At 41.7% G+C, this 288358-nt stretch overlaps 1 protein-coding gene across 1 annotated transcript; it reads left to right on the top strand.

The window, feature by feature from the left end:
- Nucleotides 1-96519: 96519 nt before the first annotated feature.
- LOC140208416 (regulator of G-protein signaling 6-like) lies at nucleotides 96520-271042 on the top strand. The gene is made up of 16 exons (XM_072277125.1): nucleotides 96520-96613; nucleotides 195260-195310; nucleotides 201066-201172; nucleotides 203568-203619; nucleotides 212775-212839; nucleotides 213003-213079; nucleotides 216108-216189; nucleotides 217768-217842; nucleotides 220256-220354; nucleotides 220696-220757; nucleotides 223683-223793; nucleotides 235609-235734; nucleotides 249447-249633; nucleotides 259826-259915; nucleotides 261376-261429; nucleotides 270507-271042. Exons 1-16 carry the CDS (start codon nucleotides 96529-96531, stop codon nucleotides 270555-270557), a joined length of 1374 nt encoding a protein of 457 aa, XP_072133226.1. The 5' UTR covers nucleotides 96520-96528; the 3' UTR covers nucleotides 270558-271042.
- The last annotated feature ends 17316 nt before the right edge of the window (nucleotides 271043-288358 follow it).

Genomic DNA, 288358 nt, shown 5'->3' with positions numbered 1-288358 from the left:
GCACTGTCAACGCCACCCCGAGCTGCCTGCCAGCCTAGTCATTGTATGGGAGCCCAAGCATGGGAGGATGAATCCTGGGCCCCCTCCCAAGACTATGGTCAACACGCTCCTAGAAGACTGCGGCGCGGCTCATGTAGATGAACTGAACACACTGATGAGGGAGAGGGAGAAGTGGAGAGTCCGTCATCGTGCCCGACACCGGCCCCCTATGCCTGAGTCGATGTAGTAGTAGTAGCTGCTGCAAAACAACAAAGCTCATGACATATGCCCAGGGATACTAAACCTGATTTTGAAAACTGTTCACAGGGTGAGGTCTAACCAATGCCTTATCAAGCCTCAGTGTTACATTCTTGTTTTTATATACGAGTCCTCTTAAAATGAATGCAAACATTTCGTTTGGCTTTAAGAAACAATCTGCAAATTAACTTTTAGGGAATGCTGTGCAAGGACTCCCAAGTCCCTTTGCACCTCTCATTTTTGAATTTTCTCCCCGTTTAGAAAATAGTCGATGCCCTTATTCCTTCTTCCAAAGTGCACGATCATACAACTCCCTACACCATATTCCGCCTGCCACTTTACCCATTCTCCTAATCTGTCCAAGTCCTTCTGCAGACTCCCTGATTCCTCAACACCACCTGTCTTTCCACCTATCTTCGTATAATCTGCAAACTTGGCTACAAAGCCATCAATTCCATCATCCAAATCACTGACATTGACATGTAACAAGATTCTACCATTATCTTGAAAAATTTCAAATGCAAATTAATAGTTAATTTGGGTAGCCTCAATGCTTGATTTTGATGTAAATACAGTATGTTGGGGGTGGGGACAAAATGCTACTGCGTAGATTCAATGTGAGTGTTTGGTCAGATATTTCAATGATTTTTTATAGCAATTCTTTCTGAGGCAAAGCAGGCAACAACTGGCTTTGAATGAAGGGTCTTTGACCTAAAGCATTAACCTTGTTTCTCTATCCACAGGTGTTGCAGGATGTGCTGAGTTTAACCATTTTTAATGTTTAATTTATGGTGTAGAACCAGGACTACATGAGAGGCAATGACAAAGTTATTCCCCATAACTGTAAATGCTACTCATATTCACCTTTAATAAAAACCATATTCACTTTTAATAAAAATTTTAAAAACTTCAAATGCTGGATATCTGAATTAAAGGCAGAAAACAGTGGAAGTAGTCAGCAGGTCGGGCATTATTTGTAGAAATAGAGCTATCGTTTCACATTCATTTAAGAGGAAAGAAATCAAATTAGTTTTCAGAAAATGTAGGGAAGGGATGGATAGGACAGAGGGTATATCTCTGGAATAGTGATACCAGGGTTGCTATCGAGATGAGCTGCGGAGGTCATTCAGTTGATGAGTTAGTAAAGAGAGTGACAGTGACAGAGAACAAATTGAATAAAATCCATGAGGTAAGTTCAGTTAAAAAGTAAGAATATAAATAAAGGAATCTAGAAAGCTGTGAAATGCAAGATGAGAGATTCATTTGTCAGGTTAGGTTACTCTGTCACTCCAAACGATAGTGGGCATGTGTAAGAGCAATCTGCTAGTCTTCTGCTCTGCTCTGTCCTGGTCACTCTCAGAATTTCCCAGTCTAATTACCCCTTCAGTGGAACACAAGATTAGGAATTATCTTTACTCTGCAGTGGGACTCGTGCCAAATGCAAAGTGTTGATAAACTCCTGGACAAACCTGGTCAAATTTCCCTGGAGATATGAAACTATACTGAGCTGGTCATCAGCATATCTCACTCTGGGTAATGCTGAGAAAGTTAAAGTGTTCCATGATGGAAAGTCCAGGCCTAAAGTTTAAAGCATGTGAACTTTGTTGTTGATTTTAATATTTCATCTTGAAGAAGCAATAGGGTGGGCATTGACTCAGACAACAGGCACATTGCCAAGTCTAGATATTGAAAGAGAGTGTGTATGCCTGAGGTTACTTTAAAATGGATTTTTGCCAGTTCTATCTATGATTTAATCATAAGGGTAATAGCACAGAATGGAAGGATTTGTAATTGGTACTGCAGTGTGTGTAAGAATTTTGTGTGACGCCAGATACCGATGAACATTTTATTAAGGCACCTGGGCCTGCACATTACTGTAATTTGGTAAAGAAGCAAACCAGATGGACAGAACCCTCAGATTAGATCTTTATTACTCCAGGAGGGTAATAATAGCAATTTAACTGTTGGAAAGTGCTGAATAATGGATAGCCAGCATTCAATAGTTCCACTTGTTCAGGGAAGATTTCATAATCACAAATTTCATACTTTATTTAATACAATGTCTTCCCTTTCCTTTCAAAATTAAAGCAACCAAACAAATACAGATGGTTCAGTGTCTAATAACATTTTTCTGAGGCATACAGCTGCAGAACTGGTATTTTCCCTCAGATACTTGAGACGCGTTACACGACTAACAGAGTGATTGTAAAAGCATCCATTACCTTACATTAAAATATGTTTTGTTTAGGATTAATGGAAGGATGTGGACAAGGTTCTTTTACAAAAATATACTGATATTTATTCATAAAATATACAATTATTTGATATATTCTGAACTTTGAAATTTTGATGCTATTTGTTGTATCTAGCATATCAGAATTTCTGAAAGGACAAAGAGGGATGAGATATTCCAGTCTAAACTGGATGTGGAATCATGCTAACTGGTATTCTTCAGTGCTGAACTCAGGCAAACATTTTAAAGTATAAGGAGCCAGAAGGATATCAGACAATTATTTACCCCTGCTAACCTGAAATTACACTGCTGGTTTCTGTTCTGAATTAAATCCCAAGTCTCTCCTGCAGCAATTCTTACTGAATGTCAAGGCACTTCATACCAGTAAACTATTTGACACTGGAATCTGCCCATGATTTCACGTTTGGTCATCATGCCTTTCCATCTCTCACTGGGGCAGTGTTACCCGGTGTCAAAGGGTGTCCTCATAGCTCCTGCCTATGTAGTCCTGTGGACAACTTCTCCCAATAATTGACAGAGTTTCTGGTTATTTTGTACTTTCTTCACATTCAAGGGCATATGGAAAAAAATAGCTTGGACCATGTGGGAAAGGGAGAAGGATATTGTTGAAATTTGCCATCCTCTCTCAAACAATCCCACTAAAAAAAAGTTGATAAGAATTGAACAATGTGTTCTGGATAAAAATTACGATCACAGATAGTGATTTTATTTTGAAATGCTTCAGTGTGTTCTTACTGGTGCGAGACTTTCTTGCAAACAGTGTGAGATTTAGGTCCTTCCAAGCATCTGCCCCACAGCACTAGAAAGGCACACTCCACCAGCATACTCTACCATGTATGTGTGGGTTTCACCCTCACAAACATTGCCAGGCACGTGGCGGAACTCAGGAATGTTGTCTTTGGCTGTGGCTACTGAAAGAGAGCAAGGTGATGCACATGAGGCTGCTCATGGTATTACAGGAAAGTTATTAGCATGGATAAAAGATTGGCTGTCTGTCAGGAGACAAAGAGTAGGAATAAAGGTGGACTTTTCTGGTTGGCTGCCGGAGGCTAGTGGTGTTCCGTAGGGGTCACTGTTGGGATTGCTTCTTTTCACATCATATGTGAATGATTTGGATGATGTAATTGATGTCTTTGTGGCCAAGCTTGCGAACAGTATGAAGATAGGTGGAGGGGCAGGTCGTGTTGAGGAAGCAGAGAGTTTGTAGGAGGACTTAGTCTGATCAGAATGGGCAAAGAAATGGCAGGTGGAATATAGTGCAGGGAAATAGATGGTCTTGCATTTTGATAGAAAGAATAAAAGCATAAACTATTTTCTAAATGGGGAACAAATTTTGAAATCAGAGGTGCAAAGGGACTTGAGGATCCTCGTGCAGGATTTCCTAAAGTTTAATTTGCAGGTTGAGTCAGTGGTAAGTAAGCAAAGTGCAATTTTAGAATTCCTTTCAAAAGGACTACAGGATATAAGCAGTTTTGGGTCCCTTATCTAAGAAAATATATGTTGCCATTGGAGAGCCTCCTGAGGAGGTTCACAAGAATGACTCCGGGAATGAAAAGGTTAACATATGAGAAGTGTTTGATGGCTCTGAGCCTATACTTATTGGAATTTAGAAGAATGAGGGGGCATCTCATTGAACCCTATCAAATATTGAAAGGCCTAGATAGAGTGGATATGGAGAGGATGTTTCGTAAAGTGGGAGGTCTAAGACCATCCTCAGAACAGTGGGTTGTGCAATTAGAACAGAGATGAGGAGGAATTTCTTTAGCCAGAGAGCGGTGAATCTGCGGAATTCTTTGCCACAGGCAGCTGAGGAGGCCAAGTCATTGGGTATATTTAAAGCAGTGGTTGATAGAATCTTGATTAGTAGGGCATTGAATGTTATGGGGAGAAAACAGGAGAATGGGGTTGAAAGGGATAATAAATCACCTGTGATGGAATGGCAGAGCAGACTGAATGGGCTGAATGACCTAATTATGCTCCTGTGTCTTATGGTCTTATGGTCTAATGGGCGGGAGGGTTAGAGTGGAGATATAGTTGGAGCTTTGGTTGAGAGCTTCTTGAAAGGCTTTGAGTACAGGTGCAACATCGGCTGTGGATGTAGTCTGTGAGTGGTGGTGGTGTCAATCAACTTCTGGATCTGGAGTATAGAGTTAGGGTCACGAAGATGATCAGGCTAAGTCCCATTGATGGAGGGGAGCCTGGTAAGCAACCTAAGAAGAGGAGTTAAATGAGACTGTCATGCTAGCCTTTAAGACCTGATTAGACAGGACTCCTTTAAGTTATGCTTAAGCGTATATCACATGCAATGCGAAAACCCACTTCTGCATGAATGCTTCGTGCTCTCTGCATATATGTAGCTGCTGTTCATCATTACACATCACTGCACATAAGATGGCATCCGCTGCTCTATGCAAGTACAGAAAAACTCCATTTATCAGTCCAATCAGAACTTTGGTGGTGCCAGAGAAGCATATTTTCCAGACTTTATTCCTATTGGATTTTATTCCTATGAATATTCCCAAAAACTTCATTCAATTTTAAGAAAAATTTACAAATATTCCACCGAACCCGGTAAATTCAAAAGGAGTATGCTAAACAGAATCAGTTGAGCATGGAATTTGAACCAGTTATGCTTTAAAAGATATCAGAACCCAGAGTCCAGATATGTGGAAGGGAGCAAGGGACCCTAGTGAGCTTCAAGCCTTGGCCTCAATATCTCTTTGTGCAATTAGATCTTCGATTTCCTCACTTGCAGACCCCACTCAGATCAGATTAGCAACAACGTCTCCTCCACAATCTCCAGCATGGGTGCACAAGGCTGTCCGCTTAGCTCATTTTATACTTATGACTGTGAGGCTAAGCACAGCTCTAATGCCATATTAGGTTTGCTGACGGCACCACTGTCGTTCGCCAAATCAGAGGCGGTGATGTATTGGTATATAGAAAGGAAATTGAAAATCTGGCTGAGTGATACCACAATCACAACCTCTCACTCAAGGTCAGCAAGACCAAGGAGCTGATAATTGACTTCAGGAGGAGGAACCTGCAAGTCCATGAGCCAGTCTTCATTGGTGGATCAGAAGTGGAGAGGGTCAGCAACTTTAAATTCCTCGCAGTTATCATTTCAGAGGACTTCCCCTGAGCCCAGCATGCAAGCACAATGACAAAGAAAACACAGGAACACCTCTACTTCCTTAGAAGTTTGGCAAACTTCTATAGCTGTGTGGTGGGGAGTATACTGACTAGTTGCAACGTGGCTTGGTATGGAAATACAAATGCCCTTGAATGGAAAATCCTACAAAATGTACTGGGTATGGCCCAGTCCATCATGGATAAAACTTTCCCCATCATTAAGTACATCTACATGGAATGCTGTTGCAGGTAATTAGCATCCATCATTGGGAAAACCCCCACACCGCCTAGACCATACTCTTCTCACTGCTTCCGTCAGAAAGAATATGCAGGAGCCTCAGGAAACACACCAGCAGGTTCGAAAACAGTTATTACCCCTCAAACATAGGGCTCTTGAACTAGTGGTGATAACTTCATTTACCCAATTGCTGAACTATTCTCACAACCTATGGACTCACTTTCAAAGACTCTTCTTCTTACATTATTGATATTTGTTGTTTATTTATTATTATTTCCTTTTTTTTCTTTTGTATTTGCACAGCTTTTGCCTTTTGCACATTGGTTGTTTGTCTATCCGATTGGGTTTGGTCTTTCATTAATTCTATTATGTTTCTTGAATTTACTGAGTATGCTGCAAGAAAATGTTTCTCAGGATTGTATTTGTTGACATATATGTGCTTTGATAATAAATTTACTTTGAACTTTGAGTGGAAGGGAGTGCAGAAATCAGCACTGGGTGTACTAAACACTAGACCATTGTGATTTCTAAATAGTCAGAGAGTGGAGAATTTGAGTTATTCTCTATGGCATACACATGGATGTTAATGAAAAATTTGGTCACCTTCTCAGATCATGCAGAAAGTCTAGGTCAGTGGCTAAGTTTCTAATAATATTCCCTTGCAGAGTCTATAAAAACATTGCACAATCCAGCAGAATTTCTAGGCCACTGCAGTGAGTCTCCTATTAGATAACTCCACAATGAATGCTAATTAATAGGACAGAGGAAGGATGTAGCTGATAAATATCTTCACTTGAGAAACACTGAGTTTAACTGGTGCAATAAATAAAAACACATGATAATATAGCATTATGTAAATATATTAAATAAACAGAGGTCAGAAAATCTATACATACTAAGGAAGCTGGTGATCTGCCCAGAAGGAAGCACTGCAGGTAACTGACAGAATAATTCACAGGTTTTATTTTAGGTGAATCACTGTCCCCTGGAGCTTGTTTGTTTGTAGCCTTGTTTTGAAGTTTTATTTTCATTTCAGATAATTGAAATGTGGAGGTCACAGAGCATATCTGGATATCGTAATTTTAAAAAATCAAGTTTGCGGGTATTTCAGCAAATTTTCCCTAAGCTGAATAATTTAACTCCCACACCTAGGACCACTGTGGTCAATTTCTAAGTTAAAAGCATCTGACAGGTGTAAAGATCTTTGACGTTCGGGCATCTTCAACCTCAGTGGAAATTCCTCAGTTTAGCCAAGCTTCCGGATGTGAAGTTTAAATTTTTTAATCTAACTGACACTTCCCTTTCAGCTGATATTAATGAAGCTTGTGATGGCATGATGTGAGATTTCTTCCATTTCATTAGGTCTCTAACCACGTGCTGTTGTTACTTTGTTAGAATCTATCATATGGTACCCAGGTAACAAGGAGTGGATAAGCACACTGATCTAGAATCTGGATTCACACCCAGTCTCTTACAACATACACTAGCCTCAAGTAGTTCAAAAATGTTGCAGGTCTTTACTCAAAATGTGACAAGAACCTAGTTGAGAATAACATTTGGATGAACACCCAAGATCGAATAATTTGTTTCTAGGTTAAATGTTAATTTCTCATATTGAATGATTATTGTTTCCCAACTGGCAAACAGACTACAGGATAAAATAAAATGTGTGTAAAACATGGTGGTAATGCAGAAAAATAGCTCTATCATTTAAACTGTGGATGGCTTTTGACAGAACTTAATATTCAGAAATTCCAATAGCCCTGATAGTAGCAGTGGGTATGGAGAAAGGCTTTGGTATTAACTGAGGACATCTCTTGTAGGAGACTATTTTCACAGCTCAGCATAGTCCCCTTTCTCTTTTCTAAGACTGGATCCAAGAGGTTGGTAGACAACGGATAATTGCAGTGGCTGCTGATGGAGATAGATTCAGAGTGGGAGATAGGTGTAGAATTGGTAGGATGAAGAGAGAGATGAGGATCGGAGACAGGAGATTAGTACTCAGAGTTGGTCTAGCCTAGGAAGCATGGGAAAGTTTGGCATCATTGTTGTGAAATTAGCATAGTGTTGGTATAAAGGTTTGTGGAAATGGAATTGGAGATGCGATTAAATTGGAGGGTGGATTAGATCAGAGATGTTATGGGTGAAGTGGGGGGGGGGGAGAACACTTGGAAACTGGCATGGTGTTGGTGGGTGAGTGGATTAGTCTGTTCAGGCCACTAAACAGAACAGGAAGTGTGGAGGGGGATCATTTTGAAGCATAGCCAACACCACATCAATATGAGGAATGAGATTTGTAATGGGGTATTCTAGGGACTAGCCCGGTGACTAAGGATGATTTACTTAATTGGCAAGTGTTCCAGTCTCACTCTAAAGGAGCTGGTCAGTTGCCACACGTTCCTACTTGAGCATATTGAATCAGTGTTCGTCAACAGAGCAACCCAGAATCAGAATCAGGTTTAATATCATTAACATATGTCATAAAAATTGTTGTTTTGCAGCAGCAATACATTGCAATACATAAAAAGACACTATATATTATAATAAGAAATATATGTATATAAATAATTAAATAAAAAGTGCAAAAGGAAGGGGAAATATAGTGAGGTAGTGTACATGGGTTCATTGCACATTCAGAATTCTGATAGCAGAGGGGAAGAAGCTGTTAAAACACAAGAGTGTGTGTCTTCATGCTCCTGTACCTCCGCTGTAGTGAGAAGAGGGCATGTCCTGGGTGATGGGGGTCCTTAATGATGGATCTCAATCGAGTCATAGAGAACTACAGCACTAGAGTGTACTAGTCCCATCAACCCATACCTGACCATAACCCTCCATATGCCTCCCATCTATGTACTTATTCAAACTTACCTTAAATGCAGCAGTCAAACCCATCTCCACCACTTCTTCTGGTAGCTTGTTCCACACTTACACCCCCCTCTGAAAAAAGAAGTTCCCACTCAGGTTCCCTTTAAATGTTTCACCTTTCACACTTCACCCATGACCTCTATTTGTAGTCTCTCCCAAACTCAGTGGGAGAAAAAAGTCTACTTGCATTTATCCTACTTATAACCCTTCATAATTTTTTATACCTCTATCAATTCTCCTCTCATTCTCCTACACTTTAGGTAATAAGGTCCTAATCTAGTCATCCTTTCCCTATAACTCAGGTCCTCAAGTCCCATCAACATCCTTGGAAACTTTAATGATGCTGGCATCTTTCCTTTGGGTAGTTGACCAGAACTACAAACAATACTCCAAATTTGCCCTTGCCAATGTCTTATACAACTGCAACATAACATCCCAACTCCTCTACCCAATACTTACGTTTATGGTCAATGTGCAAAAAGCTCTCTTTACCATCCTATTAACATATGGCACCACTTTCAAGGAATTATGAATCTCTATCCCCAGATCCCTTTGTTCTACTGTAACTAATTACCCGACTAATTTTCCTTGTAACCTATGGTATATCCTCCATCTTCAGCCACTCACCTACACACTAAGGGAACTTGTCTAACCTACCAATCTGCACTTATTCACTGTACTGTTACTGCAGAACTGCAACACGCAAGGTCAGGAGTGAATCTGGGTTGCCGAACCCTGAGGTAGCAGCTCCAAGAGGTGCATCCCTGTGCTGTCCTCCCCAGGAATACCTAGTGATGGCCACTACTCAGACAACGTAATGGACAACATAAGGTCTCTGATCTGTTTTTTTTTCTACGGGGGCTGACATCATGTGGTATAACCCCTGCATAAATAAAAATGACATCAGCATGGGGTGGTATGGTAGTGTAACGGTTAGTGCAACACTATCACAGCTCAGGGCGTTGGAGCTCAGTTTTGATGTCCCCTGAAAGACCGTTTGTATGTTCTCCCCATGTGCATGAGGGTTTCTTCTGTGTGCTCCAGTTCCCTCCCACATTTCAAAAACATTCTGATTAGTGGATTGATTATTCGTTGTAAATTATCCCATTATTATGCTAGGATTAAATTGGGGCTTGCTGGGGCGTATCTCAATCAATAAATAAAAGGGAATTGATTCAGTTTTAAAGGCAAAGGATGATCACACCAAATATTGATCTGATTTAGTTTTTTGCTGTTTACTGCTCTTTATACTAATTTTTTGATTTTTAGAAACTTTATTTCATTATTTTTTAAAGCAACTTTGCTTTATAGAATTTTTTTATATGTGCTGAAGACCTTTGCTCAGTACTATATTCTATAGGCATCCGTTAGTCTCATGAGACCATGGATTTGTGCCTTGGAAGGTTTCCAGGGCGCAGGCCTGGGCAAGGTTGTATGGAAGACCAGCAGTTGCCCATGCTGCAAGCCTCCCCTCTCCACGCCACCGATGTTGTCCGAGGGAAGGGCATTAGGACCCATACAGCTTGGCACTGGTGTCATCTCAGAGCAATGTGTGGTTAAGTGCCTTGCTCAAGGACACAACATGCTGCCTCAGCCAAGGCTCGAACTCACGACCTTCAGATTAGTAGACGAACGCCTTAACCAATTGGCTACGTGCCAACACTCAGTACTATATATACATATTGTAATTTATAGTTTTTTAAATTATTATGTATTACAATGCACTGCTGCTGCAAAACCAAAAATTTGACAACATAAGCCAATGATATTAAACCTGATTCTGATTCTAATTCTTTCTGCTAGAGAATAACTGCAGTTGAATAGCAAAGGATTACCTGTAGCCTCTGCTCTATTATCAAACTTTCTATCCAGTTTAAGCTTGCTAAAATATGTGCAGCACGTTTTGTATGGATTCTTGGGAAAAAAAATCAGAAATCTGATGTGATGGAGGAACTGAAGGAGATTTTATGGGTGATTACTGTGCAGGCAAAGCTTTACTTGTAAACAACCCACAATGACTGCAGTGGTGACTCAGCCGAGTCAGCTCAGGCGTAGAGAGACACAGTCCTGTCACTTGCATGGCAACACTGATGTCATAGAAATGTGCCCACCTATTGAAATTGAGGGGATGTGATTGATTGGGGGGAAAATGATCTCAAATTTGAAAAATTCCTAATTATAAAGGATGATCACACGGCACCTGAGCCACAGCAGGAAATTTTTCCCCCTCCTGTTCGGCAGCAGGGGTTTTAACATCATGCCCTCTCTCTTTGTTCCATTATTCAAGTCCTCTTTTCCATTCATATTGTGTATCCCTGGCCCGCACTGTAACTCATTACTACCTCAAGACTTCACAGACATCATACACTGTTGACAGATTTACAATCAGCCAATCAAAGGAAAGGTATCATAGTTTTTTAAAAAAAATTAAAATGTAATACAGACAATCCCTCTTACCCTGGGCTTTTGCAATACACACACACACACACAATATGCTGGAGGAACTCAGTAGGCCAGGCAGCATCTATTAACTGTCAACATATCGGGCCAATGTCCTATATCAGGACCTGAGTCCAGCATTTTGTGTGTGTTGCTTTGAATTTCCAGCGTCTGCAGATTTTCTTGAGTTTGGGATACCACCCTGGGCTTTTAATTGTTCTAATTACACTGACCTGATATTTGCTTAACACTGTAACTAACCACTCGGCTAACTCCTGCAGAATAATGGTGAAGAAAGGAATTGTATGTACATTCCTTAAATGTATCAATTGCTTTCAGTTTGTCGCTGCTCTGCTCTGATTTGTGTACTAACCTCCTGAGCAGTGGTATCTGAATGCCATAGAGAAGGGCAGATGAGGAAGATCAACCAGTAAGTTATTCCACCATCTTCTACCTCCACTCTTCCAAAGACAGACGCCAGCTACAAGAACAGAGTATCATCTATCAGGTGAGACCAGGAGGAAGACAGCTTCAAAAGAAAGAAAATAAAGATTAGTTTTATTTATTTGTTGCATGCACATCAAGACGTACAGTGAAATGCATCATTTGAGTCAAATCAAGGACATGGCTTAACTCCTGCTTCACTTTACATTCCCATTTCATCTCTGGGCTCTTGGATTCCACAGATCTACCAGTGTCATTCTTAAATGTATTCAACAACTAGGCATTGGCCACCCCCTGGGAGGGTAAAATCCAGATTCATGAAACTCAGGACAAAATTTGAAACCATCTCCAGTGCTAAATGTTGGTCCCCTTATCCTGAGCCTATAATGATCCATCAAAGACTCTCCAGCCAAATATTGATTACAAAACAGTTAAATGCTCAACCTGGGTTGGCAATGCTCAATATTTATTCACTTCCAAAGCATGTTCAGATACGTCAGAAGGGCAAAGTGAGCCACAGTGGTTATTTCACTCCCTGAAATGGATAGTTCTATGGGTAGCCTGCCCAACTATGTTATAATGCTAACACAGTAAAATACACTTTGTCAATGGGGAAATGAACATTGATGTAGTATGGATGGGGAGACACAGAGTGTGCATTGGGAGACAGGGTGGAGTAAAAACTAGGAGATATAGAGCAGTCATTACTGGAAGAGAACATGAAGAGAGCTGTGGCCGGCACCAAGACTGGAAGCCATTGAGCTATTGGTTGTGCTGTTGAAAGAAATGGTAGAGCCAGCTCTTCAAGGCAGAGTCGACACCACGTCTCCAAAAACTGGGCTTAATCTGCTAAGAGATTGTCCAGGGTTAGCACAGGGAGATACGTTGGAGTCAGTAATGAGCCAGGTCCGGCAATGTGCACCATCTTAGCAGCAGCAATGGTGGAGGCAGCACTGGGAGCCATGACTGCAGGTACAACCCTCATCCTTAGCACTTTGTACTAAACCTGTCCTTGGCCATGGTTCTTTGCCCTGACCCAGCCTTAGCTCTCCTGCTTGACCCAGGTTGTGAGTCCTGCCACTGACTCCATTTCTCCCATACTATCCTTGAAAACATCTCAATATCATAGAGTGTCAAAAAGTTCAAACTAAATTTATTATCAAAGTACATATAAGTCACTATATACAACCCTGAGATTCATTTTCCTGTGGGCGTACTCAATAACTTCCAAGACCACAACCTTGTAAATGAGTTTAGAAGCTTGCGTGCCTCAATGACCCAGAGACCTATGTTGGCTGGAGTCAGGGGTTTATGCCTTTGTTCTTGGTAGGGTCATCCATGACAAATAGGTCAAAGGGTAGACACCAGATGAAGAGTAGTCCACTGGTCCTCCAGGTTTGGGGGTTCAGCTCAGGGCAAATAATCCTGACTGGTAATACAAAATTGTTACAGAAACAGCAATGAAAAACCAGTCTACATCTGAGTGTGACAGTATTCCTAGGTCTCCACCCGAGACTTGCATGAATGAGCGTAGTGAAAACCGAATGCAAGCTACTGACTTGATGAAGGAAACGCTGAACACCAGCAGAGATGGAGGACCTTCATTGCTGCCCTAAACTCCAGTGGCATAATGGGCAATAAGAAAGTAATGCTCAATAAATCCAAAGAATAATAATTGTAACAGAATCAATGAAAGACTGCACCAACTTGGGCTTTCAAACCGTATGCAAAAGACAACAAACTGTGCAAATACAGAAAGAAAGAATGATAATAAATAAACAATAAATATCGAGAACTTGAGGCGAAGAGTCCTTGAAAGTGAGTACATCGGTTGTGGAAAATTCAACGATGGGACAAGTAAAAAGGGCCTTACAGCACAGAACCAGGGCCTATAGCCCACCATGTCCATTCCGAACATTATACTCATCTACACTAGTTTCATTTACCTGCATTTGGTCCATCCTGGTTTAGCCCTTGGAACCTCCACTGAATTTTGCACCAGGGGCCATGAGCCTCAGTACTGAAATCCTGCTCACTGCAGTTTTGCTGGGAAGTGACGAACAAGTTACCACCAAGCACTGTAGAAGAGTGAAAAGACGAAAGATAAAAAGGTTGCCTTTACAAAAGAATAGAAAGAATAAGATCCATAAAGGAATAAATTAACAGTTTATGTGGTATAGAATGATTTCTGCTGTTGTACTGTCAATGTGCCAAGCAGGAGAGATAAAGGGCACAGCTAAGGCAAAGCTCTTAAATTTAAAGTCTTGCTGCTTCAAGGCATTCAAATTAATGGAGGTCACAGAGCACATCCGAGTATTATCAGTTCCACTGATAATAGTAGAAAGTTCAAAATGTGTAAGGCAGGCTTCAAAAGCACATTCTTAAAAGGAATCCTTAATCCCTTTGCTTCCTTCACTTGTTTTCAGTACGGTTTCACTTGGCTTCCCTCTTGCTGCATGTTTGCAGATTAAGGATAAAGTTAGCAAAGGACAGCAGTTTCCTTTTTTCAACAGAGGTTGCTATAGACGCAATAACCTGTACACTCATTTGGTGTCCAGACGTGCACTGGAATAATATCTTCAGTTTGACAGTACAAATTACAGAAGTAGTAATTAAGGTGTAATTAGCTTTAATAGTTCACCCCATCTGTTTATCTCTTCACTGATTTTTTTAATTCTGTACTGTAAATTGGCTGATTAAATAACACAGACTTCATCTCAAGCTCTTTCCACAGCGCTAACTATTGCAAAATTGTTACCTACCCTTGGAGGAATGGGTCTAATGCTATCATGGTTCCAATCACGCCAGCTACATTTAGGGTTATTTCCCAAGGTACTAATTCCAATTAAACTCATAGTTCTTTAGGCATTGCCTCCTGCTAGGGCCATAGCTCAATGCACGTTCCCTATTCTTTGGGTCTCAGTAGCACAAGTCAAGGGATGGCTACAAGGACATTTCCAAGTTACTGAATATCCCTTGGAATATAGTTAAGTCAATCATCAAGAAATGAAAAAAAATATGGCACAGATGTAAATCTGTCTAGAGTAGCCATCCTCAAAAACTGACAGACTGTGCAAGAAAGGGATTGAGTTTAAGAGCCGAGAGGTAATATAAGACCCTGGTCAGACCCCACTTGGAGTACTGTGCTCAGTTCTGGTCGCCTTACTACTGGAAGGATGTGGAAACCATAGAAAGGGTGCAGAGGAGATTTACCAGGATGTTGCCTGGATTGGGGAGCATGTCTTATGAGAATAGATTGAGTGAACTCAGCCTTTTCTCCTTGGAGCGACGGAGGATGAGTGGTGACTTGATAGAAGTATATAAGATGATGAGAGGCATTGATGGTGTGGATAGTCAGAGGCGTTTTCCCAGGGCTGAAATGGCTAGCACGAGAGGGCACAGTTTTAAGGTACTTGGAAGTAGGTACAGAGGAGATGTCAGAGGTAAGTTTTTTACGCAGAGAAGTGAGTGCGTGGAATGGACTGCCGGCAACGGTGGTGGAGGTGGATACGATAGGGTCTTTTAAGAGACGCCTGGACAGGTATATGGAGCTCAGAAAAATAGAGGGCTATGGGCAACCCTAGGTAATTTCTCAGGTAAGGACATGTTTGGCACAGCTTTATGGGCTGAAAGGCCTGTATTGTGCCGTAGGTTTTCTATGTTTCTAAGGGGACTAGTGAGGGATGCCACCAAGAGACCCATGACAACTCTGGAGGAGTTACAAGCTTCAGTGGCTAGAGATGGGAGAGACTGTGCATACAACAACTGTTACCTGGGTGCGTCACTAGTTGCAGATTTATGGGAAAGTGGCAAAGAAAAGGCTACTGTTGGGAAAAAAAACTCACATGAAATATCAGCTGTTGTTTGATAGAATGCACATGGGAGACTCTGAAGTCAGCTGGAAGAATGTTCAATGGTCTGACGAAAGCAAAATTGAGCTTTTTGGCCATCATTAGACTAAATAAAACATGAAAACCTCCAAGGGAGTGATTACTTTCTATATGTATTGTAGGTTCTTGATTAGTCAGGGCATCACATATTACAGGAAGAAGGCAGGAAAACAGGGTTGAGTGGGATAATAAGTTAGCCATGATGAAATGGTGGAACAGACTTGATGGGCCAAATGATCTTATTCTGCTCCTATGACTTGTGGTCTTATGGTTATTAAAGGCTTCAGCAATTTTTCATAGATGTACCATGGAGAGCATTCTGACTGGTTGCATCACTGGCTGCAATTCACAGGATCAAAAGTGACTGCAAAGGATTGTAGACTCAACCAGCTCCAAAACGGGCACAATGTCGAGGACATCTTCAAATCATTCTTTCAGAATGCAGCATCCAACATTAAACATCCTTACCCTTCGGTTCATGCTCTTTTCTCATTGCTACCATCAGGAAGAAGGTACAAGACCCTGAGATGCACACTCAATATTTTAAAATCAGCTTTTTCCCACCTGCCATTGGATTTCTGAATGGTCCATGAGCCCATAAATGCTACCTCCTTATCCCTGTTTTGCACTGCTTACACCAATTTCGTTGTGTCTTGTATGGTACTGCTGCCTCAAAAGCAACAAATTTCACTTCATACAATACTGTGGAAAAGTCTATATATAGAGAGGGTGCCTAAGACTTTTGCACAGTACTGTATTTGTCAACGCAGAGCAGAGAGCACGTTTGTAAATCTGGCGGGAGCAAATGGTGTTGGGAATGATGAGGGTGGAGTGCTACGGGAGGGGTGGGACAGGTGGCAGAGAAGGAGGGTCAGGTTGGGGGCTGTCATGAGTGCAGGCACACCCAGCCCTGAGACACCAGGTAAGCATTTGATTGCAAACAATTGGTTTATTAATCATTATAAAATTTCTCTCTGGTGCTTCCCTCTCCCTTCCCTTGTCTTAACTATGATTTGCCTCTCCCTGTCCCCTTCCCATTCTCAGTCTACAATACAGACCCATATCAGGATCAGGTTTTACTCACATATGTCATGAAATTTGTTTTTTTGTTTGCAGCAGCACAGTGCAATACATAAAATTATTACAGGAATGTGCAGAAGTGTTAGGCTGCCTCACTATATATGTGCCTAAGTCTTCTGCACAGTACTGTATGTCGGTGCTAATAAACCTGATTCTGCTGCTGGGTTGAATCAGTCTGGGATCGATTCAGCAGGGGGCTGAATTGGACTGTGTATGAATCAGGAGAAATATAAATTAGCCTTGGTGTAGACATGGTTTAAATAAGAGGCCTGAGTGAGGATAGGTGTGAATTGAGTTGAGTGTGAATCAGGAGGGCTTTGGATCCAAGTGTGGAATAATTAATGGCCAAAGTAATCCCTTACCCTGTCAACAAACTACTCTCACCCTCATAATTCTGATGCAAGGCCTCAGCCTGACATGTTAACAATTCCCCTCCCGCTGCCCCTAACTGATGCTGCTCAGCCTGCTGAGTTCCTCCAGCAGTTTGTCCTTTTTTTGCTTCCGATTCCAGCTGCTTCTGTCTCCTGGTGTGAGCCAAGTTATGTGTGAATCAGTTGTGTATGAATCGGACTGGACATAAATCAGGATGTGTGCAAAGCTGCAAGGGCATGTAAGGGGTGTAAATCAGGCAGAAAGGTCTTGTGTGGATTTAACTTTGATTATACACACACATGCACACAATTGTGCATTGCTTGGTTTTGGTTTTTGTGTTGTTTACTTCAGAATTCACAAGTCAGACTGATTAAGAAGGTACACTGTTGGTTTTCAGGGACACAGGTTTACCACTGTGCCCTATCTGACTTCTGTTCCAAGCATTTAGCATTTTTCTGCCTCAACCTGATGAAAATAACCAGGCAGGACAAATCTGTGTGAGGGTGAGAGCAGTTTGTTGACAGGATAAGGGATTACTTCGACCATTAGCCAAGCTGTATACCGTGGTTCTACGATCGATGGCACACTGCCAAGTCATCTCCACTCAAGATTAGACATAGATTGTAAGAATACATTTCACTTATGACCCCTGTCAAGATCTAATCCCGAATACCTGTGCCGGTTCACTTATCATGGAAGCAATGGATTCACTTAATGCAAAATAAGGCTGGGGAATAAATTGACATTGTGCAAAAATACTAAATGTATGATAGTGAGTTGGTCAATCAGTTTACACCTCCCCTTATTTTTTTCAGTCAGTGGAGAACTAGGAGAGATAAAACAGACTGGCATTGCCTTGAGGCCATTTTATACCTTTGCTCAAAATCAGAATTATCCCTCCTGCTGTAGGAATTTTATGAAAGAATATGATGATTTTACAAACGTATGTAGGCACACATTCATTTCCGGTAGTGTAAAATTCTTTGGAATGGCATAGTTTTGATTTTAGGTGAAACCATACATGAAGGCATTCAGAACTCAGGAGCCATGACAGGACTGTGTCTTCATGACTGAACACGGAAAGCGCTAGAAACTCACCAGGTCATGCAGCTTCTGTGGAAAATAAACCATGATTAAGATTTCAGGTTGATGACCCTGTATCAGAGGTTTTTTAAGTTTTTATTTTGGGCAATACAGCACGAACTAGATCCCTGTGGCCCTTCGAGGTACGCCACCCCAGCATCCCCACACCTCTGAGTAATACTAACCCATGGATTTCCAACCTTTTTTACACCATGGACCCCTACAGTTAACTGAGGGGTCCGTAGACCCCAAGTTGGGAACCTTTGCCCTAACGTAATCATGGGACAATTGACAATGACCTGTTAACCTATCTGGTATGTCTTTTGACTGTGGGAGGAAACTGGCGCACCTGGGGAGAACCCAAGCATTCCATGGGGAAAGCAAACAGAGACTCCTTACAGAAAGATGCCGGAACTGAACTCCGAACTCAGAAACATCTGAGCCGTCAGAGCGTCACGCTAACTGCTACGCAGCCATTTTGACCTGAAATGTTACCCATTTCTCATTCCACAGATGCTCTTGATCTGCTCATTGTTTCCAGCATTTTCTATTTCATTTTCAGATTTCTATCATCTGCAGATTTTTTTTTTGATTTTCTTTTCTTGACCTGTCACAAAATGCCTCAATAAAGCAGAGTACTTCAGTATACAGCAGGCTTCCCAGCATCGTGCAGCTGACCTTTCTGGTTCCTGGATACAGTGCATCCACTTCCTGGACAGAAAGGTTCCCTTCCCTGTATTACAATCTGTTTCTTCACAGGTGTTCTGGATCTTGCTGTGAAATCCATCGTCACTGCTGCTTTCTCTTCAGACTGCATTCTGGATGGGGTGCCTCTGTTTCAGGATCTGCTGTTCTTCCTTTATGTCCCATATTTTCAAGTTTATCATTTGATCCTGATTAGGCTTTGATGGCTGCTGCTAGTTGATTTTCTGCTGTGAATTTTGCTCACTTGTTACTGAATTATTGCTGCTTAAAATTGAACACTTGCTTTTGGTAAACCCTGATTCCATACTCTTTTCAATGGCTGAGGTAGAGGCATGGAGATATTTAATGGGAAACGTGATGAAAAAGTGGCGAGGTGGGAATACAATCTCTACCAAAGGAGGTGTAAGGCACTGCCTCCCTTTGCTAGCTTGCAGGTCACCTTTGGGAAGGGTGTAGCTCCTGCTTTGCTCCCCGACCAGGATTACGTGAAGCCCTGGCAGCAGGTGGTGAATGGTTGTACGAGTAGCTGATGCATATCACTAGCCCTGATTATGTAACCACTGACAATCTTTGAAAGGTACTGATAATGGCTGGGGTCAACCATGTTGTAAAGACTCTGCCCAGAAGGCGGCAGTGGCAAACCACTTCTGTAGAAAAATTTAACAAGAATGATCATGGTCGTAGAAAGACCATGATCACCTACGTCACACAACATGGCACATAACGAATGAACGATGAGCAGCTGGGAGAAAGGAATGGAAGGATGTAATGAGAGGATGAAATGAAGAGTGTGAGAGGAGGTTTGGAAAAGAGGGAGGGGAAGAAATGTGTCTTAGGTAAATAAACTGATTAAGAGTGTATTAATTGCTAACTCATCTCCTGACATTTAAGTGGAAATACATATTGTGGTTTTGCATAGGGTCAGTTGAAGATTGAAGACAGCTTTCTCTCTGTACCTTCACCCTCATGACTCTTACCTCTGTTCCAAGTTTTTACTGTTCACTTCACAATAGATGACTTCCCAAAATCACCTCTTTCATTCCATGCATTTATTTCTCACCCTTCATGTCCCCTCCTCTTAGTGATTGAGTTTCACACCTCTTATTTCCATAACTACTATATTTGGTCTGCTAGCGGGCCATGATGCCTTCCCCAGACTCTAACCTTGAACTTTATCACTAGCTGTCTGCTGTCTACCCCTTGTACCATGGTTTCTACTCAACATTCTCTGCTCATGTGTCCACCTGAATCCAGTTCCTTGAACACCTTTGAGATTTTCTCGTTCTCCAAAGCTTATTGGCACTTATAGCTTGCAATCAAACTTTAGAAACATAGAAAACCTACAGCACAATACAGGCTCTTCGGCCCACAAAGCTGTGCCAAACATGTCCTTACCTTAGAAATTACCTAGCCATAGCCCTCTGTTTTTCTAAACTGCATGTACCTATTCAGAAGTCTCTTAAAAGACCCCATCGAATCTGCAGATTTTCCTTACAATGGTTTCAGACTTACAATGGTTTTGACTTCTTCAGTTTCTTCCTCACTGTCGATCATTTACTGAAAATACATATTGCTTCTAATGCTTGACATGCCTGTCTTCCTTTGACCTCTGCCATGAAGGTCTTGCTCTGCATTTCTCTGCCTTTCTTACCATTCTGAAATGGCAGCTTAGCTTCCTCCCTTCTTGGATGGTCACGTGATGGTCAGATGGGCTAAAAGGTCCACTTTGCACTGTTTCACCCTAAGACTATATGGATATAAGTAAATTCATAGAAGATATTTCACCATGAGGATTTTGTACATTGTATAACCTGAGCAAAATGCATTGCTGGTGTGTTGGTATAGTGTACCCCTATGAGTTGGTAATGATGCATGATTAATGATGTTAAAAAAATAGATCAAAGCCATGCAGTCAATAACACATTAGCAAAAGTGTATAAAGTAAGGAATTACTACAGTTTAGCCACACCATTATTGTTCCAAGAAAGGTCATTTAGGCCCTTAAACCTGTTCTATCATTAACTGAGATTTAAAGTATTAGTAGTACTTTAAACTGGATTTCAAGGCTCTCAGCACAGTTTAGGGAATGCAATATGCCCTTGGCAGATGACCTCGTATTTCCCTTCATTTGCCATAGTTGGTTTAGTCAATTTTTGTTTCGTAAATTTGTTCTTCCTCCAATGCTGCCTGCAGTGTACCTTTTTGTGCTCATTGGCAGCATTGAATACATGTCTTTCAATCCCATCAGCTGAGTCACTTATTAATACAATTGTTGTAGTCCTAACTGCTGCTTGGGATTCACTGGTTATATTCTATCTGTCTGTTTCACCTACTTTCTGTCTCCTGCCTCTCAGCAAATTTCCCAGCCAGGTTAATAATTTGCCTTCAGTTTCATGAATTGAAATTTTAAGCTATCAATCTCTTCTGAGAGAATTTGTCTAATCCCTTCTATATTTAATACCCATGAACTTTGATCAACTTCTCCAAAATGTTCAATCAGGTTCTTCAGGCACAACCTAATTTTGACTTGGGTTATTTTTACGATTAAACTGAAAGTATTGAAGATATTTTGGTTAATCATTTCCTGAGATCAACTGTGGGCTGACTGATTGAAAATTCCCTGGTTTCAGCCTCACATCTTTCATAAAAGTTCAGCATGATATTTTCAATCCAAAGAATTTTTTTCTGAATAGGGAGAATTTGGAAAGATTATGGTTTAAGGATTTGTCAGATCTTTATTTCCTTCACAATCATAGGATGGAAACTTTCATTATCAACACCTTCTTCACTGCTATTCTTTTCCTTCTGTCAGTTCTGGCAAATCATAATCACTTATTTAGTATCAATTTTTCAGGATGTTGAAGATGCTACTTGTTATGTTTTGTAACTTCAAAATATTAAACTAATTCAAAGGAAAACATGGGAGTCTGAGAATGAGGAACTAACTTTGTGTGTACTTTAAGCGAGGCACACATGTATCACATGGTAGTGTGATGACGTATGCGACTTGCGTATTTATACATATAATCCGTAATGAATTATTTAAACAAATAAGAATGCTTAATCAGATAATATATGTACGGAAGATTACTCAAATATTACTGAAATATTAAATACACGACACTTTACTCTTCCTCTATTAACACAAAAAAGCTAGCTACTGCCTGTTACGCCACTGGCTTTTAGGGCATCAATGAAGGTTCTCCATCTCTGCCAGTGTTCATCATGTCAGTAGCTAATAGCACTGTGAGTCCTGCAGGTTCTGGGTGGAGACTCAGCAATACTGTCACACTCAGATGCAGAAGGGTTCTTCATTGCTTTTTGCGTAACAGTTTTGTTTTACCAGTCAGGGTTGTTAGCCCTGAGCTGAACCCCCAAACCTGGAGGGCCAATGGACCACTCTTAGTCTGGCACCCTTTGACTGTTTGGCATGGATGACCCTACCAAGAGCCAAAGCGTAAACCCCTGACTCCAGCCAACATAGTTCTCTGGGTCATTGAGGCAGGCAAGACTCCAAACCCTCTTGGAGAATTAACATAAAGTAAGTCAAAATCGTCACTACTTCCTTATCTCCATTTACATCAGTGTTGTAATTCTTTATTATAATTAATGAAAATGTCACCAGGTGTTATGCAGAAATGGGCTGTATCAGCAGGGACATTGAATTTTTGTCACTGAATATCAATGGAAAAAAATAAATTTAATATTTTTTCTCAGTCTGTAAAATGAATTATAGAAATAATCAGCTTTGCCTTATAAGACTGCCATGACTCATTTAATACCTCCATTAAATGAAAATGTCTGTTCCAATATGATTTCAGGAATGCTGTCTTGTATTCCACAAGGATTGCAGAGTTAAATGGTGCTGGTTATAGTGATTTAATCATCGGCATTTGACCGAGAGGCAGAATTTCATTCGAAATTATAATGTGGTTAGAAAGATGAAGCAAAGCCGCCTGTGTGGTTTGCCAGTCACAAAGAAGGTGTTTCTTGTAGATACAACATGCTGTCACATCAGTTCCTTTCTTTTGTCCTTTATGTTCCTCAACTTTGAGTTGGTTACAAGTAAAAACATCTTTCACCTTTTGGATCTCTTTTAAAAAAAATTCAGAGACATCTGTCGGGTCACTTGATGGTCTCCTTTCCAGAGAAAAGAGTCCCATCTGGTTTAGAGGAGTTACATCCTTGCAAATGCTTATAAGCTTTCTCTAAGTGCTTTTACATCCTCCTTTGTAATATAGAACCTAGAACTGTGCACTGGCATTGAATGGTCTAAAGTTCAATGTACATTTGAGGCAATCTATTTCTGTTTTTAATTCTGACCCTCTAGAAATGTCTCCCCATTGATTTGATTGAATATTTTGTTAACCTCATTGCTCCTGCCAGTATTTTGTGAATATCCACTCAGTGGCCATTTTATTAGGTACACCTGCTCACCTGCTTATTCGTGCAAATATCTAATCAGCAAATCATGTGGCAGCAGCTCAATGCACAAAAACATGTAGACATCAAAGCTGAAAGTTCAAAATCTTCAAAGTAAATTTATTATAAAAGTATGTATACCATAGACAACTTTGAGGTTCATCTTCTTGCAGGCACCCACAAATCTCTTCTAGAGAAGGTATAATATGTAAAAAAAAAAGGACAGTTACATCTGAACCTAAGGGGGATCAATATATTTGTGGATAGTTTTGCTAGAGTTGTGGGGGAGGGTTTAAAATAATTTGGCAGAGGAATGGGAACCAGAGTGATAGGCCAGAGGATGGGGCAGTCGACATACAACTAGATGCAGTGTGCACTGAGACTGTCTGGAAGGACAGGTAAATGATAGGGCAAATTTGTAATCAGTGTGAGTTGCAGTGTAGTATGGGGGACAAAATTGAAAAGGGTGACAAATACAGGACTGAAGATACATTTGAACATAGACATAGACATAGAATAGTACAGCAGAGTACAGGCCCTTTGGCCCACAATGTTGTGCTGACCCTCAAACCCTGCCTCCCATATAAGCCCCCACCTTAAATTCCTCCATATACCTGTCTAGTAGTCTCTTAAACTTCACTAGTGTATCTGCCTCCACCACTGACTCAGGCAGTGCATTCCACGTACCAACCACTCTCTGAGTAAAAAACCTTCCTCTAATATCCCCCTTGAATTTCCCACCCCTTACCTTAAAACCATGTCCTCTTGTATTGAGCAGTGGTGCCCTGGGGAAGAGGCGCTGGCTACCCACTCTATCTATTCCTCTTATTATCTTGTACACCTCTATCATGTCTCCTCTCATCCTCCTTCTCTCCAAAGAGTAAAGCCCTAGCTCCCTTAATCTCTGATCATAATGCATACACTCTAAACCAGGCAGCATCCTGGTAAATCTCTTCTGTACCCTTTTCAATGCTTCCACATCCTTCCTATAGTGAGGCGACCAGAACTGGACACAATACTCCAAGCGTGGCCTAACCAGAGTTTTATAGAGCTGCATCATTACATCGCGACTCTTAAAATTTATCCCTCGACTTATGAAAGCTAACACACCATAAGCATTCTTAACTACCCTATCCACCTGTGAGGCAACTTTCAGGGATCTGTGGACATGTACCCCGAGATCCCTCTGCTCCTCCACACTACCAAGTATCCTGCCATTTACTTTGTACTCTGCCTTGGAGTTTGTCCTTCCAAAGTGTACCACCTCACACTTCTCCGGGTTGAACTCCATCTGCCACTTCTCAGCCCACTTCTGCATCCTATCAATGTCTCTCTGCAATCTTTGACAATCCTCTACACTATCTACAAACACCACCAACCTTTGTGTCATCTGCAAACTTGCCGTATGCCATATTCAGAATAAAGTAAGTGATAGAGATTGACAGGTAGAGATTGATAGGTATGACATTGTGGGCTTCACTGAGACATGGTTGAAAGAAGTTCAGAGTTGGAAGTTGAAAATACAAGGATACAAATTTGTATCCAAAGGACCGGCAGGTAGGCAGAGGGAGTGATGTGAATATGTTGCTAAAAATGCAATCAAATCCTTAGAAGGAGTTGACATAAAATCAGAAAATATAGATTCCTTTTTGGTATTATTAAGAAACTGCAATGGTAAAAAGACCCTGTTTGGAGTTACATACACACCTCCGAACAGTAGCGAGGATATAAGCTATACATTACAACGGGAGACAGAAGATGCATGTCTAAAGGGCAATATTTCAGTAGTCATAGATTTCAATATGCAGGTAGATTGGTAAAATCAGGTTGGCGCTGGAGACCAAGAATGCCTACGAAATGGCTTTTTAGAGCAACCAGTGTTGAGCCAATTAGGGGAAAGGATATTCTGGATTGGGTGTTGTGTAATGAACCAAATTTGATTACAAAGCTTAAGGTAAAGGAACCCTTAAGAGACAGTGATCATAAAGACTTCACCTTACAACTTGAGAGTAAGAAGCTAGCAGATATATCAGTATTCCAGTGGAGTAAAGGGATTTATAGAGATGTGCGAGATGAGCTGGCCAAAGTTAATTGGAAGGGGATACTAGCAGGGATGACAGCAGAACAGCAAGGTTTGGGGTTTCTGGGAGAAATTTGGAAGGTGCAGGATAGATGCATCCCAATGAAGAAGAAGTATTCTAAAGGCAGGATAATGCAAACGTGGCTGGTGGGGAAGTTGAAAACAATATAAAAGCAAAAGAGAGGGCATATAATAGAACCAAAATTAGTGGAAGTTTGAAGATTGGGAAGCTTTTGAAAGCCAACAGAAGGCAACGAAAACACAAAGGTTGGGAGTGTTGTGGATTGTGTGGAGGGCTGTCAGAGGTTACAGCAGGACATTGGTAGGATGTAAAACTGGGCTGAGAAGTTACAGATGGAGTTCAACCCAGATAAGTGTGAGGTGGTTCATTTTGGTAGGTCAAATATAATGGCAAAATATAATATTAATGGTAAGACTCTTGGCAGTGTGGTAGGTTAGAGGGATCTTGGGGTCTGTGTCCAGAGGACACTCAAAGCTGCTACGCAGGTTGACTGTGTGATTAAGAAGGCATACAGTACATTGGCCTTCATCAACCGAGGGATTGAGTTTAAGAGTCGTATAGGACTCTGATCAGACCCCACTTGGAGTACTGTGCTCAGTTCTAGTCACATCACTACAGAAAGGGTGCGGAAATTATAGAAAGGGTGCAGAAGAAATTTACAAGGATGTTGCCCGGATTGGGGAGCATGCCTTACGAGAATAGGTTGAGTGAACTTGGCCTTTTCTCCTTGGAGTGACAGAGGATGAGAGGTGACCTGATAGAGGTGTATAAGATGATGAGAGGCATTGATTATGTGGATAGTCAGAGGCTTTTTCCCGGGGCTGAGATGGCAAGCATGAGAGGGCAGAGTTTTAAGGTGCTCAGGAGTAGGCACAGAGGAGATGTCAGGGGTAAGTTTTACGCAGTGAGTGTGTGGAATGGGATGCCGGCGACTGTGGTGGAGGCGGATACAATAGGGTCTTTTAAGAGGCTCCTGGATAGGTACATGGAGCTTAGAAAAATAGAGGGCTATGGGTACCCCTAGGTAATTTCTAAAGTAAGTACATGTTCAGCACAGCTTCGTGGGCCGAAGGGCCTGTATTGTGCTGTAGGTTTTCTATGTTTCTATGAAAAAAGCCTTTCAAATGTTGAAGGGTCTAGATAGAGTGGATGTGGAGAGGATGTTTCCTATCGTTGGGGAGTGTAGGACCAAAGGGAACAACCTCAGAATAGCGATGAGAAGGAATTTCTTTAGCTAGATGGTTGTGAATCTGTGGAATTCATTGCCGTAGACTTCAGTGGAGGCGAAGTCATTGGGTGTATTTGTGGCAGATGTTCAAAAGTAGTTGATTAGTCAGGGCATGAAAGGATATGGGAAGAGGAAGGAAAATGGGGTTGAGAGGGAAAATGAGTCTGCCATGATGAAATGGTAGAGCAGACTTGATGGGCCAAATGGCCTAATTTTGCACCTATCTCTTGTGGTCTTATGATCGTAAAACAGAAACACAATAGAATCCATGAATAAACCCATTTAGCAAAGAGCGTAAACATCCAATGTGCAAAAAAAAACACAAATCATGAAAGCAATAAGAAAGTAAACTAGTAGTACACCGAACAGGAACTGCAGATTGATCAGGTTCAGCTTTGAGGCAAGTGAAGCTGGTCCAGGAGCCTGATGGCTGTAGACCAAAGCTGTGGAGTCAGTTCAGCAGTGAGATGGGTGAAGCCGTTCCAGGAGGCCAATGGCTGCAAGGCGCAACTATTCCTGAACCTACTGGTGTGCACCTTTCATCCAATGATAGCGGTGGGAAGAAAGAGAGATGGGTCAGTCCTGAGCAGATAGGATAGGCTCAGGTGGGAGATCTTGGCTGACACAGAGAAGTGAACAGAACACCGCTTTGTCCTCCATCCTCAGCATGCCTTTGTGATTCAAAGGCATTTTCATCAACTGGTCCCACATCTTTATAGGCACTGGAGGCTTACCTGCACCAGAAAGATTGCAGCAGATCAAGAACTGCTCAAGGACAATAAGGGGCGTCCAATAAATCCTGTCCTTGCCCACGATGCCTATATCCCATTAATAAACATATGAAAAGATATAAGCTGATCATTAACACGGCAAAATGTTTGGGATTCCTGTGCTTGTTTAATTGGAACTTGTATTGTTTCAGCTAAACCACAGGATTGGCATCAATTGAGAACTTAAATCATTGAGCTTATTTTGAAGTTGAATTCAAAGAAGATCAGAATCAAATGCATTAATTTTCTTTATATTCACAGGGACTAGGACTAGAATCGCATTTATCTGAGCACACGAGCTAGTGATGTATTGAAAGGATTATTTGATCTAATACCATGATTATTCTTTAAGTGTATTCTTTGAACACGAATATTGCTAGAAAATGATTGTCCTTCCTTGTTATCCTGAATACTGTACATCTGAGTGGGTTGATTGGACTCTTTAAAGAGAAATTAAGAATCAACTCTTGTAGCACTGAGGTTACGTCAAGATTAGATTAAGCAAGGATTAATAAACATGAGTGAACCAGTTCACAGTTACTTTTCCATGAGCTTTTAAATTGAATTCAATCTTTTATTAAAATGGTAACTGTCAACATGCTGCTACTTCTATTGAATGAAGATCACTAAACTGGTGTAAAACTGCATTGCTTCTGAATCCTCTAGTGCCCTTGGTGGTAATTGATGTTGAAACCATGATTTGTTTATTGGTTTATTCTTGTCACCCTGGACCAAAGTACAGTGAAAAGATTTTATTTGTATGCCATCCAGACAGATCATTCCATACATAAGTATATTGTGGCCGTACAAAAAGAGAAAAAGGATGTTGGCGATTCTGCTCATGAATTTCCCACTTGTGACTGTAACAGGGATGATGTGGCCTTTCATTAAGAGTTAAATACAAGTAATGCCCTCTGGCAATACATGCCAAGAAAGAGGTGTCGGAGCCATTGCACTCCACAAGGGGCAGCGTGGTGCAGCATCCAGATGGAGTCAGTGTTCCATCGCCCCACCCCCAGCAGAAGGCAAGAAGGCAAGCTGTATTGTGATCGACTGAAGATGAATTCATTGGACTGAAGACTGAACTATATATGTATATATACATATATATACATTGCATAGTTGTGTTTTACTAACATGTCCTTGCTATCTTGTACATGCAAGGACTAGACCTCAAGTCGTGGTGTCACCTGTTTACAGCCACCAGAAGAGAGCCGTCGGAGCCAGTGCACACCACCAGGGGTAGTGTGGCACTGCGTCCAGGCTGCAGTTGCTGCTGCCCCCAAGTATTCACTTGGCAGAAGACAAGCTCTATTGCGGTCAATGTAAATTGATGGCTCATGTTTGGACTCTTCTATTGCGAGGCTGTGATACCAATATGTGCTTTCTGTCTTGCGTATACTGTGTGTGCTTTGTGCTGTTTCTGAGTGTTGGTACTGTGTTTTGCTCCTTGGCCCTGGAGTAAGGCTATCTCTTTTGGCTGTATTCATGAGTACTCCTGTATGGTTGAATGACAATTAAACTTGAATTGAACTTGCTCCTCTGCCTGGTCTTCTGTGAAGCTGTGTGGCTCGTCAGCCTTGGGCATAGCCTGTAGGAAAAGGAGGTACGTTTCTATTTTTATTCTGATGAAACAACTTGAGTTTCTGCTTACACATAGTAAAGGTCACAGCATACAGTCCTGTAAATACTTGCCTCCATGATGCATACTTTGTTATAATATTCTATGAAGTCGGCCAAACGTTTGCCTTGTTCACTAGACCTCTGTTTATATTTCAAGACAAGGTTAAGTTTCCCTACATTACGGATGCAGGCTGCCAACCCAAAATGTCAACAAAATCTACCGATCCTCCCCCACAAATGCAGAGCATAGTGACTCTTTTATAATGGCTTTGTCATGAATTATCTTGAAATTTGGAGTGAATTAAAATTACATTCACATTGGCTTCAAAACCAATCTAAATTCAATTTGGTAAGTGTTAGGTGAAGTAGTGCAAACAGAGAAAACTTATTGGTTTGTGCTGAAATTTAAAGCGTTCAATATAATCAAAAAATTATTGAATTAAAAAATCTTCAGCTGTCCTTTTACCTGTCAATTTCTGATTAATTCTTACTCTGTCTTATTCATCCATAGTCCTAAATTGTCATACTCCAAACTCTGCCTGTCTCTGCTTCAAGTTTAATCCCTCTGTCAAGTAGTAGTAAGCCTAACAGGATGCTTGTTAAAAGGCTGTCTCACTCTTCTACATCACATTAACCTTGTCATGTTGCATTGTTATCAAGTGGCTGATCATGTCTGTGACCCATTCTTCAATACAAATCCTTCATACTTCCCAACATAATTCTCATAAACTGTACTCTTAGCCCAAAACTATTCTCCCCAGAATTCAGTCAACTGCCCCCTGAGTCAAACACCCACCTACAATCTACAGCAGCTCATCAAACTACCAATCTGCATATCCCTCGCCTTTGCCACTGTCAATGCACAGCATTGTTGCTCCTCCTTCCTGCCTCCATCTTGTGTTGTGTTGGCACCTCCAATGCAATTCAGACCAAAAGCTGAGAGGAAACAGCAAGTTGCCAATACTGTGCTTTTCTCGTCTTCATTTCAACCACACATGCTACCCAGCCTGTGCCCCAGAAACAATATTCTGCCTGGTACTTGAAGGATTAATTGGGGCCTAGGACTGAATGTCTGCCTGAGGATACTTACTCAAGAAAGGAGCAAACAGATAACTCTCAGCTGCCTAAAAAACTTCCTATAGTAGGAATCTCATCTATAGTCAGCTATAGATTGGAAAGCTAATAAAGTCCACTCTCCTGCTCTGCCAAAGTGATACGTGTGTAGTTTTGCATTGAAGGATTCTACTGTCCAAGTCTTTGCTGCATTGAGCAGTGGGAAAGATTTCAGTCCACCATGGCAGCTGCACGCAAGCTCAATAAATGGCTGCCAAAAGCACAAGACTGGGAGGGCAGTGATCATGAGTGAGTGGGCACCTAGCCATTGCCTGATTATTTGCCAGTATAAAGATAGGAGACCAAACACTCTCCCTTCTCCTTCCAGTGAGAGTGGGGTTCCTGGCACACATTGCATAAAAAGGCTACAGTCAGCAATGGAACTTTCAGTGGTGAAATTTCATATATCTCCAGCAGTGAAAACTGTGCAAGGTCTCTGTGAGAACTCCACCATCAATCCCAGCAATGGGTCGTTGGTTTATTATTGCCTTCCCCACTGAGATACAGTGAAAACTTCTGTTTGCAAGCCCTCCAAACAGATCTTCCATCTATCTTACAGTCACAGAGCAAGTGCAGTGCAGGTGGTCAAATAAGGTACAGGGGACATGACGAGGTAGATTGAGAGATAGAGAGTTTGTCTTTGCCATAGAAAAAGTCTGATCAGTGCAATCCTAAATTCTGCAATGCTGATAGGTTACTCTTGAAAATTTCAGCTAAATGTCAAGCAGGAGGGACGTACAGAGAATGACAACATTGGATGTGCGAATGACTTTGGGAAAATTTTAGCCATTTTGTGCACAGAAGTGCCAGGGCCAATTTCCTGAAGGGTTCGATTTTACCTGGGAACAATCACCAGTTCCATTCCAACTTGCCACTGCACAACAGATCGACAGCAGGTGCATTTCATTGGCTCCCCACTCAACCCTGGAATAACTGGACAATGAGGGTGCTTATGTCAGGATGCTCTTCATTAACCAGCTCTGCATTCAACACTATCCACCCTTCAAGACTTCTCAATAGTCTCCAAGACCTAGGCTTCAGTACCTCTTTGTGCAACTGAATCCTCGATGTCCTCACTTGCAGACCCCAGTCAGTCTGGATTGGCAACGACATCTCCTCTACAGTCATCATCAGCACAAGTGCACCACAAGGCTGTCTGCTTTGCCCCCTGCTCTACGTGCTTTAACTTATGACTGTGAGGGTAAGTGCAGCTCCGTATTTTAGTTTGCTGATGATCCCACTGTTGTCGGCTGGATCCCACTGTTGTCGGCTGGATCAAAGCTGGTGGCGAGTCTGTATATAGGAGGGAGATTGAAAATCTGGCTGAAAGGTGCCACAACAACAACCTCTCACTCGACGTCAGCAAAACCAAAGCACTGATTCAGGAGGAGGAACCCAAAGATCCATTAGCCAGTCCTCATCAGACAATTAGAGGTGGAGAAGGTCAGTAACCTTAAATTCCTCAATATTATCACTTCAGGGGATTTGTCTTGGGTCTAGCACATAAGTGCTATTACTAAGAAGGCATGGCAGCACCTCTACTTTCTTAAAAGTTTGCAAAGATTCAGGATATCATCTAAAACTTTGACAAACTTCTGTAAATGCATGGTGGAGAGCATACTGACTAGTTACATTATGGTCTGTTGTGTAAACATCAGTTCCCTTGAATGGAAAAACCTACGACTAGTGGTGCGAAAAATGGTCCATCAGAGGAAAATCCCTCCCCGCCATTGAGCACATCTACAAGGAGCGCTGTTGCAGGAAAGCAGCATCCATTATCTAGGACCCCCATAATCCAGGCCATGCTCTCTTCTCGCTGCTGCCATCAGGAAGGAGGTACAGGAGCCTCAGGTCCCACTACCACCAGGTTCTGGAAAAGTTATTACCCCTCAACCAACAGGCTTCTGAACCAGAGTGGATAACCTCACTCACCTCATCACTGAATTGATTCCATAATTTATGGACTCACCTTCAAGAACTCTACAACTTGTGTTCTCAATATTTATTACTTATTATTATTATTATTTTATTTTTTTCATTTTGTATTTGCACAATTTATTGTCTTTTCTACATTAGTTATTTGGCTGCCTTTGTGTGCAGTGTTTCATTGATTCTATTGTGTTTCTTTGTATTTACTGTGAATGACCATAAGAAAATGAATTCAGGGTAGTATATAGTGACTATATACTGTATGTACTTTAATAATTTTTCTTTGATCTTTGAAGTAGTTCTATTTAGCCCCGGTTAAACCACTTTTATGCACTATATTAACAACGGTTCTCATTGATTTAATTTCTCACCTTTGAAGTCCAAATTGCCATGGTTTCACATTGGTATTTGCAGCTGTCCAAGAAAAATCTATCCAGTTCTTAAAACTATTGAATCTCTTGCTAAGCCAGCAAATTCTTATTGGTCTAGAAAACCATAGCCCATTGCCTATAAGAAATAATACCTGTTTGTCTCATTCTAGATCTTGAAGAGATGATTGGTGGTCTCCTTGTGCCATTATATATTCATTCAGGTGAAGAAAGTAGTAATGCAGTAATATTCTGTATATAAATTTATATTTAACAATCAAATATTAAAGTTTACAGAATTCTCATAGCTGTCTGCTCTAAGGCTTATCACCTCTATCATTGTTTTAGAAAATAAATCAAAATGTTAGTAGATGCATACATGTAATTCAAGAAAAATCCCGATTGACAAAGAATTATATGCCATTTGTTTTTGCTCTTTTATGTCTTGAACCTCATAGAACAAGGTTAATTGTTTTGCTTAAATAATATAGTCAAGATTGTTGCCAAGGAGATGGCAAATTCTATTTCAAATCATTAAACATTTACAGAATCTGATTCTGGCAATTCTAATGCATTAAGTTTCAAGTCCAGAATTGAAGTCCATCTGACAATTTTTAATGGCCAGAATTTAACTACAAATATAATATAAAGTTAGATATTGACAACTTAATAGGGTAGATGACCTCAATAACTCCACTTTAATTCATTCCAGAATCTTATTAAAATATTTACTCTGTTATACCTTGTTATCTTTAAAGCATTAATTTTTGTCTACCTGGGAGACGCCGATGTTAGATGATTTCTTAAATTGTAAATAGTTAAAATATCAATGTAGCAAATGCATATAAAAGTTTTCAAAAATTATGTCATTGTTATCATCAGGTTCTTTCAATCTGTGTGAAACAATAATGAATATATCTAAAGAAAGTGAGTTTAAACAAGCCAAATCAGAATGCTGTAGAAAGCTCAGAATAAGTGCCACAGTTTCAGAAATAAATCTTGTCAAATTTTGAACCCTAATTCCTGCCTTTACAACAGCTCTATTCCCAGTAAATCCGCACCAGCAGGCTTAACTTAAAAATATGAATCATAAAGTGTTTCCTACATCTAAATGCTGAATCATAAATCCCCAAAAGATCATATTCAGTATATTGATGCTTTCAAGGAATTTAGAAATGTTAAATCCTATAAAGTGCATAAACCTACTCAATGCCAAACCTTTGTGACATTCCCAGTGATGACTATTCAGAGTTTGAATAAAAAAAGTGAGGTAGTGTTCATGGGTTCAATGTCCATTTAGGAATTGGATGGCAGAGGGGAAGAAGCTGTTCCTGAATCGCTGAGTGTGTGCCTTTAGGCTTCTGTACCTCCTACCTGATGGTAACAGTGATGCTAACAAGGCATGCCTTGTGTGCTGGAGGCCCTTAATAATGGACACTGCCTTTCTGAGTCACTACTCCTTGAAGGTGTCCTGGGTACTTTGTAGGCTAGTACCCAAGGTGGAGCCAACTAAATTCACGACCTTCTGCAGCTTCTTTTAGTCCTGTGCAGTAGCCCCCCCTCCATACCAGACAGTGATGCAGCCTATAGAAGTACTTCTTTAGAAGTTTTTGAGTGTATTTGTTGACATACCAAATCTCTTCAAACTCCCAATGAAGTATAGTCGCTGTCTTGCCTTCTTTATAACTGCATCGATATGTTGGGACTGGGTTAAGTCCTCAGAGATCTTGACACCCAAGAACTTGAAGCTGCTCACTCTCTCCACTTTTGATCCCTCTATGAGGATTGGTGTGCGTTCCTTCATCTTACCCTTCTTGAAGTCCACAATCAGCTCTTTCATCTTACTGACATTGAGTGCAAGGTTGTTGTTGTGACACCACTCCACTAGTTGGCATATCTCTCCCCTGTACGCCCTCTTGTCTCCATCTAAGATTCTACCAACCATGATTGTATCATCAGCAAATTTATAGATGGTATTTGAGGTATGCCTAGCCACAGTTATGGGTATTGAGAGAGTAGAGCAGTGGGCAAAGCACCCACACCTGAGGCGCACCAGTGTTGATCGTTAGCAAGGAGGAGATATTATCACCAATCCACACAGATTGTGGTCTTCTGATTAGGAAGCTGAGGATCCAATTACACAGGCCCAGGTTCTGTAACTTCTCAATCAGGATTGTGGGAATGATAGTGTTAAATGCTGAGCTATAGTCGATGAACAGCATCCTGACAAAGGTGTTTGTACTGTCCAGGTGTTCCAAGGCCACGTGCAGAGCTATTGAGATTGCATCTGCCGTTGATCTATTGTGGTGATAGGCAAACTGCAATGAGTCCAGGTCCTTGCTGAGTCAGGAGTTCAGGATTTTTCATTGCTGTTTCTGTAACAGTTTTGTTTGACCAGTCAGAGTTGTTAGCCCTGAGCTAAACCCCCGAACCTGGAGGACCAGTGGACCACTCAGACTGCCCTTTATCCTTTGACCTATTTGGCATGAGGGAACCTACCAACTGCCAAATTATAAAGCCCTGACTCCAGACAACATAGCTCTCCAGGTCATCGAGGCACACAAGCATCACAAGCCATGACAATGTTGTGGTCCTCTTGGAGAATAGAAACATAGAAACATAGAAAATAGGTGCAGGAGTAGGTCATTCGGCCCTTCGAGCTTGCACCGACATTCAGTATGATCATGGATGATCATCCAACTCAGAGCCCTGTACCTGCTTTCTCTCCATACTCTCGATCCCTTTAGCCACAGGGGCCATATCTAACCCCTTAAATATAGCCAATGAAATGGCCTCAACTGTTTCCTGTGGCAGAGAATTCCACAGATTCACCACTCTCAATGTGAAGAAGTTTTTCCTCATCTCCTTCGTTCTGGACTTCCCCAACATCCGGAACAATCTTCCTGCATCTAGCCTGTCCAATCCCTTTAAAATTTTATACGTTTCAATAAGATCCCCCCTCAATCTTCAAAATTCCAGCGAGTATAAGCCTAGTCGATCCAGTCTTTCTTTATATGAAAGTCCTGCCATCCCAGGAATCAATCTGGTGAACCTTCTTTGTACTCCCTCTATGGCAAGAAGGTCTTTCCTCAGATTAGGGGACCAAAAAGAATCAAAGTCTTCTACTGATATATCAAAATGAAAAAGGATTTAACTCTATTAGCCTTCATGAACCAACTTGCATATGTTCTCAATCACTTTTACACCTTTAAACTTCCAGTTGCTTTACTTCTGAGGCTGTTTGCTTGTGTCTCCAATGCTAGGTGGTCTTTGTTTTGTTGTTAGGATGGGAGAGATACTTCTCCAATGTCAGCATTTATTGTCCTTGAGAATATAGTGGCGGACTAATGCCTTGAATTGCTTTGATCTTTCTGATAAAGTCACAGTTTTAATGGGTGTAGAGATCCAGTGTTTAGATCTTGTGATGCTGAATGACCAGCAATATATTTTCAAGTCAGAATGTGTGTACCTGCAAATAGTAGTAATCTGTTGGAGGTAGAGATTCTGGTTTTGGGAATGCTATTAATATAGCTTTTGTTAGTAAACTTGCAATGTATTTTATATATCATGGACGCAATAGCACTGATGGTTTAGGGAACAATTGCAAAATGTGGACGGAAACTGATTAAGTTTGCTTTTTAATCTTGAATGGTGTCAAGTCTCTTGCATGCATCCATCACGGCAAATAGAAAATTTTGCATCATGCTTATGGCTTATCACTGTAAATGTGGAAAGTCTTTGTGATATAATAGTCTTTGTGGTATAATATGAATCATGCACCACAGGTAGCTGACATTTGATGTGACACAAACAAACTGGCTGATACCTATTCTAATGGGAGTACTGTTTCCCTTCAGATTTGCTTTTTAAGCCTCCAGCATTGATGCTTGATACTGGAGCTCCTAGTATACCTCTGTGCCCTTGGTCCATATTGCACTTAAACTGATATTTTGTACCAACAGAAATTCCGTAATATTTTAGGGGTCTTTTCAATGAATGTTGTGATCTTGTATATTGAACATCAAATCTCTTATGTTTAGTAATTTGGACAGGGTATCTCATCAGTCTGCCCATGAACAGACTTATTTTCAAACATATTGATCTAAGACCATTCTTTTGCAATGGCACAACAGATATTTCTTTTTAGAAAAGCTATACAACCCATAATTGTTTCTCCTGCCCTCTGGTTATGAGTTCCAACTAATAATACTCAATATTTTCCAATGGTCTTAGGGTGAAATGATTTTGCAGCTTTTCAATTACTTGTTAAGTATCAATATGCCAAATATATGGCCTGCTTTTAATTACTTCATGGCCTTCTTATGTTTACAATGGCCTTATCCCAAACTTCTTGCCCTGAGTATCTATTTCAATGAGCTTACCTGCACTAAGCAATATCTCCATCCATTCAATTTAGAACTAGGACTCCTGCATGTTGCTGTAAATATGGAGGTTTCCAATGTAATTTAGCAGCTATTTTGTCCTTAAAGTTAAAAGTTCAAAGTATATTTATCAGCAAATTACATATATATCACCTGAGCAACACACACAAAATGCTGGAGGAACTCAGCAGGCCAGGCAGCATCTATGGAAAAAGAGTACGGTTGACGTTTCGGGCAGAGACCCTCCAACGGGATGGAGGGTTTCAGCCCGAAACGTCAACCATACTCTTTTTCCATAGATGCTGCCTGGCCTGCTGAGTTCCTCCAGCATTTTGTGTGTGCTAGCAGGAGTTTTGACTGGTTTTGAGCTTAGAGAGAATAGAACATGTAATTTATTCAGTGGCTGTTCAGTGACTGCTCCCGAAACATTCTGTGCAGGATATTACAACCCAGTTGCATAACACAGTCTTTTAAGGGGTGAAATCCTCAAAGCAACAATTATTGTTCCCAGCAAATATTAAATAAACTGCAGGTGCGATTTCAGCTTACTATTTTTTTATTCATTGGTCGGTGCTGCAATCTTTCCTTCTATAGTGAGCCAACAGTCAAATGCTTATTCTATTCATATTCCAGAAACAAGATGACATTTCCTCCTTCTCGCGTTTATAGAGCATAGAACATAGAATAGTACAGCACAGTACAGGCCCTTCGGCCCACAATGTTATGTTGACCCTTAAACCCTACCTCCCATATAACACCCCTCACCTTAAAATCGTACTACTAAAAATACTAAAGGAGTAGAACAACATGATAGATTGATTATAATTATTTTTAAACATTCTAATAATCATTTCTTTCTTCTTGTACTAAGGAGGAAGCATTCATGCAAGGGGTGTTGATTATAAAATTTGTGTTGTGGCCTGAACGTTTATCTGGGGTGGGATTTCTGGGAGTTCTGTTCTCGAACAGGACTCCTATTCCAGAGCACATCTTCTTCAGGAGCCTGGGGCAAAGAATGCTACAGCAAAAGAGTAGAAATGATGAGGAATGTTGGGTGGGTGGTAAGTGGCTTCTGAGATCAGGGCATAACCACACTGAGTTGGAAAGGCTTTGGTCCCAGAGTTAAAGGGCAGGGGTCCTGTTGTGGAATGGCAGCAGTGATGATATCATGGGGCTGGGCTTCCTAATCATTGTTGATTCTGATTGTTGTGGATTGTTCAAATTGGGACGGAGCTGAGGAAGACAAGGAGAAGAAAGGAGAGGATTAGTAATATTCTGATGTAATTTGATCACAGAAGTGGAGTTGACCAGTTAGGTAAAACATAATCCTGCTCCTCCAAGCAAGCTCACTGCAAACCATTTACCTCCCCACACAACGTTCTTTGTTTCCCTTCAACTGCTACGTTTTCCGGGACTAGGTAATCCAGCTATCTAGTAGCGTAAATGCATTAGATTTCCTCTACAAATTAGATGGGTTGAATAATTTTATTAGGTTTTGAATACAACCATAAAATTCTGGTCAGCAGGTATATATGGAGAAACTAAGTCAATATTTTAGGTTATTAACATTGAATCAGAATTGAAAACATGCTGGGAGAAAGAGAAGGTCTGTGATAGACTGGAAGGTGGGAGAAGTTGAAACATGAAATGGTTAATGGTGCAGATTGTGCGAGAGTGGTAAAGAAAAGCGGGGCAGTACCTGTGAGAAGCACTCTAAGCATTTGAAAATACCAATGGGAAATGCCACTCACCAGAAATAGTACACAGAAAAACTAGAATTTCTCATTATCTGATATTGTGTAGCTCACTGTTGAGTTTGGAATATCGTATTGTGCCTAGTCAGAAGTTTGTTGATCTTATGCCAAACTTCACTGGAACATTAGATCTTTCAGGGACAGAGGTCTGACTGGAATCCAATGGAGAACAGGCAATCAGTCTCAGGGTGATGTTTGTGAGTTGACTGAAGGTGTGCCCCAGGGCTGTTACCATGGTAGAAGACAATCCATTTGATCACTTGTTCTGTTTCGAGAAGTCAGATTTAAATAGCTGTTTGACAATATTGCAGAATGAGGATGGCTTGCAAATAACATAACTGGGTTCTGAAGCACAGTGCAATCTCTTTTAAGTTGCTTAGGAGTAGCCTGTTGGGGTATCAATCCACCCAAGAGGATACAAGCCCTTTCCTGTCTTGACCAAGCAGCTTCAGCTTATCACAGTCTGTACCCCTGTATGAGTCATACAGCATGGAAATGGACATTTTCTCTCCCACTCCCACCCCGTGTTCATGCCAAGCAATGGGCAGCCACCTGTATTAATTACACCTTTCAGAGCATGGCCCATAGCCTTCAATTCCCAGGTGATTCCAATGCTCCTCGATATTTCTTAAAAGCTGCCAGCAACTCTGCTTCCACCACTCTCTCTGGTGCTGTATTCCAGATATTTCACCACACTCTGGGTGGAAGAGATTCCGCTCAGATCCCCTCTAAATCTCTTGCCCCCTTTCCTGAAGTACCTGTCCTTTACATTTATTTCCCTCTGAAAGGGAAAAAATTCAGGTCTAAAAAGGGAAACAATGCTATCTATACTCCTCTTCGTTTTACGTATCTCAGCAAACTCTCTTTTTAACTTCCAGTCCAGGGAAAACACACCCAGCATTTCCAGTCACTCTTCATAACTAAAACACTCCATCCCTGGCAATAGCATCGTGAATCTCCTCTGCACATTCTCCAGTGTTATCATGTTCTTCCTATATTGTGGTGATCAGAAATGCATGCAGTATTTCAGCTGAAGTCTGACCAATGTTTTATAAAGTTATAGCACAGTCTTTGCTCATGCACTCAGTGCCCCCGATTAATGCAGGCCAGCATCTCAAAGGTCTTATTAACCACATTATCTATCTGCTCTGCCACTTTGAAGGATCTTTGGGCTTGGATATCTAGGTCCCTCTGTTCCTCAACACTTCCTAGGACCCAAACATTCATGACATATGTCCTAGCCTCAGTGGTGCTCCCAAAATGCATCAGATCACATTTATCAGGATTAAATTCAGTGTGCCATTTCTCATCCCATTTCAATAATGCATTGCTATCACCTTGTTGCCTAAGACGAGCACAATTCCATCAATCTTGAAGACATCTGCAAATTTACCAATCATATTGCCTACATTCATATGCAAATCATTTACAAAATTATAAACAGCAAGGTTCTCAGCCCTGATTCCTGTGACACTAGTCACTGCCATCCAGTCACAAATACAACCCCCTGCCATCACCTCTTCCTCCAATTGCCAAGCCTATTTTGGAGACAGTTTACCAACTTGCTCTGGATCTTTTTGGACCGGTCTCCCATGCAGAACCATGTCAAAATCCTCACTGAAACTCTACTGCACACCACCCTTATGAATGCACCCTGTGTATTCAAAAAATCTTTAATCTCATTGGTCAGACTGAATCTGCCTTTGACAAAGTCATTGCTGGCTATGACTAAGTTTGTGCCTTGCCAAGTAATTGAAAGGATTTTCCCCGCTGCCTTTCCTGAAAACTGGGACCACAGTTACTTTCCTCCGACACCTAATTTTTGAACAGAACTAGCTTCAAAATCTCAGCTGGAGCCACATCAGTGCTTCCCATTAATAGCCTGGGATAAATTACATTTGGTCCCAAAGATTTATCCACCTTCAGGCCCTCTAAGGTTTTGAGTATCATGGAAACTTGCACTAGAATTTCAAGCTCCCCTTCACGGAATCCTCCCAACATGAAACCCATTCCCTTCATGAGTATAGATGTAAAGTACAACACTTTTACTCTCTGGGATCCACACACAGACTGCCTTTGTAATCCCTAATGGGCTCTAATCTTTCCCTGGTCATTCTTTTGCCATTAATATACTTATAAACCCCCCCTCCCTTAGATCTATCTTAATCATGTTGTAAATGTTATTTTGTGAGCAGTTTTTATCTTCCTAATTTCCTTTGAAGCACCTACCTGCACTTTTTATGCTCTTGATGGGTCTCTCCATTGAGGTGTGTGAAGAAAAGGGAGAAGATACTATCCTCACACTACATCTAATGTAGTTTAATGTTTTGGCCTGTCTCTGTACACAGCATAAAAGACACTTAATCATTTGTGGAGACAATTTTAATCTCTTTGCCCTTCAACTCTGTACAAATGGTTTGTTTATAACTTCATTGTCAGTCTTTATCTCTGATATTGATGTCTTTGAAGCTAATATTTTATTTAGGGTAGAAGCTTTCCCTAAACTGGGTGATTAGGAATTAGGAATTAAGAAAGCTAGTTTACTTTTTCTTGAGATGTTTAGGAAATAATAGCTAGTTCAAGTCACTAAACAATTGGGAGAGGTAGATTCCAGCAACAAAAGAAAACACAAAGGGGACCCAACTCAATTCAGTCCGTAAGTTTGCTTTAAACGTTTGATAGTATTGTCTTGCTGTTCTGTTAGACCTGTTTTTAGAGGCTTACACATATTGAAATCGAGTTCTGAATAAGAGATACAGCTTCACTTCAATGGAACATGAAATGCTGCTGGATCTGTTTATCATCCGCACTCTCACCATAACAAGTAAGCATTTATCAGTCACGTGCTGAAAGAACTCGCACTGCTGAAGCCAGACAGCACCAGCATTATCATTGGGTTAGTGCTCTATGGCATGTTGATTGCTTTTCTTTTCTTTGGGTATCTTTTTAATATCACTTGGACAAGAATGAGTCTTGTAATGTGTTTTTTTGATGTGTAAACCTGTTAAGCGGTCTAACATATTCAGAGTGCTCTCCTGAGTGCATATATCTTATCTGTGGAACATTACAGACTACCTGTTGCACTATCATAGACTTGTCTCTCATTGTGTCTGCTTTTTTTTCCACACTGGTGTGCACTGTCTTTTTGCACTCTCCTTTTGCAGTCCTAATATAATTTATGAATAATATTTATACTATGTGCATTGTCTGAACCTATGTGACTGTGATGTTGCTGTAATCAGTTTTTCACTGTACCTGTACCTCACCATATTTGTGCACATGACAAGAAACTTATCTTAACTCAATGAAAACTCTTCAGGCTAAAAATTGAATCACTGTATTGCCAGCATGTGAAACATACCAGAATTGATTGTGATTCAGTGCTAATCATGAAACACAGGACAATACCATAACAGGCAACACAATAGCAGCCAACAATTTACAACAGCCATGAGAAATTACCAATGAGCAGAACAGTCACATATGCAAACATCAATAATCAAACTTAAATGAACAGAGTCAATAATTATCTACAGAACATGGCGAGTAAGAAAGACCATTTAACGGATGTTGTGCAGGAGCAGTTAGGGTGTTACACCTGGTCAGTTTTGTGGAGAAGCTACAGGAAAGGAGTTTTAGGGAGGATGTGTGGTCCTGGTGGTGATGGTCTTGTAGCATCTCCCTGATGGCAATTTGTTGAATAGGTGACTGCTAGGGTGGGTGGAACCAGCAGTAATTCTTTCAGCTCTTCACTCTGATGACGCAGAGATCTTTTAATGCTGGTAGCTGACAGCCGATGATGTTCACTGCCGAGTGGACCACTTTCTCCAATCTGCACTTGGAGAGTGGCAGGAAACCAAACGGTGATAGAGGTGGTCACAACACTCTCGATGATGGCTGAGTAGAAATTCATCAGGATATATCCTGAAATGCTAAGTTTCTTAAACTGGCCTAGAAAGAACAATCTCTGCTGGGCTTTCCTAGTATGAGCATAATGTGCTTGTGTCACTTCAGTGTATTGGTAATGGTAGAGTTAATTACAGTTGGGAGATAATTTCAGGCAGATCTTATGCAGAATTATGTATTTTTATATTTAAGTAATCCTTCCATGAAACTCCAGAGTTGATTAATTATCGTGATTGAACAATACGTTGTCACTAGAAGTCAAAATGCACATGAGAAATGAAGATTAATTAGAATCTTTTCTGAGGAAATATAATTAATTTAGGCTAATAGATCTAGGCAGACACTGCCTCACTACAACAGAGAGTGCTGAATTGTTGGAGGCACTGTCTTTTGTGTGGAATATTAATTGAGGCCCCATCTGCTCACAAATGCAAATATAAGAGAATACAGCAGTGAGCAGAGAGTGCAACAAAGAAAGTGGACAACTGTAAACAAATAGATTCAGGTAGATGAGCAAAAAATTCAGCATGGTTGAAGGGCCTATTTTGTGATGTATAACTATGGAGAAAGTTGATACTGATCCCTCAACTAAAGCATTTTACCTGGCTTTAATTGTTATTCCTTAGGGTCCCAGACATGTGCAAATTGGTGAGTGAGTTTCCTGTATTACAACACTGTCAACTTCCAAAGTTCTTTATTGACTGTGTTGTAAGTGTGAACATAGTCACCGGAGAGAACTTGAAACTAGTGATATAGAAGTTTTTATTCATCACATCATCATTGTGGAGACACTCTTGGTAAAGGCTCACAAACCCAACGGTACATCTCATTTTTATACCCTTAAGATGAAAGGCAACAGCAAATGATTCAATACAATTTCAATAGTTATAATGACATTGCTTACCTCAGTACTTTGGGTTGACAAATAGTTCCTTTGAGGTACATAATGGAAGCATATTACAATTTATAAGACTCCTCTGAAGATGCAGTTGCCTTTGGGAGAAACTAGTTAACACAAATATTCTAAAACCTTTTGATGACAGGGAGCCAGACAACCAAAATTAATGTTGTCAAGGCTGTCTCTGAGTACACAAATACGATAATTACACAAAAACTATTGATTGCCCAGAACCTGTGACCATCGGTCTAGTCTGCCAGTTTGTAGTCAAGTCACAATGGTGCATATAACTTAGCCATGTTGCCTGCTTTGTTGCAAGCCAATTAACTCAACCCCATTGTTTCTCACATATGCAATCCCTTAGTTTGTGCAGCAGCCTGTACTTGTAACTTCACTTTACTGCATATATAACTCCAGAATACTCCCTAACAGGCTGCAAAGCAATTTGTAATGTTTCAAGTTTGTGGAAGGTGCCATACAGATAAAAATTTATTTTCTTTGAACGTACAGAAACCAGAATGAAGTGTTGCCATTTGTTGTATTACAGAGTTAAAAGCATCAAGGTGAATGGGGAGACCACAAGAATAGGCCATTAGATACAGGATCACCTATACTCCTGATCCTGTTGACCCTGAAAGAATAATCTTTTAGATACAAGCTGGGCATTGATTGCTTAGGACCCAAAGGAATGTTGACCCCCTTCAAAGGTTCAAGGAGCTACAGTTTTCTATCAACTGCAGGCTATAGTAAGTCTCCCCAGATGAGTTCATACGGTTCTGAAAGATTTAAAATTCACCATGTATCCTCATGTCTGTATAGTCTTGAGACATAACAGAATAGTCAGTGGAATTGTTCTGTCTGTAGATTGTGTGATTTGCTTCAGCCTGTTTTATCCCGTCATAGATATTGGAGTAGCTCTGTAAGGGAATGACTGTCTTTTTCCTCACACTTATTCCTCACATGGTTGGTGAAATGAGGTTATCTTTGTGCATTTTAACCAGCTAATATTTTAACCTAAACTGCTATTTAGTTAAGTAAAGGTTTTCCAGTTGAATATTGTTTCAGTTCCCTGGGTCTCAAAAATTAGATTCTCCCAGAAGTCTACAGTTGAACATACCTCTTGATATTGCATTGTAATATATTAATTAGCAGGAATATAATTGGCCTTATAGTATACTTAAATGTAGCTATTGTTTTGTTGGTACAGGACTGTGGCCAGCCTTGTTTTCTCTGTAACCACTCTGTTATTTGCTGTTCTGTTGTATGAGGTCACAGTATGAAACAGAATGTTCTAGCTGACACAACCATTATCAGGCAATAAACCGCATGTAATAAAGCCAAGGAGCCCATGTTATGAGTAGTTAATAGTCCTGAACATTTTTATACCTTTCTCTTAGGATTTACATTGCTTTTGTTTTGGGAATCAAAAACTAGAAGGCATAGGTTTAAGGTGAGAGGGAAAAGACTTGATTGGAATCTGAGGGGCAACTATTTTGCACAAAAGGTGGCACGTATGTGGAATGAGCTGCCTGAAGAAGTGGCTGGGACAGGTACAATGACAACTTTTAAAACATAGCTGGACAGGTTTAGAGTTTATGGGCAAAATGCTGCAAATGATATTAGCTTGAATGGGCACCTTGAGCAGCATAGACCAGCTGGATAAAGTGCCTGTTTCTGTTCTGTATGATCAGCCTAACAAGTATGTTCCATCATTCAGTCATGGCTGACTTTTTATCCCTCTCAACTGCATTCTCCTACCTTCTTCCTATAACCTTTGACACCTTTACTAATCAAAAACCTATCAACCTCACTTGAAATATATCCAATGACTTGGCCTCCACAGCCGTCTGCGACAATGAATGCCACAGATTCACCACCGTCTAACTAAAGAAATTCCACCTCATCCCTATTCTAAAGGGATGTCCTTCTGTTTTGAGGCTCTGCCCTCTGGTCCTAGACCCCTCATTATAGGAGAAATCCTCTTCATGTCCACTCTTTCTAGGCTGTTCAATCTTCAATAGGTTTCAATGAGACCCCCCTCATTCTTCTAAACTCCAATGAGTACAGGCCCAGAGGCATCAAACACTCCTCACACATTAATCCTTTCATTCCCAGGATCATTCATGTGAACCTCTTCTGGACTCTCCAATGCCAACACATTCTTTCTTAGGCAAAAGGCCCAAAATTGCTCAAAATATTCCAAGTGCAGTCTGAATAATGTCTTATAAAGCCTCAGGATTATATCCTTGCTCTTATATTCTAGTCTTCATGAAATGAAAGCGAATGTTACTTTTGCCTTCCTTTACCACTGACTCAACCTGCTCCTTAACCTTCAAGGAAGCCTGCACAAGGGACTCCCAAGTCCTTTTGCACCTCTGATTTCTAAATTTGCTCCCCATTTAGAAAATAGTCTATGCCTTTATTCCTTCTACCGAAGTGCATGACCGTACACTTCCCTACACTATATTCCATCTGCCCCTTCTTCACCCATTTTCCTAATCTGTCTAAGTCCTTCTGTAGACCCCCTACTTCCCCAACATTGTCTGCCCCTCCACTTATCCTTGTATCATCCACATACTTGGCCATAAAGCCATCAATTCTTGTCATCCAAATCATTGACCTATGACGTGATAAGAAGTGATCTCATGATTTTCTCAATCTACTTGTGTAGCAGATTAACAAATGTCCAGATGGAGCCAGTTTAGATTAAGACAGCATGTAATCATTTCTCCCCTTTTGTGTGGAATCTTATGGGTTATGAAAATTTGGGAATGCCTGAGGTAAAAAGAAATGCACCATTATTATTACTCTTAATTCCTGAGATGACAAGTGCAATTGACACCATACCATTTGGATACAGTATTCCTAACACAGAATCTGCAAATTTCTTTCTGTTGGTTTGAGACACCTGAGGAAGGTGGTAGGAATGGTGTCATGTACAACTGACTATACTAGCAATACATTTTGAATGTACCTTTAACTTTCATGTCATGGGCGAGTGATAATAAATCTGGTTCTGATTCTGATAAATGCTCCTCAACTTTGCAGAAAATCAATTTCAATGAGGTATGATCTGATTTTCTTTCAATGTGTAAATGTGTTTTGACACCAAACAGTAACACTCTCGTGAGTATCCTGTCAGGTTTTATAAATACAACATAACTCTTCTTTGTAGAGCATCTGCTGATCACGCAATTTCTCCCTAATTCAGGGAATTCTAGTGTACAATAGACTTAACCTTTATTTGCATTTTTATCAGAATGAAAATATTTGAAATTGCTTTTCCATTTACAATGAAGGCAGAAGCTACTGGCAATGTGCAGCTTATCAACACTTGATACGAGAAGGAACAGGCAAATATTCGAGGTCGAGATACCTGGGGTCACGTGTGGCCAGTTTATACCAAATGATGCACAATGGAATTATTTGAAAGTAAAATTAGTAACAATTTCCTTAAGCAAAAAAAAAACTGCAGATGCTGAAAATCTGAAGTAAAATAGGAAACGCTAAAAATGAAATTGTGTGAAAACAGACCTCATGTATCAGGCTAATGATCTTTTATCAGAACAGGAAAAATGGAAATAAAACATGTTTTAAGTCCTCCTTCATAAACATGTTTGTTCTGAAACATTAACTCATAATATTTCCCTCTCTTTCTCCCTCTATGTTGATGCTACCTACCCTGCTAATTATTGTTTACTATTTCCTTAAACCCAGTATCTTGCTCCCCTGTCTTTACCTGCAATAGTGAGGAGTGAAAGGGATCGCATTATCATTGGCTTCATCCTTTCTGCTTTCCCACCAAGCAAAAACACCCTCCCACCACCTCTTGCACCAGCCTTCAACCTGTTTCACTCCCAGTCTCTCCCACCTCATATCTTGCCTCTTTGAACTTAATTGTCCAATAAAACCTATTTATCTTCCTTTGTTGCTGAATATCTGACCAATAGAGCTATTGATGACATAAAGCATTCCTTCTCCTCCCATACTTGTCATATGAAGAATGTTTGATGGCTCTGGCCCTGTATTCACTGGAATTCAGAAGAATGAGGGGTGACCTCATTGAAATCTATCGAATGGTGAAAAGTCTTGATAGAGTGAATATGGAGAAGATGTTCCCATTTAGAACAGAGATGAGGAGGAACTTCTTTAGCCAGATAATGGTGAATCTGTGGAATTCATTGCCACTGGCAGCCATGAAAACCAAGTCTGTATATATATTTAAGGCAGAGATGGATAGGTTCTTTATTGGTCAGGGCATGAAGGGATATGGGGAGAAGGCAGGAGACTGGGGCTGAGAGGAAAAATGGATCAACCATGATTGAATGGCAGAGCAGAGTCGATGGGCCAAATGGCCTGATTCTGCTCCTATGTCTTATGGTCTAATCCTGTTTCCTTTCCTCTCAATAACATCAACACTTTCAAAAGCCAAATCCTTGTTCTTTTTGAAAACGATTGACACATCTCTCTTTACTTCCTTAATCAAGCTGCTCATTTCAATCCGGGATCAGGTTCATGCTCCTGCTGCAGCATTGAACTGGCTCCAATCAGAATCACAAATGATGTTCTCAGTGAGACTGACAGTGGGGAGTTATACCTCTTCATTCCTTCAATCCTTTGACACAAAATCAGAATCACTAACTTGTATGATGTGAATTAGTTCTTTTGTGGCAGCAATACAGTGCAAAGAAATAAATAAAAATCTATACATTACTAAAATAGGTGAACAGTACAAAAAAACGAATAGTAGACCATTCAGAAATCTCATGGTGGAGGGGAAGGAGCAATTTCTGAATCATTGAATATTGGCCTTCAATCTCCTGTCGGTCCTCCCATGTGGTAATAACAAGAAGAGGGCATGTCCTCAATGGCGAGGAAACTTGTTCATGGTTTCTGTCCAGTGCTTCAGGTTTACTTTGCCAAGGCTATCCTCATAATGTCACTGTTGTCTCTAGATTCCTCTCCTCGGTATTTTTTTTCCAATCTACATAATGAATTGGACTCTTATTCACTAACATCCATTTGGTTCTAATACATACTTCGACCTCAGGTACATGTACCCATGCCCACTGACCCCCAGTAGCTGTCATGACCTTGGTATTGAACATAGGAATATAAGAAAAACATCTTAAGCCTACCCTGCCACTCAGTTGCATTGTGGTTAACCTGACCTTAGCCCCAGATCTACATCCCTGTCTATTCTTCATTAGCCTTGACTCCCAAGTAGTCATAAAAGCTGTCTGCCTCGGCCTTTAACATATAGTGACTCCTTCACACAATTATACAGGTCCCCTATTTCCACCTCTCTAACATCTGCTTCTGAGTGATTCATTAATTAATCCTTGTAAGACCAGTCAAATCAAAACATGCATACTGACACCATCAATCTCAACCTTTCCTAGTTTTATAGTTCATCTCAACCTCTGCTATTGATTGTTCTGTCGTACACCAGATCCAGCTCTGATATTCTATGACATGAGTCACCTACTTTAAACTCATTTTCCAAGTGGGAAATGTTCTCCATTTGACAGTCCTGCTCCTGCTCTCTCCCCACTCGATCGCTCCTGAGCTCAGAGATGGATGCTGGCCATATCATTCCCTAACCACTGACTACCTTCCTATTCTTTCTTTAGGAGTCAGTTTTTTATGTATTAGATTAAACAGCAAGAGGCAGAGGACTATTGATCCATAAAGACAACAGCCTGTTCCTGCTGGACCCCCACCTTTATTCTGACGAGCGTAAGTGATCAATGATTGAAAATGAGAAACTCTGTCTTATGAGAATGAGAAACTCTAGTCAATCTCTAGACTAGAGAAACTGAACCTAGCTGTTGTGATCACATTGCTGCCTCAGTTGAAATAATCTTGTGCAAGGAGTAGTACCTTCTTGGTCTGGGTGGTCTGCACCAACAAGGGCAGGTTTTTAATTCAGCAGTTGGGTCAAATATTACTTCAAGGTACAAAATTAAAACAGAGCAATAACAGGATTTGAAAAACTGGAAGTACTGACAGCTCTGTAGGACCCTCAGTTGGAAGAGAGAAATGTGCAAATTAAGTACAGCGGGGAACAATGGAGAGGAAATTAAAGTGAAGGTTTCTTGCTGTATTGCATTTTTTATGGATCATTCCTAATCACACAATGCTGGGGATCCCACTGTGTTTGTTATGTAGTCCCACGGGAATGCTGGCTCAAATCCCACAAGGTCAGAGAGTAGGATACTACATTTAGACTGTTCAGGGCCACATCAAGATGTAGGGAAACATTTCTTTTTCCCACCTGCATGTAATAGTCCGTTCACAATGATTACAAAGCAAACCATGCCTTCATGTTGGTGGCTTAACATTGACTTCAAGAGGAGGAAACCAGAGGTCCATAAGCCAGTCCTCATTAGAGGATCAGAGGTGGAGAGGGTCAGCAACATTAAGTTACTTGATGTTATTATTTTGGTGGGCCTGCCCTGGGCAATTACAAAGAAAGCATGGCAGCGCCTCTACTTCCTTAGGAGTTTGTGAAGATTCAGCATCACTTCTAAAATTTTGACAAACTTCTGTAGATGTGTAGTGGAGAGTACATTGACTGGCTACATCACAGCCTGGTATGGAAACACCAACACTCTTGAACAGAAAATCCTATAAAAAGTAGTGAATATGGCTCACTCCAACATGGGTAAAGCCCTCCCCACCACTGAGCACATCTACATGAAATGTCGTAGGTAAGCAGCATCCATCGTCAGTGCTCTCCACCACCCAGGACATGATCTCTTCTCACTGCTGCCATTAGGTAGAAGGTACAGGAGCCTCAGAACTCACACCACCAGGTTCAGGAACAGTTATTACCCCTCAACCATCAGGCTGTTGAACCAAAGGGGGCAACTTAACTCAACTTCATCATTGAGGTGTTCCCACAACCAGTGGACTCAATTTCAAGGACTCTTCAACTTATGCTTTGGATATTTATAGCTCATTTATTTATTATTATTATTATTATTATTATTATTATTAAATATTTATTTTTGTATTTGCACAGTTTGTTATCTTTTGCACAATGGTTGAATGCTCAAGTTGGTGCGGTCCTTCATTGATTCTGATATGCTTCTTATTCTATGATAAATTTATTGAGTATGCCCACAAGAAAATGAATCTTAGGGTTGTATATGGTGACATATATGTACTTTGACGATTAATTTACTTTTAATTTTGAACTTTGAAAATGGACTGCATATTGGGCAATCCTTCAGCACCATGTGATCTGATTACAATTTTGATTAATGCAGATCAGTGGCTCCCAAAAGTTTAAGGTTACTGTTTCCTTGGCTCTCAGTCCACATCCCAAGCAGCCCCCTCACTTTTCAACCATTACCTAAAATCTATAAAGGATTTTGATTTATGATGCATAGTGAAAGAAAATTGGAACTGCAAATTCAAAGCAGTGACAAATAATCACAAAAAATTATTCAAATGTATTTAAAGCTACAAATAAAATTATTTAATTACAATAAAAACAATTTTTGTCAAAAATTTTAGATGTTTAATTTCTTGTTTTAGTTCCACAGTTTCTGGCTCAGTTTCTTCCTCTTCTTGTTTTCCTTCCAGCTTGACATCAGATATTGGTGCTTCAGGAGCAGTCTGTTGAGGGTACATTGGTACAACTATTCACGGCTTCATTGTTTTTTTTTCACTTTTCAATGAGTTCTGTGGGCTTGGTGCAGTGATATCAGCTTCTCAACATCAGGCTGAGTGTCACTCAGGAGTCTCAGATCCCCACGTTCAGTAATTTGCAATCTGTTTCATTGCTTTGAACGAAGGTGGGCAACTGCACTGAAACTGCGCTCCATTAAATGTGATGTTGGAAAGGCAATAAAGAACATCTTGGCCCTTTACCACAGTGCACGATAGCATTCAGAGATTTCTTTCTGCAACCAAAAGTCTTGCTATGATTTTTTTGAACCTCAGCTTTAACGCTCAAAGTCATTTTGTAGTGACATCAGCTCTTCCTCCATCCTTCCTGTTACCAGCTATGGATGTATTACCCAATCTGGAATTTGGATCAAGCGAAAATCCTGAAATCTCTCTGACATGTCTTTATGCAGCTCGCCCAGGTGGGCATAGTATGAAGATCATCATCTGCTATTCTTACTTTCTCTTCCAACTCAGAGGTTTGGAAATTGGAAAAGGTCACAATGGCTCATGCTGCACTTGGATAGAAATATGGAGATGACTGGTTTGACTTAAGATGAGATTCACATCATTTCCTTGTAATTGAAGATCGAATTTATTATACTTCGTGAATATTTCTGACAAGTAAGGAATGTTGTGCAGAATATTTATGAGTTATGAAGGGATTATAACCAAGAAGTAAAGATAGTTGTCTGACAAAGTTGACTCAACCAACAGTAGAGCATATCCTGTTGTCCTAAATATGTTGTGCAATGTGTTTTCCACACTCTCAGACATTTCATCTATTCATCTTTGAACAGAGTTGTCTCTGAGCAGAATTGCTTTAATTATTTGGTGACTTAGCAAAACCGTACTCGCCATCACCTATTAAACAATCGTTTATTGTTTAAGTCCAACCACAATCACTGTGTTTAATAAAAATTAGCTTTTAATGTTAAAAGTAAGTCATAATTATAAATTAGCTACTTTGCTGACCTTAACGTGGACTGTAACTCTCTCAGATAATTATTTCAAATATACTGTATATGTGGATATTCATTTATACTTCTACCTCAATCTCATGTTTATATCTTCAACTAACTTTGTAAAATCTTCAAAACTTTTATTTAAAATCGAGTGTTGCAGTTTTTTGCAGTAAAATCGAGTGTTTGTAGGATGTCATCTCTATTACTTGATATGAAAGATCCTTTGGAATTGATTATTGATGGTTCATTTCAAAAAGACAATTTTTTTGTGAGCAGTAAAAGGTTAAGATCGTGAATCCATTGTCGGGGTAAAAGTGAAGCAGAATTAATTGTAGTAATCAAAGACAAATTTGATGGTATCTGTCTCCCTGTATGTTGGAATGGTCTACGTCCTTTTCTATCTTTGTTGCAAACCTCATGATATCATAATCGATTCCCTTTAAAATTATTTGATCAGTTCCTTTTCTCATTGTGTTCAAACTATACATCACAATTTTTTGCTTTAAATTTTACCCCCTCTGTGTCTGCCCTTATCTGTAACCTGTGTTTCATTTTAAGGTCTCTCAGCTCCTTGAATTTTTAAAGCTTTGAGTCATCTACAGACTTTGAATTCATGTCCCAGATACCCAGGTCTAGGTTATTGATTATACAGCAAGAAGCGCTGCCAGCCTAATACTGATGTTTGGGGACTACCGTGTGCCTAGTCCTATTTCACATTAAATTTAGCAAGCTTACGCAAGAGATAAAAATGTGATGTAAGTGAACTGACAATGCTTTTTCCAGTCGGCTGGACATGTTTCAGTGAAGTATATTTGTAAATATATGGGTGAGATAATTGGGCTTTGAAATGATGTGCCGTTTCACAGTTGCTGAATTTAAAGCTTTAATGGTTAATTTCAGTTCTCTTTTTGCTTTGCCAGTTGTAAATTATATTTCTATCTACTGTATAGGTCAAGATTTAGGCCAAGGAAATATAAAATTCAAAACAAAATTTCCAAATATTAGATTGAACCTGCTTTGGCATCAGGGGAGAAATGTGCTCTGTCACTTTGTTGAGTTCCCTGGAAGGCTTGGGGGGGGAGCACAAATTAAGTGCACTGCCAGGAATTGATTTATACTGCCTGATGGCAAATTTGATAGTCACTTTCAAAAGGGAATTACAAGGATGTGCAAAGGGTTCAGGGTATGGGATTAACAAGATGGCACTTCATTGGGCCAAATGATTTCTTTCTGCATTGTGCACTGATCTTTGATTCTTTAGCCAATGCATAAATATCTGATAGGACTTTTTGACTACGAAATTGGTGAGTCTCAACACTTATACTGGAGAATTTCTGGTATCTTTTTCCAAGGTTGGGGAATCAAGAAATAAAGGGCATTGTTATAAAGTGAAAGGAAAAAGATTGAATAGGAACATGATAGTCAACATTTTTACACAAAGTGTGATATATGTATTACATATTATGTGGAGCGAGAACTGCAATGAAGAAGAATGTATAAACTTACTGTTTTTATGTTACATAACAGTGCATGTGATCAGCCATATGTGAACTCAAATTCTCGCAATCGATCTGATACTGTACATCACTAACCCCTATAGAAGGGAATTGCCAAAGAAGGGAATAAGTGAGGTAAACTGAGAAATATGAAGTGTCTTGGTAATGATCGACTAGCTGGCACAAACATGTAGACCGTCACAGGGGGATTGCTTCTTTCTCTGCGCCTTCCTGGGTAGCTGATGTCAAGAGCAGTGCAGTGTGAATACTCCCTTGATGAAACGTGCATTGGTTCATCTGCTGGGACACTGGCTTTGTCAGCAGAGGACCCTCCTGTAGCTTCCCCAGGTCCCCGCCAGTTTTCTGGTGTATGTGATCCAAATATAACCTGGCAGTATCCACTTGATAGCTCATGTTCTGCTGCTTGACCATGACAATGTCAGATGACAGCCAGTAGCCAGTTTTCTTCCTGTGAGATCTCTGGCACCAAACATTCATGGCCTAGTGTACATAATGTATTTTTGTTTTATAGCCTCTTGCTTGCCATAAATTCACTCCTGGATCACATCTGCTTTCTGTAGTCACTCAAGTTCTTCTTCTACCTTTGCGCCCACTGCATACTGCACTGGGTGGACCTTGTAAAACTTTGGCTGACAGTTCTCCTTAAATTTGAATTGAGCCTCTGGACCACAGTGTTGACCCAAAGTGTCAGCTTGGAATTCACTGTGGTATTCCCCCCCAATGCAGTTGATACAGGGCAGCATCGATGGCGTCTTCTTTAATCCAATTTTTGTCCAGCAAGTTAGGTCTCCGCTGACCACATGCACAGGTAAGTGAAACAGGTCCGCACATCCACGCTATCCCCCGTGTAGCTGCGATTGGCGGTCATAATTTTTGAATCTGGTGTAAGGATAGTTCACTTATCAAGGTGACGGCTGACATTATATACAGCTCATATTTCACGGGCTGATTCTGCACTGTGAGTGTGACCAAATAAAGAGAGTGGTTTTGGTAGCCCATGTCAGGAGTTTGGATAATAGTGCTCACTTCTTTGATCTGGCTATCCCCTTGTGTGGAGCTGATTGTTGAATTTTGCCATTTTCCAATAGCACGTTGCTTGGCAAAGCACACCTTCTCGAGATGCCCTACCTTCTGCACAACAGGCAGACTGGCTTCTGGTGCTTGCAATTAGACCATTGGGCATGACTTTCATCATAGCAAAAGCTTCTCTATGGAAGTTTATGTGGAGACTTTAAGCTGTGGATTAGTGTCCACTGGAAAACATTGACATTTCAGGAGATGTCTTTTGCTCCAGTACTGCCTGAATCAGTGGTCATGGGTGTGTCTGAATCTCTTTTGACTCATTTCCAATGGCGAACTGTGGAGTATGTTTTGTCCCAGGACTAATTGTGCTTTTCAGATAGGAGGCTCTCCTCTGTCCTCACATCTTAGACTCCAATAGTTTCAAATTTGCTCAGGGAAATATATCTTTGTACTTGCATTCTTACACCTCTAAGCTCAGTCTTATGATGAAATTATCTACGTTCTGATTGGGCATCTACCGTAAATATAACAACCTGAAGTGTGCCCTAAAGACATTGTCATGCATTCCCTAAATGTTGTCCAAAACCCCAAACATTTCTGTCAGTTAGGATTTATTTCGCAGGTACAGACCATTGAAGTATTTCTACTTGAGTTCTCCCAAAGTGCATATGAAGCAGCTTGAGTTTCATTTCTTCCTCCAGCATTGACACTGGTGTTAAAAGTGACAGGAGTTTGATGTAGTCCAGGAAGGTTGACTTCCATTATAGCCAAGTTCTAGAGGTTAGTTATGTCATAGCTGAAGGTCAAAATGGATCGGGTGCTTAGAGCAGAGCAATGATTCTTGTTTAGATCCTCACCGTCAAAATGTTACATATTTTGCGGAGCAAGAACTACAATGGAGTAGTATAATTAAGCATTTTTGCTGAGACATGTTAGTAATGGTATACCCTGTGCAACTTACAGTGCAGGAGCTAGAAACTGGGTCCACCAAGACGAAAGACATGCACGTCGAAAGCCTTCGTCCAGAAGAGAGTGCCCTGTGTGTAGGAGGCCACGTGATCAATCCACTGCATGCACGCTCGCCACATTCTCGCAATTGACCTGACGTGCTACAGTATGTATGTGGAATGAATTGCCAGAGCAAATGGCTGAGGCAGACAGTGAAAACTGTAAAACTGTAACAGGTGGTTGGACAAGTACATGGATTAGAAAGGTTGAGAAGATTATGGGTCAAACGCTGATAATTAGGACGAGCTTAGATAGGCATTTCAGTAGGTATGGACCAGTTGGGACAAAGGTTCTGTTTCCATGCTGTGCCATGTGACTATGATTCCAACTGCAAGATTCCTCTGCATATCCAGAAGACACTGCTGAAGATACCTTGCCTTTCACAGGCTACCTTCTAGGCAGTCATCCTCAATAAGCTAGTGTCACAGACAATGTCAGTGTAGATCACAGCCTCTCACCCACTTCTTCTCAAAATATGTTTTGGCCAATGCATGTTTTTAACTAGCTAGTGCAATTCTCCACAAATAAGGAGGAGGTAATCAATCCCCAAGCAGGCTTTCAGGGACATAAATTCCCAAGACCAGGTTGCTATGGGAAGTATAATTGAATCCCACTAATGGGTGATTCTCTTCCTTTTTGGTGAAGCCCACTCTCTTCAAATACTTAACAATTGAGTCTGGCTTGCCCTTCAATTTACAGTGGTTGTCTGGTATTAAAGCAATCCTGCTGAACTCTCTGGAGTTGTCCTCCACACTGTGACCCAAGAGGTCCTGGCTGTCTGTTTGTGGGTGTCTTCTTTCTCAGCATTTTCACTGAGTCCTGCCGACTATGTTGAAATGTAACCAAAAGTAAACAGGTTTCAAGAATTCAGAGAAAGAACACATCAATCACATATGGTAGCACTTTCTAACTTCATTCAAATATTGAAAAAGCAATATGTTACTAAAATATTAATAAAGCAACACCCTTCTTTCCACCAGCCAGTCCACAGAACAATGGCTTGTTTGGAGATTTCGAGGGGCCCAGAACCAGTTTGTGATTTCAGTTCAAAATGAAGTCTGATGAGCTTGCTTATAGTTCATACATTCAGTGACCACTTTATTAGGTACACCTGAACACCTGCTTATTAATGCAAATATATAATCAGCCAATTACATGGCAGCAACTCAATGCATTAAAGTATACAGACATGGTCAAGAGGTTCAGTTGTCCCGACCAAACATCCCAATGAGGAAGAAACTTGGTGTAAGTTACTTTGACCATGCAGTGATTGTTAGTGCCAGAGGAAATGGCAATCGGAAACCACTGCTCTCCTGGGATTTCCACACACAACAGTTTCTAGAGCAGGGGTTTTATGCCATGGAGCCTTACCATTAACCAAGGGGTCCCTGGACCCCAGCTACGTAACCTGCTCTGGAGATTACTGAGAATGGTGCAAAAAAAATAACAACCGAAAATCTAGTGAGCAACAATTCTGTTGGTGAAAACGCCTCATTAATGAGAGGGGTCAGTGGAGAATGGCCAGACTGGTTCAAGCTGACAGGAAGGCGACAGTAACTCAAATAACCACACGTTACAACAGTGGTGTGCAGAATAGCATCTCTGAATGCACAACATGTCAAACCTTGTGTAAATGAGCTATAGCAGCAGAAGACCACACCGGGTTCCACTCCTTTGTCTACTTTATTAGATACATTTTTCTGTCTAATAAAGTGGCCACTGAAGCCGTTAACGAACCTGTGTGTTTCTTTCTTAATCTTATAAGCAACTGTCAGTTACATTTCAACAAAAGACAGGATTATTCATTACATCAGGATGGTGGAATTAGTCCCAGTTACTACTTCTGAAAAGTAGGTTTAACGTATCTATTAGCTGTTCTTAGTTCGGTTCAGCTCTGATAAAAGGAAAAGCATGATGTCCTTACAGCTGCTTGCTTCATGGCCTCCTGATTTATCTGTTCCTCTTAATAAGCCTGCTTGCTTAGTCTGGATACTATCAGATAACACTCCATCTTTAATGCAGACATGATCTCAACTGTTAGAAGCAAAGAGACTGCTGGACACTGACTGAGGCAGATACATGATTTGGAAGGCATCTGTCATGCTGCTCTTCATTATTCAGACCATTGAATAGATGAGCAAGGAGATAATGTGCCAACATTAGTCAGACCTCAGCTGGTGTACTGCGTGCAGTTCTGGTTGCCAGTGCATAGAAGGGATGTAATAGTGCTCCAGAGGAGGTTCACCAGGATAGAGCATTTCAGGAGGGGCTGGAGATGGTTAAGAGGATGGTGTAAGTGAGGGGTATAAAAATATGAGGGATATAGATTGAATGTAGAGGAAGTCTTTCCCTTTATCAGAGGTGAATAAAACTAGATACCTTGATTTAAGGTGAAGGGTAAAAGATTTAGAGAGGATCTGAGGGGAGCTTTTTCACCCAGAGGGTGGTGAGTACCTGGAATACACTGCTGGGAAGCAGACTTAGTAACAGCATTTGAATTGCCTGGTCACCGAAGGCTACAGGACAATTGGTGGAAGATGGATGGGATTATACAGATGAGTGCTACTGGTCAGCATGGATATGGTGGGCTGAATCGCCTTTCCATGCTGTGTGATTCAATGTGATAATAGTCTACAAATCAATTTTTCAGTTCTAAGAATTGTGGAAGCAAATTCAATATTTTTTTTTAAAGGGAATTGATTATATTCCATTCAGAGCTTCCTGACAAGCTGCATCTCCGTCTGGTATGTGAGCAGCAGGGCATCGGACTGGAAGTCCCTACAAAGGACTGTGAGAATGGCTGGGAGGATCATGGGTTCTCCCTACCATCCATTGGGCACTTTTATGAGGACCACTGCATACACAGGGCCCTAGGTATTATCAAGGATCCCACCCATCCATCGGGTATGCTTCTCGACTTTCGACTTTTGACTTTCAGGCAGGAGACTCCAGTGCATAAAAACAAGAACGGTCAGAAAGGAAAACAGCACCTTCCCTCAGGCCATTAGGCTTCTGAACTCCCTGCCACAACACATTTGTCACAAATTAATTTCTTCTGTTCCCTACAATATTTAATTTATGTACTTCACTCAGTTTATATAGGTGTAAGTCATTTGTAGATTTATTTCTTACTTTCATAAGTTATTGTGTGTTATGTTTACTACTGTGCTTTACACCCTGGTCCAGAGAAATGTTGTCTCATTTGATGGTATACACGTATATAGTTAAATGACAATAAACTTGGTTTGACTTGACTTGATATGCATAGAAAAGGAAATATTTCCTAGGTGGATGGGGAAGAGTCAGGATTAATTGCGTGCTTTTCACTGTTACAGTGATCTAAGTTTGTGGGTTGATGGCTGTTACTTGTGGAGTGCGGCAGGGCCATGTGTGAAGCACGACATTGGCACAGCCGGCAGAGTTGCTGTCTCACAGCTCCAGTGACCCAGCTTCAATCTTCACCTCCAGTGGAGGTGTCCGTGTGGAGTTTGCTGGTTCACCCTGTGACTGCCTGGATTTCCTTCATGTGCTCTACTTTCCTCCCACATATCGAAGGAATACTGGTGCATGCCCCAAGAGTGGAGGTAGATAGGTAGGGGAGTGGTGGAGATGATTGGAATGGGGGCAGAATAAAAATTGGGGTTATTATAGATGGGTGTTTGCTGGTTAGAATCGAATTGCAGGCCTAAAGGCCTTGTTTCCGTATTATATGACTCTATGTGTCTTTGATTCCTTTGGTTCATGCACAGTCCTTCAACCAGAACAGCAGAGCACATGTTGACACACACGCACATGCACTTTTGTACAACACTGAAGAAATTCAGTGGGTCAAGCAGCATCTACGGAGGGACATGGACAGTTGTTTCAAGCCGAAATCCTTCATCGGGAATGAAAAGGATGGGGACAGAAACCAGAATAAAAGGGTAAGTGGAGGGAGAGGGCATGAGCTGGCGGGTGACAGCTGAATCCATGTGAGAAGAAGAAGGCAGGAAGTTGGAAGGGAGGGGGAGAAAGGGAATGATGAGTTGGATAATCAATGTCAGGGTCTGTTAAAAAAGAGAGCTAGCTTTCAATCAAGACAACGATTTTAAAAGCAGAGCTTCCCTGCAGTTTCTCTGAATTGAGGAGCGACCTATCAGCAAGAAGCAGTGCGTAAAAAGAGCTATCTTTCAGTCAGGTCTGTGTTCAGGGTTTAAAAAGCAAAACTTTGCGGCAATCTTCTCTGAGTTGGACGATCAGCGTCAGGCGTACATAAAAAGAGCTAGTTTTTAATCAGGGCGGCGATTGAGATGTTAAAGGTAGAGCTTTGTGGCAGTTTTCTGAGTTGGGCAGTGACCAATCAACAGGAGGGATTCTTTAGAAAGGACCAATAAAAATAGAGCAGGTAGAAGCAGAGCAGCCATTGTTTTGAGTGTGTCAGTGTTTAGAGTGGCTTTAGCTCATCAAGCTTGGGTGAGGTAAAGTATCTTGTAAGTTACTCTCTTTCTGTTCCTATTTGTTAATTCCTCATACTTTAGTGCAGAGTAGTGCAGTGAGAATGGCTCCAGGGACAGCGTTTTGTACTGCACGTAGGATGTAGGAAATATGCACCAGGTGCACGGAGCTGCAGCTCCTGAGGGAATGTATTAAGGAACTGGAACTGCAGTTCGATAAACTTCACTCAAATGGAAGAATGAGGAGGTGATAAGCAGGTGAAGTAGTCACCCCTAGACTGTAGGAGAAAAAAGACTGGGTGACTGTCAGGAGGAGACGGCAAAGCGCACAGCCAGTGCAGAGAACACATGTGGCCACTCCTCTCAATAATAAGTATAGAAAGTTAAGTACTATTGACAGGGCTGACTTACCATGGGGGGGGGTGCGGGAGGGGACCACAGCGACCAGGTCTCTGGCACTGAGTCTGGTGCTGTGGCTCAGAAAAGTAGAGAGGTGAAGAGGACGGCAGTGTTGATAGGAGATTCCCTAGTCAGAGGAACAGAGTTGAGGTTCTGTAGGTGCGATAGAGACATCATGATGGTATGTTGCCTCCCTGGAGCCAGGATCAGGAATGTCTCAGATTGGATCCATGGCATTCTCAAAGGTGAAGGTGAGGAGACAGAAGTCTTGGTACAAATTGGCACCAAAGAAATAAGTAGATAATGTAAGCAAGTCCTGAAGAGAGATTTTAGGGAGCTAGGTAAAAAGCTGAAAAACAGGACCTCCAGGGTGGTGATCTCTGGATTGACGGCTGTGCAATGTGCCTGTGAGGGTAAGAATAGGATGATTTGCCAGGTTAATGAGTGGCTGAGGAACTGGTGCAGGGGGCAGGGGTTCAGATTTATGGTTCACTGGGATCTCTTCTGGGGAATGTACGACCTGTACAAAAGAGATGTGTTATACCTGAACCAGACGGGGCCAAAATCCTTGTGAGCAGGTTGGCTAGAGTTGATTGGGAAGGTTTAAACTAATTTGGCAGAGGTAGAATGCTGAAGATGAGGTAGTTGGTTTACAAAGAGAGGCAACGTGTAGTCAGGAAAGGCTGTTGATAGGGCAAAATTCCAGTCAGCAGGATGAGTTGCAAGGTAAAAGGCAAACAAAATGGAGAAGCGTGAATACAGGACTGAAGGTGTTATATTTGAATACATGCAGAATGCAGAATAAAGTAGGTGAACTTGTAGCACTTTTACAGATTGGTATGTATGATGTTCTATGTTGCAGGCATCACAAGAATGATTCCAGGATTGAATGGCTTATATCAACAGCGTTTGATGGCTCTGGGCCTCTTTCAGCTATAATTCAGAAGAATACAAGAATGAGAGATGATTTCATTGAAACCTATTGAATGGTGAAAAGCTGTGTGTGGAGAGGCTGTTTCCTCTGATAGGAGAGTCTAAGACCCAGAGGACACCGCCTCGGAATAGACGTGTGTCCTCTTATAATAGAGATGAGGAGGGATTTCTTTAGCCAGAGAGTGGTGAATCTGTGGAATTCTTTGCCACAGGCAGCTGTGGAGGCCAGGTCTTTATGTCTATTTCAGGCAGAGGTTGATAGATTCTTGATTGGTCAAGGCATGGAGAGCTGCCAAGGGGAGGCAGTAGATTGGGCCCAAGAGGAAAATTGGATCAGCCATGATAAAATGGTGGAACAGACGCGATGGGCCTGATAACCTAATTCTGCTCCTACATCTTAAGGTCTTGTGATGTGAGAAGCTGAGAGGTGATAGGAGGGGAAATCAAAGAGTGAAAAAGGAAAGATCCAAAAGCCAAGGGCAGGAGACCATGAAATAAATGGAAAAAGGTGGATATCTGGAAGGAGGAAATTGAAAGTGATGGGCAGGTCATGAGGGCAGGAGAAGGGAAAATCAAGGGCTAATGGAGCCACAGGGTTAAGGGAAAACAAAGTGGTGTGGAGGTAGGGAAAACCAGATGCAAGTGGTTACCCAAAGTTGGAGTAATTGAAGTTCATACGCCAGATTGGAAACTACAGAAATGGAGTATGAGGTGTTGCTCCTCATGTCTGCACCTGGCTTCAACATGTCAGTGAAAGAGGCTATAGACAGAACATGTCAAAGAGGAATTAAAATTGTTGGCCACCGTGAGGTCCTGGCTGCTACAGCGGGTGGAGTGAGGCTGCTCAGTGCAGCAATCCCCCGGTCTGTCGAGTCTCACTGGAAACATCAGATACAATAGGTGACCCTGAAGAATTTGCATGGGACCACAGATAATGGGCAAAGTGATCCATGTTCAATTTCCCACCGTTTTATGTAGAACGCACCTTGAGCTTCTTTGTAAAATAGGCCCCTCAGAAACCAGCATCAAGAAGTCCTTAATTGACCCACTTCTGCCACTGTATTCCCCGTATCAGTAACTGATGTTGACAGCTTGATCAAAGAGGTAGATGTTAGAGGAGGGAGCCTGAGGGAACCTGGTAAGTTCAGGGAGATCATTTCAAAGTTTCGTGCCGGTACAGCAACAATAAGTGAGTAATTGTAAGTGTGTCAAATGCAGAAATTTCTCATAGTTCTAAGCAATTACTGAGAAAAGGAAGATGGGGAGTGAAAAGAATGTGAAAGCCAACATGAATGTTTTAAAAAAATATAATGTTAACATTAGCCAATGTAGACCAGAGGTGATCGTTTAAGGGGACCTGATGCAAGTTAAGATTTTTCAGCTGATTGCAGGATAAATTTATGTTTATGCAGGTGGGATATTAGCCAGAAGTGCATTCTAATTATTATATCTGTATCATATAAAATCTGGGTTATAAATAACTGCAGCACCATTGGTGAGGACCACCAAAGTATGGTCAAGGGAGATGGGAGAATGCTTACAGGACTGCTTTGAATCAGTGGACAAAACGATACTCAGGGATACATCTTCAAATCTGAATGAATTTTCCATAGTTGTCACTGACTTCATCGTCACCTGTGTGAATAACTGTGTGCCTTCGAGGACCTACCAGCCGTGCCTATATCAGAAGCCATGGAGATTTGCAGTCTGCTGAGGGCTAGATCTGTGGTATTCAAGACCAGTGATCTAGAATTATACAAGAAATCTAGATATGACCTGCAGAAGGCTTTCTTATGAGCGAAAAAACAATTCCAATGGAAGTTAGAGATGGAATCAGATGTACATCAGCTCTGGCAGGGGTTCCTACAAGGCAAAACCTGACATCATGAATAGCTGTGAAGATTCACTCTCAGATGAATTCACATGTTTTTTTTATGAGCACTTTGTAAGGGAGAATAAAACTGCACCTGTGCGAATCCCTAAAGCATCTGGTGACCCTGTGATCTCTGTCTCGGAGGCCAACGTCAGAACATCTTCAAGTGGGTGAACCCTTGCAACGTGTCAGGTCCCAATGGTGTATCAGGTAGGACACTGAAAAAACCTGTGCCAACCAACTGGTGGGAGTGTTCAAGAACATCTTCAATCTCTCACTGCTGTGGTCGGAGGTTCCCACCTGCTGCAAAAGGGTGTCAATTATACCAGTGCCCAAGAAGAGCAGGGTGAGGTGCCTCAGCACTATCAGCCAGCTGCACTCACATTGGTATGATGAAGTGGGTTGAGATTTTGGTGATGGCCAGAATCAATTCCTGCCTAATCGAGGACCTGAACCACCTGTAATTTGCCTATCGCCACTATAGGTCTAAAGCAGATGCAGTCTCACTGGCTCTTCAGTCAGCCCTGGACCATCTTGACAAGAGCAATACCTATATCAGGTTGCTGTTTATTGATTACAGTTCGGTGTTCAACACTGTCATACCCTCAGTACAAATCAAAAAACTTCAAAACCTGGGCCTCTGTACCTCTCTCTACAACTGGATCCTTGACTTCCTCAACGGGAGACCACAGTCTGTGCAAATAGGAAATAATATCTCCTTTTTGCTGATAGTCAGCATTTGCGCACCTCAAGGATGCATGCTTAACCTACTGCTCTACTCTGTCTATATCCATGACCGTGAGGCTAGACACAGCTCAAATGACATATATAAATTAGCCCATGACACAACTATCGTTGGGAGAATCTCAGATGATGACAAGGAGGTGAGATAGATCAGCTGGTTGAATGGTGTCACAACAGCAACCTTGCACTCAGTGTCAGTAAGACCAAGGAATTGATTATGGACTTCAGGAAAGGGAAATCAAGGGAACACTCACCAGTCCTCATTGAGGGATCAGTAATGGAAAGGGTGAGCACTTCCAAGTTCCTGGGTGTCAGTATCTCTGAAGATCTATCCTGAGACCAACATACTGATGCAATTCCAAAGCTGACAAGACAGTGGCTATATTTCATTTGGAGTTTAATGAGATTTGCTATGTCACCAAGGACCAGCAATTTCTATACATGTACAGTGAACAGCATTCCTATTCTATTCCATCACTGTCTGGCATGGGGGTGTTTCTGCATGGGATGAGAGTTTCTGCATCAGGTTTATGGAGAAGCAGTGGTATCGGACTACTGTTACAATGTTATGGTACAATGTTACACTGCTACAGTAGACAACCAGTATTTTTTTCCTTAGGGTTGAAATGTACAGTATTTAAGGTGAGAGGTGGAAAACACAACAGAGGTGTATGAGGCAAGCTTTTTATGCAGAGACTGATGGAGATCTGGAATACTCTGCCAGGAATTGTAACAGAAGCAGATAGTACTAGAATGTTTAAGAAAGAGGTTCTTGGTTATGCACATGAATATGCAGAGAAGGGAGAGGTATGGTCAATGTGGGATTAGGTGAATTAAGTGTAATTGGTTTAATTAGTTTGGCAAACTTCATGGGCTAAAGGGTATGTCTTGTTCTGTGTTCTAAGTTGAGTTAGGTCTCAGTGATGAAGAGGATATGTGGTTGTGAGCTCACTGAGGAGGCAAAATGACATCAAGGTAGGGCACAGACTAATTCAGCCATCATTGTTTGTCAGGAGGAGTGATGGTGGTGGGAGAATGAAATTTGCTTTGAGGGCCAAGGATAGTGGTGTTGGATTCTGAACTCTTGCAATCTCTTACTAGCTCTTCTTTCAGTTAGTCCTGATGAAGGGTCTCGGCCCGAAACATCGACTTCCTAGAGATGCTGCCTGGCCTGCTGCATTCACCAGCAATTTTTATGTGTGTTGTTTGGAGTCTGATGTTTTTTTTTTCACCCCAAGGCTCTTTGGAAGTCAAAAATGAGGGCTAAAACTTGTTGCTTACTTGTGATTGTTTTTAAGTGTTACGAGGGGAAAGGAAGATAGCGGTGAGCAAAAGACAAAGGGCCTAGTGGTGAGGAAAGGACAAGGGAGACAGAGTGAGACTCAACGTGGCCTGGTCCTCTAATACCAAATTGCTGATAACACATATAAAACATTAAAATTCCATTGCTTAAATTAACATTAAGATAGCCCCTATTCAAGGTATGCAATAGCTGCCACTGAAACTGAGAAGTTTTCAGGAATACACAACAAACTATATATAGGTAATGATCCAAACATACAAACAAGCATTAGACAGTTAAACCACAATAATACAGTTCAATCCAACAGTGGCTTTAGATTTCCAGTCTTTCGATAGAGAAATTTTCTGTCAATCTAGTATTGGACATCTGCTCAGCAGTGTGACAAACCAACTGAAAGGACGAATGGAGAAAGGTGTTTATGTGGAGTTATGTGGAATCCTATTTTCTGTTTTTGGACAATGGCGCTAAAATGGAGCCCATAGCTGAAATTTTTCAGGAGCCCAAAGATAAAATCTTTTGGAGAACACCAGATACAGGGGTGCAGTCATGAGAACAAAAGGCTTTGAAAGCGGTGCTCTAATCATGATAAGACTGATTAGAACTGATCAGCTAATGATAGTGCTTCTCAGCTCAGTAATGTGCAGAGGCTTTGGAGGAACTTGCTTGCTCAAGTGGGTCAGATGGGTACTTCTAGATGTATAGGTCATGAACGATGGCTCCTACATAGGATATCATTTATGACTATAGTGACAGACTTCAATTACAATGCTTTTAGTGAATTTACTCCGAAGCCAACAAAAATTACTGAAAACTAGTCCCCAAAACTGCAGGCAGTATACTGAGTATGGCCCAACCACAGATTTGTATAGCTGCAACAGAATATTGCACTTTCATTTCATATTTCTAGCATCTGCAATATTTCTCCCAAAGTTAGTTTTCTTTCATTTGCTGACATGCTTTTGTATAATTTCACCTTCTCTGTCCTATGCTTTAATTTTTCAGCCTGTTATGTGAAACAGGAGCAATTATAATGTTCTCTCATGCATGAAGCATGTCGGTACTGTAATGGAAAATATCTTGCATTTGCTTTCCAGGCAGTTAATAGGAAAACCCAATCAGCAGCCCATCATACACTTGTTAAACCAGCAGAAATACAAAGGGAAACAAAAGACTAATCCAATCCTAGTTAACAATTATTTATCTTCATTTGAGCAGACTAGTTCAAAAGGGCTTGTAATCAGTAAGAAGTGTTTAATAAACCTACTTTAATAGCTCTTACCAGATTAGAGCGTAAACAATCATACAGGATATTGCCTATGGAACTGCGTGCTGTAAATGAATATGAGTAATAAGTCATGAAAAGATATGTACAGAGCAGACCCTTTGGCAAACGAAGTCCATGCTAGCCACTGGTCTCCCAATCCTACCTTATTCACAATTTTTATTCTCCCACATTCTCATCATCCAACCGCAGATTCTACCTCTCATCTACAAATGAAGGGAAATTTACGGTGGACAATTACCTTACCAAATCGCACATTTTCTTTTGAGATGATGTGTTGAGTCGGTGGTGAAGAAGGCAAATGCAATGTTGGCATTCATTTCTAGAGTTATAGAATATAAGAGCAGGGATGTGAGGTCGAGGCTCTATAAGGCACTCGTGAGACCACACTTGGAGTATCATGTGCAGTTTTGGGCTCCTTATTTTAGAAAGGATATACTGACCTTGGAGAGGGTTCAGAGAAGATTCACGAGAATGATTCTAGGAATGAAAGGGTTACTGTATGAGGAACGTCTGGCAGCTTTTGGGCTGTATTCCCTGGAGTTCAGGAGAATGAGGGGGGATCTCATAGAAACATTCCGAATGTAAAAAAACCTGAACAGATTAGATATGGCAAAGTTATTTCCCATGGTAGGGGAGTCTAGGACAAGAGGGCACAACTTCAGGATTGAAGGATGTCCATTTAGAACAGAAATGCAGAGAAATTACTTTAGTCAGAGGATGGTAGATCTGTGGAATTTGTTGCCACAAGCGGCTGTAGAGGCCAAGTCATTGGGTGCATTTAAGGTTCTTGATTAGCCAGGGCTTTAAAGGGTATGGGGAGAAGGCAGGGGAGTGGAGATGACTGGAAGAATTGGATCAGCCCATGATTGAATGGTAGAGCAGACTCAATGGGCCGAATGGCCTACTTCTGCTCCTATATCTTATGGTCTTATGGAAACCAGAGCGTCCAGAGGAAACACATGTGGTATTGGGTAAGTATGCAAAATCTGCTCGGATAGTGTGGCTAGCCAAGATTGAACCTAGGTGTCCGGTGCTGTGTGGTAGTGACTCTACTAGCTGCAACACTGTTTTGCCCCTTATAACCGTTACTATTATTGCAGAGGCTAGAATTCATACTTCACTTTAAAAATTGACAGATAAGGCTTTATTTCCTTGGCACAAATGTCAAAATATTGTAGACCCTGTCTTGAGTGCAAACTACAAGGGCCCTTTCCTATTGGCAAACTTCAGTGTGCAAAACATGGAATACAAACAGTACTCAGCAGGATATGTACGTCCCAAAGAGAAAGGAGTATTCCAAAGGCAGCATGACACAACCGTGGCTGATAGAAGAAGTCAAAGCCACCGTAAAAGGCAAAGAGAAGTCATGTAAATACAGGGCAAAAAATAGTGTGAAGTTAGAGGAATGGGACAATTTTTAAAAACGAACCAAAACAACTAAAATAAACTAAACTAAAATAAGTCATAAGGAAGGAAAAGATGGTATACAAAGGTAAGTTAGCCAGTGATATTAATGAGGATACCAAAAGTTTCTTCAGATATATGAAGTGTAAAAGAGGCGAGTGTAGATAGCGGATGACTGGAAAATGATGCTGGAGAGGTAATAATGGGAGACAAGGAAATGGCAGATGAACTGAATAAGTATTTTGCATCAGTCTTCACCATTATTTGCTTACTTTTATTGTTAGCATTTTTTTCTCTCTGCACATTGTGTGTGTGACGGTCTTCTTTTGTTTTAATAAGTTCTATTGTGTTTCTTTGTTTTTGTGGCTGCCTGTAAGGAGATGAATCTCAAGGTTGTATGAAGTATATATATTTTGATAATATATGTACTTTGAACTTTCAACTTTGGTTTAGAACAGAGATGAGGAGAAATTTCTTTAGCTGGAGAGTGGTGAAGCTGTGGAATTTGTTGCCACAGGCGGCTGTAGAGGCCGAGCCATTGGATATATTAAAGGCAGAGGTTGATAGATTCTTGCTTAGTCAGGGCATGAAGTGACGGGATATGGGAGAAGGTAGGAGACTGGGACTGTGAGGTAAATAGATCAGCCATGATGAAATGGCGGAGCAGACTCGATGGACCAAATGACCTAATTCTGCTCCTATATCTTTTGGTCTTAAGGTCTTCTGTACTCACTGAGTAGGACTTTGACCACGTACTTGATTTTGTGCTAAAACAATCACTGATAACAATAGAGACTTGACAGGTTTCAAAGCTCTGTTTGGCAGGGTGGATTACTACGTGTCTGTTGACTACTGCCATCCAGAGTTCCAAGGTGGCCCTTCCATTTCCCACCTGCCAACTGATGGCAAGTCTGCCTCAAAGAATTCCCACTACATGAAGTACTGGCTCATGTTGAGGTGCTCCTTTTCAAGCTCCTGTGATGCTGATGGATTGTGCGTTGAAATCCTTGGTTCAGACCTGATATTAGGTGGAGGTTTTGAGCATAGTTGTGACAGTGAATGAGCTACACAGAGGCTGGACTTGTAGATGCAAAGGCATGACAAGCAGGCTTTCTCAGAGAAACTCATTGATCTTTGAAGTCCAGGAAGTCTTACTCTCTTTAAACTCAAAGATAGCTGCAGGTCAGTAAATAAATCTGTATGTAATTTCAGTTGTCACAATTACAGTTTACTTCAGCATTCATGGTGTAGATATAAATCTCTATTTACAGTAAGAGTATATTTCAACTGTCAAGAATATCTTTGTTGGAAACCCAGATATCCCAAACGGCATTCTTTCACTACTGAATTAAGATATGATTCTGTTGGATTTCTGTGTTCTGCTGTGAATGTCTGAAAAAAAAATCAATCGCAGGATAGTAAATGGTGACATAAACAAACTTTGATATAAATTTACTTGGACATTTGAACCTTGCATTACAATCCCATGGCTCCTACCATCCTCCCTCTACAATGCAATTTTGACAGATTTTCCAATGTGTAAGGCTACATAGAAAATATTTTGTCTATCACAGTTTCTGAAGGGATCATCAGCGTTAAACATACAATTCATTTCTGAGATTGCAGAATGGGATCCAATGGGTGTAAGACAGATATTACTGTAAAACGGTGTTTGAAACATAATTTGGTGCATCATTGAAGTGGAACTTAGAAATCTTACATGTTACAGAGTTTGAATTAATTTAATTGCTAGTTTTCGCTTATAAGGAAATTATATTAGTATATATGATACAACAGAATTCAGATTAATGAAAGATGAATTACTTTCTGTCTCCCCCGGATGGTCAATATCACTGTGGCAAGATTTGATTTCTGCCTCTGCTGTTTTGTTTTTCTGCAGAAGTTGTTTAATGAAGCAGTATTTTCAGAATACTCTGAGGTTCATGTTGCATGCGTTCCTGGATTGCGGTTACTCTTTTTTTGCTGTTTTTGAGTGGTTTGATTGGGCCGTTCAATACAGACTGGCGAACTTCGGTGGAGAATGACTGTGTGGTCTGCATTGACTCGCATTGACTCGCGGAACTGAATACTACTGGTTTGGTGTTTGATATTCTATGTGTTTTTCCCTTATTTTAGATTAGATTAGATTATGAAGACGCTCAGTCCTCATTTATTATCATTTAGAAATGCATGCATTAAAAAATGATACAAAGTTCCTCCAGAATGATATCACAAGAAAACACAGGACAAACCAAGACTAAAACTGACAAAACCACATAATTATAACATATAGTTACAACAGTGCAAATTTAGTGCATATTTCTTGTGGCTTGTGCAGTTTGATCTTTGTATTCATTGTAGGGTGTTTGATGTTTCCTTGAACGGGTTCCATGGTGTTTCTTTGTTTCATGGATGCCTGGCGGAATATGAATCTCAAAGTTGTATTCTGTATACATACTTGGATAATAAATGCACTCTGACTTTTGAATCTTTGATTGTACTGCTGTTTATTGGAACTGAAATTGGAATCAATTTATTATTGTCACATGTACTGAGATACAGTAAAATGCTTTACTTGCACACTGTACATACAAATCAAATCATTAGACAGTCCATGGAGGTAAAACAAGGTAAAACAATAACAATGCAGAATAAAATGCAACAGCGACAGAAAAAGTGCAGTGCAGGTAAGTAATAAGGTGCAAGATCGTATTGAGGTAGATTGTGGAGTCAAGTGTCCATCTTATCGTACTGAAGAGCTATTCAATAGTCTTATTACAGAGGGGTAGAAGCTGTCCTTGAAAGTGGTGCTATGTGTTTTCTGGCTTTTGTCTCAGACTCCCCTACCATGGGAAATAACTGCCATATCTAATCTGTTCAGGTCTTTTTACATTCGGAATGTTTCTATGAGATCCCCCCTCATTCTCCTGAACTCCAGGGAATACAGCCTATCTGCTGTTCTACGGAAGAAGGAAGAAAAGAGAATACCTGTGGTGGTTGAGGTCTTCAGTTATGCTGGTACTTTACTGATGCAGCGGTGAAGTATGAAAATCAGAGTCAAAGTAAACTTACATGTATGACACCACATGCTATCTTGAGATTAATTTTCTTGCAGACATTTTGCAGGAAAATAAAGAAGTACAATAGGATTTATGAAAACTATACATAAACAAATTCTGACTAACAACCAATGTGCAAAAGAAGACAAATTGTGCAAATAATAGAAAGAATATTGAGAGCATGAGTTGTAGAGTCCTTGAAAATAAGTTTGTTGGTTGTGGAATCAGTTCAGAGTTGAGGAGAGTGGTTATTCACCTCTACTCCGACAGAGTCCTTAGGGAGGAAGTTGGTTTCCGTGATGTGCTGAGCTGTGTCAACAACTCTGCAGTTTCTTGCAGTCACATGCAGAGCAGTTGTCATACCAAGCCACTGTGTATCCAGTTAGGGTGCTTTCTGTGGTGCATTGATAAAAATTGGTAAGTGTGAATGGGGATGTGTCAAAATTCTTTAACGTCCTGAGGAAGTAGAGGCATTGTGAGCTTTCTTGACTGTGGTATTGGTGCATTTGGACCAGTTCAAGCTGTTGCTGACGTTCACTCTTAGGAACTTGAATCTTTCAACCTCACTACAGGAACAGATGCACATCCGCCTTTCTGAAGTCAATGACCAGCTCTTTTGTCTTGCTGACATAGAGGGAAAAGTTATTGCCACAACACCATGTTATTAAACTCTCTATCCCTTTCCTATCATTATTTGAGATATGGTCCATCATGCTCAGATCTAGTTTTTTAATTGAAATACAGTGTGGAATAGGCCCTCTGGTCCTTCGAACGATGCCACCCAGCAAATCCCCTCATTTAAACCTAGCCTAATCACACCAGAAGTCACAACGACTAATTAACCTAACAACCAGTACATCTTTGGACTGTGGGAGGAAACTGGAGCACCTAGAGAAAACCTTTGTAGTCATGGGGAGAATGTACAAACTCTTTACAAGGCTTCAGCGGAAAATGAACGCAGGCTGCTGGTATTTTAAATCATCATGTTAACCATTACCCTACTGTGCTGCCCTAAGTTGTCCAAGATAAGTTATTTTAAGTATTCCCTTGAAACCTGGTAGTCCGACCATGCTGATAAAGAGGGATGGGTGGGATTTTTAACATAGTCAATGAAGGAATGCTGAATTATTTCTAACTCAGTATGGTACACTGTAGGAATGAGGGTATCCACAATACCCTTCCATTAGATTGTGTAATGATAGACTTATTGGTCATTGGTTTGTTCCTGTCACATGTACCAAGATACAGCGTAACCCCATCTGTGGATTAGCAGATTGTGACCAGTGAAATGCCATAAGGATTGATGGTGAGACCTAGCTTTAGAGCAAGTTCCATATATTTACTATTCATACAAGAAACTGAAACTGGAAATGGAATTGTTTTATTGTCACATGTACTGAGCTAAAATGAAATATCCACATCATTTCACAACACTGGGGTAAAGCAATTACAGAATGCAGAATATAGTGTTACAGTTAGAGAGAAAGTGCTGTGCAGTTAAACAAGGATGAATTAGATTGTGAGGTTAGGAGTTGATATTATCATAGGTCCATGCTCTATTCACATTCAAAAGTTTTGTGCCCATTCACCAGAGGCTAAAGATCCACCTATGATGGGCAGAAGTTGCTCATTCATCAGTGCCGCACCCAATATGTGTGGGAAAGCCTAAAAAAAAAACTTTATTCCCATTGTAAGTGTAATAGGGGTCCAACAGCTGCCTGAGACCTCTTGTCTTGGTCAAACGTCATGGAGACTAGGTTAGCTACATTAAAATAAATTATCTTAAAACAAAGTGATTCAGAATGGAGATAGACATCTTTACTAAAATGTGTCATGAAAAGATAATAAGTGATAACGAAGCCAAATGCAGCAGGGGTTATCAGGTTATATGTCACAGGAGAGTGAACCTCCGAAGTTATTTGTCCTTTGGTTATTTCATGGGAAGATGCTCTGGGTATGATGTGTGAGGACAGGGGGATATGGATTAGCCTTTGTGCTCAACACCTACAACATGTCCAGCCTCAGATTTGTAGAGTCATGGAGCACGGAAACTGTCCCTTTGCTCCACCATGACAAACGTTCTCTTGCCCTCACACATGTGGAAGACAGTAGGTTTCTGGACACTAGAGGAATCAGGGAATGCAGAGATAAGGCAAATAAATGTTTCTGAGGTAGAAGCTCGGTCAAGATCGTGGTGAAAGATGCAGCAGACTTGAAGGGCCGGAAGACCCACAATTGTTCCTATTATTTATGTCCTTAAGGAAAAGTATTGATTTATCAACTAAGGGGGCATAGAAGGTAATACTTAATAGATTTCTTTATCTATGTTTGACTTGAAGACTTTATATTTCATGAAGACTAGAGTCAAAGTTGAGAACTCCCAGGGCAACTAAATTATATCATATTCTAGCCTCTTAATTCCATCTTCACAACACTAAGTCCAGGCCCAAGGCCAAGCTGGTTTATATTCTCAACATGTTCTTGCATTTTCACACATTTAGTTTTTATTATTTAGAACTGTCCCCGTTTAAATTAAGTTTTGCTTCCAAATTCCATCATTCTTCTTCTTCAGCTCATTCTCCATAACAAAACTAGCCAAGAGCAAGTGGAGCAGCATTGAACCGAGCTGCAGTAAGACTTGGATAGCTCCGTGCAGTGTGGGTTTTCAATGGGCGTGGACCCCTTGCAGATTTCCAACAGTTGCTGAATGAACTGACAAAAGAATAGAATGGTTCTATGTGAGCATTTGGATTTTGAAAAGGCTTTTGACTAGCTAGCTTTAGTTTGTATCACTGGTTTTTGACCTCATTGTGAATGTGAAAGTTTGTTTTTCTTTCGGCATGTTGGAACTTACTGGAACTGAAGTCTTTTTTAGTTCATAAATGAAAGTAGCAAGGATCAAAAACTTTGCTGGTACACACTATCAACAAGGTGATAAAGGACTTGGAGCTTGCCAGTGAGTGTGAACTCCTGAAGTGTAACCCTCCTGTTCCTTTGAAAATCGATTGTTTAAATGTTTGCAGCATGCAGGGAGTTAGTCTATAAATGTTTCATATGATAGTAGCTTCCAGCCACCAGTGAATGACATGACTATCTACAACTGTTGCCTTTTATTTGTTGGACCCACCTTCAAGTCCAGCTCAGGCTCGTGGGATGCACTAGCTCTGAAAGAAATTTCAATATCAGCCAATATACTACGGGTGAGATTCTGTGGCATAAAACAGGGCATACATGGGGACTAAATTTAATTGTCGTGGGGCGATGCAAGTTTTACACAGATTATGAGGTTGGCATTCACATATGTTGGTTAACTGTTGTAAAAAAAAATGCTTTAAGGATGTTCTTACAGTTCTATATCAACGACAACTCATAAATCTCTGGGCTGCCATTACTCAAACTGGAGGAGGTGTATCCAGGAAAGCACTGAGTTTCACAGTGGACAAGTACCATGAACAAGCAGAAGGAAGACACAAAGTTCCATACAACCCACTCCCTTGTGCAGCACCCACCCCATACTTGGCAGAGTCTGTAGATCCAGAATCAGCCTCATCAGGCAGGAGTCATCCCCCATGCTAGGGGACTGCCTGAGAAGAGAGTGTCCGTGGGAAGTTCAATTTACATTTTGTCCCTTTTTTTTCATTCTTTTAAGCATTTTTCTCACCTTCCCCCAAATGCTCAGATCTGTGTGCTGACTTCGCATTTTACGCAGGCCAGGAATTAGGATGTTAAATTTCCTGGATGAACACAATGGAAAGTGAAAGAAGATTGAGATTCCATTAGTAGATAGAAGAAAACAACATGGAACAATACGAGACTACCAGAGAAGAGGCTATTAATGGGAAGCTCAATTTACCTTTGGTCCATTCTCCCTTCCATGGGATTTTTACACACTTTCAGTACCATAATTTCCATTGAGTGCAGTCATGTTTATCATGTTTTTGAAAGCAACATTTCTTCAAGACAGTGCTGGTTTTGTACATTATCACATGTATGTGTTAGTGCTGGTGCCATGTTTAGATTGTGGTATCAACTGCTGTGAAGAAAACCAAGTAATATGCAGCTGCAGATACTATTGTATCTGCTGCAATGTAGTCAGAAATATGAGTACAACACAACAAAAAGCATGCCCCCACAAATGACCAGGAAGGCACTGAGTTTCACAGTGGACAAGCACAGCTTGCTGGCCTCGAATTTTACTCAGGCCACTAATTAGTAAGTTAAACTTTAGGATGGCAGCAATGGAAAGATGAAGAAGATTGAGAGTCTATTAGTAGATAGAACAGAACAACATGGTCGTACAGTAACCACAGATGGGAGGACTGAGATTCTGATTCAATGCACACCCAGTCCAATCACTCTCTGTGTTTACAGTCAAGAAGATGTCCCAAACGTTTGGAATTTTTATGACTTTTTCCCCATTCCACAACATTTTTGATGCCATCACGTAGACATCTTAGCATTCCCACTCAGTTTTTGAATGATCCTGGTCACTATTAGTTCTGTGCCACCATGGATTGCTAAAAAGAAGCAGTAAATATTATGATTTTAAAGAAATCCAGATAAATGTTGGAAACCTGAAGCAGAACCAGAAGATGCTGGAACACTCAGCAGGGTGTGAGAATATTGGTTATGACAAAAGGTCTTCAACTTGAAATGTTACCTGTTTCTCGTCCTATCATTGCTAACTGATCTATTGAGCTTTTCCAGCATGTTTGTATTTATTAACCTACCAAACATCACTCACTACCTCTCCAGTAACCTGTCCAGTGCCAGCACTTGATTCCCTCTGCCTTCGCTTTCATTGAATATTTCAAATGATTTCCTCTCCTTTATGAAATACAAATATACAGCACAGAGCAGTAGCTCTCATCTTGATGTTTTAGGCAAAAGTTTTAGGTACATACATATAGCTAGGGTGCCTAAGACTTTTGTGCAGTACTGTATATTGGTTAAAATAGGAAGGTGGTTGGGAAACAGAAATAAGAGTAGTTATCTTTGTACTAGCTCAGCAGTATTAAGTGTTATTTGGTAACTAGAAAGACATAATATACAGTGCTTTATAAAAGTCTTTGGCACCCTAGCTATATATATGTGCCTAAGACTCTTGCACAGTGCTATAAGTCTCTATCTACCATTTATTTTCTTATTGTTTTCTGAACTGGCAAAACCCAGAGATCTTGAAGGCATTGGTATGTTGGCTCCCAAACTAGCCCACTGTAGGAACAAGCCTGGTGAGCTAATGTATCTCGCTGACTGAGAATTTATTGTCATGACGATTCCTTGGAAGAAGATCCTAATTCAAGAGGTCAGGAGATAAAATGGAGAGGAAAAAGCATGAATCTGGCAATAGACTGTGATTTTCATTGGATATCAATGAAGATTTTTGCACCCTAATGCTCCTTATTTTTCTAATCTCTTGTTGCTATGTACATCACTTTCTCACTCTAAAGATCCACTGGTTTGGTTGGGGCTTTAGGTTTTTCAGCTTGTGGAAGCTAGCATTTAGAGAACCAAGCTAATATGGGATCAGATAAATGATGACAGTGGGTGACTGGAAGGCTGAACATCTCTGGGTGAGCTGGATCGTGAACTGGCATGAGGGGCAACAAGTGTTGGGAGACCTTTTGTTGGTTTTGTTTTTTAGAACTCTGGTCATGAGAGACAGAAATTTTGAGTTAGCAAAGTGGGCCCTCCATGTTTAGGTTTAGGAGAGAGATCACTGCAAATCTATCATCAAAGCTCTTCACCATCACGACCTTGTCGTCTTCTTGCAGACACCATGGGGCAGGATGTACAGAAAGCCCAAAGTTCCATACCACCAAGTTCAAGAACAGCAATTTCCCTCCAACCACCCAGTTCTAAACTACCCTGCACAACCCTAATCACTACCTTAGCATAGTGACACTATGACCACTTTGCACTATAATAGACATTTTTTGGTTGTAATTGTGTTCTTTCTATAAATTTGAATAATTTATGACTAAGTTATGTTTTTTTGAGGTATATTGTTTATCTGATGCAATACGCATGTAGTTTTTCTCTAAGATAGTTTTTCATTGCACCTGTGCATACACAGTCAACTTTGATAATAAGTTCAACTTTGACTTTCAGGTGAAAGGGCCAAACCAATGAAATCCAAATCCGTTAATCTTAAAATTCAAAGTCAATTTATTATCAAAGTATGTATATGTCACCATATGCTACCCTGAGATTAATTCTCATGCAGACATTCACGGTAGAGCAAAGAACTACAATAGAACTAATGAAAAGACACACAAAGACTGACAACCAATGTGCAAAAGAAGACAAACTGTAAGTACAAAAAAAGTGAATGATAAACATTGCTGAGAAAATGAATTATAGAGTCCGAGAAAGTGAGTCCATACTTTCAGTGACCACTCTGTTAGGTACACCTGCTCACTAATGCAAATATCTAATCAGCCAATCATGTGGCAGCAATTCAACTTGTAGTTCAGAGCAAATCAGAATGGGGAGAAATGTGATCAAAGTAACTTTGAAAGTGAATGATTGCTGGTGACAGATAGGGTTGTGTGAGTGTCTCAGGTACTGCAGATCTCCATAAGATCATAATATATAGGAACAGAATTAGGCTATTTGACCCATCGAGTTTGCTCCGTCATTTCATCACGGCTGATCCATTTCCTTCTCAGCCCCAGTCTCATGCCTTCTCCTCATATCTCTTCATGCCTTGACTAATTAAGGATATATCAACCTCTGCTTTCAATATACCCAATGACTTGGCCTCCATAGCCGCCTGTGGCAACCAATTCCACAGCTTCCTCACTCTCTGCTCCTCATCTCTGTTCTAAAAGGATGCCCCTCTCTTCTGAGGCTGTCTCTTCTGGTCTTAGACTCTCCCACCACTGGAAACCTCCACTCCACAACCATTCTATCGAGGCCTTTCAACACTCAATATGTTTCAATGAGATCCCCCCTCATTCTTCTAGATTCCTGTGAGTACAAGCCCAGAGCCATCAGTCGGTCCTCGTATAAGCCTTTCTATCAATCCCACATTATTTTCATGAACATCTTTTGAACCCTCCAATGTCAGTACATCTTTTTTTAGATAAGGAGCCCAAGACTGCTCACAATACTCCAAGTGAGCCCTCACCAATGCTTTATAAAGTCTCAACATTATATCCTTGCTTTTATATTTTAGTCCTCTCAAAATGAATATGAACATCACGTTGGCTTTCCTCACCTGCAAATTAACCTGCAACCTGCAAATTGATCTTTAGGGAATCCTGCATGAGACCCTTTGCACCACATTTTTGAACTTTCACTCCATTTAGAAGATAGTCTACACTTTTATTTCTTCTTCATGGCCATACACTTTTGGACTCTGTATTCCATCTGCCACTTCTTTGCATTCTCCGAAGCAGTCTAAGTCCTCTGTAGCCTCACTGCTTCCTCAACGTTTTCTGCCCCTATCTTATATTGTCCACAAACTTGGCCACAAAGCCATCAATTCCATCATCCACATCATTAGCGTATAACGTAAAAAGAAGCAATCCCAACGTGGTACCTAGTGGATCACCACTAGTCACTGGCAGCCAACCAGAAAAGGCTCCATTTATTCTCACTCCTTGCCTCCTGCCCATGAGCCAATGCTCTATCCATGTTAGTATCTTTCCTGTAATACCAAGAGCTCTTAACTTGTTAAGCAGCCTCGTATGGCACTTTGTTAATGACCTTCTGTAACATCCAGTGATTCTCCTTTGGCTATCCAGCTCGTTATTTCTTCAAAGAATTCCAACAGATTTGTCAGGCAAGATTTTCCTTTCAGGAAACCATAATGACTGTGGCCAATTTTATCATGTGCCTTCAAGTGGCCCGAAACTACATCCTTAACAATTGACTCCAACACCTACCCAACCCCTGAGGTCAGACTAACTGGCCTATAGTCTCCTTCTGTCTGCCTCCCTCCCTTCTTGAAGAGTGGAGTGATAATTGCAATTTTCCAGTCCTCTGGAACCATGCCAAATTCCACCGATTCTCAAAAGATCATTACTAATGCCTCCACAATCTCCTCAGCCTCCTCTTTCAGAACCCTGGGGTATAGACTATCTGGTCCAGTTGACACACCTACTTTCAGACCCTTCAGTTTCCCAAGTACCTTCTCCCTGGTACTGGCACGTTCACACACTTCTGCCTACTGACACTCTCAAACTTCCAGCATACTGTTAGTGTTTTCCACAGTGAAGACTGATGCAAAATACTCATTCAGTTTGTCTACCATTTCCTTGTCTCCATTACTACCTCTTCAGCATCATTTTCCAGGTGTCTGATATCTACTCTTGATTCTCTTTTAGACTTTATATATCTGAAGAAATATTTTGTATACTCTTTAATATTATTGACTAGCTTTTCTGCATATTCCACCTTTCACTTCTCTATGACTTTTTTAGATGCCTTCTGTTGGCTTTTACGTTCTTTACAACTTCTAACTTCTCACTAATTTTTGCTCTATTATATGCTTTCTCGTTGGCTTTTACGAGGGGTGATTGATAAGTTTGTAGCCTAAGGTAGAAGGAGTTAATTTTAGAAAACCTACCACTTTTATCTTTCCTACATTTACACACTTAGTCCAGCGATCGTGGAGCATACGGATCCCTGCTTTGTAGAAGTCGGTGTCTTGGACCTCCAGAAGTGGTCCACAGCAGGGGTGATTGATAATTTTGTGGCCTAAGGTAGAAGATGAGTTATTAACTTCAAACTTTCTGCATTTTCACTCAGAGTTGAACTGCACGTGCATGTAACAAGAGCTGTATAACTCATCTCCTTCTACCTTAGGCCATGAACTTATCAATCACCCCTGCTGTGGACCACTTGGAGGTCCAAGATGCTCTCGTTACATGCATGTGCAGTTCAACTCTTTGAGTGATAATGCAAAAAGGTTGAAGTTAATAACTCACCTCCTTCTACCTTAGGCCACGAACTTATCAATCATCGCCGCTGTTGACCACTTCTATGAAGAAGGGATCCGTATGTTTCACGACCGCTGGACTAAGTGTGTACATGTAGGAAAGGACTATGTTGAAAAATAAATGTGCTAGGTTTTCTAAAATTGACTCCACCTACCTTAGGCCACGAACTTATCAATCATCCCTTGTATGTCGGCTTTTGCTTTGCTTGTCAGCTATGGTTGTGTCATTTTTCCTTTAGACTACTTCTTCTATGGGATGTATCTATGCTGCGCCTTCCAAATTGCTCCCAGAAATTCCAGCCATTGCTGCTCTGCTGTAATCCCTGCTATTGTTCCCTTCCAATCAATTTTTGTCAGCTCCTCTTTCATTCCTCTGGAATTTCCTTTTCTGCACTGTAATACTGATAAAGGGAATTACAGTGGCACGAGATTTTCACACACAACAGTCTCTAGAGCTAACAGAATTTGGTGTGCAAAACACAAAACATCCAGTGAGCAGCTGTCCTGTTGGTGAGATAGGTCAGAGGAGTATGTGCAGACTAGTTCAACCCGACAGGAAGGCAACTCAAATAACCATATGTTACTACAGTGGTGTGCAAAGAGCATCTCTGAACTTACAGCATGTCGAGCCTTGAAATGGATGGGCTACTGCAGCAGAAGATCGCCAACAGGAGGTACCTAATAAAGTAGCCACCGAGTGCAGGTTGTGGAATCAGTTTCAGAGTTGAAGTGAGTGAAGTTATCCATGCTGATTCAGGAACCTGATGGTTGAAGGTTAATAACTGTTCCTGAACCTGACCCAAAGCTTTGTGCCTCCTTCCCAGTGGCAGCAGCGAGAAGGGATCATAGCCTGAATAGTGGGGGTTATTGGTGATGAATGCTGCTCCCTTGCAGCATTGCTTTTTGTAGATGTGCTCAATGGTCGGGAGAGCCTTTCCTGAGTTCTGTATCCACCACTTTTTGTAGGCTTTTCTGTTCTTAGGCATTGGTGTTTCCATACCAAGCCACAATGCTACTAATCAAGATGTTCTCCACTGCGCATCTATGGAAGTTTGTCTAAGTTACATACAAACGTCTGTACATTGTGAAGAGATACTCTGTGCTCTTTGGTACTGGATAATTGCATGTACATGTAGCATCCCCACTTTGCACTTATAAAAAGCCTTCCAGCCGTGTCACATGTTTGTACAACAGAGAGAAACAAAAACAAATTTTGTTATTAAAATATATTATATAGGCATCCGTTAGTCTCATGAGACCATGGATTTGCGCCTTGGAAGGTTTCCAGGGTGCAGGCCTGGGCAAGGTTGTATGGAAGACCAGCAGTTGCCCATGCTACAAATCTCCCCTCTCCACGCCACCGATGTTGTCCAAGGGAAGGGCATTAGGACCCATACAGCTTGACACCGATGTCGTCACAGAGCAATGTGTGGTTAAGTGCCTTGCTCAAGGTCACAACGCGCCGCCTCAGCCAAGGCTCGAACTAACGACCTTCAAACCACTAGACGAATGCCTTAACTGCTTGGCCACGCGCCAACAAAATGTATTAAGGTATTTTAAAATGAGACCCCACAGTTTCTGAAAAGGCTGTCTGTCATTCAAGGAAGGCAAATTGCATCATTAAAATGATAAATAGATGTCACAGAATAGTCTGCAGTAAATTTAATTGGCAATTAATGGGCAAATACTACAAGTTGATGAAAGTCACAAAGGTTAACAGGAAGACATAGGAACTGGAAGTACACTTAAATAAAGATACTCCTTTAGAGCCATGGAAGATAGCACTAACTGGAAGACTCAATCATAGAACTGGTAATACTTCAATGAAATGAGGTAGTAAAGGGCTTGGGTACTGTGAACAGCCACAGTATTTTTCCTCTGTGGAGAGTCCAAAACTAGAGGCCATAGTTTTAAGGTGATAGGGGAAAGATATAAAGGAGATCCGAGGGCCAACTTTCTCCACAGAGGATGGTGGATATGTGGAACAAGGTGCCAGAGGAAATGATAGAGGCAGGTATAATTACAAAGTTTTCCTTTGGATAGGAATATGAATAAGAAAGGTTTAGTGGGATTTTGGTCAATTGTGGGCAACTGAGACTAACTCAGATAGAACCACATTGACGAGTCAGGCTGAATGGCCTGTTTCTGTGCTGTACAGCTCTATGACTCTGTATGATCTAATGATTGTATGCCTGAGGTGGACACTACTTAATCAAGTGGAGATAGATTTCTCTGCAATTTTGCCTAGAGCTGTTATTGTTGAGACTGCTTATCATTGATACATTGACCAGCAAGCATTTGGTCAGCAAGTAATGACATTAATTTTCCACATGTCATAATAGTCTGCACTCTTCCAAGTGTTTACAAGTGGTAGCATTACAGGTACACTGGGTGGCTGCTTCATAAGGTACCTCCTTTGCCTAATAAAGTTACCGCTGAGTGTATGCCCTTGATCTTCTGCTGCTGTAGCTCAAGTTACAATATGCATTCTGAGATACTCTTCTATGTACCTCTGTTGTAACTAGTGGTTTTTTCAGTTACTGTCGCCTTCCTCTCAGCTTGAAACAGTCTGGGTATTCTCCTCTGACCATTTTCATTAACAAAGCATTTTCACTCACTGGATTTGTTTTTAATTGTTCTGTAATCTTTAGAGACTGTTATATGTGAAAATCCCAGGAGATCAGCATTTTCTGGGATGCGCAAACCTCTCCGTCTGATGCCAACAATTATTCCACAGTCAAAGTTGCTTAGATCACAATGCTTCCCCCACTCTGATGTTTAGTCTGAACAATAAATGAACCCCTTGACCATGAATGCATGCTTTCGTGCATTGAGATGATACCACATGATTGGTTAATTTGGTATTTGCATTAACGTGCAGGTGTACTTAATAAAATGGCCACTGAGTGTGTGCTCCCTCTTGAAAAGGACACAAGGTTGAAAAATTAATCATGAACAAGATGTATTGCAGCTCCAAATTAACCGCAACTAAGGATTCACAGCTTGGTATCAGAGCGCTGGTAGCTTCAAGATGGTACCCATACTTGGCAGCAGAATTTGGAGAGCTCTTGTATTCCCTGTGAATTCTCTCCATTTTATGCAATTTTAAAAGTTATTCATTCACACCATGTGTAATCTGCTGTATTTGGATTTATTGTCCACCCTGCAGAGAGGTTGTAGATAAGTCAACCACATGAGTGCAGCTGGAGTCACTAATGGTTCAATCAAGCTAAGGATGGCAATTGCTTTCCCTGTGGGACAGATGAGGGTTAAGAGAATCTGGTAGACTCTTAGTAATTGTGATGGGATTTTTAAAATTCAATATTTCTTGAAGTACCTGAATTCGAAATCCTTTACAACCCCACTCTTCCTACCTCAAACATTCTCTCTTTTTGACCCTCCAGTTGGACAGAAGGTGCAAAAGTCTGAAAGCACAAACCGCCAGGCTCAAGGGCAGCTTCTGTCCATTGTTATAGTATTATTAAACAATACCCTGGTATGATAAGATGGACTTTTGACCTCACTACCTACCTCGATATGGCCTTGCACTTTATTGTCTGCCTAAACTGTGCTTTCTCTGTGACAATCCTATTATTGCCTTTCCTTTCTACATACTGACTTGAAATGATCTGTGTGGGTGGCATACAAAAAGTTTCACTGTATCTCAGTACATGTGACAGTAAGTAACTTTTACCATTTAAAATGATGCAATTTGAACTCATTTCTCTTAATCACCTGGTAACCCTGTAATCCTGTAACCCTGTAATCTCTTTGGTTGAAAGTAAAGACATATGAAATGGAAAAGAAGAGAAATTAATTTGAAACAAGAAAATCTGCAGATGCTGGAAATCCAAGCGACATACACAAAATGCTGGAGGAACTCAGCAGGCCAGGCAGCATCTGTGGAAAAGATTATAGCTGACGTTTCAGGCCTAGACCCTTCAGCAGGACTGGAGAAAATAAAGATGTGGAGTAGAGTTAAAAGGTGGGGAGGGGGGAGGGAGAAACACAGGGTGTAGGTGAAACTGGGAGAGGGGAAGGGGTGAAGTAAAGAGCTGGGAAGTTGACTGGTGAAAGAGATACAGGGCAAGAGAAGGGGGAGTCTGATAGGAGAGGACAGAAGGCTACGGCTATCTCACTTGCTTCTGTCTCTCCCGGTAGTCCCAGGCAGCCTCGATGATGTTGAGATCAGGGCTGTGTGGAGCCCATACCATCTGAAACCATATAAACATCTAGGGTGCCTGAGACTTTTGCACAGTACTGCATATTTCATATTGTGTTATTCCCTCTCCTTCAGCGTCTCATTGATGCATTAACTAGAAGAATTCCAATTCCCCTACAGGGAAAACGTTTCAAAGGCAAATCAAGTATGTGAGATTCAGACATTTTTACAAGGGCACAGCATCAACACAGCAACCAGAGTTGGTGCATTAAAGTGCACAGAGGGGCAATCAAATACTAAAGAGAAGTGGAAATGGAAAATGAAGTATACAGCATTGCCGATAGGAATCTATGGAGTAGAAATTAATTTACGTCAGCACATTTTTATGGCTGCTGCTCCCTATTTATGTGGCATGTTGCTTGCAGTTTGTTATTGCCACATTAAAACTTGCCTTATGTAGCTTGTAAGATGAAACTAACCTTTTTTTTTTACAAGGAAAGTAAGTAGTGGGATCATTAATCACATTACATCATGCTTAGCTGATGACAGTCCTGCCATGTCAGGCTGCAGATAAGTAGCTTTGACTCAGTCTGAGGCACACACAGCAAGTCAGGAAGAACCTTGGCACTTGGCATCTCCTCCTGTTAAGTTGATGCGTCAACCAGGAGGTAGAAAACAATAGATGTGTAGTGACTGATGGCAAGTTGTGAACCGGAGAGCTTGCCCCCAGCAGTCTTTTGGGCATAATATTACCATCCTGACATCCAAAAAGGGACTGGTCACTGATGATTGCACATATCCACCTGCACCGTTCTATTTGTGTGTTGCCTCTGCGCTGGGTTCATATCATCCTCATGCTTCCCGGACCATTGACAATCACCACTGTCACCTTGCTGTTAATATTGTTGCAACTTCCTCAGTTCATTGCCCCTTTGTTTCATCCATCTCTGCTCCCAGTTCACCCAGCATGGACCATCCACCCTTTCAGGTCCGCTTGAGCGTAACCCTGCCAGATCCGCACGGGATCACCCCACTCACTTCGTGCTTCCCCCTGACACCTGCCACCTCTCTACTCCATGACATTCCCTCTCACTTCGCTCTGTCTTCTCAGTCCGTTCGCGCTCTTGACCCACCTTGATGCACTGACTCATCGCATTGCCCAGTCTGCTTTAGGGCACCCTACTTGGTTGGTATCTCCTTAACTGCCCTTTCGCTACGTCCGTCCCTGCTCTTGTTCACCCTCTATCACTGCTTGAGCTCCACCCTGACACATGCGCCACAAGTTGGCCGAAATCAGTACAATTTATTTTGTTCCCTTATGCTATTTCAAAATATGATTTACTTACAAGGTATTCTAAATGATAACCATTGAGTTCTCAAGTCATTCTATCATTCATTTATAAAAAAACTTAATTTTAAAAATGTATAAATATATATTATAATATTGGCGTGTGGCCAAGTGGTTAAGGCATTCGACTAGTGACCTGAAGGTAGCTAGTTCGAGCCTTGGCTACCTTGAGCAAGGCACTTAACCACACATTGCTCTGCGACGACACTGGTGCCAAGCTGTATGGGTCCTAATGCCCTTCCCTTGGACAACATTGGTGGTGTGGAGAGGGGAGTCTTGCAGCCTGGGGAACTGCTGGTCTTCCATACAACCTTGCCCAGGCCTGCACCCTGGAAACTTTCCAAGGGGCAAATCCATGGTCTTATGAGACTAACGGATGCCTATATATAAATTATAACATAATTTGTGTAGTTTGGAAGGAGACACAACTTGTTTCACACTGGGAGTCAATTCCTATTAGTTTTGTGCCTTCTTCAGTCTGCCCAGGTCCCTCTTGCCTGTTGAATTCTGACATCCTGTCAGGACTGCTTCTGCCTCACACTCACCAGTTTGCACCCACTTTACCCAGTCCATTCGTAATTATTTTTCCGACTCGTTTCTCCGTGCCGTGCACGACTGATGTGCTCCATTCAGCGACTTCTAATTCCCTGTGCCTGCTCAGCCTGCTGCTGCTTCATGTTGACCAGTGCACAGATGCTCCACGTCTGGCCAGGTTGAGATCCACGGAACTCTGTTTCACTCGCCCATGTCCACACTCTGCTCGCATTTCGTGCTTCATTTCCACACATCCTGCTCCGTGTAGTTTTTCATTGACTCCATTGCATTTCTTTGTATCTATTGCAAATGACCACAAGAAGATGTATCTCAGGGTAGTATGTGGTGACATATACATATTTTGATGCTAAATTTGAACTTCCATACCCAGGTAGTGGCTCACCCTGCTCTGTATCTGGCATGTTAAAAGAGTGTGTGTTGATAGTTACCTCTTCTGATATGGACTTGCTGTTTGTGCTTTCATTCATTTTCAGCTTCAGTTTCTTCAAGGTGAAACTAAACACAGTCGTTAAGTGCTTTATTACACAGCAAACAAGCGTTGGTACTCACATTGGCCAATCACTTTCCAAAACTTGGAAACTGAAATGGGTGGTCACGTTATGAAGAAAAGTTGGGCAGGGTAGATTTGTATCCACTGGATTTGGAAGGGTGAAAAGATATTTGACCGAAATGTGCAAGATACTATGGTGTCTCGATAGGCCAGATATGTAGAGGCTATTTCCTCATGTGGTAGAACCTAGAACAAGGGATCACTGTTTAAAGATAAGAGGTTGCTTATATAAGTTGGGGATGACATTATTTCTCAAACAGTCAAAAGTATTCAAGGCTCTGTTCCTCCAAGTTCAGCACAGGGAGCATCTGAGAATCTTCATGGCAGAGCTGGATTCATATTTAATGAGCAAAGGAGTGAAGGTTTACCATGGTTTGAATTGGAGTTACAGTCAGGGAAATTGTGATCTTAATGTGAGAGCCTGACTAGCCTGTTACTGTCCCTAGTTAATATGTTCATATGTTTGTAGCAGAAAATAATGAACAAGCTATGAATCCCCAGAGCAACAGGTCACCTGGCTTGATTTAACAAGCTCATTGCTAACTCAGTTCCTCCTGTGTTCCATTGCCCTTGTGGTCTGGCAGGTGGAGATCATTCTGTCCCACAAAAACTGACTGACTGGAGGAGAGGTACAGCATTCAATCTCTGTCCCTGTATTCTGTCAGAAAGTAAAGATCTAGTATGCCGATTTCAAGTCAGGTGGAGTTGATCTGAAACAGGTTTAATGTCACTGACATACAGTATATCATGAAATTTGTTTTGTGGCAGCAGTGCAGTGCATTTTATAGTAATTCTATAAAGTACAACAAGAAATATATGTAAAAATTAAATTTAATCAGTAGTGCAAAACGAGAGCAAAAATAGTGAGGTAGTGTTCATGGACTGATTCGTTGTCCATTCAAAAATCTGATGGCAGAGGGAAAAAGCTATTCATAAAACATTGAGTGTGTGTCTTTAGGCTCCCGTTCTTTTTGTCTGGTCGTAATAAGAAAAGAGCGTGTCCTGGGTGATAACGTCCTTAATGATGGATCCTGTTTTTTTTTTTATTTTGAGGCATCACGCCTTTTGAAGATCTCAAGAGAAAGGCTTCCTTTTGTACAGCCCACTGCAGGTCACTCCTTAATGCTTCACAGTCAGTGAAATGCATTTGGTTGTAAAATGGGAAATGTGTCAGCCAATTATCACACAAGCCTCCAACAAACAACAGTATGATGATTATCAGATAATTTGTTTTTGTGATATTGGTAAATGTGGAGAGAGTGGACATACATTTCCACCAGTAGGAGAGACTAGGATCTGGGAGCACATTCAAAAGGCAGTGTCTCTCTCTCTCTCTCTCTCTCTCTCTCTCTTTCTCTCTCTCTCTCTCTCTCTCTCTCTCTCTCTCTCCCTCCCTCCTTCTCCCTCTCCCTCTCCCTCCCCCCATCTCTGTCTGCCTCTCTCTCTCCCCATCTCTCTCTCTCACTCTCTCTCTCCCCCATCTCTGTCTGTCTGTCTCTCTCTCCCCATCTCTCTCTCTCCCCCCATCTCTGTCTGTCTCTCTCTCCCCATCTCTGTCTCTTTTTCTCTCTCCCCATCTCTGTGTCTCTTTCTCCCCATCTCTGTCTCTTTTTCTCTCTCTCCCCATCTCTGTCTCTTTTTCTCTCCCCATCTCTGTGTCTCTCTCTCCCCATCTCTCTCTTTTTCCTCTCTCCCCATCTCTGTCTCTCTCTCTCCCCATCTCTGTCTCTGTCTCTCTCTCTCTCCCCCAATCTCTGTCTCCCCCCCATCTCTGTCTGTCTGTCTCTCTCTCTCTCCCCATCTCTGTCTATCTGTCTCACCCCCCATCTCTGTCTCCCTCTCTAGATTTGAACCTGTAACTTACCAGCTCTGAAGTGAAAGAATTACCCACTGAATCTTTTCACAGAGGATACCAATTGATGGAACATTGTGTGACGATGTGGTGGGGAAGAAAAGCCTCAGAACAGTGAAGAATTTAGCAACTGAGACCATGGATTGAGTAGGAAATGTGGCTTATCATTATTCATGGAGTCACAGAATCCCACAGCACAGAAATGGGCCCAGCTCATCTATGCCAGCCTTAAAGCCTAGCAACATTAATTCTATTTGCCCACTTTAGGTCCATATCACTCTGCTCCTTTCCCAGCCAGGTATTTGTACAAATATCTTTTAAATGTTGTACTAGTGTCTGCCTCCACTCCTTCATCTGACAGCTCGTTCCAGATATTTACCTTGCTCTGTATGAGGCTTAGATCGGGGATGCAGCTGGTATCTTTACTAACGGTCAAAATGTTTAATATCAAAGGGCATGCATTGAAGGTGAGAGGAAATGTGCAGGGCAAGTATTTTATACAGAGTGGTTGGTACCTCGATGCCACAGCCAGGGGTGGTGGTGCAGGCAGATATGATAGAGGTGAACAGAAAACTCTTAGATAGGCACATGAATGTGCAGAGATATGGACCTTGTGTAGGCAGAAGGGATTATTTTGTTTGGGTAGTTAATCACTAATTTAATCATTGTGGACTAAAGGAGCTGTTCCTGATAGGCAGTTTTGCATTTCATTGTATCAGTCTGTGTTTGGAACTGAAGTACATTAGAACCATTTATCACCACGTGCTGAATTTCTACCTGACCCACAAAGGATGAGCTTGGACCCATTTTTTTTTTACTGTTTGCAGAACACTTTGTTGAAAACTTCATATCAAGAGTATCAATTTTCCACAATTTATAAATTTCCCCATTATAAAGTAGTAGATCAAAATGGCTTGTTTGTTCCAACAGAAACAGATTGTACACAAATATTTGGGGTCCATGGCAAGAATACTGTATGCAAACTTATCAGAATAAGTTCCCTCATTCAAATTGAACAATTGTTTCTGTAGATAAGGTCCATGGAACTAATAATGTGCATGTTAATTATATGGCTACCATTACATGCTACGTCTGCTATGCTACGTATCAACAGCGTAGCTTTAGCCAGCAAGAAAATCAAAGTCATCTACTGTGAAAACTATTAGCATCTCTCTCTCTTCACAAGTATTATTTGTGCGTTATATTAATACTACCAGACAATATTTAGTATCAGCTTAAGATCTGATAGGAATGTAGTTGGACCTGGTTTTCTACTTTTACTTGGGCTGTTACTGGGCAAAAACAGATCCAGCCTAAGGGTGTTGGTCCCATTGCCACACAACATTCTATCAATTGTATTGTTTGAGAGAAACACGATGAGACGTGGGTCCATCAGGCAATAGAGTGCATGGAACAAATTAGAAGCAGAGAAGGACAAAGACACGATGGATCCTGTGGGATAGCTTCCTGCGTAGATCTTCCATATCACCTTGAAGAATACTTCTTCACCAGAATTTGCCAAGAGTTCACTTGGCTGGTAGTAAAAGGGTCCCTCCTTATTAGGTGCTTTGTGTACAGTCTGGGAGTCACACTCGTAATGCCTGCTGCGCTTGGAGCGTTTGCAATGAGGATGTGATGAATACTGACCTCTGTGCAGACTGTCTATTGACAAAGAAGGCCTGGAGAAGGATCCAAGGTGCCATGTCAGGGTGTATCCAGAAAAGCTGTGCAATGGAGAACCCTCTGATTTACAGGCCGTTTGTAGGGATGTATACCAAGACAAACATCAATAGAGCAGATTGGAGATAATGTCTGCTCCGTGCTGACAATCAAAAATTGGTGCTCTTCGAGGATGTGTGCTTAGCCCACTGCTCTACTTTCTCTACACCCACGATCGTGTGGCTTGGCATAGCTCAAGTATCATCTATAAATTTGCTGATGACAACTATTGTTGGCTAAATTTCAGATGGTGATGAGGATGTGTGCAGGAGTGAGATAGCTCCGCTGGTCTAGAGGTGTCACACACCCCTGCACTCAGTGTCAGTTAGACCAAGGAATTGATTGTGGTATTCAGGACGAGGAAGTCAAGGGAACACACATCAGTATCATTGAGGGACTAACAGTGGAAAAAGTGAGCAGTTTCAAGTTTCTGGGTGTCAACAAGATCTATCCTGATCCCAACATGTTGATACAATTACAAAGAAGACATGGCAACGGCTATATTTCATTAGGAGTTTGAGGAGATGGTACATCACTAAAGACGCTCGCAGATTTCCGTAGATGTACTGTAGAAAGCATTCTAACTGGTTGTATCACCGTCTGGTGTGGAAGAGTCTCTGCACGGGATCAGAAACAGCTGGAGAAAGTTACAAACTCAACCAGATCCATCATGGGCACTAGCCTCCCCAGCATCAAGGACATCGTCAGAAGATGATGTCTCAAAAAGGCGGTTTCCATCATTAAAGGCCCCCCCCCCCATCACCCAGGACATGTCCTCTTCTCTTTGTTGCCATTAAGAAGGAGGTACAGGAACCTGAAGAGAGACACTCAATGTCTTAGAAACAGCTTCTTTCCTTCTACCATCAGATCTCTGAATGGACGATGACACTACCTCATTATTTTTGTTTCCTTTTTTGCTCTCTTTTTGCACTACTTATTTCATTTTATATGTGCAGTATATACTTACTATAATTTATAGTTTATTTTTATTATGTCCTGCAATTTACTGCTGTTGCAAAACAACAAAGTTCATGACACATGCCAGTGAAATTAAACCTGATTTTGATTCCAGAGTCATATACTACAATACAAAACAGGCCCTTTGGCTCAATCTGTCCATACTCACCAAACCAGTCCTATTTGCCTGGATTTTGCCATTATCCTACTAGCTCCCTCCTGTCTATGTATTTCTACAAATGTCGTTTGAATGTGTATTAGTGTCTGCCTCAACCACCTCTTCTGGCAGCTCATTCAATATACATAGTGCCCTCTGCATGAAGAAGTTGCCGCTCAAGTCCTTTTTAAATTTTTCACCTCTGAACTTAAACCTGTACTCTCCAATAACTAGAATCTAGTTCTACGTTCTTCTTTTCTGGAATTAAAGATGGCATGCATTCATCCTGTCTAAGCCCCTCATAGCTCAGAGGACAATAGGTCAAAGTGGCTCTTTCATCTGTTTGAAACTTGTTGGCTGTTCAGTACAATAAATTGTCTGTGTGGGAATGCTGCTGACTGCTGCCATCAAGGAGGAGGTACAGGAGCCTGAGGCCTGTACACACTCAATGATTCAGGAACAGCTGCCATCAGAGTAGCAAATGGACATTGAACCCATGAACACTACCTCAGTACTTTTTTTGCATTGCTAACTTAATTTAACTATTTTACAGGGGTGCTAGGAAGTTTGTGAACCCTGTAAAATTTCCTTTATTTCTGCATAACTGTGACCTAAAATGTGATCAGATCTTCACATAAATCCTAAAGCTAGATAAAGCAAACTCAATTAAATAAATAACACAAAAGTGTTATACTTGTTCATTTATTTATTGTGAAAAATGATCCAATATTACATGTATTTGTTGGGAAAAGTATGTGAACCTTTGGTTTCGGTAACTGGTGTGGCCCCTTTCATCTACAATAACGTCAACCAAAAATTTCTGATAACTGTTGATCAGTCCTGCACAGTGATTTGGAGGAATTTTAGGCCATTCCTCCTCACAAAACTGCTTCAGCTCTGGAATGTTGGTGGGCTTCCTTGTGTGAACTGCTTGTCTCAGGAGCTTCCACAACATTTCTATAGGATTAAGGTCAGGACATTGACTGGGCCATTCCAAAACATGAATTTTCTTCTTTTTAAACTATTGTGTTGTTGATTTACTCTTGTCTTTCGGATCAATGTCTTGTTGCATTATTCAGCTTCTATTAAACTTCAGGTAACAACTACACTGACATCCTCCTGTAAAATGTCTTGATACAATCTTGAATTCATTGTTCCCTCAGTGATTGCAAACAGTCAGGCCTTGAGGCAGTAAAGCAGCCCCAAACCATGATGCTCCTTCCACCTTGCTTCACAGTTGGAATGAAGTTTGGGTGTTGGTGTGCAGTGCCCTTTTCCCTCCAAATAATGCAATGTGCTTTTCTGCCAAAAACTTCAACTTTTCTTTCATCTGTCCACAGAACATTGTCCCAGAAGTGTTGTAGAACATCCAGGTGGTCTTTTGCAAACTTGAGACATACAGCAATGTTTTTTTTGGAGAGAAGTGATTTCCTACATGGTGTCCTTCCGTGAACACCATTCTTGTTCAGTATTTTTCTTTTAATGGACACATGAGCAGAGGCTTTAGCAAGTTCTAGAGATTTCTGCAGGTTTTGTGCTGTTACCCTTGGGTTCTTTTACACCTCCTTCAGCATTGCATGTTGTGCTCCTGGTGTGATCTTTGCAGGATGCCCATTCCTAGAGAGAGTAGCAAAAGGACTGAGTTTCTTCCATTTGTAGACAATTTCTCTTACTGTGGATGGATGATCACTCTGATATTTAGAAATGGTTTTGTGGCCTTTTCTAGCTTCATGCATCTCTACAATTCTTCTTCTAAGATCCCCTGAAAGTTGTTTTGATTGAGGCATGGCGCACATAAATAGATCTTTCTCGAGAAGGGCAGGCTGTGTCAGTAACCTGACTTTGCCCATTGTTTTTATAGGGCAGGGCACCTCTACAACCCACACCTCCAATCTCATCTCATTGATTGAAACACCTGACTCCAAATAGCTTTTGTAGAAAGCATTACCCCGGAGGTTCACATACTTTTTCCAACAAATACTTGTAATATTGGATCATTTTTCACAATAGATAAATGAATAAATATAACGTTTTTGGTGTTATTTATTTAATCGGGTTCTCTTTATTTAGTTTTAGGACTTGCATGAATATTTGATCACATTTTAGGTCATACTTATGTAGAAATGGAGGAATTTCTCCCTAGTTCACAGACTGTTCACAACATGTGAGAGGAAACCTAAGCACCCGGAGAAACCCACATAGCCACAGGGACAACGTACAGATCGTGACAGACAGTGGTAGAATTTAATGTGGGTTGATGAGGCTGTAATTGTGCTACACTACCCTACCACCCAAAGTTATTGTTTCCATATAAGTTAACCTCACGTTGAGATCTAGTTTCCACATAGGCTGTCTGCCTCTTAGCTCAATCCTCACTGGCCACCTTGTCACAAAGCTGGCCTTTGCACTTTATGCTCAGACAGTATTGCAGAGTGAGATTCACCATATCATGGCCAGGAGCAGGAGCTTGAATCAGCTCTGAAAGGCTTCTTTAAAGCTCAGAGGAGGCTAAACACTGGAAGACACAAGATACTGCTATCTGGAAACAAAAAAAAAAACTACTAGAGGAACATAGTGAGTCAAGCAGCATCTGTGGGAGGAAATGCACCCAAAATATCAACTGTTTATTTCCCTCTACAGATGCTGTCCAACCCACTGATTTTCTACAGTAGTTTTTCAAAATAGATTAGGGAACTCCTTGCATGCTATGAGGTACTGTAATTTTCTCTTTAAGCATTTAAATTAAACAAGTTAACACATCTATTTGAATAGAAAAATTACTGTTATCATGACAAAGTGTAGTTTCAAGGCCTGAACATAAGAAACAGAAGCAGAATTTATCTATTCGGCCCACTGTGACAGCAGCACCATGCAATAAGATGGTGATGAATTTTTCACCTCAGCCTCACTTTCCTGTACTAATCTTACATCTCTTGATTCTCATATCATTCAAAGATCTTGGTCTTGAGTATCTCAGCAAATCAGTCTTCAATGGTGTAGAGAATTCCAACCACTCACCCTTTATTTTGAGTCTGTGACTCATGGTTCTGAACATCCCAATCAAGAGAAACATCATACTTCTAACCACCCTGTCTGACCCCAGGAGAATTTTGATTTTTGTTAATGGTTCACCTCGATCTTCTAAGCACAAATGTAGAGATGTAGTGTACTTCATCTCTCTCCATAGGGGTCATTCCATCCCACAATACATGGGGAAGAAATGCTGTTGAAGGTCCTTCTGCCACTAGACATTGTGTGGATGGGTCCTGTGTAGCAAACACTTGAAATCTGTATCATCCCGACAATAGTGCTAGGTACGCAAAATGTGTTAACACTACCAATGTACAGAGCTGACAACACAGTGAGTGCAAAGAGAGCCACACGTTGGTTCTTCTACTTGTGTATTTTTATGAGTAAGTTCAGTTTAGAAATTAATAAATGATGTGTTTGTTCTCAATTGTTCAGAACAAACTTTGCTAAAATAGCTGCCACTCTAGCAAACGAAAGGGTTATAGCTCTGCAGTGAAGATTATTGGAACACTGTTTACTGATGACCGTAACCCTGTTTACAGTTGCATCATTGTTTGAAAGAAGGATCTGTATTTACTGAAAGAAAATCTGACTGAACTGCCAAAACGAATCAATAATACAAATAGAACAGTTCTTACAAATGACATGCAGGATCATAGTTAGAAGTGGTGTTGCAACATAAAATTGCATTAGCATGATTCATCTCGCCCACCAATCTGCAATGTATGCCTTAGACTTTACTCACTGTCGTCATACCCTCGCATTCACTAGATTATCTTATCATCTGACAAGAACTATTACTGCCCATATTTGTTGCCTTTCTCAGATTTCTTTGCAGTGTGACTGATTGAAAGGAGATTTTTTTCCAGTTTTGTGAAATGGTTCAACAATTACTTTGTCTAAAGTACAATTATGATGCACTGAATAATTCTCTATCTCCTTTAGTCTTTCTTACATGGGAAATCTGCTTTTGCAAAGACAATTAAACACACCCTGCTCATGGACTGTTCGTCCCACTCCCATCAGGAAGGAGGCTGCGTAACACCCGTGCTAACTCAAAAACAGTTACTTTCCCCAAGCAGTAAGGCTGATCAGCACATCCACCACTACTTTATTACTTGCTATCAGTCATCTTATGTGCAGCCTAGCATCTCTTTATGGACATACAATCAATCTATGTTTATAAACTTTCTTATGTATTCATACATATTGTGTTTATTATTGTTAATATTATTATTATTGTTGTGTTCTTTATCTTTTGTAATTTTATTGTGGGGCATTGGATCTGGAGTAACAATTAGTTTGTTCTCCTTACACTTGTGTACAGGAAATGACATTAAACAAACTTGAATCTTCAATCGTCAACGAAACTAAAAGACTCCTCTCCACTAGCCACTTTTATAACCACTGTTACTAAAATAAAAGTTGAGAAGGCATTAAATACGGTAATTATGGAATTACATTGGGAATTGTTTTTTTGGAATTTCACTCTCTGGGTTCAAGTAAGCTTGAAAGTACCCTTGGCAGGAAAGTGGGTACTACTGAAATAAGTATCTCATATCATTTTGGTGTTATTGGGAATAATGCCACAACCTGGCAGATTTCAGATCATGACTGATTTCTCTGCTACAACTAAACTGAGGCCTTGATGTCTGGAGGTGGATTTTACTGCAGAGGCAATCTAGAGGGTTGCCAGTTCAGCAGGTGATATAGTAATCATAGCCATCTGAGGGAGAAACCTAATAAGAGGAGGATCTAAGGAGGAAAGCTGAGAGAGAAAGGTATTGAGGGAAAGAGGGAGCAAAAGAGAAAGTTAGTGGAGAGGGAATTACAGGAAAGAGAGGAATTAAAGTTGGCAGAGGGAGGAGTTGAGAAAATAGTGTGGACTAGGGGATCTGTATTTATGTAGGTATATTGTGTTTGGTGTGTGTGTGTGTGATTGCATTTATATCTGTATGCATGCTTGTGTATGTATAGTATGTCAGTATATGTATATATGTTTCCCCTGGGTTCTTTGGTTTCTTCCTACATCCAGAGACATGCAGGTTGGTAGGTGAATTGGCCAGTGTAAGTTACCCCTCATGTAGGTGAGTGATAGAAACTGGAGGTAATTGATGAGAAAGAGCAGCAAATACAATGTTTAGTGTATGTTTGGCTTGGATTTGATGGGCTTGTTTCCATACTGCGTGACGCTAAGATTCAACTGTCTCCCAGCCAGCGTGAGAAACCAATGGTACCACAAAATGCTTGACTATACCAGACCATGTGCATTTTAGTCGCAGTTGGTATTGATGCCAGAATGCTCTGCTTGTTAGGGCTTATGTTTATTAAATTAACAAAAAGGAGAATCAACAAATAGTCTTTTTCTTTCTTCAACAGATAGAAAACATTATCATGCGGATGCAGGATGAAAAAGCGGGTGGAGTGCCTATTCGAACAGTGAAGAGCTTTCTGTCAAAGATTCCCAGTGTCATCACAGGCAAGTCTACTTGGCCAGATTTACATAAAGCTCATGCAGCCATTCCTACACTGCACATGCACAGTTTGATAATCAGATAGAGCAACATGTAAATGAGAATCAATGACAAGATGCTGATGCTGGAAATCAGAAGTAAAAGCAGAAGATGGTGAAAACATTCAGCAGGAGAGACAGAGTCTCTGGAAAAGAAGCTCTGGAAAGCGAAACAAAGTTATCATTTCACGTTGAAGGCTCTTCCTCAGAATTGGGAAAGAGAGGAAACAAGTCAGTGATAAGTTGAAGAGAACCTGAGGAGGACTGGACAAATGGAATGTCTCTGATATTCTTGCTGGGATGAAGCAAGGGGTTGCAACCTCCTCTGCAACTTGAAGTTAACTTGTTTTCTCTCTACCCCCAAAATATTGACTTTGTTACTGTCTCCACACATGCTACCTGACCTGCTTGGTGTTTCCAATATTTTCTGCTTTTTGTTCACTTATGAATTTCAGTACAATTCCTTGCAAGGTTATGCCTGTGTGTTTAAGTTCAAATTTGGATTTGTACAAATACTGTTACATGTGCATCGTAGAACTATAAATCTACTTTATTTATACAGAAATTATATAGCCTTTGTCTTATAAACATTCAAACAAGGTTGGCTGTCTATCTTTTGCACACTGCTTAACCAAAACCCTTCTGTCTGTTGGAATGCAGTTTATCATTAACAAGTATTAGATTAAATCTGATGGCCTCTCAGATGTCTTTTGCTGTCTGGGTAGCCTCCAACCTGATGGCTTGAATGTCAATTTCACCTTTGGTAAAAAATATTTTAATACTCCTCCCCCCCCCAACTTCTTCTATTCCCCACCCTGGTCTCTTACCTCTTTTCACCTGCCTAACACCTCCTCCTGCGTCCCCTCCTCCTTCCCTTTCTCTGATGGTCCACTCCTCTCTCCTATCAGATTCCTTCCTCTCCAGCCCTTTATGTTTCCCACCCATCTGGCTTCACCTATCACCTTCTAGTTATCTTCCTTCCCCTTCCCACCATCTTTTTATCCTGGCAGCTTCCCCCTTCCTTTCCAGCCCTGAAGAAGGAAGGTGTCTCAGCCTGAAATGTCGACTGTTTATTCATTTCCGTAGATGCTGCCTGACCTGCTGAGTTCCTCCAGCATTTTCTATCTGTCGGTGTTGCGAGAAATTCACCCCCCGTACACTTGTTAACATTTCACTAATCAAAAGGAGCTCAAATATGATATTTGTGCATTCAAAATGACTTGCACTTCCGCCAACGTAACATCAGCAACAGCATTTCACTTTATGAGATATTGATGAGGGAAGTGACGAGCATTATGTAAATTTGAACACTTGATAGGATCTAAAACACACAGCCATGAGCAATGAAACAGAAGGTAAAACTACACAAATGTCAGTGCTTTCAGCTGATAAGTATAACTATCTAGATTCATGACAGTGTTTCTATGATGCTGCTTACAATGACAGCAACCTGAATATGAACATCATCCAATACCACCTCAGTTCTCTATGTCCTTCTATTTGCTTTTCAATGGCTGATTAGTGGAGCTTCATTTCCAAACTAGGCTTCCATGTGCCATGTATTTAAGGGTAATTTTAAGTGAAACAAACCATAGAAAGTGGACAGTTTTAGCTCAGATCAATTTTGCACCACATCCATATCTTATGTTGATAATGGACAGGAGAATTAACACCACACTCAAATATTTATTTTAATGCTGTTCTGTAATGTGAGGAGCTTGGATTCACAGTTACTAACAAATGTGATTGCTTTGCGTGGAATAATTTACACAGTAAAATTTCAGTTCCAACATCTTGGTTAAATCCAATGTACTGTCAAAAAAATGAAGACTTTCACCTCTTCTTCAGCTGAAAAGATATCATGTGATCTAAGGTTGGGCAATTTCAACTCATCTACCAGTAAGCAGAGACACAGCGTGTAATTGTATCCAAAAATTGGGACAGTAAACTCAGCCATAGAGGAAGTGGGAAAACAAATCATTGTCAGCTCTGGAGAAGCTGTACCATATACCCTGTCATTTGATCAAAATATTTTACATTCCATTGTTGACAATCAAGTAAATAAACATCAAATCATAAATAAAAAAAAAGAATGATTTATCAAAGCCATGCATTTAACATTGACATGGGAATATCAGGAGAGTTAGACTTCCACTGGGTCTACAAAGTAGCATCTCTCTGATATTAGTCACAAAAAAGACAGAGCTGTGTGTTCATTCATTTATTGAAGCTGCAAGTATGTGATAAGGTGATTTAAAGAGTACAGCATGTGCAGCTTTGATATAAGGACCAGCTTCACTGGAAGAATGACTAGAACTCATTCATATCTCTTTATTATCTGCTTACCTTTGATTCTACTCTTGGCAGAGTTTGCACATCAGATCTTATTGATAGACCCTTTCTCTAAATCCAATAATGGAACATTTGGGACAGAAATAGGAGAAAGTCACTCAATCCTGGTGTTTAGGTGACAAAAAATAAAATTGTACTGAACCATCTGAGTTGTTCACAAATGCTTTGAGCATCAAGATTACTTAACTAATTTAAAAAATCTGGATAGTGCAATTAAATGGCTGTTATACTGGAAAACTATGGTGTTATTCAAAAGGTATATCCTGAGGAAAAATTGCACTGTTTATGATTTCAGCTGTTCAGATATAAATGTACGTGATATAAATCGCATGCCTATTATTTGAATGTTACAATTTAAGCTTTCTCATTGAGATACCAGATTGTTCATTGTTAAATTGAAGTCTGCATAGGGAGTTGTTGAGGTTATTTTTTTCATACAAATTCATTTGAACTACATGTGAATTTTTACTTATTCGTTGTTAAGCATGATTGGCAGTTAGTTGTACGAAGCATTTCTTTAAAAAACAGAGCAGATCCTCTGTGCAGGTGACACATATGTACATGAAGACTGCTTGCGTGAATTAATGTCAGTTCTGTTGCACATTTGATTTTTGCAGGTGGTTCAGGCCTTGATCAAGTCTACAAGCCCAAGCTGCGGGCATGTTTTATATCAGCTGCGGGCCACCCCTATCTATGTTACTGCTGGAGATTACGAAGTGTCGATTTCCCTTAAGTTAACTTCATACTCATCATTTGTGATCAGCCCTGCAACTCTCTCCTACCTTTGCTGATATTCCCTGCCAATGTCCCTTCTTCTTCACAGCCCATTCCAATTTCCTCCCCTGCTGCTTACCTGGCACTGGGACGTGCAAGCTTTTACCTCTGATACAGAGTTTAGACCCGGAACATCAACAATACGTGTTAAAGTTGCTCAACCTGTTGAGTTCCTTCAGCAGATTGTTTGTTGCAGAATTTTAATTCTTGCTTTTGTCTGCTGCTGGCTTTAATGCTGCTCAGTATTTCTTCAGCTGATATCTGGTTTCTTTAGTTGGTTTCTCCAGTCAAAAGTTAATTCTTCACATGTGCTGTGCTGACATCCAGCCTAGAGAAGTCTTTCCTGCATCCATGATATTATTTGTTCTTGAAATATGGACATTGCCTTTGGCATAACGACTGGGTCATTTTAGGGAACAGTAACATTCAACGGGGATGTAGATAGAACTCACATGTAAGGAAGACCAGAGGTAACAAGGTCCTTTCCCTAAATGGCTTTAATGAAACAGTGGGAGTTTCACAGTGGTCTTTCAATGTTCATGTTTGCTTTTCTGGTGTTAGTCTACATTTCACTGAATGTATTGAATTCCTTTCACTGACTCAGTAATTGGATCTGACCTGATGTAAGTGATGTGACCCAGCATAGCCATCCTTTCCATACAGATCTTATTGATTTACAGGATATGAAGACGGGGGTAACATTAATACTAGGGACTAACAGATAGGCAGAGCGAGAGTGGGAAATGATGAGGTAACTTGATTTTACACTAAGCAAGTCCTGGATGGCAGGTTTGCTAATGGAGGATTCAAAATTAAACTCATTTATATCAGGCAAAAGACGCGTGAGGAAGTCAGTAATAACTGACATTGTAAAAAATCTAAGAACTGAGGATACTGGCAACCTGAAACAGAAAATACTGGAAACACTCGATAGCAATGGAAAGAGAAATAGTGTTATTCAGGTCAAATAGTGTTTCAGATCAAAGACCCTTTTTTTCCAGAAAAGGGAAAGAGAGAAACAGGTTATTTTTAAGTTCATATGAGAGTGTAGGAGAAAAAGATGGGGTAGAGGGAATATCTCTGAGAGGGTGAGGCTAGGGTAGTGGTTGATAGGTTAACAAGAGGTTTAGAGAAGGAGAATAAAAGCATTGGTGTGCAACTACCAGAACCTCCTCAGCTGTTGTTAACAAGGTTTTGCACTGGCAAATAGAAGCAAGAAGCAAGGATACAATCAAATTTGAGGTTAGGTAATATTCAGCATCCCTCCAAAATATCCCTGATTGTATCAAAGTAAATTTGGCCTCTGACTTAATGCAAGTCTTTGTTTCTTAACAATGATGTACAATACATCTTCATATGTCCGTTCACATCCTGCGACATTCTAAAGGAATTTACGATTATTGAAGTACATTTATGACATACTTCCAGTTATACTTGCCATGACAGGAGAAAAGCTAGTAATTTGTATGCAGAAAAAACCTACAAAGAGCATTGTGATAATGACAAGAAACACTAAGTGGTCACTTTTTAAAGTATAGGAGGCACCTAAATAAAGTGGCCACTGTGTGTGTGTTTGTGATCTTCTGCTGCTGTAGCCCATGTACTTCAGGGTTTTATGTGTGCATCCAGGGATGCTCTTTTGCACACCACTGTTCTAATGTATGATTATCTGAGTTATTGCCACCTTCCTGTCAGCTGTCTGTCCATTCTCTTCTGACCTCTCTCATTAACATGCCATATTTTTCCAAGAACAGCTCTTCACCGAAAGTTTTTCTTTTGATTTTCACATCATTCTCTGTAAACTCTAGAGAATTCTGAGAAATCAGCAGTTTCTGAAATACTCAAACCTCCCAGTCTGGCACAAACAATCATTCCACAGTCGAAGTCACTTCATCAAATTTCTTCCCCATCCTGATGTTTGGTCTGAACAGCAGTTTAATCTTTTGACCATGTCTGCATGGTTTCATGCATTGAGTTGCTGCCATATCATTCGCTGATTAGATATTTGTCTTAATGAACAGTTGTACCTAATATAGTGGCCACTTTGGTGTATATAGTAATGGTTGTGAAGAGACAAATTTTGGTTGACTGATAAATTTTAAATGGCATAGGGACTGGACCCCTGCTTCTCTTCAGAATCATGGATTTTTCTTCTGACTTAGAGGGCAAACAGAACTTCATTTTAATACCCACCCCATCAAAAAGACAGGGCCGATGACGCAGAAGCACTCTCTCACTAGTGCACAGTTGGCACAGTTTATAAACACAAGTCTCTTTGGTGGGGGGTGGGGGGGAGACTTGAAACCATAAATTTTGACTCAGAGACAAAGGAGTGTTATCTCTTGAGGTATGATTAATGTTACTGATATGGGCAAACTCTGCAAATCCACTAATTCATTCATTTGGAATGGAAATTTAACTAGAGTAAGAATGCAAATTCAATTCAGGAAGGATTATATCATAACAAAAATTATTTTCCTTAGGTTTAGTGCATTTTATTGTCTAATGTGGAATCCAATTTTACTTGCTATTTAAGTAGCCCTTTGATTTAATTAACTGTAAAAACAAGCCAGCAAGATCACTGCTTGGGGATTCTAGGTGAAGAGGTGATAGTTGTATATTTAATATTTCAGTAATGTTTGAGTAATCTTGTGTGTATATATATTGGTTGATTAAGCATTTTTGCTCCTTTAAATAATTCATTATGGGTTATATGTGAGTTACATATATGAATTGCATAGGTCTTCACAGTACCATGTGATGTGTGCATACCTCGCTTAAAGTAAAAACTAAGTTAGATTCACATTTCAGACTCCATGTCTTCCTTTTAATTAGTTTAATGCTTTGAAGTTACAAAATATAACATTGGAGACAAGATATTTTTAAAACAAACCCAAGATGACTGCTATTCAAGTTAAAAGAAAGCAGCACAGTATGTTTTTATTTAGATGGAAAGACAAAACTGAGTTTTTTAAAAATAGGCAGAAAATGGAAGAGTTCACAGGTTCATAAAGAGTGAGTACAAGATGATAATAATCATTTAAAAAAAACAGCAGACATGGCTGGCTACCTCAGAAAGATAGACATGTTCGATTGCTCAACAGGTAACAGGCTCATGTATACTGAGCAAAATGAACTGTATTTTAAAGCAAATGGAATAGCCAATGAAGCAAGTACCAATTTTGCTGAGTGTGTTGGGTTTAGAGGTGTACAGTTTGCTTCAAAGTTTAACTGCTCCAACCAAACCAGCCGAAATGAGTTATGCTAATATCATGAACGTAATGCAGGAACATTTAGGACCAAAACCATTGTTGATTTCAGAACGTGTTAGGTTTCATAAGTGAAATTAAAAAGAAGGGGAGTCCATTTCAGCATATGTGGCTGAATAGAAGATCTGCGTGAGAACATGGTCAAAGAGTCAGAGGGCAGCAGAGATCACAGAGGGGAGCAGTAGAGGGTTTGAGCAGTGAGAGGATTTGAACTTCTTTAGGGTAGACATTTCTGGACAAAGAGGAGAAAATCAGCAGATGCTGAAAATCCAAGCAACATACACAAAATGCTGGAGGAAATCAGCAGTCCAGGCAGCATCTATGGAAAAGAGTAAATAGTCGATGTTTCAGGCCAAGACCCTTCATCAGGAAGAAAGATGAGAAGTTAAAGCAAGAATATCTGGTGTTCGTGATAGGATGAAAAACTGGGCTGAGAAATGGCAGATGGAATTCAACCCAGATAAGTGTGAGGTGGTTCATCTTGGTAGTGTGGAGGATCAGAGGGGTCTTGGGGTCTTAGTCCATAAGACACTCAAAGCTGCTGTACAGGTTGATTTTGTGGTTAGGAAGGCATATGGTGCATTGGCCTTCATCAATCGTGGGATTGAGTTTAAGAGTCGAGAGGTAATGTTGCAGCTATATAGGAACCTGATCAGACCCCACTTGGAGTACTGTGCTCATTTCTGGTCGTCTCACTACGAGAAGGATATGGAAACCATAGAAAAGGTGCAGAGGAGATCTAGAAGGATGTTGCCTGGATTGGGGAGCATGCCTTATGAAGACAGGTTGAGTGAACTCGGCCTTTTCTCCTTGGAGCAATGGAGGATGAGAGGTGACCTGATAGAGGTGTATAAGATAATGAGAGGTATTGCTCGTGTGGATAATCGGAGGCTTTTTCCCAAGGCTGAAATGGCTAGCACGAGAGGGCACAGTTTTAAGGTGCTTGGAAGTAGGTACAGATGAGATATCAGGGGTAAGTTTTTTATGCAGGAAGTGGTGAGTGCATGGAATGGGCTGCCAGTGACGGTGGTGGAGTCAGATATGATAGGGTCTTTTAAGAGACTCCTGGACAGGTACATAGAGCTCAGAAAAATAGAGGGCTATGAGTAACCCTAGGTAATTTCTAAGGTAAGGACATGTTCGGCACAGCTTTGTGGGCCAAAGGGCCTGTATTGTGCTGTAGGTTTTCTTTGTTTCTAATATGAGGGGAGGGGAGGAAGAAGTACAAGGTAGTAGGTGACTCTTCAACTGTGTGCTCACCCAGACCTGCTACCACAGCCAGGTCTTCTCTCTGGGAACATATCTTCACTGCCATCTTATGCCACATAGCTTCCAAGTCAATTTTCAAGTACCTATCACCTACCACCTTGTACTCCTTCCTCCCCTCACCCACCTTCTTTCTCTAACTTCTCATTGTTTTTTCCGATCCTGATGAATCGACTGTTTACTCTTTTCCATAGATGCTGCCTGGCCTGCTGAGTCCCTGCAGCATTTTATGTGTGTTGCTCGGATTTCCAGCATCTGCAGATTTTCTCTTCATTGTCAGTTCAATGATGGCCTTAATGGTGTACTGAGAGATCATTTGGTTGTGGAATCTTACAAGAAAGTTTTCAAAAGCATCTTCTAACTGAAGCACAACTTACATTTAAAAGAGCAGTTGAAATCACTGTTTCAACAGAAACTGCAGGCAGAGACATAATGGAGTTATAGTCAGTCAGGAATGAAAGTGAGTGTCAACAAAATAATGTTTGTGGCAGGGGCTCACATTCACTGTGCCAAAGCAGATTTAAAGGTGAAACTTGCAGAAAAAGCAACAAAGTAGGACACATGCAAAAAGCATGTCAGGCAGACAAAAATAAATGGACTGCACAAGGAAGAGAAAAAGATAAAAAGTCAAGTTGCAGTTTCAAAAACAGCACTAATCTGCATGCTGTTGACGAAAAACCTGATAATGATGAGAGTGACACAGGACTGAGTGGCCTCGAGATTTGCAATGTGAAAATTGATAATAGACAAGCTTATGTCACAAGTGAAAGGCAAGTTAATTAAAATGAAATTGGAGGCTGGCTTGGCTGTTTCAGTTATTCCACAAAATGAGTCTGAACAACATTTCAAATATACTGAACTAGAGCCTCCAGATATCCAACTAAGAACTTATACCGGAGGAAGGATAACTCCTGTGAGAATGAGTTTCTTGACAGTGAAATACAACAACGAACATGAGCTTGTATGCGGTAAAAACAGGAGGATCAGCATTATGGGGTGTGACTGGCTGAGACAACTACAACTTGATTGGAGATCCATCCACCACTTGCATGCCACATCTCCTGTAATAACGTCAACTGTAAGCAAATTAAGAAAGGTGCTGGATGATGTCAGAGCAGCGTTCAAGGATGGCATTGGAAAACTCAAACATAACAAGGGTAAAATAGTGTTAAATGAAAATGCCACACCCAAGTATTACAATGCCCACCTAGTTCCTTATACCATTCCTGATAAAGTAGCCAGTGAGCTAGATCACATGAAGGCAGAATGAGTTCTTTCTGAGATTGAGTGGAGGTCATTGACAACACCAGTGTCCCCAGTAGCCAAGAAGAATGGGTCTGTGAGAATCTGTGGTGATTTTAATGTCACCATGAACTCTATTGAAAGTAGGTCAATACCCTCTGCCCAGGTTAGAGGATATCTTTGCAAACCTTTCTGGGTGAGAACACTTCAGCAAAGTAGACTTAACTGAGGCCTATCTACAATTGGAAATAAAAGAGTCCAAAGTGATTCTCACCAAAAGCACTCACAAAGGGCTTTATTACTATAATAGGCTGATTTTTGGAGTAGTATCCACACCTGCACTCCAGCAGAAACCTATGGACCAGGTGGTGCAAGGCTGCTCAGGCACTCAGTGTTACCTGGATGGCATCATTAGTACTGGTAAAGTTGATAAGGAACATCTCCAAAATATCAAGATGATGTTAAAAAGATTAGAAGATTATGGGCTCAGAGCACGATGCAGCAAGTGTGAATTACTTAATCCAAGCATCACTTACTATGGTCACCCTGTGATGCACAATGATTACACAAGTGTGCTGAGAAAATTTGAGCAGTGGTGGATACCCCAAGGATGGTTCACATTTGTGCTCCTTTTTAGGATTTGTCAATTACTATGACAGGTTCCTACCAAACCTGGTGACTGTGCTCCATCTCTTGAAATCATGACTGCAGATTGGGAAGAAATGAAATGGACAAAGCATTCTGAGGCATCTTTCAAAAGGGTAAGGAAATGGTGATGTCAGATGCTTTAGTCACACCATCCGGTGAAACTTGCCTGTGATGCCTCGCCTTATGGTATGGGTGCAGTCATGTCACATGCTCTGAGTGATGGAAGTGAATGCCCCAGAGCCTTTGCATCACGTTCCCTTACTGCTGCAGAGAAAAATTACACACAGATTGACAGAGAGACTTTGACTCTAGTTTGGGGTGTAAAGCTTTTTTACCAGTACTTGTGTGGGAGAGAGTTTACCCTCGTTGCTGATCATAACCACTAGTGTCCATTTTCAATCCACAGAAGTGTGTTCCACTAACAGCAGTAGCATCATTGCAGAGATGGGCTCTGTTTCTTGGACGACACAATTACAAGACTGAATTCAAGAGGATGAATTATCACGGAACTGCTGATGGATTGTCCTATTTACCCTTGGAAAAGGAAATATCAGAAATATTTTCCAAAAGATATACTCCTCTTGATGTATTTTCCCTAACGCAAATTGAAAGTCTCCCTATTACATCATAGAAGATCCAAAAGAAAACCAGAAAAGACTCCACACTGTCTCAGGTCTACATGGCAACCCAAAATGGATGGAATGTGTTCCAGAAATTCCAGTTTCCCCATTCTTCCCATTCTTAACAGCACCGAGATGAATTTGTCCTTGATGGAGATTGCCTAACATGGGGATTGAGAGTTGTTGTACCATCCAAGCTGAGAACTAAAGTGTTGGAGCAGCTACATGCTGACGTGGTCAAAATGAGAGCGTTGGCTCAAAGCTTTGTCTGGTGGCCTGGGATAGATCAACAGATTGAGCAGCTTGTCACGCACTGTACAGGATGCCGGCACATCTCCCAGATGCCAAGAGCAGCGCCTCGCCATCCCTGGGAATGCCATGCATTGCCCTGGCAGAGTATTCATGTGGCTGTTGCTGGACTGTTCATAGGCACAAATTTTTTGGTAGTGGTGGGTGCAGTTACAAAGTGGCCAGAAGTATTCCCAACAGCCTCACATACTATTGATGTGTTGAGAAGCCTCTTTGCATTGACTGGTGTTCCAGAACACTTAGTCAGTGACAATGGACCACAGCATGTGGCGGAACAACTTCTGTCATTCCTAAAACTGAATGGAATAAGACATATTACATCTGCACCGTACCCCAGTTACAAATGGCTTGGTGGAAAGGTTTGTTCAGAGTCTAGGAATGCATAGTGAGCAATGTCAGCAGAATGCAGCACACTGACACTGAATCACAGTTTGCCAATATTCTGCTTGCCTATTGTAATGAGGCACACACCAAAACCAACAACTCACAAGCTGTGCTGTTCCTGGGCCATCCCTTACGTTCACACTTGGATCTCCTCAATCTTAGTCTCAGAGGGAGTGTGCAGGAAAAACAGCTGAGGCAAAATTGAAGGTTCCTCAGACAAGGAGTTATCACTCTTGGATGGCACATCAATCAGTTGAGGAAAGCAAAGTCAACTGTTAGAGAAGAAAGCAGGCTACCACTGACAGAACCACTTCCTACGGTCCCAGAATAAACTCTTACAGCCACCATGGAGGAGGCCCCAGAACCTGAGATTGTTTCACAGGCACAAATCTTACCTGCCAAGCAGAGTGATTCCCCTTGCCAGGAAAGATGTTATCCCACAAGAGTGATTAAATCTTTAGGCTTAAATGGGACAATTTAAGATTTACTATGCTGTGGATATTTGTTTATAGTAGTTGCATCATATAATACACTGTATAGTTGAGACACGTTCTCTATTGAGCTGCAGTTTGTAGCTCAATGGGGAGGAATGCTATGTAATTTAATATTTCAGTAATATTTGAGCAATCTTGTATATAGGTTGATTAAGCATTCTTCATTTAAGTAATTCATTATGGTGTGTGTGTGTGTATATAATGTGTGTGTGTGTGTGTATGTGTGTGTGTGTGAAGACAGAGATAGAAAAAGAGAGGGGAGAGAGAGAGGAAGAAGGGGTGAGGGAGAATATTCCTGTAAGATATCACCAGCTTCAGTGTTAGAGAAAGGGTTGGGGAAAAAGAGAGAAGCAGATATTGCAAGGAAGAAAAAAATAACCCCGAGATCCTATTGAGCAGAATGGGATAAACCTGGTGGAATAGGTGCAAAGACATGAGAGAAAGATCCTTTTTTCTTGATATGGTGTTCTGTTGCAGTAGCAAACACACTTCCTCTGTTTTTTTTTTAGTACTGATCTTCTTTTCCCTCTTAGAACTATTTTCCACCTTATATGTCAAAACACCAATCCCCCTCCTCTGCTCTCCTCCTTCCATCCAACTGAGGCTTCTGGTCCTCCATAGCTTGGACCTTAGCCCTGGTTCTTGGTTGGTCTGTCTCTCTCATACTTGGCAGGAACTTAAACCCTGCCTTTCTCCTCCCCGTTGCCCTTTTCAGCCGAGTACATGGTCATCTATTCAATGGCGCCCACCTATCATAAGATGGAGACTGATTAAATCGATGTAGATAAAGGACGGGGGGGACAAGCACAATGTAGAAGTTCATAGACAGAAAAGGTGAGGAATGGATTTTTAGAGAGAGAGGAGTAGAGAGAACAGTAGAAATTGTTTAAGAAACAAAGAAAAAGAGAGAGAAAACGCAAACAAGCAGAGGCACTGCTATTGGAAGAGATGTACGTTAATTCTGACTGTGAGAAATTACACATGGGACAATTGGATGCTCTTTCTGACCTCTGCCGAACAGCTCTTTACTCTGCAGTTTAGGAAGTAAATAAATCATTTGAAGAGTTTGTTGTACTATAATCACTGATGCAATTTCTACTGCATTTATATTTAAATTCTATAATCTTAATAGGTCTGTAATATTCAACACAAGCGACACACTGATGTATAATATGTAATAACTTGATGCCCCATTAAATCATGGCAGTTCATTGCACAATCCAAAACAACACTTGAAAGCCGTGATTAGATCAGCTCCCCCTGTTAGGTTGAAAGGCTGTTAGATAGAAGTGTGTTTTGCTCAGTGTCACTGCAGTTACAGAGCTGCCTATCAGGTTGATATCAAATTTGGAAAATTAACTATCCATCCAAATAGCTTTAATGGTTATTGTCTGAGCTAGTGTGATTTATGGAAGGAATAAACTGATAGTAAATCAGACACAGAGTATCCTGAGTGTTGCTTGTGTCGAGTAAACGTCTCAGCACCCGTTCGTATTGAATAACTTCTCTGAATGTGTACATGGTTAGACTGCATCCTTCTGAAGTGGAGCAGGCAACACCTAGGATTTGCAAGGCATGCTGAATACAGAAGACTACAGACCAATTGCTGGTAAATAGGATGAATATAGATAGTTGCTTGATGGTCTGTATAGGTATGGTGGACTGACAGTTTGTCTCTGCCATTCATAACTTTACAACTGTAAGCCTGGATTTAGAGTTCTCATTCGTTATCATTTTTGAGTCCTGGTTCAGTACTGAAGTTTGAAAGTCACTCAGAGGTCCAGATTGAAGCCTGAAGGTCAATTAGAAGTTAAGGTCCGATGGTCAGATTCTGAGCCTGCAAATCTCTTCAGACTACTGGGGAAATGAAAGGCCAAATATCTGCGCATCCACCAGTCAAGTGGAGACTGGAGTCCAAAGAAGGTGACCTGTCCTGGTGTTAGGGGACTGTGTATGTTCATGGATGCATGGTTGGGAGGGGGCCACAGTGCTTGTTTTGAAGTTGTTGCTTTGTCACTTGGTCTATGCTGCTTTGTTGTGTTCTGTGCATTGTGGGCATGCTATGTTGGTGTCAGGGTGTGTAGGGACCCTTGCGGGCTGCCGCCAGCACATCTTTTGGTGTGTTGGTTGTAAACCCAAATGATGCATTTCACTCTATGTTTCACTGTATAAGAGCAAGAGAGAGAGAGAGCGAGAAAGCGAGAGAGAGTGCTTGAGAGCGCGCGAGCGACCACGAGAGAGAGAGAGAGAGAACGCGAGCAAGAGCACGCCATGGCAGAGTGTTCCAAAAAAATATAAAACGTACGTCACCCCAGACTACACTAAAGGGTGCCCCTGCCTAATAGGGGTCAAAATAATGACAGTGTTGCTCGCTGCACTGTTTGCAACAGTGACTTTTCTATTGCCCATGGTGGATTAAGACTGTAAAAGACATGTTGAGGTAAGTTTAACAGGTGCCATTCGTTCCTTAGCATAGCTAACATTATTTAAACTAGCTGGTCGGCTGCTAAGGAGCTACTCTATTGCAGATATCCCACCTCTCCCGGAAGTCTCCCGCAAATTGATGGTGCTACCTCCCTGAAATGAGTTTTTGCAGGGTGGGATGTCTGAGAATGATTGCTTGAACTCATCAGCAGTCTTCTCAATTCAGGTTTCAAGTTCAAGATTATTGGCATGGGCATCCATGCCTGGAGTGTAAATTCCAGGAAATGTAGCTTTTTACAGCAGTAGCACAGTACATTACAAATCTGACAAATGTAACTTTAAATTAACATCAATTATTCACAATCTCTACCAGATTGTGTGTGGAATCATTGCATTCATTGTAAGTAAATCACTCATCAACTGAAGAATTCAGAATAAGAGTAGGCCATTCAGCCCCTTAAACCTGTTCTACCATTTAGCAAGATCATGACTGATTTTTTACCTCATACACTCTGTCTTATCCCTATATCCCTGGATCCTTCTAACATCCAAAAATCTATCAATCCCATTTCTCACTGCAATCAGTAACTGAGCTTTATTCCAGGGTGGAAAATACAAAAGATTCAATCTGTTTTGAGTAAACGAACTTCTCCTTACTTAAATCCTGAGCAGTCTACTCATCATTTTGAAATGACTTACACTTGACTGAGCAACTCAGCCAGGAGAATCATCCTTCTCCATTGACCCAGTCAAGTTCACTGAGTATTCTGAAGATTTTCAATGGAATTACCTTTTATTCTATCAAACTCTAGAAAAAAAGTCTTGGCCTACTCAACTTCTCCTCTTGTGACAGATCACCACCATCCCAGAAATTGGCCAGGTCCATCTCCCTCTATAGCAGGAGTTCCAATCTGGGGTTCATTGACCCATCAGTTAATGGTAAGGCTCCATGGCATAAAAAAGTTGGGAGCCCCTGCTCTTTAGCACATATATCCTTTTATTTTACTAATTTTTTAATAAGTTTTTTACAATGCAACAACAGAAAAACAGTAAAAAAAAAGAGGTTTATACAGTGCAAAACAAACATATCAAATGTACAGTTCACAACAGTTAAGGAAAAGCATCCATAGTAGAAACGTATAAAGTTAGTTACCACCCCACCCTCCCACTACCCAACTCCAAGCCAACCTTAGAATATATAGAAACGTCAATCAGAACTTTTATCACCACAGAGCTGTATTTATAAAAAGAAGGTATATTGCCTACTACCTGAGCTATAATATGTTTAGACATTAAAAAAAACTTGTCTTAACCAAAAAAAAGCTGGAAGTAAGGAATTTAAATGCAAACTTAAAAAAAGGAGGGATAAACCCTTAATCTAAATGGGAATTATGAAAATATTCAAGAAAAGACACCCACTCCTTTTGGAACTTTATGTCCAAATTAAGAAATGAATAATGAATCTTTTCAAGGTCTAAGCAGGACATCATGTCTCTAAGCCATTGAGCATGACAGGGTGGGGCAACATCTCTCCACCTAAGAAGGACTGCACATCTGGCCAAAAGAGAGGCAAAAGACAATGTACGACGCTTAGCCGGACTCAGATGCTTGTCAACTTCTGCCGAGGTGCCGAAAAGAGCAATCAGAGGGTTAGGTTCCAAATAACAATTAAGTATATGGGATAAAGTTAAAAAGACATCCTTTTTTTAGGTAAGAAAACCAAATTTTTCACAACACATCAGGTGTAGTCTCAACAGTGTCATATATAATTATAACAAAACACCTTCATTGTTAAATGCACAAAAATACCGGAGGAACTCAGCAAGTCAAGCAGCATCTACTGTATGGAGAGGAATAAATGGTTGATGTTTCAGGCCGAGTCCTGATGAAGGGTCTCGACCTAAAATGTCAACTGTTTTTAACTCTGCATGGATGCTGCCTGGCCTGCTGAATTCTTCCAGAATTTTGTGTGTTTTGTGTGTTGCTCCAGATTTCCAGCATCTGTAAAACCTCTTGTGTTTCTCTTCATTCTCATGTTAAAACCCTCTTGCAATGAAAGCCTTCTTCCTGCTATGTATCTGCTTATTAGATGTTAGCAACTTATAAATGCATGAATTGTACACTGGTGGCAAAGTGGTTAGTGCAGAGCAAGCTTTGGCCTGCCACCACTTTGTTATGAAAGATTAAACACGGGTGACACTGCTGGAGATAGTCTTGTGTATGAACTGCATGATATGCTCTGGTGGGACACTGAAGGAATCTGTTTTGTTTGTGGTATATGCATTAGCTGACATGTGAGTACAATTGATAGCAGCTTGCACCAGGAGGGAAGTCCATACTACAAAGCCAGCTCCCTGCTCTGCCTGCTCTCCTTAGGCATGGAAGAACATTCTTTTGGATCTCTTTATTCAGTGGTGAGCATCAGAGAGAGATATATGGTAGAAGTCTCTATCTCCAGCTGGAAGGATCACGAAGTGTAGAAATGCATGGTCAATGTGACCTTAGCCAACTCTGGCAACGAGTTCTTTGTGTGTCTGTGCAGTTGTAGCCGTGGCTAAGTATGTAGCATGGTTCAGTGGTGCTCTGTTACTGAAATGCCACAGAATACTAATATGTGATCTGTATTAAAACCCCGTGATTCTTAATTGTCACTTAGAACCTAACCCTCTGATTGCTCTTTTTGGCACCTTGGGTAAAGTAGACATGCACCTGAGTCCGACTAAATGTCGAACATTATCTTTTGCCTCTCTTTTGGCTAGATAGTTAGTTCCTCTTAGGTGGAAAGATGCTGCCCCACCCACTCACGCTCAATGGCTTAGTGATACCATGTCCTGTTTAGACCTTGAAAAGATTCATTATTCACTTCTTAATTCGGACATAAAGTTTCATAAGGTGTGGACCTTTTCCTGAATACTTTCATAACTCCACTTTAGATTAAGTCCATCCCTTTTTTTGTACTACAATCCCTTACTTTCAGCTTTTTTCCTGCAAGTTTTACGGTTTTTTTTTGTTGTGAATTACATTATAGTTTTGGTAGTTGGCATTATGTTTTCTTTATATATATATACTTACAGCTCTGTGGGGTTGAATACTCTGATTATTTTTTTCTTTTATACACAGAAATGGTTGGCCTGGGTTTTTTTTAGTGGGAGGTTGGGGAGGATACTAATCTTAAATGAGTTTATTTTGGGTGCTTTTTCTTTATTGTTATGAATTATATGTTGGACGTGTTTGTTTTGCACTGTATAAATCTCCATTTTGTTGAAGGTTTTTTTCTGTAGCTATACTGTAGAAACGCATAAAAAATTAATTTTAAAAAACCCCGTGAACTATTTACCCACCCGTGATATATAAAGAGTAGCTTATGTTTGGGAGCAGCAGGACAGAATTAGAACATTGCCTTAAATATTCTGCATTGCATATGTATGGATTTTTATGAATAAAGTATATTTTTATAACGATTATTGAAGAGCAGATTCTTCATGCTTTCTGAGATCCAGAGAGGAAAATGCTACTAAATATCCCAGGGTGAATTTAGAGAAAATTTATTCTGTACCTCTGTAGTCAAAATTTGCAGCTATAATTGCTCTGGTGCAACTCTATTTGACCCATTTCTACTGTACAAGTATTTACTTGATATGAAACTAAATGACAATGTACTAAGAAGCAAGGAAACTACTTCTACCAGCTGTTTCCATGTAAAGTAAAATTACAGAATTATTAGCTAAGGCAGATCAATGATCAAAACTCTGATATATTGGAACTTATGTCACTTGAGGGAGTAACTTTACTGCCAGCAGTGAGTTTCTGCCAAGAATGCAAATTGGTATATTTGAGCAGACAATTCAGACTACAAGGCTATATGAGCAGACAATTCAGACCACAAGGCCATAAGACATGGGAGCAGAATTAGGCCATGTGGTCCATTGAGTCTGCTCTGCCATTCAATCACGGCTGATCCTTTTTTTTCCATTAGTCACTGGCAGCCAACCAGAAAAGGATCCTTTTATTCCTACTCACTGCCTCCTACCAATCAGCCACAGGGGCTAGACAGAGCTGCTAATTAACCCATCAGCCGTTGGGATGAGACTAGAGTACTCATTGGAATTCTGTATGGTCAAAGGGGAAATAAGCAAACTTCACGCAGTCAGCACCTGTGATTAAGACGGTAGTCGGGTCGCAAAAGTAGTGAGGCAGCAGCTCTGCTGGTTGAATCATTGGGCTTTGTGTCAACAAGTGACGCAATGCTTCCTCACTGAAGGGTGATTTTTGGGTGTGGGATTTAGGAAGATGGCAGTGGGTTATGGGCTGGGAAATAACCGAAGTAAAAAAATTCAGTCCTGCAGCTCTCATGAGGAGGAATAAAGGATTGTAGAAAGAGTTTGTTCTGTTGTTAATCCAATACATACGCTCCAAATGAGAAAGAATTTTGAAAGATTCTCTTGCACATTGGCTTTACCAGCTACAATATTGCATGTTTCACTCATAAATTTAAGGTGAAAAGATAGGAAAACCAAGAGACTTAAACATAGCTGGCAGAGTAAAACAATTTTGACACCATATTGATTTGTTTTCTGAACGGTTGCAGCAAGCAAAGCAACCAGAACAAATTGTAAAATCCGCCTCCAATTTACAACTGGGTACAATTGTGGCGACTGATGTGTAGAGTATATGGAAGTATAAAGTGGTAGAAATCCTCAGTGATTGAACGGTATCTGAAACATATTAAGGTAACGTAATGGTGCAGACAATTTCAATAGGTTTCAATAGGTACATTTAATATCAGAGTAATGTATACAGTATACATTCTGAAATTCTTTTTCTTTGCAAACATCCATGAAAACAGAGGAATGCCTCGAAGAATGAATGACTGTTAAATGTTAGAATCCCAAAGACCCTCCCACGCACAGGCAGCAGTAAAGCAACAACCCTCCCCCTCCCCCACCAGCAAAAAGCATCGGCAACCCCCACTGAGCACTCAAGCGTGCAGCAAAGCATCAATAAAGACACAGACTTGCAGTCCCCCAAAGACTACTTGTTCACCCGGTAATTTGACATACCACAGGCTCTCTCTCTCACTCCCTAATAAGGGAAAAAGAGCTGTCCCCAATTTGTCAGGAAAGTGATAAGAATGCCAACAAAACTGGGACAGAAGTTGAAAGTGAACAAAATCATAAGAATAAAAATATTCAAGTCACAGGTGTAAGAGGGGAAAACTTCTGTAATCTACGTTTTAGTAATCAGCCTGACCTGTTCCTCAGCACGAGTTATAGACAACTTGCCCTTGCTTCCTGTTTGTAAGGTTATTACTATCCCTCTGCCAGATCCATAATTACAAACTTCACATAGTTTTAAGGATTTTGGGAGCTGATATTTTTAATCATTTGTTTTGTTGCCACCTCATTCATCATGCCCAGACTTCTAGAAATAGCAGCTCAAAAGTAAAGTCCTGCTTTCCATACAAGGTTCTGACTGCCACTGAGATAATGATGAACATAGATAATTTCAGTAGGGAATGTTTTCTCATCAGAATATTATTATTTGCTTTCACAAACTAACACATTATCCATGTTCCAGCTTGTGCAGAGAAGATTTTGAGAGAAAAGAAAACATCATTGAATTGCAACCCACTAGAATACCAGGTTGCCTGGTTTATGTAAAGACTTGGTTCAATTGAATATTCCACCTGGCTATTTGGCCTGTCAGTATATTTATCTTTCCCTGCAGGAGCTGAAAATTAGTCCCATGTTTTATGGAAAGCCCATTTACTTAAGAATACTGCTTATTGCTGAAATAAATTGATAGCAGGAGCCAAGCACCTGGTGCACAGTAGATATGCAGATTAACAGAATCAAACAATGATGGACACTGCAAACTTTTACTGAGAGAATTATTCAATGTTTATTGTGAGTATTTTCATTTCCCAAATAGGGCCAGGTTTGATTTTGCCAAGTGCTGTTCAGAGGTTTGAGGACTTTTACTCTGTGTGCAGCTGGCATAATAATCCAAGACTGAGGAGGTGCAATGGTTTATTCATCAGTCCCTTCACATGAGATATAACACAAAGAGGGGCAATGGCACCAGGTGCATGAGAAGAGCAACATTTGTAGGTTCCCTACTGTATTCCACACCAACCAAACTTCAAAATTGAATTCCCTACCTGGCAGAGCAGTGGAGATTTCTCCATCAGGAGGTTGCAGTGGTTAAGACAGCTTGCTCATCACCACCTTCTCTAGGTTAATTTGGGATGGTCAATAAATGTTGTCCTTGCTAGTAACACACTTATCCTCTAAGTGGACAAAAAAAGGGAGATCAAGGTTTTTAAAAGATGGGATGTATGAGCTTTGACCAGCGACCAATCCAGACATCAGAAGTTTTGAGAGGAGGGTACTTCAATCAGGTCCACTGCCCAAGTACAAAAGGCAGCAGCAGGTCACTACAGTGGAAAAGAGAGGCTTCATTCAGTGGAGGCAAAACAAAAAAAAAAGCTCGAGGTTAAGTTATTTTTTTCTCCTTCCCTTCTTTATATCTGCTCAGCTGGATAGTGGAATGCTGCTCTTGCAGGATGTGGGAAGGCATGGAGACCTCCAGTGTCCCTGACAACTACAATGCCAGAAGTGCATCCAGCTGCACCTTCTAACAATCCGCGTTAAGGAGTTGGATCTGGAACTGGATGAATCCTGGATCATTCAGAAGACTGATAGGACATACAGAGAGGTAGTTACACCCAAAGGTGCAGGACATAGAAGATTGGGTGACAGTCAGGAAGGGGAAAGACATTAAGGAGCCAGTGCAGAGTACCCCTGTAGCTATCCCCCTCAACAACAGGTCTATCACTTTGGATATAGTTGGGGAGGATGACCTAACAGAGAAATGTCACAATGGTCATGTCTCTGGCACTGAATCTGCCTCTGTAACTCAGAAGGGAAGGGGGGAGAAAGAGCACACTGTGGTGATAAGGGATTTGTTAGCGGAATGGACAGGAGGCTCTGTGGGCGAGAATGAGTTTGCCTGATGGTATGTACCCGCCCCCCCCCCCCCCCCACAGGTGTCCGGGATATCTTGGATCGAGTGCTTAGCATTCTTAAGTGGGAGGGTGAACAGCCAGAAGTCATGTTCCATGTAGGTACCAATGACATGGGTAGGATGAGTGACAAGGTTCTGCATAGGTGTGAGGTTAAAGGGCAGGACCTCCAGGGTTGTGATCTCGGGACTACTACCCATGCCAGCTGCTATGAGGCCAGAACTAGGAAGATAATACCATTTCAAATGTGGCTAAGCAGTTGGTGCAGGAGGGAGGGCATAAGATTTTTGGGTCATTGGGCTCTCTTCCAGAAACAGTGGGACCTATACAGAGGGGTGACTTGCACCTGAACTGGGGGGTGTCTAATACCCTAGCGGGAAGGTTTGTTACTGCTGCATGGTGGGGTTTAAACTAGAGTTGCAGGGGGATGGGAACCAGAGTGCAGGACAGCTTGAAGAGAGTTTGTGGTGGGAGCTGTTGCTAAGACCTCAGACAAAGTTAGGAATCAAAAGGTTGAGCATGATGCAAATAGTGTCCTGAGCTGCATATATTTCAATGCAAGAAGTATCGTAGGAAAGGTGGATAATAGTGCTGAAGATGAGGTAACTGGTTTACAGAGGTAATGTGTAGTGAGCAGAGGCTGTTGATAGAGCAAAACTGCGGTGAACAGGATGAGTTGCAATGCAAAACTCAGACAAAATCAAAAGGGGTGAATACAGGACTGAAGGTGTTATGTATGAATGTGTGCAGTACACAGAATAAGATAAATGAACCTGTAGCACAGTTAGAGATTGGCATACGTGATGTTTTACATGGAAACACAGAAACATAGAAAATAGGTGCAGGAGTAGGCCACTCGGCCCTTCGAGCCTGCACCGCCATGCAGTATGATCATGGCTGATCATCTAACTCAGAACCCTGTACCAGCCTTCCCTCCATACCCTCTGACCCCTTTAACCACAAGGGCCATATCTAACTCTCTCTTAAATATAGCCAATGAACTGGCCTCAACTGTTTCCTGTGGCAGAGAATTCAACAGATTCACCACTCTCTGTGTGAAGAAGTTTTTCCTAATCTCGGTCCTAAAAGGCTTCCCCTTTATCCTCAAACTGTGACCCCTCGTTCTGGACTTCCCCAGCATCGGGAACAATCTTCCTGCATCTAGCCTGTCCAATCCCCTTAGGATTTTATATGTTTCAATCAGATCCCCCCTCAATCTTCTAAATTCCAACGAGTATAAGCCTAGTCGATCCAGTCTTTCATCATATGAAAGTCCTGCCATCCCAGGAATCAATCTGGTGAACCTTCTTTGTACTCCCTCTATGGCAAGGATGTCTTTCCTCAGATTAGGGGACCAAAACTGCACACAATACTCCAGGTATGGTCTCATCAAGGCCTTGTACAACTGCAGTAGTACCTCCCTGCTCCTGTATTCCAATCCTCTTGCTATGAATGCCAGCATACCATTCGCCTTTTTCACCGCCTGCTGTATTGCATGCCTACTTTCAATCATTGGTGTATAATGACACCCAGCTTTCGTTGCACCTCCCCTTTTCCTAATCAGCCACCATTCAGATAATAATCTGTTTTCCTGTTTTTGCCAGCAAGGTGGATAACCTCACATTTATCCACATTAAATTGCTTCTGCATGAATTTTCCCACTCACCTAACCTATCCAAGTCACCCTGCATCCTCTTAGCATCCTCCTCACAGCTAACACTGCCACCCAGCTTCGTGTCATCCGCAAACTTGGATTTGCTGCATTTAATTCCCTCATCTAAGTCATTAATATATATTGTAAACAACTGGGGTCCCAGCACTGAGCCTTGCGGTACCCCACTATTCACTGCCTGCCATTCTGAAAAGGTCCCGTTTATTCCCACTCTTTGCTTCCTGTCTGCCAACCAATTCTCTATCCACATCAATACCTCACCCCCAATACCGTGTGCTTTAAGTTTGCACACTAATCTCCTGTGTGGGACCTTGTCAAAAGCCTTTTGAAAATCCAAATATACCACATCCACTGGTTCTCCCCTATCCACCCTACTAGTTACATCCTCAAAAAATTCTATGAGATTCGTCAGACATGATTTTCCTTTCACAAATCCATGCTGACTTTGTCCGATGATTTCACTGCTTTCCAAATGTGCTGTTATCACATCTTTGATAACTGACTCTAGCATTTTCCCCACCACTGATGTTCGGCTTACCGGTCTATAATTCCCCGGTTTCTCTCTCCTTTTTTAAAAAGTGGGGTTACATTAGCCACCCTCCAATCCTCAGGAACTAATCCAGAATCTAGAGTTTTGAAAAGTTATCACTAATGCATCCACTATTTCTTGGGCTACTTCCTTAAGCACTCTGGGATGCAGACCGTCTGGCCCTGAAGATTTATCTGCCTTTAATCTCTTAAATTAACCTAACACCACTTCCCTACTAACATGTATTTCCCTCAGTTCCTCCATCTCACTGGACCCTCTGTCCCCTACTATTTCCGGAAGATTATTTATGTCCTCCTTAGTGAAGACAGAACCAAAGTAATTATTCAATTGGTCTGCCATGTCCTTGCTCCCCATAATCAATTCACCTGTTTCTGTCTGTAGGGGACCTACATTTGTCTTAACCAATCTTTTTTTTTTTCACATATCTATAAAAGCTTTTACAGTCAGTTTTTATGTTCCCTGCCAGTTTTCTCTCATAATCTTTTCTCCCCCTTCCTAATTAAGCCCTTTGTCCTCCTCTGCTGGGCTTTGAATTTCTCCCAGGCCTCAGGTGAGCCACTTTTTCTGGCTAATTTGTATGCTTCTTCTTTGGAATTGATACTATCCCTAAGTTCCCTTGTCAGCCACGGGTGCACTACCTTCCTTGATTTATTCTTTTGCCAAACTGGGATGAACAATTGTTGTAGTTTATCCATGCAATCCTTAAAATGCTTGCCATTGCCTATCCACCGTCAACCCTTTAGGTATCATTTGCCAGTCTATCTTAGCTAATTCACGTCTCATACCTTCAAAATTACGCTTCTTTAAGTTCAGAACATTTGTTTCTGAATTAACTATGTCACTCTCCATCTTAATGAAGAATTCCACCATATTATGGTTACTCTTAACCAAGGGGCCTCTCATGACAAGATTGCTAATTAACCCTTCCTCATTGCTCAATACCCAGCCTCAGATAGCCTGCTCTCTCGACATGTTGGTTCAAAAAACCATCCCGCATACAGTCCAAGAAATTCTCTTCCTCAGCACCCTTACCAATTTGGTTCACCCAATCTATATGTAGATTGAAGTCACCCATTATAACTGCTGTTCCTTTATTGCACACATTTCTAATTTCCTGTTTAATACCATCCCCAACCTCACTACTACTGTTAGGTGGCCTGTACACAACTCCCACCAGCGTCTTCTGCCCCTTAGTGTTATGCAGCTCTATCCATATCGATTCCACATCCTCCCAGCTAATGTCCTTCCTTTCTATTGCATTAATCTCCTCTCTAACCAGCAATGCTACCCTACCTCCTTTTCTTTCCTGTCTATCCCTCCTGAATATTGAATATCCCTGAATGTTGAGCTCCCATCCTTGGTCACCCTGGAGCCATGTCTCTGTGATCCCAACTATATCATATTCATTAATAACAATCTGCACTTTTAATACATCCACCTTGTTGCGAATGCTCCTTGCATTGACACACAAAGCCTTCAGGCTTGCTTTTACAACTCTCTTAGCCCTTATACAATTATGTTGAAAAGTGGCCCTTTTTGATTTTTTCCTGGATTTGCCGGCCTGCCACTTTTACTTTTCTCTTTACTACTTTTTGCTTCTACCCTCATTTTACACCCCTCTGTCTCTCTGCACTGGTTCCCATCCCCCTGTTGTGAACTAACCTCCTCTTTCCTAGTCTCTTTAATTTGATTCCCACCCCCCAACCATTCTAGTTTAAAGTCACCTCAGTAGCCCTGGCTAATTTCCCTGCCAGGATATTGGTTCCCCTAGGATTCAAGTGTAACCTGTCCCCGTTGTACAGGTCACACCTGCGCCAAAAGAGGTCCCAATGATCCAAAAACTTGAATCCCTGCCCCCTGCTCCAATCCCTCAGCCACGCATTTATCCTCCACCTCATTGCATTCCTACTCTCACTGTCGCGTGGCACAGGCAGTAATCCCGAGATTACTACCTTTGCGGTCCTTTTTCTCAACCTTCCTAACTCCCTATATTCTCCTTTCAGGACCTCTTCCCTTTTCCTACCTATGTCATTGGTACCTATACGTACCACGACCTCTGGCTCCTCACCCTCCCACTTCAGGATATCTTGGACACGATCAGAAATATCCCGGACCCTGGCACCAGGGAGGCAAACTACCATCTGGGTCTCTGGACTGCGTCCACAAAATCGCCTGTCTGACCCCCTTACTATTGAGTCCCCTATTACAACTGCCCTCCTCTTCCTTTCCCTAACCTTCTGAGCTACATGGCCGGACTCTGTGCCAGAAGCACAGCCACTGTTGCTTCCCCCAGGTAAGCTGTCCCCACAACAGTACTCAAACAGGAGTACCTATTGTCAAGGGGCACAGCCACTGGGGTACTCTCTATTACCTGACTCTTCCCCTTCCCCCTCCTAACTGTGACCCACTTGTCTGCCTCCCGTGGCCCCGGTGTGACCACCTGCCTTTAATTCCTCTCTATCAACTCCTCACTCTCCCTGACCAGACGAAGGTCATCGAGTTGCAGCTCCAGTTCCCTAACGCGGCCCCTTAGGAGCTGCATCTCGGCGCACCTGGCACAGATGTGGACATCTGGGAGGCTTGGAGACTCCAGGGCCTCCCACATCCAGCACCGAGGACAACAAGCTGCCTTCACACTCATACTGCCCCTCTCCTCAAATAACAACAAAAAATGAATACCAAACCTTCCTCGCCTCGCCCGTTTCCGCCTAAGCCCGTTGAGCCGAAGCCCTTAAGCCGTCAATCTGCTCCTGGCTCACTCCGCCGCCTGCAAACTACGCTGCCCACTATATAAGGCTCTGTTCCTTTTAAATCTTTCGTGCTTCACTGCCCGATGTCACACGCCTGCGCAGTCCCGCCTCTCTGAACTCCAATGGAAAAAAAACGAAAAATTCAAAAATGGCTTCCTCTGGACTCCCGCTCCGATTCTCAGACTTCCTTCTTCGAATTTTGGGCGTCACTGAATTATGGCTGAAAGAAGATTATAACTGGGAGCTTAATCTCCAAGGAAACACATTATATTGAAAGGATAGGCAGGAAGGGCACTAGTGCTCTGATGGTAAAATCAAATCATTTTAAAAAGGTGACATAGGGTCAGAAGATGATGAATCATTGTGCAAAGAGCTAAGTAATTACAAGGGTAGAAAGTTGCTGATGGGAATTGTATATAGACCCCCAGACTGTAGTGAGGATGTGGCCTACAAATTGCAATGGGAGATAGAAAATGCACTCTAAAAGGGCAATATTAGAATAGTCATGGGGGAGTTCACTATGCAAGTAGATTGGGAAAATCACGCTGGTGCTGGATTACAAGAGGGGGAGTTTCTAGATGCATACAAGATGGCTTTTTAGAACAGCTCATGGTTGAGCCCACAAGGAGATCAGCAATTCTGGATTTGTTGCTGTGCAATAAACCAGAATTTATTAGAGAGTTTACGGTAAAAGTACCCTTAAGAGAAGTGATCATAATGTGATTACATTTACGCTGAAATTTGAGAAAGAGAAGCTAAAGTCAGATGTATCAGTATTGCAGCGGAGTAAAGGGAAGTACAGAGGCATGAAAAAGGAGTTGGCCAGAATTTATTGGAAAAGAACACTGGCAGGGATGACGGCTCAGCACAATGGCTGGAATTTCTGGAAGCAATTTGGAAGGCACAGGATATAAACATTACAAAGAGGAAGAGGTATGCTAAAGGAAAGGTGACACAACCATGGCTAACAAGAGAAGTCAAAGCCAACATAAAAGCCAAAGAGAGACCGTATAATAGAGCAAAAATTAGTGGGAAGTTAGAAGATCGGGAAGCTTTTAAAAACCAACAGAAGGCAACTAAAAAAGTAATTAAGAAGGTAAAGATGGAATATGAAAGTTAGCTAGCCAATAATATTAAAAAGGATACCAAAAGTTTCTCCAGATACATAAAGTGTAAAAGAGAAGCGAGAGTGGATACCAGACCCCTGCAAAATGATGCTGGAAAGGCAGTAATGGGGGTCAACGAAATGGCAGACGAACTGAATAAGTATTTTGCGTTAGACTTCACTGTGGAAGACACTAGCAGTATGGTGGAAATTCCAGCAATCAGGGGTCATGAAATGTGTGAAGTTACCATAACTAGAAAGGAAGCTTTTAAGAAACTGAAAGGTCTGAAGGTAGGTATATCACCTGGACCTTATGGTATACACCCCAAGTTTCTGAAAGAGGTGGATAAAGAGATCGCGGAGGCATTAATAATGATCTTTCAAGAATAACTAGATTCTGGAATAGTTCCAGAAGACAGGAAAATTGCAAATATCACTCCATTCTTCAGGAAGGGAGAGAGGCAGAAGAAAGGAAACTATAGACTAGTTAGTCTAACCGAAGTAGATAGGAAGATGTTGGACTTAATTATTAAGGATGTGGTCTCAAGATACTTGGAGGCACATGATAAAATAGGCCATAGTCAGTATGTTTTCCTGAAGGGAAAATCTTGCCTGAAAATCTGTTAGAACTCAAAGGTTTCAAAGGTACATTTAATGTCAGAGAAATGTATACAATATACATCCTGAAATACTTTTTCTTCACAACCATCCACGAAAACAGAGGAGTGACCCCAAAGAATGAATGACAATTAAATGTTAGAACCACAAAGTCCCCACTCTCCAGCTCTCCTCCTTCCCGTGCATAAGTGGCAGCAAGCAACGATCCCCCCTTCCTCCACCAACAAAAAAAAGCATCAACATCCACCACCAAGTACTCAACAGTGCAGCAACACAGACTTGCAGTACCCCAAAGACTACTCATTCACCCAGTATTCAACATACCAGAGGCTCTCTCTCTCTCTCTTTCCCTAATAAGGGAGAAAGAGAGTCTCCATTTCACAGTGAGAGGGGAGGCATAACAAACAACTCACTGGTTTACGATGTTAAAAGCACATTGCTTTTTCTGAGCTCTGTGCCCAAGATCTCAGGTCTCTGGGCACACAGCCACAGATCTTCCAACTCCCACGACACACCGATCTCCTTCCGGGATGCCGACCTTCGATCTGTCTGTCTCCAGAGGGTGAATTCTTTGAAGAAATCATAAGCAGGATAGACAAAGGAGAATCAGCTGATATTGTGTACAGGTACTTGGATTTTCAGGCCTTTAACAAGATGCCACACATGAGACTGCTTAAAAAGATATGAGCCCATGGTATTACAGGAAATATTCTAGCATGGATAAAGCAGTGGCTGATCAGCAGGAGGCAAAGAGTGGGAATAAATGGAGACTTTTCTGGTTGGTTGCCATTGACTAATGGTGTTCCACAGGTGTCAGTGTTGGGACTGATACTTTTTATGTTATAAGTCAATGATTTGGTTGATGGAATTCAAGGCTTTATTGCAAAGTTTGCAGATGATATGAGGATAGGTAGTTTTGAGGAAGTAGAGATGTTACAGAAGGTCTTCGACTGATTAGGAGAATGAGCAAAGAAATAGCAAGTGAAAGAATATGGTGGTGCACTTTGGTAGAAGAAATGAAAGGGTAGATTATTTTCTAAATGTAGAGAAAATACAAATACCTGAGGTGCAAAGGGTCTTGGGAGTCCTTGTGCAGGATTCCCGAAAGGTTAATTTGCAGGTTGAGTCTGTGGTGAGGAAAGCAAATGCAATATTAGCAATAACTTCAAAAGGACTAGAATATAAAAGCACAGATATAATGTTGAAACTTTATAAAACACTGGTCAGGCCTCACTTGGAGAATTGTGAACAGTTTTGAGCCCTTTAGTTTAGAAAGGATGTGCTGAAACTGGAGAGGGTTCAAACGAGTTTCATGAAAATGATTCCAGGATTGAATGGCTTGTCATATGAAGAGCATTTGATTGCTCTGGTCCTGTATTCCCTGGAACTCAGAGATGTGGAGGAATTTCTTTAGCCAGAGAGTGGTGAATCTGTGGAATAATTTGTCACAGACAGCTATGGAGGCCAAATCTTTATGTGTGTGTATGCATATATATATATAGGCAGAGGTTGATAGGTTCTTGATTGGTCAGGGCATGAAGGGATACAGAGAGAAGGCAGGAGATTGGGGCTGAGAGGAAAATTGGATCAGCCATGATGAAATGGGAGAGCAGATTTGGTGGGCCAAATGGCCTAATTCTGTTCCTCTTTTTTATGGTCTTATGTTCTTTGTCAAACGGGCTGTCTTGCTGCATTTGTAAGATTATGCTTACCTCTGATTCTTTACCAGATCGGCTGACAGGATAATGTCCATAGGCTGGTAGGCACAAGCTGCTATTAGGTTTAAGGTGCGATAATTTCCTGTAGCATATTTTTTCGTCCATTCACCTTGGAACTGCTAGGAAAATGAATCTTTCAAATTAGAAGGCAGAATTAGTCTTTCAGTTGTGACAAAAACTGAAAACGTGAACGGTGAATAATACCCTAGTGGACTTCCCTGAACTCAAAACTGAAATGGGATTCTCCCCTTGAAATAGTAATATGGGCACTAGGACTTTAAGTATTCATAGCCAGGATGTGATACAAGTTGCTAAGGCTGCAGTCTTTGCTTCTCCTGAGTTGCCCTGTACAGGTACTTAAGAACCATTGCATACTTAAGTCATATAGACCTGTGGTGCTTGCACTGACGAAATGCATTTGTAAATAGAAAGAAATTCCAGGACTTTAACTAGAACTAACAGAAGAATGTTAGGAACTGTTCAAGTCAAAATATTGTTGATTCCTAGTGACAATCTTTCCATTTGCTTCTCTTATTCTTTGTGGAAGTATACATGGACCATGCGATGGCAAATGCCGTTGAAGTTATCCTCCAGAGTATCTAACTGGATTATGCGACTTGCTACTGCCCACAGTTTCCTGCTAACTGCAGTGTTTGGGTCAGCTTATTCCTAATGTCCATCCCTGTGTAATGGATCTCTGAGATGAGCTGGATTTTAAGTGTCTGAACGTCTGACTACTCACTCTGTGGGTTGACTTGATTGTGTTAAAGGACCAAAAGCAACTCACAACCAGCTGTTCCAACTTTATGTCATGGTTGATTGATATATGTAACTATTTATTTGAATGGTATCACTGATCTGAATTGAATAGTATGTGCAGGTAAATAATTTTGATTTTGTTTTTTTTATTTTACTTAATATCTTCAATCTATTTCAATTGTTTAGATTTACTTTTTAAGTGATGTATTACCTTTTAGCATTCGATATTTATTATTAACATTAGATTTTCGTTATTAAATAAGAACACTTTTCCAGTATAGCAAAATTTAAAAAACAGTTAAAGATGCCTTTGAGTTTTCAAGGGGTTGGAAAGGTCAACCAGGCATGAAGCCTCAGCATCCACAGCCTGAGATGACAATTTGTAGACAGCTCCTATTTTGGAATAGAAAGAGCTGTGAGGCTGGAAGTTTGGGACTATGGAACAAAGGATAATAGCAGGAAAAGTAACTGGGATTGCTCTTAGCTTTGGCCAATTATCATCACTGATGTCTTGAACGAAGCTGAACGTAACAAATATCCCTCACATCAGATCCATGGGATATGCCAGCTCAGTCCCTGAACACACCTAGAGTATACCACTACCTCATCACAAGTCAGTCTAGACCAGGGGTTCCCAACCATTTTATGCCATGGACCCATACCATTAACTGTGGGGTCCATAGACCTCAGGTTAGGAACCCCTGGTCTAGTGGCTCTGTGCACTTTATCCCATGGCATTGACTAAATGTCCTTGTACTTCTTGCAATGAGTTTGCATCAATGCATTTGGAGTTACGTGAAGTGCATTACAAGGGCCTCTCAGTTAAATCCTGTGCTAGCTTTTCATACAGTTGAAATGACTTAAAAGATCTCACATATAAATGACTTCTAGATCGTAATGATTATTGTTATCTTGGCCAATTGGACAGCTATTGATCCCCAAGGCTGGAGGCCACACGCAATTCCCTTAAATTTTACCATGTACTTCCGGAAGCAAATTTCTGTGGTGGTTGCGCTAGGCTGTTTATTATCAATAAATACTATTGCCTTCCTAATTACTTGCTGTACTGACTTGCTGAAAAATGTCCTAAAAGTGGAAAGTTGGGTAACAAGATGGGAAAATTTATAGGGTGGTAGCTGGAAGTGTACCCCCTGTGATAGGAAAGCAATTGCAGTTGGGTTCAGTTAAGGGTGCAGAAGTGCAGGAGCACAGATTTGCTGGAGAGAACTGATGGGCTGAAGGTTGCCATAATAGGGAAGGTTGGAACTGTTACATTGAACAAACAAGAGCCAATGTAAGTCAGCAAGAAAAGAGTTGGCAGGTAAATACAAGATAAGACATGGGCAACAGTGTTTTGGACAATCTTAACTAAAATTTTGGAGCTGCCTGTGAAGATCTAGAGGTGGTAAAGAGTTTCTGCAGAAGGTGAGCTTATGCAAGGCAAAACTAGGTAACATTACAGGTGGGAATAGGTGGCTTTACGATGATGTAAACAGATGGACAGAAGCTCGCTTGGAGTGAGAGAAAACCCTGAAGTATAATAGCAACGCACACAATAAATGCTGGTGAGCGCAGCAGGCCAGGCAGCATCTATAGGAAGAGGTACAGTCGACGTTTCGGACCGAGACCTTTCGTCAGGACTAACTGAAAGAAGAGATAGTAAGAGATTTGAAAGTGGGAGGGGGAGGGGGAGATCTACTTTCAAATCTCTTACTATCTCTTCTTTCAGTTAGTCCTGACGAAGGGTCTAGGCTCGAAACGTCGACTGTACCTCTTCCTAGAGATGCCGCCTGACCTGCTGCATTCACCAGCACTTTTTGTGTGTGTTGCTTGAATTTCCAGCATCTGCAGAATTCCTCATGTTTGCCCAAAGTATAATAGATTTGGTTCAGACGCTGGGTGAGTAAGTATAGCTTCTGATAGGAACTGGAGAGAATGGCTTCGGCTTTCTGAATACTCAGTTGAAGGAAATTTCTGCTTATCCAGCATTAGATAATGAAGAAGCAGTCTGAAAATTTGTAGGAACTGGGGGGTTTGAGAAAGTGGTGATGAAACAGACTTAGCTGTCATCGAGAGCACTGTATGATGTTTTTGGATTTTCTTGCTGACGGGTATGTAAATGAGAAATGAGAAAGACATGTACTGTATGGGTAAGGGAAGATGAGCCATTGCAGGTGATTCAACGGCTTGGAATGGATGGGAAAGAATTGGACTAGGTGGGATTGTCCCTATCCAGCCAGACACTGGTGGTGAGGCATGCTGTACTCAATCACATGAAAGGCTGTAGACGCATTAAGAAGATGAGGGAGAGTTTTGCCATTGTCACCATAAATCGACTAAAAATTGTGACCCTAATGAAAGTCTTTTCAGTTCCATATGTGGACAGAAAGCAAAAAGTTCAGGTAATAATTGGAAATGTCAGGCTTTATCATGAGAAACTGGATTGCAAACGTTGGGGGATAGATGCAGTTAAAAACTGTCAAGGTTAGATCCCATCAGGAGTGTTCACTCAGATTTGGGTTCCAAACCTCCAAGGGTATTATCCTGACCTTGATGCAGCACACATTCATCAGAATTAAATAAGGACTTCTGAAAAGAAAAAGCCAATGTGCATATGCACAGTGCCTCTTTAAGGAGCTTCTAGCAAACATTTTTTGTATAGTCACAGTTATAAGAAAGATGGCACAGCTAATTCCCACAAGCAACAGTATAACAATGAATAGATAATCAGCTGTTTCATTAGTAGCACTGAATGAAAGATAAATATTGACTGATAGATCATTCCACAATTCTTTCCTGAAATAGCTCCGTGGAATCTTTTGTGTCTTCCTGTGAGCGTAATGGTCTCAATTTAACAGTTTATCTGAGCGATCCACTGTCACTGCAGCATGCCCTCAAACTGTATGGGAATGTCAGTGCAGATCTTGTTGTGCTGTTACCTCCAGATAATTTTTTAACTCAGAGATGACATTGCTTCAAATTGAGCTGCTGTGGAAATGAATTACAGTGATTCTTACAAACTGTTATCCATTGTAGCGGATTAAGTGACAATCTCGTTGAGATGATTATGAAATCTAAAGGGCACTAGCAGGTAGATGTGAGTCTTTCTGGGGGAGGAATTCATATAATTCCAGGGAATTTGGAATGAAATCGAGAAGTGCATTTTAATGCAAAGATTGGTGGATATCTGTAATTTTTTTCCCCCAAAGAAGAAAAAAACAAGTCAACCCTTTCTTTGCTCGGTGACTTTAACATGTACCACACGTTCACAAAACATATTAGTAAAGCTTCTTTTTAGCAGAATCTGAACCACAGGAGTTGAAATATATATGTAACAACTTCAAATACCATGTACATTTTCCCCCAAGGAATTTAAATTATGAGGATAAATCCTCTGCTTCTGTCACAAGTGGAGTTGTAAATCACTGCAGAGTATGTTGTCTCATGCTTCGACTGCACCATAATCATTCAGAGGTAATAAAATGAGAGTGATTTATTTAATAGAAGCACATCACCTCCACTGAGCCGTCCTGTCCATTCCCATGGCTATTGTAAACGTCAAGCAACAGTTATAATTTATTTTCGGGTGGCTGTGATTGATAACAGCAGAGAAATATCACTATAAACATAAACACAAGAAATTCTGTAGATGCTGGAAATCTTGAGCAACACACACAAAATACTGGAAGAACTCGGCAAGTTGGGCTGCGTCTGTGGAGGGGAGTAAACAGTCCAAGGTCTCAGTCTGAAACATCAACTGTTTATTCCCCTCGGTAGATACTGCCTGACTTGCGGAGTTCCTCCAGTGTTGCGTGTGTGTATATCACTGTAATACCTCCTTTGTTTGTAAATTGGCATGGGCTTAATAAATGATTTCTGGCCTGTCCTGGGTGACTACTGCTTTCCAATAAAAATGTCTCCCCTTTTGACCCCACCTTCTACCTATTGAACCATTGATCCTTTCTTGGTGGTAGTGTGACTCCGTCTGCCAAATTTCAAGTAGTTCTCTTGCCCTGCCCCGCTGGTCCACATCCCTGAAACCACCCCTTACAAAATACCTACCGATGATTGATCTACCACCAATTGCCATTTGCAAAACAAAATGTTCCAAGTTTCTGCTACAGGATGCATATGAAAAAGTTTCCTAACGTTAGTCCTGCTGGGCCTGGATTTAACTTCCTGATGTCCCCTACTCATAGATACCCCAGCCTTGAGTACACATCCTGATAAGGTGCCTCTTGGTAGACTGGTACAAAAGATGAAGGAATGAGGGATTCTTGGCATGCTAGCTAATTGGATCCAAGGTTGGCTTTATTCTAGAATGAAGTTGCAGAGGATGTTTTACTGATTGGAAATCTGTAAACAGTCTTGTATCACAGGGATCAGTGCTGGGATATTTGCCGTTTATGATGCATATTATCAATTTGATGTGTATGTTGGAGGTTTGATTAATAAGTTAGCAGATGGCATGAAAATTGTGGATAACAAGAAAGGTTGTCTAAGGGTATATCAGGTTATAGATCGGATGGCCAGTTGGGAGAAGCATTGGTAGATGGGATTTAATCCCAAAAAATGCAAGTGCATTTTGGGAAGTCAGATGGGAACACATTAGAGTTAGGCTATTTAGCCCATCAGCATGGCTGATCCATTTTCTGTCACAGCCCCAATCTCCTGCCTTCTCCTCATATCCTTTCATGTCCTGATTAATCAAGAGTCTAGCAACCACTGCCCTAAATATGCAGTAAATACTAGGGCAATAAGCGGAATGTCAATGAACAGGGACCCTAGTCTGTTGTTTGTGGCAACACAGGTCAATAGCTGAGGAAGAATTCATGTGGCATGTTTGCCTTTATTGGTCGGAGAATAGAGTATAATAGTTGGGACATCATATTGCAAATTTTCAAAGCATTGGTTGGACCACATCCGGAGCTTTGTGCACAGTTCTGGTTGTTACACTATAGGAAAGAAGTAATTGCACTGGAGAGGGGAGAGGAGATTCACCAGGATGTTGCTTGAATGGGAAAATTCAAGTTATGGGGAGAGATTGGATAGGCTGTCCTTGTTTTGCCTGAAGAATGCCAACCAGTAATAAAAATATTCAAGGTTCTGAGAGCCATTGATCAGGTAGATAACCAAAATTCCACTACCTGCAGTGTAATGGGCCAGAAGATCTATCTTAAGCTTTGAAATAAAGTTAACCATGGGCGTTATTTCCAAACATTTTAAGACCCCTCCCACCCCGGATATTCTCTTTTCTCTCCCCTTCCATCAAACAGAAGATACAAAGGTTTGAAAGTACTCACCACCGAGTTCAAGGACAGCTTCTATCCTGCTACACTAAGACTCCTAAATGGACCTCTTGCACGTTAAAGATGAACTCTTGAATTCACAATCTACCTCATTATGACCTCTGCACCTTATTGTTTCCTTGTGTGGCACTTTCTTTGTAACCATCACGCTATATTTTGCATTCTGTTATTTCCTCAATGTCTGTATATGTGTATATATAGTATATATGTTCTGAAATGATCTGCATGGATGGCTTGCAAACCTTAGCTTTGGTGGACATGACAATAATAAACTAATTCCAATTCCAACAATAGTCAAAAAGCAAGGCAATGGATTTCCAAGCAGATGAACAGGATACCTTTATGGCTGAAAGCCATGATATTTGTGAACAAAATAGAATCTTTTACAGTTGTCATTGACAAATTCCCATTGCAGAAGCCACCGCTGTCCATACTGAAGCATGTACCTGAGTCCAAGAATTGTACCATAGACAAAGTGACTTATCACTTTAAAGTGAAGTCAGAAGTGCAGTTGATCAAATGAGGGATGATGATTAATTCTCAAAAAAGGAAAGGAACGTTTGAAACAAAAGAATACAGACAATGGTCATTGGCCTGTGACCATTGGTTTTCAACTAAATCTCTGTGATATCTATTTCTATAAAGCAACTTTTTAAGTATTGTGCAAGAATGAACAACAGCTAACAAATTAAGAACAATGAAAGAATTAAGAGCAATTAACAAAGCCGAGATGGATTTGATATCACTTGATTAATGAGAAGCATTGTTAACCGAATATGTTACAGTAAGAGGCATTCAGTAGTGCTCCTACATTGTCACCCTAGTTTTTAGGAGCTATTAACAATAATTTGTAATTGTTTTATTAATAAACTGTGAAAACTGCTTGAATAGTTTACATACATAATGCAGATTTTTTAAACATGAAGACTTTGGTACATTCTATTTAATATGTCTTCTGTGCTCAACCATCCTGAAGAGACAGGATTTTACTCAAGAATTTGCCTAAAACAAGGCAAGTACTTCCTCGTGTTAAAGTGGGTATGTTACCTGGTTCAGTTGGAATGCATGCCAGGATACTGAGGGAAGTAGGGTGGAAATTGCAGAATATTACCTGTAATCTTTTGGACACCTGCAGAAATGCTGTTAAAGGCAAATTGTGCTTAATTAATAGTTTTTGATAAACTCACAGAAAGGGCCATTGAAAGAAGGCACTTGTTATAAAGGCACTCAATAAAATGCCACAAATAGGCTAGTCTTCAAGAGAGAAGTCCCTGGAATAAAAGCTACCATCATAGCATGGGTAGAAAATTGACTCAATGACTCTTTGCACACTCCCTTTAATTCACTGGCACTTTGGTTCCAACATCCCTTTAAACTCAGCTAGTTATATTACCCACACTCACTTGAAATTTACCAGGTTCACTTCAAATGCATTATTCTAATGATTTACACCTGAAAAAAGTGAATTAGAAATGTGTTATAGAGTATTAATAGGAATATCTAACAATAATGTGGAATATCTTCTACTTCAGCACCCCAAAGTCCTGAGTATGTCAGATTAATGCAGTTTTATATATAAACCAAAGGGCACATTTGTTAACAGAAATACAAAAACAGAAGAATATACATAAATTATCAAAAGTACAGGAACAGGTTGAGAAAGAGGTTAAGAAATACAAGATCCTCAGCTTTATAAATAAAAGCATGAAGTTCAAGAGCAAAAAATGTCACAATGAACTTTTATAAAATATTAGTTTGCCCACAAACTGGGAACATAGAAGAGTAGAACACAGAAGCAAGCCCTTTGGCCCACGATGTCTGGGCTGACATAATGCCAAATGAAAATAAATCTCTTCTGCCTACACATGATCCATATCTCTCCATTCTTGCACATTCATGTCCATCTAGTAGCCTCTAAAAACACGACTATCATCTTTACTTCCTCCAAAACCTTTGACAGCCCTTTACAGACACCTATCATTCTCTGTATGAAAAACTTGCCCTTCATATCTCCTTTAAACTTCTCCCCCTCACCTTAAATGTATGACTTCTAGTATTTGATATTTCTACCCTAGGAAAAAATTCTGACTATCTAACCTCATAATTTTATGAATTTCTGTGAGGTTTCTCCTCAATTACCAATGCTGTGGAGAAAACAACTCAAGTTTGTGCTACCTCTCCTTAGAGCTTTCAGCCGGGAAGTATCTTGGTAAACCTCTTCTGTACCCTCTCCAATCCTCCCTGTAATGTGGTGACCAAAACTACTAACAACTGGAGGAGTGATTGTCAGCAAATCCAGTGGCAGCATTTAACATTATGAAGGATGTGGGCAAAGTGGAACCAAAGGGAACTATTCTTTTTTTTTAGATTATGAGGACACGCAGTCCTCTTTTATTGTCATTTAGTAATGCATGCATTAAGAAATGATACAATGTTCCTCCAGAAAGTTATCACAGAAACACAAGACAAACCAAGACTGAAAAACTGACAAAAACCACATGATGATAACGTATATTTACAACAATGCAAAGCAATACCGTAATTTGATAAAGAACAGACTATGGGCACGGTTAAAAAAAAAGTCTCAAAGTCTCTTGAAAGTCCCATCATCTCACATGGACAGTAGAAGGAAGAAAAACTCTCCCTGCCATGAGCTTCCAGCGCCGCAAACTTGCCGATGCAGTACTTTGGAAGCACCCAACCACAGCCGAGTTCATCCGAAAACTTCGAGCCTTCGACCAGCCCTCCAACACCGAGCACCGAGCAGCATCTCTGCCAAGTGCTTCGACCCCAGCCCCGGCAACAGGCAATAGGCAAAGCCGAGGATTTGGGGCCTTCCCCTCCAGAGATTCTCGATCACGCAGTAGCAGTGGCAGTGAAGCGGACATTTCAGAAGTTTTTTCAGATGTTCCCCTGTGCTTCTCACATCTGTCTCCATCAAATCAGGATTGTGCACGGTACCTACTTACAAATGCAATATCATTTTTGGACACAGAATAAAGGAATTGAAAAATAACCAAAAGAAACCTGCTGTTACTTTTGGTTCTTTTGCCAATCCTTGAATTTTCTACCCAAAAGGAAGTTTTTTTTTAAGGATCTGGAATGCTTCACAGTGGACACAGATCCAAATGAGAACTGCAAAAGTACATAAAGTTCTTACAAACCCATTGTCCAGTGATCTGAAAGATAATTTGTATTGTTGGTTACCTCTCCTGCTCTCATAGTCCTGGAAAGAAGCTTTTTTTTCTGTTTCTCTGATAACTGAGCACCCTGTACTGGTATAAACACTACCTATGATCAATATAGCTCATCTCAAATGCTACTTTTCCTTCAAGTGCGCTGCACAATAAAGCAATCTTCATCAACTTACTTTCTGCAACTAAATACATATAAGCACCATTGCTGGGATGTTAATTATCACCGTTTTGGAAAACTGTTTCGTATTTCCCCGATGCCAAATGAATACAGTTGGAATCTAAGATAGGAATTGCAACACAGCCGACTCTCATAGTTTAAAGGAACACTCACCATGGCATTCCAACAGCACTCATAGGCACAATACGTGCTGCAGAAGGCAGAGTGGGAGCAGAGGGAAGGAACCAAGGCCGTCTCCTTCCACTCAAAACCTTAACTGAATTACTTGCTAATGTACTAAAGACTAGAATGGATGTGCTCTCTCAAGGCTAGGTAATAAAGAATAATGCCTGTGGGTGCAGGCCTCCACAGGATTGACCAGTACTTACATTTCATTTGGGGGAAAAGCAGGTAGATGGAGCTGAGTCCATGGCCAGATCAGCCATGATCTGATTGTATGGCAGAGCAGACTCAACCGGTCAGATCTCCTTCTCCTGCTCCTAGTTCTTATGTTTCTTATTTGTGATGAACAATTGACTATTGAAACAAAGGTCACACCTTCACAACAGAAGTGTTTGACGATTGCAGAGGGACTGGGAATTTGGAGAAGATTAATTTCAGACGACTACCAGATGAGTTGGTTGATTCATGGTGGGTTCAAGTTTTGAAGGGGAGGTTCAGTCACTAAATGAGCATGGTCTATCACAGTTTAATGCCTGAGGAATCAGGTAATGCTGCCAGAGAGACCTGCTCATGGAGCCCCATCGACATCACTGAAGAAAGGTCCCTTCTTCTTGAGTAAAGAGTGCATAGACTTCTCGAATACTATGGCACTCAGGCAAGCTCAGTCACAGATCTGCTGCGGCAACCCATTCTGAGCGTGAGGCCAGGTAAGTTGAGAGGACGAATGATGTTGAGCACTCCAATCACTCCAGAATGTTGCATTTTTCATTGCTGACTGGCTTAGCAAACCCAAGGGTGCAGGGGCAATGTACCTCTGGGGAATGAAACACGTGTACACTGGGCTCTAGTAGCCTCAAAACCTATATGCAGTGATCTCAGGGTCACTGACCTTGACTAAGACATAGTCTCAAGCTCCCAATCAAAATTACCAGCCTTCTGAATCACCAAGCATCCATGATAATTAGTTGTGAGTGGCAGTGTTTAAGTTGAGCTGTGAAAGTAGTCTGCAGAGAGTCCTGCAGAGACCTGACAGGGTTCTGCATTATAATGAAAACATTGCTTTAAATTGTGAACCGTTCATAATTATGTGGTGCTGCGGATATGGTGTTGCCCAGACCTGGAAACTCTAATTATGGTGGAAGATTGCATCGTAAAATAATTTATATACCGTAACTTGGGACAAACCTCACACTGACAATAGAGTCTGTAGCCTGTCTGGAAATGCCAAGATGGGGCTCTGTAATTTCGGAATGATCCCAAACATGTTCCACTCTGGGTAAATCCCACTTTTCCTTTGCAAAACAGGACTGATATCAAACAAATGACCAAGAGAAATTGATTTTAAGGAACATCCTTAGAGAGGCAAAAGGTCTAGATGGAGAGATTAAGGAAGGGGAGTACAAAACACTGGGTCTTGGAATCTATAGATGCAGCTGTCAATGGTATTACAGCCAAATTTGAGAAAGAACAAGCAATCAGTATTTGAGGAGGGTAAGTATATTGGAGAGTCATTGTGACTACAGCAGATCTCAAGATAGGGAGTGGAAAACCATGGGACAGAAAGAAAAATTATTCATACTCATTGGATGTCTATCAGAATTGAAAGGTTCTGGATAAGACAGGAGGATGTAGCTGGATCTCCATGGTAACCCAATTAACACGCTCTCCAGTTTCTATTGATCTTTTACGATGTCTCACATTGGTTCAATGATTGAAAAGACCATCATGGTAATCCATAGAAAGAAGCAACACTGAAACTTTCCTCTAAAACAAGGATCAGGAATGCAGAAAGAATGAATGTAAAAGAAATTAGAGAATTCAAAGGATTAATAAAATTGTAGTTCTAGTACTGTCACAGCTCCCAACATTAAGCAAACCACTCCCGGTTAGTTGAACATCACTCTGTATACACTGAACAGCTGTTAGCTTGTTTTGAAAGTGCCCAGTCCTATCAACAAATATAAGAAAAGTGCCTCTTTAAATAACAATTTACGGTGGTGTGGGTGGAAATAGGAATTAGGCAAATTATGTTTCATTTGATATCTGCCTGCTTGGTGCCAGTGAATTTCATGTAGAATTGCCTGGTCGAACATTGCATCTGTCATAATTTCATCTAAGAATGTTGACTTTGTGTTAAATTTGAAATTTACATATAATGTCCAAAGTACAAGATGAATGCAATCGAATCTCTTGATTTTACTCAAAATGTTTGCTATAGTTTTGAGGGAGATCTCCAGCCCTCCTATTTCTGGAATTAGTGTCAGGAAATGGTGCTGAGGCCGAAGAACAGATGATCTTGTTGAATGGCAGAGCAGGTGTGAGGAGTTGAAATTCTACTCCTGCTTCTCTTTCTTACAAGACCATAAAGACATAGGAGCAGAATTAAGTCATGTGGTCCATTGAGTCTGCTGCACCATTCAATCATGGCTGATCCTTTTTCCCCTCCTCAGCTCCACTACCCGGCCTTCTTCCCGTAACCTTTGATGCTGTGGCCAATCAAGAACCTATCAATCTCTGCCTTAAATACACCCAACAATCTGGCCTCCACAGCTGCCTGTGGTAACAAATTCCACAAATTTTCCACCCTCTGACTCAAGAAGTTTCTCCACATCTCTGTTTTAAATGGACACCCCTCTAACCTGAGGCTGTGCCCTCTTGTCCTAGGCTCCCCCACCATGGGAAACATCCTTTCCACGTTTACTCTGTCTAGGCCTTTTAACATTTGAAAGTTTTCAATGAGATCCCCCCTCATCCTTCTAGTACAGGTCCAGAGCCATCAAGCGTTCCTCTTATGATAACCCTTTCATACCCAGAATCATTCTTGTGAACATCCCCTGAACCCTCTCCAACGTCAACATAATCTTTTCTTAGATAAGGATTTCAAAACTGTTCACAATACTCAAGGTGAGGCCTCGTCAGTGCCTTATAAAGCTTCAGCATCACATCCCTGCTCTTGTATTCTAGACCTCTTGAATGAAAACATTGCATTTGCCTTCCTCACCACCGACTCAACCTGTAAATTAACCTTAAGTGTGTTCTGCACAAGATCTCCCAAGTCCCTTTTTCAGATTTTTGGATTGTCTGCCTGTTCAGAAAATGGTCTGCACGTTTATTTCTTCTACCAAAGTGCATGACCATGCATTTTCCAACATTGTATTTCATTTGTCACTCTCTGCCTCCTACTAAAGAGCCAATGCTCTAACCATGCTAGTATCTTTCCTGTAATACCATGGGCTCTTAACTTGGTAAGCAGCCTCATGTGTGGTATGTATGCCTACTGAAAGTCCAAATATACAACATCCACTGCATCCCCTTTATCTATCCTACTTGTAATCTCCTCAAAAAATTCCAACAGGTTTGTCAGGCGAGATTTTCCCTTATGAAACCATGTTGACTTTGACCTATCTCGTCCTGTGTCACCAAGTACACCATAATTTCATGCTTAACAATTAACTCCAATATCTTCCCAACCACTGAGGTCAGGCTAACTGGTCTATAATTTCCTTTCTGCTGCCTTCCTCTTTTCTGAGAGAGCAGAGTGGCACTTGCAATTTTCCAGTCCTCTGGTACCATGACAGAGCCCAATGATTTTTGAAAGATCATTATTAATGCCCCCACAATCTCTTCCACTACCTCTTTCAGAACCCTAGTTCATCTGGTCTGGGAGACTTATGTACCCTTAGGTCTTTCAGCTTTTTGAGCACCATCTCCCTTGTAATAGTAATTGCACTCACTTCTCTTCCCTCACACCCTTCAACATCTGGCTCATTGTTACTGTCTTCCACAGTGAAGACTGATGCAAAATATTCATTAAGTTCATCTGTCATCACCTTGTTCCCCATTATTATTTCTCTGGTTTCATTTTCTAGCAGTCCTATATCCACTCTCATCTCTCTTTTATTTTTTATGTACTTGAAAAAACTTTTACTATCCACTTTGATATTGTTTGCTAGCTTGCTTTAATATTTCATCTTTTCCTTCCTAATGATTCTTTTAGTTGCTCTCTGTAGGTTTTTAAAAACTTCCTAACCCTTTATCTTCCTGCTAATTTTTGCTTTGTTCAATGCCTTCTCTTTTGCTTTTACATTAGCTTTCACTTCCCCTGTCAGATACAGTTGTACTATTTTGCCATTTGATTATTTCTTGTTTTTGGAATACATCCATCCTGCACCTTCCTCATTTTTCCCAGAAACTCGCACCATCGCTGCTCTGCTGTCATCCCTGCCAGCAGCTCCTTCCAATTTACTTTGGCCAACTCCTCTCTCATACCACCGTAATTTCCTTCCCTCTACTGAAATACTGCTACATCAGACTTTACTTTCTTCCTGTCAAATTTCAAGTTGAACTTAATCATATTGTGATCACTACCTCCTAAGGGTTCTTTTACCTTAAGCTCCCCAATCACCTCTGGTTCATTACATAACACCCCATCCAGTATAGCTGATCCCCAAATAGGCTCAACGACAAACTGTCTAAAAAGCTGTCTCATAGGCTTTCAACAAACTCACTCTCTTGAGATCCATTACCAATCTGATTTTCCCAATTCACCTGCAAGTTGAAATCTCCAATGACTATCATAACGCTGCCCTTTTGACACGCCTTTTCTATTTCTTGTTGTAAACTGTGGTACACATCCCAGCTACTGTTGGGTGGCCTGTATATAACTGCCACCAGGGTCCTTTTACCTTTATGTCCCATATATACTACAGCTATAACTGGTAATTGGTTAATTATTGTCACACATACTGAGATACTGTGAAAAGCTGTGTTTGCATGCCATCCAGACAGTTATTCCATGCATCAGTGCATTCAGGTGGGACAAAAGCAAGGCAATAACAGAAAGCAAAATACGAGGGGTGATTGATAAGTTTGTGGCCTAAGGTAGAAGGCATCAGTTTTAGAAAACCTAGCACATTTATTTTTCAACATAGTCCCCTCCTACATTTACACACTTAGAAGGAGATAAATAATTAACTTCAAACTTTCTGCATAATCACTCGAAGATTTGAACAGCACGTGCATGTAACGAGAGCTGTGTAACTCATCTCCTTCTACCTCAGACTACGAATTTATCAATCACCCCTGCTGGGGACCACTTTCTAGAGGTCAAAAACGCCGACTCTACAAAAACGGAATCCATATGCTCCACGATCGCTGGACTAAGTGTGTAAACGTAGGAGGGGGCTATGTTGAAGAATAAATGTGCTAGGTTTACTAAAATTGATGCCTTCTACCTTAGGCCACAAACTTATCAATCACCCCTCGTATAGTGCTACAGTTATGGAGAAAGTGCAGTGCAGGCCAGCAATAAGGTGCAATGGCCCTGGCGAAATAGATCTTGAAATCAAGCTTTCATTGTCGTATGAGAGGTCAGTTCAGGAGTCTCATGGCTGTGGGATAAAAGCTGTCCTTGAGCCTGCCCTCAAGCTTTCGTAACTTCTGTCCAATGGAAAGTGAGAGAATAACCAGTTTGGGAAGGGTTTTTCATTTACGTCGATTGCCTTCTTGAGGTAGCTGGAAATGCAGAGCTCTTGAAGGAGAGGCTGGTTTTCATGAGACATAAGACTATAAGACCAGAAGATATAGGAGCAGAAGTAGGCATTTGGCCCATCGAGTCTGTTCTGCTGTTCAGTCATAGGCTGATCCAATTCTTCCAGTCATCCCCACTCCCCTGCCTTCACCCCATACCCTTTGATGCCCTGGCTAATCAAGAACCTATCTATCTCTGCCTTAAATACACCCAATGACTTGGCCTCCACAGCTGCTCGTGGCAACAAATTCTACAGATTTACCACCCTCTGACTAAAATAATTTCTCCGCATCTCAGTTCTAAAAGGAGGTCCTTCAATCCTGAAGTCGTGCCCTCTTGTCCTGGAATCCTCTACCATGGGAAATAACTTTGCCATATCTAATCTGTTCAGGCTCTTTAACATTCGGAATGTTTCTATATGGTCCCCCTCATTCTCCTGAACTCCAGGGCACACAGCCTAAGAGCTGCCAGACGTTCCTCATACGGTAACCCTTTCATTCCTGGAATCATTCTTGTGAATCTTCTCTGAACCCTGTCCGAACCCTCTCCAATGTCAGTATATCTTTTCTAAAATAAGGAGCCCAAAACTGCACACAATACTCCAAGTGTGGTCTCACGAGTGCCTTATAGAACCTCAACATCACATCCCTGCTCTTATATTCTATACCTCTAGAAATGATTACCAACATTGCATTCGCCTTCTTCACAACCGACTCAACCTGGAGGTTAATCTTTAGGGTGTCCTGCACAAAGACTCCCAAGTCCCTTTGCATCTCTGGATTTTGAATTCTCTCCCCATCTAAATAATAGTCTGCCCATTTATTTCTTCCACCAAAGTGCATGACCATATGCTTTCCAACATTGTATTTCATTTACCACTTCTTTGCCCATTCCCTTAAGTCTCTCTGCAGGCTCTCTGTTTCCTCAACACTACCCGCTCCTCCATCTATCTTTGTATGATCGGCAAATTTAGTCACAAATCCATTAACAACATAGTCCAAATTATTAACATACATCGTAAAAAGCAGTGGTCCCAACACCGACCCCTGTGGAACTCCACTGGTAACCGGCAGCCAGCCAGAATTGGATCCCTTTATTCCCACTCTCTGTTTTCTGCTGACCAGCCAATGTTCCACCCATACTAATAGCTTCCCTGTAATTCCATAGGCACTTATCTTGCTAAGCAGCCTCATGTGTGGCACCTTGTCAAAGGCCTTCTGAAAACCCAAGTACACCACATCTAACTCCTGCAGCGTCGGGGTGACTATCTCCTTGTAGCTCCTCTCTATCTCCTGTTCACTCTCCCTAATAAGCTGCAGGTCATCAAGCCGCAGCTTCAGATCACTAACATGGTCTCTCAGGAGCTGCATCTGGGTGCACCTGGCGCAGATGTGGCCATCTGGGAGACTGGAAGATTCCCAGGATTCCCATATCCGACACCCAGAGTAAAATACTAACCCTACCGACATGCTCTCTATTCCTCAAAAAAATGCAAAGAGAAACCAAAAACAAAGACCATCTACCCACTTACCCTGTCAGAGCCTGCTTTCGCCGAAGCCTGAATGAGCCAAAGCCTGTCACTTCTACTCTCGCTACTGGCCTACTCCCGACAATGGCTGCTCCGCTTATCCCTTCTGTATTTTTATTTAGTTCATCGAGCTCAGTTGCCACTGCTGATAAGCCCTGCACAATGCACTAACGACCGTGAAGCTCTTGTTTTAAATAACCGCCTCTGACCTGCGGGAAGCACTCCTTCGTCGTACTGGTTGGGCTACGTCCACAACTCTCTGCAGTCTTGGGTCACTACTTTCACATTCCAGCATTTTAACCTATTCCCTATCCAATCCAATTGCTATGTCCATTTCCATGCTTTCTCATCTTGAGATGCATAATGGTCTAAATTTTGCCAATCTTTGCCTCGCTGTACCTCACCAGGATTGCCAATGTCAATGACTGGTCTGGTATTCCTTTCCTCACCAACATTAGCTTCCTGATCTGTATACAGTTGACTAAAATAGATCCACAGAACCATTTTGTCCATTGGAAAATCGTAACCAGTCTGTGGGAAAATCTGAGCAGTACGAAACAGGCCCTGTAATTTTCATACATCTTTTCAATTAGGTTTGGTGTTCTTGCTTGTGTCTTCAAAATTGATGGTTCTTTATGTTAGTTGGATTTTTAAGCAGAAGTATCCCTAATATCTGGAGTGCTTAATGTTCAAAAATCAAAGTAAATGTATTATTAAAGTGCATATATGTCACCATATACAACTCTGAGACTCATTTTCTTTTCAGCATACTCAATAACTCCAATAACCATAACAGAATCAATGAAACATCTCATCCAGCAGGGCAGAGATCCAGTGTGCAAAAGTCAACAAACTTTGCAAATACAAACAAAAATAATAAAAATAATAATAAGTAAATAAGCAATAAATGAGATGGGATTTCTGGTTGAGATGGTGCTACTGATCATGTGCAACAGCTTCCTGGTAGTAAAAAAAAGGCTAACAATCTGTCTAGAAAACACCACTAAAAGTATATTTGAGGAGGTAAACTGTGTTAAATTATCACCGCAAACGGTGAAAGAATGAGCAATACTGAGGTGGGTTCAGGGGCTGAATCATTGCAGATGGAGTTCCAATGCCCTTATAGCTAGCCTGGGAGTGAGGCTGGATCACTCTGGGCCCTGTAAGGAGAAGTCATGACCTGGGCACTGATTTCAATGCTTGTACAGATGGCCCGCGTGGGAGGCTGGATCACTCTGGATGCCAAGCTGCTATGAAGAACTTGAGAGCACCTACGGGCTGGGCGATGAAATCCGGGCCGGAGCGAGTTGCTGAGCAGCATGGTCTAGGCCCAGGGCCTTTCACAGCAGCAGTGACTGGGACTTAGTGAGAGGTGCAATGCACTGTTTAAACAATTTAAATGGCGGCCCAGATTGGAGGCAAGAGCCAATTTCGCTGGCTCTCACCTCTTATCATAAGGTGAAATCAAGCAACATGGCTTTGCTTCCAGGTGACCTCAATGCCTTCTTTGCTCGCTTTGACCATCAAAACATGGAGGAAGCTTCAAAGACTCCCACAATCCCTGATGATCCTGTGATTTAGTTTCTGGAGCCAACATGAGAGCTTCCTTCAGGAGGGTAAACCCACAGAAAGTATCCAGACCAGAGGGGATGCCCAGGCGAGTACTAAAGACCTGTGCTGATCAACTGGCTGGAGTGTTCACTGAGATTTGTAAACTCCTGCTTCAGCAGTCTGAGGTACCACCAGCTTCAAGCTTCAATTGCACCGGTGCTGAAGAAGAATGTGGTAACCTGTCTCAATGACTATTGTCCAGTAGCACTTACAATCACAATGATGAAGTGCTTTGAGAGTTTGTGATGAAACGTAGCAAGTTCTGGCCTGAGAAGCGACTTGAATCTGCTCCAGTTTGCCTACCGGTGCAACAAATCCACAGCAGATGGCATTTCATTGGCTCTGCACTCAACCCTGGAACATCTGGACTGTGAAAATGCATACATCAGGATGCTCTTCATTGACTTCAGCTCGACATTAAATACTTTCATCCCCACAAAAGAATTTGGCCTCAGTACTGCTTTGTGCACTTGCGACCTTGATTTCCTCACTTGCAAACCCAGTCAGTCTGGATTTGCAACAACATCTCTTCCACAATCTCCATCGGCACAGGTGATTAGCCCCCTGCTCTACTCTCTTTACACTTATGAAAATGTGGTTCAGCATAGCTCCAATGCTATATTGAAGTTTGCTGATGACATCACTGTCATTGGCCAAACCAAAAGTGATGACGAATCAGCATATAGGAGGGAGATTGAAAATTTGGCTAAGTGGTGCCATAACAATAACCTCTTACTCAATGTTAACAAGACCAAGGAGCTGATTTTTGAATTCAGGAGTAGGAAAATGAAGGCCCATGAGCCAGTGCACGTTGGGGGTATCAGAAGTGGAGGGGTCAGCAACTTTAAATTCCTCAGTGTTATCAATTCAGAGGACCTGTCCTGGGCCCAGCACTTAAGTGCAAATACAAAGAAAGCATGGCAGCACCTCTACTTCCTTAGGAGTTTGCAAAGATTTGGCATGACACCAAAATCTTTAGCAAACTTCTATAGATGTGTGGTGGAGTGTATACTTTCTGGTTTACCCTCCTGAAGAATGCTCTCATGTTGGCTCCAGAAACTAAAATCACAGGATCGTCAGGGATTGTCGGAGTTTTTGAAGCTTCCTCCATGTTTTGATGGTCAAAGCGAGCATAGAAGGCATTGAGGTCACCTGGAAGCAAAGCCATGTTGCTTGATTTCACCTTATGATAAGAGGTGAGAGCATTCAACCCCTGCCACAGCTGTCAAGCTTCCTTCTTTGGTTGAACTTTAGTTTGGAATTGCCACTTCACCTGTGAAATGGCCTTGTATCACTTGTAACTTTCATGGTCACCAGATTTGAATGCCTCTGATCTGGCCCTCAGCAGGTTGCATCTAAAAGAGTGACAGTAGGGTAGTATGCCTGAATTATGTCAAACTGTATGCAATATGGCTGCAATGAAGTTATTTCACATCTAGATGTGATGGATTGTGTGATCCATTGTGCCATATGTGTCCCACCTCCTTGGTCAGAGAGAACCATTCTGCTCCTTGCCCATAGTTACATACCCATAACATGCTGCACCCTTCACAAAGAAGGGTCCCCTGGTACAGGGAAACTGAAACATACACACCAAACTTATTAAAATTAGTAATCAAGTTCACTGAATATAAAGCCGACTTTATAGGTTACACCTGAAGTTTAAATGCTTTGTTAATTTTCTGTAAATAACACTATTTTGTTAGTTTAGATACAGTCATGTTCTTTGGATATAAATAGATTGCGGTTGACACTTATAAGACTTTGTGAGTCACATTGCTTTTGTATTGATGACGAATTCAGAAGCTACATCTTCTGGGTCATAAGATATTTTGACAGACTCACACTTGTAAAACGGAAGAGCTTAATTAGATATTCTGAAAGCTACAAAGCAAGCAAGTAGTGAGAAATATTTTACTGTGAGATGCTTAAATTCTGTAACCTTTGGATAGCTTTTAAAGATAATTGAAAATTGAAAAGCCATTGACATGGCTCCCTGTAATTACTTGCACCTTTACTTTTAGAGACTGTTTGGCAATGTAAAGAGAGACTTAGGTTTCTTTTGCCACACATCTCAAAGTCATTTTAAGTAAGTGAGGTATCTTTGAAGTGTAACCACTGCTGAGTCATGGCTGCCAAGCTTGTGCCTAACAGGCTGCTAATGACTGCAATGTGATCAGATGTGGATAGGGACCCAGAATTTTTATGTCAGACTCCAATGCACTGTTCCAGAAAGATGCTAATGCGCTTCTGGGTTCTCTTTGTGAATGGTGTGGCAGGGATGAATGGACGTGACCAATGAAATCTGACATTCGGATGGCACTTCGGCGAGATACAGTTGTGTGAGTTTGGGCTGTGGATGAGTGGTTATCTTTGCTGAAGAAGACTATTACTGCAAAGCTTAAGCCTTCTTCATCTACTGGAGCTGAAGGTGACTTGCAGGGTTATGACTGCGTCTGGCACATGAATCCAGCTGCACCTGGGTTACTTTTAAGTAATCTGCTTATTTTCACCGGAGGTTCCTTTGGTTCCCCTATCTCTGGATGCCACGTACTGCTAATCACTACAACCTCCTAGCCTCAGCCCACCACCCACACATGCCAAGATCACAACCTGGACCTGTTCATCACCTCAATCAATATACTCGCAACTGACTGCAAATCTTTGGGGTCCTGGTGCCCTCTACATAAGGTCTTGTCTCTCGTCTCTCTTTCCACTTGAACCCACAATCCTGCAACACAAGAAAAGGCCTTCGCACACAAGGAATGTGCAAGTCCCATTCTGATTTGCACAACAACCTGGATCTTGCAAGCAATAAAATTTTGCAGTGGGGACGCTAGCACTGGCTTTCTCCAGATTAGAATATTGCACTGGGTTCCTATTATAAACTGTTCTAGTCCATATAGTATGTCAGTCCCAGCTTAGAATAATTTTCAAGCAATTTAATTTAATAGTTCTGATTCCATGATAAATATTGTCAAGATCATAATGCTTCATAGAGGTACCATGAGATCTTCCATCACAACCTGAAGAGCATATGGGTCTCAGGTAGAATAGAACCCCAGTCACGCTCAGGACTTTGGTGATGTTAAGCAGACAGATTTTCTGAGCTATTGGATATTACTCTCACTGGTATCTCAATACATTCTTAATTCATTTTATTTTAGATGTTGCAAAATATTGTAATATATATTCCAGTAAAGCCCATGAAGTAAATTTATTACTAAATGACATACATGTCATATACAATCATTTTCTTGTGGGTATTCTCAATAAATTCATAATAGAATAATAACCATAATAGAATCAATGAAAGACTGCACCAACTTAGGATTTCAACCAGTGTGCAAAAGACAACAAACTGTGCAAATACATTAAAGAAAGAAATAATAATAATAAATAAACTAGCAATAAATCTGGGGACCATGAGACGAACAGTCCTTGAAAGTGAGTCCATAGGTTGTGGGAACATTTCACTTGATGGAGCAAATAAAATTGAGTGAAGTTATCCGGTTTGGTTCAGGAGCCCGATAGTTGAGGGGTAATGACTGTTCCTGAATCTAGTCATGTGAGTCCTGAGGCTCCTGTACCTTCCTTTAAGAGTTTAGAAAAAATGCAGGAATTGAGGTGCCATAAAGTTAAAGGGGGTGTCGGAGATGGAGCTTCAGTGAATTCAAGTGGAAATGGGGCACCAGTGAGTAATATTCTTCCAAAAGGCTCATTAACTCATAAAGTCATACAGCAAGAAAACAGGCCTTTCAGCCCAGCTCTTCCATGCCAACCAAGAAGTCTGTCTGAGCTAATCCTAGTTGCCCGTTTTTGGCCTGTATGTTTCAAAGGGTGCACAAGAAACAGCAGCTGGTGAGCATGGTGCCAAACCATAGCGAGTTATTGGAGCTGGTCTGATTGACAGCATCTTCCTCAACACAGGTGCTGCAGTGGAAGTCAGCTTGGACTTCTGTCTCTAGTGGCCTTTTGATATGTCAAAGTTACAATGTGAATGGAAGTTGTTATTGTTTGAGTCAATCACTCTGAATGCTGATGCACAGGAACATGAACTAAATTTTGCCGCGTGTTGTATTGTCAGGAAATAAAATAGTCATGACCACCCTAAAGGGAAAATAATGATCAACTCCTCTCAAAGCAGTCCTACCTCTGAGTCAGAGGACTCAAAGCCCCACGCGATCTGTCAATGAGATAGAGAAGAAAGAACTAACAGCAATGTGTCCAGGGCAACAAAAAGCAAAGAACTATTTACAAAAGATGAAGAAACAACTTCATAACTCTTGATGAGTCCTATGAGTCACTTGAATCCGGATGAAGGGTCTTGGCTCACATGTTGACTGCTAATTCCTCTCCTTAGATGCGGTCTGACATGATAAGTTCCTCCATCATCTTGTATGTGTTGCTTCAAATTATATATGCCTACCTGTGTGCCCCTGAATACATGTACGTGTCCAAATGACAATAATAAATCAGACAATGAACTATGAACACTACCTCATTACGCGTTTACACTATTTATTTAGTAATCTTATGTCTTTGCACAGTGCTGCTGCCATTCAACAACGTTTCACCGCATATAAGACAATGATAATAAAATTGATTTCTGATTTGGAAACCTGACAGCACCTTGCTTATGTGCTGGATTAGATGTAATATGGCCCACATTGACACCCAGTGGTCAGAGATTGTAGCTACATGCAAAAGCCTCCATGAATTTCAAACATAATAGGTGTTTTCAAGTTTTGTAATGTTTAACACTGGGAAATTTATTGTGCCACTTTCTGCAATAGTGGGAGGCAACTAAATACCTATAATTTTAATTTGGCTTTTCTTTCATAGATGGAGTCTTCAGTCCATTTCAAGTTAGAACATATGAGGACTCAGCTACTTTCAAAAGTACATTGATGTTTTGAGAAACTTTTGCGACTTGAATTAGAATCATGTTTATTATAATTGAATTACATCATGACATTAGTTGTTTTGTGGCAGTAGTACAGCACAATACCTAAAAATTACAAAAAAAAGGTGCAAAAGAGGCTTAATATCCACAGACTTTCATGTGTCTAATTGGGAGGCTGTAGCACCGCTGTGATTCTTCATGCAAGCTGCACCGAGGCACCACCCTTCCTTGTTCAAAATGGGCGAGTGAGTGCCGGTGAAGTGTTAGCCTGAAACTTCGTTCACCTCATGCTAATGTACCCAGAGTGAACTGGAGGTATGGATCAGGAGACCAGTGGTAAAGTGTGCAGGGGTTCTGAGGCCATTTCAAGGGACAGAAATCCTTGATCAATTAAAATAATAATAATCTGCAGTTAATGTAAATCTGCAGTAAAAACTGAAAATGTTGTATATACTCAGCAGGCCAGGCAGTCAGTATCTGATGAAAGAACAGCAGTAAACTGTAAAACAGCAGGTTGAAGAGCCTTTGCCAATCTTGACCTGAAATGTTAACTCTCTTACCACAGATGCCGTCTGACCTGCTGACGGTTTCCAGCATTTTCTGTTTTTAATTTAGAAATCCTTTGCTATTGAGTTTACCTGAGACCAGATCAGGGTTTGTCTTTATTCAGAACAGTCTGAAAAGTTCTGCCTCCTCGTCCACTCATTCACAGCCTGATGGGTCAATAGTCATTCTCAGAGTTCAGATTCTTGATTATAGATGAATAGTCACGGAGTCGTACAGGGTAAAAAAAAAAGGCTGTCCACCCCACCATGTCCACAGCAGACATTGCACCCATCTAGACTAACACCATTCACCTGTCAATCCATATCAATCCATGACTTGACAATCCAACTACTTGTCCAGATGTTTCTTAAATGTGGCAGTACCCGTATCCACCACTTTCCCAGAGAACATATTCCAGATTCCAACCACTCTCTGTGGGAAATAATTTCCATTCAGGTACTCTCTGAGCCTCTCATCTTTCATCTTAAATTTATGCTAAATCGATCAAATGGGTAGAGATTAATTTGACAGTCCAGGGACAGAAGCCACCAATTTGAACAATTAGTCATCTGTTAAAAACAAATACAGAATCCCAATTGGTCAGAACTTACATCATCAGCTTCTTGTCAGAGTAGAATTGGAACAATGGCTTAAATCTAGCACACCCTAATTTAAGGCATCAGTGCATCAGATGGAAGATTTGTATTTTTATTGTGCTCTTACCAGTAATGTCTTTGAGATTGTGGTAGGGCTTATGATGGGCAGGGAGCTTAACTACTAATGATGCAGTTCTGATGCGTGCTCCTGTGTAATTGGCTGAAGTAGGCATTGTTTCACTGAGCACTCATAGGGGAAATTATGTTGCGGTTTAAGATGGTGTTGGTGAAGCACAGCAAGGACTTGCTGGCGGCAAACTTAACTATTAACTACTTTACTAATCACACTTTTTCTGGAAAGCGATTACTGCAATCAGTAGCCTGTAAGCTCCAGTTTCGAGGTGAACTTTTGAGCCGCCTATATGACCTTGCATTTTTGCGGTGTGAGCTGAAGTCTCGAAGGTGCAGGATGATTGTAGCGTGGCTCGTACAGACTGAATTGAGGTGGTGGGGTCCGAGCCCGAGCCCGAGAGTGGGGAATGAGCTAATGCTTGGCCATTGCTGGAGCAGACCTTGGAGTTGATTCGTAGCGACAGAACCGAGGTGAGGCAGAGTTGAGGCGGCAGGTCGCTGGCCCAGGAGTGAGGAACGGCCTGCTGATTGGCTGATTTAAGTGCCAGGCCAGAATGGAAAGGTCGGGTACCAGCTGAATCGAGCGGTGGGGCCCTGGCCCGAAAGCATATCAAAGTGGTAGGGCCTGGGACTGAGAATGAGGAATGACCCAAAGTTTGGACATTTAAGTGCCAGGTCAGATTGGAAAGGTCAAGGTGAGGGGGCCAGTGTTCAGCTCACTAGTCAGCAAAGTTTACTCGTTACTGCACTGAACTGAGGCTACGGTCTGCAACTAACAGGCTCCTGGATCGGCTGCAGTGATGACTGGCTTTGTGGCAGTGGATTAATTTTCATGAATTTTAGTTCTGAAGGCTATTTGCTTGCTTTTATTGTTTGCATGATTTGTTTTTTTTTTTGCCTGCACTTTGGGTGTTTGACGGTCTTTTTTAATGGATTCTTTTGGGTTTCTTTGTTTTGTGGCTGCCTGCAAGGAGACGAATCTCAAGGCTGTATATAGAATACATACTTGGATAATAAATGTACTTTGAACTTATGGTTAACTTTTGGTTAAGTGTGAGTAATAAATGAATCTTGGATGGTAATATCCATAAATATGAATAAAATAAACATACAGAGGAAGGGCAGGAAAAAGCAAGGGTGAAATAGCAAGTGATGTAAAAGTTTTAAACCAACAAAAAAAACACACTTGCTTATTAAGTAAATCACAAGAAATTATTCTAAGAGTTCTCCCCATAGTGAGAGGATTTAATAGGAACAAAGCAAGATTATTACAAAAGAACATTGCAGGAGAACTGATACTTTAGAATGTTTTCTTTATTTGCTTGCGTTCCTAAAATCTGGGCTGCAGCCAAAATCAATGTTTGGATATGTCAGAGAGAGGTCAATGAGGACCAACAAAACAGAATGAAAAGCTATTACATCAAACAAAAATAATTCCAGCTGCACACAAGGGTATTTTTGAAAGAATGATTGGCAGCAGAAGCAGAGAAGTAAGAGCAAAGGATGCAGGTCTCCAGTAGGAGTTGATTTACTTTGTACAAGGTGCTATATAAATGCAAATTGAGGTCTCTGCACCAGGCTTCTGAATGGTACCGCAGTGGGAGGGGTGTATTGATCAATGGGAGACAGAAATAGGGCTGAGCTGCTGCAGTGTTTACAAAGTGAGGCGCTGCCTCACGGATCAATATATCAAGATTCGCCGAATTAACTATGTGGATATTGCTTCTTACAAACTAACATGTAGATGAGGCCACCCTCAGGGAGAGGAGTGACATCTTATATTCTGTCTGGGTACCCTCCAACCTGATGACATGACTATTGATTTCTCCTTCTGATGATCAAATCTCACCAGCCACCTTCTTCCACTTCCCACTCAGACCTTTCACTTTTTCTCACCTGCCTATTACTTCCCTCTGGGCCCACTCTTTCTTACCCTTCTCGATTTTCCACTCTCTTCTTCTATCAGAGTCTTTCTTCTCCAATCCTTGACCTTCCCCACCCACCTGGCTTCACCTAGCCTCTTTCCCCTCCCCCCAACCTTTTTATTCTGGCATCTTCCCCCTTCCTTCTCTGTCCTGATGAAAGGTTTACTTTTTTCCATAGCTGCTGCCTGACCAGCTGAGTTCCTCCAGCATTTTGTGTGTATTGCTTTGAAATATAATGTGCTGTTCTGGCTGTAAAACTAAGGAGACTGCAGTGCAGCCAAAATGTACTGTGATTAACCTATAATGGTTTTAAGAGAAAATACTGAGTACTTAATTAGCTTATAAAAATTAACTTGGGATGTTAAAAAGTAATGCAGTTCTGGACTATGATATGCCCTAGGAAAGGGCATCCTGAATAAGTTCAGTTGCTACATATAGATAACCTGCATTAAAAACATCAAAAATGAAAGTCCAGGTTATTGGATATTCTCAGTAGACTGGGTAGCAACTGAGTGGAAAATAAAATTCCTTGTTAATAACCTTTGTCCTTTGCAACTACTTTGTGGGGGCATTACCAATCACCATAACAAATAGGCTATTTAACCACAGCTGTTGCATCTCCTGCCTTTCTGCTCTCAACCCCTCTCTTTGCAACCCAACTCTTCTCAATCCTTTTCTTCTCAACCCACCTCTTCTCAACCCATCTCTTTGCAACCCATCTCTTCTCAACCCATCTCTTCTCAACCCATCTCTTCGCAACCCTTCTCTTCTCAACCCATCTCTTTGCAACCCATCTCTTCGCAGCCCATCTCTTCTCAATCCTTCTCTTCTCAACCCATCTCTTCTCAACCCATCTCTTCGCAACCCATCTCTTCGCAACCCATCTCTTCGCAACCCTTCTCTTTTTCAGCCCTTCTCTTCTCAACCCTTCTCATTTGGAGCAAGGAAGTCCTCACCTCTCATCCCATCAGTCTCCACATTCAATGGACTTTCTTCCCTAATTTTTGACATCTCCAGTGTGGTCTCCCAACTGGACACATCATCCCTCTCCTCTTCCACAACATTCTTCAGGGATCATTTGTTCTATAACTTCCTGTTTCACTTTCCATTTTCACCAGTACCCACTTGATTTCCTGCAGCTAAACGAGAGGAGAGAGAGCAGCACGCTGTGCGTTCGCAGCCCTCCAGTGAAAAATGATATCATATCTGTTAAATAGGGGCCGTGGACAATTCTGATTTGGTGGAGACAGACGTGAAAGCACAGAGGAACATCTGGAGAAATTTCTGAAATGCCAGTTCGCTGCTGCTGTTACTGTGCGGTTGGGAATCTTCCAGAGGGAAGGCCTCAAAATCCCCGGCTTTGCCTGCTGCTGGCGACTGAGATTGAGGTTGAATCGTTCGGACAGAGATGGCACTCAGTACTCGGTGTCAGAGAGCTGATTGGAGGCTCGAAGTTTTCAGATGACTCGGAGTCGGACTGTGGTCGGGCATGGCAGGGAGAGTTTTTCTTCTTTCTCCCGTCTGCGTGAGATGTGGGACATTTGAGAGACTTTGAACTTTTTACTGTGCTCATGGAGTTCTTCAACAAGTTATGGTATTGTTGCACTGTTGTAACTATATGTTATAATTATGTGTTTCTGTTAGTTTTTTCATTCTTGGTCTGTCCTGTGTATTGTGATATCACACCGGAGGCAATATCGTATCATTTCTTAATGCATGCATTACTAAATGACAATAAAAGAGGACTGCGTGTCTTCATAATCTAAACTAAACGGTGAAAACTGCAAATAATCAACAGGCCAGGTTTCCTGTGTCACTGTCCAAGGCACACCTCCTTCCTTCCTGTGGTCTGGGAAAACAAATCTTTTTCTAGGTGAAACAGTGATTTTCTTATTTCTTTCCACTTGTAACTTCAGATAATTATTCCTCTTTCTATTTACACACCATGTAGAGCTACATCTATTCAAATAATAACCACTTCCATTTACCACCTCATTCACCCTCATCCACCACTCTTTTTGCCCTGCCAATCATGTGTTTGTATTGGGTTTGCTGACCGTGAAGTTCTAAACTCTAACAAAGATCTTACACCCTATACAATATAGATAACTACAGGTATCCTCACTAAAGGGAGGTTGTACTGTAATCACTTACTCTTCAAAGTCGACTTCACTTCCCTATTTATCCTCCATGGCTAGTATAGCTGCCCAACATCCATTATTTAAATAGTAGCTCCCCCTCCCCCTTCCTACCAAAGAGGAGATACTTCTAGCTAACAAAGCAGATTAAATATAGTTCATTATTTTTAGTGATACATGTTTAAGTCCAGACATAAAGTCTTAAAACATATTTAAAAGTAACAGAGTTTTTCTATCTTTGCAAATTACAAACACAAAAGTTTCCAAAGCAGGCATGCAATTCCCAAAAAGACATACCAACAAAACACAGACAAATTAATTGCCTGTCGTAGAAATTGAAGACAGTGGAATGGTTTCTAGTTCACCCTGTCTTTCTGTCATTCTTCTTGATGTTATTTAAATATTCCTCACAAGCCCGACTGCTCTCTTACATTTATACTGAATTTTTTGCCATTTTGGTGACTTCTCGTGCATATGATACTTTTCCAGATGCCTTTTTACAGAACTGGTCTGAAAGCTTCTGGAGACGGAGTTCCTAGATACCCACAATTAATGCTATGAAGCTGACTCTTTGAGAACACAATCCTTCCAACTATTAATAGATCAGTTGTTTGATGTGCTAAGTGATAGAATCAATCTAGTCTGTAAGCTTTCTTGAACTAAATAAATTAGCCAGCATTGTCAGGTTTGAAGCAGGCCAATTAACGTAACCTATCACCTTACACTGCATCTCTTGAGTACTCAGCGCTGTTTGTTTGCAAAGCTGTTCTTTTAACTTCAGACTGATTATTGCTTATCATTCGCATTAGGAACTGAAGACTGGCTCCCGTTTATGACAAGCTGATCAAAGAATATTGGTCGGAAGTTTAACCTATTCAGGATCAACTCTTTGATCTCTACAAGTGTCAGCTGCTACGTTAGAAAGCTGCGCTTGGCAAAAAAGGCCCCGTAGCCCTGATCAGTGAATATTCATTGCATCCCTCCCTCCTCTTCCTAAGCAAAGATTTCTAACTTCTCCTTCTGGAAGTCAGTTTTGAGATCAGACCCCCACCAAGTCTTCTCTACCACTCCACCAATTGTTCCAGTAAGGTACCAATGCAGAGCTCTTCTTCAAAGGTTCAAAGCTTCATTTTATTATCAAAGTATGCATGTACAATACAACTTTGATATTTGTCTTCACCAGATAGCCATTAAGTACAGAAAGACCATGGGTGTTAATGAAAGAAAATGCATCAGCTTCCCCCCCCCCCCCAACACCACCCCGGCACGCAAAACTCACAAAGCCCAAAATCTGTCCCACCCCTGCAGTAAAAAAATGACAATAACAGTCCCAACCCCCTCACTCCTAGAAAAGAGCAGCAACAGTAATACCAAACCCCCAACCCCCCACATGCAAAAATTTAACCGATTACCCACCCACCAATCTGCCACAAGAAAGAAACCACCAAAAAACTGAAGGAAACCAATGTAAAGTACAGTCCAATAATCACATAAGCCTCAGAATATCAGAAATATCTATTTGTCTGCATACGAGAAGAGCAGCTGCATGAACTCAGTCCTTCTGTAAAGTGTGACCGCCAACCTGGATCCTAATGCCTCCTATCCGGCTGCTGACTGTCTCTGTTGGGAGCCACCTTTGACTCCCTCCACATTCACCTTGATGCGTCAATCTTCCTCGCTGCTTCGAGATGGAGCCGGTCATCCGTGCTTCATCTCTGGTCTTTTTCCATAAGTCATCATGTGTTGTCAGTCCTTTTTGCCCCCCACCCTATCTTTAATCTCCACAAAGCAGCTCTCCAGACACATCATAGTGCTAGTTCCAAACTATGTCACAGGCTCCAACCATTTCCATAATGCAAACAAGACAAAAGGAACAAGCAGAAGGCATAGAAAAAGTGAAATAATTGGAGACATTTGCTATCTGGAAGATGCTGTCTGAGGAATCATTTTTCGCTGGCACCATCTTGATTAGAAGTCTTGATCCGATGCTAAGAGAACTCATTGAGTACTCCCTTATGTAGGGGTTTCCGTGTGATTTTCTCTTCAGAATATTCACTTCCTTAATCTCAGCTGCACACATTTCTGAAAGCTCAAAGGATTGTTACCATTATAATTTTCCATAAACACATGATGACTCAATGTCCATATTATAAGTCTACATTAGTTCATCTTTAAGAATTTCTTTCTCAAAAACAGTTCTTGCTGTTTCCTTAATACAAGTTTAAATCACTGTGTCTGTCACCATTAGTTCAACAGGATCGCTAAAGATAGTTGAAAATGTTCATTTCTTTCGCGGGGTGTTCGCTTTCATTTTGATGCAGTGCATGATTATCATTCAAGTTTTCTGAAAACAAGTCTTGAAAGCAAGACAGACCACATCCATACGAAGAAGCACTGTCGATATTTCAGGCCAAGACCCTTCATCAGGACGAACTGAAAGAAGAGATAGGAAGAGATTTGAAAGTGGGAGGGGGAGGGAGTGATCCGAAATGATAGGAGAAGACAGGAGGGGGAGGGATGGAGCTAAGAGCTGGAAAGTTGATTGGCAAAAGGGATACGAGGCTGGAGAAGGGAGAGGATCATGGGGCGGGAGGCCTGGGGAGAAAGAAAGGGGGAGGGGAGCTCGCTCCTATCATTTTGGATCTCTCCCTCCCACTTTCAAATCTCTTACTATCTCTTCTTTCAGTTAGTCCTGACGAAGGGTCTCAGCTCGAAACGTCGACTGTGCTTCTTCCTATGGATACTGTCTGGCCTGCTGCGTTCCACCAGCATTTTGTGTGTGTTGCTTGAATTTTCAGCATCTGCAGATTTCCTCGTGTTTGCGTCTTGAAAGCAAGAAAATGGTTGCGTATCGCTGTCTTCTTTTTGCCTAAGGATTAGTAATCTCACATTTTAGTTATAGAAAATTATATTCATCAGTTACATAATTTCACAATATAATAGTATACATATGAGGTGAGGTAATGAAGAGTGTAGTACTCCTGTTGAGGATTCAATAGGTACTTTTAATTCTGGATGCTCTGAACATGGGGGTTGATGATGTCTCTCCCATGGGATTGAATACCCATTGGTGTGCTATAGCGTGGCATTCTGATACCACCCATCTTGTGATGGAGAGCACTCGGTAAACACACTCCTTACACACGCGCATTGTCACATGCAAACAAACATTACCTTGTCATTCTGTGTCATCGCGCTGAGTGTACGCACTTCAGTAACTTTCCCCGGTATATTCAAATGACGGGTCCTACAGGCAACACACATCAAAGTTGCTGGTGAACGCAGCAGGCCAGGCAGCATCTCTAGGAAGAGGTACAGTCCACATTTCAGGCCGAGACCCTTCGTCAGGACTAACTGAAGGAAGAGTGAGTAAGAGATTTGAAAGTGGGAGGGGGAGGGGGAGATCCAAAATGATAGGAGAAGACAGGAGGGGGAGGGATGGAGCCAAGAGCTGGACAGGTGATTGGCAAAAGGGGATACGAGAGGATCTGTGATAGCGAGTCTGAGTCAAAATGTGGTCAAAAAGTTGAAGAGCGGAAGAAATTACAGATGGGGAGCAGTGAGAGATGGTTTCACTGAACTCCTGTCGAAGAGAGGATTGGCTTTATGGTGCCTTCCCCACCATGCACGGTGGAATATTCCATTTCTTTGTTCATGGGGATGTGTAAATGTGCATACCTGGTTCGTATTCAAGGTAGATACCTCTGTTTATTTGGTAATATGTTTGTAACTGTATTGTCAGGTGCATCATATTCTCATTTATGTGTAATCTTAAGTTAACTTTGTGGGCAATTAAAGATAGTATGGCCTGGTGCCTAATAAGTAGGGTTCATCACTCTCAGTGTCAGAAAGAGATTGGACTGCCAGGAGTTCACACTGGACAAATATAGTATGGAGCTGTTATTGTGTTTTCTGGTAGATATCCTTTTGTAGCTATTCGCAGCTTTCTTTTCACAATTCTTTGTAATTCTAATCTTTGTAAACTTGATTTTTGACTCTTAACTGTCGTTTATCCTTTGGGACACTTCTCTGTTTTCTTGGATGTTTGTGAAGAAAAAGCATTTCAGGATGTATATTGTATGCATTTCTCTAACATTAAATTGGACTTTTGAATCTAATAAACACCCTTGCACAGAAGTGCTAAGCACCTCCAGCCATTTTATTTTCTTTCAGTCATAATCTACGGTTTAACAAATGGTGAAAGCGTCGCAAGATAGAATCTTATCAACAATGTGATGAGTTTGGGAACTATCACCTCAGGTTCAAGAGGATGGCCCAGATGAGGGGATGACCAGAGAAGGAGTGGGTCTGCCAGCTAGTGCCACTGCTGATGGATAAAGCTCTCAAAGCCTACGCTGCAATGGATGAAGAAAGGTCCAACAACTATCCTGGCCTGAAGGAGGCACTGCTGGCTCAACTTAATATCTCAGCAGAAACCTATCATCAACGCTTCCATTCCAGTACACTACACCGGGTGAGTCACCCATGGAAACGTATCATTGCCGAGGGGTCTCAACTGGCAATGGATTCAACCGGAGCAGATGTCCAAGGAGGAGATTAGTGAGGCTATTGTTCTGGAGCAGCTGCTGTGGGTTCTTCCTCCATATACCTGAGCATGGGTCCAGGAGGACGAGCCAGCGGATGGACTCACTGCAGTACCTCGATACCTGTAAGGGGGCAACATCACACCATCATTCTGAAGAAACGGTAACTCTAAAACACCAAGAGACTCTCAGGTTAACTCTGCTGAACTGGAGAGTGGGAGAAACGAGGGCAAATGACCTTTAGTGGTTTCTTCTAAGACTTTTATTTGCTGCCATTTTCAGCAGCCAGGTCATACGTCCTCTCTGTGAACTGTCAAGAAGTCCAAATTGTCAGGTGTGTGCTATGTACCAAGAGAGTGAGAACGTGATGATGCTGATAATGACTGTAATGGTTGTGAGTATATTTTTAGAAAACAAGCAGACTGTGAGAAGAAAGAGCCGGTGTTTATAATAGTCACAATTAATGGAAACCCTGGTAAAGCTCTTTTAGATTCTGGTAGGTCACAGTCATTTATTAGGAAAATTCATGCCCCTGCCTTTGGGTTGACCACAGTCACCAAACACCTGTCCATTGTGTCCATGGTGACTGGAAGTCTGGGCCACTGGCACACTCACCATTGAACTGGATGACCACAAGTATTATGATGAAAGTGGGGATGCTGGAGCAACACCATTTGACGTGATTCTGGGGAGAGATTTGTCTGTGTTACATGAGTTACTGAAGAAGAAAAATAGCCAATCACGTTTATCTATTAATCCAGAAGTAGATAATGCTGTTTCCCATTTTGTTGTGACTTGTGCTAAAACCAAGCAATAGCCGGGATACAATAACTGCCTGACTTGAATGCTATTCTGAGTGTGGGAGGAACCAAAAGGCCTAGAATGTCATGCCAGCAGTGGTGCCATGGGAAATGTGGTGGTTTTCCTGCCTCTGTTGATAACTGTACCCATGACGTACCCGTTAACAGTGACTCTGAAGGGGTCATGGAGGCCTGGGGAATTTGAACTCTCCCACCTTGATGGCCGCCAACCAGTGGAGCTTCAGATGGTGCTGATTTTCCACTGCTGTTTCAGCAGAGACCTGCACTGACAAAGCTCCTGAAACATTCCACCAGGATCAGACCTAACAAGTGTCCAGTGTGCCAGCACTGCTACAAGGCCCCAGAGTCACTTGTGAGGGCCCTAAAGGATGCAATTCGGACCATGCTGGAGCTGGGTATCATTGAGCCTTCAAATACTGAGTGGAGCAGTCCTATCGTTATCGTCTCAAGAAGGATGGCATGCTGAGGGTATACACTGATTTCTGGGAGTTGATTGCCGTTTCTTTTTTGATGCTTATCCTATGCTCCGTTTTGATGGCCTACTAGAAAGGGTTAGACAAGCAAACTACATTCCTACGCTGGACCTTTGTAAAGGCTGCTGGCAGGTTCCCCTGTACGATCAATCAAAATCTCTCACTGCATTCCGTACATTCCTGGGTCTGTTTCAATTCTGGAAGCCCTTTGATCTTCATGGTGCACCGGCAACGTTCCAGTGGTTGATGGACCAGGTGATCCAAGACTGTGAGGCCCATCCAGATCCAGATTGTCTACAGCCAGACGTGCTCAGAGCACCTGGACCATCTGCGCAGGGTCCTGGGGAATATTTGTGCTGCTGGACTCACCCTCATTCTACAAAAATGTGAGTGGGCAACAAGGGAAACTAGATCAACATTCACAACACATTGGAGGAACTCAACAGGTTGGGCAGCGTCCATGGAAACGAACAGTCAACGTTTCGGGCCGGAACCCTTCGTCAGGACTGTAGGGGGAAGGGGCAGAGGCCCTATAAAGACGGTGGGGGGAGGGTGGGAAGGAGAACGCTGATCAGTTCCAGGTGAAAAACCATTAAGGGGAAAGATAAAGGGGTGGGGGAAGGGAAGCAGGGAGGTGATAGGCAGGAAAGGTGAAGAAGGAATAGGGGAAAACACAACGGGTAGTAGAAGGAGACGGAACCAAGAGGGAAGTGGTAGGCAGCTGGGGGAGGGGGCAGAGTGACATAGGGATAGGGGAAGGGAGGGGGAGGGAATTACCGGAAGTTGGAGAATTCTATGTTCATACCAAGGGGCTGGAGACTACCTAGACAGTATATGAGGTGTTGCTGCTCCAACCTGAGTTTAGCCTCATCATGGCAGTAGAGGAGGCCATGTATGGACATATCTGAATGGGAGTGGGAAGCAGAGTTGAAGTGGGTGGCTACTGGGAGATTCTGTCTGTTTTGGCGGACGGAGCGGAGGTGCTCGACAAAGCAGTCCCCCAATATGCGTCGGGTTTCTCCGATGTAGAGGAGGCCGCACCAGATGCAATAGATGATCCCAACAGACTCACAAGTGAAGTGTTGCCTCACCTGGAAGGACTATTTAGGGCCGTGAATGGTGGCAAGAGAGGAGGTGTAGGGACAGGTGTAGCACTTGTGCTTACAGGGATAAGTGCCGGGTGGGGGATCCATGGGGAGGGACGTGTGGATCAGGGAGTCGCGGAGGGACCGATCCCTGTGGAAAGCGGAGAGGGGTGGAGAGGGAAAGATGTGCTTAGTGGTGGGGTCCTGTTGAAGGTGGCGGAAGTTGCGGAGGATAATGTGCTGGATCCGGAGGCTGGTGGGGTGGTAGGTGAGGACAAGGGGAACTCTGTCCCTGTTGTGGTGGCGGGAGGATGGGGTGAGGGCCGAAGTGCGGGAAATGGAGGAGATGCGGGTGAGGGCATCATTGATGATGGCAGAAGGGAAACCATGATCCTTGAAGAAAGAGGACATTTGAGATGTTCTGGAACGGAAAGTCTCATCCTGGGAGCAGATGCGGCGGAGTCGGAGGAACTGGGAACAGGGAATGGCATTTTTGCATGTGGCAGCATGGGAAGAGGTATAGTCAAGGTAGTTATGAGAGTCAGTGGGCTTGTAGTGGATGTCAGTGGACAGTCTGTCTCCAGAGATGGAGACCGAGAGATCGAGAAAGGGGAGAGAAGTGTCTGAGATAGATGAAGTGAATTTGAGGGCTGGGTGGAAATTTGAAATAAAGTCGATGAAATTGACGAGCTGAGCATGGGTGCAGGAAGCAGCACCAATGTAGTCGTCAATGTAGCGAAGGAAAAGTTGGGGAGCAGTACCAGAACAGGTTTGGAGCACAGACTGTTCCACATAACCAACGAAGAGGAAGGTATAGCTGGGGCCCATGCGAGTGCCCATAGCTACACCCCTGGTCTGAAGAAAGTGGGAAAACAATATAAACTAGAATTGTTGGGGGGTGGGAACTGAACTGAAGAGACTGGGGAAGAGGCAGCTGGCTCACAAATAGAGAAAGCTTAGAGACAGTGATGAGGGAGGATAGGCAAGTGATAGAGAAGGGATGCGCTCAGACCAACGGTTTGAGATGTGTCCATTTTAACGCAAGGAGTATTGTGAACAAAGCGAATGAGCTTAGAGGGTGGATCAGTACTTGGAGCTATGATGTGGTGGCCATTACAGAGACTTGTATGGCTCAGGGACAGGAATGGTTACTTCAAGTGCCGGGTTTTAGATGTTTCTGAAAGGACAGGGAGGGAGGCAAAAGAGGTGGGGGCGTGGCACTGTTGATCAGAGATAGTGTCACGGCTGCAGAAAAGTTGGACGCCATGGAGGGATTGTCTAAGGAGTCTCTGTGGGTGGAGGTTAGGAACAGGAAGGGGTCAATAACTTTACTGGGTGTTTTTTGCAGGCTGCCCAATAGTAACAGGGATATTGAGGAGCAGATAGAGAAACAGATCCTGGAAAGGTGTAATAATAACAGAGTTGTCATGATTGGAGATTTTAATTTCCCAAATATCGATTGGCATCTCCCTAGAGTGAGGGGTTTAGATGCGGTGAAGTTTGTTAGGTGTGTTCAAGAAGGTTTCTTGACACAATGTGTAGATAAGCCTACAAGAGGAGAGATTATACTTGATTTGGTATTGGGAAATGAACCTGGTCAGGTGTCAGGTCTGTCAGTGGGAGAGCATTTTGGAGATAGTTATCATAATTCTATCTCCTTTACAATAGCATTGGAGAGAGATAGGAACAGACAAGTTAGAAAAGCATTTAATTGGAGTAAGGGGAATTATGAGGCTATCAGGCAGAAAATTGGAAGCTTAAATTGGGAACAGAGGGTTCTTAGGGAAAAATACGGAAGAAATGTGGCAAATGTTCAGGGGATATTTGTGTGGAGTTCTGCATAGCTACGTTCCAATGAGACAGGGACGTTATGGTAGGGTACAGGAACCGTGGTGTACAAAGGCTGTAATAGATCTAGTCATGAAGAAAAGAAAAGCTTATGAAAGGTTCAGGGAGCTAGGTAATGTTAGAGATCTAGAAGATTGTAAGGCTAACAGGAAGGAGCTTAAGAAGGAAATTAGGAGAACCAGAAGGGGCCATGAAAAGGCCTTGGTGGGCAGGATTAAGGAAAACCCCAAGGCATTCTACAAGTATGTGAAGAGCAAGAGGATAAGACATGAAAGAGTAGGACCTATCAAGTGTGATAGTGGGAAAGTGTGTGTGGAACCGGAGGAAATAGCAGAGATAATTAATGAATACTTTACTTCAGTATTCACTATGGGAAAAGGACCTTGCTGATTGTAGTGATGACTTGCAGCAGACTGAAAAGCTTGAGCATGTAGATGTTAAGAAAGAGGATGTGCTGGAGCTTTTGGAAAGCATCAAGTTGGATAAGTCGCCGGGAAAGGATGAGATGTACCCCTGGCTACTGTGGGAGGCGAGGGAGAGGATTGCTGGGCCTCTGGCGATGATCCTTGCATCATCAATGGGAATGGGAGAGGTTCCGGACGATTGGAGGGTTGCAGATGTTGTTCCTTTATTCAAGAAAGGAAGTAAAGATAGCCCAGGAAATTATAGACCAGTGAGTCTTACTTCAGTGGTTGGTAAGTTGGTGGAGAAGATCCTGAGAGGCAGGATTTATGAACATTTGGAGAGGTATAATATGATTAGGAGTAATCAACAGGGCATTGTCAAGGGTAGGCCGTGCCTTACGAGCCTGATTCAATTTTTTGAGGATGTACCTAAACACGTTGATGAAGGAAGAGCAGTAGATGTAGTGTATATGGATTTCAGCAAAGCATTTGATAAGATACCCCATGCAAGGCTTATTGAGAAAGTAAGGAGGCATGGGATCCAAGGGGACATTGCTTTGTGGATCCAGAATTGGCTTGCCCACAGAAGGCAAAGAGTGGTTGTAGTCGGGTCATATTCTGCATGGAGGTTGGTGACCAGTGGTGTGCCTCAGGGATCTGTTCTGGGACCCTTACTCTTCGTGATTTTTATAAATGATCTGGATGAGGAAGTGGAGGGATGGATTAGTAAGTTTGCTGATGACACAAAGGTTGGAGGTGTTGTGGATAGTGTGGGACGGCTGTCAGAGGTTACAGTGGGACATTGATAGGATGGAAAACTGGGCTGAGAAGTGGCAGATGGATTTCAATCCAGTTAAGTGTGAAGTGGTTCAATTTGGTAGGTCAAATATGATGGCAGAACATAGTATTAATGGTAAGACTCTTGGCAGTGTGGAGGATCAGAGGGATTTTGGGGTCCAAGTCCATAGGACGCTCAAAGCAGCTTCGCAGTTGACTCTGTGGTTAAGAAGGCATACGGTGTATTGGCCTTCATCAATCGTGGGATTGAATTTAGGAGCCGAGAGGTAATGTTGCAGCTGTATAGGACCCTGGTCAGACTGCACTTGGAGTACTGTGCTCAGTTCTGGTTGCCTCACTACAGGAAGGATACGGAAACCATAGATAGGGTGCAGAGGAGATTTACAGGGATGCTGCCTGGATTGGGGAGCATGCCTTATGAAGACAGGTTGAGTGAACTCAGCCTTTTCTCCTTGGAGCGACGGAGGATGAGAGGTGACCTGATAGAGGTGTATAAGACGATGAGAGGCATTGATCGTGTGGATAGTTAAAGGCTATTTCCCAGGGCTGAAATGGTTGCCACAAGAGGGCACAGGTTTAAGGTGCTGGGAAGTAGGTACAGAGGAGATGTCAGGGGTAAGTTTTTTTACGCAGAGAGTGTTGAGTGCGTGGAATGGGCTGCCGGCAACGGTGGTGGAGGCAGATACAATAGGGTCTTTTAAGAGACTTTTGGATAGGCACATGGAGCTTAGAAAAATAGAGGGCTATAGGTAAGCCTAGTAATTTCTAAGGTAGAGACATGTTCGGTCCAACTTTGTGGGTTGAAGGGCCTGTACTGTGCCGTAGGTTTTCTGTGTTTCTATGTAAGAAATGCAAAGGGAGGATTGACCATCAACTGCAACAAGACCGAATGTGTGGATGTCACAAAGAAGAAAGAAATACAGAGGTGCCAACTGAAAGTGGGTAACAAAAGAATTAAACAAACATGGAATTTCAATTACACAACAACATCTGACAGTAGGGCAGATGCTCAAATTAGGAGAAGGATTGAAGAGCTTATTAGAACTTCTCAGCTTAAAGGCAGATGGAAGACCATGATCAGCCATGTCATACGACGCAGTACATAACGATGATGATGCCCTGGTGCTCTTTCTTAATGTGGTCTACTCATTAAGTCTAAACAAAGCACAACTATTCTTTTGAGCGTCTCTTTGAAGAATTTATTAAGATTTGCTGTTAGGCCCTAAAGAGGACATATAATATGCACTATGTGACTAAGAAATATGGTTAAAACTCCAGCAACAATTATTTGGGTATTTTTTTCTGAGGACTTCATCTAAATAGTATAGTTGATATGTTGCCCCACAAGTTGTAGGAAGTTGACTGATTTTCTTTCTAGGGGAGAAGAAATGGAGCAAGAAGGTGGGGGTTGGCTAAATCACAGCTGCTGCAGCATAGAGGGACAGGAGGGTAAAGTGCCATCCTTCCTCACCGAGCATATTGGGCATTCTCTTCCTCTGCCACATCCAATAAAGAATAAACCCTTTCACTTTGTCTCTTCGCTACCCAGGGGATAGCTGCAATGGAAAGAGAGTGAGCAGCCCACATGCACAGCTCCACTAAAGAATGCATCCTATCAATGCTTCAGTGCCAATCCCTCATATGTGGCTGGTTTTGCTGAAGATAAACTCAAATTATAGTAATCACCAATTAGGACCAAAACCCCTAGCTAAATTCAGACATTCAGAGTCCTGCCTTACTAATACAATCTACATTTATCTGGAAAAGACTTTGTGACCTGATGAAATTGCTACTTTGGAGATTTCATGTGTAATAGAAAATTTAATCACAAAATGTGACCAGCAGTACAATTAGGAGGCAATTTAATACTTCTATTCCTGTCCCCGGAGCTAAACATTCATAGAACTCTGCGGACGTTAGTTTAAAGGAATGAATATTGGAATAAAAATTGTCTATTTAAGAGGTCTGCATAATTTGTGAAGGGGATTTTCAGATATTAACTGGTTTTGTCTAGCAAAACACAGTAATACAGGTGCAGTAATGAGAGAGTATAAAAACACTTCACACCATCCACAAACAACAGGAATTCTGCAGATGCTGGAAATTCAAGCAACACACATCAAAGTTGCTGGTGAACACAGCAGGCCAGGCAGCATCTCTAGGAAGAGGTGCAGTCGACGTTTCAGGCTGAGACCCTTCATCAGGACTTGACGTTTCAGGCCGAGACCCTTTGTCACACCATCCACCATGTTTTAAAAGATTGTATACTCAGTGTGTTCAAGATACTTGATGAAAATAATCTTAATCATTTTTTGATGAGGATATAACAAGTCAGTTTTGGATATCCTCTCAGCCCATTAGTGATGCTCAGCTTTACATTGATAGGACTGTTCTATGTCTGCCCCACTGAACATGGAACTACATGATTTAAGGTCTTCTCAGTACAAAGTGAGATCTTTGTATCCTTAGGGTCTATGTAGATGTCTCTCCTACCAATATTGCCATGAATAGATACAGCTGTGTCAGCTAGATTTGTAAGTGCATTTTTCTCTCATGGTGTTATTCTCACTACCTGTCACGAGCACAGAATAACATCTATGCCATTCAGGACTCAAACAATGCATTTGCCAATGGTATCACCAAGTCATTACCCAGTGTTAAGTCAGTGTCCTTGCTAACTCAGTGCCACTTTAAGAAATGTTCATTGTTGAAGTACATCAAATCAGCAGCTAATGAATTAGTAGTCAATAGTTTTGACCTGAGAACAATGGTAAACAGTCAATGTTCAGGACTTGTAGAAATATACTTCACTTACAATAACAAACTGGCATTTTTGTCTGTAACATAATGGAAGCTGTATTGTACCAAAGTACTTTGCTACTAGTGTTCATAAAAATTATGTCGACAGAACCTGAGTCCTTGACAAACTGCAGACCCAGCAGAGGTGTTACTGGAGGAATGCCAAGTACAGTGATTAAGCAGGTGAACAGAATGCACCCTGTCCTTGAACTGACATGCAGTAGCAAAAGGAGCCACTTGTGTATAAAGGAGTCACTATGCTGTCTGTTTTTTCTAAGCTATCACCGGCTCTTATGTAGTGCTAGTCTTCCCTTGCTGTAAGTAAAATAAATGTGCTTATGATTGATCCACACTGAGTGAATTGTTGTTTGTTATAAGATGTAGCGAAAAGGTACTCAACAGGCTCCAAATGCTACGCCCTTATTCTGTTGCTATCTCTTGGGTTGGACCACCAGTGAGACATACCTGGTGATGATACTGCAGAAGGTTGTGTTGTTAGCTGAAATCTATGACTTGATCTGTTTTAGGCAGGGATTCTCAACTGTGGTCCACAGACCTCTCGATTACTGGTAGGGGTCCATGGCATAAAATAGGTTGGGAACCTCTAGTTTAAGGGAGAGCTCTTCAGCTCTTCCAATTAAGCATAAATCCCAAGATGTTAATGTGAGGGATTTTTACTGCCAACCAGACTGCAATGAACATTGTACTATGTTGTGACAGAGACTTTCAAAAGCATCTTAGATAGGCACATCAATTTGCAGATAATGGAGGAATATGGAGATGGGATTGATTTAGTTGGACATTTAATTACTAGTTTAATTAGTATGGTACAACGTCATGGCTGAAGGGTCTCCTCCTGTGCTATACCATTTCTATGTTAACTCTGTCTTTGTTGAATCACATTGATTAAAACTATATGGGTTGTTCATCTTGTTTTTTAATCTGAGAGGAACTAAACAAGTTGAAGTGGCTCAGACGTACTCCAAGAGTTTTGGGGTTCAATTTCTGCAATAAAGGGCTGCAAGTAGCAGGTTAAATTTCAATAAATCAGCTCTAAGAATATAGTAGTAGCAGTAGTAGTAGTAGTCATACTTTATTGATCCCGGAGGAAATTGGTTTTCGTTACAGTTGCACCATAAATAATAAATAGTAATAGAACCATAAATAGTTAAATAGTAATATGTAAATTATGCCAGTAAATTATGAAATAAATCCAGGACCAGCCTATCGGCTCAGGGTGTCTGACCCTCCAAGGGAGGAGTTGTAAAGTTTGATGGTCACAGGCAGGAATGACTTCCTATGACACTCTGTGTTGCATCTTGGAGGAATGAGTCTCTGGCTGAATGTACTCCTGTGCCCACCCAGTACATTATGTAGTGGATGGGAGACATTGACCAAGATGGCATGCAACTTAGACAGCATCCTCTTTTCAGACACCACCGTCAGAGAGTCCAGTTCCATCCCCACAACATCACTGGCCTTACGAATGAGTTTGTTGATTCTGTTGGTGTCTGCTACCCTCAGCCTGCTGCCCCAGCACACAACAGCAAACATGATCGCACTGGCCACCACAGACTCGTAGAACATCCTCAGCATCGTCCGGCAGATGTTAAAGGACCTCAATCTCCTCAGGAAATAGAGACGGCTCTGACCCTTCTTGTAGACGGCCTCAGTGTTCTTAGACCAGTCCAGTTTATTGTCAATTTATATCCCCAGGTATTTGTAGTCCTCCACCATGTCCACACTGACCCCCTGGATGGAAACAGCTCTCCTCAGGTCTACCACCAGCTCCTTAGTCTTTTTCACATTAAGCTGCAAATACAAAGATGCAAAAAAAACCTTCTTCAAATAACGCCACGGGAGCATTAGCCACATGAGAGTGCGGCACAGTAGCATAGTGGTTAGCACAACACTTTATAGTATCAGTAACAGGGGTTCGATTCCCGCCACTGCCTGTAAGGAGTTTGTACGTTCTCCCCGTAACTACATGGGTTTCCTCCAGATGCTCTGGTTTCCTCCCACATTCCAAAGACATACCGGTTGGTAGGTTTCTTGGTCATTGTAAATTCTCCCATGATTAGGCTAGGATTAAATCAAAGGATTGCTGGGCAATGAAACTCGAAGGGCTGGAAAGGCCTGTTCCACACTGTATCTCAATAAATAAATAAATCAAGATAAATGTTTCAGCTTATTTGAGAAACATCATTTGTAGCTGTGGTGCCATTGCTCAGTATAGCACTGTACTGTCAGCCTAGATTGTGTGTTTGAGCCCCTGGATCGAACCCATATCCTTCTGACTTTTATCTCAGTCTGAGAGGATTAAGCCTGGTAGCTAAATGGTTTCCATTTTCATTCGTTACTACTGAAAGGTTGAAGTACTTTAAAATGGCTCTGGATTTTCCATAAAACCTGTGAAATTGACTGGTTTATTTTTGATCCAGTTTCACAGTTCTGTTTTTCTTAGTGTAATACAGAAGTTATGTAAGAAATTTCAGAAAATTATTTCTCAATTGTTTAAAATCAAATTTGAAGCATATTCTTTAATATTTCCCCATTTTCCTTTCCTCTTTCGATCTTCATCCAAGCCCAAGGGTAAACATATAGATCTCTTTCAATAACAGGAAAAAATAGTGCAGATTTGAAACAAAGAAGCAGAAAGTGCCTGAAGAACGCAGCTAATTTGGCTTTCCCCATTTGGATATAGATCTGAACTCTAGCTCAGATCTACATCTATATATTAAAGCACTGTTCTCCTTTGCTGATTTGATGGAGCTGTATACTAAAGCATTTTACTTAAGTGATTTCTGCTACCAGCAAGATAGTGCATTCAATGTCTTGAGAAGCAATGAAAATTAAAAATCAAATCTTTAATGTTTCAAAATGTGATGCATACTAGTGAAACAGTACCAAGGGGTTCTTTAGTCTGCACTAAAATATTTGCATTTTCCTTTACAGAGCCAAAAGCTGCTGCATTATTTATGGTGCATCACTTTGTATTGTCATTAGAGTGTTAGAAACCAACAAGCTTCACCTTAAAAACTTTACAATCTCATACAGATCAAAATATGTTACAATCATTCCCTCTAGGCTATTTGATGCAATTGATTCATCTCCTGCCAATTGTGCATCTCATGTCTTCCCTACTTAATTTTTCTCTTGGCAAGTGGCCAATAAGAACAAGAGGTTTAACTCAAAACTACACATTGTAATCCACCATCATCCTATTTAGGCAATCTTATAGTTATCATCAGATCATTTGTGATTATAAGTTAAAATGAATATAAGAACAGATGCTAAACTCACAAAATCCAGTGTAATGCTTATAAATCATACCTGATATTCAGGACTGTTGAAGTCAACATCAGACTTCAGGGTGTCTGATGGGTGTCATATGGGTGATTAATAGAATGTCATGTGTTTGCCATCTCTACTGATATTCCTTACAATATTCTCAGAGCCAATCTGTCCCAATTTCTGTAGCTGCCTCTCATGAAATGGAGAGGAGGCATGACTCAAATGCAGAACAGCGGAGACAATTAACAGTGAATGATAACTTTAATAATAAATTGCAAAATAACAAACCATGAGGGGCCACAAAACCAGAGAGAGAACTGATACTTAATGTGACAAAGCAGCAAGGTAACTGAAGGCTAGAAGCGACTAGCTGGTTCAAATGAGTGAACTAGGACTGTGGAGGAGGGCTGGGTTGAAATAGACTGCAGGTGATGAGTTGGAAACAAGTAGCAGATGACTGCAGTTAACTGGATAGAGACTGGGCGGAGGCTGCATGTGCAGGCCTGACGGTCGTCATACTTTAGTAACTTACACCAATGCTTAGAATCATGCACTGAAAAATAAAATGAACGCATAGTGCCTCAAATTGAATGGACTTCCCATCAAACTCCCTGATCCACACGTCCCTCCCCACGGAACTCCCACCTGGCACTTATCCCTGTAAGTGCAAGTGCTACACCTGTCCCTACACCTCCTCTCTTGCCACCATTCAGGGCCCCAAACAGTCCTTCCAGGTCAGGCAACACTTCACTTGTGAGTCTGTTGGGGTCATCTATTGCATCCAGTGCTCCCGGTGCGGCCTCCTCTACATCGGTGAATCCCGATGCAGATTGGGGGACTGCTTCGTCGAGCATCTCCGCTCCGTCCGCCACAACAGACAGAATCTCCCAGTAGCCACCCACTTCAACTCTGCTTTACATTCCCATTTGGATATGTCCATACATGGCCTCCTCTACTGCCATGATGAGGCTAAACTCAGGTTGGAGGAGCAACACCTCATATACCGTCTATGTAGTCTCCAGCCTCTGGGTATGAACTCTGAATTCTCCAACTTCCAGTAATTCCCTCCCCCTCCCTTCCCCTATCCCAGTTTCACTCTGCCCCCTCCCCCAGCTGCCTACTACCTCCCTCTTGGTTCTGCCTCCTTCTACTACCCATTGGGTTTTCCCCTATTCTTCCTTCACCTTTCCTGCCTATCACCTCCCTGCTTCCCCTCCCCCACCCCTTAATCTTTCCCCTTACTGGTTTTTCACCTGGAACCTACCAGCCTTCTCCTTCCCACCCTCCCCCCACTTTCTTTATAGGGCCTCTGCCCCTTCCCTCTTCAGTCCTGACGAAGGGTTCCGGCCCGAAATGTTGACTGATCGTTTCCACGGATGCTGCCCAACCTGCTGAGTTCCTCCAGTGTGTTGTGAGTGTTGCTTTGACCCCAGCATCTGCAGATTATTTTGTGTTTACCATCAAACTGATTTGCTGATGAATGGGTGACTTTAAGAACACCATCTCTTTCATCGAGTGGTTTCTTTTTCACTTAATGATTACATTGCCATCTCTCTTAACTGCACAACTCTGCTGTCAACTTTCATAACAAAATGTGTGCTTCACAGCCCTCATGTGAGCATCCCTTTCACCAGGAGCAATAGTGTTTCAGTGGAAGTTTAAGTGCTGTATTTCCAGGTCACAATTTATAGTTTGGCAGATTATGTTGACAATTCTGGAAGTTATTCAATGATCTGGGAAATTTGCAAGCTGCATCCAATTTCTCAGTTCTTTGAGTAACTACTTGGAGTATTCCTGTAATTATACCAATTAATTAAAACTGTCATCAAAAGGAAAAAGCACATTAGCCTAATACTCAGTATGTCTGGCCAAGCACTAGGCCCAAGGAGGAGTCTAGTGAGTTTGAATATCAAATGGATAACAGATGGCAAGAAATTATGCATGATCTAATGGGAAATTATACAGGAGCACATATTTTTACAGCACCTTTAATACCAATGCTTCAGAGGAACATTATTATAGAAGGATGTTGAGTAATTGATAGAGTTGTTCCATTTTGTCTCAAAACATCTGATTTATTGTGGAGAAAATCAGTAAGGATTTCTGTAAAAGGGTGTCATCCTGTGATCTTCACTGCGAGGACAATATTAATTGGGTCTGATTCACTCGGATACTTGGACAGACCAGTAGGAAACCCAGCTGAAAATCATCAACCTGTAGGATTTTTAAAAATTAGCGTAAAAATCCATGGAAAACATCAAATAAGTAGGGTTGAAAAAAGTAAAAGCTAAATTTATACCTGCTTAAGTACAAAGTGCTGTCGATAGAATGCATCTTGCTGGGAAGTGGGGAGGAAGGAGGTTAAGACGTCGGACACTGTTGGAGCTCGAGGGTAGCTTAGAACTAAGCTAACAATCAGACGCCAGCCAAGTCTAAAATCCTTTCTACCCTACTCATGCCAATTGTCTGCTTTTACTTATCTCTGCATTCACTGCTTCTGTGTGGAAGGCATCAGAAGTTGTAATGTGTTTTGGAACTTGACCAGGAAGTATTTGCTTTGTATACAAAGTGTCACAGACATTATCCAATTTCTTAGTCTCTGAGATGCTTCCTGGCATTTACCATATATTGCCAGCAAAAGGGAAACTCACATTTGCCTAATTTTCACACTGAACATCGAGCCAAGATGTGGGTGCAAAGAGACGGTTAATCAATCTGTATGCCAAATGGGAAGAAAGTTATTAGGCTAAGTCATTGGGTGTATTTAAGGCAGAGATTGATAGGTATCTGAGTAGCCAGGGCATCAAAGGTTATGGTGAGAAGGCGGGGGAGTGGGACTAAATGGGAGAATGGATCAACTCATGATAAAATGGCGGAGCAGACTCGATGGGCCGAATGGCCGACTTCTACTCCTTTGTCTTATGGTCTAAAGTGGACAGGGTGCTAACAATGAAACATGAACTACAACAAAATGTAGCAGTGATGCAGAAAGTGCTTGAGGAGTTCAGGTATGCTAGTGGAGAGAAAATAATGAACATTTCACATCATTGATATTTGGCACTGATTCTGTTTCTGTCTTGGTAAATGCATACTTGACCTCTTTGTGAGGAGAGAATAAAGTGAATGCCCGGTGGAGATCATGTGTAAGTGGGTTGGAGATCGATTGGAGAGGGTGTTGTAGTCGTATAAAGGGGAACTAATCTGCCTGAAGGTGTAAATGGAGAAAGATTGAGAAGGGCAGAACCATGATGAAACTGTGAGGTACAACTGCGTCACCACAGACCTGATAGAAAAGAAAATGCTTTAAATATCCACTAGATGTGGAGAGGAAAGAAAATGAAACAGGAATGATTAAATGTCAACTATCGTAGAGAGATATTCAGAGTTATGTATAAAGAAAGACATTTCAGAAGGACAGAATGGGAAGCTTAATCATCAGAACAGTTGCAGCAGAGCCAAATGATTAGGGAAAATGGAATGGAGTCCATACAGGAAATAGGATAGGAGGGGGTGTAGTCAAGACTGCTGTAAGAATCTGTGGGCTTTAATTGTCTTTAATTGCCAACTTAACGCTTGAGTCAAATGTGGAGAAGTCAAGAAAAGGAAGAGAAGAGTTGGAGATAGATCACAGGAAAGGCGACAAAACTTTCCAAATAATACCAATATATTTATCAGTGTCCTTGAAAAGAGATAACAGAGAGGCGTTAAGCTGGACTGAAACAATTGTTTCACATGTCTCAGACAGACTGGTAAAACTTGGCACATGCCAGTTCCCATTATTATAACTTTGGTCTGGAGAAAATATTTGAAATTAAGCAGAATTGTTCAATGTAAGAATGAGTCATCTACAGCAAGTGGAGGAGGACAGGGGTGGAAGTGGCTGGCTAGATCTTACAGGAAGAAGTGGTAATTCTTTTAATAAGAATTACCTATTAATCATATTCATTATAATTATATAGACAATAAATATTTGCAAAAGACAAGTTAAAATTATAGCACTAATTCAGTTACTGAATTCAAAGAATTATTTTATCCATTTACTTCACACTGTGGCGGCTCGCCCGCGGCAAGCGAACGGGCTCCAGCAGTCGCGGCAGAGTCCGCAGCCAGCGGCAACTGAGGGGGCTGTGAGTGTGGAGCAGACCTCGGCACAGAAGCCGACTTGACTTCCGCCCCGCAAAGAGCGGGGGATGCTGGGAGCAGGCACTGAGCGTGCGCAGATTGAAACAGTAAACAGTTCACCAGACCCTGCTCGACTCAGTGTGTTGCTGTCACTCGTTGCATATCAGCACAACCACATTGGTGACCCCGACGGTCCAACGGCATTTAGAAACATAGAAACATAGAAACATAGAAACCTAGAAAATAGGTGCAGGAGTAGGCCATTCGGCCCTTTGAGCCTGCACGGCCATTCAGTACAATCATGGCTGATCATCCAACTCAGAACCCTGTACCTGCCTTCTCTCCATACCCCCTGATCTCTTTAGCCACAAGGGCTATATCTAACTCCCTCTTAAATATAGCCAATGAACTGGCCTCAACTGTTTCCTGTGGCAGAGAATTCCACAGATTCACCACTCTGTGTGTGAAGAAGTTTTTCACAGCATGAACGACTCGGCTCTGTAGAATGCAGTTTCCCTTAAACTACCAACCTTCTGGACCGCTCAACCCCTGGTCTGGTTCAAGCAAGCAGAGGCCCAGTTCCAAGTCAGGCAAATTGTCTCAGACGCCACCAGGTATTACTATATGGTGGGTACCTTCGACCAGGAGACAACGGGCCGCGTTATTGACTTTCTGCATCAGGCCCCGGCAACAGACAGCTACAAGGCACTCAAGGCCCTATTAATCTGCACATCTGGCCTCTCCTGCCGCGAACAGGCCACGCGGTTACTGCATATGGACAGCCTGGGTGACCGCGCGCCATCAGCCCTGATGAGCGACATGCTAGCACTGGCAGACGGCCATAAGCCTTGCCTGCTTTTTGAACAGATCTTCATGGAGCAAATGCCAGAAGACATCCGCCTTCTACTAGCAGATGAAGACTCAGAGGCCCGCACAGGGTGGCAGCCCGCACGGACGTGCTTTGGCGCACCAAACAAAATGTCGGAACCACCAACAAAATTAGTGCTGCAGCACAGCTGAAAGTCCAGCCCTCCCGCACCCCAGCAGCGGAGCACCGAACACCCACACCGAGGGACAGCACCACTTCTGAGTCTTGGTGTTTTTATCATCAAAGGTGGGGTTCCAGCGCATTCCAGCGAAACACCAGGACCAGCCGTCGCTGATGGCTACGGCGGCTGGTCACCGTGATAGCCTCCTCTACGTTTGGGACAAGCACTCCGAGCATAGATACCTGGTGGACATGGGGGCGGAAATCAGTGTCCTACCCCCCTCGAGCCACGATACCCGAACTAGAAGAACAGGACCGGAATTTACGGCAGCCAACAGCAGCACCATCCGCACCTATGGCACAGAACCATCCCCTTGCAGTTTGGTTCCAGCCGCTTTACATGGACATTTACGCTGGGTGCGGACTTCCTCCACGCGCACTGCCTGCTCGTAGATTTGAAGGGATGACGACTGGTCGATGCGAAGACATTCCAGACTTCCTCCCTTGGTGAGGTCAGGTTACCGGCCCTGCACCTGGACTCTGTCACTTATTCCGACAACGAGTTCACCAGAGTGTTATCGGAGTTCCCATCTATCATCATGCCGCAGTTTTCCTCAACAGACCCCAAGCACGGCGTGATGCACCACATCCCCACACAGGGACCTCCCCTTCATCCCCAGGCCCGCAGGCTACCGCCTGACAAGCTCCGCCTCACGAAACAGGAATTCAAGAAGATGGAGGAGATGGGGATTGTGCGGCGTTCCGACAGTCCGTGGGCCTCCCCACTCCATATGGTGCCCTAGTCCGCGGGAGGGTGGAGACCATGCAGCAACTATCGGAAGCTGAACAGCACCACCACGTCCAATCGCTATCCGGCACCACACATCCAGGACTTTATGGCCAACCTGCACGGGGTGCGCATCTTTTTGAAGATTGACCTGGTCCGAGGGTATCATCAGATCCCAGTCCATCCGGATGATGTACCCAAGATGGCCCTCGTTACTCCCTTTGGCCTGTTTGAGTTCCTCAGGATGCTGTTCAGGCTCAAAAAGGCGGCTGAAACATTCCAGCGCCTGATGGACGCAGTAGGGCGAGGTCTGGACTTTCTGTTCATCTACCTGGATGACATAAGTATCCCCAGTCGCTCCCACCAGGAACATCTAGCACATTTCCGCCTGCTCTGCCACTGCCTAAGCGACTACGGCCTGGCTATCAACCCTGCCAAGTGCCAGTTGAGCCTACTCGCCATCGACTTCTTGGGACACCAGATCGACCGCCATGGAGCTGTGCCCCTGCCGGCAAAAGTTGAAGCCATCTGCCAATTCACCAGACCCAGCACTGTTAAAGGCCTGCAGGAATTTGTTGGGATGGTTAACTTTTATCTCTGTTTCCTGCCCTCAGCGGCCCGGATCATGCGGCCCCTTCTCGGCTTGATTTCCGGCAAGGTCAAAGAGGTCACCTGGACAGAGGAGGCAACGGTGGCTTTTGAACAAGCCAAGAACATACTAGCAAACACCACGCTCCTAGTCCACCACCGGGTCGACGTCCCCACTGCCCTCACTGTGGAAGCCTCCAAAGTGGCAGTTGGTGGCGTGCTCGAGCAGCTCATCGAAGGCCAGTGGAAGCTGCTCGCTTTTTTCAGCTGGCACCTACAACCTCCGGAACTTAAGTACAGCGCTTTTGACAGGGAGCTGTTGGCCCTGTACCTTGCCATCTGGCACTTCAGGTATTTCTTGGAAGGGAGGGAGTTCACGGCCTTCACCGACCACAAGCCCCTCACTTTCATGTTTGCCAAAGTGTCGGACCCGTGCTCGGGCCGCTAGCAACGCCACCTGTTGTACAGCTCGGAGTCTACCACCATGATCAAGCACATCTCTGGGAAGAACAACATGGTAGCTGACGCATTGTCATGCGCCTCCGTCCAATCAGTGCACTCTCTGTCTGGAGAGTGGATTACGCGGCGTTAGCTAAGGCGCAACGACAGGATAGCGAGATGCCGGTGTACTGAACCGCAGTCTCAGGACTCTGTCTCGAAGACATACCCATGGGCCCAAAGGTAATGATCTCCCTTGAGATGTGTCCACCAGGCAACCTCGGCCCATTGTCCCAACCGCTTGGAGGTGCTGTGTTTTCAATACCTTGCACGGTTTAGCACACCCTTCCATCTGGGTGACCATCTGACTGATCACAGACGGGTTTGTGTGGCACGGCCTATGCAAACAGGTCGGGCACTGTGCCAGGACGTGCACACACTGTCAAACCTCCAAAGTCCAGAGGCACATCAGGGCCCCACTACAACCCTTCCAGCCGACACATAGGAGGTTTGAACATGTCCACGTGGACATCATCGGCCCACTGCCGATTTCAAGAGGAGCGTGGACAGGTTCACGAGGTGGCCGGAAGCTATCCCACTTGCTGACACGGCCACAGAGACATGCACCAGAGCCCCGATTACCACCTGGGTGGCACGGTTCGGACTCCCAGCCCATGTCACTTCAGACAGGGGTGTGCAGTTCACATCGGCTTTGTGGTCTGCACTGGCACAACTCCTCGAAACCCAGCTCCACCAAACGACTGCTTACCACCCACAGTCCAACGGCCTGGTGGAACGTTTCCACAGGCACTTGAAGTCAGCCCTGATGGCACGCCTCCGAGGGCCAGACTGGGTTGACAAGCTCCCCTGGGTGCTGCTTGGCATCCGCACAGCACCCAAGGAGGACCTGGCCGCATCATCGGTCGAACTTGTTTACGGTGCCCTGCCCACAGTTCCTGGTGAGTTTGTGCCAGCACCCCGTGGCTAGGAGGACACACCTACGGCAGTCCTAGCTAAACTCCGGGAGTGGCTTGGAACACTTGCCCCAGTCCCGATGTCCCATCACGGAACAACACCCTCTTTCATGCCCAAGGACCTACAACAGAGCAAGTATGTTTTCGTTCGCCGAGGTGTGCACAGACCACCCCTGCAGCGACCATACAAAGGACCCTATGAGGTGCTGCGCTGTAATGGGACGACCTGCATTCTCGACATCGGTGGTCATGAAGAGACTTTTACCATTGCCCATCTCAAACCGGCGCATCTAGACCTTGAACGCCCGGTTGCGGTGCCACCCCCACGACGATGAAGCCAGCCACCTAAAAGAACTGACAGTGTGCAGGCTGTGGACTCTGCACCTCCTAGCACCGGTTCTGGGGTGGGGGGGGCGTTCATGTGGTGGCTCGCCCACGCAGCAAGCGAACCGGCTCCGGAAGTCCCGGGCGAGTCCGCAGCCAGCGGCAACCGAGGGGGCTCTGAGTGCGGGGCAGACCTCGGCCCGGAAGCCGACATGACTTCTGCCCGCAAAGAGCAGGGGTTGCTGGGAACGGGCACCTAAACAGTTCAACCGGACCCTGCTCAACTCAGTGTGTTACTTTCACTCGTTACATATCAGTGCGACCACAACACCCTTTATACAGATGATTGTTTCACAAAATTGAATTTACCTGGCAATGGCTAGCGATACAACTATCAGTAAGCTTACAGAATCAGTTTTACTCTGTCCTGGGCTAGGGGTGTAGAGAGGCTGAAGATCATAGTGGAATTAAACTAATTGGGATCATGAGTACAAAAGGTATCAGAGATATCGCCTATGTAAGTGGGACTTTGTTTTAGATTTCAAACATCTGCGGGTTTTACTTTTCAAACTCTTACCAACTCTAATGTATTTCGATTTTTCCTCTCCTCATTGATGGCGCCTGTACTTATGGGCATTTCCAGCAATCCCCTTTATTTCAGGTTTGCATTGACTGCTGTATTCTATTTCTCACAATTCCAACTTGTGCCTATTTGCCTCCTCCTCTGTCCTTCCTCTTTTCAGACCTCCCCCGGTCAGTTGAGCTTTAACATCCACCCCGGCCAAAACCAAGTGGCATCCATCTTCGCTTGGTTATCATCCTAACAAAACACTCCTTTAGTTCACCCTACCTCTCCCTTTTTCAGTAAGGTTAAACATACCTCCTCTTCAGGTTCTCAGTTCTAAAAGAATGTTGTCCACCTGAAACATTAACTATTCCTCTACACATACATGCTGCTTGGCCTGCCAAGTATTTCCAGCACATTCCCCTTTCAATTCATAATGCTGTATGAGAAAAGGAAGATCCAAATAACTATTGCAATGGATCATATTGTGACGTTCCTGGGGGTGGGGGGGGAACGTGGTTGGCAACGTGCCCTGCATTTCTAATGACTGATGCTGTTTATTATCCTTGTGTTAAAATGCTTTCATGGGATTATGGTGGGAATTTCAAGTTCACTTATTGTAACATTTTAGCTTGGGTTGTACAGTTATTCACATGTGTGTTTGTGGGTCACCCTGACTGTAACCGAGGTGTGTGATCACCACCTCCCTAGTCTGTATGTGACTGAGTGGGTTCAATCCCCAGGTCACAGCGTCCAGTCTGTTTTTTGTGTTTATCACAATAAAAAAGGTGGTTGAGTTTAACAAGTCATCATGGACAGAATGCTCTCCACAGCGGTGTCAGGAGTGGGACTAGAGATTGACGACGAGATTGAAGAGCTACGACGTCGGATAGAGCGCCTCAAGATTCGGGGAGTAAGTGGAGGGAGCAAGCAGTATGCTTTCCCCCACACTCCCGGGCCAGGCTCATGAAGGCAAGACCCAGAGGGAGGACCTGGGAACCGAGCAACGTGCCTTCCCAGGCAGCTCCGACAGAGCAAGCATACCCAGGCTCCCTGACCCAGGGGACACAGTGGTACGCATCACCCGCCTCCCTCGCGATCCGCACCGGGGAACCCAAGATGCCAAAACAAGAGGAGGACCACTGGACCTCAGCAATTCACGCCGCAAGGTCCACCCTGAAGCTCTCCAGATACCATGGTACCAGTCGCCTGGAGCCTTACCTAGCGCAAGTCAAACTTGCCGCATGGCACAACGGGTGGAGCCCCACTGAGACAGCAGTGCACCTTGCCTTGGCACTGGAGGGGTTGCCCTGTGGGCCCTCCTCGACCTAATGCCAGCCGAACAGCGTGACTACAGGCCCTCGTAGCGGTGCTGGAGTGGCGTTTCGAGCAGAGGCCTTTGGAGGAAGTAACGAGGGAAGAACTGGATAGTATGGGAGAAAGCCTGGGGATGTTCGCAGCAGATAGCCACCACTGTGCTCAGCACAGCTACCCTCAGTTCCCACCCGAGACCCAGGAAGAGCTTGCCCTCCATGCCTTTGTAAAGGCGCTGATGCCAGAGTGTGTTTGGCAGCATGTTCACCTGATATCACCATCATCGCTGGCCAAGGTAGAGGCAGCAGAAGCAACTTTATCCCCCAACCCCCAAGGCATTCTAGCATTGCCCCGCATGCCACAAACCCATGTTTGTGTCACTGAGGCAGAGGAGGGAACTGACAAGGTGGAGCTCATGAGACAGGCCCGACCAGCACCGCACTGATCCCGCCACAGGCCACAGAATGATCCCTGCTACAGACCATGTGCCTGGACTTGCCCCGCACCAGTGCCATGTCACAGCACAGCCATCGGGCAATGCCAAGTGGGCAGCGCCGCCTGAGACCTCCAGCAGAAACCCTTCCTTGTCGCTTCCCTGGGTGGGCCGTTTGGGTGAAAGGCAAGGCTTATACGTGGACTGCGTGGTGGAGAGCATCAGATGCCGTGAGTTGGTTGGCATGAGATCAACCACCACTATCATCCATCTGAATATCCCCCCCAACACGGACCAGCCATCTTCGCCTAGGTGGGCAACGAAGCCAGTCTAGCTGGCTACGGTCTCCGGCGATTGTAGTGCTGAGAAGAAAGAGGTGGATTGCATCGCAGTGGGGAGAAACACAATGGAGTACAAGGTGTGGCTAGCTGACATCTGGGAGTGCTGCATCATTGGCCTGGACCTGCTGTTCTGCAGGGGGGACCATGTAAATGTGCCAGGGGCAATACTCTACCTCCGCGCTGAAGCTGTGGCTCTCTGGCAAGGCAGCTTCAGGAAGCAGACCAGGCAGGTGCAGCAACAACCACCAGCAGTTTCACAGTGGCCCGCGGCAGTGCAGCACACCCGTGGCAGCCCAGTGCAACACAGCGGACCCAGGGCAAGTGATGGTGACAGCTGGTGGCGAGGTAGACCTCCCCACCATTGACCACCAGTGGCTGCGCTGAGAGCAGGTGAGTGATCCCATGCGGGCCCGGCTGAGCGTGGGTGGCAGCCAGAGTGGGCAAAGTTCTCTGCCCTAGATCGGGAGACCAAAGCCCTATACTCTTAGTGGGGACCAGGTTGCTATTCTGCCAGAGGCAGTTGTCCGATGGCGATGGACATCTCCTGCAGCTGATGGTTCGCCAGGTGCTCCGCGTACGGTGCTGTGGTCGGTGCATGGGCTGGTGGGGCCGGCCATTTTGGGGTTGCAAAGACGCTGGGCAAGCTGTGTGAACACTTCCACTGGCATGGCTACAGGAAGGATGCAGGGCTGCTTGTGCACTGCTGTGACGCTTGCACGTCCCAGAAGGGTCTAGGTCACCAGTGCAGCAGTACATGATGGGGGCCCCAGTATGGGTCCAGTGCCCCTTCCGGAAGAAGGGAATATCCCCCAAGCTGGGAAGCCGCTGGAAGGGGCCAGGAGAAATGTTTGACCGCATCTTCAATGTTGTACGTTTCTTGCCTCACCAACAGAGCCTGGGAGGGTGGGGGGGGGGAGTGGTTTGCAGAAAACCCCCAGCGTCTCAGGCAGCAGCGTCAACCACCACTAGGACTTTTGGACTTCGTTATGGACTCTGGGGCTGCTGAGGACGGCTGACCCCTCAGGTGGGGGCAGTGTGGTTGACAGCCGGCTCCCCGCAATTCTAATGACCAGTCCTGTTTATCATTCTCGTGCTAAAATGCTTTTGTGGGATTATGGTAGAAAGCTCAAGTTCATCTATTGTTGCATTTTAGCTTGGGTTATACAGTTATTCGCATGTGTTTTTGTGGGTCACGCTGACTGTAACCGAGGTGTGTGATCATCACCTCCCTAGTCTATATGTGACTGAGTGGGTCCACTCAACCTGGGCCATAGCACCCAGTCTGTTTTTGTGTTTATCACAATAAAAACAGTTATTGAGTTTAACAGGCATACTCATGTGCCATCATGGACCGAATACTCACCACAGTATTATCTAGACTATAGGCCATAAGACATGGGAGCAGAATTAGGCCATCTGGCCCATCGAGTCTGCTCCAGCATTCAATCATGGCTGATCCTTTTTTTTCTATCTCCTCCTCAACCCCAGTTCCCGGACACCTCCCCGTAACCTTTGATGCCATGTCCAATCAAGAACCTATGAATCTCTGCCTTAAATACACCCAACAACCTGGCCTCCACAGCTGTATGTTGTAACAAATTCCACAAATTTACCACCCTTTAGCTAAAGAAATTTCTCTGCATCTCTGTTTTGAAAGGGCACCCCTCTATCCTGAGCCTGTGCCCTCTTGTCCTAGACTCCCCCACCACAGGAAGCATCCTTTCCATGTCTACTCTGTCTAGGCCTTTCAACATTCGAATGGTTTCAATGAGATCCACCCCCCCCCATCCTTCTGAATTCCACTTTGTACAGACCCAGAGCCATCAAACATTCCTCATATGATAACCCTTTTATTCAAGGAATCATCCTAGTGAACCTCCTCTGCATTCTCTCCAATGCCTGCACATCTTTTCTTAGATGAGGGGCCCAAAACTGTTCACGATACTCAAGGTGAGGCCTCACCAGTGCCTTATAAAGCCTCAGCATCACATCCCTGCTCTTGTGTTCTAGACCCCTTGAAATGAATGCCAACATGGCATCTGTCTTCCTCACCACTGACTGAAACTACAAGTTAACCTTCAGGGTGTTCTGCGCAAGGACTCCCAAGTCCCTCTATATCTCAGGTTCCTGGATTTTCTTCCTGTTTAGAAAATAGTCTGCACGTTTATTTCTACTACCAAAGTGCATGACCATGCATTTTCCAGCATTGTATTTCATTTGCCACTTTCTTGCCCATTCTCCTAATCTGTCTAAGTCCTTCTGCATCCTTCCTGCTTCCTCAACACTACCTGCCCCTCCACTAATCTTTGTATCATCTGCAAACTTGGCAACAAAGCTATCTATTCCATCATCTGAATCATTTATATACAGCATAAAAAGAAGTGGTCCCAACAAAGAACCCTGCAGAACACCGCTAGTCACTGGCAACCAACCAGAAAAGGATCCTTTTATTCCCACTCACTGCCTCCTAACAATCAGCCAATGCCGTAACCATCTTAGTATTTTTCCTGTAATACTGCGGGCTCTCAACTTGGTAAGCAGCCTCATGTGTGGCACCTTGTCAAAGGCCTTCTGAATGTTCAAATATACAACATCGATGGCATCCTCTTTATCTATCCTACTTGTAATCTCCTCAAAGTATTCCAACAGGTTTGTCAGGCAGGATTTTCCCTGAAGGAAACCATGCTGACTTTGTACTATCTTGTCCGGTGTCACCAAGTACTCCATCACCTCATCCTTAGCAATTGACTCCAACATCTTCCCAACCACTGAGGTCAGGCTGTCTGGTGTATAATTTCCTTTCTGCTGCCTTCCTCCTTTCTTAAAGAGTGAAGTAACATTTTCAATTTTTTTCCCCTCTGGCTCGGTTGACTTATGTACCTTTAAGTCTTTCAGCTTTTTGAGCATCTTCTCACTTGTAACAGTAACTACACACACACTTCTCTTCCTTCACCCACTACAACATCAGGCATACTGCTAGGGTCTTCCACAGTGAAGACTGACGCAAAATACTCATTTAATTCATCAGCCATCTCCTTGCCCCCGATTATTATTTCTCCTGCTTCATTTTCTAACGGTCCTATATCCACTGTCATTTCTCTTTTATTTTTTAACATACTTGAAAAATCTTTTACTATCCACTTTGATATTATCTGCTAGCTTGCTTTCATATTTCATCTTTTCCCTACAACTGGAAGTAGTAGATTGCTTCCAGGAATTAACGGAAGCCATTCCATTTTTACTAATTAAGAAGCATTGTCAAGAATTACTGCTATGCAATCAAATTAAAAATAAATACACTTCTTTTGAAAATGAGATAGCAAATCAAGGCCTGGAAAGATATAGGCTCATGTGAATAAATGGGTTTAAGAGTACAGATATTGAAAGCCAAGTAAAGTGTATTGTCATATGCACAAGTAAATGTATGAAGAAGTGCAATGAAGTGCAGCATCAGATGGACAAAAAGGTCAGCATTAGGAAAGGTGGGCCAAATAGTCTACATCTGTGCTCTATGATTCCATGAAACTTATTGAAACTGGCAGATTGGGTCAAGTACTGTAAGGTTGAAATAATGCACTTGGACGTCGAAGAATAAAACAAAAACTTCCAGTAAAGTGAAGGACAAAATGAGAAAGTTGTTATGATTAAAACTGAACCTACTCCATGCTGGTTGAATCATAAAGCCATAGAAAAGAACAGCACAGAAACAGGCCCCTTGGCCATTCTAGTCCATGCTGAACCATTTAATCTGAGATAAAGTGGTAGAATAACTGGCACATATACATGTTGGGTAAAAACCAGCTGTCCTGTCAAAACCTGGTTACAAGAGTGAATATGAAATTCAGTAGGGCTAATTAGTCTGCTGCTATGTACCAGTTAAGGAGCAACAAGGAAAGAGGTCAGAAAATTATGACACGGGGAGATCTGAAGCATAGGGAGCAATAGTAGACAAAATCGTTCCAGTACATGAAATGGCCTTCTGGGGAATTGAGTCCTATTGCTTTAAGTTTTATTTATCCTGTATGATAAATCAAAAATAAAATAAGTTCTGTCAATATTTTTGGTGACTGTTTGCCTTTATTGACAGTGTTTTGGTTAACAGAGCTCATATCTCTGAGTCAGAGGTTTGTAGGTTCTGGCCCCACTCCACAAACTTGAGCTCAAAGATTTGGCTTGAGAACCCAGAGAATATTGGAGTTTCTGTTATTTGGATGAGATGTTAAACTGAAGCACTTCCACTGTCCTGAGTGAATGGTCTTAAGTCTCAAGGTGTTGTTTTGAGGAAGAGCAGCGGATGTACCCTGTGTCCTGACCAATATCTATGACCAAAACTAGAACATCAGATTATAATCACATTTAGAGTTTGAAGGATGTTGCTGTGTGCAACTTGAATGCTGTGTTTCCTATAACAGCTACTGCACTAAAATATTGTTTCATTGGTTATGAAAAGCTTGAAAATATACCAAAAGTGATGAGAAAGATGCCATATCAATGCAGTGTTATTCTCTCTTTTATAGTTACTGGGAGTGAAGCCCCAAAAGTAATCTTATTCAAGACTATTTATTTTAAGACAATATTACCAGTAAGAACAAGAAACTATAATCTAATCCTGTAATTTTTTGGGATAAGACCATAAGACATAGGAGCAGAATTAAGCCATTCAGCCCATCAAGCCTGTTCCACCATTCAAAGGTTCAATTTAATGTCAGAGAAATGTATACAATATACATCCCGAAATGATTTTTCATGGCTGATTGATTATTCCTCTCAATCTGATTCTCCTGCCTTCACTCTGTAACATTTTGGTGCTGTTACTAATCAAGAACTTATCAAACTCTGCTTTAAATATACCCAATGATTTGGCCTCCACAGCCATCTGTGGCAATGTATCGTAAAGTTGCAAATCTGTGTAGAAAATTGGACTGGCCTAGATGTAGTGGGCCAAAGGGCCCGTTTTCACTCTTTGACTGAATTTAGCTTTTCCTCTCAACTTGCAGGGTGAATTCTATCATAATAGGATCACTGCCATCTATGGGTTCTTTTACTGTAAGCTTCCTAATCAAATCTGGTTCATTACACAACACCCAGTCCAGAATAGCTGATCCCCTCATGGGCTGATCTAAAAAGCCATCTCTTAGATACTCTACAAATTTCTTCTCATGGGATCCAAAATCAGCCACAACCTGATTTTCCCAATCTACCTGCACATCGGAATGCTCCGTGATAATCGTAACATTGCCCTTTTGACATGCCTTTTCTATCTCCTGTTGTGGTTTGTAGTCCGCATCCTGGCTACTGTTTGGATGCCTATATATAACTCCCATAAGCCCTTTATGCCCTTGTAGCTTTTTAACTCTACCCACAATAATTCTAAATCTTCCAATCCTATGTCACTTCTTTCTAAGGATCAGACTTCATTTTTTTTTTACCAACAGAGCCACACCACACCACCCTCCCCCTTTAGAATGTCATGGGCCCAATCCGAGACATCCCTGATCCTGCCCCTGGGAGGTAACGTACCATCTGCGTGTCTCTATTGCATCCACAGGATCTCATGTCTACTGTAACTCTGGGTGTTTTCTCTATAACACCCCCCTCCACCTTCCTTTCTGAGCTACAGTGCTGGACACCTGGCCACTGCAGCTTCCCCTGGTTGGTCTCTCCCCCCCAACCCCACCAAAAGCACTATACTTATTAGATTAGATTATGAGGACACACAGTCCTCTTTTATTGTCATTTAGTAATGCATGCATTAAGAAATGATACAATGATTCTCCAGAATGATATCACAAAAACACAAGACAAACTGACTGAAAAACTGACAAAAACTACATAATTATAACATATAGTTACAACAGTGCAAAGCTATACCATAATTTGATGAAGAACAGACCATGGGCACGGGAAAAAAAAGTCTCAAAGTCTCTCGAAAGTCCTATCATCTCACGCAGACAGTAAAAGGAAGGAAGAAAACTCTTCCTGCCATGAACGTCTAGTGCCGCAAACCTGCCGATGCAGCATCCTGGAAGCACCCAACCATAGCCGACTCTTGAGTCTGTCCGAAAACTTTGAGCCTCCGACCAGCCCTCCGACACCAAGCACCGAGCACCATCTCTGCTGAGCGCTTCAGCCCCGGCCCCGGCAACAGGCAATAGGCAAAGCCGAGGATTTGGGGCCTTCCCCTCCGGAGATTCTCAATCGCACAGTAGCAGCAGCAGCGAAGCAGGCATTTCAGGAATTTCTCCAGGTGTTCCTCTGTGCTTCTCATGGCTGTCTCCATCAAATTAAGATTGTGCACGGCATCCTAGTTAACACATACGATATAATTCGGAGCGGCCGCACGTGCTGCGTTGCACCGCCATCTTCTCCTCCCTCCCTCTTATTGAGGGGAACAGCTCTTATTATTGAGGGGAATTATTACCATTATTTATTACTATTATTACTTTATTATTATTACTTATTACTATAAATAAGATATTACTATCTTATTACTATTATTGAGGGGAACAGCCATAGGGGTCGTCTATAACGGCTGCTCATTACTTTTCCCTCTCCTGACAGTCACTCAGCTACCTGCCTTCTGCAGCTTAGGGGTGACTACGTCCCTGCAGGTGGGATATCAGCAAAGGCTGATGCATATTTGGAATGAGCTGCCAGAAACAGTGGATGAGGTGGGCACATAACGCGTTGTAAGGATTCAGTGCTAACGTAATGGCTTCTCTGTAATATTTCACTGCCGAGGTAACGGTTTCTCTGTAGCAGCAATGTTTGGGTTATGGCTGGAGATAACAGGACTGTGGTCATGCATGTTAGCCAATCAGGAAATTGTTGCTCTGTCTTGTGAACCTGGAAGGAGACTTTTCACAGGCTTTTGCTGTGGAGAGATGAGAAGAGAAGATGCGAATGGAGAGAATTGGTAGACCGCCGGACGGGGTGGACTTGGAGTGAGGGTCCGAAGGGCAGCAACGATCAGCGGAGGTCGATGGTGGACAGTCGACTTATCAGTGAGCTCCAACTGTGCATAACAGACTGTTTAATAAGATTAGGCACTTTTTTTCTTCTTTTTCGTTTCTTTACTAACCATATAGGCAAAGTAAGAATTATAAAGCTTAATCGTTTAATTGCATATTATGTACTGTTAGTTATTTCGGGGTACTGATTTGTAACAGGGGACACATCGCGCAGCATCCACCCAAACGAGATTTCTTAAGTTTGGCCGGGCCGGAGGTTATCACCCCCTATATTAGGCCACTAGCTGAAGCGAGAGCTACAGCAACATTTAAACACTACCTAGCTACGTACATGGTTGTAGAGGTTTAGAGGATGATGGGCCAAAAGCAGGCAGATGGGATTAGCTCACTGGGCAACACAGTCAGCCTAGATGGGTTGGCCCAGAGAGCCTATTTACTTGTTATTTGATGCTATGACAAGTAAATCCAGTAAGAAATTCAAGAGAACCTCTTTTACCTGGAGAATAGTTGGGATATGATTCACTAATCCATAGATTGGACAGAGACAATACATTGAGCAATAAGAAGAAAGGAGGAGGGATTGCAGTGTTTGTGAATGAAAGGTGGTGTAATTCCGGACATGCTACTATAAACGAACGTTTATGTAGCTGGACATTGAGCTTTTAGCTATTGGGATACAACCATATTATTTGCCTCAGGAATTCTCAATTGCTATTTTAGTTGTTTACATTCAGCCGTCAGCTAACGTGAATGTAGTGTGCGTTGCTATTCTTCTGACCATCGCTAGAATACAAACTCAATATCCCAATGCTTTTGTGCCTGTTATTAGAGCTTTTAATCATGTTTCTCTCAAGGCAACAGTGCTAACTTTTCATCAATATGTCAGCTGCCCTACATGGGACAATAGAACACTGGACCTTCTGTATGCAAATGTGAAAGATGCATACAGTGCCACTGCCCTTCCCCTATTTGGCAGATCTGATCACAACCCGGTCCTGCTAGCACCCAGGTACGTGCCTCTTGTCCAGCGGCAGCCTGTGTCAACAAGGATTGTAAGGAGGTGGACTCCGGATGTTCATGAGGCACTGCAGGAATGCTTTGAGAGGACAGACTGGGATGTGTTATGTGAGCCACACAGGAGGACATTAACAAAATGACTGTATCATAGACTATATCAAATTCTGAACACCATCTTACCAGCTTCCCCAACAAGCTCTACCTGAAAGAAGTTTTGAATATGAAGAAGAAAGCCTTCAGGCCTGGAGACAGACAAGTACTGAGGTGAGTACAGAGTGAACTGAGGGTAAAGCTGAGGGAGTGCAAAGAATTCTACAAGAGGAAGCCGAAGTACAAGCTCCAGCAGAATAGCATAAGGGGTGTGTGGTCAGGCATGAAGCTTCAAGGTTGGGGAAAGGAAGATCGAGGGCTGCCTGGAGACGGCCAACGAATTGAACTTGTTTTTCAACAGGTTCAGCATGAGACCTCCTGTTGTCCCCCTCCCCCACTTGCCCAACCTGACACCCTCCCTGTCCCCGACGCCTTCTCCCACCACCCCTCCCTCCCCTCTGGTGAGTGCTCGTGTTCCAAACCCCGCAACTCTGGAGTATCCTGCCTCCATGGGGATGACTGCAGGCCAGGTTAAGAGACAGCTGGAGAGACTACATCGAGGCAAGGCTACTGGACCAGACGGTATCCGCTCTAGGGTACTGAACGTTGGGTATTTTGTAGCACCTTTACACTCTGACTCTGAGTCAGCAAAAGATACCAGTGCTATGGAAGACCTCCTGCTTGGTTCCTGTACCCATGAAGGTGACTCCATCTGGACTTAATGACTACAGACCAATTGCCCTCAGTCTCATGTGATGAAGGTGCTGGAGAGGCTGGTCCAGACATACCTTAGACCGCAGGTGAGATCTTCATTGGACCCTCTACAGTTTGCCTCCCAACCTCATGTGGGAGTGGATGATGCCATCATCTACCTGTTGCAGAGAGCTCTTTCCCACCTGGATGATGCTGGTGACATTGTGAGAATCACATTTTTTTAATTTCTCTAGTGCCTTCAATACAATCCATCCACTTCTTCTGAGCAAGAAGCTGCAAAGAATGGGCGCAGACAAATCCACTATCTCCTGGATTACCGACTACCTGACAGATAGACCCCAAGTTCTCTGATGACTCTGTGGTGGTTGGATGTATCAGAGATGGGCAGGAGTCAGTGTACAGAGGACTGGTGGACAAGTTTGTGGAGTGGTGCAGGAGGAATCACCTGCTCTTGAATGTGGCCAAAACCAGGAAGATGGAGATTGATTTTAGGAGGAAGAGGACTGTAATGAAATCTCTATACATTCTGGGAGAAGACGTTACGGTGGTGGAGGAGTATAAATACTTGGGTGTTCAACTCAACAACAGACTTGACTGGAAAACCAACACCAAGGCTGTTTACAAGAAGAGGATGAGCAGACTCTATTTTCTAAGGAAGCTGAGACCCTTCAATGTGTGCAACAGGATGTTGAAGATCTTTTACCTGTCTGTTGTAGCGAGTGCTGTCTTCTTTGAGGCTTTATGTTGTGGGAGCGGCATCAGTGCTGGTGATGCAAAAAGACTGAATAAACTCATCAAAAAGGCTGGATCTGTCCTTGGCTATAACATGGACTCTTGAGTTAGTGGTGGAGAGGAGGTCGCTAAACTAACTGCTATCCATTGTGGACAATCAGGCACATCCTCTCCATGACCTACTGAATAAGCAGCAGAACACCCATTCAAACAGACTCATTCAGCTCTGCTGTCACAAGGATCGTTACAGAAAGTCTTTCCTACCAAATACAATAAGCATATACAACAGTTCATCCCTGTCCGACAGGCGAACACACATCTTAGTACAATAGTCTCTGTTTTATTATTTTGTACATTATTATTGCACATTGGTAAATTATTGTGTATATTATTATTCTGTACTTTATTATTTATTATTATTGCTAATTGTGTTTATTAATGTTGCTGTTGTAACAAAATAATTTCCCATTCAGGATCAATATACTTACTATTATTATTAAAACATGTGCATAATGTGGACATTTCAGCTCCTGATTGTCCATTCTAAAGTTGCTTAGTGTATACTAAGGCAGCAGAGTGACGCAGCCAGAAGAGCTGCTGCTTCAGAGCTCTAGTGTACTGGGTTCAGTTCTTACCTCTGGTGTTGTCGGTGAGAAGTTCGCAGAGGCTTCCCCAGGCAGTGCTGGTTTCCTCTGGGTATTCTTGTTTACTCCCACGTCTGGTAGGTCAGAGGATTAGTTCACCAGTGCAAATTGTTGCAGCTGTGCAGGCGATTGGTCAAAAGTTGGGTGAGTTACTGGGCATGAGTGGAGAACAAGAAATTGAATCATCAGGTGCTTACTTGAAGAGTCTATTTCAGTGCCAAGTATGAACCTCTGACTCCATGTGTAGAAGTAAGCCTCTTGTCCCTTGTGTAACTGAGGTGTATATCTGAGTCAGGCTCCAGTACTCAGCATTATCGCCATGCTATTAAAACATCTGATTTTTCTTCTACATTTAATACAAGCATTAATAGTGCATGGTGTTAAATGTCATTAAAACATTTAATTATTTCCTCTCCATTGGTCCACCACATAATACTAAAATAAATCATGCTGTTCAGAAAATTGGGAACATTAAAACATAACTGAACTTTATGTCAAGACACAGAATTTGAATCTGGTATTGACAAGTAATGAATTTGATAAATCAATCAACTGATTCCCAGCAGTATGCAAACTAGATGACATTTGGAAATATTTTATTTGTTCAAAATTGAGGTGTTAGAAATGCAACCATGTTCCAAGTGTTGTGAGTAATAATTGGAAGTTCAGGTTAGTGATTGCTGTGGTGAAGTACTGGAGTAATGATTGGGAGTGGTTGATGGTGGGTGAGGGAGACAGAGTATGTTGCTCCACCCAACATCCATCCATTGTAAATGTTTAAGTTAAGTCTATTTCTGGGAGCTCAATGGCTGTTTGACCTGTGATGCTATCAGTCCGATCTAACGTAATGAACATGAGTTGGAGAGTGAGTGTGTATATTCTGGGTTAAAAGGATAACAATGCTAAATTCACTGATGTTTTTTATTGCAGTTATCACTTTCAGTGTATCCACATTCTGTTTATAGAGAAGAATACTGGACAGTTGTATGGGGTGAGAGCAATTGTGGGGATATATATAGGAAGGGAGAGGGAGAGTGAAAGGGAGCGAATGAATTGAAACAGGGCCCCTGGCCACCAGGTCTATACTGCACCAATTTAGATTAGTGCAAGAAATCTTGGATTTCTTGGAAATGGGTCCATTTCTCTTGAAGACGGCAAATTATTTTAATTCAATTGCTTACCTAATTCACTCTTTAAAGTCCTGACTAACTGCCATCACCAGACTTTTCAGGCAGTAAACTCCATTTCGAGTTACGGTATGCAATGACCCAGATTTCGTTAGGGAGCTTAAGGTAAAGGAACCCTTAGGGGAAAAGTGATGGAATTCACCCTGCAGTTTGAGAGGGAAAAGCTAGGATAATTTTTTTCACTGAGAAAACAAAAGGTTCAGTCACAGAGTTCACTTAAAACAGATGATGATGGATCTCTAGATAAGAAAAGGAACTAAGAAAGGAAGATGGCCTGAAGTAGGTGATGGAGTATGATGTTATTGTATGGCAGTATACGGCACATTACCTATACCTGCTTCCAGTTCTTATGCCCTTGTGTTCTTGGTTGCTTCATTTAGTGCATATAAAATTGAGAGGCCCAAAGGAGGAAGCAGAAAGGATTTATTCATTCTGCCATTAAAGTCAGTAACCACAGGACACACTTTTCAGGATTAAGGATTAAGGATTAAGTTGTCATGCTTTCCTTAAAGGAAAATCTTGCCAGACAAATAGTATGGAACTCTTTGTGGAAATAACAAGCAGGATACACAAAGGTGAATCAGTGGATATTGTGTACTTGAATTTTCAGAAGGCTTTTGACACGGTGCCACACATGAAGCTGCTTTATAAAGTACTAGGTACTTAAGTCCAAGGTACTAGCATGGATAGAACATTGGCAGACTGGCAGGTGGCAAAGTGTGGGAATAAAGGGGTCTTTTCCGATTGGCTGCCAGTGACTAGTTGTATTCCACAGGGGTCTGTATTAGGACCACTTCTTTTCATATGTCAATGATCTGGATGATAGAATTGAAGGTTTTATGGTCATGTTTGTGGACAATAAAAAGATAGATGGAAGGGCAGGTAGTATTAAAGAAGCAGGGAGTCTGCAGAAGGGCTTGAACAGATTAGGGGAATGGGCAATGAAGTGGCAGGTGGAATACAGTGTAAGGAAATGTATGGTCATGCACTTCGGTAGAAGGAATAAAAAGGTAGACTGTTTTCAAAATGGGGAGAACATTAAGAAATCAGAGGTGCAAAGGGAATTGGGAGTCCTCATGCAGGATTCGCTAAAGATTAAATTGCAGGTTGAGTCAGTGGCCAATGTAATGTTAGCATTTATTTTGAGAGGATTAGAATGTAAAAGCAAGGATGTAGTGTTGAGACTTTATAAGGCATTAGTCAGACTGTAATTGGAGTATTGTGAGCAGTTTTGGACTTGCTGGCATTAGAGAGGGTACAGAGGAGTTTGCAACAATGATTCCAGGAATGAAAGAGCTAACATATGAGGAGTATTTGATGGCTCTGGGCCTGTATTCACTGGAGTTCAGTAGAATAAAGTGAGGGGGAGGATCTCATTGAAACCGATCAAATATTGGAGGGCCTAGAGTCGATGTGGAGAGGATGTTTCTGAATGGGGAGTCTAGGATCAGAGGATACAGCCTCAGAATAGAAGAAGTCCCTTTGGAACAGAGATGAGGAGGATTTTCTTTAGCCAGTGAGTAGTGAATCTGAGCGATTCATTCCAAATCATTGGGTATATTTAAAGCAGAAATTGATAGTTCTTGATTAGTAAGGGCTTCAGATGTTATGGGGAGAAGGTAAGAAAATAGAGTTGAGAGGAACAATAAATCAGCCATGGTGGAATGCTGGAGCAGAGTCGATGGGCTGAATGGCCTAATTCTGTCCTGTGTCTTACGGTCTATGGTTTTATATCATCACTGCCCTCTGCAGTGCATTGGATCAACATCCTAATCATGCTCTTGTCAGTGCAATATCTTTCAGGGAACAAAACCTAATTCCAAAACTTGTTGCTTGTATGTGACCACAGTCCTATAGCACCCTCAGGAAGGGAAACAGAGTTTGTGGTCCCCATAACCACAAACATTCAGTTCTGTTTGAACATCTGTACTCTATAAGGATAGCTTTTCACAAATTGGGAGTTTTTCAATGCAATCTGGTGGCAGATTGATGGTGTGGGCAAGCAGGAGATCCTTAATCTGAATCCTGGTTTTCTGCTATTGACCTTCATTATAAGTTCAAAGTTCTATGTTCAAAGTAAATTTATTATCGGAGTATTTATATGTTACTGTATACTACATAGAAAAACTACAGCACAATACAGGCCCTTCGACTCACAATGCTGTGCCCAACATGTGCTTACCTTGAGATTCTTGCCGGCGTTGACTGGAATAAAAAGAAATACAATAGAATTCAAGAAAAACTATACATAAAACAATCAAGATTGACAAACAGCCAGTGTGCAAAAGAAGACATACTGTGTAAAGACAAAAAATAATACTGAGAACACAAGTTGTAAAGAGTCCTTGAAAATGAGACTGTAGGGTATAAAATCAGTTCGGAGACTGAGGTTATCCATGTCGGTTCAGGAGCCTGATAGCTGTTCCTGGATTGGTGTTGTGGGACCTCTGAAACTTTGTCTATTCTTAATCTCATTGTAAAATATAATTTCTTTCAAAACTCACAGAGGGACCTGATAATGACAATGCACTTGCCTTGGGATCCCAGTGCAACAATTCACTTCCAACACCTTTACATTTTAGGTGCAGATATCGTACAGTGGTTGATGAAGAGCTTGAGCATTGAAGACCCAGGTAAGGAAGTTTAATTATGCAACTTGTAAAGATAAAGATCTGAATTCACAATTATTGGTTACCTTGCAAAACACTTTTACCAAGCAAATAAAATATGTGACTTGCCACTGCCTCAGGTATGATCGAAGAGTACAGGCTTGAGTGGTTTTATAAAGAGGAGCTGGGTCAGCCAAATGGATCATAGACAGATTTCTTTGAAAATGTCACTTAACAACAAAGGGGCTTTTAAAAAAACTTGCAGCAATAAGGTGTGAGAGATCCTATTTCAATAAAAAAAATAATAATGAGAAGTTTGATCGTGAAGCTCTCACTATTAATGCAATAGTTGCTTAAGATACTGGAGATATTTAAAGGGTTATCAAGTTTTGAGCAGCTGAAATATTTGAAAGATCAGTGAATTGAAAGCTATCTACCTGCAGAACAAGAACAGAAAATGAACACATCACCTGTGGAAAGAGAAATAGTGTTAATGTTTCAGGCTGAAGATCTGAGCAAGCCCTAACCTCTTTGATTTTGTTACTACAACAAATTGTTGGAATCACTGAGCATCAGGTAGCAGAAGCAGAAAGAGAAACAGAATTAAAATTTCAGTCAAAGTTCCTTCGTCAGAATTCCTTCTCTTCAGCCTTGCTCAATGGAACAGTGTCCTTTGTATGTTAAAACTGGTCAGAATTGAGAAGCCTCACGGTGCTAGAGACCTGGGCTCAATCCTAACCTCAGGTGCTGCTTATACTGAGCTTTCACATTCTTCTATATACCACATGGGCTTCCCTCAGGTGCTCCGGTCCCCCCCCCCACCCACCACAACCAAATATCATGCAGGTTGGCAGTCTAGCCGGCCATTGTAAGGTACCGCTAGGTGAATAGCAGAACCTTAGTGGAGAATGTGGAGAGGACAAAAGAAAATGGGATTAATATAGAATTGGTGTGCATAAATTGTTGGCATGGACTTTAGTGAGCTGAGAAGCCTGTTTTCGTGTTGTTTTTCTATCACTCAATGATGGCTGGAATGTTACACTAATGCTTTGGAAGTGCTGAGTGATACCAGAGGTTGAAGGGTTCAGTTGAATGCGAATCAGAAAATACATCCTTGGGCATAAAATGCTTTGAGAAAGTTGAAAGGTAAATGCAAGTCTTATTTATTGTATACACTGACTGTGAATGAACTTCTGTGAGTTCTGATATTTGAGGGATGTCCTAATCAAGATGTTTAAAATGATAAAGGTATTTGGTGCATTGGAAGTCTTTCCTTTCATGCAAGAGCTCAGAACAAAAGAGTAAATATTAAAATTAGAGCCAGCTCATTTAAGAGTGAAATGAGTAGGGTTTTTTTCCCTCTTTAAAAGAGTGATGTAAAATGGGATCTCTTATTTAAAATCTTGGATCAATTAAAGATATTGAAAGTAAGACAGATAGACTTTACATAGTAAGGGTATAGAGAGATGGGAAGCGAAGATGGGTTAATTGGAGCTGATTTGTAGATCAACCACAATCCAGCTAAATGATGTAACCCTCTTGAGGCTGAATGGTTGCTTCTTGTTCATATGTGTTCGCAGTTTCCATCATTTCAGAAATGCCATTAAAGAGATTAAAGTCAACATCCTGTTCCCATGCTCCATGTAAATACAAACAACAACTTACATAGCTGCAAATATGCTGGGTGTTTGAAAAGGTCCAGGATGCATGATACTGCAGAGTACTTACAACACAGGAGATGTTCTATGCCATTGCTATTGCTCTACGCAAGCCTCCTGCCTGCATTCCATTTAACATCACCAATGTACCCTTCTATACCTTTTTATCTTCATATACTGTACAGTCTCCCACATTAACCTTTCAACCAGTGAAACAGTTACTCTAAACAACCTATTAATTTGCTTAACAATGGCAGCTGATTGTGGCTTACAGGTAGATACTTTATTAATTCCGAAGGAAATTACAGTGTCACAGTGGCATTACAGATGTAACTATTAGGAGAGAAGTAGAAAGAATAAAAATAAGCTACCACAAACAGTCTAACAGAAGGGGTTCTATAGGTTGACTCATTATAGAGCCTAATGGCCGAGGATAAACAAGACCTCACATAGCGCTCTTTGGAGTGGCACAGTTGTCATAGTATCCATCCAAATGGGAAAAAAAATCTTTCTGCTTACCCATCAATCTCTCTGATAATTATCAATGGATCTATTAAGTCACCTTCAATCTTTAATTTCCCACAAATTGTTAAAAAAAATTTGATAAGCCTGTTTGCAGTTTACATTGATGGCTATACTATTTTCATTCTGTATTGAATTTGTAAATCTTGCCTTCAACACAATTCCTTCATTTTTGGGACTTGTTTTCAAATGAATTTGGAATGAAATATTGACGTACTTGGCAGCTAGCTGTATGAGATCTATGTAGAAGGATGTAGGGTCTCTGCATTCAGACACCCAATTACGGGGCCTGGATGAAATTACTTCACTGATTTTAACTGGGCACCAAATGAACAATGTCATGTAGTGACTGCACAGGTGTGTGATATGAGAACGCTGTGGAACATTAGAATGTGCCTATCTGAAACTGCCACTGCATCTTTCAGCTGAGGCAGACATAACTTAGCACCCTACCATGTTTTATCTGGTTGAGTTACGCTTGGTCGTGGGAACTAGTAGAGGGTGCTGAAATGAAAATCATTCCATTTTCTTCCACTGACATCCCTCAAGATAATGAGTTCAAAACTCATACATAATACAAATAGACAAAGGAGATGGGAGCTGAAGGGTTTCCATCCTTAAGCACTGTTTTTATTGGCAGGTCAACTGCTGGGAATGTTTTGGAACTGGTTGCTAACAGGGAGTCTGGAAACAGTACTTTACCAGGTTTTCAAAGCATCACTGAGAGACCGGACTTGAGAAATGTTATTATCATATACTTTGATATTTTAATGATGTTCGACAAGGTTTCAAATTTTTAAAAAATGGAAAATTGAGCAGATGTGGATGCCTTAGAAATGTATTTTTGCTGAATAAGAAAGTGATGACAAGGTCCTGCATGGGAGGTTAGTTAGGAAAATTCAGTCACTAGGTATACATGGAGAGGTGGTAAATTGGATTAGACATTGGCTCAATGGAAGAAGCCAGAGAGTGGTGGTAGAGAATTGCTTCTCTGAGTGGAGGCCTGTGACTAGTGGTGTGCCACAGGGATCAGTGCTGGGTCCATTGTTATTTGTCATCTACATCAATGATCTGGATGATAATGTGGTAAATTGGATCAGCAAGTTTGCTGACGATACAAAGATTGGAGGTGTAGTAGACAGTGAGGAAGGTTTACAGAGCCTGCAGAGGGACTTGGACCAGCTGGAAAAATGGGCTAAAAAATGGCAGATGGAGTTTAATACTGACAAGTGTGAGGTATTGCACGTTGGAAGGACAAACCAACGTAGAACATACAGGGTTAATGGTAAGGCACTGAGGAGTGCAGTGGAACAGAGGGATCTGGGAATACAGATACAAAATTCCCTAAAAGTGGCGTCATAGGTAGATAGGGTCGTAAAGAGAGTTTTTGGTACATTGGCCTTTATTAATCAAAGTATTGAGTATAAGAGCTGGAATGTTATGATGAGGTTGTATAAGGCATTGATGAGGCCGAATCTGGAGTATTGTGTTCAGTTTTGGTCACCAAATTACAGGAAGGATATAAATAAGGTTGAAAGAGTGCAGAGAAGGTTTACAAGGATGTTGCCGGGACTTGAGAAACTCAGTTACAGAGAAAGGTTGAATAGGTTGGGACTTTATTCCCTGGAGCATAGAAGAATGAGGGGAGATTTGATAGAGGTATATAAAATTATGATGGGTATAGATAGAGTGAATGCAAGCAGGCTTTTTCCACTGAGGCAAGGGAAGAAAAAAACCAGAGGACATGGGTTTAGGGTGAGGGGGGAAAAGTTTAAAGGGAACATTAGTGGGGGCTTCTTCACACAGAGAGTGGTGGGAGTATGGAATGAGCTGCCAGATGAGGTGGTAAATGCGGGTTCTTTTTTAACATTTAAGAATAAATTGGATAGATACATGGATGGAAGGTGTATGGAGGGATATGGTCCATGTGCAGGTCAGTGGGACTAGGCAGAAAATGGTTCGGCACAGCCAAGAAGAGCCAAAAGGCCTGTTTCTGTGCTGTAGTTTCCATGGTTTCTATGGTTGCAAAACAGTTTTTTAATCAGAACTGGGAGGCAACAGACAACCATTAACAAGTGGCAGTCTTTCATGAGTCAGGCTTGTAATACTTGCACCTTATAGTGCATTGTCATCTGCTTCGTCATGGTGATACGTGTGATGAATTGGCCATTTCACTGACTGATTTACAGTGAAGATTTTACTTAGACCTTGATACACACAGTAGCTCTAAAAGCCAAATTGGTTCCATCCTTTGGAAGTTGTCATCAGGGGAAGGTGATGGGGTGAAGGGAGTGGGGAAGATCTTTAATTTAGTGATTTGTTTGAAAAAAATTCCGTTTTTTATGTGTTCATTATATTATATCTCCCAGACATACATTTAGATGGACACAGAATGTTGTAGATACTGACAATATAACATGGCCAGCACCCATGATACACCAGACATCCTCAGAAGTGAAAGTAAATATGGGAGCTTAGGTATATATATATATATACACACACACATATATAGAGGTCGGGTATCTAAGACTCTTGCACAATACTATGTTTGTTAACATAGAATGGAGAGCAGGTTTGTAAATCTGGTGGGAGCAAAGGATGTTGTGAGGGTGAGGGTGGAGCGCAGCAGAAGTGGTCTGGGATGGGTGGCAGAGAAGGAGTGCCGTGAGCATGGGGTGGCACGGGTGCAGGCACAACCAGTCCTGAGACACTAGGTGAGGTCATTTGATTCCAAATAATTAGTTTATTAATCATTGCAAGATGCCTCTCTGGTGCTTCCCACTTCTTCCCCTCTCCTTTTCCATTTTCCCAACCATGATCCCTCTCTCCCTGCCCACTCAGTCTGCAATAGAGACCCATATCAGAATCAGGTTTATCATTACTCACATATGTCATGAATTTCTTTGTGTGACAGCAGTACAGTGCAATGCATAAAATTACTACAGTACTGTGCAAAAGTCTTAGGCACCCTAGTTTTTAAATATATGTGCTTAAGACTTTTGCACAGTACTGTATCCACACATTTCTGGACAAAATCAGGCAAAGAAATATGTTGTTTATGGGAAATTAAAAGTAAAAGTAAAAAAGTTAGGCAAAGGACATGCCTGGCCAGTCTCCTAGTCATATGCTGTGCCAGACATAATCCAGAGTGTCCAACAGGGAAGAGTGCAGTGGGAGTGACATCATTTTATGTACCCCTGACATGGAACTCGTATTGACAGACAAAGATGACCAATGGTCCAATGGTGGTGGATGCAAAGATGTTCATTATCTGATTCATATAAAAATTGTATAGTTTCAATCACATAAAACTGAAATAAACAGTGTCATGCAGTTTAATTTCTAGTCATATAGTTTAATTTCTAGTCATATATTTTCATGTAGAGTATCAATCTGAAAACCAGCAGAAACTATGGAATTGTATTGAAGATGGGCAATAGCCAAAATGTACCTTGTTGAATAAATATGTATTGCAGTGGGTTATGATGATTAAAAAGGCCATGGAGTGCAGAAGAAAGCTCAGGAGGAAGACTGCATTAATGGAATTAGTGTCAGTAGCAATGGGATTCAAGATATATTTCCTGTTTCCTTGTTCACAGGTGAAGCAATACATTTAGGGAGCCTCATTGCAGCTCAAGGATACCTCTTTCCCATCTCTGATCACGTTCTGACACTGAAAGATGATGGGACATTTTACAGGTTTCAGGTGAGCAATTGTGCCTCTTTCTTCGGAATCAGAGATCTTCCTGCCTCAGGTACTTCACGTGGGCCAACTCACTTTTCAGTACTTATTTACTGTGACACCAGATTGCAGCAACTACTTAATGTTCTTCCACCTTAACTTGGGGAAGAAATCACCAAGACAGCAGAGAAGTGGCTTATCCTATATCTGCTCTATCCTCTTCAATCTGTCCTTGTCCAGCTTGGAGGCAAGTCTCAGAGTTTCCTTTCCATTGGCTTCACAGTTATTGGGAGGAGCAGTTTTAGCTCCTATCCCTGGTGAGATTCAGTCAATCAAATTCAAAGCTAGGATCATATCTGAAACCTCGAAGAATGAATGGATTCTGAAACTTTTGAAAACTGATTGCCTATAGGTTCTCACACTAACTTTTGTGTGTGGGAACTTAAGATGTAGAATGAGTAAAAGACCTATCAGCTCCTCATGCCTGCTAAAGCATTCAGTAAGATCTGACCTTTCAGTGCAGCTTCACTTGCCAGCACCAACCCCATGTTGCTTAATTCATTTCGGTGTCTAAAAATCTTTTGGTCCTTTAGAGAAATTAACATCTAGAATAAAAAGAAAAGAAAATAGGAAAATTGGACAACACCCATAGAGAAAGAAAAAGAACAATTTATAAGAACTTGGTTCCTTTTCTCACTTTGACTGACAGCACTTCCTTTTCGGTGAAGTCCTCTTTCATAAAATGGCAATAGGGTGAGGGCTGTGGGAAAGGTATTAGGTTGGAGCTGGGGTTAGGATGTGGATCATGACAACATGGACCTTGGAAAGGACATTGGCTCAGCACTTATTTGGTCTGAGTGCACACTGGTGCTAACACCGGGACATGGTATTTTCCAGGATTTATGCACCTGAAGCTATTAAAGAAAAGAAAGGGCTGCGAACAGTAGACCATTGCAAACTCTGTATGCTAAAGGTGAAAAAAACATTTCCCTTCCCTCCAGATGATTGGATTACAGTTATTCTAAGCAGTGACTGGAATCATTGAACCAAGACATCAAAGTAAAAAAAAAATCACCATAAAATATGCATTTAACAGAAATTGTATTCATCAGCGCCTCAGATTTACACAATGAATATTGATCTGAGACGTTGCATTGCAGTAAATTCTCTTTGCTCTTTAGTAGTATGTGGAAAACATGAAGTGCAGTTCCTTAAGATTTGCACTGAAATTTCACACGTGGTGCTAGATTTCATGGAGTTATGGACTGACGCACAAGAGATTTTGAAAATGCTGGAAATCCAGAACAACATGCTCAAAATATTGAAGGAACTCAGCAGGTCAGACAGCAGCTATGGAAATGAATAAATAGTCAACATGTTAGATTCTGCTGTTTTTGATCCAAGGTTCTTTTGGAAATCAGGAAAGAGACATAAACCTTGTTGCTTCAAGACCGCTTTATTAAGTGCTACCAGAACAAAGGAAACTGGAAGTTGGCAGTAATAGAGCCCGAGGCTAGTAAGCAAGGGAGAGAAGAAGAAAATATGCTGGAACTGCATGGTCAGATCGTTTTATACCCCATAGATGAGAAATATTCCATTCAGATTCACAGTTAAGAGTCAACCAGTCAAATAGCTCCCATTCAAAAAATGCAGTACCAAGAGAAGCTTCCAGAATCATACAAAAGTCATCACTAGTGGACACACTGAACAGTTGCATATACATACTGTGGCTACTAGGAGACATACTAAACAATTATATGTATCTAAGTAGCTATACAAAATGCAAGTGGGTAATTAATTGTTAAAGAAAGTAACAACTAAGCAATCTAATCCAACAGATGTTGCAGGCCAAGACCCTTCATCAGGACTGGGAAGAAAGGGGGAAGATGCGGGAATAAGAAACTGAGGGAAGATAAAGGGATGCAAGCTAGAAGGTGTTAGTTGAAACCAGGTGGGTGGGGTGGGGGTGAAGTAAGAAGCTGGGACGTGATAGGTGGGAAAAGTAAGGGCTGGAGAAAAAGGAATCTGATAGGAGAGGACAGTGGATCATGGGAGAAAGGAGGGGCACCAGGGGAAGTGATAGGCAGGTGAGGAGAAGTGGCGAAGTGTCAGAGTGGGGAATAGAGGAGGGAAGGGGGGAGGGGTAAAATTACCAGAAATTGGAGAAAATGATGTTCATGCTGTTGCTGGTTGGCAGTTTAAACCTTTAGTTTCAGTTTGGACGATGGAAATTGACTTGGAACATTGTGTTCACTGTGAATAGTGAGGTTAGGTCAATGGTCATCTAAAACAACAATAAACTGAAGTTATTTTCAAGTATTCTTTAAACTTGATTCCATCAGCAAACATGTAACTAGGCTGTCTTGATCTCCTAGGTATTGTTGACTTCAGAGCAGTAACAAATAAATTTTCATTATAGGCTCCATATTTTTGGCCATCAAACTGCTGGGAGCCAGAAAACACAGATTATGGTAAGTGTATCCTTCATGCCTTTTATAATAAACACTGAGCCCTGTAGGGAGCATCAAGGCAAAGTAAAATGAAGTGAAGGTCAATAACCTTTCATCACTTCATCACATGGGTTGGTAGGAAGCGGTGTTGCCGGTTTCGTGCAAGTTGGGAGGAAAATGGGATTTGTTGGAGAATTACAAGGGAAAGTCTGTTTGGAGCAGCACCATGGGGTAGTTTATCATAAACACAGATTTTGCGGATGCTGGAAATCCTGAGCAACATGCACAAAATGTTGGAGGAACTCAGCAAGTCAAGTAGTATCTATGGAGGGGAATAAACAATAGACTTTGCTAGCTTGTACTTCTTCCCCCTTCCCCCCCCCACCCACCACCTTTTTATTCTGACCTCTGCCTCCATTCTTTCTAGTCATGATGAAGGGTCTCGGTCCTGGAAGTCAACTGTGTACTCCCCTTTCGTGTGTGTTGGTTTGCTCCCATATCCTAAAGTTAATGGTTGTTACTTTAATTTTCCACTGTAAGTTACCTCTGGTGTGAAGTTGTGGGGTAGAATTGGGCCAGGGGATATAGGATTAATGGGCATGTGGAAAGTTACGAGAAAGATTAAAGTTCAAAATTCAAAGTAAATTTATTATCAGAGTACATATATGTCACCATGTACAACCACAGTTTCATTTTATGGTGGTAATACTCAATAAATCCATGAAAGGGTAATAACCAAAACAGAATCAATGAAAGACAACAGCAATGAGAGGAGAAAGAATTTGGTTCAGGTAGAATTAGTATAAAAATTGCCATTTGATGGTTGGGACATATTTGGATGAAAGAGCCTTTTTCCTTGCAACATCTCTCTGTGAGTTAATTTTTTTGTTAAGCATTCTGCTAAATAATGATGAGGATATCAGAATTGAGGAGCTGAATATTTCTATTTTTGTGCAGGCAGTTTCAGTGCCAAACTCTTCCAACCCAATCAGAGATTCATTTAATATCAATTATAATTTCTTTCACATTAATATGATGCATTAGTGCCAAGCAGCTTTCTTTAATTTTTACATTTAAATATTGTAGTGTAAGTTCTGCTCTTGGCCTAGATCCAAATCACTGCAAAACAAACAACTTTCTTTTCTTAATTGTATCACTCTAGAGTTAGATTGAGTCCTAGCTTAACATTGCCACAGATGAACAGTGCAAATGAAACACAAAATATCTATTTTCATCCACCAATCATATAGCAAAAACTCAAGGACCAAGATTATTTCTAACTATTTAAAAAAGATCTCTCAATTACCTTATAAAGTATCTTGTAAATTAAAAATGGCAAAATCCTTCCTTATAATTCATTTGCAGGCCTTGAGACCATGTTACACCCAAAAATTTGAAAGGCCATTCTGGCTGATACAAATAGAGCCAACACACAATACTTTAGTTATCTGTTAATAGTCCATGTAGACAGCATTTACTACACTACCCTTTTTATTTTGAGAGTCCATGGAACAAGATCAGAATCTTTTATAGATGGAGAAAACACAGGAAGATTTTGAATACGAATAACATCCCTCAATACAATATTGTGCATTCAGAACTTTGAGCTTTGTGTCTACATTCTCCAAAGACATTTCTCATGTGGTTAAATAGCCCAAAGAGGCCACTTGCTCAGAATAATGAATCCAATAAATGTCAAGTATTACAGTGCCTCCACAATAATCATCAAGATTTAAGAAAATTAAATAGAGAGCATTACTATTCATCCAGTTTTGAATAGAGAGCATTACTATTCATCCAGTTTTGATCGAACACGTATGACGACGAGGTGGTGTGGTGCCGCAATTGAACCGTTTCAACAACGTCTCTCATGGCCCAGCACAAAAACTATCAAATCAATCAAGCATCATTTCACCCCAAACTAGTTATCTGCAAAAGATTCTTTACCAAGCTAACGGAATAAATTGAAATTGCTCATTTTCAGTAATAAGATTTTGACTGTGTTGGTGAAAATATGTGAAGTTTTGACTCTAAGCTTTAAGCTTCGTTCATTTTTCTCTTGAAGGAAATGCATCAACTTTTTAAAAACATGACAAGTTAATCTATTTTGATCGTTTTCAATTGTCATTCTATTCAACAACTGCCAAAAAGTGTAAAAGTACATACTGCATACCTAAATAATAATTTCTAACACTAATATCATCCTTTATCAGGTTTAACATTGCCAACCTTTAAAACTGACACAATGCATTCACAAGATGGCAATGTACATGAAGTACTCACGTGCAGAGGAATTTATGAAAGTGCAACTAACCAAGTACACCACTCATTTATTATCAAATAGCTACAAATCAATACAGCAATTCTGTTCACAGCTATGTAGCCCATTCTTCAAAAGAGAAAAAAACTAACAGGATGAAACATTTGACAAACAGAGTTGCCACGCCACCTCCAGAAGAGACAGACTAACTTGCACTTATTTTGCTGAGCCACTTATTCTTCAATTAAAGACTAGAAACTCTATTGTTATCTCTTATTTTGAGATAGTGACCCTAGGTTCAGGGCATCCCAGAACATTATTTCTTCATATGGTCTTTCAAACCCAGCTCACATTTTGTATAACTCAACTCTCGTTGATCTAAGAGAATATAGGTCAGTGTTTCCCAACCTTTTTTAGCCCAATGCTCCCCTAAAGCACTTTCATACTTGCCAATGCCCCTAAAGCACCTCCATACCTGCCAATGCCCCAAAGCACCTCCATACTTGCCAATGCCCCTAAAGCACCTCCATACTTACCAATGCCCCTAAAGCACCTCCATACTTACCAATGCCCCTAAAGCACCTCCATACTTGCCAAGGTCCCTAAAGCACCTCCATACTTGCCAATGCTCCCCTAAAGCACCTCCATACTTGCCAAGGCCCCTCTTCGGCTCAACATACTTTCCAGCACCCCCATAATGTAAAAACATGTTTGCCATATGCTAACATGAGCAAGATGATACTGATTTAAATTTTTATTTGTCTTTATGCCTAGCTTACGCAGTACCTGTGCACTGTACAGTAGCTTCAATAACAATTTGACCCTTGAACTTGATGGTTCTTAGCAAGAGTTAAAGTATCTGGTTCAAGTTGTGACAGGCTAACATTTTTGAAAAACATTTTTGTTTCTTCATCATGCTGAATCTCGATAATTTCTTGGAAGCTCACTTCCTGTTCCTCGACCTTGCAAAGAAATGAGTTAGTTACCCCGTCCAGAATTTCAAGATTGTTCAAAGCCTAGAATCAATTCTGAAGATGCTTCTTCAGTGACTGCAGGTGTAAGCAGTACTCTTGCAAATCACTGTCTCTGAAAGAGTGTGCCATACCTTCCATGCAGGGAAACTGTGAGAACATTCTTTTCTCAATGTTTTGCTTCCAATTTTCCAATAAAACAGGACACTGCACTTCTTGCGTGATTCAATTAAAATTCTCAGCCTGCAGTTTCATATTTAGAAAGTTCATTTTGTCATACAGATCAGCTAGATATGCCCCATCTCCACGTAGAAGTCAATCTTGTTTTTCAAGAATTGTCAACTTCGAGCAAAAATTTAACCACAGTGTCAAAAAGTTCAAAGAAATGTTTGAAGCAGCAGCTGTTTGGCAGCTAATGCACTTCAGCATGAAGATGCAAGCATTCAAACTCTACTTCGTTATCTTGGCATATCTGGTGAAATATTCTGCTATTTAATGGATAAGCTTTAATTTTGTTGATAGCAGATATTACAAGAGTCGTGCCTGAAAGAAGTCACTGGCTGAGGTTTTTGGCTGAGGGATGTTGATGGTGAATTACACAATAGATTGCAAACAAACTTGGAATTTCTTTTTTCATAAAATGCCAGCATGGTGACCTGTCATATATGCCGCTCCATCTTCTGCACAAGAAATCATATTCCTAATTGGAATACTTTTATCCTCAATATATATTTTGAGATCATCTTAGATTGATTCTCTTTTGCTATTTGTTTTTAACTTTTTACAAAAGAGAATCTCTTCATACACTTATCCATTTTTGATGAACTGCACATATTCCATTAGCATTGCTTCGTTGTCTTGTACAGTTGACTCATCCATTTGTATCTCAAATTCTGTTTTTTGTAGCTCTGTGCATAGTTGATACTCAACGTCTTCATTCATTTCGTCAGTACGATAAGCTACAAAGTTATTACTCGGAGGAATTGATTTTAAAATACTGGCATCCATTTTGAGAAGAGTGGTGAGCACTTCTGATACAGCGAGCATTATTCATCTTTCACCAATTATATGAGATTTTTCACACTGCTATCATTTTTGAAACGTTATAAGAAACAATGAGACCACTATCAAGGTCATTTTTAACTTTTGTGGCAAATGACTTGAGTGTACAATGCTTTTCAAATACTTTTTTCATCTTCCATAATGATTACCATAAGTAGCCTTTTCAGGGTGTCTTTTACGGAAGTGTTCCTGCAATCTTGATGGTTTCATGGCTTCATTAGACATTTGGTTTGGCCAGCACTGTATTGTTCTGCAACCTATTTCCGTAGACCTGTAGAGAAAATTGAGAGGGTGTACTTGACTTACCAGCTGTTAAATTGCATGAGCTTGTTCAGTGCCGCAAGTCAAGGGGAACTGTTGAGCACCCTGGCTGCCAATTTCTGCATCCCCAATAATGTACGTTTCGTTGGCAAGGTCAGATGAAATTGCCGAGTTTCGGACATGTTGTGACACTGCCTGCAGAGCTATGGTTCTTCCGGTGTCTCAGTGCCTCCTGCTTATTTTTTTGGAAGTGCTTGCTCAACAACTAGTTGGACAACTCTTGTGCCTTAAGTTAGGGTGCCACTTATGGCCCTCCCAAGAACCTTGAATGCCCTCCGATGACCCCTACTTCCCCTAACACCCCCTTAGGACACGTAACCGCCCCCATTAGGAATCACTGATATAGATCCTATCTGCTTAATCTTTCTTCATAGGATAAGCATTTCCCCCACTCTAGCTCCCTTATACCAAGAAGCAATCTGGAGAATATTACTGTTACAAGTATACCCTTCCTTTAGTAGGGAGACTAGACATTATATTCCAAATGAAGTCTTATAAATTACTGGGTAATTGCAGTTAAATGCTGAACTACCTTTGGACTCGTATCCACTTGCAATCAAGGATGTACTACGATTTACCTTCCGAATTTCTTGCTGTATCTGCATGCTAACTTTCACTGATTCATGGGCAAGCCTGGTTGCTCTGAACATAAAACATATTTCAGTTTCTCACCATTTAAAATATATCATACATTCCTATTTTTCTCAACAGTTTTCCACATCATATTCCATCTGAATTATCATGGTCCTTTCAGTTAGGCCATCTATCTTTCCACCCTCCACCCACCAAAAATCTATTCTGCATCTTCCTCGCATTCCACAATGGCACATGGTTTTCTATCAACAACGGATCTGGGTACATTACACTTGGCCTTCATCTAAGTATTACACGGTTAACCAATGGAGACCCAACCTTAGTTGTTCCATTGTTCCTGTTGCCACAGCCCTACAGAAATAAAATGTTCTTTTTTATTATTACTCTGTTTGCTGTCTGTAAATGAAATCTCAATCTACAGCATCTTTTTCAAACTTTTGGATATAGATCACCTTTCCCCATTTTTAATCTGAAGTAAATTTCTTCCAGCTTCTCATTCACTCCAAATGGCTGTTTACTATTTTCAAAGATCTGCTGTGTCTTTTACAAAATCACAAAATATCTGAATAATTTCTCCATCATTTTTCTTATTCCTCGATATAATTTTTCCTGTTTCAGTCTGTTAAGGACCCACATTAACTTTTGTTAATCACTGTATTTTTCAGATAGCTTTTATAATCTTCTCTTGTACACCCTCTTTTCTACACTCTATGAATTTCGCTTTTTCCACTTTCACTGCTAGTTTGTAGACTTAAGATCCATAAACTCTGCCTTACCCTTGTAATCAGTGTGTCTAACTTTATGATTTATACTGAGCTCGATTTTACCTCAGCTGATTGGGGACTGATGGACACATCCAATAATACAGTTTTTTCTGTACCTTCCAGTTTACCTGAACCAATTCTACATCCTGGTTTTCCAAGCTAACGTTTTTTATCCCACAGATTATTATCAATACTACTAATTATTTCTAATTAACAGTCAAGCATTTTTTAAAATTAATTTTCAATCCAGTTTGTTTCACAACCTCATCTCTGTAATTGCTTTTAGATTGTACCCATGTATTGCTTCGTTTTTGTCTACAGTACATCTGTCTTGTTCCTAATGCAACATGCATTCAGATAAAGAGTCTTCAGTTTAGTTTTTATGCCACTTTTTCCTGCTCTGAGTTTCATTGCAGATGTGTATTTGTATATCTGCCCCTTCCTGGCAGACTCTGGTTGTAGAACATAGAACATAGAAAACCTACAGCACAATAGCCCTTTGGCCCAAAAAGCTGTGCCGGACATTTACTTACTTTAGAAATTACTAGACTTACCCATAGCCCTCTATTTTTCTAAACTCCGTGTACCTATCCAGGAGCCTCTTAAAAGACCTTATTGTATCCACCTCCACCACCATCGCCGGCAGCTCATTCCACACACTCACCACTCTACGTAAAAAACTAACCCCTGACGTCTCCTCTGTACCTAGTTCCAAGCACCATAAAACTGTGCCCTCTCGTGCTAGCCATTTCAGCCCTGGGAAAAAGCCTCTGACTATCCACATGATCAACGCCTCTCATCATCTTATACACCTCTATCAGGTCACCTCTCATCCTTCGTTGCTCCAAGGAGAAAAGGCCAAGTTCACTCAACCTATTCTCATAAGGCATGCTCCCCAATCCAGGCAACATCCTTATAAATCTCCTCTGCACCCTTTCTATGGTTTCCACATCCTTCAAACAGTGAGGCGACCAAGACTGAGCACAGTACTCCAACTGGGGTCTGACCAGGATCCTATATAGCTGTGACATTATCTCTCAGCTCCTAAACTCAATCCCATGAAGGCCAATGCACCATATGTCTTCTTAACCACAGAGTCAACCTGCGCAGCAACTTTGAGTGTCCTATGGACTCAGACCCCAAGATCCCTCTGATCTTCCACACTGCCAAGAGTTTTACCATTAATACTATATTCTGCCATCATATTTGACCTACCAAAATGAACCACCTCACATTTACCTGGGTTGAACTCCATCTGCCACTTCTCAGCCCAGTTTTGCATCCTATCAATGTCCTGCTGTAACCTCTGACAACCCTCCACACTATCCACAACACCCCCAACCTTTGTCATCAGCAAATTTACTAACCCATCCCTCCACCTCCTCATCCAGGTCATTTATAAAAATCACAAAGAATAGGGGTCCCAGAACAGATCCCTGAAGTACATTGGTACGTTGGCCTTTATTAATCAAGGTATTGAGTATAAGAGCTGGAATGTTATGAGGTTGCATAAGGTATTGGTGAGGCAGAATCCGGAGTATTGTGTTCAGTTTTGTTCACCAAATTACAGGAAGGATATTAATAAGGCTGAAAGAGTGCAGAGAAGATTTACAAGGATGTTGCTGGGACTTGAAAAACTCAGTTACAGAGAAAGGTTGAATAAGTTAGGACTTTATTCCCTGGAGCGTAGAAGAATGAGGGGAGATTTGATAGAGGTATATAAAATTATGATGGGTATAGATAGAGTGAATGCAAGCAGGCTTTTTCCACTGAGGCAAGGGGAGAAAAAAACCAGAGGACATGGGTTAAGGGTGAGGGGGAAAAAGTTTAAAGGGAACATTAGTGGGGGTTTCTTCACACAGAGAGTGGTGGGAGTGTGGAATGAGCTGCCAGACGAGGTGGTAAATGCGGGTTCTTTTTTAACATTTAAGAATAAATTGGACAGATACATGGATGGGAGGTGTATGGAGGGATATGGTCTGTGTGCAGGTCAGTGGGACTAGCCAGAAAATCGTTCTGCACAGCCAAGAAGGGTCTAAAGGCCTGTTTCTGTGCTGTAGTTTTTGTATGGTTTCTACACCACTGGTCACCAACCTTCATGCAGAATATGACCCGTCTACAACCACTGTTTGCCTTCTGTGGGCAAGCCAGTTCTGGATCCAGAAAACAATGTCCCCTTGGATCTCATGCCTCCTTACTTTCTTAATAAGCCTTGCATAGGGTATCTTATCGAAAGACTTGCTGAAATCCATTGTCATCACCCATTTTGTCCCTCTACAGTATCAGCTCAGCTGAATTCACCAAAATTTCTCCTCACCAGAATCCCCCTCTCCCCTACCCCCTACTAATGCCTTATTAGCTTAGAGCTTTATCTAGGATTATAGTTACCCTATTTGTTAACTTGGAGATCCTGGCTTGATTCGAGTGAAGTCTGTCCTAGTGGAGCAATTGCCTCTTTACTCACTACTGGTGTCAGTGCCTCATGAATTAAAATCCATTCTTCCCATTTCAATCTCTGAGCCACGCAGTTAGTGTATAACTCACCAAAATCTCTTTCTCAAAATCCACAATTAATAGACACTACACACATTGAGCACTGTGCCTTGGCTAAAATATATTGTGTCTTAACAGAAACTACAGATTTTTATCCCCAAGTTCTGGTAGTTTTGAGTGAAATATCTTTTGTTAATCAATTTCAACTGAATATCTACTCACCTGGTTGACTAAAGGCATTCTTCATAATATTATTTTACCAGTAAATATGTAAGTTACAGGATTAACAAGATCTAACATTTAAACTAAATTCAATAATTGCACTTTCAAAATAAAATCACCCCCTTACTCAATAAACTATGGACACTGAAGTCGTGGTCATGCTTATGTTCTGTACCTCAGCCCTTGAACTGGTATGGGATCCCCTTCAGTTTTTGAGGTAAACAAACCACTTACATTTTCAAAGAACAAATTAGGTGCATTATCAGAATTTTTTCAGCCCTGGGATTTGTGTGATGGCCAGAAATATTATAAAAGTTAAATTTCACATCTTCTTGGAGAAAGTAGATGGCTTTGAAGAGGACGCTTATACAATACACCTTGCATTTGTTATAACAAAAAAAAACAATTAATTGGAATTATTTCTGGAAAGGAAGAAGTATATATTTTAAGAAGGTAATTGATTGTTTCATCTTTTTTTAACCATCATAGCGATCTACCTGTGCAAGCGGACAATGCAGAACAAAGCAAGACTGGAACTTGCAGATTATGAAGCCGTAGGTATACTAATTTTATAATCAGCATTGTGATATTGTAACACCAATCATTTATTTTGAACACCACAGCGTGGATTCTATTCAGACCTTGCACCGACATATATTAACAATAAAAAGCTGAAACCTGTTTTCTGTTGTAACTCAACGACTGTTCATTCTACAGGAAAATTTGGCCAGGTTGCAACGAGCTTTTGCAAGAAAGTGGGAGTTCATCTTTATGCAAGCAGAGGCCCAAGTAAAGTACGTAACTCTCAACTTTGTGAATATATAAAGTGAACATAAACATTAGAAAATAACAGATCTCTTATTACGTGTGCAAGCTGATCTCATATGCCATTACTTTTATATGATCTGAGCCCAGAACATGATTATAATATTTAACTGATAACCAGAACATGATTATAATATTTAGCTGTGTTCAGGACTGCCCCTGGGGAATTGCCCCTGGATATGACCTGAAGTCAATTAGAGTTTACCCAGTTGATTGACAGCAAGTCTTTCTAGGTTACCTGGTCTTGCTTGCAAACCCAGAATAAAAAGGAGCAAGAAATAACTGGGATTCCTGTCTTCAAGTGTTCAATTTAAGATTTGTGACTCATTGATGTTTTTATGTAATACTTGGAAAATGATGGACACTTATAACTTTGAATGTACAAGTCATTTCAGAAAAGCAAGGAAAACATTTTACTGCCATTCAGTTGAGCTTCTGCTGGGTTAATTGGCTTTAACCTATTAACCACAAAATACATTTCCTTGCATTATTTTTTTATCCTAGGGAACATCATAGTCAGAGCAAGAAAGTGCTGACATGATCCGCCCAGATTCACAGGAGCAGAAAGAGAGTGAGAGAACAGTAGTATTAGTGGATTTATTAGCTAGGTGAGCAGACAGGCATTTCTTTTGCAATAGAAAGCAAATCCAGGATTACTCTCTGGAGTTGTGCTAACAAATATAGAAATAGGAAGACAGAGCAAATAAATAATAGCTGAAAAGATGGTACAGAAAGGAGGGTTTCAGATTTCTGAAACACTGGGACTTTCTCTAGAGAAAGTGGGGCCATTACAAGTCAGTTCTTTTCACTTTAACAGGACCAGATCCAATATTCTCTTGCGGGAGAAGGTAGAAGAAGAGGATGGGGATGTGGAATTGAAGGTTTCCAGGACTTTTACTGGGGCTTAAACTAAAGTGATGGGAATCTCAGAGGGAATTCAGGAAGGACAATAACAAGAGTTATAAAAGGAGTACACTAAATAAAGAGGCAAAACACAGGCAATCAGTAACTAGGGGCATAATATTGAAATATGTTAAAAGAACAAAATTAAAGATACTTTATATAAATGCACACAACATTCACAATAAAGATGATGAATTACTGACACATACGAGTAAACCATTATGATATAATTGTTGTTGAGGAAACTTTCGGCTGCAGAACAACCAAAGCTAGTAGATGAATATTCAAAGTTGTTCAACATTTATGAAGGACAGTCAAAAATGAAAAGGAGGAAGGTGATGGATTTTGGCCTTGTGATTCAAGGTTCTTTTAGAAGTCAGGAAGGAGGCACAAAACTTCTGCTTCACGATTGTTTTATTAAGAATTGATAGAATGAAGGAAACAGAACAGATAGTGACAGGAAAAGCTAAGATTAAAGAAAAGAGAAAGTAAGGATAGTGCCTAGCATAGAATAGCTATGTTTATACCCGCAGATAAGAAAATTCCATTCAAATCTATAGATAATAATAAACCAATTAGAAAATACTTAATCAATACTGCAGTAAAAATAACTAATGAGAAAACACCTATTCACTTAATGAAGTACAAAGAAGTTTTCATATTTATACTTGTATAGCATCTAGAGGCATATTAAACTGTTATGCATATAAGAACTACTTAAAATGCAAGTAGATAATTGTTAAACTGCAAAGAAAATGACAATTAAACAGTCAGATCCAACAAGGGGTAGTACTGTTAATGAAAGATGAGAACATTGCAGTATTGAGAAGCGATCTTGGCTCAGCAGGTCATCATGTAGAATTAAACTCATTTTAAGTGGAGCTCAGACGCACCAAACTGTGATGGGAGTTACTTATAGACTACAAAATAGTAGTTGTCATGTCTGGCGTGGCATAAATCAGGAAATTAGAGATGGGTATAACAGGTATAATACAGTAATTGTGAGATCTTTACTTCACATTGAGACTGGATAGGTCAGATTAGTAATAATAACATGGAGGATGAATTCATGGCTATACAAGATTGTTTTCTAGATACCTAGAGAAACTGACTATGGAAAATGTATCTTAGACCTAGTCTCCAACTGTTGTTATTAAAGAAAATGATTGATGGCCAATACATTATGAGAGCAGCATCCACAGAACATAAGTAAAACAAGAAGCAGGTTTTTCTCACACACGCTCCACTATCCCGTACCATCAGTCTGGAAGAGAACATCTCCCAATCACAGCATATATGTTGATTCAATCTCACCTTTCTTTGTATCCACAATGAATGAGAACTTCCATTGCTAGCTGCTCATTGTGCATTACTTCCCACCCATGTTCACTCCTTAATTTCAGGCAACGGAAAGGAGAAAAGCCCTTACCCTTTTCCCATTGAATCTTCAATAGTCAGGGGTTTCCTCAGATCTCACTAAATTGTGTTTAAGACATTTCATATTAGCTATATTCTCCTCTAGAAAATGTCAAGTGACTTTTATTAGGAATAATAAACATTAATCTTATTTAAAGGTTGATTCGAGATTTAGGTTTACTACCTTTGTGAACTTAAACTATCCAAGACACTAATTTAGATTTATCATCAGCTAAGTTTTTCAAGAACAATAATAACACAGAAAATAATGGAGATACTCCACAGTCCAGGTAGCATTTCTGAAGAGAGGAGCAACGTTTTCATTTCAGGCTGATAATGTGTTGGATATTTCCCATACTTTCTTGTCTAGTGTAAGTCCTGGCCCCATTTATTTGGACTTGGGAAAATTGGGCACCACAAGTCCATAACATAATGGATACTTGAGGGGAAGGACAATGTAGTGATGCAGTATAGAGAATAGAAAGGAGGTGGTTGACAAGTATGTACACTCTGACTTAATTTCATTACTCATCTCAGACAGAACGGAAGATAATTTGTGAAGGAGAAACACTGTTGAACTTCAATAACTGTTATTTTTGCAAGGATTAATTCCAACCATGAAATAGCAGTCCTGTAAATGTAGCGTTTCCTTTGGAAGTTGATATCATTTTCCTTTAGAATTGACAGAAAGAAGGATAAAACGGAACGTAAGATCCTAGACAGTCAAGAAAGAGCATTCTGGGATGTCCACCGACCAGTTGTGAGTATATCTGAATTTTTACAAGAATTCCTTGAGTATTTGATAAAGTCACAATTCCAAGCTCTATGCTACTAAGCAAGGAGCCTCAGCTGAACTTCCTAATTATATCATAAATATAAATGTGCTGATTTTAGACCATAAATTAAAGTTGACAGAAATACATGGATGAAAAAATCTGCAGATGCTGGAAATCCAAGGCAACACGCACAAAATGCTAGGTCCATAAGATATAGAAGCAGAAGTAGGCCATTTGGCCCATCGAGCCTGCTCCGCCATTCAATCATGGGCTGATCCAATTCTTTCAGTCATCCCCGCTACCCTACCTTCACCCCATACCCTTTGATGCCCTGGCTAATCAAGAACCTATCTATTTCTGCCTTAAATGCACCCAATGTCTTGGCCTCTACAACCGCTCATGGCAACAAATTCCACAGATTTACCACTCTCTGACTAAAGTAGTTTCTCTGCATTTCTGTTCTAAATGGATGTCCTTCAATCCTGAAGTAGACTCCCCTACCATGGGAAATAACTTTGCCATACCTAATCTGTTCGGGCCTTTTAACATTCGGCCCTTCAAACCTGATCCACCATTCAATAAGACTGGAATTGATCTGCTTGTAATCTCAGCTCCGCATTGCTGCCTACCTCCAAAAATCTTTCACCTTTTCAAAAACCTGTCTACCTCTATTTTAAAAATATTCACTAGTACTGTTTCCATTGCCTTGGGGGTGAGAGTTCCAAAGATTCAAGACTCTCTGGACGAGGAGAAAAATCACCTCATTTCTGTTAAATAGGTGACCATTTGTTTTAGAAAGTAACCCGTAATTTTGGATTTTCCCACAAGGGGAAACATTTTCTCCACTTCCAACCCATCAAGATTCCTCAGGTTGAAGTGATGCTCCAGTGCAATTAAATGATGTATTTTAGCTTTTCTTACATCATCTGCAATTAGCTATTGTAAATTTGTCTTTGTGTACGTTCAGCAGGAGAGTTGGGTTGGGTAAGAGTCAGGAGAGTTCGGTTGGGTACAAGTTGATAGGATTGCAAGAGGGAAAGTGTTTTAATATGGTTGGGTGCTTTATGGTCAGTGTGGAAATGGTGTGCCAAAAGATCTGTTTATATGTTGCTTGACTCTATGTGAAGCTATATATTCATTTCTATCTCTCAAAGTTCTTACTTCCATTGTGTAATTATTTTGATATGTGGATATTTTACTGTGAAGGAATTTCAATCTAAATATGAGTGCCTTATTCCTTACTAATTTTGACAACTCTTTTCATAATTTTGAAATTACAATCAGATTGCTGTAAATCACTCACATCTGACTTGGGTAAGAGAAAAGTCCTGTTTCTATTACAGATATCCAGCATATACAGTTTGATTGATTCTCATTTATGCATTATGGCTATTGGAGGGTACTGATATACATGCAAGGATTTGTCCCTCCAGATGTAGAAAGGAGGAAAATAGTAAAGATATTGACTGGAAATTGAAATATAACTAGCAATGAAAAATCGAATGGTCATTGACTCTCACAAGATCTTTTACTAAAATTTTCCTTTGCTGTCCTTTCTGCAGCCTGGCTGTGTGAACACCACAGAAATGGACATCAGGAAATGTCGTAGGATGAAAAACCCCAACAATGTAAAAAAGGTGTGTTCAAGCAGCCTGCTCATAATTTACTGTGTGCGTAGTAAAATTCTAATAAAACAAATCACTACATTTTCCTGCCACTCCAGCTTTCTTCACTCTGATCTGGAACAGGAACCTTGATTAGAAGCAGTCAGAACCCTGTTGTGCTGATAACTAGAACTACAACTACAAGAGCTTCCAAAACGACACAGTAAATTCTACTTAACATCTGTTTTCATTCCTTAGTGAAGCATGGAACCACTTCTGTTCATAAATTAATTGCTGTTTATTACGGAATCTTCTGTTTAGGATTTCCTCATCTTTGTGTGTGTATGTGTTTAAGTACAAGAGAATGGTGTGTTTTTATTTTTTTAAATGAAAGCATTAATATGCAAATAACATGCAGTTTTGACAGAAACATTTGTCCATATTTCAATGACTCAAAGCACATTTATGTATAAATTATACACCTTGAGAGCCGTCTGCTTACAGGCAGCCCGAATAACCCGATTTAAAAAAAGAAAGGCCAAACAACTGGACAGAGAAAGTGAGAATGAAAACACAAATCATGCAAACAATAGAAGCAAGCCAACAGTGTCCTGAACCAGACTGAGGCTACATCCACACGAGACCGGATAAATCCGTAACCGAAGCTTTTTCTCTTCGTTTGGTCCCTCCATCCACACTGAAACGGCGTTTTCCTCGCCTGAAAACAGAGCTTTTCTAAAACGCTCTCCAGAGTGTGTAAATCTGAAAGCGCCAGTTGGGCGGTGTAGTGTGTACGGGGTAACCGCAGCTTTTTAAAAACGCTGTCATGACGTGCCGGAACAGACGGTGGTGGCAGCGTGGCATTTATTGTTTTCTTGAACGCAACCTCCAACACCATAACTTGCAGAAGCAGCTCGACTTCATCATCTGTCCAAAAGAAGTCGTCCGTTCCGCTTTTTCCAGTGGAGATTTTCTTTGTATTCCTCGAAGACATTGTTGAAAACGTTCTTTCACTGCCGTTGTAGGTATTCTAGTTTTTGACCAATGGAAATAACACAACGCCGCCGCAAAAATGGAAATAGTATACCGTTTCCTCTTCACTTGTTTTCTGTAGATGTGTCCTGTGTATGCCCAGTAGGAGGAGATTCGCCCAAATACCCATTTTAATGTGGACAGAGGTATTTTCAAAAACACCTGGTGTGGAATCCTACCATTCTTAGAGCAGCCAGAGAAGGCCCAAGCCAAACCTCGGTCCCAGTTCATCACCCCAGCAGGGCAAAAATGTACGGCAACTGTATCAGTTCACAGCCTCAGCGCCACGGAGAAAGGAATGAGCATACACGGGAGAGCAAGCACAGTCAGCCTGACCCTCGCCTCCAGCCCCAATAATCGGGCTTCCAGTCTATCTGTGCCGGTGTTTAAATTATCCACGCAACGGATAGTGCTTCGTTGTAGGATCCAAGCAACAGCTCCATGATATGCTTGGGCCAGCCAGCCCAAAGCCACTCTCGATCTTACCAAATCAGCTTGGCACTTGGAGCGATTCAGCCTTGCGGCCAAGTTAGGTGGCCAGGCATCGAAACTCTTCCGCATCGACTCCTCTCCAAATTGCTCACTCCATCTCCAGCAGTGATATCAACTCCATCTGCGACCCTGGCTCAGGCATGTTGTCCCTCACAATGTTCATCATCCCCCAACCAAATATCAGCACGGCTGATCCCCCAAACCAGCCTCGCCTCCACCTGCCTCCTCACTGTCTGCAGCAATAGTTCACCACAATTCGCTTTGGAAAAGATGTTATAAGTAATGTTTTTAGTCATTTTCGTGCCTTTAAAGCTACCAATAAGCAGTTGCACGCCTTTGGTAGAACCATCTTAAACCGGAAACAATAGATGCATAAAATAGTGGGAGGAAATCTCTCTTTACGACGATGGTTCTTGAGTTTTTTCAGATTCACTACAACTACATCCAGACATATAAAAAATCTCTGGAAATAGTGGAAGTAAGAATACTGAAGGATTGTATTTTGGATATATTCAGCAATTGGACATCCATAGGGTAAAGAATTCTAAAACACCTGACAGATGCTTCTTTAGGACCGAGTTTTCTTTAAAATGCTCTATGCAAAGGGGTTGATATGGCTCTGTTGCTGAATTCAAGTCAGAAATCAATAGATTTTTTGATACTAATGGAATCGAGGGAGTAGTAGTCAATATGATATATTGTTGGCAAAATGTGAAAAATAAGCTGTTGATTATATGACTCCCTTGGCATGTTATGACATATTGCAAAGGCAATAATCATTTGTAAGCAGCAGGCTTTTGGAGATGCGATCTTAGGTCACGCTTTGAAATTCATAATTTTGAACAAAGTAGCACTCATTTTGTGACACGATTTGATGATGAAATATTAGTGATTTGCATTACTGTATTTTCTTTTCTTTCAGTCAGTGTATGGGATTTCTGAAGATTTACAGACACACAGCCCTGCACATACAGTCACACAAACAGCTAAGAAACCTGCAAAAGATGATCTGAAGAAACAGGTAACGTAAGTCTAGACAGAGCTATTCTCGGTTAATGCACATGTGGATACTCAGTCAGTTTCATAATCTACATCTACCTGGCTCACCTGTCAGTCTAATTTCTGAGCTCTCACAGACTGAACCTGCAAACTAACCTGAGTGCATTGCCAGAAGGTGATTTGTTATATGGCATTAATCAGATTTGTCCCTCCAGCATAAAATGAAGTTTTATTTATTGATGCATACATTTTGGATTGGATGTACTGTATATATAGTCAGAATGTTGGCCTCAAGTATGATGTATGTGGTAGCTGGAACTGCACTAATGTGCTGTCTCAATGACTATTTCTTTCTACTTCCAGATAACATTTTTGAATTTCCAGCTCGACAGACATTGTTTAAAAATGTCCAAAGTAGCGGAAAGGTAAGGGCTTTTCTCAGTAAGGTTCCTGCAAAAAAAAAGTCTGATCGGCTGATATTTTCAAAGTAGTTCTGAAAAAAGGATAGTCATCCATAAGTTCAGCTGAAAATTCAAGGGAAACTTCTTTATCCTGTGGAGTAAGAAACTCTAGAACTTACTACCATAAAGAAAATAAGAAGAAACAGGATAAGGGAAGCACGGTGGCATGGTTTTCAGAGCTGTAACCTCACAGCACCAGAGCCTCCAGCGTCACCCTGATTAGCTTCCACATTCTCCCTGTGACTGTGTGGGCTACCTTTAAGTGTTCCCTGTTTCGTCCCATATCTGTAAAAATGCGGATTGGTAAACTGAATGAGCCACCATATAATCCCCCCTGATATGTAGATGAATGTTGGATTCTGGGGTGAGTTGATGGGAAAGTGGGGAAAATAAAATGCATTTAGTGTAAATAGCTGCCTTATGGTTGATATGGACTTGATGGACCAACAGCTTGCTTCCATATTGTATGACTGAATAAGAAAGATTGTGAAAAGGTTAGATGGGATAAGTGGGAGAAAGCTCATTTCGGCCATAAACAACAGTTGTCCCAATGCCATAATTCTGTCCCTGATCATTCGTTCGTTATGTGCAGTGTTGTATGATGTGGGCGACATGGTCTTTCCATGACCATCATTGTTCTTGGCAATTTTTTCTACCGAAATAGTTTGCCTTTGCCTCCTTCTGGGCAGTGACTTTACAAGATGTGTGAATCCAGCCATTATCAATATTCTTCAGAGATTATCTGCCTGGAGTCAATGGTTTGTGATATGCACCAGCTGTTCATACGACATTCCACCAGCTGCTCCCTTGGCATCAGGTGACCCTGATCCGGGTGCTAAGCAGGTGCTGTACCTTGCCCAAGGGTGACCTGCAGGTCAGTGGAGGAAAGGAACTCCTTACACCTCCTTCGGTAGAGACGCATCTCGGCCCCACCACTCATCTCTCCCTTAACACTGTATAATTAACAACAAGCCTTCATTATTCTTTTTCAAACTTTATTTCCTTGCCAACAGTACATCAGCACAGCCTTCCCGGCTGCAGTCAGGCGATGGGGTTGGGATGAGCTCTGGATGGGGCAGGGGGCAAGCCAAGTCATGGTTTGATCCCTGGACTGCGGTCTGATGATGGAGATTGTGATATATGGGGCCGGCATATTTCAGCCCAGGTCTCAGAGGAGTGATGTGTCGAGTGGCAATGATTCAGGTTGCCATTTGCAAAGGTACTGAATAAGATGACGATTAACAAAGGTTGCTGATGGTGTTGTTGCAGGCTGGCAGGCAGTGGGTTGCAGTAGGTGGAGGAGGAACTGGTTTCCTATTCCTCCTGATTTATCATGCGCACCTTCCTGAGCTGAGAACTGTTGACTCCATTTCACTACTATCAATAGCCAAATTAACACCAGCATCTATTGTGAGGCCTGATTTAAGTGCTAATGAAGTGTCCCAATTATTAAAGACACACTATCCATTCCAGTAAAAATGGTAGACTCACTTACAATAGTGTGCATTTATATTTCCCACTTTGTGTAGTTTTTCATTGACTCTTTTGTATTTCTATGTTCTATGATGAATGCCCACAAGAAAATGAATCTCATACACGTACTTTAATAATAAATCTATTTTGAACATTTTTTGAAATTTCAACTTTATAAAGCTGTTGCTGATGCCGCCATTCATATTCAATAATGCGATTATGGTAAATGAAACAAAAGCCTGAGAGTGTTTGCCACCAGGCTGAAGCTATTGCACTGCCCACTTTTCCAGTAAGATGGAATATCCACCTCACAATCCACCTCATTATTGTCGTGCACCTTACTGTCTCCCTGAACCACACTTCCTCTGTAACTGTATTCTGTTATTGCTTTCCCCTTGTACTACCTCAATGTACTGATATGATCAGATGATTTATTTATGTATTTATTGAGATACAGCACGGAATAGGCCCTCCAGCTCATCAAGCCACGCCACCTAACAATCCCCTGTTTAAACCTAGCCTAATCACAGGGCAATTTACAGTGACCAATTAACCTACCAACCAGTATGTCTTTGGACTGTGGGAGGAAACCAGAGCACCCGGAGGAAACCCACATGGCAGGAATTGAACCTGGGTCACCTGGAGTGTAATGATCTGTATGGACATCATGCAAAATAATATTTTTCACTGTGACAATAATAAACCAATTTCCCTATTTACTTGTTTATATTCCAGAGCCCTTTGATAATTCCAGACTTTGGACATTCTTCAGATTTTTATTTTGCTCCTATTAATATTCAAACACATTTACTTGATGTATTTTTTTACAATCTTCATTGTGTTATAATTTTTCCAGTGAAGGCAGTGAACTTAAAGGGAACAGGCATTCTGGGTACCAGCTACAGCTCCATTCAATGTGCAGTCATGACCTTGAGTTTATTGGCCACTGTGGTTCCCCACCTACCCACTTTATTCTGTCTGCCCTAAACACGCTGCTAATGAGATCTGACAGAAGTGTCTGAAGCATTACCTCATTGTTCAGGTAGACAGCTTTAGATCACACCATTGCTGCTGTATCTGGCTCTGGTAACATTCTCTTCTTTCTATTCAAAGCTCCTCTGAAGAGATTTATTTTTGTTGGCAACTTACTTGTTCCATTCCAACCACTTAATGACTTGCACCGTCACTCCTTTGCGGATTCCCCCTCATCATTCCCCATTCCTTTCTCCAGCTTTTGCATAAAACATATTACATCTCTAACTTTTTCCAATTCCGTTGACTCAAAAAGCGTATCTCTGTTTCTCTCCAAAGATGCCGCCTGACCTGTTAAGTATTCCAACTCTTCCTGTTCTGATTTTAGATTTCATCAGTAATTCCTCCTTTTTACTAATGCTTTTCTGGTGTTTTGATTTTCAGTTTAGTCAGTTACACTGAGCAGTATTTCGAATATGATCCCCTCCTGACTCCACAAGATCCTCCAAATCCTTGGATCAGTGATGACAGCACATTCTGGGACATAGAAGCCAGGTAAAAAAAAAAGGATTTGTTAATTGGAGGAGATAAGTCATGACATAAAAAGATGAACTAACTTTCAGCTCATCGTATCAATGCAAAGTGATTATTAGAAAGAGAATATGGTACATAACGGGTTCCTGCTGCTCCACCCCTGAGATCTGATGTGGAATCCATTCCAGGGATTACTGCAATCCTTTCAAAAGTGGGAAAGGTTAAAGATGCATACTTGCTAGAAACTCAAAATATAAAACCATGTCTGTATGCAATATTCAAATAAGTTCAAGATGAAGATTTATTAGAAGATTTAACAAGATTCAAAATTTGTTTTTTAAAATTATATTTTCTCTCCGTACTCTTCTTTGCAAGGAGAACTACATTTATTCTGTAATATGGCAGCCTATTTCACCAGCCCATTGAAAAGAAGTTGCAGTTTACCTGCTTTGGGTGTGCTTGTTGGATACCCAGTTTGCTGCGATCAGAAGATATAGGAAAAGAATTAAGCCATCTGGCCTGTTCAATCCTGGCTGACTTTTTTCAACCCAATTCTCCTGTCTTCTCCCTGTAGCAGATTGCAGTTTGAATGTTAGCAATATACATTCAATGGCCACTTTATTGGATACCTCCTGTACCAAATAAAGTGACCACTGAGTGTATGTCTGTGGCCTTCTGTTGCTGTAGCCCATTCACTTCAAAGTTCAATGTGTTGTGCATTCAAAGATAAGGGGGTCAGATAGGCAATTCTGTGGACACAGTCCGGAGATCTGGATGGTAGTTTGCCTCCCTGGTGCCAGGGTCCGGGATATTTCTGATCGCGTCCAAGATATCCTGAAGTGGGAGGGAGAGGAGCCAGAGGTCATGGTACATATAGGTACCAATGACATAGGTAGGAAAAGGGAAGAGGTCCTGAAAGGAGAATATAGGGAGTTAAGAAGGGAGTTGAGAAAAAGGACCGCAAATGTAGTAATCTTGGGATTACTGCCTGTGCCACGTGACAGTGAGAGTAGGAATGCAATGAGGTGGAGGATAAGTGCGTGGCTGAGGGATTGGAGCAGGGGGCAGGGATTCAAGTTTTTGGATCATTGGGACCTCTTTTGGTGCTGGTGTGACCTATACAAAAAGGACGGGTTACACTTGAATCCTAGGGGGACCAATATCCTGGCGGGGAGATTTGCGAAGGTTACTGAGGTGACTTTAAACTAGAATGGTTGGGGGGTGGGAAAGAGACAAGGAGAGAGGAGGTTAATTCACAAATAGAGAAAGCTAGTAGACAGTGTGTGAGGGAGGATAGGCAGGGGAAAGAGATCAGGAGCACTCAGATCAAAGATGTAGGGGACAAGGAAGAAAAAGATAACAAAGTTGTTTGCTCCATTAAGGACAAAAAGAGAGTAAAAGGTGGAGAGTTTCTTAAATGCATCTATTTTAATGCTAGGAGCATTGTAAGAAAGGTTGATGAGCTTAGAGCATGGATTGATACCTGGAAATATGATGTTGTAGCTATTAGTGAAACGTGGTTGCAGGAGGGGTGTGTTTGGCAACTAAATATTCCAGGATTTCGTTGCTTCAGGTGTGATAGAATAGGAGGCGCAAGAGGTGTTACATTGCTTGTCAGATAAAATATAACAGCTGTCCTCTGGCAGGATAGATTAGTGGACTCGTCCAGGGAGGCTATTTGGGTGGAATTGAGGAATAGGAAAGGTGTAGTGACACTTATAGGGGTGTGTTATAGACCACCTAATGGGGACCGAGAACTGGAGGAGCAAATTTGTAAGGAGATAGCAGATATTTGTAGTAAGCACAAGGTTGTGATTGTGGGAGATTTTAATTTTCCACACATAGACTGGGAAGCCCATTCTGTAAAAGGGCTGGATGGTTTGAAGTTTGTCAAATGTGTGCAAGGTAGTTTTTTGCAGCAATACATAGAGGTACCAACTAGAGAAGGGGCAGTGTTGGAACTCCTGTTAGGGAATGAGATCGGGCAGGTGACGGAGGTATGTGTTGGGGAGCACTTCGGGTCCAGTGATCACAATACCATTAGTTTCAATATAATTATGGAGAAGGATAGGACTCGACCCAGGGTTGAGATTTTTGATTGAGGAAAGGCTAACTTTGAGGAGATGCGAAAGGATTTAGAAGGAGTGGATTGGGACAATTTGTTTTATGGGAAGGATGTAATAGAGAAATGGAGGTCATTTAAAGGTGAAATTTTGAGGGTACAGGATCTTTATGTTCCTGTTAGGTTGAAAGGAAAGGTTAAAAGTTTGAGAGGGCCATGGTTTTCAAGGGATATAGGAAACTTGGTTCTGAAAAAGAGAGGGATTTACAATAAATATAGGCAGCTTGGAGTTAATGAGGTGCTCGAGGAATATAAAGAATGTAAAAAGAATCTTAAGAAAGAAATTAGAAAAGCTAAAAGAAGATACGAGGCAGCTTTAGCAAGTAAGGTGAAAATAAATCCAAAGGGTTTCTACAGTTATATAAATAGCAAAAGGACAGTGGGGGATAGGATTGGTCCCTTGGAGAATCAGAGTGGACAGCTATGTGCGGAGCCAAAAGAGATGGGGGAGATTTTGAACAATTTCTTTTCTTCGGTATTCACTAAGGAGAAGGATATTGAATTGTGTAAAGTAAAGGTAACAAGAAGGGTAGTTATGGAAAGTATGACGATTAAAGAAGAGGAAGTACTGGCGCTTTTAAGGAACATAAAAGTGGGTAAGTCTCCGGGTCCAGACAAGATATTCCCTAGGACCTTGAGGGAAGTTAGTGTGGAAATAGAAGGGGCTCTGACAGAAATATTTCAAATGTCGTTAGAAACGGGGATGGTGCCGGAGGATTGGTGTATTGCTCATGTGGTTCCATTGTTTAAAAAGGGTTCTAAGAGTAAACCTGGCAATTATCGGCCTGTGAGTTTGACGTCAGTGGTGGGTAAATTGATGGAAAGTATTCTTAGAGATGGTATATATAATTACCTGGATAGATAGGGTCTGATTAGGAACAGTCAACATGGATTTATGCGTGGAAGGTCATGTTTGATAAATCTTATTGAATGTTTTGATGAGGTTACCAGGAAAGTTGACGAGGGTAAAGCGGTGGATGTTGTCTATATGGACTTCAGTAAGGCCTTTGTCAAGGTTCCACGCGGAAGGTTAATTAGGAAGGTTCAATCGTTAGGCATTAATATCGAAGTAGTAAAATGGATTCAGCAGTGGCTGGATGGGAGACGCCAGAGAGTAGTGGTGGTTAACAGTGTGTCAGATTAGAGGACGGTGTGTAGCGGTGTGTAGCGGTGTGGCTCAGGGATCTGTACTGGGTCCAATGTTGTTTGTCATATATATTAATGATCTGGAGGATGGGATGGTAAATTGGATTAGTAAGTATGCAGATGATACTAAGATAGGTGGCGTTGTGGATAATGAAGTAGGTTTTCAAAGCTCGCAGAGAGATTTAGCCCAGTTAGAAGAGTGGGCTGGAAGATGGCAGATGGAGTTTAATGCTGAAAGATGTGAGGTGCTATATTTTGGTACGACTAATCAAAATAGGACGTACATGGTAAATGGTAGGACATTGAAGAATGCTGTAGAACAGAGGGATATAGGAATAATGGTGCATAGTTCCCTGAAGGTGGAATCTCATGTGGGTAGGGTGGTGAAGAAAGCTTTTGGTATGCTGGCCTTTATTAATCAGAGCATTAAGTATAGGAGTTGGGATGTAATGTTGAAATTGTATAAGGCATTGGTAAGGCCAAATTTGGAGTATTGTGTACAGTTCTGGTCACCGAATTATAGGAAAGATGTCAATAAAATTGAGAGAGTACAGAGGAGGTTCACTAAAATGTTGCCTGGGTTTCATTTCCTAAGTTACAGAGAAAGGTTGAACAAGTTAGGTCTTTATTCTTTGGAGTGTAGAAGGTTGAGGGGGGACTTGATAGAAGTGTTTAAAATTATGAGGGGGATTGATAGAGTTGACGTGGATAGGCTTTTTCCATTGAGAGTGGGGGAGATTCAAACAAGAGGACATGAGTTGAGAGTTAAAGGACAAAAGTTTAGGGGTAACATGAGGGGGAATTTCTTTACTCAGGGAGTGGTAGCTGTGTGGAATGAGCTTCCAGCAGAAGTGGTTGAGGCAGGTTTGATGTTGTCGTTTAAAGTTAAATTGGATAGATATATGGACAGGAAGGGAATGGAGGGTTATGGACCGAGTGCAGGACGGTGGGACTAGGTGAGAGTAGGAGTTCAGCACGGACTAGAAGGGCCGAGATGTTCTGTTTCTGTGCTGTAATTGTTATATGGTTATATGGTTATAAGATGCTCTTCTGCACACCGCTGTTGTACCGCATAGTTATTTGAGTTATTATCAGCTTGAACGAATCTGGCCATTCTCCTCTGACCTCTCTCATTAACAATATGTTTTCACCCACCAACCTGATGCTCACTGGATGTTTTCTTTTGCCTTTTGCTCCACTCCCTGTAAGCTCTAGGGACTGTTGTGCGTGAAAATCCCAGGAAATCAGCAGTATCTGAGATACTCAAATCACCCTGTCTGGCACCAACGATCATTCCATGATCAAGATCACTTAGGTCACATTTCTTTCCCATTCTGATGTTTGTATTGAACAACAATTGAACCTCTTGATCATGTCTGCCTGCTTTTATGCATTGGGTTGCTGTCACATGATTGGCCCTTAGAAATTTGCATTAACAAACAGATGTACAAGTGTACCTAATAAAGTGCACCAAGTGTAAATAAGGGAAGAGGTTCAGTAAAATTCAGTTGTTTAGAGCAATTTTTCAGACCAAAGGTGTTGAAGATCATTTTAGAGATGAACTTTGAGTGCTTCATTATTGTTGACATAATTTGGGGAAGTTTATTTATTTATTTATGTATTGAGATACAGTGTGGAATAGGCCCTTCTAGCCCTTCGACCCACACCGCCCAGCGATCCCCTGATTTAACCCCAGCCTAATCACAGGACAATGTACAATAACCAATTACCCTACCAACCAGCAGGTCTTTGGACTGTGGGAGGAAACCGGAGCACCTGGAGGAAACCCATGCGGTCACAGGGAGAATGTACAAACTCCTGGCAGGCAGCAGCAGGAACTGAACCCTGGGTCACCTGTTCTGTAAAGCATTGTTCTAGCCACTACGCCACCGTGCCACCCTGAGTTGTAAGAAAGAGTGCTGCAATGAGTGAGAACCTGGAGCTGGGTGCTACACTCCTTCACACCCAGTTGTGCAAATTTTCATCTGAACAGCCCTCTTATGTAAATGAATTTCAAGTCCAATCTTTCAATGGTCCCCTAATCCCCAACCCACAAAACCCATCCGTTGATGATGCCTGATTGATCTGAAACTGCCTGGTTTATTTGTCACCCCGTTTGACTGCAATTAAAATCTTAATTCCTTTCCCTTCGCATGAATGTGTTGAATCTACTGTATACCCAATCTCCCTCCTCCTCTTCATTTATTGTAGTTTTTAGTTATGTTCCCTGCATCAGATCACATTTCAATTGAATGAAATTAGTTCTCTTCCATTTGCTACCTTGACCACTGGTTGACCCTTGTCCCCTTTCATTGCTATTCGACCTACTACCCTCTGTAATGCAGTCATCACCTTGATTTTATCCTGAAGGCTGATTTATACTTGTGCGTCAAATGTACGGTGTAGCAGCGTACCCTACGCTGTACTCTACACCAACCCTACGCTGTAGCCTAACGCACACCTCTCCCAAAATGTAACTACGCGTCACGGCGACGCAGACCGCAACAACTGTGATTGGTCCGCTTGGTAGAATCGCATTTCCTCCTACACTGCAGTAGCTTGCCACTGGGTGACTGAAGGGCAGGGAAGGAACTCTGACTGCAATGCTTTCCATAAAGCTTTACAGACCTCCGAAATTATGGAGGACCCTGTGCTTGACGCCAGTTTGTAGCTAGCTGCTGCAGCCTGTTGACTTCCACCTGAAGCTAAAACTCGAATGGTGATTGCCAGTCACTGAGTATACTGTGCGTACACTGATGCGAAATAAATGGTTGGAGATGATGAACCAAATCATCAAATCTACCTGCCGACATCCAAAAATATTTGAAATGCATTTCCTCGTCCATGTCTCTCAGTGGCCGGACAAGCACAGAAAATTCACCCTCCTTCAGTTTCAGTCACCTTGTTTGAAGTTTGAGTTTCTTCGTGTTGAGTTTCAACACGAAGAAACTCAACACAGTGGCATAGAAACCCCACCACCAACTTGTGTTTTGCCGGTGAATTGCAGAGCGACGCAGACACACCAACGCACAAGTATAAATGTTCACAACGGCGAAGGCCACTTGCATAGGCTACAGCGTAAGCTAGTACACTCAAGTATAAATCAGCCTTTAAACTTACCCCAGTGCCCACTGGGTTTCTCATAGCTTCCTGATCAAAGAGTTTCAGGGATACTTTCATTTCCGTACTCCCGGCATTGTTTTTTTTTCTCAATTTACATTACAATAACAGAAATTTTCAGTTTATCACTGTTTTTTGTATGCTTATCTTGAAATTAGTCTGAGATTTGCTCCTCCATTTAGAGTTCACATTGGCATTGGGGGAATGATTGAGTTGTGGTGGAAGGAAGCAAGGGACTGAACAGATGGCGCTTGGGGAGTGGTAACTGAGAGCTTGGAGTTCAAGGTAGTCAGTGGTCCTAATCCAGGCAGTCGAGAGTGAGTGTTGGGGTGAAGGATTAGTGGCGAGATGGTTTAGAAGTAAGCAGTCAAGGTAATCAGAACAGTACTTTATTGAGGGTAGTAGGGTAAGGGGTGCTGAGATAGTCGCAGAGGTAGTTACAAGAGCCGGCATTCAAAGAGGTCAGTAATGGCATCACTGAGGGTGGGTGAAAAAGGTCAGCGAACAAAGGGGATTCATGAACATTTACTGAGAAAATTGAAGGGAACAGGAGCTGTCACGGAGTGCCAATCAGATATGTGGTTGGAGGACTGCGAGTGGCAGTAGCTTGCTTGCAGCAGTCACTGAGAGTAGATAGTATTGAAGGAGGTCTTGTGACAGTGATAGGGGTGGTTAGGAGTCACAGTCATCAGGGAGGTTTTGGAAGGGATGTTCAGAGTGATTTGTGAAGGAGCTGATGCAGTCACGTGGCAACCAGTCTTGAAAGTGGACATCTTTTACCTCCTTCGCCAAAATGATAGAAAATGTACTTCAGATGAAATTTGCTTCTATCTATCTTAGATTTAGAGATCCTCTGTTTGATTAAATTTGTACTCTTGATTTTATGGATAATAAGTCCTATGCTCAGAATTTCTTTATTAAGACAGGCGCTAGATTACTTTAGGATTCAAAAGGCTGAGAGAAAGCAACGTTATCTCTGTCCAACATTTGCTCTTCATGAGTTGTTCAGTTGGACAGAAGAAACTATGTCTATAGTAGGGGTTCCCATCCGGGGTCCACGGACCCCTTGATTAATAGTAGGGTATAAAGAAGGTAAAGAACCCCTGATCTAAAGGGAAGGCAAGCAATGTCATGTTGTCTGGCCCAGTTTACCCCCTCAGCTAGAATAACAAAATTTGCTATATGTGTGGAACAGGGCATTGGGCAATGCCAGAGAAGAAAGATGCCTTCTATTTGATATTTGCCCACAGGACACACAACAAAACCTGGGATTCAACAGAGCGAAGTCTAATCTATCATATTTTGTTTCTGTCTTCTTGAATTGCAAAGACGGTAACCACTTTTTATGTTCACAATAATATCACTATTGAACATATTTATATGCTTCATTAAACCGTATGAAATAATTTGTTTATACCAGGCAGTACTGGTGTCGAATGCTAATGGACAAGCTAATTATCAGGAATCCACAGCCTCCTCTACTGTAAAGATGAAGCCACACTCAGGTTGGAGGAACAACACCTTATATTCCGTCTGGGTAGCCTCCAACCTGATGGCATGAACATCGACTTCTCTAACTTCCACTTGGCCCCACCTCCCCCTCATACCCCATCTGTTACTTATTTTTATGCACACATTCTTTCTCTCACTCTCCTTTTTCTCCCTCTGTCCCTCTGAATATACCTCTTGCCCATCCTCTGGGTCCCCCCCCTCCTCCTTCTTTCTTCCTGGACCTCCTGTCCCATGATCCTCTCGTATCCCCTTTTGCCTATCACCTGTCCAGCTCTTGGCTCTATCCCTCCCCCTCCTGTCTTCTCCTATCATTTTGGATCTCCCCCTCCCCCTCCAACTTTCAAATCCCTTACTCACTCTTCCTTCAGTTAGTCCTGACGAAGGGTCTCGGCCTGAAACGTCGACTGCACCTCTTCCTACAGATGCTGCCTGGCCTGCTGCGTTCACCAGCAACTTTGATGTGTGTTGCTTGAATTTCCAGCATCTGCAGAATTCCTGTTGTTTTTCTAATTATCAGGACATAGGGATTGTACAACTGGTGTAATTTTGTTATGATAAAAGAGCAATAACAAGATGTCGCCACGTACAGTGGCCATGTTGTGAGCTCCATTCCAAACAGTATACTTTTGATTTCTGCGATTTCCTTCGCATTTCTTGTTCAAGTGGCTGATAGTCGCATCAGATTGAATAGACTGACTCTCCTGAACATCAAGAAGATGGCATTTACCTACTAGGTGCCGCCTTTTCTACACTGGGATACCCTGCTTGCACTATCAATGGAAACTGGCCTACTACACTGCTGCTACCTCGGAAGCGGCGTCGGAGATGGGGGAGAAGGGATGGCATTCTGGTGAGATTGAGACGTCGTGCTAATTGGCCACTGCTCCCTAGCATACTCCTGGCTAACGTTCAGTCCCTGGACAATAAGCTGTGTCAACTGAGAGCCAGAATCTCCTACCAGCAGGAAACAAAGGAATGCAACGTTTTGTGCTTCGTGGACACCTGGCTGATGGAGGAGATATCGGATCATGCCATCAAGCCTTACGGGTTCTCCCTGTTCCGGGTGGACAGGTCGACAAACCTCACTGGGAAGAGTAAGAGAGGTGGGGTATGCTTCATGGTCAATGCATGCTGCGACCCCCGGAACGTGCATGCCCTCAACTAATTTTGTTCCCCAGATCTGGAGTACCTGGTGCTGCTGTATAGACCTTACTGGCTGCCTAGGGAGTTCATGGCTGTTGTTATCACAGCTGTGTATATTCTGCCGCAGGCTGATACTGACCTGGCTCTCTAGGAACTGTACGAGACCATAGCACCCTGGAGACTACACACCCAGAGGCTGCCTTCATCGTCGCTGGTGACTTTAAAAGAGCGTCACTGACTAAAGTCTCTCCAAAGATTTGCCAACACATCCAGCTGAGCACACGGGGAGATAGCATACTCAGTCACTGCTACTCTCACTTCCACAACGCTTACAAAGCACTCCTTCACCCTCCATGTGGAAAATCAGATCACTCCTCCATCTTGTTGCTGCCAAAGTACAGGCAGAAGTTGAAACAAGAGACGGCCATAGTTAAAACCATCCACTGTTGGTCCAACCATTCGGCCTCCATGCTGCAGGACTGCTTTGATGACACTGACTGGAAAGTCTTCCTTGATGAGGATGTCTTCGAGTTCATGGATGGGGTTATCCTAAAGTGTATCGAGGATGTTGTCCTCCAGAAATCGGTCAGGGTCTTCCCGAATCAGAAACCCTGGATCAACAGTTCCGTGCGAGCAGCACTTACCGCGCGACACAGAGCTTACATTGCCGGTAACCAACATGAACTCAAGAAATGTAGCTACAATCTGCGCAAAGTCATCAAAGCAGCAAAATAACAATACAGAGACAAGATTCAGACTTAATGTTCCACCAACAACACATGCAGCTTATGGCAAGATCTGCACACCATCACAAACTTCAAAGCTAAACATAATGGAGTTTCCAACATTGATGCCTGCCTCCCAGACGAGCTAAATCTTCTTAATGCTCAATTCGATGTCGCCAATACTGAGCCCCTGAGGAGACCTGCCGATGATACAACCAGCAGCTTGGTCACCTCTGAGGCTGAAGTATGCAGGTGTTTCCAACGAGTGGACAGTCCCAAGGCTGCGGGACCGGACGGTATCTCAGGACGGGTATTTAGGATGTGCATAGCACAACTGGCAGGTGTGTTTACAGACATTTTTAATCTCTCCCTTTCCCAGTGTAGAGTGCCCTCCTACTTCAAATCATCCACCATTGTCCCTGTACCTAAAAAGACCAAGGTAACATGTCTGAACGACTAGCGTCCTGTCTCACTCACCTCAATAATAAGCAAATGCTTTAAGAGGCTGGTCAAGGACTACATCTGCAGCATACCATGCTGCCACCCACACTGAACCCCCTACAATTCACCTACTGACACAACCGATCGACAGATAACCACAGCTCTACACACTGTCCTTACACATCTAGAGAAGAGGAAGGCTTTTGTGAGAATGCTGTTCTTGGACTACAGTTCAGCATTCAACAGCATAATTCCATCCAGGCTCAACAAGAAGCACAGAGACCTCGGCCTTCACCCTGCCTTATGCATCTGGATCCTGGACTTGCTGTTGGATCGTTGGCAGGTGATATGATTGGGCTCCCTCACCTCTGCCCCTCTGACGCTCAACACAGGTGTCCCTCAGGACTGTGTACTAAGCCCCCTCCTTTACTCTCTGTATACCCATGACAGTCACCGCCCACAGCTCCAATCGGCTAATTAAATTTGCTGACGATACTACATTGATTGGCCTAATGTCAAATAATAACAAGGCAGCCTACAGAGAAGAAGTCATCACCCTAACACAGTGGTATCAAGAAAACAACCTCTCCTTCAACGTTGCAAAAACAAAGGAGCTAGTTGTGGACTACAGGAGGAATGGAGACAAACTAACCCCTATAGACATAAATAGATCTGGGGTTGAGAGGGGGAACAGCTTCAAGTTCCTCAGCATAACCATCACCAAGGATCTCACATAGTCTGTATGTACCGGCTGTGTGGTGAAAAAGGCACAACAGCACATGTTTCACCTCAGATGGTTGAAGAAGTTTGGTATGGGCCCCCAAATTCTAAGAACTTCCTATAGGGGCACGATTGAGAGCATCCTGTCTGGCTGCATCACTGCCTGGTATGGGAATTGTACTTCCCTCAATCGCAGGACTCTGCAGAGAGTGGCGCAGACAACCCAGCACATCTGTAGATGTGAACTTCCCACTGTTCAAGGCATTTACAGTGACAGGTGCGTAAAAAGGGCCCGAAAGATCATTGGAGACCCGAGTCACCCCAACCACAACTGTTCCAGCTGCTACCATCCGGGAAACTGTACTGCAGCATAAAAGCCAGGAACAACAGGCACCAGGACAGCTTCTTCCACCAGGCCATCAGACTGCTTAATTCATGCTGAAGCTACTGTATTCTTAGAGTCCTGACGAAGGGTCTCGGCCTGAAACGTCGACTGCACCTCTTCCTACAGATGCTGCCTGGCCTGCTGCGTTCACCAGCAACTTTGATGTGTGTTGCTTGAATTTCCAGCATCTGCAGAATTCCTGTTGTCTACTGTATCCTTATGTTATTTTGACTATCCCGTTGTACATAATATTTATTATAAATTACTATAAATGCACATTGCACGTTTGAACCGAGATGTAACATAAAGACTTTTCCTCATGTATTTAAAGGGTATAAGTAATGAAGTCAATTCAATTCAATTCAATAGTGGCAAGTCATGGTATTAGAGCATCAGATTGAGATATGGTGGCATATAAATGCATATTCTTGCCTTAATTGCTTTGAAAGGATTCTTGGAAACAACAAACATGAGATTTATTTTTCTGAAAAGATTTTCCTCTTCTTTTTCATGTACATTAAGCAAAGAGCCCAGCCAGCAACGTGTGAGGAGATGGGGATTCTCCTTCGATGAAGTGCTAAAGGACCCTGTAGGACGTGAACAGTTCCTGAAGTTCCTGGAGTCTGAGTTTAGCTCCGAGAATCTGAGGTAAAGTGATTAGCCCTGTACTAAAGGATCTTTAATCGAGATATCAGTCCATAGACTGGGGTGTATTTAAATGTAAGTTTACATTTAGATTAGATTATGAGAACACTCAGTCCTCTTTTATTGTCATTTAGAAATGCATACATGCATTAAGAAATGATACAATGTTTCTCCGGAGTGATATCACAGTAAACAGGACAAACCAAAGACTAACACTGACAGAACCACATAATTATAACATATAGTTACAGCAGTGCAAAGCAATACCATAATTTGATGAAGAACAAACCATGGGCACGGTAAAAATAGTCTCATAGTCTCAAAGTCCCCAAGTCAATCGACTCCCGAGTCCCCGATAGCAGGCAGCAAAAGGGAGAAACTCCCTGCCATAAACCTCCAGGCACCGTCAACTTGCCAATGACTTGGAAGCAGCTGACCACAGCCGACACTGAGTCCATCCGTCCGAAAACTTCGAGCTTCCATTCTTTATGGCAAAGAACAGCAGAAAACTTTATTTTACAATGCTATGAGGCTATGGAAAACATCTGTAGAAATAGTGATTGAAACAGAAAAGTACACGGCAGATCAGTCTATATCTGTAAGAAGGAAAACTAGAATTAATGCTTAAGGTTGGAGACTTCATCAGAGCAGGGAAGGAAACGAAAGAAACTTGTTAAACTACAGTAAGGATAAAGGAGGGGTGATGCCTCTAGGATAAAACCCAGAGTGACATTTGGGATAAACAATGGGAACAGTTATTCAGTGAGAACATAGACTGCTGGGCACGTCAGGCTGAGACCTCACTTCCAGAGAAATAAAACTTGCACTTCTTCTGGCAGATGATAGGGCACAATTGCAGTCAATGGGATGAATTGAAATGTGACATGGGAGCAAAAGCAAGAAGAATACAGGACTGAAGTGTTATATTATATTTGAATGCACGCAGTACATGGAATAAGGTAGATCATATTATAGCGCAGTTAGAGATTGACAGGTATTACATTGTGGGCATCACTGAGTTGTGGCTGAAAGATCATAGTTGTAAGTTTAATATCCAAGGATACACCTTGTATTGAAATGACAGGCAATTAGGCAGAGGGGGTGGTGTGGCTCTGTTGGTAAAAAGTGAAATGAAACACTCAAAGAGGTGACATAGGATTGGAAGATGTAGAAGGTTTCTGTGTAGAGTTAAGAAACTGCAAGGGAAAAAAGACCGTGATGAGAGTTGTATACAGGTGCCCAAGCAGGATGTGGGATATAAATTTCAACAAGAAGTAGAAAAGGCATGTAATAAGGACAACGTTGTGATAGTCCTGAAGGATTTCAATATGCAGGTGTATTGGGAAAATTAGGTTGGTGGTAGATTCCAAGAGAGGGAATTTGTAAAATACCTGCGAGATGCCATTTTTTAGAGCAGCTTGTGGCTGAGCCCACTAGGGGAAAGGCAATTCTGGATTGAATGTTGTGTAATGAACCAGATTTGATTAGGGAGCTGAAGGTAAAGAAGATCTTAGAAGCTAGTGATCATAATATGATAGAATTCACCCCGAAGTTTGAGACGGAGAAGATAAAGTCAGATGTAAAAATATTACAGAGGCATCCATTTAGAACAGAGATGTCCTCCTATGTCTTATGGTCTTACAGTGAGGAAAGAGAATTACAGAGGAATGAGGCTGGAGTTGGTCAGAGTTGATTGGATTGGGACAATGGCAGGGATCACTGCAGAATTGCAATGGCTGGAGTTTCTGGGGGTAATTTGGAAGTTTCTGGATAAATACATCCCAAGATGAAGTGTTCTGAATGGTCGATAACACAACCGTGGCTGACAAGGGAAGTCAAAGACAGCATTAAAGCAAAAGAGAGGGTATATAGTACCAAAAATTAGTGAGGAATTAGAAGATTGGGAAGCTTTTAAAAACCAACAGAAGGCAACTAAAAAAGCCATAAGGAGAAAAAAGATGAAATATGAAGGTAAGCTAGCAAATAATATTAAAGAGGATACCAAAAGTTTTTTGACATATATAAACAGTAAAAGAGAGGTGAGAGTGGATATTGGACTGTTGGAACATTACTCTGGAGAGGTAATAATGGGAGACAAAGAAATGGACCAGATGGACTACACCTCAGAGCTCTGAAAGAGAAATGATTGTAGAGATATTAGTAATGATCTTTCAAGAATCACTAGATTCTGGAATGGTTCCGGAAGACTGGAAAATTGCAATTGTCACCCCATCTTTAAGTACTGAGGGAAGCAGAATAAAGGAAATTACAGTCTAGTTAGCCTTATTTCAGTGGTTGGAAAGATGTTCAAGTCCATTATTAAGGATGAGGTTTCGGGGTACCTGGAGCCACATGTTAAAGTAAGCCAAAGTCCTTAAACAGAAATCTTGCCTGATAATCTGTTGGAATTCTATGAAAAAATAACAGGCGGAATAGACAAAGGAGAGTCAATGGATCTTGCTTCGATTTTCGGAATGCCTTCAACAAAGTGCAACACATGAGGATGCTTAAAAAGATAAGAGCCCATGGTATTCAGGAATGATACTAGCATGGATAGAAGATTGAATGACTGGCAGGAGGCAGAATAAAGGGGGCCTATTTTGGTTGACTGCTGGTGACTAGTGGTGCTTATTGAGACTAATTCTTTTTGAGTTATATGTCAGTGATTTGGATGACAGAATTGATGGCTTAATGGAGAAGTTTGCAGATGATACAAGGGTAAGTAGAGGGGCAGGTAGTGTTGAGGAAGGAGGAAGTCTGCAGAATGACTTGAACAGATGGGAAGAGTGGACTAATGGAATACAGTGTAGGGAACTGTATGGTCATGCACTTTGGTAGAAGGAATCATGGGTAGACTATTTTCTAAATGGAGAGAAAATTCAAAACTCAGAGATGCAAAGGGACCTGGGAGTGCTCGTGCAGGATTCCCTAAATGTTAACTTGCAGGTTGAGCTGGTGGTAAGGAAGGCAAATGCAATATTAGCATTCATTTTGAGAGGACTAGAATATAAGTTAGATGTGATGCTGAGGCTTTACAGAGCATTAGTCAGACCACAGTTGGAGTAGTGTGAGCTGCTTTGGACCCCTTATCTCAGAAAAGATGTACTGGCATTGGAGAGGATCCAGAGGAGGTTCACAAGAATAACTCTGGGAATGAAATGTTTAACATATGAGGAGTGTTTGATGGCTCTGGGCCTGTACTCTCAGAAGTTTAGAAAACTTGGGGGGTGGGGGGAATCTCACTGAAACCTATCAAATATTGAAAGACCTAGATAGAGTGGATAGGGAGAGGATGTTTCCTGTAGTGGGGGAGTCTAGGACCAGAGCGCACGGCCTCAAAATAGGGGACATCCATTTAGAACAGAGATGAAAAGGAATTTCTTTAGCCACCGGGTTGTGAATCTGTGAAATTCATTGCCACTGTTGGTGGATGCTAAATCAATCAGAATCAGGTTTACTATCACCAACATATGTCCTGAAATTTGATAACTTAGTGGCAGCAGTACAATACAGTACATGATACATATATAAAAAATAAGTAAATCAATTACAGTAACTGTATAAATGTATATTAAATAGTTAAATTAAAAATAGTGCAAAAACAGAAATAATCTTTAAAAAATTAGAGAGGTAATGTTCATGGGTTCAATGTCCATTTAGAAATCGGTTGGCAGAGGGGGAGAAGCTGTTCCTGAATACTGAGTGTGGGCCTTCAGGCTCCTGTACATCCTACCTGATGGTAACAATGAGAAGAGGGCATGAGTATGTAACCACTGAGTATATTTAAAGCGGAGTTTTATATGTTCTTGGGTAGTCAGGGTGTGAAAGGATACAGGGAAAAAGGCAGGGAAAATGGGGTTGAGAGGGATAATAAATCAGCCATGATGGAGAAGATTCAATGGGTTGAGTAGCCTAATTCTGCTCCTGTTTTATGGTCTTAAATCTAGTAGACTGCATTCAGTGTTAACAATGTTGATTCCTCTATACTTGGAGCAACTGAACATAAATTGTGTCACTGCTTCATGAACCACTGTGTTGGGTCCACATGGGTGACCCAGAGCTTCCTATTGCCTGCCAATTGTGTTCTCCATCCTACTGCCCTCTCAGTCAGTGGCCTTGTACTGTTGTAATAAGGTCCAACACAAGCTTGAGGAACTACATCCCATCTTCTAACTGGACATGTTGTAGCCTTATGGATGATGCCTGGATCGAATCTCTTATTGCAATTAGGAGTATAGGTATACTCTCATCCCAATGTTTTCCGTTTTCCATACAGCATGTTTTAATCATGGTTTTGAGGGTAGAGTGAAACCTCTCTATCGCTCCCTGGGATTGGGGATGGTATGCTGTGGACGAAATTAGTTTCGCTCCCAGTTCCGTAACTATCTGTTGAAATACACCCAATGTAAAATTACTGCCCTGATCCGATTGTATCTCCTTGGGCAGACCCACTAACATGAAGAACTTAATAAGTGCCTTCACCACTGTTTTAGCGTTTAGGTTCCTGAGGGGTATTGCTTCTGGGTACCTAGAGTCAGTGCACATAATGGTTAACAAGTATTGGTGGCAACCTGCAGTCTTTGGCAGGGGGCCAGCACAATCCACAATGACCCTGGAGAAAGGTTCGCCAAAAGCTGGTATGGGGCGAAGTGGCACTTTTGGGATAGTCTGATTCGGTTTCCCTACCACTTGACATGTGTGACAAGTTTTACAAAAACCGCCACATCCTTTCTTATACCCGGCCAATGAAATTCTTTCATAATCTTGTGCCCTGTCTTTCTAACTCCAAGATGTCCCCCTAAAGGCATTGTATCAGCCATCTTTAAAATTTCTGTATGGTAACCCTTCAGAACCACCACCTGGTGCACCACGGCCCTATCCCCATCGGCAGGTGCTGTCAGTGGTTTCCACTTCCTCATTACTACCGCATCCTTCAGATAGTAACCCATTGACTCCCTCTGAATTTCATTCTCAGAAAGAGCTGTCCCTTTTAAAACTGCAATCTCAGGATCCCTATCCTGCTCTTCCACAAGCTTCCGCCTGGACAATGACAAACCCCTCTTAACTGCCTCACTACCTGGGTCCTGGTTGAACACAGACGGTAGAAAAGTTTCAGATAAGTCAGTAGGATCCGTACCCCTGTCTTTGCTACTGCAGGCACCTGGCCCCTCCCGTCCAGATCGCTTCATTTCTGCAGCCTTTCTTGTCATGCTTCTTGTGATCGCACATGTGGGATAAAGTTCACTGTCTGCGCTTGTCTCACTAACAGCAGGCCGGCTTGTTAGCTGTAACCCTGGGTATACATCTTTTCCTGCCAGGTCATTTCCCAACAAGACGTTCACGTTAGCTATCGGTAATTTAGGTCATATACCTATCTCAACTGGTCCAGACACTAAGTCACATTTCAAAATTATTTTGTGCAAAGGCATGACCTCTGTTCCCTTGCCAATATCTTCCAGAATATTCATTTGGTCCATTTTTGTCTCGTCACCAAATTCTAAGACATCACTTAATATCAGTGACTGAACGGCTCCAGTATCGCGCCAGATTCTCACTGTGACTAGGGGTGACCCCTCCTTCACAGACACAAAACCCTTGATAATAAACTACTCAATCCCTTCCTGAACTTGGCCAGATCCCACCTTCCTTTGTGTGGTCTCAGCCACTGGTGCACATGCATTGGGGGTTTTCCGCTTCTCCTTTCCCATTTCTTTCTTCTGAATAAGATGGTTAGACACCACATGGCCGGGCTTCCTTCAGTAGTAACAGGTAAAACTGGAAAACTTATCTTTGGTCGGTTTCCCCTCCTCTTTACCTCTGTCACTAGCTTCTGCCTTGTTTTCTGTTTTACTCGGCGGATTATCCTGGTAACTCTTCTGATAACCCTTGCTCGGGAAAAACGTAATCTTATGAGTCAGGGCAAACTTATCCGCTAACCTAGCGGCCGCGGAAAGAGTCTCAACCTCTTTCTCTTCAAAGTATGTCTGTGTCTCACTAGGGACACACTCTTTAAATTCCTCCATCAGCATCAGCTGTCTCACTTTGTGGTAGTCCTTGTCTACCTCTTTCGAGGCACACCACCAATCAAAGTACCTCTCCTTTTCACGGGCAAGCTCTACATATGTCTGGTTCCCAGACTTCCTCAAACCCTGAAACTTCTGTTGGTACGCTTCTGGCACCATTTCATAGACCTTAAGCACAGCCTCCTTCACAGCATTATAATTAGCTGACTCAGTCACAGACAAGGCAGAATATGCTTGCTGCGCCTTCCCTTTTAACACACTTTGCAGCAATACTGCCCATTCCTCCGTCAGCCACTTCCTGTTCTGAGCCACTTTCTCAAAATGTAGGAAGTACCTATCAACGTCTCCTTCAGCAAATGGAGGTACCAACTTAATTTCCTGACTGACATTAATTGATACACCCCTCTCACCACCACTGCCTGACACTTGACCCTCTTGATGCTGCATCTCCCTCTCAAATTCCCTGTGTCTTTCAGCCTCTTCTCTCTGTTTTTCTGCCTGTTTGGCCTCGAGACGTTTCAGTTGCAGCCTGCATTGCTCCACCTGAGGCTGAATCTCAGCCTCAGTAAGTTTACCTCCAGCGAACATTTTCAATACATCCTCAGTAAATTGTTTCGTCGAAACATAAGATTCAACTATTTCTCTTTGAATTTCTATCTTAGTCATACCCTTCTTTACCTCAATTCTCAATTCTTTAGCAATGTCCCGCACATCATCCTTTTTAGCTCTCGGCAAAACCGCAGGGTTTGGCTTTGCCAGAAATTTCACAACATCCATTTCTGCTGTTTTTCCACACAAAGATTAATTACAAGGGATTTCCCCAATCAAGACAAGCCCCCACACAATTTCAAAAATTGGCTCCAACCAAATCTGTTCCTATCCGGGATGCAGGCCCGGATTAAAAGTGTTATCAAAACAAAGTCAGAGACCTCTCTCTCTTTTAATTGCCTCCTTGTTCATTAGACTGCTGAATTTTCTAGCAGTTTCTCACCTGCGTGACAACCTACTAGCTTGCATGTCTTTAGGATATGGGAGAAAACCAGAGCACCCACAGGGTAACCTATGTGGTTTCAGTGAGAATGTGCAATCTCCACACAGACAGGGTGGGAATTTAGGATAGAACCCAGGCCTCTGAGCAGCTCCACTAACTGTACCACTGTTGGATGAATATCTAGCCAAAATTATATGAGATTGCTGGTTTAAATATTGGAAACATTCTCCTAAACTCTAGCTTCTCTTTCTGTGCACTCTATTATAACTGTATTTTTACCTTGCAGTCAAAATATGAAATAAACTAGAGAAGGGCTTAAATTTTGGAGGGTATTATTATAATTAATATATTTACAAAAATTAAAGAACTACCACTTAAGTGAAAGCATTTAAACATTGATCTATCCAGTTAGCAAGCTAGCTAATGAAAATCCATGAATTGTTCAATTATTTAATAACTGCAAAAGTGTATGTTTGCCTATTACTTTAACGGATAAGAGACCACTTACTGTATAAGGCTCAATACTGATATCAAAATTTAGACCAGCGCCTTGATGTAACAAAATGCTATCCATGATCAAAGGTTTCTAGTTTCATTATGTTCACTGATGGAAATTTCAACCAATATCTTTAACAATGGTATTAACCAAAGGTTCACATTGCAAATGGACTGATATGCAAGTTGATGTGTCCACTTGTGCTACTTGCTACTAAATTGAAAATCTGTCTATTTCTTTTCAGCATTAATATCAAAGTAGCGCTTACTGCTATCCGAACAACCTTTGTCATTTGCACCAGACAAATTTCCCTTCATTTTCCCTGTATAGTTATGTAAATCTCTTCATTAAGAGACATTTTGTTTTATGAACAAAATCAGAATTAATGAAAGATTTGGGGTCAAGATACTGTCATCAAATGGCAGAACAATCTGTGACATATTTAACCTTAATTCCAAGATTCAAGGGTTCAACGGTCCAAATTAATATCAGAGAAATGTATACAATGCTTTTTCTTCGCAATACCATCCACGAAAACAGAGGAATGCCCCAAAGAATGAACGACATTTAAATGTTAGAACCCCAAAGTTCCACCCAGCTCCCCTCCCTCCCACACGCAAGTGACAATCCCCCTCCCCCCACTAGCAAAAAAAGCAACGGCACCCACCACTGAGCACTCAAGTGTGAGCAAAGCAATAGCAAAGACACAGACTTGCAGTTACCCCAAAGACTTCGCGTTTCACCTGGTATATGACATACCACAGGTTCTGTCTCTCCCTAATAAGGGAGAAAGAGGTGTCTCCGTTTTCCCAGCGAACAGGGAGACATAACAAACAACTCGCTGGTTTACGATTTTAAAATTTCGTTATGTCAATTTTTTCGAGCTCTGTATCCAAAAAACTTGGCACACAACCGTAGATATTCCCCGACAACACACGGGCTTCATGCCGTGACACCAACACTCAATCCGCCCATCTCCAGAGCCCCGAGATCCTAGGCTTCCAAATCCAAGCCAGACTCTTAGGCCGAGCCCTTGGTGTGCGAACAACAGCCAGTTGTGAAACCCCGAGAACGGGTCCCATTCCCGCAAAGAACCAAAGTCAGCGCACAAGTCCAGGTCAGGGTCTTCAAAAGAACCCTAAAAGAGAAAAATAAATATATTAAAGATGAAAGTGGAGCTGTTTCTGAAGATGCAAGCAAAGAAGTCGCTGTTTAGAACATAGAACATAGAATAGTACAGCACAGTACAGGCCCTTCGGCCCACAATGTTGTGCCGACCCTCAAACCCTGCCTCCCATATAAGCCCCCACCTTAGATTCCTCCATATACCTGTCTAGTAGTCTCTTAAACTTCACCAGTGTATCTGCCTCCACCACTGACTCAGGCAGTGCATTCCACGCACCAACCACTCTCTGAGTAAAAAACCTTCCTCTAATATCCCCCTTGAACTTCCCACCCCTTACCTTAAAGCCATGTCCTCTTGTATTGAGCAGTGGTGCCCTGGGGAAGAGGCGCTGGCTATCCACTCTATCTATTCCTCTTATTATCTTGTACACCTCTATCATGTCTCCTCTCATCCTCCTTCTCTCCAAAGAGTAAAGCCCTAGCTCCCTTAATCTCTGATCATAATGCATACTCTCTAAACCAGGCAGCATCCTGGTAAATCTCCTCTGTACCCTTTCCAATGCTTCCACATCCTTCCTATAGTGAGGCGACCAGAACTGGACACAGTACTCCAAGTGTGACCAAACCAGAGTTTTATAGAGCTGCATCATTACATCGCAACTCTTAAACTCTATCCCTCAAATTATGAAAGCTAACACCTCATAAGCTTTCTTAACTACCCTATCCACCTGTGAGGCAACTTTCAGGGATCTGTGGACATGTACCCCGAGATCCCTTTGCTCCTCCACACTACCAAGTATCCTGCCATTTACCTTGTACTCTGCCTTGGAGTTTGTCCTTCCAAAGTGTACCACCTCATACTTCTCCGGGTTGAACTCCAACTGCCACTTCTCAGCCCACTTCTGCATCCTATCAATGTCTCTCTGCAATCTTTGACAATCCTCTACACTATCTACAACACCACCAACTTTTGTGTCGTCTGCAAACTTGCCAACCCACCCTTCTACCCCCACATCCAGGTCGTTAATAAAAATTACGATTTTAGCACTATTATTATTCCACTCTAATTTACAAGATGGATTTTGGAATCAAAACTTCATTAGTAAGAAAGCAGTTGTTGAAAGTGTGAAATTAAAACTGCATTGAGAAGCAGAATAGACCTTGAGGACATGAATGCAAATGATTATGTTTTGCCTCCTTAAAACCTTAAAATAATAAGAAATAAAATGAGCTCCAGTATATATATCTGAGTGAATAAAGTTGTAGAAGTGAAATGATCAACTTGAACTGAATCTTGCTTAGATAACATTTGAAAATTTTGTACAGGTCATTCCCACATGAAAAATGCATTACAATATGAACCCCCATACATAACTATGAGCTTTCATTATATTGTTAAATTCTGAAGTCTGTATTACTATACTTACATATGTTTATTCCTATGATTAGCAGAACTAGTCTCCTCTTTCTACCTTTAATAATTGTTCTTTCAAACCAGTCTTATGAGATTTTGATACCACTTGTTACAATACTATGGTAGAATGGTTACCATATCAAGTGATTTTTGTGTATTTTATGAGTTATGGACAAACCAATTTATGGACATTTGTAAAAACAGAATCATTCATTACACGGGCCAACTGTATAGGTTAGGTTGCTGTTTGGTAAAAGCAGAATTAGAATTATTGGAAGGTGTGTAACAGTTTGCAGTTATGCCAGACTGCAAAGTTTTGTCTTGTAGGGGAGAATGTAAACAGTCAATCTCTTTTCACTTAAAAAGGGAAGACCAAGGGGACCTGATCTGTAGAACTTTAATAAGTTTTATCCATGTAGATATAATGAGAGTATGCACTAAATGGAGGTCTTCAATTAAAGTAGTCAAGAGAAAATAAAGCACAGATTTCTGAAGAAAATTCCTTACCTAAGGAGCAAAGGAATGTGGAACTCTGAAGTTTAGAGTGATTCAAGCAAGCAGCATAAATATGTTTAAGGTAGGAGGTAGAAGGGAATAATGGGTTATGATAGTCAGGCTTCAGACAGCTTGATTCGTTCCACATGATATCAAGAAATAACAGAGAGTAACTGACAATGAGACAAAGGTTGGTAAGTGTTTAGTAACTTTTATACCATAGAAGTGTCAAACAATGAACCGTCTGCTGCAAGAAAATCTTACTTCTGGAATTGTCGTCTACCTCATGGTGGGCACTATTGACTAGAAGCTCAACACCTTAATATTGTTGCTACAAGAGTACCTCAAGGACTAGATATCCTCCAGCAAGTCATTCATTTCCTGAAATCTCAATGTCTTTCCACTATAATTAAGACACATATTTGAGAGCATGATGTCTAATCTCCTATTACCTACCTGATTATCGCTACAAAACACCAAATAAGTTCAACATTACAGAGGACAGAACAGCACATTTGGTTGGCAACCCATCTATAGCCTAAACGTTATTTTCTTCCGCCATGAGTTCAACAGTGGTCTATAGGTCTGCAGTTCCTCCCATATTCGTAATTACTGCCACCAAGAAGTATAAGGACCTCAAGCACTTGTGGGTTCCCCTCCCGTTGTACACCACCGTGACTTGGAAATACCTATACCAACATTCCTTCACTGTATATGGATCTAAATTTCTGAAACCCTGTCTCCAACAGCAACAACTTCCCCAGAAAATAATACAGTGGTTCAAGAAGGCAACTCACCACCACCTTCTTTGGGTAATGCTCACAATGTCAGCCATGCCACAATCCTATAAAAAGGAATATACTGTAACCCAGGTTAATTAAACCCAAAGATATGATGTTAGAAAGCTCTGCCTGTGGAGGGATAAAAACAAGGTTTACCAAATTTAAAAAAAAAGAACTGAGGGGGGGAGGGGAGAGAACGAGGCTTGGCTGACGCTGTGCGGGAAAGCGAGAGAAACGCAGCAAACTATTAGAAACTAAAGATATAAACTGTTAAAAATGGAATTAGTAGTGAGTATCTCTACCTTACTTACTTGAAAACCTCAGGATGAAACCCCTGGAGGAGAGATGATAGCGATAAAAGACCTGTTGAAGCTACAGCTGTAAAAAGACAATATCGGCAGAGACAAGTGTCCAAGATCTCTCCTGTGTAACTGGGAATTAGTTCTGTTAAATCATACCAAGGGATTTGGTTAGTTTTTTTTGTGCAAGTATTGTGAATCAACTTTCCTGGATGATCAACTATTTCATCCAATAAATCAAAATGGCAAGCCACCCAAGATGAAGAAACAGTGCGGGAACAAAATGTTTGACTTAGGGGGTTTAATACGGTTGGATGTATAAGTTCATTTTCATTCAAAGGATCTGAATTTGATTTTCTGCGGGAACTGATTGTTTTTTTGCAAAGACTTTGATAAATTAGTAAATGAGATTTACTTTGTTTAAAAGTTGTGATATTGGAGAATTGCTGTGAAAGAAGTTCAGCTGTATAGATGTATAATTTTTGAATTTGTAGACATACTGACTTGAACTGAAACTGAAGTTAACTGTAATACTTAGGAATAGGAATTCAATTAGCTTTCTAACTAACTAGGGATTAAAAAAGGAAAAGTTAACCTGTAAACCTTTAAATAAGGAGTAATAGCAGTGTTAGAGAAATTGGAGTAACGAATGTTATTCCAATAAATATCATTGACTCTAACTAAACAGGAATTTGATTTTTGTTTGAGATCTGAGATTTTGAACCTAAACGAAATGTTGTAATTTTCAATTGTTCTTACTCATGTAAATGTTTTGTATATCTAGTATTTTTATAGACAAAACTTACCTCCAGAAGTGTGTGTTTTCTATTCACTGCTTTCTTCCGATATCTAGAGTTTCTGATGGCCCACAAGCACCTAATGTAGCTCAATGTAATTTGATCTTCTCATAAAGAGTATGACGACCAGTCATATGAGATAAGACAAGCACTACACAGGTGTTACAATATTAATAGAAAATTTGGCTACTGCAGAGAGTGATTGAGGTGAATATTGTAGCAGTATTTAAAGAAGGCTGGTTAGGTATACAAGAGAAAACAAAAGATTACATAGGGAAACAAATTTCCGTGCTGTTTAACCTATGTGAATTGTTATACAAGGGTATGAAATCCCACAAAGGTAGTGCATTGCTCAAGTATGCCATTGGAAAATGGAAGCAATGTTGTATTGTCTAAGACATATTTGTACTTCATTTTGCCTTTGTTGAGATGTAGCTCCCTGCCAAGCATGGACAGGAGAAGACACAGCGAACCCAGAGATAATTTTTCCACAATAAACATTATAGAATAAATTTTTGTGTAAGTACCAAAAGCTCATGAGTCCAAGGTTGGTTATCAAAATTCTTTCAAAAACACTGATGTGACAGAGTAGATAGTACAGAGAGGATTAACACATTCTCCTCATAACTTGGAGATGTGTTTAAATCCATGCCAGATTTATATATAGAATAAAATAGCCATTGTTCATCCAGCTGTGAAGGTTTGAAACACAAGGGCAAGCTTAAAACAATTAATCATGGACAACTGTCCATAGTGCATGGCATTAAACCAATAATCTCTGACATGCCATGAAGTCAACCTGTGTTTATTCTCATTCTCCTCTGAAAGGCAAGAGATCCATGAACCAAACTTTCCCAAGATAAGAGCAATATACAAGTTTGAGATGGACAGTTTTTGTGAGAGATGATTGGTCTTTAAGGTGTGAAGGAATGTAGGGCATTCCATTGGAAGTCAGATCTAAATCTATGGAATTGATTCTCTGTAATTTGGGAATGCAGATCCTCAGTAAATAAATATTATAGGTTTCATGACAAAATACATATGTCTTTCCTATATATAATTCTCTGGAATCTTAATGCTGTGCAACAATTATGGATCTGATGTATCTGTAATGTTTGAACATGCTACATTTGAACAAATATTAATTCCAGCATTGAAAGTGTTTAATCATAACAGATCATTGCCAACTAGTTTGTTGGAGCAATGACTATACTTGTCCATTAATGATTACTGCCTTAAATTTGTAATCTTTTGAGAGCATTTTAAGTTCCTATGCATTTCTTCCATCTTCAGATTTTGGTTAGCCGCAGAAGATTTGAAGAAGCAACCGCTCGTGGAAGTTCCAGACAAAGTTCAAGAAACCTGGCAAGAATTTCTTGCTCCTGGGGCACCCAGTGCTATTAATCTCGATTCCCATTCATATGAGATAACCAGTCAAAATGTCAAGGATCCAGGGAGGTATTCTTTTGAAGATGCACAGGTTTGTTAGTTTTAAGTTTAATTGCATTAACATCAAATAAACTATGTTTTTAAAAGTCACCCAGTATTAGATGATTATAAACTAATGGCTGAATATGCCTGAATGTTGAGCATTAACCAATCAGCCACTCTTGTAGTGTAGCAATTAGGTAGGACCCCTAGGGTCAAAGCAGACTGTAAACCTTAGCTGCACACTGCACTGCTAATGCTGTCTCAGACCGTATGTAATAATTGTGTTGCAAGGCCCTAACAATGGGTCACCGATCACAGCAGAGTGAAGCACAGGGACAAGCCCTTCAGCCCACAATGTTTGTGCTGACCATGACACCCCAATTTCAGCTGTGAAGGTTTGAAACACTTGGTCAAACTTAAGCCAATCATTATAGAAGTGTTGAGCTTCTAGACAATTGTACATCTGCTTGCACATTGTCTGTATCCCTCCATTTCCTGCCTGTTCACATCTCATAACACATAGAACAGCATAGTACAGTGGGGGACCTTCAGCCCATGATATTATGCCATGAACCTATCCACAATCCATCTAACCCTTACCTCATACATAGTGCATAACCCTCCATTTTTCTTACACCCATTTAAGATCCTCTTAAATGCCCCTGTTGCTTTATCCTCTATTATTACCTTAGTAGTACGTACCCATGATTAACTCTCTGTTTAAAAAAAAACTATTTCTAACATCTCCCATAAACTTTCCTTCACCCACTTTAAATGACTGTTCTCTGGTATTGGCTGTTGCTGTCCTGGGAAAAAAAGGTGCTGGCTGTTCACTCTGTCTATGCCTCTCATAATCGTATCCACCTCTATCATCGTCTCTCATCCTCCATTGCTCCAAAAAGAAAACCCTAGCTCATTTATCCTCAACAACTTCCTCCATCTCCAAAGGGATCCTACCACTAAACAAGGTCCTTACCTTACCCTGCAATTCCCTACTCCATTTGTCCCTCTCAGTATTTATCCCTGCAAGAACTACAGCTGCCCATACACCTCTACCCTCATCTCCATTCAGAGTTTCCGAAGTGTGGGTCAAGTGACATTGACTTCTCAAGGGCAATTAGTGATAGGTAATAAATGCAAGCCGTGCTAGTAACACTGACTTCCTACCGTGAAGGGAGGAGAGGGTTAGGGAGCCATAGTGCATCTCAGTTCCATGTCTTCATAGCAATTTATTCATTGGGCATAAAATTGAAAGTTCAATTTATTTCCATGGGCACAAATGAAAGTATGCACAGGTAGAGTGAAAAGAATTACCTGCAACAGCATCACAGGCACATAGCTGCAAATACATAGCATTAATAAGGAAAACATAGATTAGACAAAATTATACAAGAAAGAGCACAATTAAAACAAAATAAATCATCCATTGGGGTGCAATGTGATTAACGTGGGCATAGTGTTGCTATACAAACAGAGAGAGAGTGACTCATTGAACTGTTGGGGTGAACAGTGGTTTCTGATGGACTTTAGATCACGGTCTCTTTGGGGTCTTTGCTATTGCTTGCATGGTGGGTGGTGGAGGAGCCTGTGCTTTTGCTGAGGCAGACGGGAGAGGGAGGAGGGCTGATGCTTTTGCTGAGGCGGACAGGAGAGGGAGGAGGGCTGATGCTTTTGCTGAGGCGGGCAGGAGAAGGCGGAGGGCTGATGCTTTTGCTGAGGTGGAGGGGAGAGGGAGGAGGGCTGATGCTTTTGCTGAGGTGGACGGGAGAGGGAAGAGGGCTGATGCTTTTGCTGAGATGGACAGGAGAGGGAGGAGGGCTGATGCTTTTGCTGAGGCGGGCAGGACAAGGCGGAGGGCTGATGCTTTTGCTGAGGCAGACAGGAGAGGGAGGAGGGCTCATGCTTTAGCTGAGGCGGACGGGAGAGGGAGGAGGGCTGATGCTTTTGCTGCTGCTTCAGCTTGTTGCTTTGAGGTTGTAACATTTTCCTGTCATTCATTCTTTGCGGGTTTTCTCCTTTTTCACGAATGCGGAGAGTAAGAATTTCAGGTTGTATACTATGTATGTTCTCTGATATCAAATTGAACCAGTGAACCATGATGTATCTGGGCTGAGTTCATTCCTCTTATATTTCCGTGCACTCGAAGTGTTGTATCGGACCACAATACAACCAGCCAAGTTACTTTGAAAGGCATTACTTGCAAAGCCAGCCGGTATTGCCTTTCTGTCATTTCCCTTGAGGAGGCAGTTGTGAGCCACAGCCTTGTCGGATATCCACAGTTTTATGCTTGAAGATGTAGCTTGTGATCACCTGTTTCTGAAGTCAATCTAGTCAGTGCTCCATCTGGTCCTACACCTGGGATACACTCCTGTTTTTATTGGCCTTAAAGAGACTACTGGCAGATGGCATTTCCCTGCTATTTGAGTCACTTGAGCCAAAAGTCCATCTGCTTAAAAACAAACAAAGGCAATCAGAGCTGTAAGGTTTATATGGCTGTGCCACCACACATTTGGATTACATGCTTTATTTCCACAGTAATCTCCCTTAATCCTTAGTGACAGATTTTGTGCAGTCGAGATGTAGAAATGGCCACTCCCTTGTTTAGTCAGATATGTGAGGTCCCATTGTTGACTGTGCTGCTAAAAGTACAAGGAGCAAATAGGTCCCTTGTAACCTCTCTCCAAAGAAACAATTTCAAATTATTATTCTTGCTTACACATAGTTTATATCTCTAACTTAATACTTGCTAAAACTGTACCTTAGCAAGACATTTGCTAATGAAGTCATTCCCGCTGAACACTTCTGTCTGCAAAACACACACAAGTTCAAGTTTATCACTGCCATGGGCATACAGACACAGTAAATGCCATGAAAATTAGAAATATATGGTACTAATAGGATACATTACAAGAAAAGGGCAAACACAAATTAACATAAGTTATACGTAACTTAAACATGTTCAAACCAAACAATGACGACGACATAAACATGAGATTCTGCAGATGATGGAAGTCCAGAGACATGCTTACAAAATGCTGGAGGAACTCAGCAGGTCAGGCAGCATCTGTGAAGGAGAAATTGACATTTTGAGCCAAAAGCCTTATTAAAGACTAGAAAGGAAGGGGAAAGAAGCCAGAATAAGAATGTTGGGGAGAGGCAAGAGTACGGACTGACAAATGAAGCGAAATGAAGGGGACGGTGGGTGGGGGGAGAGGGATGAAGTGAGAAGCTGAGAGATGAAAGGTGGAAAAGTTTAAGGAATCAAGAAGAAGGAATCTTCTTTAATGACAACAAAAGTGCGAGCTAGAGAGAAAAGAGAGAAAAATATAGTCCATAGTAGTGTCAAGGCTTTTCAAGTCAGTTCAAACACTTGATTGCAGTGGGAAAGAAGCTGTAGTTAATCATTCAGGTGTAGGTCTTCATCCCCCTGTGCCTCCTGGCTGATGGCAGCAATGAAAAGAACACACAGCCTGAAGGGTGGGGGTCACTGATGATAGATGATGCTTTCCTGAGACATTAGGTGTCCTTGATGGTAGTGAGAGCTTTACCCATGATGGCGCTGGCTGAGGCGACCACTTTGTGTAGTCTCTTGTGTTGCTGTGTATTGGAGTTTCCATACCAGACCATGATGCAACCAGTCAGAATGTTTTCCACTGTACATCTGTGGAAGTTTGTTAGAGTATTTGATGATATACCAAATCTCCTCATACTTCTAAATAAAAGTAGAGATGCTAGTGAGCCTTCTTCGTGGCTGTATCTACAGTATGTGCTGAACGTACGATGAGTCTTTCGGAAGTTGACATTCAGGTACTTGAAGTTGCTCAACCTTTTCTACTGTAGACATTTCAGAGAGAGTTGGTGTGGGTTTGCCTGGCTTCCGCTTCCTAACATCCACAATCACTTCCTTACTCTTGCTGACATTGGGTGTAAGGTTGTTGCTATGACACCATTTAACCAGCTTGCCTAACTCACTGCTGCGTGCTTCCTTGTCACCATCCTCCATTGTGCCAACAACAGTTGCATAATTGAGACACTTGTATATGGTATTGAACCTACTGTATGCCTAGCCACACAATTATAGGAGAGTATATGGAGAGCAGAGCAGAGGTTCAATCACCAAGTCTCCCGTGCACCAATTTTGATGGGCATTGAGGTGGAGATGAGGTTTTTGATCTGGACTGATTATGATCTCCCAATGAGAAAGTGAAGGATCCAATTGCAGAGGAAGGTATGGTTGCCTAAGTCTTGGAGCTTGATGATAGTTTCTGAGGAGATGATGGTGTTCAATGATGAGCTGTAGTCATTGAACAAAGCCCTGATGTACATTTTCCTGTTGTCCAGCCATCCAAAGCAGAGTGGAGAGCTGGCGACGTAGCATCTGCTGCAGACCAGTTGTGGTAATAGACAAATTGAAATGGGTCCACGTCCTCACTGAGGCAAGGGTTGACTTAAGCCATAACCAACCACTTGAAGCACTTCATTATGGTAGGTATAAGCACTACTGGCTGGTAGTCATTGAGGCAGGTCACCCGACATTTTTTAGACATCGGTACAATCTGAAGCAGGTGGGAATCTCAGACTGCAGAAGTGAGAGGTTAAGGATGTTGCTGAGCACTCCAACCAGTTGGAGTGCAAGGTTTTCGTATCCGTTCAGGTATACCACATGGGGTACACCTGATGCCTTGGAATTACTGTCCTGAGGATGCCTTGATGTCAGTCTCTGAGACTGAGATCATAGCATCATCCGTTGCTGTGTGGACTAATGCAGGCACGTCACAGTTCTCCCTCTCAAAGCATGAATTAAAAGCATTAAGTTCGTCAGAGAGTGATGTGCCATTAACGCTTATGCAATTCAATTCTGCAAAGATAATTGGTAAGCACTCGCAATCCAGTGATCATGGTGTGGCTAATTAAAAGTTAATCATTTTAACCGGCTGCCAGAAATCTGAAATAAAAATGGAAAATGTTAGAACACTCAGTTGATCATCTGATATCCTTAAGGTGGAACGAACTTTAATTTACACAGCAACTCACAATGTAAATATGCCCAAAGGTGGCAGCTCTCTTGTTTCACCCGCAAAAGGCAGAAAGCTGCCTGGATGAATATTAACGAGCTTAATGAATTAAGATGGAAATCGCACATAAGATGAGCTTGATAACCCCTGCTTCCCATACCTGCCTGAAGTTGGTAACTAGCTAAAGTGTGCACTATCTACTGAACTCAATCCAGTCAAGAATATCATAATGGACGTAAAGTATGTATGTACTTAAGTTAATATTTTTAACTTTCAAATTTCAAACTCTTATGCAGCAGTCAGACTACCAAAGATAAAACACAAAGGCTATAGCTCGTGGCAGATGTTCTTTTTACTTTCTGCAGAGAACTATAAATAGCAATTTGATATAGCTCTGTTAAAAGCTGGTACAATGTAAATCAGCTGCCCTTCCATTGACAAGAGCCTTTTATTACCGAGTTTATAGTCAGGACACCTGTTCAGTTTCAATTTTGGGAGTGAAGTTTCCATTTGGATTTAATTAGCAAACTGGGTGCAAATTGTGCTTTAAGTTCACGGCCTTTCCAAAGTGTTGGTTCAAGTTTCCACTCAATTGTACAGCCTGAGATAGGGAAAACCTGCAGAAGATCAAGAGTTTTTCCATGAACCAACATATTTGAATTAATTATTCATTGTTATCACTGAGCCCACATTACTAATACAGTGAAATATATTTGTAAAATATTTTTTCATGAAAATATATTTAACAACAATTACCACATTTAAGAGGCATTTGGACAGGTACTTCGATAGGCAAAGCATTGAGGGATATATTACAAATGGGATTGGTGTAGAGAGGCAAAATATCTGCTTGGATGTAATGGGCCAGATGATGCATTTCGAAGCTGTATGACTCTATAGTGCCTTGTTCTTCACCTGTATGTTACCATATTTTAAGTGTAACTCTCACTTCAGCTAGCAGCTTAATTTAGGGAGTGATAGCCCCCAGCCAGACCAAACTTAAGAAATCTCATTTGGGTGGATGCTGCATGATGTGTCCCCTGTTACAAATCAGTACCCTGAAATAACAAACAGTACACAATATGCGATTAAACAATTAAGCTTTATAATTCTTACTTTGACTATATGGTTAGTAAAGAAAACAAAAAAAAAAAGATAAGGGGCCCAATCTTATTAAACATTCTGTTGCGTAATGTTGGATCTCACTGACAAGCCGGTCGTCCACCATCAACCTCCTCCAATCATAGCTGCACTTTGGACCCTCGCTCCAAGTCCACCCCGTCCAGCGGTCTACCAACTCTCTCCATTCTTGTCTTCTCTCCTCATCTTTCTGCGGCAAAAGACCATGAAAAGTCTCCTTCCAGATCCACAAGACAGAACAACAATCTCCTGATTGGCTAACATGCATAACCATAGTCCTGTTATCTCCAGCCATAACCCAAACATTGCTGCTTCAGAGAAACAATTACCTCAGCAGTGAACATTACAGAGAAGCCATTACATTAGCAGTGAATCCTTACAGCGTGTTACATTAGTTATCAAGGTAGATCAACAGGAAATCAACACAATACTTTGAGAATTTACTATGTGCAAATTAGTGTTGTGACTGATTGAAGTCACTGGAGAGACACTGAAGCTGGTGATATAGAAGTCTATTCAGCACAAGCAGGTATTCTTGTGGAAACACTCTCAGTAGAGGCTCACAAACTTAAAAGTACATCACATTTTATACCTTTGAGATCAATGGTAACTGTAGGTGATTCAGTACAGCTTCAAAAGTTACAATGACATTGTTCACTTTGCCTTGACTCTACTTTGCCTTGACAATGACATTGTTCACTTTGCCTTGAAATGCCAGTGGGAAGTGGGAGACACTTCTGAATTATCAAATAGATTTGTTGGGACAATCTAATTGCTAGCTTCCTGAACTTATTTATATTAACAATGGTGTAAGTTCCTTAAACCCATAGTTTGATATTGTGAAGGAGGATTTTGTTTTTATAAATAAAATTTTTGTCATAATTAAAAGTTTTAAATGTACCAAATGTAGCCTATAGACCAAAAATAAACAAACACAATGATAAGCACAAAGATAAAAATGTGTTAGAAATGAAATATGTTAGTCCTGAAGAAGGGTCTTGGCCCGAAACATCGACTGTTTATTCATTTCCGTAGATGCCACCTGACCTGCTGAGTTCCTCCAGCATTTTCTGTCTGTTGCTTAGAAATGAAACTGCTGTATTTAGTTTTATATTGGAGGTAAATTTTAACATAAGCCATCTCCTGAAAATCTTGATCAACTCTCTGCCCTGACATATGCTCCCTAATTGGCACTAAGTCTTAAGGCGTCAGAAATGGGTAACTTCTTTAGAAAGTTGGTTCATTTATTTCACACTAGGACCATGGCCAGTTTTCATCAATGGGAATCATATATTCTATTTTTATTTTTATTTTTGAACTCCCACTGGTTTCCTTGGCTGTGTAAGTCTAGGAAATACACACTCAGGTCCTGCCAAACCCCTGGTTGAGACAGCTCACGTTCCAAAATACCCGCTACCTCTAACCATAATCCAACACTACTTCTACAGAAAGACCATTACGTTAGCAGTGAAGCCTTTCCCAGGGTGTTACATTTTTATTTAGTGTTACAGCACGGGGTTCCTGCAGTTACATTATAAACCAGCATTAAAATTTAAAAATCCTGATCTGTGCTTCATATTACTTGTCAATCATTTAGACTTCTCAGTCCACTCGTTGGTGGCAACAAGCTCGAATACAGTAATATAATTAATGTAAGATGGAATCTCCTTTGTACAATAGTGGGATGATTTACTTCGAAGTCACCAGGTCAGGCAAAATCTATAATAAGTAGTTAATCTGTCCAAACAATTTCCAGGAAGTGGCTGAGATTAAAGACATTAGTGAATGCAGAACATATTCTTTTATCATATTTTCTCATCCTTCCATCGCGCTAAATAGTTCAGTCAGGTGTGGAGATATCTGACAAAAAGCTTTGTTTTCCCAGTTTCAGGAGGAGAAAGCATAGGCTAGTTGGATCGTGCATTTAATTAGTAATTAGTATTGTCACAGTGAAAAACTTTGTTGTGCATGCTATCCAAGCAGATCATTCCAAACACAAGTACATCAAGGTAGAACTAAAGGACAAGCGACAACAGAATGCAGAATATAGTGTTACATCTACAGAGAAGGTAGTGCAGGGAGACAAATAAGGGGCATAGGCATGACAAGGTAGACTGAGAGATCGAGAGTTCACCTCTATTCTACAAGCGGTCTATTTAAGAGTGAGATAGAAGATGTCCTTGAGCCTGGTGGTAAGTATTTTCAAGCTTCAAAAGGACAACGGTTATACTAGTGCGCATGAAGAGTAGTGTGAGCTGCATTAACGACTTTCATCCAGTAGCACTCAGATCTACAGTGATGAATTGTTTTGAGAGGTTGGTCATGGCTAGAATCAACTCTTGCCTCAGCAAGGACCTGGACCCACCGCAATTTGCCTATCAGCACAATAGATCTATGGCAGACGCCATCTCAATGACTCTTCACTCGGCCTTAGATCACCTGGACAACACAAACACCTTTATCAGGATGCTGCTCATTGACTATAGCTCAGCGTTTAACGTCATCATTCCCACAGCCCTGATCGATAAGCTAGGAGGGATGGAGCCAAGAGCTGGACAGTTGATTGGCAAAAGGGATATGAGAGGATCATGGGACAGAAGGATAGCCTGATGGCATGAACATTGACTCCTCAAATGCCTCCAACCTGATGGCATGAACATTGACTTCTCAAACTTCCACTAATGCCCCACCTCCCCCTCGTACCCCATCTGTATTTATTTATATACACACATTCTTTTTCTCTCTCTCCTTTTTCTCCCTCTGTCCCTCTGACTATACCCCTTGCCCATCCTCTGGGTCCCCCCCTCCTTGTCTTTCTCACTAGGCCTCCTGTCCCATGATCCTCTCATATCCCTTTTGCCAATCAACTGTCCAGCTCTTGGCTCCATCCCTCCCCCTCCTGTCTTCTCCTATCATTTTGGATCTCCCCCTCCCCCTCCCACTTTCAAATCTGTTACTAGCTCTTCTTTCAGTTAGTCCTGACGAAGGGTCTTGGCCCGAAACATTGACTGTACCTCTTCCTAGAGATGCTGCCTGGCCTGCTGCGTTCACCAGCAACTTTTATGTGTGTTGCTTGAATTTCCAGCATCTGCAGATTTCCTCGTGTTCACATTTAACAATACATGTTTAAATTTAGACAAATAGTTCTTAACACACAGAGTATTTCTGATATACGAAAGATTTCCAAATTACAAATGATTTATAAACTACAAAGGATTTCCAAGCACAGGTATGAAACTTACAAGCTAACAGAACATACCAATGAGTTGCAGGTAATCACAATGATGTAAATAACTTAGCTGTAGTTCTCTGGTTTGATGTAGGCCAACTAACATAACTCCATTGTCTTGCGTTTGACTAATGCAAAACAAGAAGTCTCATGGTCACTCCTCTTTGCAAACCATATCTCTTGGGCAGCCAGCCCCTTCTGTGGGCCAGCAGCCTGAGCTGTGTAAACAATGCTGTCGGCAAAGCTGTGCTTTTAATTTCAAACTGATTGCTGGTTGCAACTTACATTAAGAACAGAAGACTGATTCTTGTTTGCAACAAGAAGCTGAACAAGGAATACCTGTTAGAAGTTTAACTTCGTCACAAGCAACTCCGATCCTTCGGAAAGGCTATGCTGCTGTGCTCGAAAGCTGAGGTCAGCAATAAACCTCTCAGGCTCTGGAAAGTGAATATCCATCACAGAGGTGTAGGTGGTTAATTTGGGGGGAACTAGTTTGCATGATGGAGTGAGCTGCATCCTCAACTCTCTGCAATTTCTTGCAGTCTTGGGCAGAGCAATGGCCATACCAAGCTGCAATGCATCTGGATGCGATGTTCTCTATGGTGCATCTAATTGGGGAGATGCCAAAATTCCATAGCCTCTAAGTAAATAAAGGTACAAATGCTAAGCACTGCAATTTGTAAGAAAGCATAACAGTCCTGTGGTTAGAAGGTTTGCCATTAGGAATGAACTAACCTTCAACATACCATGTTCATCACAGGTTCTTATGTTGATATGTTGGTTTCTTTTTCATAAATGGTTACATGTTTGTGGTGATAAATTGAAAGCAAACAGCCAGAAATCATCTTGTCTTTCAGGAACACATCTATAAGCTGATGAAAAGTGACAGTTATGCTCGTTTTCTGCGTTCCAATGCCTATCAGGAACTCTTACAAGCAAAAAGGAAGGTACTGTCCAAGAAAGCTGTGTCTTCTTACATTGGGAAGTGATCATTCTATTCATCATCTGTTAAGCATTTATGTCGATGCGGGTTGTTCTGAGTTTTAGGCAAAATATTCTGCTTCCATTTATTAGTAAAGACGAGTGGCACCAGAATCCGACCACTGCTCACGCAGTGTTGGCTGATGTCAACTTGCACACTCTTCGGATTGCTGTAGGTTAATCTTAGTGTCCCTGGGAAGCAAGGGAGTGGTCAGTCCAAGGATAACCAGAGAGATTTGTGAGGAAATGTGAACCAATGAAAGTGTCCCATCTGCCTGTCCTGGAAAAGCAACAAACTTTGAGTCTATGGAGCAATGTACAGGTGGGATGCATTTCAAGTTGGCTTACAAATGAAGACACTAGGAATTATTAAGATGCTCTTTTCATAAATTGTTCTCTCTCAAATCTGCACCAATTTTTCCTCCCTTTGTATGGGTAGCTGTTTTCAGGAGTGTCAGATGCCTAGCCCAGCTGATTAGTATCCTGTGAGCTTCATAGTCAGTAATGGATTATTCAAAGGCAGAGATGCCCATACGTAGACAAGTAATGGGACAGCAATCAGGAGCAGAGACCTGGCTGATTTGACAATTCTCAACTCACAAAATCTTTTTTTAGTCGTGGTAGTTTCTGGGAACAACAGTCTCTTTCTCAAGTCTTTGATAGATCCTTTCTGTATTGCATGGGGAATCAGCTAAAATGACATATAACAATGAGCAAAGCACAAACTGCTGGAAGAACTCAATGGATCAGGCAGCATCAGTGGAGATGAGGGTATGGTCAATTTTTCAGGTCGAGGCCCTAAATCAAGACGCTGATGTGGATTCGGACATTGGCATTCTCTTGTGTATCTATATAGCAAGAAGCATCTGGTTATCAGCAGCTTTTAATTCAGCACACCGCTCCCTTTCAACACAGGAACTAGAGTATACTCTGGGTGCTACGGTAGCAAAGTGGTTAGCATGACCCGATTACAGCTCGGGGAATCGGAGTTCAGAGTTTAGTTCTGGCACCGTCAGTAAGGAGTATCTGTACGTCCTCCCCGTTGAATGCATGGGGTTTTCCCGGGTGATCTGTTTTCCTCCCACAGTCCAAAGACTTACTGTGTCATTGTAAATTTTCCCGTGATTAGGTTAGGGTTAAATCGTGGTTGCTGGGGCACCGTAGCTCAAAGGGCCAGAAGGGTTACTCTGTGCTGTGTCACTAAATAAATAAAATATAGCAGAATTGTTGTCAGAGCAGTAGAGCTTTGCTCAATGTAAGCCATCCACTTCAGTGTATTTTTATCTCCATTCCACTGTTAAGCTGCCTGTTTAACAGTAAGTTAATTTTCCCTCCCTCACTTTAACTCCCACTTGCTGCTAATAAATACGGAGTTTATGTTGTCATTCTCTCAGCTTTATTTTCTGATTGCTTCCTTCTGCTCTAGCCTGAGAATGAACAGGGCCGCAGAACCTCGCTGGAAAAGTTCACTCGCAGTGTGGTGAGTTTCACAACCCTCTTGACATAAAGCTCGAGTTTGTAAAACCACATTCATCCTCTGGGACAGGAAAACTTAACGAAGGACAACTGCGAAGTACTTCTTTTGATTATACAGTTTTTTAATGGCCTTAGACTAACTGCTTTACACATAAAGAAAAAATACTGTGAATGCTAGAATTATGAAATTATACTGAAAATGCTGAATATGCTAAGCACTTCAGGCAGCATCTGTGGAGATAAAAACAGTTAGCAACCTTTCATCAGAATCTTTTGATGAAGTGCTAATTAGATCATAACTTGTGTCCTGCATGAATTTCCAGACACTAAATTTTCCAGAGGATTTGATTGCAATGGAGAGAGTGCAAAAGAGATTTATGAGGATGTTGCGTGAACTGGAACCTGTTAGTTAAAATAGAAACAGAAACTGTTGGGAACACACAGCTGGTCAGGCAGAATTAATAGAAAAAGAAACTAAGTTAGTATTTCATGTTGTTGTTCGGTTGAGAGAGGGACAGGAATGGGTGCTTAATGTCCCAAGGTTTAGATGTTTTAGAGAGGAAGATAAAAGATTCAGGGTACTTGCATGACTAATCAGAGCCAGTATCACAACTGGACTCAGAAGGGATATGATGCAGGGATATGATTCACTGAGTCTATATGGGTAGAATTCAAAAATAGGAAGGGTGCAGTCACTCTGATTAGATTGTACTGCAGACCCTGAATAGACACCAGGATATTCAGGTATAGATATGCAGGTAGATTAAGGAAGGCTGTAAAAGCAATAGGGTTGTTGTCATGGGAGACTTTAACTTCTCTAATATAAACTGGGACCCTCAGTGCAAGATGCTTAGATGGGGCAGAATTTATTAGGTGATTCCAGGAGGGTTCCTTTTATTCAATATGTAGGTAGACCATCAAGAGGAGGGGCTTTACTGGGCCAGGTGTTGCATAATGAGCCTAGCCAGGTGACCAACCTTTCAGTGAGCGAGCAGTTAGGGAACAGTCACCACAACTCCTTAAGTTTTAAGACAGATATAGATAAAGTTAAGTATGGACCTTGCGGGGGAGTTTTAAATTGGTGCAGGACAAATTACAAGAGCATTAGGCAGGAAGTAGGGAGAGTTAATTAGAAACAGCTGTTTTTGGGCAAGTCTACTTCTGACATGTGGAGGGTGTTTAAAGACCATCTGCACAGAGTACAGGACAGGTATGTTCCAGTCAGAAGGAAGGACAAGGGTGGTAAGGTACGAGAACCTTGGTTGTCGAGGGAAGTGATGAACATTGTTAAGAAGAAAAAAGAAAAGTATGTAAAACTTAGGTATTTAAAATCAAACAGAGCCCTTGAGGATTATAAAGAAGCCAGAAAAGAACTCACGAAGGGAATTAGGAAAGCCAGGAGCAGTCATGAAATATCCTTGACAAGTAGGCTTAAAGAGAATCCCAAGACATTCTATACATTCTGTACATCAAGAGAAAGAGAATAACTATAGAGAGTGTAGGACCAGTCAAGGATAAAGGAGGGGAACATTTGCTTGGATGCAAGGGATATGGGTGAGGTCCTTAATGAATACTTTACATCAGTATTTACTAAGGAGAAGGACATGGAGGAAAGGGAGATCAAAGCCGAGCAAGTAGTTTTGGATCTTTAAGTTGGGTAAGTCCCCAGGACCTGATGATATGTACCCCAAGTTATTGAAAGAGGCAAAGTAAGAGATTGCTGGGGTCTTGACTAATACCTTCATGTCCTCTCCAGCCATAGGTAAGGTCCTGGAAGACTGACAAATAGCTAATGTTGTTCTGTTACTCAAGAAGAGAACCAGGGATAATCCTGGAAGCTATGGACTGGTGAGTTTTATGCCAGGTGTAGGGAAGTTACTGGAGGTAATTCTTAAGGATGAGATTCATGAGCATTTTGGAAAACCATGGTCTAGTTAGGGAGAACCAGCATGGTTTTGTGTGGGCAGGTCATGTTTTACTAACTCGATTCAGTTTTTTGACGAAGTGACAAAGATGATTGATGAAAAGAGAGCTGTGAATGTTGTCTACATGGATTTTAGTAAGGCGTTTGACAAGGTCCCTCATGGGAGGCTGATCTAGAAGAGTAAGATCCTTGGGATCCACGGTGATTTGGCTGTTTGTATCCAGAAATGGCTTGCCCACAGAAGACAGATGGTAGTGGTTGAAGAAATTTACTTTAGCTGGAGGTCTGGTCACTGGTGTTCCACGTTGATCTGTACTAGGACCTCTGCTGTTTGTGAGGTATATAAATGATCTGGATGAAAATATAGATGAGTGGGTCGGTAAGTTTGCTGATGATTGGTGTTGTGGATTGCACAGAAGACTGGCAAAGAATACAGCGGGATTATATAGTAGATCACATGTAGATATGGGCAGTGAACTCACAGATGGAGTTTAACCCAGCCAAATGTAAAGACACAGTACACAGTTAAGAACAAGACCCTTAACAGAGGGGTCATGGGGTCTACGTTCATGGCTCCCTGCAAGTGACTACACAGGTTGACAGGGTGGTTAAGAAAGCACATGGCATACTTGTCTTTATTAGTGGAGGCATTGAGTTCAAAAGTCAGCAAGTTATATTGCAGCTTAATAAGACTCTAGTTAGGCCATATCTGGAGTACTGCAATCAATCCTGGTCGCCTCTTCATAGGAAAGATGTTGAGGCTTTGGAGAGGGTGCAGAAGAGGATTACCAGGACGCTGCCTGGATTAGAGGGCATATTCTACAACGAGAGATTGAACAAACTTGGGTTGTTTTCTCTGGAGCGTCGAAGGCTAACAGAAGATCTGATAAAGGTTAATAAAATTATGAGAGGTATACTATAGATAGATTGTTCAGGCAATATATTTTCCCCAGGTGGTAATGTCTAATACCAGAGAGAATGCTTTTAAGATGGGAGGGGATAAGTCCAAAGATGTGAGGTGAAAATTTTTTACACAGAAAATGGTGGGTGCCTGGAACGCACTGCCTGGAGTGGTGGTAAAGGCAGACATACGGAGACAAATCTCAAGGTTGTATACATGACATACTTTGATAATAAATGTACTTTGAACTTTGAGATAAGCGCATGAAGGTAAGCAATATGGAAGGACATGGACATTGTGTAGGCAGAAGAGATTAGTTGGTCATTTGACTACTAATTTAGTTGGTTGAGCACAGCAACTATAGGTTGGTTGTGCGGTACTTTTCTGTGTTCTATGATGAAAACCTTGATCACAACTGTGAAAGAAAGAAGACAGTTAAGTGGCACAAAAGGTAGGAAGAGATGGAAAAAACAAAGGAAATATTTCTGTTGCATGAGGCCAGGGTTACTTTGGAGATATAGATCGGTAGTTGTCTGGTCAATTAGTTAAACTTCCAGCCAATATCAATTATAAACATTGATTCCCTTTGCTACTTTAGCAAAATGAGCATCTACTCCCTGCATTGTAAGGACTTTATTTCTTTTGTCCACCTGCACATTGTCAATTTTGAGGATGTTTCCTTCCCTTCAAGGACATCAGATATTTCTCCCTTTTTCCCTCCAGCACACTTCACTCAGATCACATTTCCTGCACTCCTGCACTCAACCCTTCATTCCTTCCATGAACCGTGATGGTCTTCAGTTTGCCTTCAGCCAGTCTCCCCCATTCATTCTTTTCCCATTTATGCCACATCCAAGACAACACCACCTTCAAACTTAGTTTCCACTGCCATAGCATTCTTAACGAAATCATCCCTTCTGCAACATCAGCTTCAATCCACAATCATATCAACCACTCTCATTCTCTCCCCCCACCACACCATCTTCTGTGTACCCACAAGATATGGAGCCCTTGCTCTTTCCACTTCGGACAACTCGGACACTTTTTCCAAGAGTTTTAGTTGTTTAGTGTACATATCCACTACTCAAGATGTGCTGTTCCTTACACTGGGCAGACCAATTCCAGGAGGGTTGTTTCTACGAAGAAGATCTAGCTTCAAGGATGGCCCCAAGATTTGGTTTGCTTCGTGTGGTGCTGCTCTGTTCTGTCCCTTTAGCGTAGAGTCACAGAGTAATACATGTTTTCCCTTATTCAAACATTGTCTGATAGTGGTGGGCATGGGCAATAGCCCAGGCAAAGGAACAAAGCAGATTTAATGCCTCTACTTTACTGAGCTACTGTGTGTGTGTGTGTGTGTGTGTTTTTAATGACTAATTTAAGTTTTCAAATTGCCATTTTAATTCTCCCACCTAATCTTGTTCAGAACTTTACATTGTTAGTCTCCAAAACTCAGTGCAGACTGAAAGGATAACACTTAATTTCTTCATTAGGCATTTTACATCCTTTCAGACTGAATACTGAATTCAACACTTCTAGATCTAACAATTCCTCCCATTTTAACTAGCAACAGCTTTTCTAATAATACTGTTATTTCCACTCATATTGCTCCCATTACTGTCCAGTTTTACTCTGCAGCATCACTACATTTATCATATAACCCTCATCTCCTTCACCCTACCTTTGTTTCTGTAATTCGCCCACAAACCCCAACTCTCCTGTTCACATACCTACTGAAAATGTGTTACATGAAATTATAATATTGTACAGCATAAATATGGGCCCTTTCATTCCAGCTTCTTCACACTGACAGTGGTTGGATCAATACCAATCTAATGTAGTGCCAGCTCAACTGTGGCACAGTGGTTAGCATAATGATATTATAACGCCAGTGACTCAGCTTCAATTTCACCGCAATCTATGAGGAGTTTGTACATTCTCTTTTTCAATCTTTTATTAATTACACAAAAATAAACATAACATGGTAGTAGTACGAAGTTATTGAGAATACATTGTTATAATTAACTTAAGTGATTATAAAGCCAGATAACACTTAAATGATAAAACTCCCAATCATATAGGATACAAATGAATAATATAAAACAAAGAAAAATATCTAAAAAAATCATGAAAAAGGAAAAAAATAATAACCCCCTCCCAAAAAAAAACTAAACTAAAAAAAAAACATGGGCTGTTTTGTAACATCGTAAACAAAGAGAAAAAAGAAAACCTTAGTGTTGACGACTCCGTTCCTCTCAACCAACATTACGAAGAAGTAAAATAAGTTTGGAAATGGTCAAATTACATCGTATGAAAATGTTGAATAAATGGCCTCCAAGTCTTTCCCAATCAAAACTGATTGGGAAAGAGAACTCAAAATTACTGTACCGATTAAAAAATGGGGAAAAAAAATTCTTCAATTAGTTAACTCATCCTCCATATGTGCTAAACATGCATTGATACAGTTTAAAGTAGTGCATAGGGCTCATATGTCCAAAGATAAATTATCTCGTTATTACTCTTATATAAATCCTATATGTGATAGATGTCATTCCAAGATAGCTTCTTTAACTCACATGTTTTGGTCATGTCCTTTGTTGAAAAATATTGGAAAGATATTTTTGATATTATTTCAACGGTTTTGAATATAGACTTACAACCTCACCCAATTACTGCTACTTTTGGGTTACCAATGATAGAATCAAATCATTTAACCTCTTCAGCTCGTCGGATGATTGCATTTCTTACTTTAATGGCTAGAAGATCCATTTTGCTGAATTGGAAAGAGATTAATCCTCCTGCTACATTTCATTGGTTTTCTCAAACTATGATGTGTTTAAATTTGGAAAAAATTAGAAGTGTTGTTTATGAGTTTGTACATTCTCATGGCTACTCCAGTTTCCTCCCACATTCCAAAAATGTGCCTGTTAGTAAGGTAATTGGGTGTAATGGGACAATACGGGCTTGTTACAATGGAAGGGCCTGTTACTGTTACTGTGCAGTATATCTAAATAAAGAAAATATAATTTATCCACACTCGTAATGCTACTGTGACAGTGTAATTTCCTTTGGGATCAATAAAGTATATATCTATCTATATCCCTCTACACCTTTCCTATCCAAGTACTAGTCCAAATGCATTTTAAACTTTTGATTTGTATCTGACTCCACCACAGCTTTGGCAGCTCATTCACAATATTCATTACCTTCTATGTGAAAACCTATTCCTCAAATCTCTTTTAAACTTCTTCCCTCTCACTTTAAACCCATGCCCTCCAGTTCTAAACTCATCTGACCTGGAGAAAAAGATTGATGCTAAGATTCATATCGACAGCATGGCCATATAAGTGACAATAGGGTTATCCCTCAGCTTAAAGACATAGAGTAATGCAGAATGCAAACAGGCCCTCCAGACCAATTTGGCCATGCCGACCATAGAGGCTACAAATTAGCCCCATTTTCCCATGTTGCCTCCTATGGTCCAATGAAAGGAAACCCAACCTGAAGTCTACTTAATCTCTCCTATTAGGACAATATTTTCCCTGAATGAGTCAAATAAATTAAGAAAAACTATTTTTCAGACTGAGCAGATAAAAGCAATCATGAATTTTATTTTAAAACTGCTGATTTTTACACGTCGTCTGTCAGTAAAACATTTACTTATCACTCCGTGAGCAGTTACATTCACACAAGCTTCAGTTCGAATGTTTCAGTGCTTTAAGTCTTAGCTTCTCAGCCTTGCCTCCTTAATGCCTCCATTCCTTCCTTTTGCCTCCCAATTTCTGGCAATGAAATTCCACCTAGCGCGCTCTGGAATTGACTTTAGATTAAAGGAAACATTATCAGTGATTTTCCTTGGAATAAATGAAAGAAAAGATAATATTTTATTCATGATGCATGTTGAATTCAAATTCCTATTCTAGTGACAGATTGTTGGGATGACGACCACATTGTCATTGCTATATCTGCCATATGGCTGATGGGGCGACTAGTGGTGACTGGAAGGCAGGAGAATAGGGTTGAAAGAGAAAAGGGATCGGCCTTGATAAAATGGCAGAGAATATGCAACTCTGCTCCTTTCTTTTATGGTCTTGTGGAATCTGATGTATTAGCTGCTAAATCACCATTTATAGTCAAAGCTGGGATTGTGTATATGAAAACTCTTCAATTGTTATGTTCAAGGATGGCAAACCTATGGCATGCCAGCCGGAGATGGAACACTCAAAAATTTTGTTGGCATGTGGCAAGTAGTGCTGTCCCACAATTCTTTAAACGCCACCCATAGTAAAAAGATACATAATGTTTATCTTTACTGCCAAATGAAACAACAAATGAACTTTCAGAATTAGAGGACAGTGAGCTGTTTTCACAGGAGTCTATATTTATTGTTGCTAATTTCTTAATCAATAATAACCTCTGCTCAAAATTACCATGGTACATGAGAGCATGTTTTAGAAAATTTATGCCAATTTGGGCACACTCGCACAAAATCTGTCACCACCCTTGGATATAATTAAATACTAAACCATATACAGTATATATGTAGAAATCATGTGTATGGGAATGGATGCCTATTTATAGTTATAAGTGTACTGAAGGATTGAATGTATGCTGCAGCAGATTTTTAAGAGAACCAACAGCATATCAAATATACTCCATATTATTTAATTACAGAGTTCATTGATGTGCATGTCATATTGATCATGCACCTCATATAAATAAGGATAATGCAGCACTGGAAAAACTTCAGCAAAGTTTGGGCTGTGATTTTCTGAGCCACTTTCCTGCACCGGGACCATATCCCTCCGCACCCGTCCCATCCATATACCTATCCAAATTTCTCTTAAATGTTGAAACCGAACCCACGTTCACCACTTCTACTGGCAGCTCATTTCACCCTTTCACCATCCTCCAATTGAAGAAGTTCCCCTCATGTTCCCTTTAAACATTTCAGCCTTAACTCGTTACCTCTGGTTCTAGTCTCACCCAACCTCAGTGGAAAAAGCCTGCTGGCATTTACCCTATCTATACCCCTCATAATTTTGTATATCTCTATCAAATCTCCCTTCATTTTCATACACTCTAGTGAATAAACTCCTAACCTATTCAAACTTTCCCTATAATTTTCCTCAAGTCCTGGCAGTATCCTTGTTAATCTTCTCTGCACTCTATCAATCTTACTGATATCTTTCCTGTGTAGATATGTGACCAGAACTGCACACAACGTTCCAAATTTGGCCTCACCAACATTTTATGCAACTTCAACATAACATCCTAACTCCAGTACTCAATAGTTTTATTTATGGAGACCAATGTGCCAAAAGCTCTCTTAACTACCCTATCTACATGTGATGCCAGAAAGAAAAGGAAGGACAGAGGAACAAACAGAAGGTATGGAGGAATGACTGGCAGGGGTAATTGGAAAGCAGAAAGAGAAAGTGACAGGGACAGATGTTGAGTCTCAGATCTAGGAGCCTGGAGATGAGTTTGCTGGCAATTATGGTATTGAAGGCAGAGCTGCAGTCAATAAACAATTGTCTAATATTGGTGTCCTTACTCTTCAGATGCCCTTTACTGTCCATTGTCCTTTCTGCTTTGATTGGATTTTGTGGGTTAACACTAATAGTACCAGTGGAAAATTACTTAAGCCATTGCATCAGTACATCCACCAACAGTAGCAGTTTGGGAGGTCAAGTCCAACCCCATATCAATATTCATGCTGTCATAATCAAGGTTGAAAATTTAACACAGGAATGATATGCCGTGCCATCATTTTCATTCTTTGAGTGTGATGTTTAATTCTTTCTTCCCTCTCCAGTTGTCAGATGAATGTGAAGAACCCAGGTGTCTGGCCAAAGAATAATAGACAGCTTTTGGTGTACTGACCAACAGAATTAAACTAGTAGTTTATTTTTTTTTGTATACATGAGTTTGTTGAACCTGTGGTTCATGAAATTGTTTATTTATGCAGGAATGACTGCATTTTAAAAGAATTCATTGTATGAAAGGTGTGTTTTTAAGAGCCATGCATTTTTTTGTTTAAACTCAGACTTTCCTCATTACAGGCCTTCAACTCATATTTGGAGAAAGCAACACTCCAAATGTTTTTGGGTGTGTTTGATTTGGAAATGTTATGAAAATTTCGAGCAGCCACAGTGAATTCCTGTGTAGCTTTATCAATAGTCTAATCAGTGTTTCAAGTAATGATAAGTGCCAGTGTTAGATGTACTGTATTTGAAAATGCCTTTATGTTTTGTAGGGCAAATCTCTGACTGGCAAACGGCTTACCGGTCTCATGCAGTCGTCCTGACAGCAACTCGGGCTTGCTGGTTGCAATGAGATGAGAAGAGACTTGTACCTATACTCCTGGGAGTCACCATGTAAAGGAGCACTGTGAGGAGTTCTATGGTACAACTCGACATCAGGACATTTTAATCCTTCCTCAGTGCAGAACGAATTACCACAACTGTATCAAAGGAGATCACCTTTTTTTTTTTACTAAGAAATAATAAAATTAGATTATCTTAGGTGCAGGGAAGCAGAGATAGAATTTCTGGCTGCCAGTGAAACTATGTGAATGTTTCTGACCTTCTAAATATTGTAATGGGAATTGCTTGTGAATTCACAGAATCAATTTGTATAAAAGAACTTTTTAACCACATGTGACTGAGAACTATTAGGAGGAGGTTTATAAATTGCAAGCAAGGGAGCAGGTGCTTATTTTGAAGGTCCTTTGCCAAGGATGAGGCAGATTGATGTATCTATAGGCAATAACCAGCTCAGTTTCCCTGAGCTTCACATTCACTTCAGCCAACCATGAGTCTTCCATCTTTCTCATTTTTGCACCTTAGAGTATTTAATGCACCTTGTGTAAACTATAAAGGTGCTCCAGCATAAGTGTAGTTATGAACTATTCTGACTGATCACAGTGAAACACAGGATGGAAAGTAACACTATAACAATGCATAGGTTAGCTTTAAACTCAAGTTTAATTAAAGGAGCCTCATAAGTGTTTTTCAGCTTGGCATACAGAAGCCACATTTCAGTTTAGCTTTATTATCATTACCTTTTGGATATTTTGGTACAGTTATTGACAGATCGGGATCTAATAACGCCAAAGGAAAAGTCACTATAGTACAGACTGTACAACACACTGTTAAGAAAGTAGCCAGCACCTTCGTAGCTATATCGCCGTACAGGTCAGAAATTTAGATTATGTTCAGACCTAAACTTTGCAAGTTCAGTGGAAAAGTGGCCCAGTGAAAATATATTTTGGCCAATATTAGTTCTTCAATTGCCCTTACAGTAGCAGATTTAGCTTGACTTCTATTTGCTGTTTGTAGAGTCCTGCGCTACAGAAGTTGGCTGTTATGCTTGCTGTCACCGTATTCTCTACAATTTAAAACAACTGTATTGTCTGCAAAATGCTTTAAGGCTTTCTGATGATGTGCAGGAAGCTAACCATCTCTTTGACAGAGATTTCCCTTTGGAAGTCAGGAGCACTGTTCAGAGATTCTGAATTAAATTTACTTATAGTTTTCCCATTGAGGGTGAGTGGCAGGAATATACAGGGGAACTTGATGAGCATGGGGAGGGAAAAGGTTACAGGGAAATAGAGACAGAAGAGATTGTAACTTCTAATATCCAGGGGAAAAATCCGGAAGAAGTCAGCAAGTTAGACAGCGTCGGTGGAGACAAAAGGATGGCCAGTCTTTCAGTTCAAGACTGGGAAGTGATGATTGCTCTGAGACTTGGCACAGACTGATGTGCAGGGTGGCCTCCTTCTATGACATAGATGAACACATGAGAAAAGTAGAGAAAGAGGACTTAATTGGATTATGTTGCTGTTCTATATGCGTAGCATCCCACCCCTCATCATTTAGCCATCTGTTTCTCTTTTCTTCAACTGTTTATCTAACTTTGCTTTGAATTCTTCTCTGCTTTCATCATCAGACACTTCTTATAGGAACTCATTCATATTCCTACCACATTTTTCTTAGAATCCTGTATAGAATATGTTAGTCACAACTTTGTTCATTTAATCACAACGGGTATCTAAACATACTGCTTCCTGAAATGGAAAGCAACTGCAGCCATTTCTATCTTAAATATCACCACTCTGGAAGTCCTCCACCCTAAGTGTGGTGTCATCATGGCAAAAGAGGAGGCCATGGATTGATATATTGGAATGGGAATGGGGATAGGAATTAAGACAGTTGGCCACAGGAAATTCCGCTTTTGGTGGATGGAGCAAAGGTGCTCGACAATTTTCCAGTCCTGAAGAAGGGTCTCGGCCCGAAACGTCAACTGTTTATTCATTTCTATAGATGCTGCTTGACTTGCTGAGTTCCTCCTGCATTTTGTGACCTCCGCCTTAAAAGTGATAGTTCCTTTTGTCCTCACCTACCACTCCATGAACCTCTGCATCCACCTTCTGCCATCTTCAATGGGATCTTACCACCAAGAGCATCTTTACCTCCTCCCTCCCCACCCCCCACTCTCTGTTTTCCCTTTGGGATTGCTCCCTTCATGATTCTCTTGTCCATGTCTCTCTCCCCACTAATCTCCCTCCTGGCACATACCCCTACAAGCAAAAGAAACGTTACACCTACCCATTCACCTTCTCCCTCACCTCTATTCAGGGCCACAAGCAGTCCTTCCAGGTGAGGCAACAACTTCACCTGTGGATTTGTTGCAATTGTCTGTTGTATCTGGTGCTGCCGATGCGGCAGACTCTACATTGGTGAGATCGCTAAATTGGGGAACTGTTTTGTTCCTATCCCCATTCCTATTCAGACATGTTGGTCCATGGCTATCTCCTTTGCCTGATGAGGCCCTGCTCAGGGTGGAGGAGCAGCACTTAATATTCCATCAAAGTAGCCTTCAACCTGATGGTGTGAACACTGATTTCCTGATTTCTCCTTCTAGTAATATTTTTCACTCCCACTTCACTCTTCTTCTATTCCCTGCTCTGGCCTCTTAGCTCTTCTTCTCACCTGCCTATCATCTCCCTGTTCTGTGCCGGTACATTCTCCTCTTTTATTAGATTTCTCCTTCTCCAGCTCTTGACCTTTCTCACCAACCTGGCTTCAGCTATCAGCTTCTAGCTAGTCCTCTTTCCCCTCGCCCCACCTTTTCATTCTGGCATCTTCCGCCTTCCTTTCCAGTCCTGAAGAAGGGTCTCGGCCCAAAACGTCAACAGTTGGTTCACTTTCATAGATGCTGCCTAACCTGCTGAGTTCCTCCAGCATATTGTGTATGTTGCTCTGGATTTCCAGCATCTGCACAATAGAGTACAGCACAGAAACAGGCCCTTTGGCCTCTCTAGTCAATGCCAAACCATTTAAATAGCCTAGTCTCATTGACCTGCACTCTGATCATTGCTGTCCATACCCCTGCCATCCATGTACCTATCCAAATTTAAACGTTGAAATCAAGAATGAATGCACCACTTGCATTGGCAGCTCATTCTGCACTCTCAGGACCCTCTGACTGAAGATTCCCCTCAAGTTCCCCTTACTGTTTTCACCTTTAACCCTTAAACCATGACCACTAGTTGTAGTAGCACACAACCTCAGTGGAAAAAGCCTACTTGCATTTACCCTACCTATACCCCTAATTTTGTATACCTCTATCAAAGCTCCCCTCAGTCTTCTGCATTCCAAGAAATAAAGTCCTAATCTATTCAATCTTTCCTTTTAACTCAAGTCCTCCAGTCCTGGCAACATCCTGTAAATTTTCTCTGTACTCTTTTAACATTATTGACATCTTTCCTGGAGCTAGGTGACCAAAACTGCACACAATACTCCAAATTAGGCCTCACCAATGTCTTATACAACTTCAACATAACATCCTCTCTCCTGTACTCAATTTTCTGATTTATGAAGGTCAATGTGACAAAAGTTTTCTTTAATGACCCTGCCTATGTGTGATGCCACTTTCACTGAATTATGGACCTGTATTCCTAGATCCCTTTGTTCTACTGCACTCTTCAGTGTCCTACAGTTCACTGTGTAAGACCTACCTTGGTTAGTCCTACTGAAGTACAACACCTTGCACTTGTTTGCATTAAATTCCATCTGCCATTTTTCAGCCTGTTTTTCCAGCTGGTCCAGATCCCACTGCAAGCTGTGACAGTCTTCTTCACTGCTCACTGCATTCCCAGTCTTAGTGTTATCTGCAAATTGGCTGATCCAGTTAATCATATTATCATCCAGATCACTGATATAGATGACAAACAACAATGGACCCAACACCGATCCCTGTGGCACTCCACTAGTCACAGACCTCCAGACAGAGAGGCAACCATCTACTACCACTCTCTGGCATCTTCCACAAAGCCAATGTCTAATCCAATTTGCTACCTCATCTTGAATGCCAAGCACTGAACCTTCTTGACCAACCTCTCATATGGGACCTTGTCAAATGCCTTGCTAACGTCAACGTAGACAACGTCCACTGTCTTGCTTCATCAGCTTTCTGGGAAACTTCCTTGAAAGCTCAATAAGATGGGTTAGACATGACCTACACACACAAAGACATGCTAACTATCCCAGATCAGTCCCAGTCTATCCAAACATTCATATATCCAGACCCTTAGAATACCTTCCAATAACTTTCCCACTACTGATGTCAGGATCACTGGCCTATAAATTCCTCGTTTATTTTTAGAACCTTTCTTAAACGGCGGAACAATATTAGCTATCTCCTACTCCTCCAGTAACTCACCTGTCGCTAAGGATGAGTTGAATATCTCTGCTAGGGCCCTTGCAATTTCTGCATTTGCCTCCTACAGGGTTCAAGGGAACACCATGTCAGGTCCTGGGATTTATCCACCCCCATTTGCCTCAAGATAGCAAACACCTCCTCCTCTGTAATCTGTATAGGGTCCATGCCCTCACTGCTGCTTTGCCTCACTCTGTGTCTGTCTCCTGAGTAGATACAGATGCCAAAAAAAAATGATTTACAACCTCCACATCTCTTTTGGCTCCATGCATAGATTACGATTCTAATATTCCAGGGGACCAGTTTTGTCCCTTGCAATCCTTTCACTCTTACCATAGTTGTAGAATCCCTTAGGATTCTCTTTCATCTCGTCTGCTAGGGAAAACTTCTTTTATCCTTCCTGATTTACTTCTTAAGTGTTCTCTTGCATATCTTATACTCTATAAGTACCTCATTTATTCCTGTCTGCCGAAACCTGCTATGCATCTCCTTTTTTTCCTTAACCATGGCATCAAAATCTCCTGAAAACCAATATTCCCAAACCTGTTAACTTTACCTTTTATTCTGACAGGCACATGCAAGCTTTGTACTCTCAAAATTTTGCTTTGAAGGCCTCACACATAAACATAATTTATTCTGTTTATGTTTGCATGTTTAGGGCTTTATTATCGAGTAGCTGCTTGTTTTTATTTGTTAACACTTTTCTCTAAATGACTTTGTTATTCACATTTAAACACTTAACTCTAGGAAGCACGTGGAAGCCTATAATGCCCGTTCTTTGTGTTTATTAACAGCTCACCATAGTTTTATGTAATTTTCTTCTGTATTGACCTAACCTTTCAATTTTCTGCCATCTGCAAACTTTGAAATTTATTCTTCAAAGTCAAAACATTGTGATTGACTTCTTTAATCTGCTTATGGAATTTGCAGGGGTAAAAACACCATCGTTTATTGTCCAGTGATAAATGCCCTTGAGAAGCTGATGGTGAGGCTAAACTGCTGCATTTCTTCCAGTTAAAGAAGTCCCACAATGTTGCTGGGCAGGGGGTTTCAGGATTTACATAATGAAGAACTACAGAATCAAAATTCCGCGATCTTTACTGAACAGAAGGACGCCACTTGGCCAATTATCTGCATATCACATCTACATAAGAGCGATCTATCTGATTCTCTGCCATATCTATAAAGACAATCTGCAGTGCTCAGATTCCCCTATGCTCTTTGCCCCTGATGTTTTTCTTGGTGACAGCTGTAGATTTGGAAGGTTGGAGTCACCTAGGTGAAAATACTTGTTAGTGTATATACTGCAGCTATGAGTGCCATTGGTGGAGGGCATTAGCTTTTAGAGTGGTGGATCAAAGTAGCTGCTTTCTCCTGGATGGTGTTAAACCCTTTGTGTCTCAGCAGAGCTGCACTGATCCAGGCAAGTGGGAAACGATTCCATCTCTCCGCACTTATGACTGTAGATGGTGAAAAAGCTTTGCTATGTCATGAGGTGAATCATTCAGCAGAAGATAGCCAGTGCCTAACCTGCAATATTTATTTGGTTTGTGCATTCCCTGGTGAGACCACTCTTTTCATAACTTTTCTTTATATATGCATGGATCTGTCAAATGTTCAATTTCCTTGATATTTCAATCATGTAGCTCACTTTCGCCTTTCTGACTCTTTTCTACCATATTTGTATTTCCATTTGTCTTTCTCTCCATTATTACTCATGCAGCTAGTGTGTGCTTAGTTTTTTTTTTAGTTGAAAATTTGCTCAATCGCTCTGTGGAGGTTGCCTATATAGACTTAACCTTTCAGTGAAATATATATCTCCTGTGTTCTGTAATGAACAGTTTTTAAAATAGTATGTCTCTCATTACTTCTAAGTCATTTTTGCCATTTTGCCTTTATTTGAAGTATCCTCAGTTTTAAGTCTTCTGTCATGACCATTATTAGCTAGATCTCTCTGCACCCTCTGATTCATTACTAGATCAAGCAGTGATTCGTCCAGCAAAGTAGTAAAGAATGCAATATTTTTTTATTTTACTGATTTTCACAGTGAATCATTTAAATTAAGTGATTAATTATTTCATCTGGATTATACTTTTACTTAAATAATACAGCAGGACATATTAAAGATTTGTTTGCATTTCTGCTGTTGCTACTTCAGAACATATTTACCACAATGCGTGTTTTATCAAAGGCCTCTTTGCTCCCCATGACAGATATTTCCATTGGGTATGTAAAAAGCAGTTTAAAGAAAATAATTGTCTTTCCCGATACTGTTTACTCCTCCCATGAGCTGATGTACTCACGACTGACTTTGGACTATACAATCCGGGCGAACAGTCCACTACTGAGACAAAGCTGCATTGTTTCAGATGAATTCCTGCACATGCATCTCGAAACTGTAGTGACACACTGGCATAACACGTCAGGAGAGTGACCTGGGTTCAGTTCCGATCTCCAGTGCTCTCTCTGCAATTTGCACTTTCTCACCGTGAACCACATGTGTTTCCTCCAGTGCTCTCATTTCCTCCCACATCCCAAAGACTTTGCAGGTCAGTAGGTTAATTAATCATTGTAAATGCTCCTAGTCTGAGTTTGTGGCAGAATCCATGTAAAGTTTATGAGAATGAGGAGAGAATGGAACAGGATTAGTGTAATTGAGTGCCTGATGGCTGGCACATAAATGGAGAGCCCAAGGAGCTTTTTCTGAGCTGAATGTCTCTATGGCTCCCCTGTTACCCTACCCATAATTCATCTAGTACTCTTATACGCCAAATAATTAATACTGAATTACAATGTGTTTTGCCTCTAGAAGTGTTTGCAATAGATAATATGGCAGCATGTCAAAGCAAACTTTTAATATTTGATGTATTTTAGTCCGAATAAAGCACTACTAAAATGAAGAAAACCAGTTGCTTTAAGTTTCACTGACAGCCTCAAAAGATTTATACCTGAAGGTGTCCTTGGAAACTAAATTGCAGCAATGTCGTCCTTTGCAGATACATGAAAATAATCCTCGTAAAAAACATACTATAAGGTTAAGCATGTATATATTTACAACACTTAAATTGCTAGTTTTTGCGTGTTTATGTCAGTCATTGGGGCAGGAGACAGAATTGTACAGTTCACAACGTAATTAGTAATTATAATTAAAAACATATTAAAGGTTTATTTTATGGCCAATTGTTGTACCTAATTACGTCTTAGAGATGATGTATCACTGTTTCTTCCACATCTTTTATATTTATATTGTACCACACATCCTGCACCATAACTTGAAAATGGAAGCACAGGAGCCTGTGCCCTGCCACAAATCCATCTGCGTACCTGACAGCTCTGGCAGCAAGCTATAGACAGTGCTGTGTAACAGGGTCAGGACATTTTTCCACCATCAAAGAGCTTCCTCTGCAAACGCAGATGATCTCAAATCACAAAAACAGCAAGTGATTATATTCTCATGGTTATTTCTAATGGCTGCAGCAAGATAAATTATGAATGTAGAAAATGGCAAATAATTGGATTAAAGCAGCAAGCTGTTGCAATGTTATGATTGAGATCAGAGACAACGTTGCACTTAGTGTGATGGCACAGATAGCTACAGAAAATTCATTTTGAAATACTTCATAAGGTAGCACTTCCAAAGGTAGTCCACTAGTTTTCTTTTTGTTTTGGTGATGCAATTTTTCACTCCACACTCTTGCAATTATACTTGTGAAACTCGTAATCAGTTAGTAACATGGCACAGTCTGCACACTTAGACAAGTGCTTTTATATCTCCTTTGCCTTGGTGTCAAATTTTGCCTGCCGATGCTCCTGCCAAGTGCTTTGGAATGTTTTCAAATGTGAATTAATTCTTGTTGTGGCGGCTGGCATGCCAGTCAAAATGGCTTGCAGAGATCTGCACGGGGCCCTTGGCAAATCTAGAGAGGGGCTTAAAAGGCTTAAGAAATGGAATGATGCTGATTCACACTTGCAAGTCAATGCAAATGTCTTGCCCTCAATCAAAAATAAGCTCAACCTCACTATAGCAATGAATGCCATTTTCCAGATAATATCAGGATACGTTAGAGAAAAGACATTAGCCTCATAGCGGACCATTCCAGGCCAGTTATATATACAGGGATAAGAGAAGGCTATTTAACCCTTTCAGCCTGTTTTCACTATAGTATTTGAAAAGTCCAGTGGTTGTTGGAAAAGAGCCTAACGCATAAGCACTGATATCGCAGAGTGCTCCCTATAACAGTTCCAAAGGAAACTGCAGGCAGCCATTATGGAACTGAATGAGAAGGGGGTCAGCCACATTTAGTTAGCTGCTGCCAATGCAAGTGTCAGAGGGCCATTGCGTTCACTGTGACAGCTGGGCTTTGGAGGACCACAGGCTCCTTTCAGCGTGGAAGGTGCAAGCAGGCAGTGTCAGGTGAGGACCAGACTGAGTTTGGTTATTGTGGATCCCAGAGTAAAATCCGACCCGATGGGGTGCCTCAGAATGGTCACCGTGGTTCAGCACAGGATGACTACCACACTGCACAGTTCACAAGATGAGTATAATATCACTGTCCTTGAGATGAGAGTAGGAAGAGTTCAATGCAAAAAGGCAGTGATTGGATAAGTTTTCAATATTTTCAAACAAACTTTAAATAAATTTACAGCTGAACTCTGAGCTAATGAGATCTATCTAGCTTCAGAACTAGCATGCATTCCTATTTGCAGAATTGACTCACAAATTTCTGCCACCCGCTGTCTATTTTGTGACCATCCTAAGAGGCCTGGATGATTATCTATGTTATACTCCAATGGAAATTGTCTCTTACAGCACTAATTTGCATAATTCCACTTCATAATTTAATCCTTGCATCTAGGTTTCTATTCTAGTAAATCTGTTCAGAAATCTTGTCAACTCTGATCCTAGTCTGTGCCCGAAACTGCTCACAAGACTGTATCAACAGTTTTAGCAAAGCTTTGTACAGTGTTAGCACAACTTCTATTTGTATTCTTGACCTCCAGCATTCTATAAGCCTTTTTGTACTGGTCTATAATTTTTTAATAGTTTATGTACATGCACGAATATGTCTACTTACAACTGCAAGTTCAGTTCATGAGCAGAAGATCAGCCTCTAGCTACAGAAAGAGGCTGAGTATGGCTACAACTTAAACTTTGAAAGCACTGACTTCTATTACTTTAAGCACATTGCAACACATGTAACCTGTAATTCTTTTCCCTGAAAGCTTGCTTAAGGTTAATTGAAACTTTTAGTTGTTTGTGATAGATTTTTGTTCAGGTACCTGTAGCTGGGAATGCGTATAAAGCCAGCTGTAGTGGAACAGATTTGAGAGGATGAATGGCCGACTACTGGTCCTGACTGAAATCATGAAAGCCCGTACAAATATGTAATGGTGTTCACCAACTAGGGGTCTTTAGGAAGAAATCTCAATAATACGAAAGAGGACCCTATAAACCATTGAGCAACAACAAGCCCTAGCTGAGCCATGTACCTGAGGCTACAACCAGTCTATATTCCTGTCAGGTAGCTTGGGAAATTGTTAGGAGATGTAGTAAACACACAAAATTTTCACTTTGTCTGGAAGCACAATATTGCTAGCATAAAACTATGCATGTGGAGTATGTACAACTGCTGTTCTCTGGAGTGCTAGTTAATCGCCAGGTGGAAAGAGGGAGGAAATGACAAGCATTCAAAGTTTACTCATTGTTTGCTATTTTAATGGAATGCACCAAAGCTTGAGCATTGCTGTATCACTCTGTGACCTTAAAAATAAAAACAAAGACCCTAAATGTCAATGTAAGGGGTGATTCTCTTTTTACTGTCCTCTATGAGCCAGTGGAAGGTTTCTTCCTTGCCCCCTTTTCTATTGTGAGAGATCTAGAACTGATGGTACACACTGTTCATCACAACAGCTCTGCAGGTAAGTGTAGCCAGTAGATTGTTATCTACATTGCACTGAATCAGATGGGATTCACCACACTGAGTTAGCTGCTTTCAACTTCAGGTAAACTGCTCTCTCGTTGTTTCCCATTATGATTTTCTCACCTATTTTCATTGAACGCAGACCCCCCCCCCCATTAGTGTAAAGAGCTCTTGCTCCTTATCACCTGATCTGTCCTAACCAATCTCCATAAAGCCTTTTGTCTTACACCTCACTCTGTTTAGAAAACTCCATTCTTCCCCCATGTCTGTAGAATGGTCACAGACCTGAAACATTAACTGGTTTCTCTTTCCACGGATGCTGCCTGACTTGCTGAGTTCTTCCAGTGTGGTCTGTTTTTGTGTTTCCCCCAGTCCCACCCCGCCGCCCCCAGTAGCCTCCAGCTATGATTGACCTGGCTGCCACTTTGTACAGCCTCTTACACAGGACCCCTCTGCTGCTGGTGATATCCTCTAATAAATTCTCAATGTTACTATCAGTTGGCAGGATAGAGATACGTCTCTACCAAGTGAGGTGTAGGGTGCTCCTTCCCTCTGCTAGCCTGCAAGTCACCCTTGGGCAAGGCATAGCACCCGCTTAGCCCCCCAATCAGAGTCGCATGAAGCCATGGGATCGGGTGGTGCAATCACAACTCCCGGATATGTGACCACTGACTCCAGGCAGACAGTCTCTGAACAGTATTGATAATGGCTGGGGTTACCCCCCCCCACACTCCTTGTAAAAACACTGCCCAGAAGAAGGCAATTGCAAACCACTTCTGTAGAAAATTTTGCCAAGAAGGGGCAAAACTTCCCTCCCCTGTTTCAACCATCCTTTATGCAACATTGATTCTTGCAAGTTGCAAGGTTGTATCACTAGTGAGTGTGCCCTCATTCGGGCTGTGGCTGTGTATTTCTGATGTAAGAGTTTTCTAGAGTGCTTGCTGAAACCATGAGAACCTAACCTCGATTTTTAATAGAGATTGCAAAAAAAAACGTAATCCCTGTGGCCAGTGGGGTTAGTATAGTTACATGATTTGAACGTTACCAAACTGCAACCAGAGAATTTTTTATTCCAGAGCGCACTGTGCTTTTTGAAAGTGTTAAGTAATAAAAAGGGGGATTCTGTTATTTAATTGTTATCTACATAAAGTGACTTCCATTGCCTAAAGATTATTATTGTCAAGCTCCCCCAGAGAATTAGAGACAAGATACTTACTGGGATAGTGCAATGATGTTCTGAAAAAAAATTGCTTTCATTCTGGGAGCAACTTACTTACATCAGGAAGCATGATTTGCCTTGATTTCTATACCCACCATTTATGTGAATTTCCCGAATATGTCAAGTTCCATTCAAGAACTAGGGGTGTAGCACTGGGGGACAATGGGATGGGATGGTGGGATGATCTCCAGTGGAGGCGATGTCAGTGACAGGCTTGATGTTCAATGTTCAAAGTTCCAAGTACATTTATTATCAATGTATGTATACTTTATACAACCTTGAGAATCATCTCCTTACAGGCAGCCACAACACAAAGAAACCCAATGGAACCCTTTTTTTTTAAAAAAGTCTAACAAACACCCAATGTGCAGGGAAAAAAATTCATACAAACAATAAAAATAACATCCAGAACATTCAAGCAACACACATAAAATTGCTGGTCCAGAACATTCAGATTACTATAGGCAGAGGGCAGCCTAACATCAGAGTTGAACTCTCAGTTAAACCAGATCATATTGCCTCTACAGGCCCAAATTCTGAAACAAATATTTTGAGTTTATCCTAGATAGTTTCCCTTTCTAGCAAGTGAAGAAAAGTTTATAAAATGTCTGTATTCAGCACAAATGTGACTAAATCAATTTAGATACTTAAGATGATTCAGGACTGTTGCTTGTTTTCTCCTATGTATTTACTTAACTGTCCTTCTGTCCTAATTGTGACAAAATTTTTAAGCCATGTAACACTACAACAGTATCTGAGTACTATATGTCTTTTTGTACAAACTGATGTTTAGTACACAGAGCTCTCATTCTGTAAGGCGCAGTCCACTGCACACTGTCCCTCCTCTGTAAAACACTGTTCACTGTGCACTGCAATCCCCTTCTAAATAAACACCACCCTATCTATTCTAACATGAAGTACCTATGTTTTTTCGGCACAAGAGGAAGCCGTGGACTGACATGTCAGAATGCGAATGGGAATTAAAATGTTTGACCACCGGGAAGTTCCACTTCTGGCAGATGGAGTGGAGGTGTTCAATGAAGCAATGGCCAGATTCACGATGGGTCTCACCACCAATATAGAGGAGGCAGTATTGGGAATACCAGTTGTAGTAGACAGCAAGGATGGAGGAGCAGCACCTTATATTCCATCTGGATAGCCTCCAACTTAATGACAGGAATATCGATTTCTTCCATTAAAAGAAATTTTCCCTCACCCTCCCCTCTTCCATTCCAAACTCTGGCCTCTTACCTCTTCTCACTTACCTATCAACACCCTTCCATGGGTCCCCTCCTCTTTCCCTTTCTCCTATGGTCCACTCTCCTCTCCTATCAGATTCCTTCCGCTCCAGCCCTTTATCTTTCCTACCCACCTGGCTTCACCTTTCTAGCTATCCTCCTTCCCCTGCCCCCACCATTTTATTTTGGCATCTCCCTCCCCTTCCTTCCCAGTCCTGAAGAAGGATCTCAGCCTGAAATGTCGACTGTTTATTCATTTCCAAAGCTGCTAACTGACTTGCATTTTCTGCGTGTTGCTTTGGATCTCCAGCATCACAGTCTTTCTCATGTTTATGTCATAACCTTAGTTTTTGCTTGGAGCTTTCTGAGGTTGGATAGTTTCCCATCAATGCAGGATCTGATGTCAATGCCTATGCCGCCATCTCTGAGGGCATCAGTCAACATGACAGAAAATACCAGACTGAATAGCATCAAGAACACAGCCTGGCTTCAAATAGGGATAGACCCAGATATCTCACCATTGTCCAGAACTCTAGCCATCATGGAATTGCTGCCCAATGTAATGAACTTCCTCGGGCATCCATACTTCACCATGATCTTCCACAGAATGTCTCCGCTAACAGTGTCAAAGGCCTTAGTCAGATTGACATAGCAGAACAGGTCAGCATTTGCTCCCACCATTTCTCCTGCAGCTGCCATGCAGCAAACATCATGTCAAGTGTCTGTCAATGAATCACTGGATATTCTACCGACCGTAGCTGAGACCCATAAAGTCAGCTCTTAGCAGCAAATCGCCTGGATCAGACACAATACCAGCTGAGGCCTACAAGGAAGGCAGTGCAATGCCAACAGAAAAGCTCCATTAGCTCTTCTAACGCATGTGGCAGCAAGCGATGATTCTACAGGAATTTAAAGACGTATCCATCATTCACCTGCATGAGTGAAGGGAAAGCTACAGTCCTGCGACAACTATCAGGAAGTATCCTTGCTGTCTATCACAGGCAAGACCTTTGCCATGCTTCTTCTCAATTGTCTCAGATGACACCTTGATTGGGGACTTCTACCAGACAGCTAGTGTGGACTTGGGAAGAAGCGTGGGACCTCCTCTCTCAGTAAAATAAGATCACTCTAACATCTGCAGATTTTTCTTGTTTGTCTCAGTTTGCATCACACAGCTCTTCCAAGGTAAATACTGTTCAGCATACATGCCATCCTTCTATATCACAACCTTCAAACGATGAACACTGATTACAAATTGTCATGATTCCAATTATTTCTACTGCCTCTCCACAGCTTCTCTCTGATCAATCTGCTATGAAAATATTTCACTGGGTGTGCATATTGCATTTCTCCCTAGTCCATTTTGAGTGCAATATCAACTTTGCAGAGGCAGCTCAGAGCTATGAAAGACCAGTGGTGGGCGAACAAGGCCAAGGAGTTACAAGCCTTCGCTGACTGTAATGACTCAAGAAGCTTCTATGAAGCAATCAAGGTTGTGTATGGTCCATCAAAACAAGGCGCCTCACAACTCCTGAGCAAGGACAGTACACCCATCTTCACTGAGAAGTCAGAGCACATGAAAAGATGGCAAGAACACTCCCACAAACTGCTGAACAGACCAGGAACCATCACCGATGAAGCACTGGGCAGAGTACACCCTCGACCCATACTGTTCGAGCTAGATGCTCCCCCTACTCTTCATGAGGTCATCAAACAGCTAAAACCCAACAAAGCACCAGGGACTGACGGTATCGCAGCCGAGATCTACCAGTATGGTGGTCACACACTGACATCATGCCTGCACCAGCTGTTCACAAAGTTTTGAGGAACTGCAGAACTGCCACAAGACTTCAAAGACGCATCAATCATGAACATCTACAAGAACAAGGGAGACAAGAGAGACTGCAACAATTACCGTGGCACCTCTCTTCTGTCAGTCGCGGGAAAATGCCTCATGAAGATCATCCTTAGACGCTTGGTGTCCAATATCAGTGACAACATCCTTCCAGAAAGCCAGTGTGGTTTTCGAACAGGCCGTAGTACAGTGGACATGATCTTTTCACTGAGGCAGCTCCGAGAGAAATGTGTTGAGCAGCAGAGAAGTCTCTATGTCACATTTGTTGATCTAACCAAAGTGTTTGACACTGTTGGTAGAGATGGCCTGTGGAAGCTCCTACCAAAATTTGGTTGTCCCCCAAGCCTAACCAACATCATCCGTCAGTTTCACAAAGGCATGGAAAGCCACATCAACATGTGTGGTGAGTGGTCAGACCCATTTTCCATCAGCAATGGCGTAAAATAGGGTTGTGTTCTGGCTCCTACTCTGTTTGGTCTATTTTTCGCTGCTGTTCTTCAGGATGCCACATCAGACCTGAAGCTAGGGGTCTTCCCACAAATGAGGGCTGATGGCGGGCTCCTCAACCTCGCAAAACTGAGAGCAAAAGCAGAAGTCAGGGACTTTGTGGCACATGAGCTGCAGTTTGCTGATGACTGTGCACTGGTTGCCCGCTCTCTCGAAGACTTACAGGAGATCACCAGTCGCTTTGCCAGTGCAGCCAAAAGCTTCGGATTGACAATCAGCCTGAAAAAGACTGAAGTTTTGTACCAACCGGCTCCTGGCTCAAGCTACGAAGAACCAACTGTCCTCATTGATGACACTCATCTCAATGCTGTCAACAAGTTTTGCTACCTGGGCAGCACAATAACATCCTCAGCTTCTCTGGATGTAGAGATTGAGTCAAGAACCAGAAAAGCCTGCTTTGCCTCTTTTGCTGAAAGATCGAGTTTGGTCACAGAACGTCAGGTTGGCCACCAAGTGCGAGGTATACAGGGCCGTTGTCATATCAGCCTTGCTATACAGATGTGAAACGTGGTGCCCATATCAGAGTCACTTACGCCAGCTTGAGCGTTACCTACGTTCTCTGATGAAGATCACCTGATGAGACAAGGTCTCCAATACCGAGGTCCTCTCTCGAGCCGGAATGCCAGCAGTTTCAACCTTGGTGATGTCAGCCCAACTGCGCTGGGCAGGACATGTTGTCAGAATGCCTGACGGAAGACTGCCCGAAGACATCTTGTATGGCCAACTGTCCAGTGGTACCCGAAAACGAGGAGGTCAGCGACTACGGTACAAGAATGTTCTGCACAGGAGCCTCAAGAAAGCTGACATTGCCCCATCAACATGGGAGGATCTGGCTCAAGATCGCTCACGGTGGAGGGACGCCATCAGAAAAGGTGTGGTCGCTGCTGAGAACAAGCTCAACGAGGCAACGGAGGAAAGGAACAGGAAGCGCCACAACAGAGCTTCTGCCCCTGCTGCCTGTCCAGGCCTCACCTGCCAGGTATGTGGCAAGCAGTCCTGTACAGCCACTCCAGGACGCACATATCAAACCCCACTAACTGACTGAAAGGAACCATCATCATCCTATGGGATGGATAGCCAGAGAGTACATACGTGTGTGTGTGTGTGTGTGTGTGTGATTGATCCTGTGTTGTTTGTTCTTTAGCCATCTATGACTCACGCCACATTTGATGGTAACCATGGTATTGACATCATCCGGTGTAGTGATGTCGACTTAGCAAAGGAATGTGTTCTCTTTCAGACTACTCTAGTGTGTTCTCCTGGAACAATGGTTCTCTGAACAAAGCAGGTCAGCAATGGTCCCCATACCCCTGGCAGTTCCCTTCTTTCCACAGCACTGAACACAGACCAGAGAACTGTACAGCACAGCAACAAACATTTTGGCCCACAATGTATGCCCCAAGCACGATGCTAAATTAAACTGAATCTTTTCCGCCTGCACATGATTCCTTTCCCTCTACTCCCTGCAAATGTTTGTATCTGTCTAAAAGCCCTTCCACTCTGCTATTGTAGCTGCTTTCACTCTTCACCTTATGTACAACTACTCTGAAGTGTTCACTTCCAATACTCGGTAAAGTTGATAAGCTAACTGCACAGAACCATATGTATATAAACAGCAACAAAGTCTCTTTGGGCTTGTCCTTTCAAAGGTCAAAGTAACTTTTATTATCAAAGTACATTTATGTCACCATATCCAACCCTGAGATTCATTTTCTTGTGGGCATACTCAGCAAATCTATAGAACAGTAACTGTAAAAGGATCAATGAAACATCAACCAGAGTGCAGAGGACAACAAGCTGTGCAAGTGTAAATATAAATAAATAGTGATAAATAAAGAGAACGGGGATAATGAGATAAAGAGTCCTTGAAAGTCAGATCATTGGTTGTGGGAACAGTTCAATAATGGGGCAAGTGAAGTTGAGTGTAGTTATCCCCTTTTGTTCACAGGCCTGATTGTTGAGGGGTAGTAGCTGTTCTTGAAACTGGTGGGACGAGTCCTGAGGAACTTGCACCTTCTACCTGATGGCAGCAGTGAGAAGCAAGCAAGTCCTGGGTGTTGGTGGTCCTTGATGATGGAAGCTGCTTTCCTACAACAGCATTTCATGTAGATGTGCTCGATGATCAGGAGGGCTTTACCCATGACGTACTGGGCCAAACCCACCACTTTTTGTAGGATTTTCCATTCAGAGGCATTGGTGTTCCCATACCAGGCTGTGATGTAGCCAGTCAATATAATTTCCACTACACATCTATAGAAATTTATCAAAGTTTTAGATGTTATGCAAAATCTCCGCAAACTCCTAAGGAAGTACAGACGCTGCTGTGCTTTCTTCACAACTGCATTTGCATGCTGGGCCCAGGACAGGTCCACTGAAATAGTACAGCCAGGAATTTAATGCTGCTGACCCTCTTCACCTTTGATCCTCCGATGAGGACTGGCTCGTGGACCTCTGGTTTCCCTCTCCTGTAGTCTATGATCAGTTCCATGATCTTGCTGACATTGAGTGAAAAGTTGTTGCTATGACACCACTCAGCCAGATTTTCAATCTCCCTCCCATATGCTGATTCATCACCACCTTTGATTCAGCCCCTGACAGTGGTGACATCAACAAACTTGAATATGGCATTGTATCTGTTCTTAACCA

Source organism: Mobula birostris, chromosome 1, assembly GCF_030028105.1.
Source record: "Mobula birostris isolate sMobBir1 chromosome 1, sMobBir1.hap1, whole genome shotgun sequence".
Classification (NCBI taxonomy): domain Eukaryota; kingdom Metazoa; phylum Chordata; class Chondrichthyes; order Myliobatiformes; family Myliobatidae; genus Mobula; species Mobula birostris.
Note: the sequence above shows the minus strand (reverse complement) of the source record. Positions and strands in the feature narration are given on the sequence as shown.

Bases quoted from the DNA above. Each gene is read 5' to 3' on its own strand.
- LOC140208416 (XM_072277125.1), top strand. From the start codon at position 96,529: ATGCGGATGCAGGATGAAAAAGCGGGTGGAGTGCCTATTCGAACAGTG. The intron at 212,840-213,002 runs GTAGGTATACTA...TTCATTCTACAG, and splicing joins AACTTGCAGATTATGAAGCC to GAAAATTTGGCCAGGTTGCA. The intron at 249,634-259,825 runs GTTTGTTAGTTT...CTTGTCTTTCAG, and splicing joins ATTCTTTTGAAGATGCACAG to GAACACATCTATAAGCTGAT.